Genomic DNA, 252159 nt, shown 5'->3' on the forward strand with positions numbered 1-252159 from the left:
AACACATGCTAAGTGTAATAAACCAGACACAAACGGATAAATATTATGTCATTCACTTACATAAGGTACCTAGAGTAGTCAAATTCAGATAGACAAAAAAATAGAATGGTGGTGGCCAGGGGCTGGAAGGGAGGGAGTTTATGTTGAAGATGATCAAAAGGCTCTGGAGATGGATGATGGCGGTAGCTCCACAAAAGTGGGCATGTACTTAACACCACAGAACTGTATGCTTAAAAATGGTTAACATGGCACATTTCTCATCTATGAGATCTAACAATTAAGTTCACAAACTCATCCTGGAAAAAAATGCTACATACCTCATCACTGAATATCACTATGGTCACCTTCAAAATTGGGAAGCTATGCACCAATGCCAGTGCCTAGTCCACCTTTCAAAACAGTTTTGGAACTCTTTTTCTGCAGTGGCCATTAAGGCTATTGTTGTATTACCTTTGATGTTGTGTCATCAACTGTCTTCCTTTCAATGTTTCCTTTATCTTTGGATAAAGAAAAAGGTCATTGGGAACCAGATCAGATAGATGATTAAGGAGGGTGTTCCAATATAGTTATTTGTTTAATGGCCCAAAACTCCCTCACAGACAGTGCTATGTAAGCTGGTGCATTGTTGTGATGCAAGAGCCATGAGTTGTTGGTCAACATTTCCAGTTAAGATCTTTCTGTTTCTCTTGGGCTGCGCCTGTGGCTCAGTAGCTAGGGCACCAGCCCCATATACCGAGGGTAGCAGGTTCAAACCTGGCCCCAGCCAAACTGCAACAAAAAAATAGCCAGGCATTGTGGCAGGTGCCTGTAGTCCCAGCTACTCGGGAGGCTGAGGCAAGAGAATTGGCTAAGCCCAAGAACTGGAGGTTGCTGTGAACTGTGATGCCACAGCACTCTACTGAGGGCAACAAAGTGAGACTCTGTCTCTAAAAAAATTTTTTTTTCCTGTTTCTCTATCAATGTTTACATGGTCCGCTATGCTTCTCACAGGACAATTTGATGAATTTTTGCAATGTTTTTGTCAGTTCTGCTCATTACTGGCTACTCTGACCTCTCTTCATCAGTGATGCTTTCTCTCTCCTCAGAAAAATATTTAATCCATTTGTATATTGCTGTTTTCTTAATGCCATTATTCCCATAAACTTGGACTAACGTGTCCCTGATTTCATTTCCATTCTTGCCAAGTTTAAGAAGAAATGTAATGTTTTGTTCCTTGCTCTAATTCAAGCTCCAACATTCTTGTGTTAGCACACAAAAACATGCAACAATAATGAACCTCACTCTGCAAGGCACCGCCAGACATCAACACAAACACAACGGTGAACCCTTAACATACCAAGGCCATAAAATCTTACCAAGTTGTGTGTGCAGTGCTGTCAATGCAAGCACATGGGGGCAACTTCATGTATGTCATTGTCAGACCTCATATTTTACCATGGTAAAGAAAAGTAAGTTGGGCGTATTATGGAGATTTTAGAAAATACTGCTAAGCAGTAGAGGTAAAGAATTAAAATCATTCACAATCACCAGGTCTAGACAGACACTGTTAAAATTTCAGTGTCTATCTTTTCATTCTTTTTTCTCTCTTTTGTAACTTAAAGCATTGCTATTCATTTTTATAACTCTTATAAGCACCAAATTTTATTTTACTTTATTATTATTTTTTCTTTTCTTTTCTTTTCTTTTTTTTTTTTGAGACAGAGCCTCAAGCCGTCGCCCTGGGTAGAGTGCTATGGCATCACGGCTCACAGCAACCTCCAACTTCTGGGCTCAAGCGATTCTCCTGCCTCAACCTTTCAAGTAGCTGGGACTACAGGCACCCACCACAATACCCGGCTTTTTTTTTTTTTTTTGCAGCTGTTATTGTTGTTTGGTGGGCTCGGGCTGGATTCGAACCCACCAGCTCAGGTGTATGTGGCTGGCACCTTAGCCGCTTGAGCCACAGGTGCTAAGCCTATTATTATTTTTTTGAGACAGAGTCTCACTCAGTCACCCTGGGGTTGAATGCTGTGGCATCATAGGTCACAGCAATCTTAAACTCTTCGGCTCAAGCGATCCTTTTGCCTCAGTGTCCTGAGTAGCTGGGACTGACTACACATGCCGGCTACAGCACCCAGCTAGTTTTTTTCTATTTTTAGATACTTTTCTCAGGCTGGTCTTGAATTCCAGCTCAGGTGATTCTCCTACCTCAACCTCCCAGAGTGCTAGGATTACAGTTGTGAGCCACCATGTGCAGCCCAAGCACCAAATTTTAATATCTAAATCAGTTTAGGGGGAAAGAAACACCAATAAGAACTTTGCTTCAGAACAAAACAATAATATTCATTCCTCCAAACATGTAAATTAAAAGTCTACCGAAACTGGCTTGGCACCTGTAGCTTAGCAGCTAGGGTGCCAACCACATACACCAGAGCTGGTGGGTTTGAATCTAGCCTGGGCCTGCCAAACAACAATGCCAACTAAAAAATAGCCGAGCACTGTGGCAGGTGCCTGCAGTCCCAGCTACTTGAGAAGCTGAAGCAAGAGAATTGCTTACGCCCAAGAACTTGAGGTTGCTATGAGCTGTGTCGCCACAGCACTCTACGAAGGGTGACAAAGTGAGACTCTGCCTCAAAAAAAACAAAAAGAAAAGAAATCATTAAGGGATTCACAATCAATTGCTTAACTCATTTCAATATCATGTACAGCATATGGAGGTAGGGAAGGCTGTTTGCAGCACACAGGATTAGGTATGTTCAAAGTTTAGCTTTCTTCCAAACAGTGTAAAATACTCACAATTTCAAGTATGAGCAATCTCTTTCAAAAATTCCACAGGACAACACAGGCACCCGAGCTGTTCTTCTAGAACAGTGTTTTTCGACCATTTTTAATCTCATGGCACACTTGAACCTATGGTTAGTTAAACTTCTAACTTCTAACCACACTCAAATTATGTTGATCAAAAAAAAAGAGTAGAGAAAGGAATATACTTACTGTGCTTTGAACTTCTTTTTTTTTTTTTTTTTGAGACTGTCTCACTATGTCACCCTGGGTAGAGTGCTATGGCATCACTGCTCACAGCAACCTCAAATCTTAGGCTCAAGTGATCCTCTTGCTTCAGCCTCCCAAGCAGCTGGGAGTACAGACTCCGGATACAATGCCTGGCTATTTTTTTGTTGCAGTTGTCATTGTCGTTTAGCTGGCCTGGGCCAGGTTTGAACCCACCAGCCTGGTGTATGTGGCCAGAGCCATACCACTGTGCTACAGGCACCAAGCCTTGAACTTCTTTTGAAACTAAAAATTAATGATCTTTAAAAATTTTCACTGCACACCTAAGATCCTCTCACAGTGACAAGGCTTCCATCAGACTCACACAGTTCCCCTGTGTAAAGTATTTCCTGTTCTGTTTCAATACTTTCATGGAGAGGTCAAGAATCAGTCTGAGGGGTGGCCCCTGTGGCTCAAGGAGTAGGGTGCCGGTCCCATATGCCGGAGGTGGTGGGTTCAAACCTAGCCCTGGCCAAAAAAAAAAAAAAAAAAAAAGAATCAGTCTGAGAAACTCCCACATGGAATCATCTGGAGACATGGAGCTTGGAACAGCTGTCAAATCATTAATCATGTAATCAAATGCTCTCCCTTCTTTGGCGTACTTCAGGCTTCTGTTAGAGCCTGATAGGAGTCTCCTTTAAGATTGTCTAAGACATCAGCACATGTTTTTTGCATATATTTCTTACATCATCATAACCATTTGGTCAATCTCTACTATGGCGACCCTCTTTGGTTTCAGTTTGACTACTGCACATAAAATTCCCCCAGAATCAATACATCTTTGCCAGTGTAATCTTCTTTGTCACTGCCCATGATGGCCCGATATATGAAAATAAGAATATTTACAAATTGCTTCAAGTGTAGAATTTTAATGTTCTGATAAGGTGAATCTTCATCATACACCACTTCATCTATATCATATTCAACTAGGCGCCCATCAGCAATGGGCCTTGGTGGGCCAGTATCTGCCGAAGGCACCTCTTCAAATTATGGGTGGTCATCACTTCACTCACTGATTTCTGTCCTGACTCGATTCTTTTATTCTTTCTTTGACTTTGTTCAAAAGACTGTTGATTTCTTTTTTTTGTGTGTGTGTGTGGTTTTTTTTTTTTTTTGGCCGGGGCTGGGTTTGAACCCGCCACCTCTGGCATATGGGACCAGTGCCCTACTCCTTGAGCCACAGGCATCGCCCCAAGACTGTTGATTTCTTCTTTGCTCTGTGCATCACTGTCGAAACACTGAAGGTCCAGCAACACCAGTCCACCTGGGTAAATTCTCTAATTGGCAAAGCTGATGTTTTTGTTTGTCTCGGTTGCTAAATAACCATGATTCTGCACTGAATCCACTATCCTCTGCTCCTGGAAGATGGACAGGAGGCCGTTTAGAATGGTCTCAACTGTCAGCTTTGGTGCCAAGCATGAAGTGGAGCGTGTTGTGCCAGGCTACTACCATAGTGAGGGGAGGCCTGTGTGGTGCCTAGAGGAGATGGGGGACCATGCGGCATGTTGGGCTGCAGCCTCTTTTCAGTCTTTTCTCTTTCAAAACAGTGTGCGTGTGTGTGTGTGTGTGTGAGTGTGTGCACATGTGGATGTGTGCACGTGTGTGCCTTTGTGCACATGTATGTGTGTACATGTGTGTACGTGTGCATGTATGTATACTTCCTGAGAGGCCACACTGGGCTTACAGGAAGAGCCTCCTCACATCTCTGTCTCATCTGTTCCCATTAGTGCCACTTTTGTCCTTGGAGCCATCCAGAGTAAGCCTATCTCTGTTCTGTTCGTCAGTCCTTTGAACAATTTTTCATGGCCGATTTCACTCTCCTGTACCTCCAGGGTTGCACTTCTCTGAAAATGCTCATTCATTTTGTGTGTCTAAAAATGTGGTACCGGCTCGGCACCATAGCACAGTGGTTATGGCACCAGCCACATACACCAAGAGTGGTAGGTTCAAACCCGGCCTGGGCCAGCTAAACAACAATGACAACTGCAACAAAAAATATCCGGGCACTGTGGCAGGTGCCTGTAATCCCAGCTACTTGGGAGGCTGAGGCAAGAGAATCGCTTAAGCCCAAGAGTTTGAGGTTGCTATGAGCTGTGACGCCATAGCACTCTACCAAGGGCAACATAGTGAGACTCTGTCTCAAAAAATAATAATGATAAATAAATAAATAAAAACGTGGTCCCAATAATTTTCCCATAGGGGTGGGCAAGAAAAGAGAGTGCCTCTCACACCTGCCCCGACACTGTGCATCTTCGTCGTGGCCATGTGAGCATAGCAGCTCTCTAGACTCCCTCAGTCTGTTTGTCTGGTCTATACTAGACTCGAGGTCTCCCTGCCTGTCCCCACTTTGGTCTTCTGGTTTCCTAACCCCGGTGCTAGGCCTCACATTGTCCCTATTGATTCTATGTCTTAGATCCTGCTTCTTTGGGCAGTCAGGAGGCTGTGACCTTATACCCCAGGAGGAGATCTTCCCTGTCCATTTGGAGGAAAGGAGTGAGGACTGTGTGGCCTCTGACTCCTGCTGGGTCCCGGGGAGGAGCAGTGGCTTCCTCCCAGGAGAAGAGGCACTGTCTGCCCTGTAAGCAACAAGTCAGCAGGAATGAGCCACACCACCAGAAGTAGGGGCTCCCGCCACCACAGGGGCTCTGTGAGCCCAAGGGGCTGTGCCTTGCTGTAGGGCAGGCTCCAGAGCTACGCTACAGCTGTCACCACCTGTGGAGGTGCCCCCAAACCCCCATATTTGGACCCAGCTTCATCCTTCTTCTCCAGCTTTGCCACTGGTCCAGGGGCCAGGTCTCCAGTTCGTTGGAGGGAGAGGGGAAGCAAGAGGCTGCAGCCCCTCAGGTAGCCAAGTTCATGTTCATGCCCACTGATTAGAGATGGACAGTATTCTCATTTGCCTTCAACTCCAGCTATGGACACATAGCCCCTCTCTTGGCTCTGAGGCCTCCACAGAAGGGTATGTAAGGTTGTAGCCAGGACCTTTATAGCCCAGTCCAGAGAAGATTATCCTTTTATTGCAACTTTGATTAATGATTGATCAAAAACTGATCCTAGAAACACTGAAGAACAAACTTGCCCTAGAGATTAGGAAAGGTCTACATCTGCCAGGCTTGGAGGCCTGCCCACCTGCTCCCTCTAAGATCAAACCAGGACAAAGGTACACTGGCAGGCCCAGCCCTCCACAGACTCACATGTGCACTCACACACCGGGCGGGGGTGGGGGGGGAGAGAAAGATTTCAATGTCCTTAAAATCCTTTTGGAATTAGGCTAAAATTTGCAAATAAATGGAGCAACAGACAGAACAAAAGGGCCTAAAGCCTTTTAATAGAATTTTTTGTTCTTGTTTTGTTTCTATTAATGCCTATTACAAATTATCAGCTTAAAGAGAAATTTGAAGTGTGGAGAAGAGAAAAGTTTATATAAAGACCACTGCCTGGGCTTCCTATAGACCTCAAGTCCCAAAGGACATCTGAAATGTATCCCAACACTAGGCAGGGGAAGGGCAGGGAATGCTGAACAAAGAGTCAGCCTTCCTGTTGTGGGAAGTGCGTTGGAGAGGGAGTAGGCCGTGCCTCAGGTGTGTTCTGACAGTTTTGATAATGTCTAAGGCCACGACTGCCACAGTAGGGCACATAGACCCCATCAGAATCACCAAAGGGCCCAAACCTACTGCCTGGGAGACTGAAGAAAGAGCCAGAAATCTGCATTTGAACACCCTCCCCCACCCCTGGCACCCAGGAAGCAGGGTGCTGGCTGGAACACTTTTCCTGTTCCTCAACTCCTGTGTGGTGGCGTGGGACATAGGGAATGGAAAGTTGGCTGAGCTGCTTCTGAATTGAAACTGGAAAATGAAACTGGAAATCACAGCCTCTGACCCCAAGTGCTGGAGTTTCTTTCCACAGGGAGATTCCCCTGGGGAGAAAGGAGTGAGGGGGACCACATTCGGTGAAGACATGAGGTATCTTAGTCTGCAGCCCAGCAGGGAGCGGCCCCAGTGCTGCATGGGCACCCCATAAGGCTGGCCAGCTGCTGTCAGCCCTGGGAGGGCTTTCTCTCTAGGAAAGGTGAATTATATTTACCTTGAAAAATGCTTTTCAGTGATACTTTGAGGGGGTGGGATTGGCTTCTCATTAGTCTGGGCCACTCCATAGCAGCTGCCTTCACCCCTGCCAGGGTGCATGCTCAGGACACCTCTCTCCTCTTGTTCCCCTCTCCCTGCCACAAAGAGTTTGTGCTCACCCAGGCACAAACACTGTAAGCAGCTGCCAGCAAAGGCCCTGCTCTGGGCCAACTTTGGCAATACCAGCAGAGCAGCATTCATGAAAGCAGCAGACTTCCTGAAGGGACTGGAATGCAGAAGAGGGGGGCAGCTGGGGAGAGCCAAGAACCAGCCCGTTGCTAGCTCCACCCTGCTGCTGCCTCCCCTGAAATGCCTCTTCCTTGGGAACAGCTGCCAGAGCCCCCCAGTCCTACACACTCCTTCTTGGGTTGAGACTCCAGGAGTTGCACCCTCTCATAGCACCTGTAGTTTTCAGAGATCTGTGTGATTATTTGCCTGATGTCTGCCTCCATCATGAAACTCCGTGAGGCCCGGAACCTGGTCTCTGTTGTTCACTGTGTGTCTCTAGTGCCTGGCACATGGCATGTACATGTTCACGCGTGAGGACAGGCCTGAAAAGCCTAAGAGAAGGAAAGTGCTCCAGCAAACGGTCTGCTCTGGGCTGCACAGTGTCCAGAGCCCACCCCAGCTCCTCCAAGCACCTTTCTTTGAGGACGCTGTGGGCTCGTGCCCCAACTCTGTGGCCTTCAGCACCTAGCCCCCAGACCCAAGGTGCTTTGACTGTCCCTAGAGAGCTCAGACAGTTTCTGAAGCTGCAGGCTCAGCAGAGGGAGCTGCCAGGGGTAGGGGTGTCTCCCATGGTATACTCTCCATGGCCCTGGCCTTGTGCCCCTTGCCTGCATAGGTGGGCTTCACGTAATGTTTTTCAGATTGTCAGCAGCACTGGGTTCATGGAAATAAAGAAAAGCCACTTTCGGCCTATGGGTCAGGGGGAAACAAGCTGGGATTGGGGCTATAACCGTGATTTTTAATTCATTTAATTATTTATTTATTTTGAAACAGATTCTCAACCTGTTGCCCTGGGTAGAATGCCAGGGCATCATAGCTCACAGCAACCTCAAACTCTAGGGCTTAAGCAATTCTCTTGCCTCAGCCTCCCAAGTGTCTGGGACTACAGGCGCCCACCACAACGCCCAGCTATTTTTGTTGTTGTCGTTGTTGCAGTTGTCATTGTTGTTTTTTAGCTGGCCCGGGCTGGATACGAACCCACCAGCCTTGGTGTATGCTACGGGCACCACCTATAATGGTGATTTTTAAAGCAGAGAGTGGGCAAATGAAGGACACTGGTGGATAGTCCTCAGGGAGATAGGAGCCAAGGAAGCAACTCTGACATCAAGCCCCACATCACCCCTTTGGACTTCTCATCTGGATATGAGACCTGTTCTTGTGGTCACACCATTAGAGGCAATGTAATAGTCAGTAATAGGGTGGACTTTGGAACTGAGCTCTCTGGGGTAAAATCCCAGCTCTGTGATTCACAGACTGGGTGACATTGAGCCAATTACTGAATCTCTCTTTGCCTTGTTTTCTCTTCTATAAAATGGGAACAATGACAGTGAATTCTGTGTCCGTGACACAGGCTACAGGCTCATTCATCAGAAGCTATTATTACCTTCCCCAGAATTGTGAGGGCCCAACAAGAAGGCAAATGTGAGCGCAGCTCCCAGACTCAAATGTTGTATAAAAAGTGAGGAATGGTGAGTGTTATTTTGGAAATATTGAAGACACAGCTTCTCTCCCACATTTTCTGGGGTGGGGCAACAGTCTTACTCACTTGATGTTAAGCTAGAAGAAGCACCACAGGGAGGTGAAAAATGAAACCACCAACCGTTTGAGCTCTAGACTGCACCAAAGCAGTGTGGCCGGTGCAGATGGCAAGAGCCGGGCAAGCCCACTTCCTCTCTGCGTGGCACGTATCTCCCTCACACTAGCCAGCTTCCCAAGGCTGCAGGAAGTGGGGCTAGGCGCAGGCTCTCTGGGTGTGTGGGGAGGCCTGGCCAGAGGACAGCAGCTGCCAGGGGGAGGATGGAAGCCTTTGAGGTCCTGGCTGGGTCCAGGGGCCACTTGTGCATTAGCCCCTGCCCTCTCCCTGTGCAGGCTGCCCAGGCCCCAGACAGCAAGTTGGATAGAAGGAGAGCTGAATCTTTTCTCAAAGGAAATGCAGTTGTGGTTTTGAGATGTTCATATTTCACATCTGTGGTTGGCGTTTCCCAGGGTTCTCAGAGGTGAATATGAGGTCAGCCCCATGTCGCCAAATAAGGTTCACAGTGACCTTAGCAACAGGCTTTGCTGCCCATTGGCTGCCACTGTTGCCGCCTGCCACTGCGGCCTCCCAGAGGCCAGCACTGAAGCTTCCACATGTGCAGAGGTCCCGCTGCCTCCATCAGAAATTATTGCCCTGAAAAGCAGCCACAGATAGGTAGAAAGCTCTGGACAAAGGTAGGCAGGGTGGGGGGTGGGGGCAGGACTGCCTGGGTGCCTGAGTTTCAGAGTCCAGCTGGGCATTGCCTCATGGACTGAGTCTTCATACTGCACCAGACCAGCCCCTGCAGCTTAATGCCTGGGCCCAGCTTGCAGGATGAGCCCCCAGCCCCTATTCCCCAGCTGTCAACCTGGGGCTGTACAATGATTACCATTTCCTGATTCTGCTTGTTTTAGTTCTCCTTGTTCTTCTTTTGTGCTAGGCACTCAGCTAAACTCCTACACAGTCTATCATTCACTCCCTCAACAACATGTGAGCTAGCTAGACCCATTTTACAGGTGCAGAAACTGACACTAAGGGAAGTCAGGGAACAGGCCCAAGGTCGCACCAGTCATAAGTGGGGAAGCCACGATTTAAACCCAGTTGAAACAGGCCCAGATTTCATGCTATTAACCACTGCGCTGACACTCAATGTCTCTACAGCTTGGGGTCTTCATTTTGTGACATGACATGGGATAATATACCACAGAGTGTTAGGGCAAGGATTGCATGGAGTGACTTTTATGCAAAGTGATGGCTTGTCCAGTAGCATACCTCGGCACTGGGGGGCTTGGCACTCCCAAGGCACACTCCACAAGCGGTTTGCACATTCCTCTCCCATGGAGTGTGCTGCTGAAACATTGAGGTTTGTGGACCGGACTTCTCCTTGCGCTTCATATTTGGTTTCTACTTCCTCTTTCTCATCCTCCTCCTACCCCCACCCAGCTGTAAGGTAGGGAGGCCAGAGAGGAGCCTCCTACCAAGGGGCCCCAGCCTATCGACAGCAGAGGAACAGGCTGGCTGGGCTGGAGGTTCTGAAGACAGAACGTGGGGGGGACACACTGTAAGGGTACACAGACCTCATTTCCTCTACCTAGACAACTGGTGTTGCAGCACTGCTTCTCGGAGAAACATTTTCAGGATTAAAAAAATCTATGAAGATGAGAATGCATATACCCTACAACTCAGGAGTCCCACTCCTCAGAGTCTTCTTTAACCACACTTATACCCATGAACACTGGAATATCCTCATAGCACCAGAAAGAGTCCATGTGTCCATCAACAGTAGAGATTACAAATAAATTGTGAGCATTTCTGCAGTGAATATGAATGAAATACAGCAACTTGTAAATAACTGTAATATTGTAATATTGGATAATAGTACTGAATGGCTCATCAACATAGTAAGCAAAATATAAAAGAATACATGCAGTATAATACCTTTTATAAAAAGTTTAACAGGGCGGCACCTGTGGCTCAGTCGGTAAGGCGCCGGCCCCATATACCGAGGGTGGCGGGTTCAAACCCGGCCCCGGCCAAACTGCATCCAAAAAATAGCCGGGCATTGTGGCGGGTGCCTGTAGTCCCAGCTACTTGGGAGGCTGAGGCAAGAGAATCGCTTAAGCCCAGGAGTTGGAGGTTGCTGTGAGCTGTGTTAGGCCACGGCACTCTACAGAGGGCCATAAAGTGAGACTCTGTCTCTACAAAAAAAAAAAAAAAAGTTTAACAACTGCCAAAATTAGGCTATATTGTTAAAAACACATGCAAGGGAAGTAAAACTATGAAAAGCACAGAAATCATCACAAATGTCCATGTAGTCATGACCACAGAGGAAGGTAGGGTTGTGATCAGTAGGGGAACATGGGGGTCTTTGGAGGTGCTAACATTGTTGTATCTTTTAACCTGGGTGATAGTTATATAGAGATTTGCTTTATGGTTATTTGTTAAACTGAACATAGGTTTTGTGTATTTTTCAGCATAGTTATTATTTCACAATAAAAATAAAAAGTGTATGTTTATGAATCTGTTATAGCCTTGAACGGTGCAGTGAACAGACGGGGCCACTGAACAAGCTCTACCCCCACACCTTGCCTCTTTTGGAATGCCACACTGCTTGCTGAACCATACCTGTTACTGCAGATTGAGAAGCCTTGGAGAGAACAGAAGATAAAGACTGTTGTGGAATTTAGGATTGTGGGACATCCTTTGACATGACACTACAGCCAGGGAGGATCATGGTTAATGGGTGTGCGAACAGGAGCTGGAAGAAACCATGGGCAAAGCCCATCTGGGCTTCTGGGGGCTTGGATGGATAGAGGGATACATGCAAATGACCCTCCCTGGACCCCCACTTGCTCTGTATAGCACTGATATGGCTGCATCTCCTATCCCAGGGTCCTCTCTTCAGGGATACCTGTATTTGTTGATTATCTGCCATTTGCCTACCTGGTCCCTGCAGAATACAAGGAAGAAAATAGCCTTCAGCAGTGGCTAAGACAGGAGCCTACTGGATACACAGTAAGGAGTCCTAGGACACAGGATGATGTGACTCCCTCCCCTAGGGGACTGGTATTCCCTAAGCATAATGACATGTTTTATTTCCCTAGCCTGGAATAGGCCCTGGATGACAGTTAATAAACCTTTGTTAAGTGAGCAAGTGTATAGAGTATGGCCCCTGGTGGAGAGGCAGCCCACAGGGCTCCCTGCTTCTCTGTAGAGGGCAGCCCTGCCAGCTGCAGTCCTGTCGGCTTCCTTGGGGGTGCCGGGGGCTGTTACCTGTCAGCTGTTAAAGATGTCCCTCCTTTCCCTTCTGCAAGCTAAACATGACCAGTTTTCATAGCTCTTCATCTAGCACTCAGCATTCTGGTTATTCAGTCTGGAGAGACACAGAAGTATCCAGATGTTATCTAAGCAGGCAGAACGATGGATGCAGATGGAAGTTTGGGTTTGTGTGCTTTGGCAGTGTATTCCAGTTGTAATGGTGACAAGTACTGGCCTGGCCTCGATGCTGTAGGAAGGAACAGACTTACTGCCAACCATCTTTCTTTCTTTGGTGTTCTTACAGCCTTTACATAGACACTGTTTTGGTATAAAACCCCATGTTGTACCCCTTGTAAAGATTATTGCATTTCTCCTGAACTATATTGCAAACTCTCTGAGGCAACTGGCTTGTGGTAGGCACTCTATAAATGTTAGCTAGTATTATTTGCTTTATTGTTTTGTTATTTGAATGCACATTCCCTGGTGACGTTTCTTTTTTTTTTGGCCGGAGCCAGGTTTGAACCCGCCACTTCCGATATATGGGGCCAGCACCCTACTCCTTGAACCACAGGCACTGCTGCACTGGTGACATTTCATGAACATGACTGTGTGCCAGAATATAGCAGTGACCAGAATAGACCTATCCCTGCCTCCCAGAGCCCCCCAGACACTCTGAGATGACTTGCCGATTGAATGATAAACTTAGATTAAACCCATTGTGAAAAAAAATTAAAATAAAATAAACCCATTGTGATTGCATCTCTACCACCCTGACATCATTTTGTGCCCTCTTTGTATTCAACTCAGAACACACCCTTCCTGCCCTCAGGTGCTGGAATGTGAGAGTCTGAGGGAAATACCATTTTGTGACTAAAAAACACTGAAGTGGAGTTTTACAAATTAACCAGATGTGGTGATATGCACCTCTACTCCCAGCTACTCAGGAGGCTGAGGCAGAGCAGGAATCACTTGAGCCCAGAAGTTTGAGGTTGCAGTGAGTTATGATGATGCCACAGCAACAGAGTGAAACCCTGCCTCAAAAAAATCAACTGTAGGCTTGGCGCCATAGCTCAGTGGCTAGGGCACAGGCCCCATACACCGGAGCTGGTGGGTTCAAACCCAGACAGGGCCTGCCAAACAACAATGACAACTACAACAACAACAAAATAGTCACCTGTTGAGGTGGGCACCTGTAGTCCCAGCTATTTGGGAGGCTGAAGAGAATTGCTTAAGCAATTTGAGTTTGAGTTTGCCATGAGCTGTGATGACATGGCTCTCCACCGAGGGTGACAAAGTAAGACTCTGTCTCGAAAATATATATATTATTTATATATTCATTGGGTTAGAAATATATTGTACATAGTTTCACGTTCTACCTTTTCTCTATAAAATGTGTTTTATATAGCCGGGCGTTGTGGCAGGCGCCTGTAGTCCCAGCTACTTGGGAGGCTGAGGCAAGAGAATCCCTTAAGCCCAGGAGTTGGAGGTTGCTGTGAGCTGTGTGAGGCCACGGCACTCTACCGAGGGCCATAAAGTGAGACCCTGTCTCTACAAAAAAAAAAAAAAAAATGTGTTTTATGAGGTGGGACTGTTTTTAATGCAGAAGAAACTTAGAAAACATTTTCCTTTAAAAAAAAAAAAGTGCAAAGCCCCTGTCTGCAGTGGTTGGGAGGACATCCTGTGGGGCTATAGGGTGGCTCTGTTGTGCATCCGGTGTGAGCTTTAAGGCAGTGTCTGTGGCCAGGTCCTGTTGTCTCCTGGCCAGGCTATAACCTCCTGCCTGTGAGTGAGACAAGAGTTTTGATAAGTCTGCACTCACCCTTCCTTCCCCAACACTATAATCATCCACCTCATCAAAAGGCATGTAGGGTTATGATCTTTATTGTTTATCAATAACAAGAGCATCTCAATCTGTGCAGAACAATGTTTTCTCATATCTTATCTCACCTGAGACTCACATGTCCTCTGAGGCAAAAAAGACAAATGCTGTCATACCCATTTTACAGATGAAGAACCTGAGGCTGCAAGAGGTCTGGTGGCTTATATGAAGCCACATAGCTAGTAATTGGCAGAGTAGGGACTTTACACAGATCTGGCTGGCATCCAATTCAGTGATTCCTTTTAAACATTTTTTTCCCTCTAGTTCTAGTTCTTCCTGAGCCAAACTGGATCTCCTTAGTGAGGCCAGGAACTGAAAGCGTTTTGAGTATTATGGGTGTGTGGTGGGGGTATAGAACTCCACCCTGGGAATCTTTTTTTTTTTTTTTTTGAGACAGAGCCTCAAGCTGTCACCCTGGGTAGAGTGCTATGGCATCACAGCTCATAGCAACCTCCAACTCCTGGGCTCAAGCGATTGTCCTGCCTCCGCCTCCCAAGTAACTGGGATTACAGGCGCCTGCGACAACACCTGACTATTTTTTTGGTTGCAGCCGTTATTGTTTGGCAGGCCTGGGCTGGATTCGAACCCGCCAGCTCAGGTGTATGTGGCTGGCGCTTTAGCCGCTTGAGCCTTTTTTTTGTTTGTTTGTTTTTGAGAGAGAAAGTCTCATTTTGTTGCCCTCGATAGAGTGCCTTAGTGTCATAGCTCACAGCAACCTCAAACTCAATTCTTGGGCTTAAGTGATACTTCTTACCTCAGCCTCCCAAGTAGCAGGGACTACAGGCACCCATCACAAGGCAGACTATTATTATTATTGGTTTTTTTTAGAGATGAAATCTGGCTCTTGCTCAGGCTGCTCTCTGACTCCTGAGTTCAGGCAATCCACCTGCCTCAGACTCCCAGAGTGCTAGGATTACAAGCATGAGCCACCAAGCGTGGCCACCCTGGAAATCTTTTTTTTTTTTTTTATTGTTGGGGATTCATTGAGGGTACAATAAGCCAGGTTACACTGGTTGCAATTGTTAGGTAAAGTCCCTCTTGCAGGGCGGTGCCTGTGGCTCAAGGAGTAGGGCGCCGGTCCCATATGCCGGAGGTGGCGGGTTCAAACCCAGCCCCGGCCAAAAAAAATCACACACACACACACACACACAAAAATAAATAAATAAAGTCCCTCTTGCAATCATGTCTTGCCCCCATAAAGTGTGACACACACCAAGGCCTCACCCACCTCCCTCTGTCCCTCTTTCTGCTTTTCCTCCCCCCCCCACCCTGGAAATCTTAACCCAAACCCTCTGGGGCTCTGACTGGTTGTCTTGGGTAGCCTGACCTCAGGGCAGCTCCTCAACTCACTGGATTTTTGAGGAGTGGGTTTCAAAGAGGCAGCTGTTTCCTGTACTGATATCTAGTAAAGGTGTCCGTGATGTCACCCTTCTTGAACTAGCCAGACCATGGAGGCCCATTACCTGCCCTGGGCTCCAGAGCCTAAACTTCTCCCAGAGGGAATAGGATCTCTTTCACAGAGGGGTTGTGGGGCCCTATGAGGCTGACTCAGGGATTGTTGGCAGTCGTGTTCTTCAGATGGTTTCCCAGTGTGTTTAGTTTCCTATTACTGCCATAAAAAATTATCATAAACTTAGGGACTTAAAACAACCTTAAAATTACTATGGTATAGTCCTACAGGTCAGATGTCCAAAGGAAGTCTTACTGGGCTAAACTCAAAGGAGTCAACAGGACTGCATCCCTTTGCAGGGCTCTCTAGTCAGGCCTCTGTCTGTTGGCTGCTTGGTGAGGCCTGGGGACACTGCAGGGCAGGAAGGGCTAGACAAAGCCTTTGCCATCAAGTAGGCTGGCCAACTGGTCCTGGTTTGCCTGGCATTTTCCTAGATTTAGCACTGAAAGTTCTAAATCCTAGGAGACTCTTCAGTCTTGAGCAAATTGGGACAGTTTGTCACCTTACCTCCATGGCCTTTCGTACCTGCTAATCTACTCTCAATCAACTCTGTAGCCTGCACAGCCAGCCCTTTGGACTTCTGGATACCAGAGAGACCTGGGTACTGAGGAAAGGCTCCAAGCCAGTACTAGGAAAGTATAGATGCCAGTTTGCAGCATCCTCGGCAGAAGCATCACCTGTGAACTCAGAGCCTATGTATACACAGGACAGAGCTCATAGATATATGCCCTGGGAATGTGCACCTGAGTCTCTGGAATTTGACAGCTTGGTTAGTTCTGGGTGGTGTACTGTCGGTGGCTTTAATACATGTTTTTATTTGCTTATCTGTATTTTTTACTCTTTGTATAATTAAACCAAGTTCCTTTTCTTGTGTACATTTTTAATGAAAAAAAGTCATTAATACCTCAGCCTTCCATCTTCAGTCCTACAGAGGGGCAGGTTGTACTGCGTGTCATGCACACACTGGCCCCTGCTTTGAAGCCTTTGACCTTGGCTTGGCTTCAAAGGCTTGGCTGGTTGGTCCTCAATGCCATGCCTGCCCCTCAGCCTGTTCCCCTGCACTCCTGAGCCCAGACTGGCTTGTCCCCCAGGGAAGGGTTCAGGAGCCAGGTGGGCTCCCAGTAGGTGAGCAGGTGCTGACTACAGGGTTTTGACCAGCAGGAGATGCTTTGAAGTGCCAGTCCCACCTGAGCAGTGTGTGAATATGGAAGAGATGAGCTGTTTGCCCCTAGGGAGTTTCCAGTCTGGTTAGAAAGATTGGGTACCCTGCAGACCGCATGGGGAGTGGCAGACAGGAAGGGACAGGCACTGGATGGCGAGGCTTTGCCTGGGAGGGCTGTCAAAGTAAGATAAGGGAGGATCTCAGGGTTACTTTGCACATCTTAGTATAGCAGAGGACCAAAATGGGACCAAAGCTGAGACAAGCCTCTGTCCAAACTCAGGGGTAGATGGACTCCTAGGCCAGAACTCAGCCTGGACTGAGTGCCCACCTGGTGAGAGCAAAGACTAGCCAGCTGCCAGAGTGCTGAGTTTTCTTAAGGATCAAGAAGCCAGGAATTAAACCCACCAAAGCCACAGGGTTGGGCCCCAGCCTTGTGACTGGAAGGTAGGATGTACCCCCTGAGTGATCCTGGTTCTTACATTGAGTCACCCAGAATTCTGACCTCTGAGGAACCCCAAAACTCAACAAAGGCTCTGCTTTAGAACAGGAGAACAGGTTGCCTCCCTCAAACAGAAATGCAGCTGAAAAGTCCTCTTTGATCCTGGTTGGGGCTGAGATAAGGTTGAGCAGGCCAGAGTCCCTTAGAGCCAGAGTGGGTTTGCAAATAAGCTTTTGTGGCTGAGCTGCTTCCTTCACTGAAGCCAAGTTGCGAACCTGTCTATATCCCAGTCCCTGGGGCCTCACCCCTTGAAACTGCAGGTGGCCTCAAGGCATAGGTGGGGCATCCCTTCCCTTGAGGACTAAACCAAACTCCACACCGCTGGGGACCTGGGGCCCCTAGCAGCAGAGCCATGTTGCCTGGGGTGTCAGGAGTGTGTGTGTGCTGGGGAAGAGGCTTTTGCTGCCTCCCCCTTAAATCCCCAAGTGTTTCCTTGGCACAGGGTGCTAGTGCCCTACCCCTTGCCAATTTTCCCAAACTCCCTTGCCATGCCACAATTTTGTCCTGGGTTCTGGACACAGACAGATGTGGGTTGGAATCCAGGCTCCATACTGATGAGCTAAGTCAATATGGGCAAGCCCCATTCACCTGGTGAGCACTGGTTTCCTGATCTGTGAACAAGAGGCCGTGGTGGGGTGCCAGTGCAATAATGCATATAAGGTTCCTGGCACAGCGCCCAGCACAAAGTGAGCACACAAGGCCTGTATTGTCATTATCCAGCCGGACTTCAAGGTCTTTTCCAGTTCTGCTCATTTCTGAGTGGAAACGTTAGTGCTGAGTTCCAACGAATTTCACACATCCTCAATGTGGAGGGTTAGCATGTCCAGGTCAAGAAATAGCCTTGCGGGTGGCGCCTGTGGCTCAGTGAGTAGCGCGCCGGTCCCATATGCCAGAGGTGGTGGGTTCAAACCCAGCCCCGGCCAAAAAAAATAAACCACAAAAAAAAAAAAAATATATATATATATGTTAAAAAAAAAAAAAAAAGAAATAGCCTTGCACCTGACAGACATGAAAGCTTGCTATGTGACCATCGTGTTGGCCCTGGGTGCTCCAACAGAACCTCCTGAGGAAACCCATACCCCAATACAAGAGCAGAATCTGTGCACAGTGTGAAAAAAGACCAAATGGTTCCAGAGGATGACAGCCTAGAAATGACCCAGCTCTGCCAACCAGGAGGCATCAGACCCAGAGAAAAGGACATCACCTCTAACCAGAGTCTGGGCTTTCCCCCCGATTTCAGTCCTGTCCCTGGCAGGCCCCACTGGAGTCTTCAAAAGAAATCCCAGAAAGCTCTTATCTTTGTAGTCATGGTAGTCATGACACCCTGCTTGCATACTGAGAGATGCTGAAAACTGATATACCAAGAAGGGATGGTTTGCATGTTAGCTTCTAGCATTCTTCCTGCTGCCAAGGGAGCTGAAAGAATAAACCAGCCCAATTAAAGTGACACCTTTGGTGTAACATAAGGAGGCCCTGTGACTAACCAGCTCTTGAACATCTGTACACTTGGCCCAAGATGGGAGGTCTAGGTGGTGTGACTGAGCCTCACTTAGCCAGTTCAACCCATTGGAAAGTGATCCTTGATGATCCCATCACAACTCCAACAACAGAGATTTTTCCATGACCTCCCAGCTAAAGCCAAATTGCAAACCTGTTTATATCCCAGTTCCTGGGGCCTTACCCCTTGAAACTGCAGGTGGCCTCAGGGCATAGGTGGGGCATCCCTTCCCTTGAGAACTAAACCAAACTCCACCTCGCTGGGGCCCTGGGGTGGAGTTTGGTTCCAGTTCCCTCAACCAAGAGCTTACTCCATTAGTGCTCTTTGGAATGAACCACAGATGCTTTGGTGGGTCATTAGAATGGTCTTAAATTATTGGGTTTAAATTTGGTTCATATTGTTCAGATATTGCTCCATTTCAGGCATTGTTTGGCTAAGGAATTAGTTGTGTCAGCTGCCATAGGTGAGTAGGGCGGCGCCTGTGGCTCAAAGGAGTAGGGCGCCGGTCCCCTATACCGGAGGTGGTGGGTTCATACCCAGCCCCAGCCAAAAAAAAAATAGCACATAGGTGAGTAGTCAGACCTTATTTTGTTTCTTTGCCTAGAAAGGGCTGAGGTCCATGGTAGGATGCGGTAGAACAGCCCTCCATCCTGGAAGGTCTGGCTCTATCCCACAATATTCCTCCAGGCGTGGTCCCTACCACCCAGGTCCCTTGTGATTGGGGATAGGGGTACTGCAGTTCTGAGGTCTCTCCCTGGACATTCCAAAAAGTTGTTCCAAATAATTTAGGACTCCTGTGACCAGAAGTGGTGGAAGTCAGGACTTTGTCTTGGTTCTGGAGATTGAGAGCTGATGGACATAATTTCTCTCATGTTTTGGTGACTTACAAGTGATGAACTTCGCTTATTAGAACTTGAGAGATTTCCACAGCTGCCTGGGACTTCACTGCCTACTCTCCATCAGGGATTAGGACAGGAGAATGGAGAAGTTAGAGCAAGCCTAATGCTTATTCTGGGTTGTGTCCCTTCCCTCCCATCATTCCTCAGCCCACTCTACCTTGTTTCATGCCACTGCCTGCCATCATTAACTGGACAAGCCACCCACTAGAAAAAATCCCAGATGGGAGCTCACAAGAGGCTAGCCACCTCACCCTGAATCTTCTTAGTAGGGGCTGAACCCTGGAGGAGCTGGAAAGACCAACTTGTCCATCCCTCCACCCACAGGCTGCTCTTGAAAACTACAAGTGGACCTTCTGATGGCCAAGGCATCAGATGGGAGCCTGTCCAGGCATCCACATACAGAGTACGAACCCAGCAGGAGTTCACCTGCCACTCACCTCACAGCTCCCCGATTAGGTAACAATACTTCCTAAGCTTGGAACAAAAGGAATGTTTCAGACTGACCTCCACCCATTTTCCAGTTTTCCATCATTTTTTCACTCAGGGTTCCCTCCTCAAAGGCCCACAGTCCTTCCAGATGGCTGAGTCCAGTGAATGGGGTCACAGTTCATGTGATTTCTGGGACCGAGAATATGGAAGCTTTCCACAGAGTTCTTGACTGCCATGACCCCATCACCTAGACAAGGGTGATTGCTAGCCAGCTTCTCTTGGCCAGCCTACCTACTGCTGATACTATTTATGCCCCACGGCCAAAGACTAGAGAGGAAGATGGGAAAAGTCCATGTCCAGACTTTTCCACCCTGGTATTTCAAACTATGGCTTTCAGAAACACTGTTGTGTTCAAACATACCCCCTCATAAATTATGTATACATCAGCCAGAATTCTGAAAAGAAACCTGTATCGTATAGGTCAACCAAAGCTTTCCTAACACATGTGTGCATGGACCTATTTCACAGTACACTGCGGGACTGGTATTCAGCAATAATAGTTATTGTTGGCTGCCAAAACATAAGACACTCAAACTGGCAGGTGAATAGCCTCAAGTCCCCATCCCCAATGTGCTCCAGTCAATCCAAGCCCCTCTCTCTCAGATCTGCTCCCAATCCAGTATCTACCTGCACTGTCCAATATAATCACTAGCCACATGTGGCTACATCAATTTCAATTAAATAAAATTAAAAATTCAGTTTCTCCATTGCACTGGCCACTTTCCAAGTACCCAACTGGCACATGTGGCTAGTGCCAGTGCCTGCTATATTGAACAGGGCAGAGAAAATACTTCCATTACTGTAGAAATTGGATGGTAAGTAATGCCCAGCACAGCAGCTATCAAGGCCTTTTTGGGCTGGTGTCTGTTCCAATTGTCTGTGACTGCGTCACACACATTAACTTTTTGGAGTAGCACCTGCATGTTCCCTGGCACATTCCTCAGAAGAGCTGAAAACCTAACACTCCCAGACCCTAGCAGCTCAGAATCAACTCAGCCATAGTTATGAAGTCAAGGGCAGTGACCATGTCTCCATGAGCACATCCCTGTGACGTAACTGTGCCCTCCACAAACCATCTTTTCCATGAACATAAATGAAAGGATTTTATAACAGATATGTCCTTGCTCACCCCAAAGTCAAGCTTAGGCAGGCAATCATGCCAATAATGATTCCATCAGAACATTTCCATAAAAAGTAAAACATCTACAGTTTCTAAATAAAAGGCCACACCACTTATAAACAATCAACATTTTATAAAAAGACAAATGTACATATTTACACACGACTTAGATGGCATTTCCAATTTTTGAAGTCACACCAAGGCACTCACATTTCCCTCCCTGGGCCTGCTGAGGGCTGCTGGGGCTTAAGGGGGTGGTGGGCGCCGACCAAGGCACTATATAAATAAATGCAAGGGCCAAGAGCTTGGGGGAAACATTAGTGTACACCTCTAATCAGAAATGTGGCTAAGTCCACAAGAAAAAGTGCCATGTTTTTTCCCACGCCTCTCAGCCAGAAAAGGAAACAGGGCAGAGCTCCTCTGAGGCTGAGGAAGCAGTACCCCACAGGACCCCATTTCTTGTTCACATTTCACTGGCTTTGGAACAGTCCCCAGGGCTCAGGTGGGAAGGGAGGTTGTTCTTTGGGAACAGGATTCACTTAGTGCAATTGTCGCTTAGTGCAGAGCCAGCCCTGGGATTGGTGCTATGCTTTTCAGAGGTCACGGGTCTATTCCTCTCTGAGCCAGCCAGTGACAGTGAGACCCACTCCAGACAGCTAGGCTCACAGGGAAAAGCCAGAGGGTGACTCCTATCTGAGTCCCCCACCTGACACACCAGTCTCAGAACCCCATCTTCCCAGGAAGTAGGGCTGGCTTTACTCCAGGAAATGAGCCCAGACCCTGGTCTGCCCAGAGGCCTTGAGAGGCCACTGACCCAAAAGAGAGGCCTCATCTCCACTTGGCAGTGAGGTCACACTTGGCTATGTCCAGCTCCTCTGAATCAAGATGCCAGGCCTTGCTCCCCTAGGGAAATAAGGGGGGCCCAGGCCCAGCTATGGTGCACAAGGAATGGCCTGGATGGAGGAGGGCAGCCTGACTGGGGTCAGCAGGCTGTCCAGCCAGCTGGTGTCCATGTTCTTCAGATCTGTGAAGACGCGTTGTAGGTTCAGCCCAGTATCCCCTAGAAGATGTGAAGAAGGTTGTATGTATATGAGGATGGGGGAATTGGAGGCACGAGGTGTACTCCCTCCACCCCATACTGCCCCTAAAGGCCACAGTCTCTGCTCTCCACACCACAGCAGCAAGCATCCATTCATCCTCAGGAGAACTTTAGGGCATGGGAGCAGTAGCTAATTCACAAGCTGTCTGTGCCATGAGTTTAAGAGGCATGCTTTACCTCACAGCTCCCTGGCCATGCCCCCAACCCTTCCCCACCTCTACATGGTTCTTCCTTCTCTAAGAAGCCATAGGGCTTCTTACCCCCAGGACTGTCAACTTCTGGCTCCTCTTTGCAGCTGAAGTCTCCATACACGGAAGTGGGCTGGGCCCCAGGTTCATTGAGCAGATAGCCTTTCCCATCCACGTTGGTCGGCTGCCACTCCGACTGCTCCAAGAGCTGGGGACAGATGAGCAAAAAGCTGTCGAGTCTCTTCTAGGGCAGACCCATCTGTGGCCCTGTACTCAAAAGAGCCAGCTCTTCTAGCCAGGGTCCCCCTTGGCCATTTACACAGTCTCAGGACCAGGGCCCAAAAGGCAGGAGGCAGAAATGCACATTGCCACTGGTCCTCAATACTGTACCGTCTGGCACAGTATTTCTAAGACTTCCCTCTCAATCAGGACATACCAACTGAGAGTGTGGCTTAAAGCAAAGGTTAGCATAACAAGTCAAGAAAAGATGACTAGAAAGCAAGATAAGGAACTAAGCCCATTTCTCAATTTTCTGGGCAACAGAGTGGAGCCAGGGTACAAATACAGCAAAAATGTTTTTATATTCACTTTTAAAACATGAAAAACCTAGAGGCTAATTTGCTCACTTTCATTTTTATTTATAAGCCATCATATTGCAGATCCCAAAGGCTGATTATTGAAACCTGATGTGCATTTCCCAAACTAGCAGGGCTGGGGCATGTTGGGACGGAGGACATGGGCCAGCGACCTGGCAATGATGGTGGCTGACTCACAGAGCTGTCTGAGGCCCCCAGGCTCGCTTGAGGATGGCCTATCTGAGACCATGCCTCCCACCTGCCCTCACTACCCATGGTGCCTTTCCCAACAGCCAAGCCATGTGATAAAGTGGCACGTGTGGGACAAAACAAGCAGCCAGGTGACAACAGCAGTTGCCTACCCCCTGATTTGGAAGCTCACACTGGTTCTCTCTTTCCTCACTAAGAAACGCTGCCTCAAGAGAATGCCCAGGTGGGGAGAGTCTTTACCTTCATGATGTCATCAGGTAACTTCCCTTCCTCATCCTCATCTGTGGCAGCTGTGAATGGGGACAAGCAGAGAAGTTGGTGAAGTTGGCTGGCAGTCAGCTACATTTACCCTGCAGTTCCAGCCCACTAGCTCCCTGCGCCTTCACACATACACACTGGCCTCCCTGCCTGCTATAGAGATTCCTTAACAGGACACTGGCCTGGTGACTCAGCCTCTTAAACTCTGAAGCCACGCCTCTTCCCACCCCCTCACTTCCTTCCTCACCCTCAGACATTGGGCTGCAGAGAAGCCAGGAGAACCAACAACCTGAGACCCAAATGCAGGCCTTGGACCCCCTCCCTTGTTCTCACCAGCCCACTACAGCCCTGCAGCCCAGCCTGAATAGCCCTCCCTCCTAGTGTCCTGTGTTTGTCTCATCCCCAAGGGGCTGGGGACGGGCAATACCCAGCTCGATTAGCGGGATGCCAGGAGGAACATCTTCCCTCCTTCAGGAACTCCCTCCCAGGACCAAACAGTCAGGCAGGCCAGACCCAGTAGCACCAACCTTCAGAGGCAGAGGGCATGGGTGACACCTGGAAGCTGTACAGGTGGTCACTGGTGCTATCTGGCAGAACTTCCAGTGGGATTCGCCAGTCGGGGAGAGTGCTGCTGACGGCACACGGGGAAAGTGCTGGGGGAGGGCAGAAAGTACAGGTCAAAGCTGTGTGCTTCCTTAGTTTGCAAGACACCCAGCACCCTCCCCCTGCAGCCTGCTCTAAAGGCCACAGTCCACCAGCACCATGCTTCCTAGATCCAAGAGAAAGAGCCAACCTGTGGGGTTCCCTGCCAGACCTAAGCCACCTCACCTGGAGTCAGGGCCCGATCCACCTCCAAGTCCTGTCCCAGATAGCCCTGAGCTGTGTAGCTGCTGTGGTCATCAGGCAGGGTGGAGCTGCTGAGGCCATCGGAGAAGGTATCAGGGCTGGAATCGCCATATGACTGTGGAAGGAGAAAGACTTAGGTCCAGGCCTGTTGCAGCACCTCTACCACTGCTCACCCTGACCCACAGGTGACAAAAGGCTAAGCTGCTTAGGACCACACTCACCATCCTCTTGGCCTTGCTCTTAGCATCTCGGCTGGACTTGGACTTTCTCTCTGTGGGTCAGACAGACTATCAGCCTTGGTACAGGCATACCAGCCTCCGCTGACTTTCTGTCACCCTCCCTCTGCAGGCTTTCCAAGGACCCAGAGCCCTTGGGTACCTTTTCTCTGGTTCTTGGTGAGTGGTGGGAGCATCCGATACACTCGCACGGCAGAGCTACCCTTGTTCCTGCTCTGGTCCTTCACCTCCTCAATATCTGGCAGGGAGTTCATGGCACAGCGAAAGTTGGCCTTCCACGTCTTGGGATCTGGCTCCTTTTCCCCTGCTTTGTATCGGCCTAGAGGGCAGGAGAGCAAAGAGGACAGATTGTCAGGTCAGAGGCAGGGAATCCTCAGCAGCCCCTAGCCTCAGAGGAGGAAGACAAGAGTAGCGCTGAGCCCTCATGTTACCAGAGATCCACATTGATCAGACCAGCAGGTATTCCTGGGTGATACTCTGCAGGCCCCAGGAGCTGGGCTTCTCAAATGCCCAGGCTTGGCTCTAATACATCCAGCAGGCCCCAGTGAAGCACTAGAAGACCCATATCTCCAAAACTATGCTTTCTGTTCCTATACCATGGCTATAATCTCTGCTAGAAATATCAGTGGTCAGTAAAAAATAATTAGTAATCCGTGGACTATGAGATGGCCCAAAGGCCCCACCCTTCAAAGATTAAAGGAGGCCACCGACCAGATGGGCCTTAGGACAAAGACCGTGGTCAACACCAAGAAAAAAGAAGGTGTGGGTCTCTTTCACTGCCCTGGCTGACAGCTGCTTTTGCCAGGGAGAACTTTAATCTAGACATGAACTCTCTGAAGCCACAGTTTCTAAGATTTTAGCTTTACAAATCCCTTTGAGAATTTGCTGAAATGATGGACCCTCTCCTTCAGAAACACAGGTCTGCCCCCACCCCCTTCCCAATAATTCTGCACTGTCTCCAGGAGCTTAGGGACCCCAGTGAAGAGGCTGTGTTAACATTAGTGCCTCCCCCTGTCTCTTTCCCAGCCTTCCTGGGCCAGAGTCCCAGGCATATACCTGTATGAATGGCCCAGCTCCGGAACAGACAGGCATCCTTGTTGATGTCCCAGCCATGCTTGGCAGCATGCTTCCAAGGGATCTGGAAGATCATCTCCTCCTGAACGACATACACAAGGCTATGTCAGCTTAGAGACCACAGGCTTTGGGGCCCAGTCTGCCCAGCCCCTTGGGTCTGGGAAAATTCCCCTTTTCATCTTGACATCTGATTTGAATCAACCCAACCTAAGACTGGCTTAAACATGCCATCTGGATCTCTCAGGAGGGGCTCCAAGTTCTGATGAGCTGTGGCACCATCAGCTCACAAAAAACCTCCTTAGACCTGTTACAGATGTGCTGAGACCCATACTGAGCACCCTCAGCCACAGCTCGAGTTTTGAAGCTCTGGGATGCTTCTTTCTGGCTTGCAAGCACCAATATGGAAGAAAGAACTTTTTCCATTAGAAGGGAATCCCCTGGGACCACTGGCTCCTACAAAGGGGGTCCTGTTCACACCACTGAGGGAGCCCTGGGCCATACTTGGATGCCGACCACCTGCGTGACCCTGGCACTATTACTATAGTTCTTTGCCCCTCACAGTTTTCTCTTCTCTGAAATGAGAAAACATACCTAAAAAAATGTTTTTTGAGGATAAAAATCAAAGCATGTGTGGTGACACAGTGATAAATATAAAGGCTAAGATCTTCCTGTTATTACTGGTAGTTAACGGTGTGGATTTCTGAGACTATTCAAGTTCGAATCCAGGCTTTATTGCTTTTTGTGTGATCTGATTATCTACCTCTCACTGCCTAAGTTTCCCTATCTGAAAATGATATTAATAGGATGTATCTTATAAGACTATTTTGAGGATTAAATGACACAATACTTAAAAGTAACACACTTAGGGGCGGTGCCTGTGGCTCAAGGGGTAGGGTGCCGGCCCCATATACCGGGGCGGTGGGTTCAAGCCTGGCCCTGGCCCTTGCTAAAACTGCAAAAAAAAAAAAAAGAAAGTAACACACTTAGCATGGTGCCAGGTACACAGTGAGTATTCAGTGTGTAATAAGCATTAGCTGTTTTTATGAATACTGTTATTGGTCTATGTTACTCTAAGTGCACTGGCTGCAGACTTCCTGGGCCAGAGTAACAGGTGCAAGATTAAGTCTTTCATCCTCTGCAAGGCCAGCCACCTTCCTGCCTAGCAGTGCCAACTCCGTTGTTTCCTATGTATCTGTCCCTGCAGGATGCTGTGAATGTTTGTAGGGATCTCCCTCAGGGGAGACCAGAATTCAAGCTCTGCAGATTCTAGAAGAGACTTGCTGCTGGAAACAAAGTGTCTTCAGGTGGGTCCCCTGTCTATACCTCAAGTCAGACAAGAATGGCCCAGGGCTGGGCCTTGTATACTCTCTGCTTCTAAGACTCACTGAGAAAGACATCTGCCTACCCTCTTATCAATTCCCTTTTGGGGCTGCATCTGAAGCTTTGGTCCTCCAGAAGTACATGGGTTAAAACAGTGATGGAAAAACTCATAAGAGTTACACTCACTTTATTAATCCAGGTCAGCCCTGGGATTTGGTTGGAATTAATCTGCATCTCTAGCCAGGGTCTCATGCGCATCCGAGTGATGGGCATGTTGGCTGTGAAGAGAAGACAGAAGACTCCAGTTTGGAATCTGTTGAACAGTCCTTGGGTGCTGCCCTGCCCCACCCGAGGCCACTTAATTACCCTCCCGTGCCCTGAGCCAGGTACTTGGTACTATAGTCATGGGGGAGGGAGGTCTGCAGTTGAATAAAACTGCTCTCCAAATCTTTTTGGAATTTGGGCAAAAACACTTCTGCCCCTTCCCTCATCCCCTCCTAAGCCAGTCTTTGGAGGAGACAGGCATGCAAGTGATGGCTACAGGATTTATGTGCAGGAAAAGAGAAAATATATACAGGTAATTTAATACCAGAACTTTTCTCTCAAAATTCAAATCATCTGGGAAGGAAAGAGCTTCTTCTGCTTGATGTCAAGAAGAAATTTCTGACTTCAGTTGCCGCCAGTAGCTGTGCACCTTCCCCAATGGACACCCCACACACACCAGAATCCACTCTATGCCTCCCTGACAGCCATAGTGCCCGCCCCCGGCCTAGTTTCCCCTCCCCTGGAGAAAGAGCCCAAGGGACACCTGTGGCACCTCCTTCTGCAACAACCCCCACAGTCACGACCCCCTGCAGCCACCCGACGCAGTAAGCCAGCCCTTGCCACCAACACAGGGAACCCAGAACCTGAGGCCTGGGCGCTGAGCTGGGACCGCCGAAAGCAGGAGGCAATGGGCGCCCACGCGTGGGCGGACACTCGAGTCCCCTGCACGGCGTGCGGATGCGTGCGACAAACGTACCAGGCCACCTACGGGCCCCCGGCAGTTTCGCGCACACAGATCTCACCCAGCCGCAGCTCGCAGCTCCCGAGCCCGCGCGGGGGCCCAGGCAACGCCGCGCGCGCGTGACTCTCCCGGCTAGGGTTTTCGGCCCCCACTTCCTGGGGCCCAGCGTGCCTTTGTTCTACGCCGACGGTTCCCCCAGTTGGGAAGGCGGGCTCACCTTTGCTGCAAGAGAGATCTGGCAGCGGCGCCCAAGGGTCCCGGAGAGGCGGGGGTTGCTGTGCCGGCGCGCAAAGCGCGATTCCGGGTGGAAGTGGGGAAAACGCAGAGGATGCCCGGGTCTCGGGGCTGCTGAGCACGGCTGGCGTTGACTTGGCACCGCTTGGGCTGGCCTGTGCTTTGCCCAGCTCGGGCGAACGTCCTACCTCGACGAAGGAGTGGCGCGCTCTGCCGGGGCAGCGGCGCCGGGGAGAAATCTAAACACTTAGCGGGATTCCCCCAGCCCAGGCCTGGCCCCGCCCCTAAGAGCCGCGCGGGCACCCATTGGCTAGCGCTGCCTCATCATTTCGGGGAAATCAGGCTGTTGTAGAGCTAGCCCTGAAGGGGAAGTACAGGACGGCTGCTCCTCCCCACCCCCTCCGGCCCGGCGCCGCCGCCCCGGGGCGACCACGGGCCTGACCCGCGCGCTCCCACTCCACCCCCACTCCAGCTTGCGAGGAAGAAAGGCTGTCCTGGAAAGGGCCAACGCGCCTGGCGCTGTCATTCCTCTTATTCCTCAGCCTGCTAGCTCTTGTGACCATCTCTTCCCTCTTCTTTTTTTTTTTTTTTTTGTTTTTGCAGTTTTTGGCTGGGACCGGGATTGAATCTACCACCTCCGGTATATAGGGCCGGCGCCCTACTCCTTGAGCTACAGGCGCCGCCTTCCTCCCTCTTCTTGAGGGGGTGGGGGCACAGTAGGGAAGCGGAGAGGGTGAAGTAGGCCCATCTTTCTCCCAAACGCTGGTGAGCAGGTTACCCGGGCATCTGCCGCCCTCTTCAGGGGACACTGGGACCGAAACCCCGAAAACCAGCCGGGCTCCTCAAGCCGGCTACTGGGATGGCAAGACGGGGAGGTTTCAGCCCTCACCCTGGGCTTTTGAGGGGTAGACGCCCTCCCTCCAGATCACCCACCTGCCCTGGGGAAGTTAAGAACACAGAAAGCCTGTCCTGCCTAGCGCATTGCATGGGGCTGCTGTATGAGGGGAAATCCCAACCTGGCTGCTGCTGGTACAGCCAGCAAGGGACTCAGGCACCTCAGTTTCCTCAACTACCAAGTAACTATACCCCTATGTTGCTGGTTGGCAGTGATGGTGTTTGTAAAGCACCATCCCCCACTCAGTATCCTGCATGGTTTCAAGGTCCCTGCGCCAGGATCTAACCGTGACCAGGGTGATACCCCACCCCTATTTGGTCTGTATCCCTGAGACTGCTCCTGGCTGGTCTCAGGGAAAGAGGAGAGGAGAAGAGGTTGAGAGAAGCTGGGACTGCAGAGTGAGAATAGGGGTGAGTAGCTCTGGTCCCTCCTTAGCATTCCTGCATCAGGCCTCCTCCATAGCCTCACTGTGGCCCTTGCATGGGAGCTCCTCCATGGTAGAATTGGTGGGCCAAGTCTCAGGGCTTGGCCCAGAGATTCTGGGCAACATGGAGGAATTACTCAGGGCTGGCCCAGGCAATAGGTCTATCCAAAGGGTTGGGGAACCCAGGTTCCAAGCCCCTCCGTAAGGGCAACATCTTAACTCTTGTGCTCACAACTAGTCCTTGCACCACTGTAGTTCAAGGGGCTGGGCTGTGTTCATTTTCCATCCAGAACTGTGGCCCAGCAGGCTCCATTCTTATCTTCCCAAAGCTGCTGACTCAGAAGTAAATCACTCTTCCCAGGCATGTCACTCCCTTCAACCCAACTCTCCTTCCAGAGCAGCACCCATTGATATAGGCTATCAATGGACACACCAGTGAAGCATTCCATATGTCAGTCACTCTGCTGCCTCTCTCCCAAAGAGGAAACACATGTGTTAATTCACATGTTCTGGTGCACCAGAATCTGAGTGTTGTGACTAAAGCCACAGCTGGGAAAGTGGCTTAGGAGACCCAGCAGGACTGGTCAGAACTGTCTCTCAGATAGTGGTGGATGGGGAGCTAGGAGAAGAAAGGAGGCTGAGGAAGGAGCCTAGCTGGGCATTCAGCAAAATGGAAGACATCCTCAGAGTGGAAAGATGAGAGTTGAAGTGCCTTTTTTTTTGCAGTTTTTGGCAAGGGCTGGGTTTGAACCCACCACCTCTGGCATATGAGGCCGGTGCCCTACTCCTTTGAGCCACAGGCACCACCCAAGAGAGTTGAAGTGCTTTAACTGACAAATGGGAGTGAGAACCTGCTACAGGGACCAAGACCTTCTAAGCAAGAAGCAGAAAACAAGTGACTCCTGAGTCATGAGATCTGTTCTTACTGCTGTAAATGATTGCTTGCCCTGTCCCTGAGAACCTGACTCAGCCACTGGAAAATTCAGAATGAGATTAGGGAAAGGATTGCATCTCATGTAGCCCAAGAAATTGACCACAGTGACCCTGTGAAGGCAACAGGAGACTGTAAAAAGTACTTTAAAACAAACAAACAAAAACTTTATTTTAATTTACAAATAATCACCTGTATGTGTGTATATATATATATACACATATACATAATGAGCATTTTTCCATGTCATGAAATGTACTTCTGCAATGTCATTTGCAATGGGTATATATCATTCTACCATAGGATAAATAAAAATGTACCCAACTAATCCCCTATTGTAGTACATTTAGGTTATTTCCATAATACAAACAACGCTATTAGCAAAATCCTTGTGCACGTCGATAATTTTTGTTTAAGAAAAATTCCCCGATAGCCGGGCGTTGTGGCGGGCGCCTGTAGTCCCAGCTACTCAGGATGCTGAGGCAAGAGAATCGCTTAAGCCCAGGAGTTGGAGGTTGCTGTGAGCTGTGTGAGGCCACGGCACTCTACCGAGGGCCATAAAGTGAGAAAAAAAAAAAGGAAAAGAAAAATTCCCCAGTGTTAGGATTTACCAATGAAGCTGTTATTTAAATCCTTAAAGTGTTCTTTGACTTTTTACAACTTTAGGAATTCTTATTTTATTTTGAAACCTATAAGAATGTACTTATCGGGTGGCACCTGTGGCTCAAAGGAGTAGGGTGCCGGCCCCATATGCCGGAGGTGGTGGGTTCAAATCCAGCCCCAGCCAAAAAAAAAGAATGTACTTATCATGATTGGGGGTGCTATAACCCAAATTGGTGAAATAAAGCTACTCCATGTTTTTATTATACCCAAAGTATACAAAATTTTTATTGTAACTACTTTTTTTTTTTTTTTTTGCAGTTTTTGGCCTGGGCTGTGTTTGAACCTGCCACCTCCAGCATATGGGGCCGGTGCCCTACTCCTTTGACTCACAGCCTATCACTACTTTTGATGAATCTCATTCTAATATGTATCTCACATTTCCCTGTGATACTAAGCAGAATACAGTGTTAGTATTTCAGGCCAGCCCTTTTCCTTCTCTGATTCAAAATACTATTCATCTCCAATTTCAGCTATCTCCTCTGGGCAGGTGTCCTCCAAACCGAAGCTCTGGCTGCCCCTGTAATTCTCTCCCTTTGTCTCTCTCTCAGATATACACACACAGAACTCCACATCTCTTTCCCATCCCCCGTCTTTCCCTTCTTAATTCCCATTTTCTCCCTCTTTCTCACCTCTTCCTCTGGGTCTTCCTTCCTTGCATCAGGTCATGACTTCACATTCCAGGACCAGAGTGTTGTCCTATCCTCTCCGTGGGCCCCCCTCCCTATCAGGCCTGCCCAGGAAAACGAGGAAGACAGTGCCTTGCACTGGAATAGACCTCCCTAACATTCATGTCTACCCTCACATTCACATCTCTGCACAATGTGGCCCTGTAGTCCCATTTCCAACCTTCTCTCCCATAGACAGCTCCCCTATCCTTGGCAATGATTAGAGTGGGGTATGGCTGGGCACGGTGTCTCACACCTGTAAACCTAGCACTCCAGGAGGCCAAGGTAGGTGGACTGCTTAGCCTGAACAAGAGTAAGACCCCGTCTCTAAAAACAGCTGGGCATTGTGGCACCTGTAGTCCCAGCTACTCAGGAGGCTGGGGCAAGAGTCACTTGAGCCCCATAGTTTGAGGTTGCTGTGAACTATGATGTCATGGTACTCTACCAAGGCAACGAAGTGAGATTCTGTCTCAAAAATTAAAGAAAAAAAAAAATTAGAGGGGGGTAGAAAGAGAACACAAGATTTGAGTTTGAAAGCCCAGGTTCTTGTGCTTTTGCCACTTGCTGTGTTATTTTGGACAAATTACTCTCCCTCTCTGGGCCCGTGTTTGCTCATCTGTAAAACAGACGTAATTAATTTCTGCCCATCTCTCCTAATTGTTGTGAAAATGAAATTAGACTATCAAAGTCCTTTCCAAATTTTAAAGCATTAGTCAAATGAAATGTGGTAACAGGGATACATGAACCTTCCTTTGCATTTCCACTCCCTGGACATGTATTTTTTCCTTTCCTCCCTTTCCTCTTTCCACTTGCTCCTCATCCCTGTCTTCCTGGTATACTTAGCGATACTCACTTCTCTCTCTCAATCTCCCTCTTGCTTGCTGCTACCACCCCCATCCCATTTCAATTTGTCCTTCTTTAAGAGATTAACACAGAGCAAATGCCTGTCTCTTTGAAGTGCTCCCAAAGCAACCAACAAGAAATCCTGTCCCTCCTTAGAACCCCTTTATCCTTAACTTTTAGATGTTGTCTTTCCACCACTGTTCACTTTCTGGGTGGTAAATTTCTGGGGAACAAAGTCATTTTTCTGTAAAAATCCTAAGCAGGTTCTTCACGCCTTGCAGCTGGAGTTAGCTGAGGAGGATGCCCCACCTTGTTCTGGGTCAAGGTCTAACTCACAGGATGCTTCCCATGTGTACCCTCACTCAGTGTGTGGTGAATTTATAGTGCAGCTTCTTTGGATGAGGCCCTGGGGTTTTCTTGGCTGGCAGGGCCTCCTTTGAGGTGACTTCTACAATCAGGATGCTCGGGGCAAGATCATCATCATCACACACACACACATACACACCCTGTGATAGCCTCTCCCCACCCCTCTCCTTCAGGCTCTCAGAACACATTTGTCACCCTTTAGGCGGGCTCCAGTTAGTCCTGAAGCTCAGGAGCTTGGGTCCCTAACCCATCACCATGCACTCATGCACAATCACAGGCATACAGACCATGCTAAAGTGATTCTGTTGTCCTTGCTCTCAACAGCAGTGTCTGGCACTCAGTAACTCCTTGTTAAATTGATGTGTTGCCCCTCTCCCTCACGTGCTTCTTCTTTCTCAGATTATTAATTCTCTCTGATATAAACATTGATTGGGAACTTGTGGTCAAATTCTCTGCTGAAAGAGATGGGTGTGGGATGGGAAATATTCTCAGAAATCTGAGTTTAGTAGAGCTGGGTGCAGGGCCCAGCAAGGACTCCCTAGGTTTTTAATTGGGAGGCCTGCTACCAGTGGAACAGGCAACGGGGTGGGGGGTGGCCATAGTCCCCAAAGCAGACAAACGCCCAGCATGCCTTCCAGATCCAGAGGCAGGACTCCTTGAGATGCTCAAAGCCCCTCCCAACCGTTCTCTCTCTATTTCTTTTTTTGTTGTTGTTGTTAATGCCTTCTTTTTTGTTGTTGTTGTTGTTGTTGGGGATTCATTGAGGGTACAATAAGCCAGGTTACACTGATTGCAATTGATGTTCTCTCTCTATTTTTACAGCAAATCTGGAGGCAGACAATCCTAAACTGTGAGGTGCATAACAAAAGTCAGGCATAAAATCAGCCAAAAGCTTGAAGATAGAATCCAGGGGTCATCGGCCTGTCTCCAAGGAGCCTAGTTGGAAAGAAAGTCTCTTCTAAATTCATTCCACAGATATGAACCGCCACTCCTGCTCTGAGTCAAGCCCAGGTTTGGCCCTGGAGAGACGCTAGGGCACGAGACCAGCTCCTCCCCCCTCAAAACTCTGGCAAAAATGTTCTATGACACAGCAGAATAAACGTTGCACTGTTATAAAAATCCTAAACGCAGAGTGGAAGGCTGCAGCTGGCAGGGAAAGCACAGGGGTCCTGTGATATAACAACCCGCCAAGGAATTGCTTAAGCGCTCAGGGCTGTTCCGGAACTCCCAGCGGGGGATGGGGTGACTGCGTGCTGCCGCCCTCGCCCTATGACCCGATCGGACTTTCATTTCTTATAAACACTGCGTTGAGAGGAAAAAGAACTCAGCTTGCCATCCGTCCTGTGGGACCTCGAGACTGGAGGAAGCTCCCAGGCCAAGCCCAGAGGCCTGTCGTGACCCAGAAGGGGATTTGATGACATCAGAGTCCTCCTTCCCCTCGCAAATGGGCGCTGCAGAGCTGCCTGCAGAATGGTCGTTCACCCAGGGTGCCCCCGGCTTTGGGGAGCCCGCATCACTTCCATTTGCCCTGCCCCTCACTCCCAGGTGACCCACGCTTGCGCTGCACCGGCCCGAGCTAGGTGTGTGTATTGGAAGGAAAGGGTCACAGGCCTCTCGGGCCAGCTTCCACATTCCTGCTCGGCCCTGGCTGGGGGTGAGTCGGGATGAACGGCCAGCTGGCCGGCTTCCTGGAAAGGGAGGGCCCGGAGGAGAACCGCGAAGCCTCTCAACCGGGTGCCGGGTGGCTGTCCCGGCCGCCGCCCCCCTCATCCCTGCCCATCCTTCTCACGAGCTGGCTGCCCCGCCCAAGCAGGGAGGCTCATTTTCCCGCCCCCGGGGCACTTCCTCCCCCTTCCTTGCACCAGGCTCCTTCTGCGGACCATAAGTTTGCAGCCAGCTCAGCAGCTACAGGCTGTGTGACTTTGGGCAAGTTGCTAAACTTCTCGGTGCCCATTATCAACTCCTGCTAGGTGAGCTAGCAACCTCGGGGGGCACAGTTCTTTGTACACACCCCTGCCCTTCCCTCTTTCTCCCTGCTCCCCCACTTCCCCCGCCTGCCTGTTTCGGCATGCACACAGTAGGCGCACAGAAATGGCGCCCACCTGTAAAGCGCTGCAGGGGAAAGCCGCACAGCGTCCCTCTGCTAGGACACTCCGCCCTCCGCGGCAGCCCGACAGACTGGGCTAGGCTAGCAGCTTTCCCGTGGGAGCGCAGGTTGTGCGGAGCCGCCCGGCAGATGCTGCCCACCTGGGTCCTGGGACCCGCCACGCCAGCGCTCAGAAGGCTCCAGACCTCCGCCCGCCGCCGGTGGGGAGGCGGGGGCCAGGGAGTGAGGTTGGGTCCGGCCACCCAGTTCGGTCCGGCCCGGGCGCGGGACTCTGCGGGTCCGCCCCAGAGGGGCGGGGCCGGGGTTTCTGTTTCTTGCAAACGCGGCGGTGACAGAGAAATCGAGGAGTTTCCGGGAACCGCGCCGGGAGCTCTGCGCTCTGCGCGGCGGCGGCGGGGGGCAGGAGACAGGCGGCGTCCAGTGTTGCCGGCCACCGGCCAGCTGGAAGTTCCAGCGGGAGTCGGGGAAAACCGGCCCCGGAAAAGTCCCACCTGAATGCACCTGCCCCCAGCGCTCCGGAAGGTGTTCACATAGAAGTTGGGGGGCTGAAGGGTGGCCCAGCAGAGGCTGGTGGAGGTGTAGGGAATGCGGGAGGAATTCCACAAGTAGAGGGGCTTGTGCGGGGTACTTACAGGAAAGAAAGATGTCGTGAGTAGGCTGGTGGGGTCTGCGGTAGGGGATGCCCCCTTTGATCAGCTGATGTCCCCCGCTGTAGTACTCACTGTCACATGCCATCTTTCTGTCCTCATATAAGGAGCTTTTCTCCTTACTGAAATTATCTCCTCAGTGTACTTTTTTGTTTGTTTATGGAGGACTTGCCCACACACACACATGACTTGCAGCCCCTTGAGAGTGCAGCCTCTGCTGGTCTAGAATAGGCTAACCACAAACAGGGTTCAGTGATTGTTTACTGAAGGAGTGAAAGAATGGAGTGAGTGAGAGGCATCTGTGGGGACCATGTGGCCTGTGACCTGTTCCCAGGGGACCTCTGGGTCTAGTTCCCTGGCTCCCTAGCCCAGGTCCTGCCCAAGCTTTCAGGATGTAAGAGAGGCCTCAGCCCTTTGGGTAGGGGTGGGGGTAGTCCTCTGTGGTTTCCTGAGCACTGCCCTCCAGATGGGGTGGTTGGGCAGCAGGCCCACTGTAGTCACCACAGAGGAATGTTGGCTATGGGGGTCAGCCACTCACTTCCCTCCCCAGGGATTGGAGCTCAGGCCAGGGATGATTGTGGGTTGGGTCTGCATCTGAGCCAAGAAGCCTAGAAGTTTGGGATTCAAAGAGAGAGTCCAGTACCTTCCCTGAATTTTTTAGTCCAAAGCAGTACCTGAGAGTGAGCACTAGTTTCCTAAATTCTTGCCTTTGAGTTCTCAAGTCCTTATGGCTTGGGAGACCATGATTCTTGGAAAGACATAAACCAAACTACAACTGCCTCAGTCCAGAAGAGCTAAAAGCTATAGAGTGCAGCAGGTAGCAGTGATGGCCATGCTGGAGGCAGCCAGTTAGCCAGTGGAGAGACCAGCAGACTGGCCCCCTGGCATCCCTTGTATAGGACAGCATTGATTTTCTTTCTTTTTTTTTTTTTTTAAGTGCCAGGATTTTTATTTATTTTTTTTATTTTTTGCAGTTTTTGGCTGGGCTTGGGTTTGAACCCACCACCTCTGGTATACGGGGCCGGCACCCTACTCCTTGAGCCACAGGTGCCGCCCGACAGCATTGATTTTCTCTAGCCCAGGTTCAGGATCAGGGTGGCTGGCCTGGGAGGGGGCCAGGGAAACTCCAAATGCTGCAAGAGTACAGCTTTTGCTCTGAGCACAGCCCCTGGTGACTCAGCCTGGGAATCCCGGCTCCAGGGACAGCCCTGGGAGTAAGGCTCAGGACAGTGAGGGGGTACCCTTGAGGGGCCCAGCTACCATGCCAGCAGTTTAATGAGGTCCCAAGCCAAATAGGTATTATCTCTTCCTTGTCCTATGTTGCACTGGCTATAGTAAATGTAGCTCAAGCTAGAAAATACGAACAGGAATGTTTCTTTGTGGTTTGGACTCAGCAAGTGCTGAATTATTGGTATATTTATGAAAGGAAAGAAAAGCAAGGTGGCCCCGTGGAAGCTCAGTCTTATTTGCTACTATAGCTACATGAGGCAGCCTTGGCTGAGCAGAGAGCAGGCACCCCATGAGCCCCTGTGGCATGGATGGATGGATGATGGATTCAGATGGTCTCAACAGCGTACACATTTCCCCCCAAAATGGTATTAGCTAAAGACAATTTCCACAGAATTTGGGGATACCCAAAAGGGAGTGAAGGAAGGATGTAGCTTCCCTGAGCAACACTGCAGTTGTTTCTGCCTGCTTCTGTCTCTCCAAAGGGGCCTCTTCTCCTTACCCATAGCCCTGTTCACATATGTGACCTCTCAAAGTCCTGCAGAAAGACTCAGTGTCCAGTGGCAAGGGCTTTCCAGGTATAGACCCAGACCAAGGAAACAAGCTGTTAACATCAGATGGCTGTTCTCTTCCTCTCCTACAAGGTAGATCCACAAAGGGCCTCAGTGTGGAATTGAGCCAGGTGTGAAAGGTTCTAGTCCTTTCTTTGACTCAGTAAGTCTTCAGGAAAGTATCTGTTGACTGAATGACTGGCAGGAAGGGTGAAGGCCAGCAGAAACCCACCTGTCTCCCATAGTGTGGGAGAAAACATGACTGCCCCCCGAGCTTGACAAGTGACAGCACAATGAATGTGTCACCATGTCAGTTAGCCAGCATGGTGTGCTGCACCAGGAGTGTTTTAGAGGACCTGGTCCATAATTGGGGCAAAATAGGCTAGGGTATGCTGGGAGAAGGAGCTCTGAGCTAGCAGGGTAAATAAAAGCTGTGCTTCCTTCCTTGAGCATCCTTGTGAATATTGGAGAGGGCTTCCCACAGCTTTATGGGCTGGGAAGGAGTGTATTACTTTGCTTTTGACGAAGCAGGTGACTTCAGAAGGCCAAAGACTAGTGACATCTGACAGTCATGGAAAGTTGCTCAGCCCAGAGCCTGTGCTGGCCCTATGAGGGCACTTAAAAGTAAATGCCGTAGTCCCCCCTGCTTATCTGAATGTGAGCTCCCCAAGAGCAGAGGATGCCTGCCCCTATCCCCACCCTGGCACCCAGCACACTGATCTCAGGAGGCTCTTAGTGAGTGTTCTCTGATTGTGGAATGACAGTTGTATGGTATACCTGGAGTATAAGGCCAAGAGGCAGAGATGCTGAGGTTGTGAGGAGAGGAGCAAATTACTGCAGCCAGTGTTCCCAGATGGCTACTCGGAAGAGGTGAAGTTGGGCAAGGTCTAGAAGGTTGAGTCAAAATGCAATAGGACAAGAGTAGATCAGGCACTCAGGATGCGGGAAAAGCCGGGGAAAGGCATAGAGGCTCAGAAACAGATGTTGTTTTCATTAGGGCCTGGGATGATTGTACTAGGAGCTGAGGCTGGAACTTCCAGTGGGAGCGGACTCTAAAGAACAAGAGTGCTGTACTTAGGAGTCTGGACCTTATCCTGTTAGACTGTGGCTGCTCAGTGTAAGGATGGTCAGTCTTTATAGCAAAATAATAGAGAAATTATTAACCCATATTTTTTTTCAGTAAGAGCAAAAATTAATCCTGCTCTCTACCTGCTTTCTTTCTCTGCCTAGCAGATTTACTGGCAGTGGGCCCCCTGTGGATTTCCCTTTCATAAACCACTGAAAAGAGCAGACAGAAAGGAAATGTAAATTATTTCTCTTTACATTTCACCAGCTCTCTGTCTTTTACAATTTATTCCTATAGCCTCAAGGATTCCTGAGTCAGTCCCTGAACAATAGGCTGTGAGCTGAGTCTGGCCTCAAACACGCCCAAAAAAGATATCTCAAGGTAGAATCAACAACAGGATCCGAAACACTTCTTGTGAAAAGTTTGTCTGGGGCCAGGCCTGGTGGCTCATGCCTTTATTCCTAGCACTCTGGGAGGCTGAGGCGGGTGGATTGCCTGAGGTCATGGGTTCAAGACCAGCGCGAGCAAGAGCAAGAGCCGGTCTCTAAAAAATAGCCGGGGGTTGTGGCCAGCGCCTATACTCCCAGCTACTTGGGAGGCTAAGGCAAGAGAATTGCTTGAGCCCGAAGAGTTTGAGTTTGCTGTGGGCTATGACACCCCACCAAGGACAACAAAGTGAGACTCTGTCTCAAAAAAAAAAAAAAAGGCAAATGGACCTGTTTTCACAATGTCCTGTGAGTTTGGCTCTAATTACCTTTTTCTCTAGGTCCCTCTTCCACTCAGCTAGCCACTAGACCTTAGCGCAGGCATTCTTCTTTCCTTCTTTGGGGTGTTACACCATCTCCCTGCTATTTTCTCTCTCTTTTCCCCCACACTTTTTCCTTCTCTCACTCCCTCTCCGTTTTTTTTTTTTTTGAGACAGAGTTTCACTATGTTACCCTCACAGTAACTTCAAACTCTTAGACTTAAGGGATTCTCTTGGCTCAGCCTCCCAAGTAGCTGGGACTACAGGCGCCCACCACAACGCCTGGCTATTTTTTGTTGCAGTTGTTATTGTTGTTTAGCTGGCCCAGGCCAGGTTTGAACCCGCCAGCCTCAGTGTACGTGGCTGATACTGTAACTACTGTGCTATGGGTGCCAAGCCACTCCCTCTCCTTTTAAGAAGATAAAATGAAGTTTGTACCCTAATCTTCGTCTAGAGAAATTTTTCTCTCATCCCTCATGGACCACTTACTGAGCTTTCCACCCTAACACTCAGGGTAAAAGGTACTAATGGTTCGTCCCCTTCTGGATCCAAGGACTAAACCAGGGTTGGTCATCACATGTCTGGGCTGATGACCAAAATGGGCTGGGGTATGAGTATGAATTACTTTTATTGGATCAGGTAACTTCAGAAGGCTGAAGTCTTAGGGACATCTGATAGTCATGAAATATTGCTCAGCCCTGAATTCTAGGGCAAGACTGTGAGGGTCACTGGGACCTGATCTATGAAGTCTGACAATTAAATTCTCAAGCTCATCCTAGGAAAAGTGCTACACACCTCAATGCTGAATATGGTCACCTTCAAAGTACTCCTCTTGGGATGATATGCACTCACACCAGTGCCTAGTCCACCATTCAAAGCAATTCTGGAACTCTTTTTCTGGAATATCAGAGCTGTCATTGTACGGCACACAAAAGCAGGCAACAACAATAATGAATGCCACTCAGCAAGAGACTGTCACATGTCGAAGCAAACACAGCTGTGAGACCCTAACATACCAAGGTTATGAAACCTTACCAAATTGTTTGTACAGTGCTACTAACATAGGCACACAGTGACAAGTTCATGAACTTAATTGTCAGACCTTGTACAATGACAGCTCTGATGGTCATTCCAGAAAAAGAGTTCCAAAATTGCCTTAAAGGGTGGACTAGGCACCAGCCTTGGTGCGTACCTTCCCAAGGGGAGTATTTCAAAGGTGATCATGGTAATATTCAGCAATAACGTCTGTAGCACTTTTTCTAGGATGAGTTCACAAAATTAATTGTCACACTGCTATATGTTTTAGACAACTGTCTGGTTGTTACAGAGGGATGAGCTCTCCTTTTTCTTTTCTGAGACAGAGTCTCACTATGTTACCCTCGGTAGAGTGCTGTCTCCATAGGGCACAGCATTTAAGGTGGCACTCACTCTCAGGGCCCAGCTCTATACTTGAATGACCCCAACCTGAGTACCTCCTGAAAAGTTTTACCCTAAGCACCTTGCTCGCTGCACCCTACATGGTACCCTGCTGCACACTGGAGGCAGGGAGGTGGACAGAGCTGTGACCATCCCTAGGGCATGGAGAGAGGTGGGCCTACTTGAGAGCAGAATCGAATGATGGAATTTGGTGATGGCCAGGATATGGGACTGGCAGGAGTAGGACCCTTTCCAGGCCCTCCCTAAACTCCCCATTCTGGGAGAAGCAGGAGATATGCACTCCTGCTCTGCCTAGGGCGCATATATGCCCACAGCCAAGGCCAAGACAAGACATTGGGCTTTGACTTCTGTCCCAGGTTATGAGTCCAAGGAGCCAAGGGAATTGAGCCAGAGAGAGTAGGGCAGGAAGTAAAAGGGTCAGAGCCTGTTTCAGGACTGCCCCAGTCACTGGTGACCACGGCATGAACCTGAAACGCTGCTCCAAGCCTGCTTGGCCCTGCCCTTTGAACATTGGGTGTGTGGGCACAACAGGCACGGAAAGGTGGATAAGGGTGCCTCCACTGCTAGATGGGGCATGTCTATCAGTCCATCACCTTTTTTTTTTTTTTTTTTTTTAGAGACAGAGTCTTACTTTATAGCCCTCTGTAGAGTGCCATGGCCTCACACAGCTCACAGCAACCTCTAACTCCTGGGCTTAAGCGATTCTGTTGCCTCAGCCTTCGAGTAGCTGGGACTACAGGTGCCCGCCACAACGCCCGGCTATTTAGTCCATCACCTTTTGCTGTAAGACCACAGTCCACCGCCAGATCCACCTGTGTTCTCAAGGGATTAGCAGCTGGGTAACCCAGCCCCAGACTCCCAGGAGCTCTGACCCTGTGGCAGCAGCACCCCCTGCTGGCTGATTTGGAAATCACCCCCATCGCCTCCTTGAGGGAGGGGTCAGAGGTCTGGGAGAGAGACAAGGGTGCAGGCACAGTGCTGTGGGAAAGGGTGGGGCCGGGACTTGAGGATGAACTTTGGCTAAGGCAGGCAGGCAGGTGCCACCTGGTAAACAGCACCTGTTTCCTGGTCAGTAGCAGAGGCCACGACCCAAGCAAAGGTACAGATGGGATTTCCTGAGGTGACTGCTCAGTGAGGCCAGCTCTCACGAAAGTCCTTCCCTCTCCCACAGCACCAAGGCCCAGGAAGGCCTGCATCCTAGGCTGAGTGCTCTCTCTTCAGATTCCCCCTGAGCAAGCCCCCTGGGCCCTCAGGGGATTTGGCCTGGAACTGAAAGCCAAGAATTAAGCCTGTGAAAGGGCATCACCTAAGGCACTCCAAGAAAGAAGAAGAATTGTCCCCAGAATTCCTCTCCAAACCATCCGAGACGAGGAATGGAGGCAGGAACACATCAGCAGAACAAAATCTGAGAGTCCCCGAATGGCTGCCTGGCTCTTTATACTTAAATATGGTTAGGCAGACTCTCCTCCTGACCTCCAGGCCGGTGCCTCAGGTCACAAGGACCACCCTGGATGAGTGTATAGTGGACAGAAGGGTGAGAAACCCAGGGTATGCTGCCTCGACCCCCTCACCTGTGACCCAGAAAGTCCATGAGGACACAGCCACAAGCAGGGCCATGCCCTGGGCAGCGAGTTCCTAGAAAAAGGTCTTCCATAGAATGGAGAGGACGGCCTTCCCTAATGAGCCCTGCCCACCACAGCCCTGGCATCTAGAGTCCTCACCTCAGAGAAGCTGGTGCTTCAGGAGTTTGTTTACATTCTGACTCTTGATTACAGTGAAGATGGAGGCATCACCTGGCTCCCAGGAGCAAGGGTCTTGACCCCAGGGAAACTTCTCTCCCAGACCAAGACAGTGTGGACAGACCCTGTTCTCTTTAGGACTTGGAGAGGGCCTAGTGCCGGGCAGAGCAGCTCCCTACCACAACCCGGGTGGGGACTTAGCAGCCATCTTGCTTCATCCGGGCAATGCAAGCGCCTCACAGAGTCCTCAGACACTCTCCAGGAGAGATGAGGCCTCTAGAAGAGTCTATGAAGAGAAAAAAAGTGGTGCTGTGTTGCCAAAACTATCCACATGCTCCAGGTGCCATGTTCAGCCAGCCTGGTGCCACACAGCCTGAGAGCAGGCATGAGCTATGGGAGCAAGAGCTGTCACCAGGGCGTTAGGAGGCCCAACCCACCGTACGAATCCTTGTGGAATGGAAAAATCAACTTGCAGACACCAGGAAGTATAGGAGCAGAGTAAACAGCAGCTGAGGCCCTCCGACAAGCAGGTTGTGAGGAGGCCTCTGGATTATGCGGCTGACTGTACCACTGCCCTGTGTGTTTTCCGTGTGGGCCCGATCCTCCTTTGGGTGACAGCTCACACCGGAGAGAGATGTAACAGGACTGACACAAAGTTCTAGGATCTTTCAGAAGGAATTCATCTCTTCTAGTCTTCTCTGAAAATTTTCTCTTGTCATTTCCCTGTGTGTATCTTTTCTCTCTACTAGCCCAGGGATGCGTATTGACCATGGGTGCTGCCAAATTTGACACCAAACATTTATTCAGTGTCCAGGTACCAGGCACAGAAGTAGGTGCTGTAGGCACAAACATTCCACAAGAATACACCGGCTTGTACTATGTGCCGGGCAGGGCTCCAAACACTAGGAATATCGAGATAAATAAGACAAAGTCCCTGCTCTCATGAAACTCATTCTAGTAGAGGCAGAAAATTGCAAATAAATAAGGAAAGTGTCACACAGTGGTAAATATTCTATAGAGAACTAAAATAGCATGATGTGATAGAGAGTACAGAGGTGATCCCATTCAATTTGGTGTTTAGGAATGTCTGTCTGAGGAGGTGTGTAAGTGAGAGAAGGGGAAAGAGCATTCTGGGCAGGGAAATCGCTAGTGTCAAGGCTTTCAGCTCAGTCTGTTTGAGGGAAAAGGTTGGTGTGGCCCCAGCATGGACAAGGTGGGGAATGTTAAAAGCTGGGGCTTGTAATGTAGGCAGGGGTCAGATAAGGTGTGGCATTTGAAGACTCTGGTTGGGGCTTGGGCTTTAAGCTGAGGGAATGGAGAGCCTTTGAAGGATGTCACACATAGGGGTGAAATGGTACAGACCCTGTTTACTGGACTGCAGGGGGGCAAGTGTGGAAACAGACCAACCCCTGGGGAGGTTGGAGTAAGAAGATGATCCAGGAGACAGCAACCAGGTGGTAGTGGTAGCCATGGAGAGAAAGGGGAATAGATCCAGGTAGAATATGGAGGGGAAGCCACACAGAAATGAATAAAATACGATGGCTCAGAATGGCAGAAAATATTTGCAAAACATATATCCCATAAAGAACATGTATCTAGAATATATAAAGAATGCCTACAACTCAGTAAGACAACCCAAATGGGCCGATTTGAATGGATTTTTAACAAAAAAAAAAAAAAAAAGATGTGCAGGTTAAAAAAATAAGCACATGAAAAGATACTCAATGTCATTAGTCATTATGCAAGTTAAAACCACAATAAAATACCCCTACATATTCACTAGAATAGCTAAAGTGAAAAAGATTAACTGTGCCAAGTGTTGACAATGACATGGATCAATTGGAATGAATGCTAAAGCCACTGGTGGGAGTGTAAAATTGTACAAGTACAGTCATGCACTGCTTAATGAGGCTTCAGTCAACAACAGACTCCATATATGATAGTGGCTCCATGAGATTTTTAATACATTTTTTACTGTAACTTTTTCTTTTTATTTTATTTATTTATTTATTTTTAGAGACAGAGTTTCACTTTATGGCCCTTGGTAGAGTGCCATGGCATCATACAGCTCACAGCAACCTCCAACTCCTGGGCCCAAGCGATTTTCCTGCCTCAGCCTCCCGAGTAGCTGGGACTACAGGTGCCTGCCACAACACCTGGCTATTTTTTGGTTGCAGTTCAGCCAGGGCCGTGTTTGAACCCGCCACCCTCAGTATGTGGGGCCGGCGCCTTACCAACTGAGCCACAGGCGCCGCCCGTAACTTTTTTATTTTTTAATTTTTTTGAGACAGAGTCTCATTATGTCGAGTGCAATGGCATCACAGCTCACAGCAACCTCAAACACTTGGGCTTAAGCCATTCTCTTGTCTCAGCCTCCCAAGTAGCTGGGACTACAGGCACCCACCACAACGCCCAGCTATTTTTTTGTTGTTGTTGTTGCAGTTGTCATCGTTGTTTAGCTGGCCCAGGCGGGTTCAAACCCGCCAGCCTCAGTGTATGTGGCCGGTGCCCTACCCACTGAGCTACGGTGCCACCTACTGTAACTTATATGTTAGGATACACATTTATTGCCATTGTGTTACAATTGCTTGCAGGATTCAGAACAGTAACATGCCATGCAGTTTTTTTTTTTTGTTTTTTTGAGATAGTCTCAAGCTGTCCCCTGGGTAGAGTGCCATGGCATCATAGCTTACGGCAACCTCCAACTTGGGCTCAAGCCATCCTCTTGCCTCAATTTTTCTTTTTTTCTTTTAGTAGAGACAGGGGTCTCACTTTTGCTCAGGTTGTTCTCGAACTCGTGAACTCAAGCAATCCATCTGTCTCAGCCTCCCAGAGTGCTCGGGCATGAGCTACCTCGCTTGGCCTGCCATGCAGGTTTATGGCCTGAGAACAATAGGCTATACCACAGGGCCTAGGTGTGCAGTAGGCTATGCCATGTAGGTTTGTGTTAGTGCATTCTGTGATGTTCCCATGAGGATGAAATGGCCTAACAATGGGTTTCCAGTATGTATCCCTGCTGTGAAGTGATGAAGGACTGTACTTTGGAAAAGAATTTGGCAGTTTCTTAAAAAGTTAAACATACACCTGGGCGGCGCCTGTGGTTCAGTCAGTAGGGTGCCGGCCCCATATACCGAGGGTGGCAAGTTCAAACCCGGCCCCCACCAAACTGCAACCAAAAAAATAGCCGGGCGTTGTGGCACACGCCTGTAGTCCCAGCTACTCGGGAGGCTGAGGCAAGAGAATCGCTTAAGCCCAGGAGTTGGAGGTTGCTGTGAGCTGTGTGAGGCCACGGCACTCTACCGAGGGCCATAAAGTGAGACTCTGTCTCTACAAAAAAAAAAAAAAAAAAAAAGTTAAACATACACCTACCATACGTCTAGCCATTCAATTTTTAGGAATTAATCCAAAATAAACGAACAGGTATGTCCACACAAAGATTTGTATATGAATGTTCATAGCAGCCTAAGTAGTAGCCAAAAACTGGAAGCAACAAAGATGATCATCAACATGAAAATGGATAAACAGTTTATGGTATGTCTATACAGTGGACTACTATTAGGTTCTAGGTTGTTTTTTTTGGAGACAGAGTCTCACTCCATTGCCCTGGGTAGTGTGCCATGGCGTCATCATGATAGCTCACAACAACCTCAAACTCTTGGGCTCAAGAGATCCTCTTCCCTCAGCCTCCTAAGTAGCGGGGACTATCAGATACACCACCACACACAGCTAGTATTTCTGTTTTTAGTAGAGATGGGGATCTCGCTTTTGCTCAGGCTGGTCTCCTGAGCTCAAACAATCCACTGGCCTCAGCCTCCCAGAGTGCCAGGATTATAGGCATGAGCCACCCTGCTCTCAGGCTGACTGCTGGAGGGCGCACACACAGCACTCAAAGACAAAAATGGAGCTCACATTGAAACCACAATCCTGGGAAGGCTGTTCATATCTTGCAGCCTGAGACCAACGGGGTTGATTAACTGCTAAAATATAAACTTCAACATTCTCCATATTATTAAAACAATACCAAGAGTCTCATAATATTAAAAATTTCCAGGATACAAAACAAAATTATGATCTTGGCCTGTGAAGATCCAGGAAAATCTCAATTTGCCTGGGACAATAGAACAAAAGAGAACAAGGTTGAGATGTAATAAAGACTTTAAAGTGCTATTCTGAAAATGCTCCAAGTAAGCACTCTTGGAATGAATGGAAAGAGAAAATCTCAAAGAAGTAAGTGATATAAAGAATAAAGAGATGGAAATTTTAGAACTTAAAAATGTAAAAACCAAAATATCAGTACTCAGTGGATAACTCAAGAGCAGAATGGAAATGATAGAGGAAAGAGTCAGTAAGTGACTTGAAGATAGACAAATAAGAATTATCCAACGTGGGGCGGGGCCTGTGGCTCAGTGGGTAGGGTGCCAGCCCCATATACCGAGGATGGCGGGTTCGAACCCGGCCCCAGCTAAACTGCAACAACAACAACAAAATAGCCAAGCGTTGTGGCGGGCACCTATAGTCCCAGCTACTCGGGAGGCTGAGACAAGAGAATAGGCTAAGCCCAAGAGCTGGAGGTTGCTGTGAGCTGTGATGCCACAGCACTCTACTGAGGGCGACAAAATTGAGACTCTGTCTCTAAAAAAAAAAGAGGAATTATCCAAGTTGAATAACAATGAGAAAAAGATTTTTGAAAAGTGAATAGAGTCTCTGAGACCAAAAAGGTCTAACATTCATGTAACTGGAACTCCAGAAGGAGAAGAGAAAGAGTGCAGTGAAGATAAAAATATTCAAAGTAATAGCCGGGCACGGTGGCTCACACCTGTAATCCTAGCACTCTGGGAGGCCCAGGCAGGTGGATCACCTAAGCTCAGAAGTTCAAGACCAGCCTGAGCAAGAGCAAGACCCCTCATTCTTCTTAGTAAAGCATCACAGGAATGGAGAAGCAAGAATCCAACGTACTCAATTGGATTGAAGTATGAAGGCAGTAAATGACCTAATACATGGTGGGGGACAGGGGAATGAGGCGAGGGGAGAAGGGAGGGGATTGGGGGTCATGGGATATGGCACTCCTCTTGGGGGCAGGACACAATTATAAGAGGGACTTTACCTGACAAATGCAATCAGTATAACCTAATTCTTTGTACCCTCAATGAATCCCAAACAATAAAAAAAAATTTTTGATATACAAAAAAAAAAAAGTTTCTCTGATGGTGATTCACTTGCAAAAAAAACAAAAAAAAAGCGCGAAACCCCATCTCTACTAAAAATAGAAAAACTAGCAGGTGTTGTGGCAGGTGCCTGTAGTCTCAGCTACTCAGAGGCTGAGGCAAGGAGATTATTTAAACCCAAGAGTTTGAGGTTGCTGTGAGCTATGATGCCAGTGCACCCTACCCAGGGCACAGAGCGAGACTCTGTCTCAAAAAAAAAAAGAAAATGGAAGAAATACTGACTGAAAGTTAACTGAATTTGGGTAAGGAAATAAAACTAAACAATATACAAATATATTCTTGTATACTGCATTGGTATATATACACATATATACATACAGACACTTTATATACACAGATAAACATACATACCATTGCTTTTATATATAGGAGAAAATTCAGACTTTAGATTTGTCATGAGGAAAGAAGGAAGTCTCATGGTGGAGATGAGTAGGAAGTGGAATCACATTTTTATTTTTATTTTATTTTATTTATTTATATTTTTGAGACAGAGCCTCAAGCTGACACCCTGGGTAGAGTGCCATGGCATCACAGCTCACAGCAAGCGATTCTCTTGCCTCCACCTCCCAAGTAGCTGGGACTACAGGCGCCTGCCACAACGCCTGGCTATTTTTTTTTTTTTTTTTTTTTGGTTGCAGCCATCATTGTTGTTTGGCGGGCCCAGGCTGGATTCAAACTGGCTAAGGTGCCAGCTCAGGTGTATGTGGCTGGCCCCTTAGCCACTTGAGCCACAGGCACCGAGCCTGGAATTGCATTTTTAAAGTGAAGGAAAAGAACCATTACTTCACAATTCTTTCACAATGTCAGGAGAATCTCATGAAAATATGCTTTGGGAATGAAAGTGAAATAAAGACATACTCAGAAAAAAGGAAAACTAAGAGAATAATTCCTTGACAGCAGACCTGTTCTAAAATAATTGCTAAAAGAATTTCTTCAGACAGAAGGGAAATAATACCAGAAGTTAACCTGGAATAGCAAAAAGAAAAAAATTATAACAGAAATGGTGAAGAAATGGATTAATATAACACGCTGTTCGGTTCTTGAGTTCTTTATGTTTTATGGTTGAAACAAAAATTATAACATTTTTGATGTTGTTTTCAATGTATATACTCATAGGTAATACATAAGAAAATGAACCTTAAGTTTTACATTACACTTTTTTTTGTTGTTTGTTTGTTTTTGAGACAGAGTCCCATTCTGTCACCATGGAGTAGAGTGCTGTGGCATCATAATTCACAACAACCTCAAACTCTTGGACTTGAGCAATCCTCTTGCTTCAGCCTCCCTGGTAGCTGGGACTACAGGCATCTGCCACAATGCCTGGCTATTTTTAGAGATGGGGTCTTGCTCTTGCTCAGGCTGGTCTTGAACTCCTGAACTCAAATAATCCACATGCCTCAGCCTCTCAGAGTGCTAGGATTACAGGCATGAGCCACCATCCCCGGCCCCTTTAATCATTACACTTAAAATGATTAATATTGATTCTAAGTAGACCTTGATGAGGTAGAACATATATTACAATCCCTAACGTAACCACTAAAGAAAAAAAGCCAAAACCTGCAGAGCTATACAAATAGAGTTAAAAAACATAATGGAAACTTTTTTTATGTTTTTGAGACAGAGTCTTACTTTGTCACCCTGGGTAGAGTGCCGTGATGTCATAGCTCACCGCAACCTTAAACTCTTGGGCTCAAGCAATTCTCTTCCCTCAGCCTCCCAAGTAGCTGGGACTATAGGCACCCACCACAATGCCCAGCTGTTTTTGGAGACAGGGTACAGCTCTTGCTCAGGCTGGTCTCAAACCCGTGAGTTCAGGCAATCCACTCGCCTCGTCCTCTCCAAGTGCTAGGATTACAGATGTGAGCTACCATGCCTGGCCTCATATTGACATATAGACACATTTAAATGGAATATTAAACTCTGTTCAAATAACCCAAACATAGGAAGGACAGAGAAAACAGAGGAAGAACCAATACATTGCTGATAGGAATGTAAAATGATACAGATGCTGTGGAAAAGAATATGTTAGTTCATTAAAAACTTTAAGTTATAATTTAGTAATCCCATTTCTAGTTATATAGCCAAGAGAAATCAAAGTATGCACACACAAAAATTTCACACATGATGTTCATTCCACCATTATCTATGATAACCAAAAAGGGAGAACAACCCAAATGTTCATCAATTGCTAATGAACTGATGTCCATCAACAAAATATGATATATACACACAATGGAATATAATTCAGCCATAGAAAGGATGAACCTTGAATATGTGCTAAGTGAAAGAAGCTAGGCACAAAAGGTCACATATTGTATGATTTCATTTATGTAAAACATCCACAACTGGGAAATCCACAGAGATGAAAGATTAGTGTTCCTAGGGCCTGGATGAAGCGAAATGGGGAGTGATTACTTAATAGTTACAGGGTTTCCTTTTCAGATGTTAGAATATTCTGACATTAGATCCTGGTGATGGTTGTACAATACTGTGAGTGTACTGAAAGCCACTGAATTGTATGCTTTAAAAAGGCAAAATAAAGTAAATGTTCTTACTTATCAGCGGCAGCTAAGCAATGGGTGTGCATAGTCATTGACATTGCATAGTCAATGCATTTCCATTGATATTGGAAACTAGAAAGGGGGAGAACGGAAGAGAGGTAAAAGACAATGGAAAAATGTCTTGTGGGTGCAATGTACGCTATTCAGGTGACAAGTATTTTAAAAGCAAGACTTCTCCACTATCCAATTCAGCCATGTAACAAAAAAACCACTGTACCCTTTAAAGCTATTTAAAATTTTAAAATACCAAAAAATGAAAAGAAAAGAAAAAATATTAATAAAATGGTAAATTGGTAATTTATGTTATATAACTTTAATATCCCTATTAAAAACTATTTTAGGGCGGCGCCTGTGGCTCAGTTGGGAAGGCACTGGCCCCATATACCGAGGGTGCTGGGTTCAAACCCGGCCCCGGCCAAACTGCAACCAAAAAATAGCTGGGCGTTGTGGCGGGTGCCTGTAGTCCCAGCTACTCGGGAGGCTGAGGCAAGAGAATCGCTTAAGCCCAGGAGTTGGAGGTTGCTGTGAGCTGTGTGAGGCCACAGCACTCTACCGAGGGCCATAAAGTGAGACTCTGTCTCTACAAAAAAAAAAAAAAAAAAAAAACTATTTTAAAAATATCAATTGTTTAAACACACACTTAAAAGACAGAGATTGTCAGAATAGATTTTTTATTTTATTTATTTATTTTTTATTTTATTTATTTATTTTTGTTGTTATTGTTGTTGCAATTTGGCTGGGGCTGGGTTTGAACCCGCCATCCTTGGTTTATGGGGCCAGTGCCCTACCCACTGAACATAGGCACTGCCCAATGTTTTTTTTAATTGTTAAATCATAGCTGTGTACATTAGTGCAATCAAGGGGTACAATGTGCTGGTTTCATATACAATCTGAAATATTCTCATCAAACTGTTCAATGTAGCCTTCATGGCATTTTCTTAGTTATTGTATGTAGACATTTGTATTCTGCCTTTAGTAAGTTTCGCCTATACCCATTCTTTTTTTTTTTTTTTTTTTGTAGAGACAGAGTCTCACTTTATGGCCCTTGGTAGAGTGCCATGGCATCACACAGCTCACAGCAACCTCCAACTCCTGGGCTTAAGTGAGTCTCTTGCCTCAGCCTCCCGAGTAGCTGGGACTACAGGCGCCCGCCACAACGCCCAGCTATTTTTTGGTTGCAGTTCAGCCAGGGCCGGGTTTGAACCCACCACCCTCGGTATATGGGGCCCGCGCCTTCCCAACTGAGCCACAGGCGCCGCCCTCACCTGTACCCATTCTAAGATGCACCGTAGGTGTGTCCCCACCCATTGCCCTCCCTCCACCCTAACCTCCCCCCTCCCTTCCCCTTCCTTGGCCCTTTCCTCATAGTCTTGTGCTATAGTTGGGTTATAGCCTTCATGTGAAAGCTATAATTTAGCTTCATAGAAGGGCTGAGTACATTGGATACTTTTTCTTCCATTCCTGAGATACTTTGCTAAGAAGAATATGTTCCGGGCAGCACCTGTGGCTCAGTCAGTAAGGCGCCGGCCCCATATACAGAGGGTGGCCAGTTCAAACCCGGCCCCGGCCAAACTGCAAAACCAAAAAATAGCCGGGTGTTGTGGCAGGCGCCTGTAGTCCCAGCTGCTCGGGAGGCTGAGGCAAGAGAATCGCTTAAGCCCATGATTTGGAGGTTGCTGTGAGCTGTGTGAGGCCATGGCACTCTACCGAGGGCTATAAAGTGAGACTCTGTCTCTACAAAAAAAAAAAAAAAGAAGAAGAAGAATATGTTCCAGCTCCATCCATGTAAACATGAAAGAGGTAAAGTCTCCATCTTTCTTTAAGGCTGCATAATATTCCATGGTATACATGTACCACAATTGGCTAGTCCATTCATGGGTCAATGGGCACTTGGGCTTCTTCCATGACTTAGCAATTATGAATTGGGCTGCAATAAACATTCTGGTACAGATGTCTTTGTTATATTGTGACTTTTGGTCTTCTGGGGATAAACCTAGTAAAGGAATTATAGGACTGAATGGCAGGTCTATTTTTAGGTCTCTAAGTATTCTCCAAACATCCTTCCAGAAGGAATGTATTAGTGTGCATTCCCACCAGCAGTATAGAAGTGTGCCCTTTTCTCCACATTCACACCAACATCTCTGGTTTTGGGATTTTGTTATGTGGGCTACTCTTACTGGGGTTAGGTGATATCTCAAAGTAGTTTTGATTTGCATTTCTCTGATGATTAAAGATGATGAGCTTTTTTTCATGTGTCTATAGATCATGCATCTGTCTTCTTTAGAGAATTTTCTCTGCAAGTCCCTTGCCCACCCTGAGATGGGGTCACATGTTCTTTTCTTGCTAATACGTTTGAGTTCTCTGTGGATTCTGGTTATTAGACCTTTATCAGAGGTATAACCTGCAAATATTTTCTCCCATTCTGAGGGCTGTCTGCTTGCTTTACTTACTGTGTTCTTGGCTGTGCAGAAGCTTTTTAGTTTGATCAGGTCCCAGTAGTGTATTTTTGAAGCTGCTTCAATTGCCTGGGGAGTCCTCCTCATAAAATATTCACCCAGGCCGATTCCTTCAAGAGTTTTCCCTGCACTTTCTTCAAGTATTTTTATAGTTTCATGTCTTAAGTTTAAATCTTTTATCCAGTGAGAGTCTATCTTAGTTAATGGTGAAAGGTGTGGGTCCAGTTTCAACCTTCTACAGTTTGCCAGCCAGTTCACCCAGCACCATTTGTTAAATAGGGAATCTTTTCCCCACTGAATGTTTTTAATTAACTTGTCAAAGATCAAATAACAGTAAGTAGCTGGATTCATCTCTTGGTTCTCTGTTCTGTTCCAGACATCTACTTCTCTGTTTTTGTGCCAATACCATGCTGTTTTGATCACTATCGATTTATAGTACAGTCTCAGGTCTGGTAGTGTGATTCCTCCTGCTGTGTTTTTATTCCTGAGTAATGCTTTGGCTATTCGAGGTTTTTTTCTGATTCCATATAAAACAAAGTATTATTTTTTCAAGATCTTTAAAATATGACAATGGAGCTTTAATAGGAATTGCATTAAAATTATATATTGCTTTGGGTAGTATAGACATTTTAACAATGTTGATTCTTCCCAGCCATGAGCATGGTATGTTTTTCTATTTGTTAACATCTCCAGCTATTTCTTTTCTTAAAGTTTCATAGTTCTCTTTGTAGAGATCTTTCACGTCCTTTGTTAGGTATACTCCCAAATATTTCATCTTCTTTGGTACTACTGTGAAAGGAATAGAGTCCTTGACTCTTTTTTCGGCTTGGTTATTGTTGGTATATACAAAGGCTACAGATTTATGGGTGTTGATTTTTTAGCCTGAGACATTGCTGTATTCCTTGATTACTTCTGAAAGTTTTGTAGTAGAATCCCTAGTGTTTTCCAGATATAGGATCATATTACCTGCGAAAAGTGAAAGTTTGATCTCTTTTGATCCTATGTGGATACCCTTGATCGCCTTTTCTTCCCTAATTACAATAGCTAAAACTTCCATTACAATGTTAAGGAGCAATGAAGACAATGGGCAACCTTGCCTGGTTCCTGATCTAAGTGGAAATGATTTCAATTTAACTCCATTCAATACGATATTGGCTGTGGGTTTGCTGTAGCTGGCCTCTATTAGTTTAAGAAATGTCCCTGGGGCAGCACCTGTGGCTCAGTGAGTAGGGCGCCGGCCCCATATGCCGAGGGTGGCGGGTTCAAACCCAGCCCTGGCCAATCTACAACAACAAAAAAAATAGCTGGGCGTTGTGGTGGGTGCCTGTCGTCCCAGCTGCTCGGGAGGCTGAGGCAAGAGAATCGCGTAAGCCCAAGAGTTAGAGGTTGCTGTGAGCTGTGTGATGCCACGGCACTCTACCTGAGGGCGATACAGTGAGACTCTGCCTCTACAAAAAAAAAAAAAAAAAAAGTCCCTTTTTTTTGTAGAGACAGAGTTTCACTTTATGGTCCTTGGTAGAGTGCCGTGACATCACACAGCTCACAGCAACCTCCAACTCCTGGGCTTAAGCGATTCTTTTGCCTCAGCCTCCCCAGTAGCTGGGACTACAGGCGCCCGCCACAACGCCTGGCTATTTTTTGGTTGCAGTTCAGCCGGGGCCGGGTTTGAACCCACCACCCTCGGTATATGGGGCCGGTGCCTTACCGACTGAGCCACAGGCACCGCCCCAGAAATGTCCCTTCTATACCAGTTTTCTTAAGTGTTCTGATCATGAAGGGATGCTGGATATTATCAAAAGCTTTTTCTGCATCAATTGAAAGAATCATATAGTCCTTATTTTTTAGTTTGTTTATGTGCTGAATTACATTTATAGATTTACGTATATTGAACCAGCCTTGAGACCCTAGGATAAATCCCACTTGGTTGTGGTGTATAATTTTTTTGATGTGTTGTTGGATTCTGTTTGTTAGGATCTTATTGAGTATTTTAGCATCAAAATTCATTAGTGATATTGGTCTATAATTTTCTTTTCTTGTTGGGTCTTTCCCTGGTTTGGGGATCAAGGTGATGTTTGCTTCGTAGAATGTATTGGGCAATATTCCTTCTTTTTCTATATTTTGGAAGAGGTTTAGTAATATAGGTACTAGTTCTTTTTTTGTAGAGACAGAGTCTCACTGTACCGCCCTCGGGTAGAGTGCCGTGGCGTCACACGGCTCACAGCAACCTCTAACTCTTGGGCTTATGTAATTCTCTTGCCTCAGCCTCCCGAGCAGCGGGGACTACAGGCGCCCGCCACAACGCCCGGCTATTTTTTGTTGTTGTTGTTGCAGTTTGGCAGGGGCTGGGTTTGAACCCGCCACCCTCGGCATATGGGGCCGGTGCCCTACTCACTGAGCCACAGACACTGCCGGGTACTAGTTCTTCTTTAAAGGTTTGGTAGAATTCTGACGTAAAGCCATCTGGTCCTGGGCTTTTCTTTTTAGGGAGATTTTGTATAGTTGATGGTATTTCAGAACTTGATATAGGCCTGTTCAACACTTCCACTTCATTCTGGCTAAGTCTTGGTAGGTGGCATACTTCTAGGTATTGTTCGATTTCTTTCAGATTTTCATATTTCTGAGAGTAGAGTGTCTTGTAGTATTCGTTAAGGATTTTTTGAATTTCTGAGGGGTCTGTTGTTATTTCATCATTACTATTTCTGATTGATGAAATTAGAGATTTTACTCTTCCTGGTTAGGTTGGCCAAAGGTTTATCTATTTTATTGATCTTTTCAAAAAACCAACTTTTGGATTTATTGATCTGTTGTATAATTCTTTTGTTTTCAATTTCATTTAATTCTGCTCTGATGTTGGTTATTTCTTTTCTTCTGGGTTGGAGTGTTCTTCCTTCTCCAGTTGTTTGAGATGTCCCATTAAGTTATTAACTTCCTCTCCTTCCATTTTCTTGAGGAAGGCTTGCAGTGCTATAAATTTCCCTCTTGGGACTGCCTTTGCAGTATCCCAGAGGTTCTGGTAATTCGTGTCTTGATTGTTGTTATGTTCCAAAAATTTGGTGATTTCCTTCTTAATCTCGTCTATAACCCATCTATCCTTCAGCATAAGGTTGTTTAGCTTCCATGTTTTTGTATGGGTATGCAGGTTCCTGTTGTTATTGAGTTCAAGTTTTATTCCATGATGGTCTGAGAAGATGCAAGGAATAATTTCTATTTTTTTAAATTTGCTGAGGTTAGATTTGTGGCCTAGGATGTGGTCGATTTTGGAGTATGTTCCATGGGCTGATGAGAAGAAAGTGTATTCAGTTTTGTTGGGATGAAATGTTCTGTACATGTCTGTTAAATCCATATGTTTTTTTTTTTTTTTTTTTTTCATGTGGGAAGGTACTTTTTATTTGACAAGGAGGCTTTTGATGGCTAATTGCTTGCCAACAAATAGATTTGAGTGACAATAAATAATTTGTTACCAATCATCTTTTAAATCCATATGTTGAATGGTTAAGTTTAAATCTAAAATTTCTTAGCTTAGCTTCTTTTTGGAGGATCTATCCAGCACTGCTAAAGGGGTGTTAAAATCTCCAACTACTATGGAACTGGAGGAAATCAAGTTGCTCATGTCTGTTAGAGTTTCTCTTATAAATTGAGGTGCGTTCTGGTTGGGTGCATAAATATTAATTGAAATATCATCATATTGAGTATTACTTTTAACAAATATGAAGTGTCCATCCTTATCCTTCCTTATTTCCAATTTTTATTTTATTTTATTTATTTTGAGACAGAGTCTCACTTTGTCGCCCCTGGTAGAGTGCCATGGCATCATAGCTCACAGCAACCTCAGACTCTTGGGCTCAAGTTATTCTCTTGCTTCAACTCCCAAGTAGCTGGGAATATAGGCATCTGCTACAAAGCCCGGCTATTTTTGAGGTCTTGCTGTAGCTCTGGCTGGTCTTAAACTTGTGAGCTCAGGCAATCTGCCCACTTTGGCCTCCAGAGTACTGGTATTGCAGGTGTGAGCCACTGCACCCAGCCCAGAATAGATTTTTTAAATAACCCAACTATCTAGCTATCTAGAGGAAACTAATTTAAAATAAAGTGATCAAATAGGCTGTACATAAAAAAATAGAAAAGATATCTCATGTAAATGCTAATGAAAAGAAGCAAGAATAGCTCTATTGTTATCAGACAAACAGACTTTCATTTTTTTTTTTTTTTTTTTTTTGGCCGGGGCTGGGCTTGAACCCGCCACCTCCGGCATATGGGACCGGCGCCCTACACGTTGAGCCACAGGCGCCGCCCAGACTTTCATTTTTTTTTTGGAGACAGAGTCTCCAGCTGTCGCCCTGGGTAGAGTGCAATGGCTTCACAGCTCACAGCAACTTCAAACTCTCGGGCTTAAGTGATTCTCTTGCCTCAGCCTCCCAAGTAGCTGGGACTACAGGAGACTGCTACAATGCCTGGCTATTTATTTATTTATTTTTTGGTTGTAGTTGTCGTTGTTTGGCAGGCCTGGACTAGATTCAAACCTGCCAGCTCCAGTGTATGTGGCTTGTGCCCTAGCCACTGAGCTACAGGTGCTGAGCAAAACAGACTTTCAAACAAGGAAAGTTACCAGGAATGTTAAATAATTATAAAAGGGTCAATTCACCAAGAAGACATAACAATTCTAAATGTGTAGTAATTTAACACTAGAAGTTCAGAGCTGGCTTGGTGCCAGTAGCACAGTGGTTATGGCACCAGCCATATACACCGAAGGTGGCGGGTTCGAACCCAACCCGGGCCAGCTGAGCAACAATGACAACTGCAACAACAAAAAAAGTAGCCAGCTATTGTGACAGGCATCTGTAGTCCCAGCTACTTGGGAGGCTGAGGCAAGAGAATCACTTAAGCTTGAGAGTTTGAAGTTGCTGTGAGCTATGACGCCACAGAACTCTACCCAGGGCAGCATAATGAGACGCTGTCTCAAAAAAAAAAAAAAATAGAAGTTCAAAGTTCATGCAACAAAAATTGACAGAAATGAAAGAAGAAATAAACAGATCTACATTATATACTTGTACAATTACAAGTATATAGTTCTAGAATTCACTCTTTTCTTGGTATTCAATGGAACAGGTAGACAGAAAATTGCTCATGTGGTGGCTCATGCCTGTGATCCTAGCACTCTGGGAGGCCTGGGTGAATGGATTGCTTGAGTTCAGGAGTTCAGACCAGCCTCAGCAAGAGTGAGACCCTGTCTCTAAAAATAGCCAGATATTGTGGCAGGTGCCTGTAGTCCCAGCTACTTGGGAGGCTGAGGCAAGAGGCTCACTTGAGCCCAAGAGTTTGAGGTTGCTGTGAGTTATGATGCCACAACACTCAACTCTAGGGCAACTGAGTGAGACTCTGTCTCAACAAAAAAAAATATAGAAGAACTGAACAACACCATGAATTGACTGTATCTCATGGATATTTATAAAATATTCCACCCAATATATTTTTTTCAATTGCATGTGCAACATTTACCAAGACAGGCCATATCCAGAGTCATGAAACTAAACAAGTTTAAAATAGTCGGAATAGTATAAAATATGTTCTCTGACTATGGAATTAATGAGAAATCAGTAACAAAAAGGCAAAAGGAAAAATCTATAAACACTGGGCAATTATACAATATTTAAATAATCTGTGGGTTAAAAGGGAAGTCTCAATGACAATAAGAAAATATTTCAAATATAAATAAAATGAAAATTCAGGGGTGCCGCCTGTGGCTCAAGGAGTAGGGTGCTGGTCCCATACGCCGAATGTGGCGGGTTCAAACCCAGCCCTGGCCAAAAACCACAAAAAAAAAAAAAAAAAAGAAAATTTAACATGTCAAAATTTGTGGGATGAATTCTAAGTTATAAAACAAAAGAACAAAAAAATTCAAAAATTTAACTTTGTCAAAATTTTAAAGTTTTGCTCTGGCTCAGTGCCCATAGCACAGTGGTTACAGCGCCACATACACTGAGGGTAGCAGGTTCAAACCTGGCCCAGGCCAGCTAAACAATAATGCCAACTGCAACAAAAAATGGCCAGGCATTGTGGCAGGTACCTGTGGTCCCAGCTACTTGGGAGGCTGAGGCAAGAGAATTGCTTAAGCCCAGGAGTTTGAGATTGCTGTGAGCTGTGACACCATAGCACTCTACCCAGGCAGACCCCCAAAAAACAAAATTGTCTATAAGCCAGGAGCCATGGACTTGTAATGGCTCCCACTTGTAATCGCAGCTACTCAGAAGGCTGAGCTGTGTTGTGCTATCACGTATTGTTCCTTCTATTTAATGATCTAACTATAATCTTTTGTCCCCGCAATGTACACAGCCTACCATTTACTAGCCTGTGATCTGCAGGAGTTACTTGGCCTCTCTAATCCTCTCTAATTCTTAGTTTCCTCACTTGGAAATTTGGTAATCAAAGTACTTACCTGGCAGGGTTGTTGTAAAGAGTAAGTAATCAAATCTACAAAGTAACAACAGATCCTGGCAGAGGATACTTCTGGGAGGGCTTAGTTTTATACCTTTATAAATGTATATGTATATATTTTTCATATCATGCATGTAACACTTTTTATATTGGGGGGAAAGATTAAACTGCAACTCTGGGTCTGGATACCACAGTCTTAAGTGAAATTGGGCATCCTTCCATCCCACTCCTGTCCTGGGGCCAGGAGGGAGCCCGTTTCAGTTTTACAGATGGGTTCAGGGAAGACTCAGAGAGCTAACTGGTGACAAAGCTGGTACCCTCCCTGACTCCTAGCACAACAGGACAGATTAGGGGAACAAAAGCTAAAGAGAAAGAAAACTGAAGGCTAGAAACGGAGCAGGGGAAACTTTTTTTTTTGTAGAGACCGAGTCTCATTGTACCGCCCTCGGTAGAGTGCCGTGGCATCACACAGCTCACAGCAACCTCTAACTCTAGGCCTTACGCGATTCTCTTGCCTCAGCCTCCCGAGCAGCTGGGACTACGGGCGCCCGCCACAACGCCCAGCTATTTTTTGTTGTTGTTGTTGCAGTTTGGCCGAGGCTGGGTTTGAACCCGCCACCCTCGGCATATGGGGCCGGCGCCCTACTCACTGAGCCACAGGCGCCGCCCAGGGGGAAACTGCCACAAGCTGGCAGCCATAGTGTTCTGCCCTCTAGGGGTGGAATGAGAGAGCAGGTGGCTGTGAGTAAGCTCTAGTCAATAGTATTAATTACACTCCTTCCTCCCTCCATTCATTCATCTGGCAGTTGACATTTATGGATGCCTTGGTTTGCCGCACTATGCTGGGATCTGAGGGGTAAGACAGGTGTAGTTCTTTTTCTTGTCTTTTCTTTTTTCTTTTTCTTTCTTTCTTTTTTGCAGGTTTTTTGGCCGGGGCCAGGCTTGAACCCGCCACCTCTGGCATATGGGGCCGGTGCCCTACTCCTTTGAGCCACGGGCGTCACCCTGACAGGTGCCTTTCTTCATAGACCTCACGCTGATAGTGGCTTGAGGGATGGGAACATAAAAAGTGATCTTTTGACACAATTCCAAGTCTGTGTTCAAGTCTGACACAATTCCAAGTTGGCCCCAGCTTAGCCAGTCCCTGGGTCAAATGCTGAGGGTGAGGAGCAAGAAGCTGTGAGGCATGGAGTGGTCTAGAGGACTTCAGGCTAAGGGTAGGAACTCTTCAGCTCCTCTGTCTTCCAAGCTCAGGGTCCCTCTCTCCCTTGACTGGACTTGGGGTGCTACTGAGGGTCGGCTGAGATAGAGTCTCAAAGGTCTAATGGCTCCTGTGCAAGAGGCAGAACTCGGTCCAAGGGCTTGGCTCCCTGTACCCTGTGTGCCCGGGGAACGCGGCGCTCGGGCGCTTCACCTCTGAGGACAGGACAGTGTGGTCTTAGAATTAACACGTTATGGCCACCAGAGGGCGGTGTTGGGGCATGTCCAGGACCTAGAAAATTGCCACTGCCCGCGGGGAAGTACGTAGAGCTCGTCTTCTCTCAGCCCCGGCTTTCTTGTCCTACAGGAAAGTACCTTAAGCACCTTAAACCTTTAGAATCACTGTGTGCAGGGGCAGCAATGGGCAGCCTTGCAGCTCGCCCCAGAATCCTTCTCTAACGGGAATTTTTTGGTAAATACCTAGACTTGCCACTAGAGGGAGGTAGATGGGGAGCCGATATCTCAGGTCCATGGATGAGCACTGAATCGTCACAAATGGGCTCCCCAATTGCTGTCTATTAGAAATGAACAGGAACTGGATGAGGAAAACGGGAGAGCTGGCAAGATGGCACAAGACTGGCGACAAGAAGAATGGAAAGGGGGTAGAGAAGAGGAAACCCCACCGTGGTGGAGTGGCCACAGGACTTCAGAAAACAAGCACTAACGCGCAGCTTGAGGTTGCTTCTGCTGTGGGGAGGTCTGGATGGGTGGTCCACCAGCTCAAGGACTGCCTTCTGTCCGGGTGCCTAAAACAGGGGCAGCACCCAGAACGTCCTGAGCAGCCACAGAGGGCTCACCACACAGTATGAGGAGGGACCCCGCGGGAGTCATGGGAACACCAGCCCCTCGGAACTCGCAGACACCCTGGCCAACGCTTTGGCTTGTACGTGGGCAAACAGGAGTTTGAGCCTGACGCCCAGGTCTCCGGAGCCTGAGAGAGCCCAGCTGACATCTGAGTCACATGAGCTCCAGGGCCATTAGGCAGCAGGTTGGGGGAAGGTGGCAGAGACCCTAGACCTAGACCCTCTCCAAAACTTGCAGAGAAAACAGAATACACATGGGGGAGGGAAGACTTTTCCTGTAGAAAGTGGAATTTGGGTTGGGATTCCAAGCAGGAGAAGCAGCAGCGTGGAAATGGGAGAAGACAGAGATCAGGTGCCACTACAAAGCCCTTCTCCTCCAGCCTGTCCTACACCGTTCACCCACTAACCACAGAGCAACGGCATCCTGACTGATTTCCATGATTAAATATGAACACTCTCATTTGCATCTACACCAAAGCTAGAGATCTGTTAAGAATATAGGTCAGATAATGTTCCTCCTCTGCTTTAAACCTTCAGGGACTTCCTATTAGTAGAATAAAGTGCTAAGTCCTTTCTCAGGCCTGCATGACTCTGCAGGAGGCTTCCCTTCCCTCCCTGCCTCATCTCCTACCCTCCACCCACCACACACACACACACACACACACACACACACACGAATGTGCTCCAGCCATCTCTGCCTTCCTGCCTTCCTCAACCACACTCACTTCATTCCACTGCTGCATTTGCACCCTAGGCTGTCACGTAGCTGGATTCTTTCCATTTTTTAGCTCTCAAATGTCACCTCGTTGGAAAATAAGGAGTCTCTGCCCCCCAGCCCCTCCCCAGTCTCCCTCCATCAATCCCTAGCCTTTATCACTGTCAGAAATGGTCTTTGCTTCTCCAGTGATTCTTCCTCTACTCGGATATAAGCACCTGGAGAGCAGGGACTCACCTGTCATCTTCACTACTAATTCTTAGAGCCCAGCACATAGAGGTGCTCAATAAATTCTCTTTGAAAGAATAAGTCTTCAGTCAACTCTGTTCAGTAGGTTTGATTATCACTCCCAATTTATAGAAAGGGAGACTGAGCCCTAAAAAGGCTGATCGACTTGCCCGATGTGTAGGCAGAGGAGGCAGAAATTAAACCCAGCCAGCCTGGTTTCAGTAACTGATACTATACCTCTGCTCTTCTTATCTTGATAGCATGTACACAATTTATAGTTGTTTTGTTTGTTTGTTGTCTGACACCCCTACTGGGTATGATGCTGCTAGAGGAGGGCTGTGTCCTGCTCCCTGCCATGTTGCCACGGCTTATAGCAATGCCTGGCAGCAGTAACTACTCAGTGAGAATTTGCTGAGTGAATGAATAAACAACCGCATGAACAGACAAGTGACAGATGAGCGTGAAGAACTAGGAGGGCTCCAGTGGCAGTAACTTCCTCCTCTGGAGCCCAGTGGCAGCAGTGACTGCCGAAAGGGATCCACTGAGAGGTTACCTCTGCTGTAAAAGAAGGCATGACTTGGGGCCGATGTCAGTGGCTTTCTCACTGTTACAGAGAGAGTTCCTGGGCTCCATGATCTTCAAACTTGGGGTGATTTCCTGCCCGAAGGCAGGGGGTTGGCCTTTGTTTCCAACCACAGCTAAGTATCCAGACTGCCCATCCGTGACACTCAGGGCTCTGGGTAGATCTGTGTCTACTGCCTCATTTCCACTCTTTACAATATGTCAGCTCTTTTTTCAGCTTCTGAGAAACAGGAAGTACCATGATGTGTGGTGGGGTTTGAAGAGGATGATAAGAGACGTATCATATTTTTCGGGTTAGGGCATGGAAAGCTGGGGTTCCTGTTTGCTCTGACTCTAAAATATCACCTTTTCCCCTAAGCCAGATGCTGGATGATGAGGGCTATGTAGAAATTATGCTTTCTGGGCCCAGCACGGTGGCTTATGCCTGTAATCCCCAAACTCTGGGAAGCCAAGGTAGGAGGATCACTTGAGGCCACAAGTTTAAGAACAGCTGGGCAACATAGTGAAACCTAGTCTCTATGAAAAATGGGAAAAATTATCTGGGCATGGTAGAGCATACTTATACTCCCAGCTGCTCTGGAGGCTGAAGTAGGAGGATCACGTGAGCCCAGCAGTTCAAGGCTTCAGTGAACTATGATCATGCCACTGTTCTCTAGCCTGGGTGACAGAATAAGACCCTGTCAGAAAGAAAAGAAAGAAAAGAAAAAAAGCTTTGGAGGAGAAAAAGCAGGGGATCAGAGGCCTTAACATTTATTATTATAAAACAGATCATATATACAAAAGAAAATGTCATCTACATATATAGTTTTAAACATTAACAAAACTCCATAGACCCACTGCCCAACTTAAAAGAACATCCCCTCTCCCCATGAAGGTATCTTTCTCATAGCATCCATGTCCCTCCCTGCCAGAAGGAACCATTATCTGGATTTTTTAAAATTTCAAATTAATATGAAGGTACAAATTTTTAGGTACTATCTGAATTTTTTTGGTTAATCATTTCCTTGCTATTCTCCGTCACTATAACATATGTAAATGTCCTCAAATTATACATGCTTTCATTTTACCTATCTTTGACCCTTTTATAAAAAGAATAATGTCAGATGCATTTATTTAAGACTTATTTTAACTACTCAACAGAATGTTATCAGACTCATCAGGTTGATACATTTCACTATAGTTCATTCACTTATTCTGTTTTATTTACTTTACTTCTGAATGAGCAAAAGACAATACATTTTTCTATTTTATTGCTGATGGACGTCTTGCTTTTTCCCAGTTTTCATATTAAAAACAATTCTGCAAAAAGGCTTTAGGTAAACTAAAGAGATATGAATTTGGTATGGACTTTGGTTGACAATAATGTATCAGTATTGGTTCATTAATATGACAAAAGTACCATCCTAGTGTAGGTGTTAAACATAGGGGAAATTTGGTGTGGAGTACGTGGGAAGTTTCTGTATTATCTTCACAATTTCTCAAATGTAAAATTTTTGTAAAATGAAAAGTTTGTTTTAGTAAAATCAGCCCTACTATCAGTATATTTGTTTATATTTCCTGATGCTCATGGGCAAGAATTTCCCTAGAATGTGCACTAGATTGAAATTCTGGGTCAGAGGGCATGTGCACCTTCAATTTTACTAGGAACTACATCTCAAAAGTACCATTTGACTCCTTTGCAGATAATGTGTAAGAATTCCTTTTAGTTTATAGCCTGGGCAAGAATTGTAAAGTCTGACTTTTAAATTCCTGCCAGTTTAGTGGGTGTGAAATGTTATCTCATCGTGGTTTAATTTTGTATTTTCCTGACTACTAACAAGGTTCAACATCTCTTTATATGTTTATTGGCCATTTGTATTTCCTGTTCTGAGAAATGCTTCTTCATGTCATTTACCTTCTTTTTTTTTTTCCTAGTGGGTTATTTCTTTTTCTTACTGATGAAGAGGACTTTTTATGCATTTTGGAAACTAATCCTTTGTCATCTATACTTAGTCATTTATACGTCGTGCAAATGTTGGTCCTAACTTGTGGCTTGTCTCTTTATTCTCCTTGTGGTAAACTTGATGAACATTGAATGTCTGGATCTTTTCCTTAATGATTTGCTCTTTGGGGGATTTATTCATTTATTTATTTATTTTATTTTTTGGAGACAAGGTCTTGCTCTGTTGCCCAAGCTGGAGTGCAGCAATGTCATTATAGCTCCCTGCAACCTCAAACTCTTGGGCTTAAGGGATCCTCCCACTTTGGCCTTCAAAAGTGTTAGGATAACAGAGTGAGCCACCACACCTGGCATGGGGGTTTTATTTAATAAATCCATTCATTCCAGACTGGAAAGCTCCTATTTGCCCCTCCAGACCCACTCTCATCCCTCCGATCTTTCTCTGTGTCCTGGGAGGCTGACTGGTATGGACTATATTTATAACTTCTTTGCCCACCCATTCCCCATTGGGTTTGGCCATGGGAGCATTGGCAGGCAATCAAGGGGTCGGAGGTGAATGAAATCAAGGTATTTATGTCCCAGCTCCCTCCTTGCAAGGTTGCTACAGGCTGGCTGTGTCCTTTGACTAAGGGTCCCAGCTCCTACCAAGTTGGCCTCTGCACACAGCCCTCTGTATCTCTGAGTTTCAGAAACTAGTTTTTCTCTTTTGTCTCCCATGTCACTAGCCCCAGAGAGCTTTGTTTTCCCTACACCCTGTTCTCACTTTTATAACCACTTCATTGTTAAACTCTCCTTAAATTACCCAGCGTGAGTGTTCCACCTGTTTCCTGCTGGATATGCCCACCCACATATTTTCTTTTCTTTTTAAAATTATTTATTTACTTTTTAAGAGACAGTCTCACTTTGTCACCTAGGTTGGAGTACAGTGGTGTGATCATAGCTCACTGGAAACTTGGATGCCTGGGTTTAAGTGGTGCTCCCTCCACAGCCTCTTGGTTGGGTAGCTGGTTCTGTAGGCCCCAGCCACCATGCTCAGCTAATTTTTTGTTTGTTTGTTTTCTGAGATGGGGTCTTGAACTTCTGACCACATGCAATTCTCCTGTCTCAGTTTCCCAAAGTGCTGGGATTAAAGATATGAGCCACTGTGCCTGGCCTTTTTTATTTTTATTTATTATCATTATTATTATTATTAACAAGAGTGCTATGGCATCACAGCTCACAGCAACCTCAAACTCCTGACTCAAGCAATCCTCTTGCTTCAGCCTCCTGAAAAGCTGGAACTACAGGCACCTTCCACATCACCCAGCTAGTTTTTCTATTTTTAGTAGAGACAAGGGTCTTGCTCTTGCTCAGGCTGGTCTTGAACTCCTAAGCTCAAGGGATCCACCTGCCTTAGTCTCCCAGAGTGCTAGGATTACAGTCATGAGCCACTGCCCCGGTTCTTGCCTGGCCTTTAAAAAAAAAAAATTAATGGGCGGCGCCTGTGGCTCAGTTGGTAAGGCGCTGGCCCCATATACCGAGGGTGGTGGGTTCAAGCCCGGCCCGGGCTGAACCGAAAAATAGCTAGGCGTTGTGGTGGGCGCCTGTCCCAGCTACTCGGGAGGCTGAGGCAAGAGAATCACTTAAGCCCAGGAGTTGGAGGTTGCTGTGAGCTGTGTGATGCCATGGCACTCTACCGAGGGCCATAAAGTGAGACTCTGTCTCTACCAAAAAAAAAAAAAAAAAATTAATATTTTGTTGGTCTGTCTCTGTCCCCCCCGGATTTCTCACCCTTGGCACTACTGACATTTTGGATGGGCTAGTTCTTTGTTGTGGGCTCTGTTGTGTGTATTGTAGGATGTTTAGAAGCATCCCTGGCCTCTGCCCACTAGATGTTCTCCTCCCTTCTCTCTAGTTATAATAATCAAAAATTGCCAATGGCCCCTGGGGAAAAATCTGTTGAGAACTACTGTTATATCCCCATTGTCAATACCACATTGACTTAATTATTAAAGCTTGGTATCAAGAAGGAAAAATTTGCCTGGGCGATGACTCACACCTGTAATTCCAGCACTCTGTAAGGTCAAGATGGCAGGCTTGCTTCAGCTCAGGAGTTATTGACCAGCCAATCAAGAGTGAGACCCCATGTTTACTAAAAGTAGGACAAATTAGCAGGGCGTTGTGGCAGGCACCTGTAGTCTCAGCTACTTGGGAGTCTGAGGCAAGAGGATCGCTCAAACCCAGGAGTTTGAAGTTGCTGTGAGATATGGCACCATGGCACTCTACCCAGGGCAACAGAGTGAGACTCTGTCTCAAAAAAATAATAAAATAAAATAAAAGGGGGGGGCAAGTTCTCTCACTTTGATAATCTCCTTCTTTCAGATTGTATTGGCGCTTCTTGGACCTTCATTCTTCCATGTACATTTGAGAATCTGCTTAGTATTTACCATGAAAAAATTGTTGGGATTTTGATAATAGTTGCTAAATTTATAGATCAGTTCCAGGCAGGCATGATGGCTCACACCTGTAACCCCAGCACTTTGGGAGGCCAAGGTGAGTGGATTGCTTGAGCTCAGGAGTTCCAGACCAGCCTGAGCAAAAGTGAGACCAAGACCCCATCTCTAAAAAATAGCCAGGTGTTATGGTGGGCTCTTGTAGTCCCACCTGCACTGGAGGCTGAGGCAAGAGGATGGCTTTAGCCCAAAAGCTTAAGGTTGTTGTGAGCACTAATGCCACAGCACTCTACCCAGGGCAACAAAAGGAGGCTCTGTCTCAAAAAAAATTTTTTTTATAGATCAGTTCCAAATTACAGTATTGAGTCTTTTATTTGTGGACATAGTAGACCTCTACATTTTTCCTTCCTAACATCTTTCATTAAAATTTTAATTTTTTTTCATATTTTGTTAGACTTATTCTTTGACACCATGTATTCTTATAAGTGTAATACTTACACTTGTAATGATGACTTCTTTAAAATTATGTGTTTTATTTGTTGGCGACATATAACAATGTAATTGCTTTTATGTATTGATCCAGTAACTTGCCAAACTCTCTTATTCTTTATAATCATTTGACTGGCTCTACATGTTTTTTGAGTTTTGTTTTTGTCCTATTATGTCATCTGCAAATATATACATATATCAATTTTGTTTCTTCCTTTATAATCCTCCTATTTATTAGTTCTATTTATAATCTTATTGCTGAAGCTGGGATCTTTGGTCAGTTTTTGATCAACATGAAGCTAGCAGTATCCAGGGCTACCACTAGTTCATGTAAAGTTTCTGTGTAAAAAAAGCAGCTCCTCCCTCGAGACATTCTATTTCTATCTTGTGTGAAATTGTCACGCATATTCAAATCTCTAACACCTGTGATGTAAATGGTATCTTCTGAGGTTATGTAGTACACGCAGAGCAGCCCTGTAGGAATTCCTGCATTATTCCTGCTTTGAATAGGATGTTTTGAATGTATTACCATTGAATACTGTACTTGCTACAAGTTTATCAGGTTAAAGAAGTTCCCTTCTATTTTGGCTTTGTTAAAAGTGGTTATCAGAAATGGATATTAAATTTTGGAAATTTTTTTTTTTTTTTTGAGATAGTCTCACTCTGTGCCATAGATTTGAGTGCCATGGTGTCATAGCTCACAGCAACCTTAGACTGTTGGGTTCAAGCAAGCCTCTTGCCTTAGCCTCCCAAGTAGCTGGGACTACAGGTGCCCACCACAATGCCCAACTATTTTTAAAGACAGGGTCTTTAAAGGTTATAGGTGTGGGCTCAGGCTGGTCTCGAACTCTTGAGCTCTTAAGATATACCTGCCTTGGCCTCCCAAAGTGTTATTAAAGGCATGAGCCACTGCACCTGGCCTGGATGGCAATGTCTTTTGTGTGTTGATATGTGATTTTTCTCCCTAAAGAAAAAAGACTAATGTGGTAAACTCCATTAATAGATTTTCTGATGCTAAAGCTTCAATTCTGGGAATAAACCTGATTTAGTTGTTACACAACATATATATATAATTTTTTTTTCTTTTTGTAGGTTTTGGTCAGGGGTGGGTTTGAACCTGTTACCTCTGACATATGAGGCCGGCGCCCTACCCCTTTGAGCCACAGGTACCACCCAATATATTTTTATACAAACTGAATTTGGATTAATAACATTTGGCTTACAATGTTGACATCAAAATTTTCTTTTCTTAATATTGTCCTTCTCTGATGTTAGTATGATATATGTTAGCGTCACACATTGAGCTGGGAAATATTCCATATAATTTATTTTCTGTAAGACTTAACATATGTTTGGAATTATAAGCAGCTTGAAAGTTTAGAAGGACTCACCTGTAAAACTTTGGACTTTGTGTATTCTTTGAGGAAGAGTGAAAATGACAGGTCCAAAGTCTATCTTTCTTTCTTTTTTTTTTTTGAGACAGTCTTACTATGTCACCTGGGATACAGTGCTGTGGCATCACAGCTCACAGCAACCTCCAACTCCTGGGCTTAAGCGATTCTCTTGCCTCAGCCTCCCGAGTAGCTGGGACTACAGGCACCCGCCACAACGCCTGGCTATTTTTTAGTTGCCATTGTCATTGTTTAGCAGGCTCGGGCCGGGCTTGAACACACCAGCCTCAGTGTATGTGGCCGGTGCCCTACTCACTGACTGATGGGCGCCGAGCCAGGGCCAGTGTCTTTATTGGTTATATGTTCACTCACATTTCTTGTGTCTCAGGATATCAGCTGTGCACACTTACACTTGGGTTGGACGAATATTTGTGTGTCTTCTCAGGTTGCCTCTGCTGCCTCCTTTCTGTCTCTTGGTCAGCACCCCACTTAGACCAAGTCACCCCTCTACTTCCAGGTATAGATGAAATGCCATGTTGTGTAAAATGGGCTCTGGCTTCTTTTGTGGCTGCCAGGGACTGACTTGTGCACTTGAAGAGCAGAGAAGTAAGCTCCTGTGATGTGAACCATGGGGTATGGGAGAGAAAAGCAGTCTGGCCTCTAGATGTCCCCCTCCTTTATCCCGGCACTGTTTCCAAGTCCGCTTTGTCCTTTCAGCACTTCTGGAGGCATTCCTTCAGCCCAGCAAACATACTCTCAGTGTCCCTTTGTGCATCAGTGTAAAGTGGTGGCCACAGATGTTGGTAGTAGACTCTCTGTGTCCCTTTGTGCATCAGTGTAAAGTGGTGGCCAGGGCAGTAGTGTATCAGCCACACTGTTTCAGTCTTTCCTTTTTACCCTCAATCTCACAACATCGGTTTATAATTCTAAAATGAAGTGTCGACATTTGAATCACTGCCTCGGGCCTGGCTTTCTGAGGAGTCCTGGGCTATGACAATGGTACCAGATGTAGTTTCAGATAACAAACCCTTGGGCTGGAAAGAGGAAGTCTTTAAAATTATAGGAACCAGGCCTGCCTGGTGCCTCATGCCTGTAATCCCAGTAGTCTGGGAGGCTGAGGTAGGTGAATTGCCTGAGCTCAGGAGTTCAAGAACAGCCTGAGCAAGAGTGAGACCCTGTCTCTAAAAAAAAATAGCTGGGTATTGTGGCAGGCAACTACAGTCCCAGCTACCTGGGAGGCTCAGGCAAGAGGATCACTTGAGCCCCAAGGGTTTGAGGTTGCTGTGAACTATGATGTCACGACGCTCTACCAAGCATGACAAAGTGAACTCTGTCTCAAAAAAAAAAAAAATAGAATAAATAAAATAATAGGAACCTATTGTTGAGAATAAGTAGGTTGTCAATAATCTCTGGCATGCAGTGGCTTTGCAATTTATTCCCCTTCACAGAACTTTTCTTAAGTTTTCACTCTGGCTAGGGAAGAACAGGTGGAGATAAGGCAATGGAAGATAAAGTAGCAGGGATATATGGGAACCGTGTTGACCGTAAGGATGGCAGAGAACAGTGACTCTTCTCACAGTACTGGAGACCTTACCAAAAGAAAAGGACAGGCTCAGAGCAATTTAATCCCAACTGAAGGTATGCTCTGAAGACTAGAAGGCCTCTATGGCAGCTTTAAAGGTGACTCTTATCTCTGGCAGCCACAGAACACACTGAACTGAAAATCAGGCTTGGGGTCTCCTTACGGGCAGCTTTTTGTAGAGCTCTGATGGAGAATAGTGCACCTTTGCTGTTCTTCAATGTCAAAACCAGGGCCCTTACGGGGAAATGGTGGGATGGAACCATGAGACTTGAGATAAGAGCATTTGAGTGGACAAACCCTAAGACTGTTGAACCCCCAAATTCCCTGGAACCCTCCTTAACTGGCAGAAGCAGCCCTTTACTCCTTGCCAGAGTAAACTATCTTCCCCTTGCTTGGATACAGAGTAACTATGTCATTTGAAGCACTTCACAAGGTGATGTATTTTCTTCCCTGCACCCTACCTCAACACCCTCCTTGCCTCCAGTCAATAATCAGAGTTAGACCTAGGAACATCCTATCTTAATTAGGGACAAATTAGGAGACGGAAACTATACCAGTCACTTTAATAGAGGGAATTGAATATAAAGATTGTTAATCAGGTACTGGAACACTAGACAAGCAAAAAGGGAGTGATGATGTACTCAGGGAGTAGCACCTATGGGAAGCAGCTCCCACCCCGATGGCTGGGAAGCAAAGGAAAGAGGTTGGAATTATTTAAGCAAACTTTGGAAGAGGGGCTTTGTGGACTTGACCCTCAGACATCTGTGGAAGGAAAATTGCTCTGTAGGCAGTGAGCTTCCTGAGCTCAGAAAGGAGGCCCTGTGGAAATGGGATCCAGAACTCCAGGGGGTGCTGGTGACTGGTGCTGGGGTCTCAGAGGGGAATGAGGTATGCTAAGGTTGGGTCTGTGAATGATGGAAAAACTGCCAACTGCAATTAACTGTAGCTACTACAATGAACTGCTGCTTCCAGGGATAGTGTTAGGATTAGACATAGGAGTAAGACAGAAATAGAAAACAAAAGCAAGGCATAGGAAGCAAACAGGAAATTCTTTTTCGGCCTCCAGCCTCTCAGTCTAGCAATCCCTATTGACAGGTCCTAACAGAGATTCAGCTGGCAAAGGAGAAATTGGTTTTCAGAATCCCACCTCAGCAGGATATAAGATAGCAGTGAATTTGAAGCTGAAAGACAACAGCTTCACAGAGACGTATAGTCTTGGTGGGGAGGAATAAGGTGTGCAGGAGGTCACTCATATGTACTGTCCAAATCCAGAACAGAGTGGGTCCCAAGGCTGTTCATCCAGAAGAGTACAGAGCTAAATAGGACGGAATTCATTGCTATCGGCCTACTGTCTAGGACTCAGGATTGAACGTTCTTGCAACAACACCCAAAGCTAGTCCTCACGGTTTGCTGCAAGGGCTCCTTGAGGCCTGATCCTGACGATGGTGCACAGAATGTGAAGTGGAGATGCAGAACTTCAATAGAGTAGAAGAAAGCAGATAGCTCAGGGAAATAGGAATACTGAATTGGATCCCTCGTGTCTGGTCTGAGAACCCACTACCTGACCATGTTCCTGGACAGTACAGAGTACATGCCTTTTGTGATATTAACGCAGCAGTGGATGCTGTAGTGAGGAGAAGCAGGCAGCATTGCAAAGATTGGTGGGGAATGTCCTCTGTAAACTGGGCTGAAGGTGAGCGATGCTGCCAGTGACACTGACTCATCAACCTTAGTGGGCACGATAGGATTCCCTAGAATGGCACAGGCTAGGTTAAGGGCACTTAACCGTTAGAGGCAAGGTGGGTATAGTTACCACAATGAGCAGCAAGGCCGTGGTGGTCATCAGAGTGCCTGGACCTTTGACCCTCAGGGGTGTATAATGGCTGTTAATAGATGAACATGTTCTTAGAGGCAGAGAGGACGATGATCAATCACTATGTACATGTAATGAGATAAAATCAAGAAAAGTAGAGGAATCTGCCACCACAATGGATAATTGGGCTCTTCACCCAGTTCCCAAATCTGAAGCATTTAAACCCAATGCCTGTTGATTAGATGGACGGATTCCAACATTCCACTGCACATCCATACATGCCATAAACTTTCTTTAATCCTTTACCAGAGAGACCTAGAGCCATTTGTCAAAATAACTATACACTAGTATAGGAATTACCCAGACTTTTCAAAGATTGGTAGATACAAGGTCTGAGCTAACACTGATACCTGGAAAACCCAAACTTGCCATGATTCTCTGGTTAGAATGGGGCTTACATAGAACCAGTGATAAATGGAGACTCTGAAGCATGAGTCTTTTTTATACTCTCTATTTTTCTAGTTCTTTACTGTATAAATGGAGTAAACATTCTTAGCACATGGAGGACCCTTCATATTGGTTCTCTGACCTATGAAGTAAGGGTGAGTGGAAGGCCGTGAAACTATCCCCACCCTGAGCAAAATAATAAATGAAAGAGAATCTTGCATTGCTGTATGAATTAAAAGGTTGTTGCCACTATTGAAAAACTTGACATTGAGTGAACCTATTAGAGATCCATTCAATTTTCCTTTCTAGCCCCTGCCAAAACCAGGACAGTAACAATTCAGGCTACTGCAGACTAGCCCTCTTGCTAAGAACAACTAGGAAAGCTCATCGAATAGTTTTAAAAATATGTTTGAAAGAGTCAGAGCACTAACAGCAATGAAAATGTAAGAGACCAAGATCCTAAAGAAAAGGAAATCTTCAAAGTGAGTCTGACATTTGCCATAGCCTTTTATCTCGAGGCATTCACTGAATAATAAGCAGTGGCCTAGAGATCTAGAAACTGAACAACAGAGAAGCTGAGAGAAAGATGGTGGCTATGGGACAGAGGGCATAGATTTATAGGCAGTCGGATGAGGCTGTAGGTACAAAAATTGGAGTGCAGGGCCCACCAAGTAAGAAGGGTTCCTGTAAATACTTCCAGGCTTTTACTTGGGACATGCAAAGAATTATAAGAACCCGAGCTAACTTAAAGTAGATCAACCTTTTAAAACCAAAACCCAGCCCTCAATCAGCTGTATCTCGGACTAAATTAACACTATCTGTCCCTGCTCTAACTGCTTACTAATAGTAAAACATTTGGGGAGATGATAACATCATCCTGTATAAAACATTGATTATATAATTTCTGCTTGCATTTCAGACCTTCCTTCTGAGTTAAATTTTCTCCTTCCAAAAGTAAAATCTATCAAAGCCTTCCAGTGAGAGTTCGGAGAGAGAGAGAGAGGGGCAATAAGCTCTCTTGGTTTTTATTTGTTTTAAATGCTCCTTTTTTGAGACAGAGTCTCACTTTGTCGCTCTTGATAGGGTGCCGTGGTGTCATAGCTCACGACAACCTCAAACTCTTGGGCTTAAGGGATTCTCTTGCCTCAGCCTCCCAAGTAGGTGGGAGGACAGGCACCCCCTACAATGCCCAGCTATTTTTTTTGGTTGTTGTTTTTGTAGTTGTCATTGTTGTTTCGTAGGCCCGGGCTGGGTTGGAACCTGCCAGCCCTGCTGTATATAGCTGATGCCCTAACCACTTAGCTATGGATGTCAAGCCTTACAATGCTTTTAGATGATTAAAAAATGGGCAGAAGACTTGAACAGACACTTCAGCAAAGAAAATATGACAAGCAAGCATATGCAAAGCTGCTCACCATCATATGTCATTAAGGACTTGCAAATTAAATCAGATGACATAACACTACACACCTATTGGAATGGCCAGAATCCAAAACACTGATGATACCAAATGCTAAAGGGACTATAGAACATCTCATTCATTGCTGGTGTGGATGCAAAATGATAACAGATAGTCATGTTGGAAAATAGTTTGTCTGTTTCTTTCTTTTTTTCTTTTAATTTATTGCTGGGGATTCATTGAGGGTACAAGAAACCAGATTACACTGATTGCATTTGTTAGGTAAGGACCCTCTTGCAATCGTGTCTTGCCCCTAAAAGGTGTGGCACACACCAAGACCCCACCTGCTCTCTCCTTCCCTCTCTCTGCTCTTCCTTTCCCCACCCATCCTGTCATTAATTGTCCTCATATCAAAATTGAGTACATAGGATTCATGCTTCTCCATTCTTGTGATGCTTTACTAAGAATAATGTGTTCCACTTCCATCCAGGTTAATACAAAGGCTGTAAAGTCTCCATTTTTTTTTTTATTGTTAAATCATAGCTGTGTACATTAGTGCAATCACCTGTACCCATTCTAAGATGCACCATAGATGTGGCCCCACCCATTACCCTCCCTCCACCAAAACCTCCCCCCTCAAGTCTCCATTTTTTTAAATGGCTGAATAGTATTCCATGGTATATATACCACAGCCTGTTAATCCATTCTTGGGTTAGTGGGCATTTAGGCTGTTTCCACATTTTGGTGATTGTAAATTGAGCTGCAATAAACAGTCTAGTGCAAGTGTCCTTATGATAAGAGGATTGTTTTCCTTCTGGGTAGATGTCCAGTAATGGGATTGCAGGATCAAATAGGAGGTCTAGCCTGAGTTCTTTGAAGATTCTCCATACTTCCTTCCAAAAAGGTTGTACTAGTTTGCAGTCCCACCAGCAGTGTAAAAGTGTTCCCTTCTCTCCACATCCACGCCAGCATCTGCAGTTTTGAGATTTTGTGATGTGGGCCATTCTTGCTGGGGTTAGATGGTATCTCAGGGTGGTTTTGATTCGCATTTCTCTAATAATTAGGGATGATGAGCATTTTTTCATATGTTTGTTAGCCATTCACCTTCTTTAGAGAAAGTTCTATTCATGTCTCTTGCCCATTGATATATGGGATTGTTGGCTTTTTTCATGTGGATTAATTTGAGTTCTCTATAGATCCTAATTATCAAGCTATCGTCTGATTCAAAATATGCAAATATCCTTTCCCATTGTGTAGGTTGTCTATTTGCCTTGGTTGTTGTCTCCTTAGCTGTACAGAAGCTTTTCAGTTTCATTAAGTCCCATTTGTTTATTTTTGTTGTTGCAATTGCCATGGCAGTCTTCTTCATGAAGTCTTTCCCCAGGCCAATATCTTCCAGTGTTTTTCCTATGCTTTCTTTGAGGATTTTTATTGTTTCATGACTTAAATTTAAGTCCTTTATCTATCTTGAATCAATTTTTGTGAGTGGGGAAAGGTGTGGGTCCAGTTTCAGTCTTTTACATGTGGATATCCAGTTCTCCCAGCACCATTTGTTGAATAGGGAGTCTTTTCCCCTAGGTATGTTCTTGTTTGGTGTATTGAAGATTAGGTGGTTGTAAGATGTCAGTTTCATTTCCTGTTTTCTATTCGATTCCAAATGTCTATGTCTCTATTTTTGTGCCAGTACCATGCTGTCTTGACCACTATGGCTTGCTGGTACAGCCTAAAATCTGTTATGGTGATGCTTTGTTTTTTATTACTAAGAACAGTTTGTCTATTTCCTACAAAACTAAAACAACTCTTACCATATTGACCCAAGAATGGTGTTCCTTGGTGTTTATGAAAATGAGTTGAAAACTTATGTCTCTACAAAACCTCTACATAGGTGTTTATAGCAGCTCTATTTATAATTGCCAAAACTTGGAAGCAGCCAAGTTGCCTTCAATCAGTAAATGAATAAATTGTTATATACCCAACCAATGGAATATTATTCAGTACTAAAAAGAAATTAGCTAGTAAGCCATGAAAAGTCTTGGAGGAACCTTAAATGTGTATTACTAATGGAATAAGCCAATATGAAAAGGATACATACTTTATGATTCTAGCCATATAACATTCTGGAAAAGACAAAACTATAGAGATAGTAAAAAAGATCATTGGTTGCGGATCTTGTGTCGGTCTTCTTTAGAGAAGTTTCTCTTCAAGTCCCTTGCCCACCCTGAGATGGGGTCACGTGTTCTTTTCTTGTTAATACGTTTGAGTTCTCTGTGGATTCTGGTTATTAGACCTTTATCGGAGGTGTAACCTGCAAATATTTTCTCCCATTCTGAGGGCTGTCTGCTTGCTTTACTCACTATGTTCTTGGCTGTGCTCATCATTCTTAATCATCAGAGAAATGCAAATCAAAACTACTCTGAGATACCACCTAACCCCAGTAAGACTAGCCCACATAACAAAATCCCAAAACCAGAAATGTTGGCGTGGATGTAGAGGAAAGGGCACACTTCTACACTGCTGGTGGGAATGCCCACTAATACGTTCCTTCTGGAAGGATGTTTGGAGAATACTTAGAGACCTAAAAATAGACCTGCTATTCGATCCTGTAATTCCTTTACTAGGTTTATCCCCAGAAGACCAAAAGTCACAATATAACCAAGACATCTGTACCAGAATGTTTATTGCAGCCCAATTCATAATTGCTAAGTCATGGAAGAAGCCCAAGTGCCCATCGACCCACGAATGGACTAGCAAATTGTGGTACATGTATACCATGGAATACTATGCAGCCTTAAAGAAAGATGGAGACTTTACCTCTTTCATGTTTACATGGATGGAGCTGGAACATATTCTTCTTAGCAAAGTATCTCAGGAATGGAAGAAAAAGTATCCAATGTACTCAGCCCTACTATGAAGCTAAATTATAGCTTTCACACGAAGACTATTACCCAACTATAGCACAAGACTATGGGGAAAGGGCCAAGGAAGGGGAAGGGAGGGGGAAGGTTTTGGTGGAGGGAGGGTAATCGGTGGGGCCACATCTGTGGTGCATCAGGCGATTGCACTAATGTACGCAGCTATGATTTAACAATAAAAAAAAAAGAAAAAAAAAGATCATTGGTTGCTAAGGATTGAGGGTTGGAATGGAGGGATGAGTGAAGTCAAGAGGACTTTTAGGGCAGTGAAACTATTCTGTATGGTACTATAATGGAGGATACATATTATACATTTTTCAAAACCTATAGATTGCAAAAACAACAGTGAATCCTGATGTAAAGTAAGGACTTCAGGTGATAAGGAAGTGTCAATATACATTTATCAATTGTATCACATGTACCACTCTGCTGGGGATGTTTATTATGGAGAGTCTCGGAGGGTGGGGGAGTCAGGAGGAATATGGGAATTCTACTTTCTGCTCACTTGTGCTGCTAACCTAAAACTGGTCTAAAAAATAGAACTTACTATAGAATAGAATAGAAAAATTCTATTCTAGAATAGAAAAAAAAATAGAATTTTTGTTTTTTTTTGAGACAGAGTTTTTTGTTGCCTGGGCTAGAATGCAGTGGCATCATCACAGCTCACAGCAACCTCAAACTCCCAGACTCAAGTGATCCTCCAGCCTCGGCCTCCTGAGGAGCTGGGACTACAGGTTTATGCCACCATACCTGACTTTTCTATCTTTTATAGAGACATGGTCACACTATGTTGCCCCCACTGATCTCTAATTGTTGGACTCAAGCAATCCTCCTGCCTCAGCCTCCCAACATGCTAGGATTATAAATGTGACCCACTGAACCCAGCCTAAACTTTATTTTAAAAAATGTTTTTAGTTCATCCTTATTTGTAAAGGCAATCTTTACTTGGTCACAGAATGAATGCTGAGTTAGCATTTTTTCTCTGCATTTTAAAAATAGCATTTTGCTGTCTCTTAGTGATTTTTTGTTTTGTTTTTGCTATTGAGAAATCAGCTCTCAGTCTAATTATCTTTCCTTTCTAGACAATCTGTTTTTTCTCTTTGGCTACTCTTAAGATTTTTTTTTTTTTTTTGCTTTGGCATTTTAGGTTCTTATTATGACATATCTAGGTGTGGGTTTCTTTTTATTTATACTACTATTTATCCTTTTCTCTGTTTCCTTTACTCTCTCTTTCTAGAAATCCAACTAGATACACATTAGATGTCTTTTATCCGCCATATCTCCTGTGGCTTCTTCCTGTATGTACTGGGATCCAAAAAACATTTTTGAAGAGAATAATGGCACACTCAGCTCTAAGAAGTTTGTCAGCAGAGCAAGACTGGATTAAACTTGGGGAAATTTGCTCTTGGAAGGCTCTTCAGGAAGTTTTGTGGTGATGCAATGGTGGTGAGGGACAAAATCTTCCCCATGAGAAACTGGCCAGAAGGGACTGAGCCATCTCCTCCCACCCCGGTGGCTGTACCTCTGGTCCATGGTTGCAAGGGGCCAGTCTCTTTGGCTTGTTCTGTCTAGAAGCAAAACTTGCACTGTACTAAGAGGAAGGAAGGGAGTGGGGCCATTTCCAGGCTCTGTACTGATTTCTCTGGTCAGAGGTAGCTAGTCACGTGGAAATTTTTGGCTTCTGCACTTGACTTTGTGTGGTGCTTAAAGGAAGGTAACAAGCACCTTCCCAGCTTGCCTCAGTGTCTATGGTATATCACTTAGTTGCTGGCATGGGATGGCTGAGATTTGGGGGATGACATAAGAGTGGTCTAATTTACTGGGGACCTGTTATCAGTATGCTGGCTACAGTATGCATTTTCACATTGATTATGTTGGCTCTCATTGGCTTGTTTCAGAAAGAGGCAGGGTTTGTTCTCAAGGAAATCAAGTTTTCTTGCTTCTTTGTAATAACCACAACACTGGCTACATAGTAAACAGAGGAGTAGTGACTGTGGGTGAATTCGATGAATACCTTATCTTTGCAGAACTATTTTTATGAATTTGAATTAACCTCTTCTTCTTACTCACTGAGTTGTGAGCAGAGTGAAAACCAAGGAAATACATTTATACCTCCTCTAACCCACAGCACCATGCAAGAAAAATAAGCAGCAAAGGTAGAATTCTAAAAACGCCATCCCCATCTTCCTCTTGCAGGCACTTAAGGATACCACTAACTGTACTGAGGTCCACAAAGAGCTGGCTTGGATGTGCTGGTCAATCATCTATTTCACTGAATTCCACCACAGGAATAAGACTTTCTCAGAAATTATAGGAGGTTTAGAATGGCACATACCATTTCCTCTTTTCTGGCTGGAACCACGGAGGGTGTTGAAGAGAAGAAAAAGAAGGTTCCTGCTGTGCCAAAATCCTTAAGAAAAAGCAAAAGAATTTCACAGAGCTGAAGATCAAACGTCTAAGAAAGAAGTGTGCCCAAAAGATGCTTCAAAAGGCAAGGAGCAAGCTTATCTATGAAAAAGCTAAGCATTATCATAAAGAATACAGGCAGATGTACGGGACTGAGATTCGGATGGCTAGGATGGCAAGAAAGGCTGGCAACTTCTATGTACCTTCAGGATGCACATTGGCATTTGTCATCAGGATCAGAGGTATCAATGGTGTGAGTCCAAAGGTCCAAAAGGTGTTACAGCTTCTTTGCCTTCACCAGATCTTCAATAGAACTTTTGTTAATCTCATCAAGGCTTCCATTAACGTGCTGAGGATTGTAGAACTGTATATTGCACGGGGGTACCCAAATCTGAAGTCAGCAAATGAGCTAATCTACAAGTTTGGTTATGGCAAAATCAATAAGAAACGAATTGCATTGACTGATAACAGTCTGTGTGATCTCTTGGTAAATACGGCATCATCTGCCTGGACGATCTGATTCATGAGATCTGTACTGTTGGAAACGCTTCAAAGAAGCAAATAACTTCTTGTGGCCCTTCAAGTTATCGTCTCCACAGGTGGAATGAAAAATACAACCCACTTTGTAAAAGGTGGAGATGCTGGTAACAGGGAAGACCAAATCAATAGGCTTATTAGAAGAATGAACTAAGGTATCTGCCCTGATTGTTTTTGTAATCTGGTCAGTTAATAAACAGTGACTGCTTTCAAATTGGAAAAAAAAAAAAAAAAAAGGCACATACCAAGATTTGAATCCCAGCTGTATTGTGTATTATCTCTGTGACAGTGGACAATAATTTAAACTCTCTGAGCCTTTGATTCCATATCATAAAAAAAGGAATAATACTGCTTTCATTGGCTTATAATGAGATGGAGATACTGGTATTACATGTCTAAGAAGTATCTACCCCATGGTAGATGGTAAGTAAATAGTAGTTTGTTCCTTTCTTTGGCAAAGTGCTAAAACATTGTATTTGTTGAGAGTTTTTTGTGTTAGGTATCAGTGCTACTCTGCAATATTTCTAATTCTTCTTTCTTTCTGGACATATAGGAGAACTGTGGCAATATGACTTGCTCTATCCAATATGGTATGAGTGGAAGTACGTAAGAACTGACATGGGATTCTCCATGACTCTTATTCTCTGCCAAGGAAATATAGAAGTAATTGTTTAGATGGAGGCATCACAACATGGAAGCATTCCAGAACACTGAGCCAATTACATGCGGGACAGCTGCTCTGAATGGTTACCCAGACCCACAGTACACTCTGTGTAACCAAAAACAAACTTAAGTTGTATTCCATCACTGGGACTCTGGGATGATTTGTTACTGCAGCATAACCTGAACTATTCTGACTGATAACATCTGCAGAGATGTAGAAGATGGATCTGTAAATGCTTCAATACAAAAACAAGAGCTCTGTTAGAGGAGCGCAGGACACTGAGAAGAGAGCAGGTAATTCAGCTTGGCCAGGCAGGGAGAGATTCAAAGAGGAAGTAGTATTTGAGCTGGACTGTGAGAACCAAGAGAGAGGGCAGCCAGATGAGGAAGCACATACCTGTAGGTCTAGCTGCTCAGGAGGCTGAGGCAAGAGGATCCCTTGTCCAGGAATTAGGGTCTAGCCTATCAAATATCTCTAAATATCAATCAATCAATCAATCAATCAATAAGAGAGGGATGAATGAAAATATCTAAAGAGCAATTACAAGGTCACTGGGTGGCAAAGGGCAGATGTACTGAGACAGAGGGTACATTATGGGCGAAGACACAGAGGTATGAAAATTCACAGGGTACTTTAGGAAGAACAAGAGCTAGCATTCCCCGTGGAACATCTTCTCAATTGATATTTTTCATATAGAATATTTTTTTGTAGAATGTGTCTCTCAATGTAATGCTTTCTCACCAATATTTATTTATTTATTTATTTTTGTGCTAGCAATTATTTTTTATTTATTTTATTTATTTTACTTTTTATTCCCACCAATATTTATATTAGAAATATTTTATATTAATGTCCTCCAAACATAACAGTTTTTTTAGCCAAGTGATGAGGGGAGTCAATGGAAAAAATCTTTAGACTTATTCCAAATATAACTGATAGCAAATCAGAGTTGACAATCAGAAAGGCTGTGAATGTCAGCTAAGGGTCCATGCAGCAGATTGCAAGAACAAAGCAACAACCATATTAACTGTTGAGTGATCAGGAAGTGCTATTTTAAACTTTTCACATCCTTATTTTACCACAATTAAATAAGTAAATACAATGAAAAAATTTGTTTTCATCTTAATGTGTTTGTTGCTTATATCTAGGCATTTTACAGTGTTTTATGTTTTAAGAAATTTGAGTTGAGATGTAATGCACAACTCAACATTATTTGAGTTGAGATGTAATGCATTTCCCATTTAAAATAACAGAAATGTGGCTCCTGGTTAATGCTTTCTTGCCAATAATGCCAAGTGGGCGATGCCCACCAATATTATTCCCACCAATATTTATATTAGAAAATATAAAATTTCAAAATTAAAAATATATACTTTAAAATATATATATTAAAAATTTAAAAAATATAAAAATTTAGAAAATATGAAATACAGACATTTCTCTATTTCCGTGTGTTGGAGGGGCAGAGGTAGACCTCATATGACCTGTGAAGGAGCCTGGCAGATGGTAGTGAGTCAGAGGTTTTGATGCACAACAGTGACATGTGGATGTGGATGTGTTTTATCACCAGCCCTGACCTGACAGGCGTGGGGAGAACCTGAAGTAGGGAGCTGGGGGTGGCTGAGCCTAGGTGAGAGGTGATGGCTGAGCTACAGCAATGGAGATGGAGAGAGGTAATCAGAGAGACATCTCAGCATCTGTTTTTTTTTTTTTTTTTTTTTTTTTTTGTAGAGACCGAGTCTCACTTTATGGCCCTCGGTAGAGTGCCGTGGCCTCACACAGCTCACAGCAACCTCCAACTCCTGGGCTTAAGCGATTCTCTTGCCTCAGCCTCCCGAGTAGCTGGGACTACAGGCGCCCACCACAACGCCCGGCTATTTTTTGGTTGCAGTTTGGCCGGGGCCGGGTTTGAACCCGTCACCCTCAGTATATGGGGCCGGCGCCTTACCGACTGAGCCACAGGCGCCGCCCGACATCTCAGCATCTGAGTGGTGGGTGCAAGGAAGGACGCAGAGGGTAAAAGTCAGGGGGTGTCCAGAAAGGTGATGGGGAGGTAGTCACAGCCTATTAGCTAAAGTAAGGAACCCCAAAATGGGGAAAGGACAAGGAAGGGGGCAATAGCAGGCCTTGTGGCATGAGGAGGGCTGACAGAGAATGACTCTGGTTTCTCTGGGAAGGTTCCTCTGTGTTTCTCCAAAAATAAGCCTAATAGTCCACACTGGCTCTTCCTACTTGGTCACAACAGTAACATCACCCAGACAAAGTGAAAATAGACTTTCTATTGGTGGCATAAGCTTTTAAGAGCAAAGCGAGACTCATGAAAATATTTTTTTATTACCTGGAGCCTGCCAGGTCCCCCTCTCCTGATCCCTTAGGTTCTAGTCAGGCCTGTGGGAGAGTCCATCAATGTGACTTGGCAGGAACCCACTCCCTCTGGTCAGAGTCATCAAGGAAGTAGAGACAGTTGGAGAATCATGGTTTCTGCCTTAAATGGTCTTGGTACATCTAAGAAGCTCCTTTTCGGTTATTGACAAACAGCTCTGATTGCTTTTAGCTTCTGTGGGACCTGGCAGATGAGTGAGGGTTCATTAGAGGGGCTGTAGATGCCATGTCATGGTCTTAAATCCACATTAACTATATTGGATCCTGATAAAGAAGTGGGAGAATGAGCTTTTTGAAGAAAGAATGTAAATCTACCAGGGTAGAGACTTGTATCTGTTTTATTCACTGATGAATCCTAGTCCCTAAAATAGTCCTGGGACATACTAGAGCTCAGTAAATAATTGAATTGAATTAAGTTGAAAGTCAGTTTGTCTGCAACTTGAGTTTCCTGTTTCCTGTTCAGTTTCTAGAGCAGTCAGGAAGGCGCTGACTGCTCCTCCATCTTCCTCCCTCCCTGGCTTGGAGCTGCTCCTGGGGCTTAGTATGTGCACCAGTTGGGCACTCCACCTGTGCCATGGTGGAGTCCTGACCATGCCTGGGAATGTGCTGAAAGGAAAATACACCTGTTTCCACAGAAGGACTTGCACCTTCCCACTCCCGGACACTTCCCAGTCCATGTCTGCTCTGGGCCCTCTCCCATGCTCAGAAACAGTAGGAGCAATTGCTTCACACAACAGTGGAGTCTAACAATTGCAGTAATCTGTATGATGCCCAGGCAATGGCATTGGTCTCTAAGGACCTCAGCCCACAGCTGTATCCCACACTCAGCACAGAACCTGTGACCAATAAGTATTTGTAGAATGAAAGAATTAATGGCATAGTTGAATACTGTTACTCGGTCTTTCCTTCAGATCTATCTCAGTTTTAAAAATATTTTCTGGATCCTTGAAAGTTTTCTCAAACAAAAGAATCTCCAGTTATGCTACTGATAGTCATAACCAGGCAGATTTAGAGTGTTGTTCTGCCTGGCATGTCAATCCCTTGTAATATAGGACAGCAGTCCCCTCTAGGACCTAGCCTTCCCAGTAGGATTGCCCTACCAGTGCTTATCTGCTCCTTTGTTGTTATATTGTAATGTCAGATGGGGTGAAAAAGAACTCCTCCTGGCCATAGAGCCCTGGCCTAGCCCCAGTCCAGTGCTAACCTTGACAGAGAAGCTTTCTGGATTCCTCCCTGAACTGGCAGTGGGATTGCTTTTTCAAATTCCAACTCATTTCAATTCTATGGCTAGTCCTGGAGAGCCCTTTCATTCATTCATTCATTTCCTACCATCTACCTGTAACATCCTAGGCTCTGGGTATATACTGTGAAGGGGAAACCAGGTTCAGCTACTCCATGTCCTTGCTCCCCACATACCCTTGAAGTCCTACCAGACCACTTGCCCCGTTGGTGTTCCTTGCAACCCTGAGAATTCTCTAGGGATAAGGGAAGGCTCAGCCGCATGAGCTCAGACCCCCCCTTCATACCTAGCATCTGCTCACCCAGACTGTGCTAACTACAAGTGGTAAGACAGAGGCCAGCACCAAATTGAACAAATCTATTGTTTGTTTTATTGAAACATAACACAACATGAATAAATATTAATTTACCACATTCTTAATCATTTCATAAATAATATTAAATTAACAGACACTTTACAGACTGTTAAGTTAAATAACAGTATATATCAATTTTGTCTGGAGCAGACTAGAGGAAAATACTTCAATGATTCTGTTATCTAAAATATATGTCAAATACTTTATGCTTTCTGCTTGTGTGAGGTGATAAAGCCTCAGTGTGCCTGAAATATTTGTTTTGCCTCTGAAGTTTAAGTATACTGAAAATCAAGGCCCCAGCCTTCGTTGGCCCACATTCTTGCTGCAATGAAACAGCCTTCTCCTCTTCCAAAATCCTTGGCTGTAATAAACTAGTTTAGTCCCAACTTTCCATTGTCCACTCAGTATTTATTATGCTAAGAAACTCCTGCAGGTAGTCTAGGAATTGCTTTACTTTCCGTCTTTCTTCTCCACACCTTTTCTGTGAAAAGAAATGACAATATTGTAGAAAACAGTCAGTTCCCGAAGAAGTAGGCAGAGCCAGACAAATACAGTTTCCACCGAATGTTCGTAACTTACTTTCTGGAGGTCAATGTACTTTTTAATTAAAGACAAGTTTCGGAATAGTTGTTCCACACCATCCTCATGTGCAGTTTGATTCCTCAGTGTGTCCAGTCCATGAAAGATTTCTTCAGTACAAAGTTGGTGCTGAATGAAGAAGATTTTTAGAATGCAGATAATCAAATCAAGGTAGAAAATTTGGTCTATTAGCTATTCCACAATGTATATATATTTCAAAATATCATGTGTGAGAAATATATACATTTTAGAATTTGTCAATTAAAAATAAACAAGTTAGAAAGAAATTTTATCTAAAAAGTTAGACTTTGTTTTGTGGTATTTACGTGAGTTCCTTTCTTCAAAAAGTTTTTTTTAATTTTTCCTTTTTTTGGAGACAGTTTTACTGTTGCCCCAGGCTAGAGTGCTGTGGCTCAGCCTCGTGCACAGCAACTCCAAAGTCATCCTTCTTCCTCAGCCTTCCAAGTAGCTGGGACTACAGGCGACCACCACTCCCAGCTAAGTTTTCTATTTTTAGCAGAGACAGGGTCTTATTCTTGTAGCAGGCTGATCTCAAACTCCTGAGCTCAAGGGATCCTCCCACCTCGGCCTCTCACAGTGTTAGGATTACAGGCATGAGCTACTTTGCTCAGCCTTCAAAAAGTTTCTTATCTGCTCCTTTTCCAGGTGGCAAACCACCTCATACTGAGATACAATTTTCAAATAGTAGATGAAATTTACAAAATTACTGGGAGTTTTATAAATGATATAAATTAACTAGTTACCCAGAAATAAAGGGTTTAGGAAGTACGATATAATTAGGTTATTCGTAAAACTCACATCAGTGTTTCCTTTCACAGTTCTGTATGGTAAATTTGTTCTATTTAGACTAATAAAATATTTCACATTTTAATATAACTGGGACATGTTCCAAATATATGCAATACCATTAGTCATATCATTGAAATACGTAGAAATTATTTATATAGGGCATTTGTTGTATATTTTATTTTGTTTCATTTTATTTATTATTTTTGACTCAGAGTCTCACTCTGACATCCTGGGTAGAGTGCCATCTAGTTCACAGCAACTTCAAACTATTGGACTTGAGTAATCCTCTTGCCTCAACCTCCTGAGTAGCTTGGACTACAGGCACCCGCGACAATGCCTAGCTAGTTTTTCTATTTTTAGTAGAGACATGGTCTTGCTCTTGTCCAGGTTGGTCTCAAACTCCTGAGCTCAGATGATCCCCCCACCTCGGTCTCCCAGAGTGCTAGGATTACAGGCATGAGCCATCATACTGGCCTGTTATATATTTAAATGTATACTAATCATGATTCTAAAAATATAACTGTAAGTTGCTAATACTTTCAGAAAGACATTAAAGAGAAGAAGGCCATAGATAGTCAAAAATCAACAGAGACTAGCAGGTACCTTTCACCCAGTGTGGAATTCTTCTGGAAAGATTCCTTGACACGAGGCTCTTTGGGACAGAGAACTGATTACATCACCAAAGGGCCTGATCCATTGGTTAATGGATTCTACTTGTTAAAAAGTCTTCTCTAACGGGCGGCGCCTGTGGCTCAGTCGGTAAGGCGCTGGCCCCATATACCGAGGGTGGCGGGTTCAAACCCGGCCCTGGCCAAACTGCAACCAAAAAATAGCCGGGCGTTGTGGCAGGCGCCTGTAGTCCCAGCTGCTCGGGAGGCTGAGGCAAGAGAATCGCTTAAGCCCAGGAGCTGGAGGTTGCTGTGAGCTGTGTGAGGCCACGGCACTCTACCGAGGGCCCTAAAGTGAGACTCTGTCTCTACAAAAAAAAAAAAAGTCTTCCCTAACATTTATAACCACAAACATTTACATCTACCCAAATGAGAAGAAAATACAGAAAATTAAAGAGTTTCCATAATAACTAAGGATTTATAGATTAAAATATGAAATTTACTTATACGCATAACCATTTTATTGAATCATAACGAAACTTACATTTTTATGGACAGGAACAGGAATCCTCAGGGTCTGAAAAGGAAAGGAAAACATTTTAAAAGTACTCTAGCATTCATAACTTTTAATATAATGTTTGCTAGTGGTATGGTTAACCACCTAGGTATTGCTAATACATTCAGAATTTTCTTATGCAAACAGTTCTTTAAACATAGTAAATGAACCACCACAATGATTTCCTATGCATTTTAAAGACTGTAGGAATCAAAAAGAAAATTACCTCATTGTGTATCAGCAGAGTTTGATGAGTGGAAAGCAGCGCCAAGGTCTCTTTCACCAGGGTACTCATCGAAATTTCTACAGGAACAGCACAAACGCAGGCAGCTCCAAGAGCCAGCAAACTCAAACGCAGAAGCATTCTCATGGCTCTGAAATGCTCAGTGTTTGCCTTTGGCAAAGAAAGTGCATAGTACAAGATTGCGTCCCCAACCAATTTATTCTCTCTGTTTGAGGAAATGAATAATTTCTAACAATCAGATAGAGAACACCTAATAATGGCATATTGTGAAACTAAATGTTTCCAATGCTTTGTATGGTAAAAAATGAATTTACCTTTATCTTTTAATAATGAAAATCCCTATTTTCCCCCCTTCAAAAACATTTCCTATGACAAAAGAAAATCTTTGGGCTGATACATCATTACCCCACATCTGCATTTCTTAAAATCAGAAGATTGCATTTCCTTTTAAAAGATGTGTGTAAAAAGAAGAAGTATAATGTAAACCACTACACAGAATTTTGTGCTAAAATACGTAAATATTGGGAATGTTTATTCTGATTGACTAAGTTCTGCCATGGTTGTAGCTAGATTGATCTGCTTTAAAGAAATCCGGAAGACTGGTAGGAAGACAGTGATTAAAACAGAGACTAACTTAGTAGGGTCAAGTTATGTTCAATGGAGTCTTGATTAGGATCTTTTCTGTCGCCAATGACAGAAAATCTAACCAAAGTGGTTGCAGATAAACAGGGAATTTATTAGCCCGTGTAACCAAACAGTCCAGAAATGGAGGCTGTTTTATACTTTGCTTGCTTCGGTAACTTTTTCTTGACTTCATTCTTGGGCAGCTTTCCTAGCGAGTTCCAAGATAATGTTAAAAATCTTGGATCTTTATGTATCCTGTTCATGAGCAGCAGGAAAAAACAAAGCCGTGTTTTTCTGATTTTTCAATCAAAAGCCATAAAATTAGTCTCTTTCTGGCAAGGGTCACATGTTCGGTCTTGAACTGTCAGCAGGATACGGAATATACTGATTGGCTGTCCGTGGAGCTAGAGGTGGATCTCATCCCACCTAAACTGCATAGCTGAGGAACATGGGGCCCTAGGCAGTAAATAGTATATGTGTCACAGACATATAACACACGGAATGCCAACTCCTTTGTGTCTTACAAGGATGAGGGTGACCTTTCACACCTTAGGTGGGCCATGTAGGAGTATATGTAATTAGGGGAATCAGCCTTTGTCCCTTAGGCTCAGACCTGCAATCCCAGAAAGGAGCGAATGAGGCCACCTTCCAGACTGCACTCTTCCTTCTCTCCGGGCCTAAGCACACAGGATGGAGGTGCAGGCCACTGTTTCTAGGGGAAGGTTTCACTGAGCATCCCAAAGTCGTTCTGTGTTGGCAGTCTAGAAGCCTGACTTCCGGACTGTCTTGGGCATCTAGGACAGATGGTCTCAAACACCAATTGTTACTCAGACCCCTTTTACAAAGCTGGATGCAGTTCTATATGAGAAGCAGAGGCAGCTGTGAGGTAGACACAACTTTAATATGGGTCAAGGGAAAATTACCAAAGCAAGCAAAGTATAAAGGAGCCTCCATTTCTGGACTGTTTGGTGCTCTGCACACAGTGCTCTCAAAATGGAAGGTGAGTTCTGGCAGGAGCCTTCTCCCCCCGGATGATATGTGAAAGATCTCTCTGGTTCAGCTTGATGCCTTGGGTCTACACTGAGGAAGTGTGGGCTTAGAGGAAGGTTTCCGAGGAAGTGCCAAATAATTTGGTACACGTATTTTAGTACCTTACATACACAAAGTTATGAGTGTTTCAATCCTATCACAGTGATGCACAGGCAATCTTGGTGGCAACAGATTGAGATACCACTGTACCAGCCTTCCCTAAGACAGAGAGTGCTTGCCAACCATTCACTATTTTTAGTGGAGTAATAAATGAGCAAAGTGAGCAAGGTGTAACACAATGAAGGTGGAGGGAGCCCCAGTGAACTACAGCATAGTGATCTGTCTAAAGCTGGCAGCTGTTCCTCAGCCCCAGTTGATTGTTGCCATGTGACATCCTTGAGCTTATATTGCCAGATCATCCAGTTCTCCAAAGTCTAAAATCCTGATTATTATGTGTAATCTCCTGTTTTCCCAGTGTTGGAATGATAGTCATGTTAATTGCATGTTCCTTTGATATGATATTGTGTATAGTGTGCTATTTTTTTTTTTTTTTTGAGACAGAGTCTCTTTGTCGCCCTCGGTAGAGTGCCATAGCGTCACGGCTCACAACAATCTCCAACACTTGGGCTTAGGCAATTCTCTTGCCTTAGCCTCCCAGGTAGCTGGGACTACAGATGCCTGCCACAATGCTCGGTTATTTTTTGTTGCAGCTGTCATTGCTGTTTTAGCTGGCTGGGCCTGGGTTTGAACCCGCCATCCTCGGTATATGGGGCCAGCGCCCTACTCACTGAGCCACAGGTGCCGCCCCTAGTGTGCCATTTTGAGGCCTCAGTTTTACAGCATGACTGCAGATTCCTTTTGGACAGCTAGTTAGGAAAAATACTTCTTAATCAGCCGGGCATGGCGGCTCATGCCTGTAATCCTAGCACTCTGGGAGGCTGAGGTGTGTGGATTGCTTGAGCTCAGGAGTTGGACAGCAGCCTGAGCTAGAGTGAGACCCCATCTCCAGAAATAGCCAGGCATTGTGGAGGAAGCCCCTAGTCCCAGCTACTTGGCAGGCTGAGGCAAGAGAATGGTTGAGCCGAAGAGTTTAAGGTTACTGTGAACTGTGATGCCACTGCACTCTACTGAGGATGACAAAGTGAGACTCTGTTTCAAAATAAAAAACAAAAAGAAAAGCCAAAAAAACTTCTTAATCAGACAATTGCTACATCAAAATATTAAGCAATAATAATAATAATGATAATTATGCAAAGAAATTAACATTCACATTGTCAAATAAGAGTATGTCTATTATAGAATGCTTTGACTCTGAGAGTCAGTATGGAGTCATCATCAGTTAACTTCTTCTTATTATTATTTTTTTAATCTCAAAAAATAGACAATGAATATTTCTAAATAAAGGTAAAAGATAATTTCAAAAAACAGATCATGCCAAATCATGTAGACAATAGAAAAAGAAGAAATACTTCAAAATCATTCTACTTGATCTGGGTAGAATCAATGTATTAAGACTCTTGTTTTAAGGAGTACTGGTCAGGCGTTTTGTCTTTCCATTTGGGTATGTGTAGTGTTTTATTTCTAGTCCTTATTTTAAACATTGTTATTGTTATTAAAATTTAAGCCTTTTTAATTTTGTGAAGAAATAAATGGAAACCTAATAAACACATATATGTGTAAAAAAAACAAAACAAAACACTTCTTAATCAAAATTGTATTTTTAGGGGTGGTGCCTGTGGCTCATATACCGAGGGTGGTAGTTCAGGCCCGGCCCCGGCCAAACTGCAACAACAACAACAAAAAAAAAATAGCCAGGCATTGTGAAAAATAGCCGGGCGTTGTGGTGGATGCATGTAGTCCCAGCTACTCGGGAGGCTGAGGCAAGAGAATCACCTAAGCCCAGGAGTTGGAGGTTGCTATGAGCTGTGATGCCACAGCACTCTACCAAGGGTGACAAAGTGAGACTCTGTTTCTAAAAAAAAAAAAAAAATTGTATTTTTAAAAACTTTTTAATTGTGGTAAATACATATAACACAAAATTTATTACCCTAACCATTTTTATTTTATTTTATTTTTTTGGAGACAGAGTCTCACTTTGTTGTCCTGGTAGAGTGCCATAGCCTCATAGCTCATAGCAACCTCAAACTCCTGGGCTTAATCCATCCTCTTGCCTCAGCCTCTTCCAGAATAGCTGAGACTACAGGTGCCCACCACAACACCTGGCTATTTTTAGAGACAAGGTTTTGCTGTGTCTCAGGCTGGTCTTGAACCTGTGAGCTCAGGCAATCTACCCACCTTGGCCTCCCAGAGTGCTAGATTACAGGCATGAGCTACTGCACCCAGACCTGAGCACTTTTAAATGTACAGTTCAGTGTTAAGTACATTCATAATGTTATACAACAAATTACCACAGCTCTTTTCATCTTGAAAAACTAAAATTCTACCCATTAAACAACAGCTCCCAATCCCCCCTCCTCCCAGCACCTTGCAACTATCTTTGTATTTATGTGGGGTTTTTTGTTTGGTTTTTTTTTTTTTTTTTATTAAATCATAGCTGTGTACATTAATGCGATCATGGGGCACCATACACTGGTTTTATAGACCATTTGACACATTTTCATCACACTGGTTAACATAGCCGGGTGTTTGGGTTTTTTTGAGACAAGATCTCACTCTCATTGTCCAGGCTAGAGTGCAGTGGATTCGTCCTGTAACTCACTGCAGCCTGCAACTTTTGGCCTCAAGCAATCCTCCTGCCTCAGCCTTCCAAGTAGCTGTGACTGAGAAAAACACTACACATACCCAAATGGAAGGACAAAATGCCTGACCATATTCCTTAAAACAAGAATCTTGAGAAATCGTTACAGTCCAAAGGCCTCTAAGAGACACGATGCCTAAATGCAATGTGGCATCCTGGATGAGATCCAGGAACAGAAAAAAGACAATAGGTACAACTAAGGAAATTTTTTAAAAGCCTGGAGTTTAGTGTTCTTTAGTTGTGATGAATGTGCCATAGTAATAGTTAACAACAGGGGAAAATGGGTATAAGGTACATCAGAACTGTTTGTAATATTCTTGAAACTTTTCTGTAAATCTGAAATTACTTTAAAAAGTTTATTAGAAATGACACTGCAAGTTGAAAAAACATTAATGATTGTTTTTACCATTATTACTAAAAGGATTTTGCTCAGGAGGCTGAGGTGGGAAGATCATCTGAGCTCCAGAGTTCAGGACCAGCCTGGGCAAGATAGCAAGACCCTGCCCTTCCCCCTAAAAAGATTTTGTATTCTATGAATGTCATGCACTTGAGACATTTTTACTGCACCACTAGACTGTGAGCTCCTTGCGAATGAAGTTTTTATTTAATTGATCTCTTATCTTTGAGGACTATCCTATTGTAGGCATTTAGTTAGTGTTTGTTGAATACATAACTGAATGAATAAGTAGGCACTTAGTTGTATTCATTGAACAAATTAATGTGAATTCAGCAGGTCCTTGAATGACATTGTATTTAGTTCAATGTTGTTTTGTTCTATCTTTGATGAGAAACAATGGATTCCTGGCTGGACCACTGTCTGTGTGGAGTTTGCATGTTCTTTCCATATCTGGTACACATCCCAAAGATGTGTTGCATGTTACATGAACTGGCTCTAGTGTGAACATGGTCCTGCTGTATGTTGGGGTGTGTCCTGTGATGGAATGGTGTCCTGCCCAGGTTAGGTGCCCAGCTTATACCCTGAGCTGCCTGGAGAGGACCTAGCCAATCATGGCCCTGAACTGGAATAACTGGGTAAATCATTATCTCACTTGTTTTTTGTTTGTGGGGTTTTTGTTTTGTTTTGTTTTGAGACAGGATCTCACTCTGTCATTTAGGCTGGAGTACAGTGGCACAATCATAGCTCACTGCAGCCTCAAATTCCTAGGCTCCAGCAATCCTCCTACCTCAGCCTCTCGAATAGCTGGGACTACAGGCACATGTCACCACACATGGCTATCTTACTTGTTTTTATGAATCTTTCTTAAATGTATGTGTGGCTCCTATTTGTGTATAATATTAGAAGTGTTTTGGTCTTTATTTAGAAGTTTGATAGTGTTTTTGTGAGAAGAAATATGCCCCAGGAACTTAACTTGTTTATACCAATTAGCCTATGGCAAACTTGGTTTAGTTGTATGCCATTTCACTTATGGTGATAGATTCCAAATACCAACAGACAAAGTTAAGAGAACACTTACTGCACTGTGGAAATTCAAGGAGTCCATTCCTTGCAGCTGGGAGCCTGAAGTAGCTGAAACATCTTTGGTGGGACTTTCGGGAAAAAGATGGGGCAAAGACTTAGCTAGCATGCCAACATGAACTACATTTTTAAAAAATTCCACATTATTTTAGGAGAATAGAAAGAAATTATTAACATTTTTTAAGATTTATTGGTAATTATATAACTTAGGAAAGACTTTGAATAGTATTAAAAAGTTAGATTAGTGGATAACATTCATCCTTTTGCCTTAAAACCTTTATTTCTATTAATAGGTTCCAAACTGGCAACATGTTTTTAAAAACTGATAACTGTGGTTTTTACTGACTGTGTAGTCCTTTAAGGTCAAATGACTTTTCCATGAACTGATTCTAATCAATCAGCTGGGCATGATGCCCCAATTTTTTTGTGGTGACTAAATGTGAATTGATAGCATCTCTTTCTCTTCTTGACTCTATTCTAACCTCCATCCTTTCGATCCCCAAGCATATCTTTAATGTTATTTTTAATTGAATAAATAACATTATAGGAAAATAAACACAGAACTTGTTTTGCTTGGCATAGCAATATCAGTTTTTTGATGATGTTTTCCAATCTTTACTAATTCATAGACATCTTTATAGAGTTGTAATCAACGAATATATGCAATTTATATTTATCTTTTTAGCTTATTAATATTTCTCTCTCATACAATTATATAGTTTTCCTACTTAATATTTGAATGGTTACCTGTTATTAGTAAAACTGATGTACACAGTTTTCTTCACCATTTTCAAACTTATAGGCATTAAGGTTGTTTCCAGCCTTCTGCAACTTTTAAAAAAGCTACTAGAAACCTCTTTGTAAAATTAAAAATATATATTTCCTTCTAGTAAGGAACTTGTAATTATTTATATAGTTTTTGTTACATTTTACCAGAACATAAAAAAGAAATTCCTTGTATTTTTACAGTGCTTTACAATTTATAAAGCACTTTCACAAAAATAACTTTGTTTAATCCTAACATCAGCATGAGAGAGAGATTTCTTTCCCTGAAGGTCCACTGGCACTAGGCTTTAATGGTTTTACTAATGCAATGAGAGAATGAACCCAGAAGGAAGGAGTGGTACACAGAGCAGTGGGAATCAAAGATTTAATAAATACGTTGGCATAAATAAATTATGCCATTAAAAAATCAAATTTAACTTACTTTGCTCCTTATTTCAAGACAATGAGGAACAAAAAATGGTGAACAGTGATAACGTGGGAAGGGGAAAGGATGATCAGAGTTGGTACATTGAATAGTTCTTGTACTGTTCAGAAAGCTCTAAAGATAGACTTCAAAATAGGAATGTGAAAAATTTAAAAGTACTCACTAGAAGAATAGAAATAGAATGTATAAATTCCAAACCTGTAGAATAAAACAGGGAAGGGTGGCGCCTGTGGCTCAGTCGGTAAGGCGCCGGCCCCATATACCAAGGGTGGCGGGTTCAAACCCGGCCCCTGCTGAATTGCAACCAAAAAATAGCCGGGTGTTGTGGCGGGCACCTGTAGTCCCAGCTGCTCGGGAGGCTGAGGCAAGAGAATCGCTTAAGCTCAGGAGTTGGAGGTTGCTGTGAGCTGTGTGAGGCCACAGCACTCTTCCGAGGGCCATAAAGTGAGACTCTGTCTCTACAAAAAAAAAAAAAAAAAAAAAAAAACAAGTAAAAAAATTTTAAATAAATAAATAAAAAAAAGAATAAAACAGGGAATACAAAAAAGCTTAATCAATCTAGAAAGCAGAAAAGGAAAACAAGCAGCAAAGAAAAAATATAAAGATATGAGAAATAAGTCCAAATTTACTAGGAATCACAGTAATTGAAAACAGATCAATCTCATCTATTAAAGGCAAATACATTAAAAATGCAGCTATTTTCAAGAGATACACTTAATGCAAAATGACACAGAAAGGTTGAAAATCAGGGGAGGAAAAAAATAAAAGTCTTTTAAAAAATCGACATCATTTTAGGGGAATAGAAGTTAGCAACCTGTTTTTTAAAAAATTATTGGTAATTATATAATTTAAGAAAAAGGACTCTGAATAATATTGAAAAGTTACATTAGTAGGTAACATTCATCCTTTTGTCTTAAAACCTTTATTTCTGTTAATAGGTTACAAATTGGCAACATGTTTTTAAAAACTGATAACAGTAGGTCTGCAAATAACTTTGTTTTGTTACATTGTTGAGGAGGAAAAAAATTAATTCCCACCTGGGCTACTATGTGAAGTTTGCAGGTTCTCTCCATGGGTATATGGATTTTTTTCTGGGTACTCCAGTGTCCTCCCACATTCCAAAGATACGCTTATTGGGTGAATTGGGGTGTCTAAATGGTCACAGTGCGTGTGTTGATGTGCCCAGAGATGGAATGTTGTCCTGTGCAGGGCTGGTGCTCACCCTGCACTCTGGGCTGCCGGTACGGGACTGGTCCCCTTCACCCCTAAACTGGAATAAGAGGGTAAATAATTACCTTACTTATTTTCAGGAATTGTTCTTAAATGTATACACAGCTCATATTTATTTCAAGGTTTAATATTAGAAGTGTTTGGCCTTTATTTAGAAATTCGATGTTTTTGTGACAAGAAAGATGCCCTAGGAACTTAACTCATATTTTATATTAATTGGCGTATGGTAAAATTGGTTTTCTTATCCATTGTTTCAATTAAAGTTAGAATTTTCAAGGACTTTCCCATGAGTTAAGTGAAGTTTTACTATTATACCGGATAATTTTAGTCAAAAGAAAGCTCAGGTACCAATATCAATACCAGAAAAAGGCAGAATTTATGTCAGAAAGTATATAAGAATAAAGATGATGATACTACTGCACTCCAGCCTGGGCAACAAAGTGAGACCCTATCTCAGAAAGAAAAAAAAAGAAAGAAGAGGTTCATTATTAAGTATAAGATAGTATCTCAAGGTAGATTTTTTTATTTCGTTAATTTTGGTACTAGTAAAACCAAAAATTTTTCAGAACTAGTAGTTTACTGAGAAGGGGGACCTGACTAATTTTCCTTTGTAGCTCTTTTTATTTTACAGATTAATCATTTTGATTACAAATCTTTTCCGCTCCAATCCTAGAGCTTATGTCTTAGTTATATATTTTCGCACTGTTACAAAGTTGAAATTTTTTGTAGTAGAATCTCACTACCTAATCATGTCCATTTTTTCCCTTCAACTGGCTATTTCTTTTTTTTCTTTTCTTTCTTCCTTTTTTTTTCTTTTAGAGACAGAGTCTCACTTTGCAGCCCTTGGTAGAACGCCGTGGCATCACAGCTCACAGCAACCTCCAACTCCTGAACTTAAGCGATTCTCTTGCCTCTGCCTCTCAAGTAGCTGGGACTACAGGCACCTGCCACAACGCCCGGCTATTTTTTTTTGTTGCAGTTTGGCCGGGGCCAGGTTTAAACCTGCCACCCTCAGTATATGGCACCCTACTCACTGAGCCACAGGCGCCATCCACAACTGGCTATTTCTTCTGAAGTATTTTAAAGCACAGACAGCATGACACTTAAAGCACAGATAACGTGATACTCTATCACTAGTGCTTTCACATACGTACATCTCAAAAATGATCATTTTCTTGCATAGCAAAATATTATCACATCTACTATAATAAAATAATAATTCTTTATCATCTAATTTCCAGTCTACATTCAAATGTTTCCATGTCTCCTCCAAATTTCCTTTGCCTTCTGTCCAAAGAGGATCCCAACTAGGACTATGTATTACATCTGGATGATGTATATACTTCATTATATACTTCAAATCTCTTTAAATTTGTAACACTTTTGTTTTTTAAGTCTTTTAAAATCTTCAACAGTTCTTGCTTTAATGACACTAACCTCCTGAGAGCCCAGGCCATGTCTATAGTCTTATAGTATGTCACACAGTCTGGATTTGCCTTTTCTATCCTTGCAGTGTCATTAGCTTCATCCTCATAATTCCTGTGAATTGGAAGTTAAATCTAAAGGTGTGATTAGATTCAAGTTAAACTTTTTTTTCCTTTTTTTTTTTTTAATCACTTATGATGTTAGGTACTTCATACTGAGATCGGAGACATACAAAGCTTTGTCTTAGTAATTGTTAATTTCTTATGTTTGAGTCACAAAATTCTCCTTTAAAAATGGGGGTGTTTTCTGGCCTTTCAATGCTTTCAGAAATATCTTGATTTTCATCCATCCAGAACTTACAGTGGTAAGTAAATTACAGTGTAGATTTGATTTTTTTTCCTATCAATATCCAGGTATCCACAGCATTTATTTACATGCTTTTGGTGGTTTCCAAACTGTTTATACAAATATTTGTTAAAACTCATGGAACTGTACCCCGGTAAAGGGTTAATTTTGCTGTATGTAAATTATAGTCCAGTAAACTTGACTTTAAAAGGTTTATAGTCCAATAAACCTGATCTTTTCTTGGAAAGTGATGCTGTCACCAACACAAAAAACAACAAAAAATAGACATTTTTTCAAAGAAGATACACCATTGACCAATAAGCACATGAAAAGATGCTCCTCGGGCCGGATGTGGTGGCTCACGCCTTAGTCCCAGCGCTGTGGGAGGCCGAGGCAGGTGGATTGCCTGAGCTCAGACGTTTAAGACCAGTATGAGCAGGAGTGAGCCAGAGTGAAACCCCATCTCTACCAAAAAAAGCCGGGTGTTGTGGCGGGCACCTGTAAGCCCAGCTACTTGGGAGGCAAAAGGCAAGAGAATCGCTAAAGGAAGAACGGAAAAAAAAGAAAATAAAAATAAAAAAGAAAATTAAAAAAAAAACCCTCAAGCTAAGAAGAGTGAAAACCAGCTGAAATTGAAAGCAAAAATTAAAATAAAAGATGCTCCTCAGCATCATTATTGAAATGCAAATTAAAACTACACCAAGATACCACCTCACTCTCATTAGGATAGTTACTATCAAGAAAACAAACAAAAAAACAACAAGCAAGCATTGAGAAGCATTTGGAGAAATTGGAACACTTGTGCTTGCTGGTGGGAATGTAAAATGGTACAGTCACTGTGGAAAACAGTACGGTGGTTTCTCAAAAAATTAAAAGTAGAATTACCATATGATCCAACAATTCCATTTCTGGGTAAATGCCCAAAATAATTGAGAATAGGGTCTCCAAGGGATATTTGTACTGAATTTCACAACATTATTCACAATAGCTAAAACTTTGAGGCAACTCAAGTGTCCATTGCCAGATGAATGGATAAACAAAATGTGGTAAATAAAATGGAATCTTATTCTGCCTTTAAAAGGACCAAAATTCTGACATACAACAAAAATGAACCTTAAGGACATTATACTAAGTGAAATAATCCAGTCACAAAAAGACAATCACTGTGATTCCACTAATATATTAAGTCAAAAATCATAGAGACCAGAAGTAGACTATTGGTTGTCAGGGGCTGAAGGGTGGGTGGGTGGGTAAACAGGGAGTTATTGCTTATTAGGTACTGAATTTCAGTTTTGCAAAATGAGATTTGTAGAGATGGAAGATGGTAATGGTTGCACAATAATGTAAATATACTTAATGCCACTGAACTGTACACTTAAAAATGGTTAAGATGGCAAATTTTATGTTATGTATATTTTATAACAATTTTAAAAACTGAAACAGGCCTTTAATCTTTTACCATTGTTTAATTACATTTGTTTTGTCAAATATGACATTAGTATATCATTTCAATGTGTTGTCCTTTGGTAATTAATTATTATTATTATTATTTTGAGGCATATTCTTTCTGTGTCATAGGTTACAGCAACCTCAAACTCTTGGGTTCAAGTGATCCTCTTGCCTTAGCCTCCCAAGTAGCTGGGACTACAGGCACCTAACACAATGCCTGGCTAATTTTCTTTTTCTTTTCTTTTCTCTTTTTTTTTTTTTGCAGATTTTGGCCGGGGCTGGGTTTGAACCCAGCACCTCCGGTATGTGGGGCTGGTGCCCTACTCCTTGAGCCACAGGCACCGCCCACCTGGCTAAATTTTTTAAGAGAGGGGTTAGTCTCACTCTTGCTCAGGTTGGTCTTGAACTCCTGAGCTCAGGCAATCCACCAGCCTCCCAAAGTGCTAGGATTACAGGTATGAGCCACTGTGCCATACCTAAAGCAATTATTAATGTTTTTTAGAGACAGGGTCTCACTCTGTCCCAGGCTGGAGGAGTACACTGGTAGGATCACAGAGCACTTTAGCTCAGAACTCCTGGACTCAAAGAATCCTCCTGCCTCAGCCTCCAGAGTAGCTGGAGGTGCCACCATGCCTCTGGGCTAATTTTTTATTTTTGTAGAGAAAGAGTCTCACTATGTTGCCTAGGCTGTTCTCAAATTCCTCCACTCGAGGTATCCCCCTGCCTCAGCCTCTGGAAGTGCTATGTTTATAGGCATGAGCCCCTCCATCCACTCTCCATTGGTAATTTTAAGTATCTGTTGTAATAACTGATGTTTTCTTATTTTCTTATCTGATATAACAAGAGACTGTTTCTCTCTGGTCTTCCCCACTTGCATCTTTTGACGTGTTAATTTTTTTAGTTTATGTATTAGGTTTTGTAAATTATTTTCTTGTGCTTGTATGATTAAAGAACATTTCATGCACTATTCCATCTGACAGAGGCAAATTATACTATTACAGTAATCCAATATGTATTGTTTTTGTAATTTTTATAAAATATCCCATAGATCCTTGTATTTGATATACCTCCATTAAATTTGTTTCTTTTCTTTCTTTTTTTGAGACAGAGCCTGAAGCTATAGCCCTGGGTAGAGTGCCCTAGCGTCACAGCTCACAGCAACCTCCAACTCCTGGGCTTAAGTGATTCTCTTGCTTCAGCCTCCCAAGTAGCTGGGACTACAGGCACCTGGCACAACGTCCAGCTATTTTTTGGTTGTAGTTGCCATTGTTTGGCAGGCCTGGGCCAGATTTGAACCCACCAAGCTCTGATGTATGTGGCTGGCACCTTAGCCCCTTGAGCTACAGGCGCCACCATTAAGTTTGTTTCTAAGGAAGCAATATTGTTGCCACCCAGCCAAGTTAATCTGCTCATTGTCCAAGAGAAAGCCAATGTCCAGAGATGGCAGAGTTTATAGCAGAAAAAGTTCATTCTGCAATGAGTGAAACGCCTCAAATCCACCTCCCTGAGAATGGGGGGGGTGTGTGTCAGGATTTTTAAAGACAGTTTGGTGGACAAAAGATTAGGCAATCAGGGTCTGCTGATTGGCTGGTTTAAGGGTGGAACCTTTAGTCCTTTGGTATGGGTTGCAATCTAGGTGGGTCTTTTAGTGGAATGCAGAACCCTGGATGGAGGTCCAAGACCACTTGAGTCAGTTCCTTGGCCTGGGTGGGTCAGTCAATCCACTGGAATGTAGGACCCGGAAGATATCTCTCGGAACAGGTGATGTCATTCAAGAAGAGTTAAAATCTTTACAACTTCCAGGTGTGCCCTCTAGAGTAGCAATTATACAGAAGCAAACAAGGGGACAATGACTATTATAAAACAAACTAGGGGACAGTGGCTGATTATTATCATTATTTTAGCGAGCCTTTTTCCTTCACAGAATTTTGAGGGCCCTTACTCTAGCTCTTGCCTTGCATCCCTTCATCAATTTGTAAGGATGGTTTCAATATTCTCACTTTTGAGAAAGGTAAATTTTTCTTTTCCTTTTTCCTAAAGTGACAGGTTACTTTACAGGTATCTACCTAGTGGATTTCCTTTAGAGTCCTATTTGCGCAACGCTTTTGGTTTTGTAACAGCATGTGGTTTGGGTCTACAACAACAGTTTCCAAACTTTCAAACACCCCTTTACCCTCTTAAAAATTACCGAGAACCTCAAAGACCGTTTATGTGAGTTACATTTATCAATATTTACCCAATTAGAAATTGAGAATATACAAGCTCACATTCCATTAGTCACCATTGTGATGGCGTCACTATACGTTATGTGATCGCTGGGAAAAACTATATGTATACTACAGTGAAAGAATGAAAGGAAGGTATTTTTGACTTTAAGGACCCCCCCTTACTGGGTCTTTGCACTCCATGCCCCTCCCCCATTCCGGGAGTCTCAGAATCACCCTCTGAGAAGCGCCATCCGTCATAATGTCTTGGTTTTCGCTTTTTAGAGATAGTGCCTCTTAAGGCTGCCCAGCCCCAGCAAAGAGCCGCAGGGCTAAGGCCACCAGTAACAGAAGCTGATACCGAATCCCCGTGGCTCTGCAGCCGGAAGCCAGAGCTGCGCGCGCACCCCAGGCCTCCGACTTCCCGGCGTGCCTCCGGAGTGCAGCGCGCACGCGCGCCGCTGTGGAGGCCCACGTGACCGTCCCGCAGCAGAGGCGGGAATCTCTGAGTGCGCGCGGTTGCGGGGTCGTTCGGCGTGCGTTTTGTGCCCCTGCCCCCGCCCGCCAGCTGGGAAGGAAGCGGGTGTGCGATTCCAGCCAGAGCCCCGGCACCCTCTCTTTCGCTGCTCTTCTGCCGGACCTTTTGGCCCTCCTGTGGCCTCGTTCTCCGCCCGCATCCTCCTGACTGCTAGATTCGCGGATCCTTACGTCCCGCGCTCTCCCGGCGTCGGCCTGTTAAACTTGCTGGGCCCCAGGCTCCAGGTCCACTGGTGTTGAGATAACGAAACGTTTGCAATCATGTCCCGGATCGAAAAGATGAGCATTTTGGGCGTGCGGAGTTTTGGAATAGAGGACAAAGATAAGCAAATTATCACTTTCTTCAGCCCCCTCACAATTTTGGTTGGACCCAATGGGGCGGGGAAGACGGTAAGTCCTGAGTAGCCGCCTTCAGTTTACGGGTCGCCGCATTTTACGAGTCTAGACAATGTGCAGGGAGTTCAATACTCTAGAAAAGAAGCTTCCCTACAGCTGAGTCCTGGGAGGCCCAGGAAGTGCTGCGGGGCGTGGCCTGACCCAGCCAAGTGAGGATGTCCGGGCTGTCCGGTGGACGAAGTTTACTTGCATATCTCGGGAGACTGGGAGCTGCCTCCGCTGAGTCCTCACGGTCTTATAAGAAATCCTTTGATCTGCATTAATGTTTTTAACGCTGTCTCCTTGCTCCCAGAGCACAGCATTCACTTCCCAGTGGTTGTCCCATACAGAAACTCCTTAAAGGCTGTGCGGGTGGTTATGCCCGTAATCCTAGCACTCTGCGAGGCGGAGGCCGGAAGATCGCTTGATTGCAGGAGGTCCAAACCATTCTGAGCAAGAGCGAGACCGCGTCTCAAATAAAAAAAAGAAAGAAAGAAAAATTAAATTAACAGGTCGTGCTGGTGGGGCTCCTGTAGCCCCACTACTTGGGTGGCTGAGGCAGGAGACTCACTTGAGCCCAAGAATTCGAGATTATGTTGAGCTATCATTGTGCTACTGCCTTCCACCCTGCATGTGACAGAGGAGACTATTTCTAAAACAAAACCCCAAAGTTTCTACAGCGCAGAGTTAATGTGAAAATTTATGTAAAAGTGCATAAGAATCTCTATGTAACTGTTAGCTATTTTGTTACTACTAAATTAGTTAAAAGGGTTATAATTGAAATAGAGAATTTTTTTACAAACAAATTTTTTTTTCTTTTATTTTAGGACACCTTATTTATACAGATTTTCTGTGAACTTGTAGTAATGATTTTTTTTTTTTTTTTGAGACAGAGTTTCACTCTGTTACCTGGTAGAGTACTGTAGTGTCATAGCTCACAACAACCTCAATCTCTTGGGCTCAAGAGATCTTCTTGTCTAAAGCCTCCTGGGTAGCTGGGACTACAGGTGCCTGGCTAGTTTTTCTATTTTTATTAGAGTTGGGGTCTTGCTGTTGCTCAGGCTGGTCTAGAGCTCCTGAGTTTAGGTAATCCACCTGCCTCAGCCTTCCACAGTGCAAGGATTACAGATGTGAGCCATTTGGCCCAGCCCCTAATGATGCTCTTTAAACACTTAAATCTTTATTACCATTTTTGTTTTTGGTTTGAGACACTCTTGCTTTGTTGCCCAGGCTACAGCCATGGTGTCAACCTGTCTCACAGCAACCTCAACCCAACTTCTGGGTTCAGTCCATCCTCCTGCTGCAGCCTCTGGAGTTAGCTGGGACTCTTGGCTCTCACCACAATGCCTGGCTAATTGTTCTATTTTTAGTAGAGACAAGGTTTCTGTTTTACTCAGCTTGGTCTGAAACTCCTGAACTCAAGACATTTTTCTATCTTTTTTTTTTTTTGAGATAGAGTCTCACTATATTGCCTTCAGTATGTTGTCCTGGGTAGAGTGCTGTGACGTCACAGCTCACAGCAACCTCAAACTCTTGGGCTTAAGTGATTCTCTTGCCTCAGCCTCCCAAGTAGCTGGGACTATAGGTGCCCACCACAACGCCCAGCTAGATCCTTCCCTCTTGATCCTTTCACCTCAGAGTCCCACAGTGCTAGGATTATGGGCATGAGCTGCTGCACCCAGCCTTTGTTATAGGTTTTATAATGCCAAATATTATCTGGTTGTATTTTTATAGTTTCCATGATAATATTTCTAAATGAATTAATAATTTTTTATACACTTATGTGGTTCTCTTATAACTAAATACTTTTCTTTTTCTTTAGACCATCATTGAATGTCTAAAATATATTTGTACTGGAGATTTCCCTCCTGGAACCAAAGGAAATACGTTTGTTCATGATCCCAAGGTAATGGTTCTGGTAAAATTTTATATTTTTAAGATACAATTTTGATAATTATAAAAGTTTATTGTAGAAAACCTAGCAATGGAAAAGTATAAAGAAAGATGAAAGTCACCTATGCACAGTGTTAGCACCTGGTGATAATCATTATTGAAATTTTTATATTTTTTTCTCCTTTAAATATTATTTTACATAGCTGAGGTCATATGCTAATATTTTTTGCTTTTTTTCCTGCACTTAACAATATTATAAAGCCCTATGCCATTAAAAAGTTACAGTAAATTCTTTTTTTTTTTTTTTTTTTCTTATAAAAGTAAAATACAGTAAATTCTTATTCTGAGTGTTTAGTATGTAAGTGCTTTTAATCTGTATGCTATTTTGTATGTCTGAAACATTTTCTGCATAAAATGTAATGTTTTGTGAACATTTTAATAGTTGGATAATATTCTTAAATTCAGATTGTTTTCAGTTTTTTATTAAAATGTGCCACGATAAGCTGGACAAGGTGGCATGTGTGTAAGTAAAGTCCAAGCTACTCAGGAGGCTGAGGTTGGAGGATTGCATAAGCCTAGGAGTTCAAGGCCAGCATGGGCAACATAGCAAGACCCAGTCTGTTGATGAAAAAAATATCATGATAAAAATCCTTGTGTGTGAACCTTTGTTTGAATTATGGTGTTTATAATTATTAGTGTTTGTAAAGAATGCAGTATTTGGCCTATAGATTTTTGCTTTTGCACACATATATGATGCAAGAATATACCATACATCATTTGCCTTGTCACTGCCCCCTTCCGTCATTCCCACTATATTTGGTTTTGTTTTTTGAGATGAGAGTTTCACTTTGTCATCCTCAGTAGAATGCCATGCTCACAGTAACCTGAAATTCTTGGGCTCAAGAGATCCTCTTGGCTCAGACTTCTGGGTAGCTGGGACTATAGGTGCCCACCACAGCACCTAGCTATTTTTAGAGATGGCGTTCTCACTTTTCTTTCTTTCTTTTTTTTTTTTTAGACAGTCTCAAGCTGTCGCCCTGGTTAGAGTGTCGTGGCATCATAGCTCACAGCAACCTCCAACTCCCGGGCTTAAGCGATTCTCTTACCTCAGCCTCCCAAGTAGCTGGGACTACAGGCACCTGCCACAACGCCCAGCTATTTTTTTTTTTTTTTTTTTGTTGTTGTAGTTGTCATTGTTGTTTGGGAGGCCCAAGCTGGATTCGAACCCACCAGCTCTGGTGTATGTGGCTGGCACCTTAGCCGCTTGAGCTGTAGGCGCCGAGCCATCACTCTTGCTCAGGCTGGTCTTGAACTCCTGAGTTCAAGCAATCCATCTGCCTCAGTCACCCAGAATGCTAGGATTACAGTCATTCCCACTATGTTAAGAGTTTGTTGTATATTTTTCTAGGCTTTTTTCTGTGTTTATAAAGCCATTCCTGTGTAAATATATAAATGCAATAACACATACATAGTTTAGCAGGTCAATACAATTTTATTTTACTGTTATTCCAATTAAATAATTATTGAGTGACCTACTGTGAATCTGTCAATATATGTACACTTCTATTTTATTGTTTTTAGTTACTATTAATAAATAATATTCCATTGAGTTTCTATCTTATACTTTATTTAACTAATCCTCTGTTGATTATTATTTGAGTTGTTCCCACTTTTTTTTTTTTTTTTGTAGAGACAGAGTCTCACTTTATGGCCCTTGGAGAGTGCCGTGGCGTCACACGGCTCACAGCAACCTCCAACTCCTGGGCTTAAGCAATTCTCTTGCCGCAGGCTCCCGAGTAGCTGGGACTACAGGCGCCCGCCACAACGCCCGGCTATTTTTTTGGTTGCAGTTTGGCCAGAGCCGGGTTTGAACCCACCACCCTCGGTATATGGGGCCGGCGCCTTACCGACTGAGCCACAGGCGCCGCCCGAGTTGTTCCCACTTTTATGTGACTTTAGATAACTCTGTAATTATGGAAGTATTTGTGAATTTCCCCCTTAGAAATAGTAGTAGCATTTAGAACACTTACTGACCCTCTCTACAATACTGTTTCCTTTTACTCTCTTCCCTTGGTGATCTTACCTTGTACTTTATTGAGAAATAGGAGGAATCAGGTGTTAAGTTCCCTCATTTTCCAATCAAAAAATCCACCAAACTACCCTATGCATGTACCCATACTGTTTTCTCTCATCTACTATGAGTGAATTATTCTATCTTAATATCAACCAATTCCTTAGAGACTAGATCTCACTGGTCCCTGTTATCAGATAATTTAAGAATTTTTCTCCTCTGTTGTTCCTTCTCTTTCCTGCCTCAGCAGTTTCTCCTTTGTAGGGTCATTCATATCATCATATAAACGTGCTCTGACAGCTCTGGTCTTCAAACAAAAACTCTCCCTTTATTCCAAATCACTCTCCATGTATTACCTTTTGTCTATTCTAGTGTATAATGAAATTCACAAGATTTGTATGTACTCATTATCTTCACTTCATTACCTCTCATTTTCTCCTGGGCCTACTCCATTTAGATTTTCTTTTTATTTTCCTCCAGTAAATGTGCTCTTATAATGTCCCCAGTAATCTTCACATTGCCAAATAGAGGTGTAAGTTTCTAATTCTAATTAAAATCTCCTCAGATCTATTGGTTATTCCTTTTTGAAAAAACATTTCCCTCTTGGATTTCATGACACCATAATCCCATGTTTTCCACCTTATCCACTAGTTACACCTTAGTCTTTGCTGGGTCTACTTTTGCCTTGGTTTCTAAAGGCCAATGTGCCCCAAGAGTCGGTCTTCTGTGTACTAATCCTCTTCCCTGTCTCCTCTCTTGGGTATTTTCATTCATTCTCATGGGTTACTAAGAGAACTAGTATGTTCTGATGACACCCACATTTATGTATTTAGCCCAGACTTCTTTCCTAAACTCTAGATACATGTGTCCAGCTGTTTGGATATTTAAGGGTATCTCAAATTTAACAAGTTTAAAGTAGAACTCTTGATAACCTGTTCATCCATCCCTCCTACATTCTCAAGCCTGCTGCTATCTGAGAATTCTCCAGTTTAGTGAATGATATCATCCATGTGTTTACTCATACCAAAACTTGTGGTATCCTTGACTGATTCTTTCATTACACCCTGTTTCCAATTTATAAGCAGTTTTTAGCTACCCTTCTAAAATATGTCCAGAATTTGTTCACTTCACCCCATCACCACAGCTTTCCTGTTTTAAGCTGCTGTCATCTTCCTTTAGAACTATTACAGTAGTCTCCTAACTTGTCTTCCTGCCCTCATTTTTGAAGTTCTCTCTTTTTCACAGTAATCAGAATTCTTTTAAATATTCATTGATTCTCCTCTCCCCAGGAACCCAGAACTGGGTTTTGGGAAGACAGACTGAATAGCTTGCTAAGAAATCCCTGAAGTAGCGACCTTACCTTCTTAATCCATCTTGACGGACATTTTTGGTTCCAAGCCCACATTTCTGTGGAATGGTCAGTGTCTATTCTTCAAATGCACCCGTGGTCTCCGCCCACTTCTTTGACTCTCCCTTAAAGCACTCCCATCTGGCCGTAGCTCCTGCTGGGTCTTGCTGCCTCTGCTGAACTGCTTCAGGTTCTTCCTGTTTGCAAACCTAGGAGATATGCCTGAAGTGCCCATGAGGGATGATGTCACTCCTCTGGTTGAATGTTCTAGGAGCCCGTAAGGAACCCCTTATCCCCAATATGGCAGAGGCAATAGCACTTGAGACCCTTGGCAATTGGATCCTCCCCTACCTCCCGTCCATATGCTGAAGATCAGCTGTATTTCCTCCACTTTTATTTTTATTTAATTTTTTTTTTATTGGAGTGAAAATGGCGTAATATAACCATTAACCATTTAACAGTGTTAAGGTGGCATATAGTGTTAAAGTAGCATAAAATTCAGTGACATATAGTTCATTCACAATATTTTATAATTGTCCCTGCCATCTAGTTCCAAGACATTTTCACCATCCCAAAAAGAAATCTCATCAGTCCCCATTCTTCTTTCTTCCCAGCCCCTGGCAACCATTAGCATACTTTCTATCTGTATGGATTTACTATTCTGGAATTTTATATAAATGGAATCATACAATAAAAATATTCAGGAGGGAGTGAGCTTAAAATCCGGGAGAATATTCTGTTTATCGTGTATAGTCAGTGCAAAGTCCCTGCAGTAGAAGCATGCTTGTTATGTTCAAGGAATCACGAGGAGCAGCAAAGTGGTGGAGGGAAGAATGGTAGAAAATTAAGTTAGAAATGTGGATGGGTCTTTGGATTCTGTCATTTAACTAGAAATCTATGGGATGATTTTGAGCAGAGAAAGGATATGATCTGATTTGTGTTTAAAAGTGATCAGTTTGCTGAGAAAACGTATCTGCAGGTGGCAAAGGTAGGAGGTCAGAGACAAATTAAGGGGATTTTGTGATAATGCAGTTGAGAAATATTGGTGGCTTGGTGAAGATAGTGATAGAAGTGAGAAATGCTTGGATTTGGGGATGTATTATGAAGATATGAGTACAAATAATGGATTAGCTAAATAGTTTGGATAATGGTGTATGAGAGAAATAGAAACATCAAGCATAAGTCCAAGGGTATTTTTTTCCCTCTCTTTTTTTTCTTTTTTCTTTGTTGCCCTCCATTGGAATAGGGGCACTCTGGAAAAATATTTGGGTGTATTTGGCTTAAATAAGTAAATTAAATATCCAAAGTCTGTTTGGGGTAGAGAAAGAAAATGAGGAATCACTGATACATACAGTTCTCTATAGTTAATTTTTTTATTTTTTGTATAGTTAATTTTTAAAGCCTAATGAGATCAAGCCTGGTGTGAACATTGAAAAGATATCCAAGACCTAAACCTGGAGCACTAGGGCTAATGAATTTAGAAACTGGGAAGAGGAAGAAAAGCCAGCCAAAGATACTAAAAGAGCCTCTAATAAAGTAAGAGGAAAACTAGGAGTCATCGACTATGTCAAGTTTGTTGATAGCTCAAGTAAGAGGAGTGTTTGGGTACCTGGAATACATTATTGCTCTTGACAAAACTCAGTTTCAGTAATCAGAGAAAAGAGGAGATAAGGAAGTGAAACACAGTTGTTTTATGAGTTTTGTTGGAAGTTCAAGTAGAGATAGGGCCGTGGCTGACGGGTTTTATAGGACAAAGGAGACTTTTGTTATTGTTGTCCTTTTAAGGGTGGGATGTAGAGCATTTATAGGTTGATAGGAATAACTCTGGAGGGAAGAATTGCTGCAGGAGAGAGGATAATTGAAGAGTAAAAAAAAAAAATTGTTTTTTGAGACCCAAGTCTCAAGCTATCGCCCTGGGTAGAGTGCCACGGCATCACAGCTCACAGCAACCTCAAACTCTTGGGCTTAAGCGTTTCTCTTGCCTCAGATTCCCAAGTAGCTGGGACTACAGGCACCTGCCACAATGCCCGGCTAAGAAGAGCAAATTTTTTGAGTAGTCAAGAAGGCAGAATTCATTGCCCAACTGGAGGGGCTAACAGGAACATGTACAGTTTATTTGGTGTAATAGGGTGGCAGGCAGAGTGGATGATTGGTAGACTTAGTGGTGAAAGTGAAAAAAAGAAATGAGGTTATTGGATGGGAGTGGCAAAAGGGGTTAAAGCCTGGGAAAGATGCGAGTAGTTTTTACCTTAGAGAACAAATTGATTAAAGGATGTATTTTAGGATTGCATGACAGTGTCAGGGATTCATTTGTGGTTTGTGTGTGAAAATTTAAAGCAAGCCCCATTATCATGGGGTGTGTGTTTTTTTAGTCTTGTTTAGCTGCTCAATGGCAAGCACTAAATAAGTCGGAAAGTTGGATTTAACTAAAGTTGGGAATTTGCCTGGTAAATACAATGAAGGGAGTTTTTTGTTTTTTTTTTTTTTTTTTACAGTGAAAAGTTATATATTTAGAATTGGCCAGCTGGACTTGGTTTAAATGATCCCAATTTTGTTGGCAACATCCAAAGCCCATCATAATCAGGAGCCAGTCGAACATATGCATTTCTCTCACCATCAGGCCTGATCAGGGTGTTGACCTTGGCCACATCAATGTCATAAAGCTTCTTCACAGCCTGTTTGATCTGGTGCTTGTTGGCTTTGACATCCACAATGAACACAAGTGTGTTGTTGTCTTCTATTTTCTTCATGGCAGACTCAGTGGTCAGGGGGAACTTGATGATGGCATATTGGTCAAGCTTGTTTCTCCTGGGAGCGCTCTTCATAGGATATTTGGGCTGCCTCCAGAGTCTCAGAGTCTTTGGCCGCTAGAAGGTGGGTGATGTACAGATCTTTTTTGTGGCTGTGGATGCCTTTTAGCACTGCCTTCTTGGCCTTCAATGCCTTTGCTTTGGCTTTGGCTTTGGGAGGGGCAGGAGCTTCCTTCTTTACTTTCGGCGCCATCTTGTGAAAAGACAATGAAGGGAGTTGATTACTATATTAACTATACTCTTAATGTATTTACTTTTTTTTTTTTTTTTTTGAGACAGAGTCTCACTATGTTGCCCTTGGTAGAGTGCATGGCATCATAGCTCACAGCAGCCTCCAACTTTTGGGCTTAAGTGATTCTCTTGCCTCAGCCTTCCAAGCAGCTGGGACTATAGGCGCCTGCCACAAAGCCCAGCTACTTTTTTGTTGCAGTTGTCACTGTTGTTTTGCAAGCCCGGGCCAAGTTTGAACCTGCCTGCCTCAGTGTATGTGGCCAGCACCCTAACCACCGAGCATGGGCCATATTTACTTATTTGACGAATTCCCTTATAGGTAATGAATCTTCCATCAATGAAGCCATATTTACTTATTTGATGAATCCCTTTATAGGTAAAGGAGCTTCCATCATTACACCAGGGCTCCAACACCTCACACAGAGCTGACTACCCGTGGGCAATCCTTACTTGCCCTACTTAGGCTCTGGTCTTCATTCTGACTCCCTCACATGACGCTTTCCCATTCTGCTTAGGCTCTGACTTCCGTGCCAGAACGCCTACTCACCCTTCTTGGTCTGGTGCTCCCTACCAGGTGACCTCTTGCAGGGATGCCCTCTCTATCCTGTGATTTGAATCCCCCCAATAGACTAACTCCTCACATGGACCCCTTCCACCTTGTTATCAGGCTCTGAATATGCACACTATTCCTCCCCACAGTGTGGACACTCTCCTCCCGAGCTGAGTCATCCCTGCTCGTGGATTCCCCTTCCATCCTGCTTGAACTCCAGTACCCTTGGACTCTTGAACCTCTGTGCCATGGTGTTTCCATATGAGGATACATTTCTCGGCCTACTCAAGCTTATTTATCCCACTCTAGGCTGAGTTAGTATGTCCCCACACCTTTAGCCAGCATGAGCACAAATCTTATGCCCCACTTAATGGTTTTAGGACTAGATTGTTTGAAAAGGGGTAGGGCTTACTTTATTTTCAATATTCTTTTGGATAGAAATCATTCAGAAGTATAATACTCATTTCTTTGCCTTAATAAATTAACTAAATCTAAGTTACTCTTTTTGAAATGATTCTGCCTCAATAAGAACATCAAAAACAGTATTGTGATAGAGATGCTACAAGACAGTCCTTGCTTGAATTCCATTTACTAATTTGATATTTGCTAGATAGCGAGGTCCTAGAAAGCATGGAGAGTAAATATATCTGATTTACTAGTCAGGAATTTTGTAAACAAGTTAATTTTTTGATGCATGTATGCATAGCTCCTTAGTTATTATGAATTAACCTTCAGTAGCTACTCTCCTTGGGATGAAACGACAGAATCAAGTCTCTGGACTTTAGAAGTTTTATAATGACCTCTGGCCATCTTCTCTTTGTTGTATCTATCCTAAGAGGCTATTTCTGAAGAGCCAGTCCAGTGACTTCTCCCTCTTTACCTCCATCCTCAATGCTAAAATCCTTGTTCAGGCTGTTTTCCAATCTCTTGTGGATGTATCCCTCCTTCCTGTCTTGCCCCAATCTGCTCATCCTTAAGACAAAATAATTCTTTTAAAATGCTTACCTATTGCATAGGATTCTTTAGTGGCTTTCCATCACTTTAAGTCTAAAACCCTTAACATATTTCAGAAGGCCCTTAATTTCTCAGTTTTTTTTTTTTTTTTTTTTTTAAATATAGAGTCTCACTCTGTTGCCCTGGATAGAATACCATGGCATCATAGCTCACAGCAACTTCAAATACCTGGGCTCAGGCAATTCCTTTTGCTTCAGCTTCCTGAGTAGCTGGGACTACAGGCGCCTGCTACCATGACCGACTGGCTAGTTTTTCTGTTTTTAGTAGAGACAGGGTCTCACTCTTGCTCAGGCTGCTGTCAAACTCCTGAGCTCAAGCAATTCACTCACCTTGGCCTCCCAGAGTGTTGCTCAGGCTGCTGTCAAACTCCTGAGCTCAAGCAATTCACTCACCTTGGCCTCCCAGAGTAGTAGGATTACAGGCATGAGCTACCGTGCCTGGGCAATTTCTTATATTTTTTATGGCTGTATTCTTCTTTTTCCTACTATCTGCACCAAATGCTGTTGTTAGTCATTTACTTACAGTTTTTCATCTGGATAACTCCTGCTCATCTGTCAGGTCTTGTTTAAATGTTTACTTCCTTTAGAATACCTTCCCTGACTTCTCCTGGGAAGATAGATTAGATGCCCCAGCTTTGTGCTCCCAAATCACCCGATACCTCACTTCTGAGGTTAACACATCTTCTCTTTTGTTGAGCCTATCTCTCTTCCATACTTGAAAGGATAAAAGCCTGTCACTTGAAACCAAAACAACATACAAAAACTACAGGCTGGGCACAGTGGCTCATGTCTGTAATCCTAGCATTTTGGGAGGCCGAGGTGCGAGGATTGGTTGAGGCCAGGGGTCAGAGTCCAGCCTGGGGAACATAGTATCTCTACAAAAAGTTTAAAAAATTAGCCAAGTGTGGTCACACATGCCTATAGTCCCAGTTCCTTGGAAGTAGGGCAAGAAGTTCACTTGAGCCCAGGAGTTCAAAGCCACAGTGAGCATCCTTGACAATGCCATTGCACTCTATCCTGGGAGACAGAGCAAGACCCTATCTTAAAAAACAAACAAAAACCTGTGGAACTGAAAGGAGAAATAGACAAACTTACAATTTTAGTTGGAGAGCTCAACACCTCTCAGTAGAGAAACTGGACAAAATATCAGTGAGGATATTTAACACTATTAACCAAATTACCCTAGTTGGCATTTATAGGGCATTCAATCAAAAAACAGCAGAATACACATTATTTTCATATGCATATGGAACATTCATTAAGACAGACCAGAGGCCGAGTGTGGTGGCTCCTGCCTATAATCCTAGCCCTTTGGGAGCCTGAGGCGGGTGGATTGCCTGAGCAAGAGCAAGACCCCATCTCTAAAAATAGCTGGGTATTGTGGCAGGTGCCTGTAGTCCCAGCTATTTGGAAGGCTGAGGCAAGAGGATCACTTGAGCCCAAAAGTCTGAGGTTGCTGTGAGCTATGATGCCAACAGCACTTTACCAGGGGTAGCAGACTGAGACTATCTTCCTTTTTTGATAAATCTCACTATGTTGCTTAGGGTGGAGTGCAATGGGACAATCGTAGCTTGCTGCAATTTCCAACTCCTGTGCTCAAATAGTCTTCCTGCCATAGCCTCCCAATTATTTAGGACTACAGATGTGCACTACCACACTCAACTAACTTTTTAATTTTTGTTTTTGTAGATACAGGGAAACCATCCCTGCCATGTTGAGACCACCCTTGCTATGTTGCCAAGGATGGTCTCAAACTCGTGGTGTCAGTCCCAAAGTACTGGGTTTGCAGGTGTGCGCCACCGCATAGGCCCACTACTAGCTTTGGATTTAAAGTGAGAAATGTTCTACTTTTCCTTTCACTTGAAAACTTAAAGCCATTATAGGATAATTGGCCTAATTTCAGTATTATTGCATCTTAGGCCTGAGGAGATGGAGATGGGCAAATAGCTAGTTGGTATAGAGCAGTCAGAACACCCATAACATTTATCAATTAAGTTCACAAGGTGTGTTTTGGGGTTCCCCAAAATATTACAATGGTAACGTCAAAGATCACTGATCACAGATCACCATAACCAATAAAATAATAATGAAAAAGTTGGAAATATTATGAAAATTACTAAAATGTGACACCAAAACACAAAGTGAGCACATGCTGTTGGAAAAATGGCACTGATAGACTTGTTGAATGCAGGGTTGCCACAAACCTTCAATTTAGAAAACAAAACAAAATGCAGTATTTGCGTAGTACAATAAAACAAGGTATGCTTGTTGGCTGGACCCAGTGGCTCACGCTTGTAATCCTAGCACTCTGGGAGGCAGAAGCAAGTAGATTTCCCTGACCTCACAGGTTCAATACTAGCCTGAGCAAGAGCAAGACCCCGGCTCTAAAAATAGCCAGGTATTGTGGTGGGCACCTGTAGTCCCAGCTACTTGGGAGGCTGAGGCAAGAGGATCACTTGAGCCCAAGAGTTTGAGGTTGCCATGAGCTACAATGCCACAGCACTCTATTGAGGGCGACAAAGTGAAACTCTGTCTCAAAACAGCAACAACAACAACAAAAACAAGGTATGCTTGTATTTGATAGATAGAATAATTCATTCCGGTAAGAAACACTAGATGTGGCAGCACCTGTGGCTCAAGCGGCTAAGGCGCCAGCTACATACACCTGAGCTGGTGGGTTCAAATCCAGCCTGGGCCCACCAAACAACAAGGACAGCTGCAACCAAAAAATAGCGGGGCGTTGTGGTGGGTGCCTGTAGTCCCAGCTACTTGGGAGGCGGAGGCAGGAGACTCGCTTGAACCCAGGAGTCTGAGGTTGCTGTAAGTGCTGTGATGCCACGGCACTCTACCCAGGGTGACAGCTTGAGGCTCTATCTCAAAAAAAAAAAAAAAAAAAAAAAAGAAAGAAAGAAAGAAACAATAGATGTGAAAACTAGTAGAGGAATTTTTTTTTTTTATTAAATCATAGCTGTATACATTAATGCAATCATGGGGTACATGCTGGTTTTATATACCATTTGAAATATTTTCATCAAACTGGTTAACATAGCCTTCACTGCATTTTCTTAGTTATTGTGTTAAGACATTTATATTCTACACTTAATAAATTTCACATGTACCCTTGTAAAATGCACTGTAGGTGTGGTCCCACCAATTACCTACCCTTCCTCCCCCCTCCCCTCTCCTCCCTCTCCTCTTTCCATTTCTTCTTGGGCTATAGTTGGGTTATGGCTTTCGTATGAAAGCTATAAATTGGTTTCATAGTAGGGCTGAGTACACTGGATACTTTTTCTTCCGTTCTTGAGATACTTTGCTAAGAAGATTATGTTCCAGGTCCATCCATGTATAATAGAGGAAATTTGATGAAGCAGAGATGGTTACATGATCTCATTACATCTTTCCCTCAAATATTCAACCAACTGCAAAGTGAGAAAATTTTTTTGCTGAGGAAGCTGGCAGATACACTTTTGTCAAGAGATTGAAGTCAATACCTCCAGTAATGAGACAAATTGAAATCATGTCCTTATGAGATACAATGAAAAAAGAATTCATCATCACTTCTATAATAGTCCAGCCAAAGGTGCATAACCTGATTGTAGCCATTGGGAAATAATACAAACCCCAATTTTAGGAGACATTCTACAAAATAATTTTCAAAATTATCAATCAAGAAAGTCAAGGAAAATCTAAGTAACTATTTTAGACTGAAAGAAACTTAAAGAGACATAATCATAAAATACAATGTGTAATTCTGAACTAGAAGAGTTAGCAAAACCTGAATGGGATCTGTGGACTATGTGGTGATATATTAGTGTCAATTCCCTGATTTTTTTTTTTTTTTTTTTTTGGAGACAGAGTCTCACTATGTCTCCCCAGTAGAGTGCTGTGCACTAGCAACCTCAAACTCTTGGGCTTAAGCAATTCTCTTGCCTCAGCTTCCCAAGTAACTGGGACTGCAGGCGCCTGCCACAACACCTGGCCATTTTTGTTGTTGTTGTTGTTGTTGTTGGCAGTTGTCATTGTTGCTTAGCTGGCCCAGGCTGGGTTTGAACCCGCCAGCCTCCGTGTAGGTGGCTGGTGTCATAACCACTGTGCTATAGGCGATTTTTATGGTTGAAAATGTTTTGTAGGAAATACTGGTGATGGGACATCAGGTCAGCAACTTAATGCTCATATGGTTTAGAGGGTGAGGAAGTTATATATACTGTATTTCTACCTTTCTGTAAACTTCTGATTTTTTTAATTTAAAAAAACTTTTCTTAATGTTACTTATGGTACTTATATAAAATTCATTTTAAATGTTACTTATGGTACTTATGTAAAATTCATTTATTTGAAAAATCTACATACTTGATCTCCTAATAATGCTGAATAAAGGAGGTAAATGATATCATTTTAGTAAATCAATTAAGCAGTATTCTTTTCCTCCCATATTTTGAATAGCATGTAAAATCATCAAAATAGCATCCAAAATCATCCATTTTGGATGTTTACCTTTTTTTGTTTCCTCATTTTGGGTAAGATTGCTTATTCTTTTTCTTTTACAACTAACATTCTTGTGCTTATTAAAGAAACATAATTTTTCTCTATTTAATCTTCAAAGGTTGCTCAGGAAACAGATGTGAGAGCCCAGATTCGACTGCAGTTTCGTGATGTCAATGGAGAACTTGTCGCTGTGCAGAGATCTATGGTGTGCACTCAGAAAAGCAAAAAGACAGAATTTAAAACACTGGAAGGAGTCATTACTAGAACAAAGTGTGTATATTATGTTTGAATATCTACTTAATTTTGTTCTTTTAGGTCTGTAGGGCTGTTTTTTCCCTTTTATGTGTACTTTATTATACGGGGACATATTAATTCTTTTTTTTCAACATACTTTAATATTTAGAGCAGTTTGAGATTTAGCATAGAATTAAGCAGAAAGTATGCTTCCTGTTCCCCTCATACTTTGCCCTACTATCGACATTTAATTTTTTGTTGATACTGTTTATCAGTTAAATAAAATGATCCTGTTAAAGATTTAGTGGTAATGTTTCATTCCCTTGAGTAAGTTAGGAACAGTTGCTGAATTGAAAGTGCATAATCACTCAAATGTAAGTTGAATGAATCAAAAATGCTAGTATCATGTATAAGCATGGGTGACATGAGAAGCAGACAAGTAGGAAAGAGTAGTAATTTCTCCTTTTCTACCATCATTATGAGGCATGTATCATCTTATAGTAGATGTGGACTTCAGAATTAGGCTGTCTTGGATTCAAGTCTGTATCCTTACTGAGCAAATTCCTTAGCTTTTCACCTTCTCTCTCTTTTATTTACTTATCTATTTAACTAATTAAATAGTTCCTTTATTTAACCAATAATGTTTAATACCTACTATGGGCTAAAGATACTAGCCTGTAGAAGTTACTGACTTCTCAAGCACATTCCTTTCACTGGCATTTAAACATACTCAGGTATCTATCATACACTCAAATTTTATTCTATTTCAGTTACTGCCTGTTTACCTCTTCTCCTTTATAGCTAGTCTTCTCAGAGGAGTTGTCGATTTCTTCACCTACTCCTTACTCCTGGTCCAGCCTCATCCCTTCACTGAAACAGCTCCAACTAAAATCACTAATAACATCTGTATTTTTTTCTTTTTTATCTTTTTTTCCAGGAATAAGCTCTCATTCTGTTACCCAGGCTGAAATGCTCACTGCAAACTCAAACTCCTGGGCTTAAAAACCCCCCCTGGCTCAGCCTGCTGTAGCTGGGATAACAGGCATAAGCAACTATGCCTGACTAATTTTCAATTTTTTTTTTTTTTGTATAGATAAGATTTTGTTGTGTTGCCCACGCTGGTCTCAAATTTTTGGACTGAAACAGTCCTTCTCCCTTGTCCTCCATCCTGGGATTTCAGGCCGCCAGGCCCTGCCATAACCTCGGTGTTTAATTAGGATGATGCTACTGCTGTACAAGGTAGCCTAGTGAGCCTCTGTTGTTTTCCTTGTAAAATAGGCACTCATTATCACTGTATATATCTTAGAAAGATGTTGTAAGGATTGAGCTCATGCGTTAAAAATGCTCAATATGTAGTGGGAGTTCATGTATTAGTTTTCTGTTGCTACTATAACAAACCACAAACTTAATGGCATAATACAAAATTTATTGTCTTATAGTTCTATAGTTTAGAAATCTGAATTGGGTCTCAGACTTGAGCTAAAATCAAGGTGTGTTAGCAAGCCTGTGTTTCTTTCTGGAGGCTGTAAGGGAGAATCTGTTTTCTTGTCCTTTACATTTTTTAGGGGCCACCTACATTTCTAGGCTCATGACCCTCTCTCTCCCTCCATCTTCAAAGCCAGAAACAGTGGGCATAGTTCTTGTACCAATCATTCTGACCTTTTCTTTGCCTCCCTCTCTCACATTTAGGGACCCATGTGATTACACTGGCCGCATCCAGTTCTATTTTAAGATCAGATGATTAAGCTCAGCACTGTAGTTCAGTGGTTAGGGCACCAGCTACATACACCTGGGCTGGCAGGTTCAAACCTGGCCCGAGTCTGCCAAACAACAGTAACAACTACAACAAAAAAATAGCCGGATATTGTGGTGGGCGACTCTAGTCCGAGCTACTTGGGAGGCTGAGGCAGGAAAAATGCTTTAGACCAAGAGTTTGAGATTGCTGTGAGCTGTGATGCCACAGTACTCTACCAAGGGCAACATGGTGAGACTCTTGTCTCAAAAAAAAAAATATATCAGATGATTAGCAATCTAATTCTATCTGTAATCTTAATTCTCCTTTGCCATGTTATACAACATTCACAAATTTAAGGGACTAGAATGTGAACATCTTTGGAGGACTGTTGGTCTGAGTACCACAGCACAGTGAGTGGTAGTTGTTAATCACTTTTTATTCGAAAATTTCTTTTTCTGTACTTCCATGTACTGTTCCCTCTTTCTATCACGGCCATACCCTAATTCATTTACTCAGCCAATAAAGGTTGGTATCCCATAGGTTCAGTCCTCTATTGTCTCTTGTTTTTGCTGTTTATTTTCTAACTAGATAATCTCATTTATATCCATTCCTCAAATTACTCTGTGTTCTGAGGTGACTCACAAATCTATGTCTCCAAACCAGACCTATGTTTTCAGACTCAAATATCCAACTGCCTTTCTGATTTTCCACTAGTTGTTCAAAGACAGCTCAGATTTAATGTGTTTAAAACCAAACTCATGAATCTTTCTCCTTGACTTTCCTTAAATAACTTTCAACAAATTGGTCCTCTTCCAGTATGCTTCATCTCAGCGAATAACACTACCAGCCATACAGTGACACAAACTAAGGACTTAAATTTTGAAACCTTCCTTGCCTTCCATAGCCAATCTATTACCAACTCATATGGATTTAATCAAAATGTCTCTTGAATCTGTTTCTGTATCTATGACAACCATTGTAGTGCAGGCTACCAAAATCTTTCCTTATTCTAATGTGATAACCTTTTGGTCTAACTGCATCCATTGTAGACCTCTACAAAGCTTTCTAAATACATTCAGTGTAATATTACCAAAATAAAAATAGGAACATATAAAAAATAATAAAGAGAGATACTGCCTCTGCCCACCAAATCAGTCTGTTACTGAAGAACCCCTTTTCTAAATTATTGTTCTTAGATGCTTTTAAGTTACCTTTCTCTGTCTTCTACTGATCATAATTTTAGTTTTATTAGTTTAAAGTTTTGATTTTTAAGTTCTGGAGATGAGAAGACAGGTTATTGTATAATATTTAAAAGTCCAAATATGGAAAAAAGTTTTGGCATTCTTTCCTATATATGTTTTATATGTTTTTTATCATTTAAAAGTTACACTGTTTAGCATAAGGAAACTATTCTAGCAGTGGATAGGTAAAGAAACTTTTTTTTTTTTTTTTTCAAAGAGAAGTACAGTGTGAAGAATTAAGTAAAAGAATAGGTTAGGCACAACTGAAGGTTATTTTACATATATGCTTGATTTTCATTTTCTATAGGCATGGCGAAAAGGTCAGTCTAAGCTCTAAGTGTGCAGAAATTGACCGTGAAATGATAAGTTCTCTTGGGGTTTCCAAATCTGTGCTAAATAATGTCATTTTCTGTCATCAAGAAGATTCCAATTGGCCTTTAAGTGAAGGAAAGGCTCTGAAGCAAAAGTTTGATGAGATTTTTTCAGCAACAAGGTTTGTAACCCTTAAGTAGACTTTGAGCCATGTTTGCAATTTGGATGCTTCTTTAGTGGAAAAAAATTAAAAAGCAAAAAAGTCGTCATTTTGCACACAGTGGCAACCATTGGGCATATTTTCTTTTAGTTTTCTTTCTGTGCATAGGTGTATTTACCTAATTGATACTATAAATGTAATTTTTTCACTTATGATTATGTCATAAGCATTTTCCAAGTTAGTTACAAAAAAAAAAACTCTTTGTAAATCTAATCTTAAAGACTGCTTAATAATCTTGTATGAATATATACCATGATTATCTTAGCCAGAAATTTGATTTTTATTTCATATCTTCAAAGATACATTAAGGCCCTGGAAACACTTCGGCAGGTACGTCAGACACAAGGTCAGAAAGTAAAAGAATGTCAAACAGAGCTAAAATATCTGAAGCAGAATAAGGAAAAAGCTTGTGAGATTCGTGATCAGATTACCAGTAAGGAAGCTCAGTTAACATCTTCAAAGGAAATTGTCAAATCCTATGAGAATGAACTCGAGCCATTAAAGGTATTTTGGTTTCTTTTTCTTTAATTGACAAAAATTATATATTTTTTATGATATACAACATGTTGTTTTGACGTGGGTATTCATTGTGCAATGACTAAAATGTGTGTTTCCTCATACTATTTTTTTTGTGTGAGCATTTAAAATATACTCTTACTAATTTTCAAATATATATTGTTATTAGCTGTAGTCACTGTGATGTCCAATAGTTGATTTTTTTGTATACTAAGAAGAAAGTAAATTTTACCCATGTAGCATTTACCCCAATAGCACTTTATTTGTATATGAAATTGGAAAAATTATCAGAGACTATATAATGTTATTGCTAATATCTTAAGTCTATATTAGATGGTTCGTCTTTAAATTGCCTCAAAAGCTTAGACTTGAGAGTCAACAGATTTGTAGCATCACACTAAATTAGGAGCAGTGTAATTACTCAACCTTATGCCTGTGGCTCAGTCGGTAAGGTGCTGGCCCCATATACCGAGGGTGGCGGGTTCAAACCCGGCCCCGGCCAAACTGCAACCAAAATATAGCCGGGCGTTGTGGCGGGTGCCTATAGTCCCAGCTACTCGGGAGGCTGAGGCAAGAGAATCGCTTAAGCCCAGGAGTTGGAGGTTGCTGTGAGCTGTGCGACGCCACGGCTCTCTACCGAGGGCCATAAAGTGAGACTCTGTCTCTACAAAAAAAAAAAAAAAATTTTTTTTAATTGTTTGAGATTCATTGAGGGTACAAAGAATTAGGTTATACTGATTGCATTTGTTAGACAAAGTCCCTCTTATAACTGTGTCACACACCGTGACCCCTCAGCACCTTCCCTCCTCCCCATTCCCTGCTACCTCATTCCCCTACCCACCCCTTGTATTAGCTCATCTACAATTCTGTAGTTTTTTTTTTTAATTGACAGATCTTTCAGGGAATTTTTAAAATTTGCAAGATATTCTTGACAGTATATAAGATTAGGAATTGATCCAAAGTTTGGAATTGGTATATTTGCAAATGAGTATAGCTTTCTGAACCCTATGATTTATAAGAAAGGTCAAGAGGAGATCCTATTCATTCATTTAATAAGCATTTATTGAATATTTTCTTTGTGCCAGAGTATCCTGTGCTTGGGGATACAGATACTAGAAGGACTACAGCGGTATCCTTGCCCTTAATTTATTACTACTTCAAGTAAGAATATTCTTTAAAATGGTCATTTTCAGATAGATTTTTTTTAACCACTTAAAAATGTATTGATTTGGTTTTTGAAAACTTAGCTATAAATACTGGAATAAATCTTTGAATTGTAAGGCAGAAGAGTGAAAATGACAGGTCCAATGTCTTTCTTTTCTTTTTTTTGAGGCAGAGTCTCACTATGTCGCCCTCAGTAGAGTGCTGTGACATCATAGCTGACAGCAACCTCAAACTCTTCAGCTTAAGTGATTCTCTTGCCTCAGCCTCCCAAGTAGCTGGAACTGCAGGTGCCCACCACAAACCCAGCTATTTTTTTTTTTTCTTTTTGGTGTAGTTGTCATTGTTTGGCAGGCTCGGGCTGGGTTTGAACCTTCCAGCCGTGGTGTATGTGGCTGGCGCCCTAGCTGCCGAGCTACAGGGGTGGAGGTGAAAGTATTTTTTTTTTTAAATGAGGCCTGTGCAGAGAAATGTGTTGCAATGGCTTCAGAGAAAAAGCAGGGCTGAGGTGGGCCTAGAAGAATGGGGAGAAATCAAATTGGCAAACGAAAAGACATTTTATGTATGTTTACATTTTTTTTCCTTTTAAAAAATACGTGCTCACAGTGAAAAAGGATTATAGGTAAGAAGTAAAATATACTCTTTTATTCTTTACCTCTGACATCCTAAAATATACAGGATAGAAATAAAGTTCATGTGCAATTTAAATAGTAAACTATTTACTATATTTTACCAGCACCTTTTTTTTTTTTTTGGTTGCATGTATACAATACATATGTGTATACAAACATTCATGTGTATATACTCACACACATACAAACTTAGCAGAACAAGACTGGGAGAGGAAGAGCCTGGGTTAAATAAATCAGTATAAAAGGAGTAAGAAATACAAATTGGAGTCAGATTATTTAGGAGTTAATGGATTTAGGGCTTAGTCTAATAATTGTCCTGATAATGGTGTAGGTAGGTGCTGTGTAATCACTAAGATGTTGGAACACATTTTCTTTTCTCGAGGAGCAGCCTGGCTGGAGAAATGGCAAACATGCATAATGGTAAGGCACAAATAAAGACAAGAGTTATGGGGGATCTGAGGAAAAAGGAAGAGAATTTTTGTCTGAAGTGGTCAGAGAAGATTTCATAGAACTGATTTTGGGGTATAACTTTGTTGATCATGAATGAGTAGGTCATTAGAGACGTAGGGCCAGTAAAGTAAAAGCTGTTTTTGAACACTGTCAGGGAAATCCATATGGTTGAAATGGAGCATTTGTGTAGTAAGTGATCCTAAGGTAAGGCTAAGTGATAATACCTAGCATTGAGTCGTGCCCAGGATTCTAACCAACGCTGCAGCCAAAGTTGAAGTATTGATATACTTGTTTATATATGTTCAGTTGTGACTAATTCTCTAAGAGTTTAATCTTAATCCTCTCTGTATCCTCACCACCCAGTCCAGGGCCTGGCACAGAGCAACTGATTCATTCAGTAAACATTTAAGTGGATGACTTTTCATAGTCCTTTCTTAGCTCTGACGTAGGAGGATTCTTCCTTTTTTTTTTTATTCTTCCCTTTATAGAACTCAACCTAAAGTTTGAGTCATATCCCCTTCCCAGCAGTTATCCAGAAAAGACTTTCATTTCAATATTGCACTAGTCATCTCTAAAGTTTCCATATATAGGGAAAATGGGAATAGCTAAATGAACCTTTATTTATAAAGTATTTATTACAAAATTTTCAAAGAGGTGGCCAACGTGCAGAGAATATTTATAAATATAACATTTTGTAATGAATATTATGTAAATAAAGGTTTATTTAGCTTCAATTCCTCATTTTTCTATGTATGATGGCTTTAGGAGTATCTTTTGGAATACCCTATATAATGCATCCTTTCCTTTCATTTTTAAGATTCTTTCCATCTTCAGGAGCTTCTCTCATAAACTACTTTATTCATATCCCACCATATCCTGTCCTCTTTTCTTGGCCCACTTAGATTTGTTTTCCTTTCTTCTCTTAAATGGGAATTGCTTGAGAAATTTGTTTCGAATTACTTTTTTATATACAAGTTCATGGTCTTTCTACACCTGATAGCCCAGCTGCTTCATTTTTTGTATCACTTCATGCTGGTCCTTAAGCTTTAAATACTCTGCTATATTTTTTGTTGTTTGCATACTTGTTTTAGCTTTTACTATGTTGTATGCCATGGGGATAGAACCTGTGTTTTGTGATCTGGTATTAGAACCAAAACACAGATATCAGAGCAGGAATCCAGAGAATCTGGTGACTGGCTGGATTTAAGGAATGAAGCAGCTAGAGATGTCACATTAGAGCTAAGCCCAGATGATTACTTTGGTGCTGCCAAGAAGCAGTAAAACACTGATGGAGAGAAGCTGAGAAGTTTATAGCTGATGTGTTAATATTTAGCACTCTTAAGTATCTCTTTCTTAGACTCTCCTCAAAAGGTATTTTCTGAATACAGAATTTTTTTCATTAGTAGTATGAAATGATGGTCCCATTCTTTGAATACTTACTGCATTCAAGGGTTTTTAAATGTTTTATATAAGACCTGTAGCAGAACTCTATGAAGTTTTTACAGGCAAGAAAACAGGCACAGCAGTTTACCTTGGAAGAAAGGAGTATAGCTAGGATTAGAGTCCAGGCCTGTGATTTCTAAGATTATACTTATTGTTTTTCAAGTAAAATTTATTGAGGTATAATTTACATATGGTAAACTCTACCTCTTTTAAAGTATATAATTCTGTGAATTTGGACAAATACATATAATACCATAAACGCCACTACAATGAATATGTGGAATATTTCTATCACTTAGAAAAGTTCTCTCAAGGTCCTTACAATCAGTTCTATCCCCCTACTCCCAGCCTCTGACAACTTACTGACTAGTTTTCTGTCATTATAGTTTTGCCTTTTCCAGAATAGGTTGTAAATAGAATGATACACTGGGTAGACTTTTGTGTCTGGCTTCTTTCCCTAGCATAATGCTTTTTTATTTTATTTATTTATTTATTTTTGACAGAGTCTTACTACATTGCCCTCGGTAGAGTGCTGTGGCATCATAGTTCAAACTGTTGGGCTTAAGCGATTCTTTTGCTTCAGCCTTCCAAGTAGCTGGGACTATAGGCACTCACCACAATATCCGGCTATTTTTTTGTTGTTGTAGTTGTCGTTGTTTGGCAGGCCTGGGCCAGATTTGAATTCACCAGCCCCGGTGTATGTGGCCATCGCCTAGCCGCTGATATCTGTGTTACTGCATGTATGAATAGTTTGTTCCTTTTTATTACTGAGGAGTATTCTAACATATAGATATATAATTGTTCTTGTTCATCCATTCCCTGGTTGATAAACATTAAGTTGTTTCCAGCTTTTGGCTATTACAGACAAAACCAGTATAAAGTTTTGTGTACAGATTTTGTTTGGGTATGTGTTTTTATCTCTTTTGGGTAACTGTCTTGGATTAGGGTTGCTAGATTTTACAGCAAGTGTATGTTTAACTTTATAAGCTGCCAAACTGTTCTCCAAAGTGGCAGGACCATTTGGTGTATTCCTACCAACATCGTATGAGAGTGCAGTTGCTCTGCACCCTCTTCCATATTTAGGATTGTCAGTCTTTTTCATTTTAATCATAGTAGCTGTGTGGTAGTATCCCATTAAGAGGTTGTATTTCTTTGTAGTTTAATTTTACATTTCCCTAATTGATTGATTAGTCATCTTTTCATATGTTTATTTGCCATCAGGCTATCTTTTTTGGTAAAGTATAAAAATCATTTGCCTATTTTCAGTGTTGGGGTCTTTTGTCCCATTCTGCATACAAGCCCTTTATCAGCTATTTGTCTTGCATGTATGTTATTATTTTTCAAAGGGCAGGAGTTTTACATTTTGATAAGCTACAACTTAATTTTCTTTTCTTTTTTTTTTTTGAGACTAAGTCTCAAGCTGTCACCCTGGGTAGAGGGCTGTGACATTACAGCTCATAGCTACCTCCAATTCTTGAGCTTAAGCGATTCTCTTGCCTCAGCCTCCCAAGTAGCTGGGACTACAGGCACCCGCCACAATGCGCAGCTATTTTTCTGTTGCAGTTGTCATTGTTGCTTTAGCTGGCCTGGGCTGCATTCAAACCCACCAGCCACATATACCAAGGCCTACCCAATGAGCTTGGGGCCGCCGTAATTTGTTTTTTTCTTATATAATTTTTTTTTTATTAGCCTTCTTGGCATTTTCTTAGTTACTGTGTTAAGACATTTATATTCTACATTTACTAAGTTTTACAATTACCCTTCTAAGATGCACCGTAGGTGTAATCCCACCTATCACCCTTCCTCCACCCATCCTCCCCCCTCCCTTCACTCCCTCTCCCCCTTCCCCATATTCTTAGGTTATAACTGGGTTATAGCTTTCTTTTTTTTTGTAGAGACAGAGTCTCACTTTATGGCCCTCAGTAGAGTGCAGTGGCCTTACACAGCTCACAGCAACCTCCAACTCCTGGGCTTAAGCGATTCTCTTGCCTCAGCCTTCCGAGTAGCTGGGACTATAGGTGCCTGCCACAACGCCCGGCTATTTTTTGGTTGCAGTTTGGCCAGGGCCAGGTTAGAACCCGCCATCAGCGGTATATGGGGCCGGCGCCTTACTGACTGAGCCACAGGTGCCGCCCGTGGGTTATAGCTTTCATATGAAAGCCATACATTAGTTTCATAGTAGGGCTGAATACATTGGACACTTTTTTTTCCATTCTTGAGATACTTTACTAAGAAGAATATGTTCCACCTCCATCCATGTAAACATGAAAGAGGTAAAGCCTCCAACTTCCTTTAAGGCTGCATAATATTCCATGGTGTACATACACCACAATTTATTAATCCATTTGTGAATCGATGGGCACTTGGGCTTTTTCCATGACTTAGCAATTATGAATTGGGCTGCAATAAACATTCTGGTACAGATATCTTTGTTATAATGTGATTTTTGGTCTTCTGGGTATATACCTAGTAGAGGAATTATAGGATTGAATGGCAGGTCTATTTTTAGATGTCTTAAGTGTTCTCCAAACATCTTTCCAAAAGGAATGTATTAATTTGCATTCCCACCATCAGTGTAGAAGTGTTCCCTTTTTTTCACATCCACGCCAACATCTCTGGTCTAGGGATTTTGTAATATGGGCTGATCTTCCTAGAGTTAGATGATATCTCAAAGTAGTTTTGATTTGCATTTCTCCGATGATTAAGGATGATGAGCATTTTTTCATATGTCTGTAGGCCATGGGCCTGTCTTCTTCAGAGAAATTTCTCTTCAAGTCCCTTGCGCAGCCTGCGATGGGATCACTTGTTCTTTTCTTGCTTATACGTTTGAGTTCTCTGTGGATTCTGGTTATTAAACCTTTGTCGGAGACATAACCTGCAAATATCTTCTCTCATTCTGAGGGCTTTCTGCTTGCTTTACTTACTGCATTCTTGGCTGTACAGTAGCTTTTTAGTTTCATCAGGTCCCAGTAGTGTATTATTGATGCTGCTTCAATTGCCCGGGGGGTCCTCCTCATAAAATACTCACCCAGACCGATTTCTTCAAGGGTTTTCCCTGCACTCTCTTCTAGTATTTTTTATAGTTTCATGTCTTAAGTTTAAATCTTTAATCCAATGAGAGTCTATCTTAGTTAATGGTGAAAGGTATGGGTCCAGTTTCGGTCTTCTACAGGTTGCCAGCCAATTCACCCAGCACCATTTGTTAAATAGGGAATCTTTTCCCCACTGAATTTTTTTTTTTTGTAGAGACAGAGTCTCACTTTATAGCCCTCGGTAGAGTGCCGTGGCCTCACACAGCTCACAGCAACCTCCAACTCCTGGGCTTAAGCGATTCTCTTGCCGCAGCCTCCCGAGTAGCTGGGACTACAGGCACCTGCCACAACGCCCAGCTATTTTTTGGTTGCAGTTTGGCCGGGGCCAGGTTTGAACCCGCCACCCTCGGTATATGGGGCCGGCGCCTTACCAACTGAGCCACAGGCGCCGCCCTCCACTGAATATTTTTAATTAGCTTGTCAAAGATCAAATAACGGTAAGTAGCTGGGTTCATCTCTTGCTTCTCTATTCTGTTCCATACATCTGCCTCTCTGTTTTTGTGCCAGTACCATGCTGTTTTGATCACTATCAATTTATAGTATAGTCTGAGGTCTGGTAGTGTGATTCCTCCTGCTGTGTTTTTATTTCTGAGTAATGTCTTGGGTATTCGAGGTTTTTTCTGATTCCATATAAAACGAAGTATTATTTTTTCAAGATCTTTAAAGTATGACAGTGGAGCTTTCATAGGGATTGCATTAAAATTGTATATTGCTTTGGGTAGTATGGACATTTTAACAATGTTGATTCTTCCCAGCCATGAGCATGGTATGTTTTTCCATTTGTTAACGTTTTCAGCCATTTCTTTTCTTAGAGTTTCATAGTTCTCTTTATAGAGATCTTTTACATCCTTTGTTAGATAAACTCCCAAATATTTCATCTTCTTTGGCACTACTGTGAATGGAATAGAGTCCTTAACTGTTTTTTCAGCTTGACTATTTTGGTATATATAAAGGCTACCAATTTATGAGTGTTGATTTTGTAACCCAAGACTCTGCTGTATTTCTTGATCACTTCTAAGAGTTTTGTAGTAGAATCCCTGGTGTTTTCCAGATACACAGTCTTATTATCTGCGAAGAGCGAAAGTTTGATCACCTTTTCTTCCCTAATTGCGATGGCTAAAACTTCCATTACAATGATAAAGAGCAGTGGAGACAATGGGCAATCTTGTCTGGTTCCTGATCTGAGTGGAAATGAGTTCAGTTTAACTCCATTCAATATGATACTGGCAGTATCTCATTACTGTAGATGGCCTCTATCAGTTTAAGAAATGTCCCTTCTATACCAATTTTCTTTTTTTTTTTTAATTTTTTTGTGGAGATAGAGTCTCACTTTACCGCCCTCAGTAGAGTGCCATCACGTCACAGGACTCACAGCAACCTCTAGCTCTTGGGCTTACGTGATTCTCTTACCTTAGCCTCCTGAGCAGCTGGGACTACAGGCGCCCGCCACAACGCCCGGCTATTTTTTGGTTGCAGTTTGGCCGGGGCTGGGTTCGAACCCTCAACCCTCAGTATATGGGGCCGGTGCCCTACTCGCTGAGCCACAGGCACTGCCCCTATACCAATTTTCTTAAATGTTCTGAACATGAAGGGATGCTGGATATTATCAAAAGCTTTTTCTGCATCAATTGAGAGAATTATATGGTCTTTGTTTTTTAATTTCTTTATGTGCTGAATTATATTTATAGATTTACGTATATTGAACCAGCCTTGAGACCCTGGGATAAAACCGACTTGGTCATGATGTATAATTTGTTTGATGTGTTGCTGGATTCTGTTTGTTAGGATCTTGTTGAATATTTTTGCATCTATATTCATTAGTGATATTGGTCTATAATTTTCTGTTCTTGTTGGGTCTTTTCCTGGTTTGGGGATCAGGGTGATGTTTGCTTCATAGAACGTGTTGGGTAGTCTTCCTTCTTTTTCTATATTTTGGAACAGGTTGAGTAATATAGGTAGTAGTTCCTCTTTAAAGGTTTGGTAGAATTCTGACGTGAAGCCATCTGGTCCCGGGCTTTTCTTTTCAGGGAGATCTTGTATGGTTGATGCTATTTCAGAACTTGCTATAGGCCTGTTCAACATTTCCACTTGATTCTGGCTAAGTCTTAGAAGGTGACAAACTTCCAAGTATTGGTCAATTTCCTTCAGATTTTCATATTTCTGAGAATAAAGTTTCTTGTAATATTCATTAAGGATTTTTTGAATGTCTAAGGAGTCTGTTGTTAATTCGTCTTTGTCGTTTCTGATTGATGAAATTAGAGATTTTACTTTTTTTTTCCTGGTTAGGTTATCCAGAGGTTTGTCTATTTTATTGACAACCAATAAAATTTTATTGGTTTCTTTTCAGAAAACCAACCAACTTTTTGATCTATTGATCTGTGTATAATTCTTTTGTTTTCAATTTCATTTAATTCTGCTCTAATTTGGTTATTTCTTTACTTTTCTTTTTTTTTTTTTGTAGAGACAGAGTCTCACTGTACTGTCCTCGGGTAGAGTGCCATGACTTCACACGGCTCACAGCAACCTCTAACTCTTGGGCTTATTCGATTCTCTTGCCTCAGCCTCCCAAGCAGCTGGAACTACAGGCGCCCGCCACAACACCCGGCTATTTTTTTTGTTGTTGCAGTTTGGCCAGGGCTGGGTTTGAACCTGCCACCCTCAGCGTATGGGACTGGCACCCTACTCACTGAGCCACAGGCACTGCCCTTGGTTATTTCTCTTCTTCTACTGGGTTTGGGGTGGGAATGTTCTTCCTTTTCCAGTTGCTTGAGATGTCCCATTAAGTTGTTAACTTCCTCTCTTTCCGTTCTCTTGAGGAAGGCTTGTAGTGCTATAAATTTCCCTCTTAGGACTGCCTTTGCGGTATCCCAGAGGTTCTGATAATTCGTGTCTTCATTGTCGTTTTGTTCCAAAAATTAGGCAATTTCCTTCTGAATCTCATCTCTGACCCAGCTATCATTCAGCATAAGGTTATTTAACTTCCATGTTTTTGTATGAGTATGCAGATTCCTGTTGTTACTGAGTTCAACTTTTATTCCATGGTGGTCCGAGAAGATGCAAGCAATAATTTCTGTTCCTTTAAATTTACTGAGGTTAGACTTGTGACCTAAGATGTGATCGATTTTGGAGTATGTTCCGTGGGCTGATGAGAAGTATGTGTATTCAGTTTTGTTGGGATGAAATGTTCTGTAGATGTCTGTTAACTCCAAATGTTGTATGGTTAGGTTTAAATCTAAAATTTCTTTGCTTAGCTTCTTATTGGAGGATCTATCTAACACTGCAAAAGGAGTGTTAAAATCTCCGACTGTTATGGAGCTGGAGGAAATCAAGTTGCTCATGTCTGTTAAGAGTTTCTCTTATAAATTGAGGCACATTCTGGTTGGGTGCATAAATATTAATAATTAAAATCTCATCATATTGAGTATTACCCTTAACAAATATGAAGTGATCATTCTTATCCTTCCTTAACTTTTGTTGGTTTAAAGCCTATTGTATCTGCAAATACAATTTCAACACCTGCTTTTTTCTGATTACCATTTGCCTGAAATATGGACGACCATTCTTTCATCCTGAGTCTATATTCATATTTTAAGGTAAGATGAGATTCTTGTATGCAGAAAATACCTGGCCTGAGTTTTTGTATCCAGTCAGCCAACCTATGCCTCTTTAGAGGACAATTTAAGCCATTCACATTGATGGAGAATATTGATAAGTTTGGTAAAATTTTGGGTATCAAGTTTTTCGAAAGTCCAGTGGAGATTATTAATTCTTTCGCCATTGTGGAAGTTGGAGTTTGATCAAAAGTTCCTGAGTAAGTTTACTTTTGTGGTAGAGGATTGGGCTGGTCATTTTGGAGGATAGGTCTGAGAATATCCTGAAGAGCTGGTTTGGTATGGCAAATTTCTTCAACATGTGAATGTCATTAAAGTATTTAATTTCTCCATCATAAATGAAACTCAGTTTAGCTGGATACAGGATCCGTGGTTGAATGCTATTTTGTTTTAAGAGATTAAAAGTCAATGACCACCCTCTTCTGGCTTGAAAGGTTTCAGCAGAGAGATCTGCAGTCATTCTAATATTCTTCCCTTTGTAGGTTATGGTTTTCTTACATCTGGCTGCTTTCAGAATTTTCTCCTTCATGTTAACTTTAGTGAAGTTAATTGTGATGTGCCTGGGGATGTCTTATTCGGTTTGAGTTGTGCTGGGGTTCTGAAACTGTCTGCTATCTGAATTTCAGTATCTCTTGGCATGTCTGGAAAATTCTCTTTCATAATTTCATGGAGAAGAGCATCTGTGCCTTGGGAAGCCACTTCATCGCTTTCAGGGATTCCAATGAGGCAGAAGATGTTAGCCTTCTTCGAATTATCCCAGAGCTCTCTGAGAGAATGATCCGTTTTTGCTCTCCATTTTTCTTCCTCTTTGAGTGTTTGGGAGCGTTCAGAAGCTTTGTCTTCAATGTCAGAAATTCTTTCTTCTGCTTGCTCCACTCTGTTACTAAGGGATTCTACTGTATTTTTCAGATCTTTGAGGGCTGCAAATTCTTGCTTCAATGTGTCAAAATCTTTGGTGGTTTTGTCTTTAAATGTGTTGAATTCTTGAGACAACCTTTGAATTGCTCCTCGAATTTTTAATTCTAACATTTGAATTGCTCCTCATATTTCTAATTGCAACTTTTCCTCCATTTTATTAATCTTTTTTGCAATCCAAATTCTGAAATCGGTTTCTGACATCTCTGCCATCTGTTTATGAATGCGATCTTCAGTTACATCTGCCATATCTTTTCTTGAGGGGGTTTATCTACTCTGGTTATTCATGTTACCAGAGTTTTTCTGCTGATTCTGCCCCATGATTATTTACACCGTTTGACTAGATGAGAGGATAAAGAAAAGTTGGGTTCAGGGCTCCAGGAGTAGTGATTAACCAGCCCTTTGCCCACAGGGTGGGACTGGTGTCTATACTTTTCCTCCTGGTACTTTGCTGAGAACCCGTACAGTGCTACGGCCTGAGAAACTGGGGACCTGCTTGGTGTAGTGGGGCTAAGTGGTTCTGTCTTGTTTTCAGCTGGTCTCTGTCCGACCCTAGTGAAACAGTTACTCTGGGTTGAAGTCTGTGGAGAAATACCAGCAATTAAGTCACTCCGCCCCCCACAGGCAACAATGGGAAAAGGAAAATCAAACCTTCCTACAACCTCACACCCAGGGTACCACTTGGATAGTCCTGGGGCAATTGGCTCAGTTCAAAAGGTCCAAATCAGTTGTCTCAGTCAGCACCTGTCTCACGTGGGAGAGTTTAAAAAGTCTCTGGCAACTAGATCGCAGGGGTCTGCTCACAACTCACATATAACTTGCTCCAGTGCTCTATGAGGTTAGGAGGACCCACCCAGAAAATAGATTAGTCTGGGATGGTTGATGCCTCCTTCCCCACCTTGCAACTCTGTCACACCCAGTCACTGATAACCCCTCTGGGCTGTGACCCAGTTGCCTCCAATGAGCAGATACTCCAGGGGTTTGCACCTGCCTGAATCACAAGCAGATCTATGACTCCTCAGCCAGGCCGCTGCTCTCTGCCACTATCCAGCAGGGGGTGGTGAGGCCTGACAACCTTGGGTGTTTAATGGAGGGTGGGGCTGTTCATTCAGTTCCAGCCCTGCCCCGATTGATGTTAGTGACAGAACAGAACAACTTTGTGGAATTTGTTTCTGTGCCTGCTAAATTCCCCTGCAGAAGAGAAGCTGTTTTGAGTTCATAGAACCTGTGCCTCAGGCCCTGTCTGTGCCTCTGTCCAGTCTCAGGTGTAGTTTGTATTCGCAGCACGGTTACCTGTCAGTTCAGCCTCTGCCTCCCCTCCTTTGTTTAGGCTGATGATCCCCTGGGGGCTGGGTGCGTCTTAGGTTCAGTAAAGTGGTCCTCTGGGGCCGCCCCGCCCTGGGAATCAGCAGGCTCTGTGTGTGAGTTTTCTAATCCCCGTGCTCTACCCAGGCTCATACCACATCAGGCAAACCCTTTACTCACGGGGCCTGCGTTTCTGTCCCAGATCTATTCCACCGTGGTTGCCACCTGAGAAGATGCCTGGCCTCCTCTCGTTGCCCAGAGACACAGTGGGTGTGCCTCCGGAATATCCGGAGGTGAGCCCTATTGTTGTCAAAAACGGCTGCTGCTGTGTGCCTCCGGACACTGCCGCTCCTGTGTGGTTCCCTCTCAGCCGACCATCCTCCTCACTCCTGTGCTGCAGAATCAGCACTGACCAGTAGCAGTCCATGCCCTGTCCACAGCAGTCCATGCCCTGTCCACACCTCTCAAGAAAACACCCAAGAATCTGGACTCGTGGGGGGCAGGCCTCCAGACCTCAGAGTGAGTGTGGAGGGCAGTGCTGGAAGCTCAGAGTTGCAGGTAGAGAATATATACAGTTTTACACAGTTTTATGCCTGGCAGGAGAGTGCCATGCCACCCTAGTAGGGGAAGTAGGTCCAGTTTTTAGAGGGTCTCTCCTGTGGAATATAATGGGAGGACCTTTGAACTCTGCTCATTTGTTTATGGGGTACTCCAAGCCGTTCTCATGGGGGAGGGAACTCCCGTCCGCTTGGTGATGGATTTTGTACCTTTTGTTTGTATCCTTGGGGTCACAGCTCACCTCAGCAGGGTTGATGTGTGTTCTTCAACCTCCTCTCTTGGCACAGTTCTAATCTGCCAGGTTACTTGCTAAATTTCTGTCCTTTAACTCTCCTTCTGGATGGGAGCCTCTGTGGAAAGCTGGCTTCAGTCAGCCATCTTGTCTCCGCCCTTTTTTCTCTTATAATTCATGCTTTTTGTTTCATATCTAGGAAAATTTTGCCTCACCTAGTGTCACAAATTTTCTTCAGTGTTCTCTTCAATATTTTCATAGTTTTCTTCGATATTTTCTCCAATGTTTTCATAATTTTTGATTTCTTACATTTAAGCATGTATTGCATTTCAGGTTAATTTTTAAATATAGTATGAGATAAGGGTTGAGGTTTCTTTTCAGATAGATGTCCAGTTGTTCCAGCAGCCAGAGTTTCTAGTCTTAACCATTATACCTCCTAATCTTATCTCCCAATCTTAACTTTGTGGTTTTGTACAAGTCAATTAAGTCCTCTGAGTCTCCTGCTTAGTATGTAGTTTTCAGAGGATTAGAGAGATTTTGTTTTTTAGTTTTTTTTGTAGAGACAGGGTTTCTTTATGTTGCCTAGGCTGGACTCAAACTCCTGGCCTTCAGTGGTCCTCCTGCCATGGCCTCCCAAAAGATTAGAGAGAATTTATAGCAGCACATAGTACAACATCTGGAATATAATAGGCTTTCAATCAATGATACCTGTGACTGTTATTATTGGTAAAATTACTTTTTTCAGATCTCTTGTTCTTTTATTTAGCTAACATATTGAATACCTATTGTATGTTCTGAGAATATATTAAGGAACAGAGTAAACAAAGTTTCTATTTTTATGGTGATTATAAGCTATGCATTCATATATAAATCAAGGTATAAACTATATTTTTTAATAAATGATATTAAAGTTGAGCATGCATTTTGGTGGAGCTAAAAAAGTTGACAATTAATACATCTAAGTAGTTTAGTAACTTATATATAAGATGTTTAAAAATTAGCTTCTGCTGAGCATGGTAGTCCCAGCTACACAGGAGGCTGAGGTAAGAGGATCACTTAAGCCTAGGAATTCCAGTCTGTAGTGCTCTATGATCTCGCCTGTGAATAGCTGCTGCACTTCAGCCTGGCAATACAGGAAGATTCCCCCCATCTCTAAATAAAATAATAATAAAAAAATAAAATTAGGTTCTAAAAATGTCTTAGAAGAAGAATTGGTCAGCTTTGGAGTCATAGAGTCAAACACTGGAAGAGTATCTCCAGCATCATCCAAGGAGAAGGCCCTGAACTGGGTTATACATATTCCTAAGAGATGAGGCAAAGAATGACTTGTAAGTCACCATGAGTTTCTAGTCTACCCATTAGTTCTGATTTTTAAAAAGTACATTGAATAGTTAGCCTTTTAAGGATTAAGTTTTTAAAATGTGCTACTCTGCATATAATAGCTGTAAGTGCTCAATGAATGAAAGACTTCTGTAGGAGTGTTGAAGGGAGGGTACAGGCTTTGGATTTAGAAGTAGAATTTAATTTCTGCTTTTCTCTGCTATCTGTGAAGCCTTGGGAAAGTTACTTAATGTCTCTGCTCTCTTTACAGTTCATTGTTAACATTAAATGAGACCACTTTTACTAAATGCCTGGCCCTGGCACATCTTATTTCTGAACATCCAATAGCAATGTAAGCTCTAGTGAATTTCACTTACATAGAGTGTTTCTTTGTTTTAGAATCGTTTAAAAGAAATTGAACACAATCTCTCTAAAGTAATGAGACTTGACAATGAAATTAAAGCCTTGGATAGCCGAAAGAAGCAAATGGAGAAAGATAATAGTGAGCTGGAACAGAAGATGGAAAAGGTTTGTAGTAGTAGAAGTTTGTTCTACTTCAAAATTTGAGGATTATTGTAGTGAACTTTATTTGAATCAGTTTTGCCACCCACAGTTTAGAAAATAGCAGATACAAATCTTAATGTTTGGTACTAGTTTGGTGTATATGTTGAAATGAAGGAAGTTGATTAACATTTGGTACCTCACAGTGATCACATTTTCTTACATTTATACATTAAAGTTTTTTATTTTGGTATTACCTAGGTTTTTCAAGGGACTGATGAGCAACTAAATGACTTATATCACAATCACCAGAGAACAGTAAGAGAGAAAGAAAGGAAATTGATAGACTGTCAGCGTGAACTGGATAAATTAAATAAAGAATCTAGGCTTCTCAATCAAGAAAAATCAGAACTACTAGTTGAACAGGGTAAGATAAAGTGTTGGTCTTTTTTCCTTGTATAATACTATGTGTTTTCTGCCTGCATGAAATATATCCTGGGAAATATGCTGAGTGAAAAAAAGACAATCTGAAAAGGTTACTTAAGGCTGTACAAGGTGGCTCATGCTTGTAATCCTAGCATGGATTCACCATGGATTCCTCCATGGATTCACCTGGAGACAGGTGAATCACTTGAGCTTAGAAGTTTGATACCAGCCTGAGCAAGAGCAAGCCCATCTCTACTAAAAATAGAAAAACTAGCCGGGCGTTGTGATGGACACCTATAGTCCCAGCTACTCAGGAGGCTAAGGCAAGAGGACTGCTTGAGCCCAGTAGTTTGAGGTTGCTATGAGCTGTGATGCCATGGCATGATACCCCAGGTGACAGAATGATGAGACTCTGTCTCCAAAAAAAAAAAAAAAAAGTATGTTTTCCCTTATGTAACATTTTTGAAATGTCAAAATTTTAGAAATGTGGGCAAATTAGTGATCGCCAGGGATACTGGGTAGGAGGAAGGGCAGGAGAGAGAAGGATGTGGTTATGGTTATAAAAGAACAGGAGGGTTCTTGTGATATTGGAACTATTCAGTATCTTGACTGTTGACGTAGATTCATGAACCCACATAGGTAGTAAAATATATAAAATATATAGAACTTAATACATACACATACACAAATGAGTACAAGTAAAATTGGGGAAATTTGAATAAGATTGATGGATTATATCAATGTCAGTGTACTGGTTGTGAAATTATTATTATTTCATTTTTATTTATTTATTTATTTATTTATTTTGAGACAGTCTCACAATGTTGCCCTTGGTAGAGTGCTGTGGTGTCACAGCTCACAGCAACTTCAAACTCTTGGGCTAAAGCGATTCTCTTCCCTCAGTCTCCCAAGTAGCTGGGACTACAGGTGCCTGCCACAATGCCCGACCTTTTTTTTGTTGTTGTTATAGTTGTCACTGTTGTTTAGCAGGCTCGGGTTGGGTTCGAACCCGCCATCCCTGGAGTATGTGACCTGCGCCCTAACCACTGAGCTTCAGGTGCCGAGCCTGGTTCTGATATTATTATGCTATAGTTTTGTAAAAGTTAGCATTGGGGGGAACTGGGCAAAGTATGGGAGAGATTATGCTGTATTATTTTTTATAACTTCATATGAATTTAAATTTATGCTGTATTTTTTTTTTTTTACAACTGCATGTGAATTTACAGTTGCTCAACTTTTATAAAAAACAGCTGTTAAGAAAAATTATTAGATTGGCTTTTTTAAAGGTCGTCTACAGCTACAGGCAGATCGCCATCAAGAACATATCCGAGCTAGAGATTCATTAATTCAGTCTTTGGCAATACAGCTAGAATTGGATGGCTTTGAGCGTGGACCATTCAGTGAAAGACAAATTAAAAATTTTCACAAACTTGTGAGAGAAAGACAAGAAAAGGAAACAGAAACTGCCAAGCAACTCATGGTAAATATTTTGAAATACAGTATTTGTTATTTTCTTTTATCTGTGTCAGATTCTCTAGTTGAATTGTTTTAATTTTTGGATAGACTCTATTTTAGCATATGGTTTGTATTAGTGTTAGGATAGATGCTGCTACAGGGTAGGAAAAAAACCTTTATAGGAACAAATTTAAAACATTTTTTAAGTTAAAAATATGAAGAAAAGTAGGTCTACATTTTTTATTTGGTTTTAAGTTAGAAATTTTTTTGTTTTTCTTCTTACTATCATTCTAAATAAAAAAAAAGTCTTCAGGCTAATTGCAAAGAAAATATTTGCTCATGGTTAATGATTATCCTGGATGATGGTTTTTACATTTTGTAAAATATAGTTATGCATCCCATAATGACATTTTGGTCTATGGGAGGCCACGAATACAATAGTGGTTCTGTAAGATGATAATACCATATTTTCACTGTACTTTTTCTGTATTTACATATATAAATATTTATTGTGTTACAGTTACCTACAGTATTCAGTACAGTAACATGCTGTACAGGTATAGTCATAGTGGGCTATAATATAACTAGTTGTATAGTACGCTATACTATCTAGGTTTGTGTGAGTACACTGTATGATGTTTCCACAGTGACAAAATTGCCTAAAGATGTATTTCTCAGAATATATCTCCATGGGTTAGTGATGAATGACTGTGCTTTTCTGTATTTTCTTTATTGTCCATGTTACTTTTGCAATGAAGAAACTGTTTCTTAATTATTAATGCTCATTCTTTACTTACATATTTAGAATGATTTTGCTGAAAAAGAGGCTCTGAAACAAAAACAGATAGATGAGATAAGGGATAAGAAAACTGGACTGGGAAGAATAATTGAGCTAAAATTGGAAATCCAAAGTAAGAAACAGCATGAGCTGAAAAATGTGAAGTATGAATTACAGCAGTTGGAAGGATCTTCAGACAGGATTCTTGAATTGGACCAGGAGCTCACAAAAGCTGTAAGATATTCTTTGAATAATTACTTTAAAGTATAAGACATAGATGAAGTATTTAATCTATTTCTAATCCTAGAATTATGGCATTTTAATATAAATGTCAATCTTGTCAGTTCTAAAGTAAAATGAATATCTTGAATACTCCCCTGAATATCTTGATCCTCCCAACTCTTTGGTTCTGAAACCTGGTGGGTTAAAAATTAGAATCACCCAATAAGCTTTTTAAAATTATCTGTGCTTAGACCTTAAAGCCTCAGACCTTCAAAATCAAAATTTCTGAGAGTGGGGCATGGAAATATATGTTCAAAACAGCCAGGCATTGGTGGCATGCACCTATAGTCCCAGCTACTTGAGAGGCAAGGGCAGGAAGATTGCTTGAGCCCAGGAATTCCAGGTTGTTGTAAACTGTTATCATGGCCACTGTACTCCAGCTTAGGCATCAGAATGAGACTCTGTCTCTTAAAAAAACACAACAAAATTAGGTAATTCTTATGAATACCCTTGCTAAGAACCACTTACCTAAGTAAAAAAGAAAGTATTTTCCCTCAAGGTTTCACACACTGGAATTTTATATGATTTTTGCTGTATTATCACATCTTTGGTAAAAACTTTTAAGCCAATCTCTTCAAGAACTTCCAAATTTTCTTCCTCGCATATAATCTGTCCCTTTCCTTTACATTCCATCATCAAAATAAGCATCCTAGAGCTTGGTAAGTCTTCTGTTAAATCCCATCTTGATAATTTATGTAAACATTGATTTTTACCTCCTAACTCACCATTGTAGCATACATTTTTGTCTTTAACACTTTATTACAATATTGTCTTGTTAGGGTGGGGAGCCACCAGTGGAGGACCACATCACACAATTTTTATATAGTTTCTACATATTAGGCAATAAAGTGAGTTACGTGGAGACTTAATAAATACTTAATACTTAATCATTGAAGAGTCACTAATCTGTATACTTAGACATATTTCTCCTAATTTTGCCCTGATTCTTATTTTTCCTTCCTGTTTTACCTTTCCAAATTTATTTATTTATTCTTTACTATTATTTAATATAACATAGTAAGGCAGTATTAATAAGTTGGTTTTTTTTTTTTTTGAGGCAGAGTCTCACTTGGTCACCGTTGGTGGAGTGCTATGGCATCTTAGCTCACAGTAACCTCAAATTCTTGGGTTGAAGCGATCCTCTTGCCTCAGCCTCCCAAGTACCTGGCACTACAGGCACCCACCACACAACCAGCTATTTTTTAGAGACGGGATCTTGCTCTTGATCAGGCTGGAAGGCAATCTACCCACCTCAGCCTCCCAAGTGCTGAGATTATAGGAGTGAGCCACTATGCTTTTTCTTAAAGCATATGTGATGTGTTATGTTTTTTTCTCTTGTTGTTTAAATAAGCAAACAATATTTTGACCATTCTGAGGATTAATTTCTAACACACTATCATTATTTTAATTATTTTAAAGCAATAACCAGTTTTAATGAAAAAAGTTAACATTTTCATTAAGAAGATGGGGCTTTGCAATTTATGAGTAATGCTTAAATAAAGGAATTAAGAATGGCATGAATTTAAGGCTGCAGAAAAAGACATTTTGGAGTTTTGGGTTTTTTTTTTTTTTTTGGCTAGGGCTGGGTTTGAATCCGCCACCTCCAGCATATAGGGCCAGCGCCCTACTCCTTTGAGCCACAGGTGCTGCCTGCAAAAGACATTTTGGAGTAAGTCAGTATATGATTAGAATAGTGGAGGACTTCTCATAAGTAAACATGGCACCCAGAAAAAATAGGCATATTTTTCAAGTGAAATACTGAAAAAGACATTTTGGAGTAAGTCAGTATTTCACTTGAAAAATATGCCTATTTCTTCTGGCTGCCATGTTTATTATGAGAAGTCTTCCACTATTCTAATCATTTTTTCTGTAATGCCTCCTCTCTGGAAGTCTGTTTCTTCATCTTTAGTTTTTGATTGATGACTCTTGTGTGGATTTCAGAAGTTTATTCTGTTTGGAATTCACTCAGCTAGAATCTGTTGGTTTATGTCTTTTCCCATATTTGGAAAGTTTCAACTATCATTTCTCCAAATCTTTTTTTCAGCCCACATTTTCTCATCCCCTTCTAGAGCTCCAATAATATATATATTAAAAGTCTTTTGTTATTATCCCACAGATCTCCAAGGCTCTTGTCATTTCTTTCAGTCTGTTTTCTTCCTATACTTCAGATCTGGTAATTTCTATTGTTCTATCTTCAAGTTTACTGATGTTTTCTTCTTTTCTATTCACTCTGCTACTGAATGTGCCCATTGAGTTTTTTATTTTGCTTATTGTATTTTTCAGTTCTAAAATTTATTTGATTTTCCTTATGCCTTTAGTTTTCTTGCTGAGAATTTCTTTTTCATATGTTTCAAACGTATTTGTAATTGCTCACTGCATCATTCTAATGGTGGCAGCTTTACAATATAATTTCTGTATCATCTCTATGTGGGCGTCTGTTGGTTGTCTTTCCTTATTCAAATTGAGGTTTTCATGGTTCTTAGAAGAACCAGGTTCTTGAGAAGTGTTTTTTTATTTTATTTTTTTCCAGATTAATATAAGGATACATATGATTAGGTTATTTTGTTTGCATTTGTTGGGTAAAGCCCAAGTTATAGTTGAGCTCTTCACCCAACAGGTGTGCCCTACATTTACCCCTATATTGTGCCAGTTAGGTGAGAGTTTACCAAGCCCCCTTCCTCCTCACCGTTCTCCCCGTCCCCCGCTTTCTCAAATTTAATTGTGTTTTTCTCTTCTGTCGGGGTGGTTGTTCATCTACTAGTTTCATATTAATATTGAGTACATTGGATGCTTGCTTTTCCAGTCTTGTGATAGGAGGATGTTTTCCAAATCCTTCCAGGCAAATACAAAAGATATAAAGTCTCCACCTGTCTTTATAGCTGAATTGTATTTATTTCATGGTATACATACGCCATAGTTTATTCATTTGTGAGTTGATGGGCACGTGAATTGTTTCTACATCTTGGTGACTGAATTGAGCTCTGATTAACATTCTAGTGCAGATGTCCTTATGGTAAAATGAATTTTTTCTTCTGAGTAGATACCTAATAATGGGATTGTATGATCAAATGAAAGGTCTATTTTTAGCTCTGTGAGGATTCTCCATACTGCTTTGCAAAAAGGCTGTACTAGTTTGCAGTCTCACTGACGGTGTATTTAAGTGTTCCCTTCTTTGCACCCACACTAGCACCTGCAGGTTTGGGACTTTATGATGTGGGTTACATTATTTTAATTCTTACACAAATTATGTAACCTATACATTTGTTTGAATTATTGATTAGGAACGTGAGCTAAGCAAAGCTGAGAAAAGCAGCAATGTAGAAGCTCTAAAAATAGAAGTTATAAGCCTTCAGAATGAGAAAGTGGACCTAGACAGGACCCTGCGTAAATTGGACCAGGAGATGGAGCAGATAAACCATCATACAACAACGCGTACCCAGATGGAGATGCTGACCAAAGACAAAGTATGATTTTTCTTTTTGTTCTAATTATACTGTTTGGTATTTAAAATAGTTTATCTTGCATTCAGACTTGACACACTATGAAGTACTGAGTTGGTATTGACTTTATATTTTAGAGGTTAAGGGAGCTTAATACCTACTCTATAAAAACAAACCGTCAAGTATAAGAATTACTGTTTAATTACAGAAAGTTTATTTAGAAGTATATGCACACAAACCCATGCTCATTGCTGTGAACTTTTAACATACAGAAGTTCAAAATTTTTATAGCATTAAATTTGTTGCTCTCTTATGGCTTAGAAGTACCATCTCCAAGATTTTAAGAAATTTCATGTTTTCTTTTTTATAAATTGTTTTTTAAGCCTAAAACTTGAATAAGTCTACCATTTATTTTTGTTCTTGATTTAATATAGGGACATTAACACTTTATTTTTAAAAGATGTTTTTTACTTTTAGACTGACAAAGATGAACAAATCAGAAAAATAAAATCTAGGCACAGTGATGAATTAACTTCACTATTGGGGTACTTTCCCAACAAAAAACAGCTTGAAGACTGGCTTCATAGTAAATCAAAAGAAATTAATCAGACCAGGGACAGACTTGCCAAGTTGAAGTAAGTAGTTGCAACATTTGGAGATGTAACAGAAATTTCTTATTTCATGCTTTCATGTTTAATTGTGTTAAAATCATTTATTGTCATGAAGTGGTATGTTGTATTTAGTTCGCCTATGCGAAGGGACTTCAGAAATTTTATGTATAAATAGAATTAAAAGATAAAAATAAAAAATACAAACTTTATTTCTGAACACAAACTTTATCAAGTTCAAGACACTTTTTTTTTTTTTTTTTGTAGAGACAGAGTCTCACTTGATGGCCCTCTCGGTAGAGTGCCATGGCCTCACACAGCTCACAGCAACCTCCAACTCCTGGGCTTAAGCGATTCTCTTGCCTCAGCCTCCCGAGTAGCTGGGACTACAGGCGCCCGCCACAACGCCCGGCTATTTTTTGGTTGCAGTTTGGCCGGGGGCTGGGTTTGAACCCGCCACCCTCGTTATATGGGGCCAGCACCGCCCAAGTTCAAGACACTTTTATAAGTGATGATACCAGTCACGGACCATCCCTAAAGAACTGCAGGTCCTGAGACTTTAACTATGTCAAAGAAATCTTTTTTACATTATTAACTAAAGAAAAATAGGTGCCTTTTAAAGATTTTTTAAGATTAGGAAAGAAAAAGAAGTGAAAAGTAAGAAAGAGCCTAATCAAGACTATGCAGTGGATACTTAATGGTTTCCCATTGAAACTGTCACAGAATTGCCCTGCCACACAAGGGTAGGGAACCCGCAACCTTGGAGCCACATGTGGCCTTCTGAATCCTTGAGTGTGGCCTTTTGACTGAATCTAATTTTTACAGATCAAATCCTCTATTTTATTATTATTATTTTTTTAATGGAGACGGAGTCTTATTCTGTTGCCCTGGGGTTGGGTGCTGTGACATTGCCATAGCTTACAGCAACCTCAAACTCTTGGCTCAAGCGATTCTCCTGCCTCAGCCTCCCAGGTAGCTGGTATTACAGGCACCCACCATAACGCCAGGCTAAGTTTTTATACTTTTAGAAGAAATGGGATCTTGTTCTTGTCCAGGCTGGTCTAGAATTCCTGAGCTCAAGCCAATCCACCTACCTCAGCCTGCCAGGGTGCTAGGATTACAGGTGTGAGTCACCTTGCCAGGTCCCAAATCCTTTTAATAAAGTGATTTGTTCCATGAAGTTTGGATTTGGTTGAGGGGCCACGCTTGGGGATCCAGAGGAGCACAGGTTCTCCACCCCTACCAGCTGGAGAAGGATTCTAGTGAAGCTTCCCTGGGCATTTTTCTGCTAAAGCTTTGGTTAATGTTCTGAAATGCCTCTCATAATAATTAGATGTTCTTGTTCTTTGGTCCTCCAGAAAGTCAATAAGTAAAATTTCTTGAACATCCAAAAAAACTGTTGCCATGACCTTTGCTCTTGACCAGTTCACTTTTGCTTTTACTGGACCACTTCTACCTGTTGGTCTTCATGGCTTTGATTGTACTTTGTCTTCAGGATTGTGTTGGTGAAACCATGTTTCATCTCCTGTTACAATTCCTTGAGGAAATGCTTCAGGATCTGATCCTGCTTATTTAAAATTTCCATTGAAAGGTCTGCTCTTACTTGCAGCTGATCTGAGACATACACTTTTGGTACCTATCAAGTAGAAAGTTTGCTTAATTTTAATTTTTCACTCTGAATTATGTAAGCTGAACCAACCAATTGAGATTCCTGAGGTGTTGGCTGTTGTTTGTATTGTTAATTGTTCAGTCCTCTTCACATAAGGATGAATTTTTTTCCTCACAAATTGATGTGAATAGTCTGCTGCTCCAGGCTTCAACTTCAGCATTGCCTCTCCCCTTCTTTAAACAAGTTATCCATTTGTGAACTGCTGATTTTGGAGGGGGCATTATCACCATAAACTTTTCATAACGTGTTAGTGATTTCACCACTCTTCATCTAAACTTCTCCATAAATTTGTTCTGCTTCACTTTGGGCAGTATCCATGTTGCTGGGATTGAGGCTGTTTTCAGACTGATGCCTTGTCCTTCTCAGTGCCTCAGACTAGATCCTATTTGGACATATTATAATAATTTAGTATGAGTTTATTTTGGTGTAAAAAAGTCCTTGAAATCCATGTATAGTTTTTTCATAATACATATTTTCCGTGAACTTTATGAAAATCCAGTTTTACAAGTTAAGTAAAATGGAAATGGGTAACAATTTGGGCCTCTTGTCTCTTGAAAATTTTTAGACCTATATAAAAAGATTAAACTTTTTAAATTCCCTTTCCATTTCTGGGAGTGATCCATTCTAAAAAATGGTACTATTTCTCAGACGTTACCTGGATGGTAGTTGGATAAGAGGATCAAAAATCCCACACAGATTTTTGATAAAAATAGTGCATTTGGCTTTGGCCATGTGAAATCTGTGTTTCTTATGGAAGTGTCTGTTAGGGAGTATAAAATTGGAGTTTGAAGTACAGGAGATTGGGATTGTTGCTATATAAGGGATGTTCAAAGTTAGCATAGACCATACCACTCTGAGAGAATTATGCGAAGAGAAGGGGTTACAGTTAGACTCCGGGGAGCACCAGCATTTAAAATTGTTGGCAGGCAAAGGAAGAAGAGCAAGTCAAGGGAACTGGGATGTGCCTAGGGAAGCAGGGTGAGAGCCAGATAGAAGTGTTGTTGGGGGTGCCTTGAGGGGATAGGCTTTGAAGGAGAGTTGTGCTACCTAGAGGTAGAGTAAGATGAAGATTACACCTGGCACGTGAGCTGTTGATGATCTTGATGAGAAGTGTTCAGTGGAAGCTAGGATGCAGAAAGTCATCTACATAAATTTTTTTTCTTCAAACTTTTACCATAACTCACGATAGTATGAAGTGTGTGTGTGATCATACACATTTATCTGAAAGAAATTTCTGAAAGTACTTTTACATACAGCGTAATATATTACGTTATCTTGTTTCATTTTAAAAATATGCTGAGTACAATGTATTAAATTTGATTATATGACTTATATAATAACTTGCAAATTGAACAACTCTGATATGTGTAAGTATTGAGGTTAGCTAAGACAATGTTGGAGTGGAGATAAATTGTGCTAGTAAGCAAAATCTTTGATAAATGAGAGGCAGTGAGTGAAGTAGAAGACAGCAACAAGGAGAGGAAAAAGAAAAGGTTTTTATAGGAGGGTAAGGAAGTAATACTGTGAAAGGGATTGAAGGGAATTAGGAGACTATTTTTCTCCTCTCTTTTCCTGCAGTAGACCCAGCAAGCATCTTCTTGCTGAGGCTCTTAATGTGGGATGAAAGATAGCGAACCCCCAGAAACAAGGCAGATTTCTGCCTATGTACATTTTTCTGGGAGTTGGCCCAAGACTGGGGTTTAGCAAGTGAGTCAGTGTCCTAGGTGGAAGTGTAAGCTGTGGACTATTGCCTTAAAACTTCTTAAAAACAAAACAAACAAACTTTTTGTATACCAAACCCTTGTAATGATCTGTTGGCAGAATTTGTCTTGTATCTTCCTACTCGTATTTTTCAAATGGATTTCTCATGTTTTAAAATTATAATCCATTTTTTCTTATCTTAGCAAAGAACTAGCTTCAGCTGAGCAAAATAAAAATCATATAAATAATGAGCTGAAAAGAAAAGAAGAGCAATTGTCCAGTTATGAAGACAAGCTGTTTGATGTTTGTGGTAGCCAGGACTTTGAAAGTGATTTAGGCAGGCTTAAAGAAGAAATCGAAAAATCCTCAAAACAGCGAGGTGAGTTACCTACTTCATATTCTCAAGGCACTTTGATGCTTTTGAGTTTTCATCCAGAGGTGACTATTAAGGATAGGAGATTTTAAACCTGGTTGTGGAACCAAATGGCTTGAATTTCAGTCTTAGCTCTGTAATTTAACTCACAACACGACTTTCAGCAAATTATTAAAATCTTCCTATGTTTCGCATTAGTCATATGTAAAATGAGAACACAACTTCTTACCAGCTTGCTCTTAGAAGGTATTGAGGAATAAATGAGATTATATTTGTAAAGCCCTTTGAACAGTATCTGGCACATAGAAAGCTCTCAGTGGGGTGGCGCCTGTGGCTCAGTCGGTAAGGTGCCGGCCCTATATACCGAGAGTGGCGGGTTCAAACCCGGCCCCGGCCAAACTGCAACCAAAAAATAGCCGGGCGTTGTGGCGGGCGCCTGTAGTCCCAGCTGCTCGGGAGGCTGAGGCAAGAGAATCGCTTAAGCCCAGGAGTTGGAGGTTGCTGTGAGCTATGTGACGCCATGGCACTCTACCGAGGGCCATAAAGTGAGACTCTGTCTCTACAAAAAAAAGGAAAAAAAAAAAAAGAAAGCTCTCAGTAAAAGTTGTTGTACTTATTGTCAGTTGCTAAAAAATAATTTATATAATCTGAATGTCTCATGCCCTTTGGAAGAAGATTTAATAATCTGAATTTTTATTTCTTTTATGTTTATAAAGCAAGAGGAATAGACAGCAAATGATGCAGCCATTTTAACAAAACTGTGTATTTCTCATTGGAGATATATATGTTTTTTTAAATAGCCATGCTGGCTGGAGCCACGGCAGTTTACTCCCAATTCATTACTCAGCTAGCAGATGAAAACCAGTCATGTTGCCCTGTCTGTCAGAGAGTTTTTCAGACAGAGGCTGAATTACAAGAAGTTATCAGTGATTTGCAGTCTAAACTGCGGCTTGCTCCAGATAAGCTGAAGTCAACAGAATCAGAGCTAAAGAAAAAGGAAAAACGACGTGATGAAATGCTGGGACTCGTGCCCATGAGGTAAGAATGGGGATATTCTGTTACTATACATGTGGCCATAGCACTGTAAAAGGTACCCATCTAATGTTTGGCATATGGTAAGTACTTAGTAAGGATGGGTGTTGAATGAAAAAACTATTTTCAATCTTAAAGTCAAGATTTTGAGCCATTATGCCCTGAGGCCTGACAATTAAATTTATGAACTTAATCCTAGAAGAAGTGCTATATACTTCATTGCTGAATGTCACTAAGGTCACCTTCAAAGTATTCCCCTTGGGAAGCTTGCACCAATGCCAGCACCTAGGCCATCCTTCAAAGCACTTTTTTTTTTTTTTTTGTAGAGACAGAGTCTCACTTTATGGCCCTCGGTAGAGTGCCGTGGCCTCACACAGCTCACAACAACCTCCAACTCCTGGGCTTAAGCGATTCTCTTGCCTCAGCCTCCCGAGTAGCTGGGACTACAGGCGCCTGCCACAACGCCTGGCTATTTTTTTTTTTTGGTTGCAGTTTGGCCGGGGCCGGGTTTGAACCCGCCACCCTTGGTATATGGGGACGGCGCCCTACGGACTGAGCCACAGGCACCGCCATCAAAGCACTTTTTGTAGAATGAGTTCGTGAACTTAACTGTCAGATCTCATACAATGACAGTTCTGATGGCCATTCCAGAAAAAGAGCTTTGAAGTGTAGATAGGTGCTGGCATCAGTGCACAGCTTCCCAAGGGGAGTACTTTGAAGGTGACGGTAGTGATATTCAGCAGTGAAGTATGTAGCATTTTTTCTAGGACAAGTTCTTGAACTTAATTGTCTGACTTGTATGATACGAAGAATCAATTATTTTGTTTAAAGGTAAGCTTGTTTCTTATATTAGTCATGGGGTAGATAATAGTCTTTACATTTATGTGTGTGCATGTTTCATTCCTGAGACTTCGCTTGAGGGCATAAATTTTGACAAATTTAGAACGGTTCATTGATGTGTTACTTTGTAAACCCAGCAAAAGAATTAAAGTACTGAAAAGCTCTTTTAAAAAAAGTAAATTTTAGGGGCGGCGCCTGTGGCTCAGTCGGTAGGGAGCCGGCCCCATATACCGAGGGTGGCGGGTTCAAGCCCGGCCCCGGCTGAACTGCAAACCAAAAAATAGCTGGGTGCTGTGGCAGGTGCCTGTAGTCCCAGCTACTCGGGAGGCTGAGGCAAGAGAATCGCTTAAGCCCAGGAGTTGGAGGTTGCTGTGAGCTGTGTGATGCCATGGCACTCTATCGAGGGTGATAAAGTGAGACTCTGTCTCTACAAAAAAAAAAAAAAAAAAGTAAATTTTAAGCTATATTTTTATGTCTTTTCCACTTTCAAAAAATGAATCATAGATGATTTCTGTTTAGATTTTCCCTTGTTCGTACGAGAAATTCATGTGATGGTCTGTTTATAAATAAAATTAAGCCAGGAAATATGTGATGATTACCGTCGTGGTTCCCAAAGTATAGAGAACAAAGCTGGTCACAGAGACCTTATCCATAAGATATTACCCTCAAGGAGCTATTGGTCTAATTAAAGAGACAAGCTCTCAAAACCAGACATTTAAAAAGTTGATCTTAATGCTTAAAGAATGATTCAGACAAGTGTATTAGTTAAGAGAGAAGATAATATAAACAAAATGAGAAAGGTACTTTGAGAATGAGGCAAGAATAAAGCTTAGAGAAGTTGGTTCGTCTCATTTGAAGGGAGAGGGAAATCACAACAGTGTATGCAGAGGGAAGAGAAATATGACCTATGCTGCAATAGAAATGTTACCTGCAATTTGGAGAATTATTTTTAGATACTAAGTCCCATAAGTTGCAAAGTTAGGGCTATATTATTTATTTTCAGGTCTAGTTATAACTCTCTCTGATAGGTGATGAGGAGGAGCCATCCTAAGGGATTTAATGGGACTTGTTTTAGGAAAATTAATCTAATGTAAGTATTTTGAAGGGATCAGACTGGGAAAAACTCTGGAAGCAGAAAAACCAAGAGAGTATTGCCCAGGAAAACCAAGAATTTGTTTCAGGAAAAGGAAAGGTCTAAGAAGATGTGTCTTGTGGCAGCTAGTTTCTAAGATGGTTCCCAAGGTCCCGAGCCTCCTGGTGTTTACACTCTCACATAGTCTTCTGTCATGTTGTTGCAGGATTGGTCTGTGCAACCAGTAAAAGGACAGAGGTGATAGCATGCCCTTCCAAGAGCAGATTATCTAAGCTCCTATGGTTTCTTTTGTGCTTGCAGGTGTGTGCACATGCATACTTTCTCTCTCTGATCTGAGGGAAGCTAGCTGCCATGTTGTGAGCAGCCCCTGGGGAGAGGCCTGTATGGTAAGGACCTACGGCCTTAAAACAGTGTATTTGGAAACAGACTTTTCAGCAGTCAAACTTTGAGATAATTGCAGCCCTGGCTGACAGCTTGATTGCAACTTTTTGCAAGACCCTTAGTCAGAATCATACGTCCTGATCTTCATATCTATGAGAAATAATACTTTTTTTTTTTTTGAGACAGAGCCTCGAGCTGTCACCCCGGGTAGAGTGCTGTGGCATCACAGCTCTCAGCAACCTTCAACTCCTGGGCTTAAGCGATTCTCTTGCCTCAGCCTCCCAAGTAGCTGGGACTACAGGCACCCGCCACACCACCAGGCTACTTTTTGGTTGTAGTTGTCATTGTTGTTTGGCAGACCTGGGCTGGATTGGAACCCACCAGCTCCTGTGTATGTGGCTGGTACCTTAGCCGCTTGAGCTCAGGTGCCCAGCCATGTTGTTGTTTTAAGCTGCTAAATTTGGGGGTATTTTGTTATGCAACAATAGATGACTAATATAAACGTCAAGGTTGAAAACCAGATTATTTGGGCCACTAAGAGAATGTGATAAGGAGACAGAAGCAGTAATTTGAGAATAAAAAGGAAGGAAAGGAATTAAGTAATATCTTAAAGTGAAAAAGGTCAAATAGATAAAATTTGAAGTTGGTAGAAAGTACATGTAGGGGAAACATGGGCTTAGCCTTTGTCATGCTGATATGTAACAAATGGCAGAATTTAACTTTGCGTTATACTTTAGGGCCCTTCCCATCACAGTTTCCTTTTTAAGAGTAAGTTGCATGTCTTATTTGTTGTACCTTCACAGTTCCTTACATATTATAACTTTGATAAATATCTGCTGAATGAGTGAGAACTGTTCCAGTTATTTATTGCTATGTAACAAACCTCCTTAAAACATAGTTTCTCAAACAACTATTTATTAACTTTTCATGATTCTGTGGGGTAACTGGGCTCAGCTGGGTTCTCACTTGGGTCTTTCATGTTGCAGTTAGATGTTAGCTACAGTCATCTCAAGCTTGACTCACCTGACCTGGACATTCAGCATGGTTCACATGATTGTCAGTGATGCTAACTGTTGGCTGGGAGCTCAGCTGAGGCTGTCAAACAGGATATCTTGAAATGGCCTTCACGTGTGTCTTAGGCTTTTGATAGCATAGTGACTGGGTTACCAAATGAAGTATTTGAAGAGACAATTAGTAAAAGGTGTAAGCCTCTTTAGGCCTAGACCCAGAAACTGGCACGGTGACACTTTGTTGTTGTTGTTTTTTTTTTTTTTTTTTGCAGTTTCAGGCTGGGGCTGGGTTTGAACCTGCCACCTCTGGCATACGGGGCCGGCGCCCTACTCCTTTGAGCCACAGGTGCTGCCCGACACTTTGTTTTTTTTTATTGGTCAGAGTAGTCACAGAGCCTTCAAAGATTCAATGAGAAAGGACACTCTACCTCTTGATGGGAAGATAGTACGTATGCACGGTAACCCTTTATTTGTAGTAGCATCTGTTTCCCGTTCTAGTTACCAGCATTAAGTAAGGAAACCTAAAGCTAGAAAAAGTCTAGAGGAAGCACTAAAAATGGACCAAGAGACTGGTAGGGCTGCTAAGTGAAGACATACGTGTGATGAAACTATTCCTATAAAGGCACCAAAACATGAAAACTAGAAGAACAGGCAATGATGAAGCCCAGTTTGTTTACCAAGCTCTAACAGAATGCTAGTGAGACATCCTGGAGTACTGGAGAAAGATGAGTTTAGGACACATGAAAGAGGACGTCTTCTGGGCATGATGGCTCATGCCTGTAATCCTAGCACTTCAGGAGGCCAAGGCGGGTGGATTGCCTGAGCTCACAAGTTCAAGACCAGCCTGAGCTAGAGTGAGACCCTGTCTCTAAAAATAGCTGCATGTTGTGGCAAATGCCTGTAGTTCCAAGCTACTCCAGAGGCTGTGGCAAGAGAATCGCTTGAGTCCAAGAGTTAGAGGTTGCTGTGAAGCTAAGATGCCAGGGTACTCTACCCGGGGTGACAAAGTGAGACTCTGTCTCAAAAAATAAATAAATAAATAAGAGGAAGAAAGAGGAAGTCTTTTGCTATAGTAGGATATAACATTAAAACACATCATAGTTTAAATAAATCCATGAATGAATTAAGAAGACTTTTTTAATGTGGAAAAGCAATGGCTTAGGACTGTAGTCAGACTGATTTCTAATTCTAGCACTGCCAGTGACCTTAGGGATGTTACTTAACACATCTGGGTCTTAGTTTCCCCCATCTAAAGTGTGGGGGCTGACTATATGATCACTAAACTACTCTCCAGCTCTGGTTGTTGTATAGGACGTTACATTCCCTGAGGTCACTCTGAGACAGTGTGATAGTCTATTTATGACAGTCACTTAGGTAAAGTGTAATTATTAGTGAAGAGGGATAAAGTAACAAGAACTCTTTAGAATGTCCCCTTGGTGCCAGTACTTCCATGAGCACTGTCTGTTCATTGAACCATTATTTCCTTTATAGGCCCTCTGTTGGGGCACTAGCAATAAACAAAATAGGCAAAGTCTCTGATACAGAGTTTATATCCTAGTGAGAGATGAATAACAAATATTAATATATAGTATACTAAGTAAGTGGCAGATAAAAAAACAGCAGGCTAAGGCAAAAGGGAGTAGCTAAAGGGTGGTAGGAAGGGAGTTTGTCATGAAGGTGGCATTTGAGTGGAGACCTGAGAGAAGCGAGGAAGCCAGCCATACAGTTGTCCAGAGGAAGAGCATTCCAAGCAGTCCAGAATCTCCAAGACATGTTTAACCTGGGGGAAAAGTGGCAGAAGATGATCTCAGACAGATAGCAAGGAAACAGATCTTGCTTATCAACTTGGGAAAATGATACTTTCATTTAAGTATTATTTAAGTAATAATACTTTCATTTAAAGTTCCAAACTTACCAACACCTAATTTAAGACCAATAAATGAAATGAATGAAATCTCAGCTGAAAATATAACTGATTTTGTCTTAGCACTGACTCAGATTCATTTATTAAAGTACCCCATTTAAATAAAAATCCAGATAGCATTTCCCCCCATTTTCCCAAAGGGTTTTTTCAGTACCATATAGGTGTGGATCCTTTTATACACAGTCCTGTTAGAAAAGGAATACTGTCCAAAAACAGGTGAATTAGGTTTCTGAAAAACCAAACAAAAATACCAAAGGATAAATTTCAAATGTCTCATCATAAAAAAAATAGGTAAGGTAATAAATATGTTAATTAGCTTGCTTTCTTCCACCCCTACTTCCTCTCCCCTCCCCCTAGAGTGCAGTGACATCATCATAGCTCAGTGCAGCCTTAAACTCTCCCTGGCTTTAAGCAGTCCTCATCTGCTGACCTCCCAGAGTATTAGGATTATAGGCGTGAGTCTTGGCACTTGGCCTAATGAGCTTGATTCAATCATTCTGCATTGTGTGCACATATCAAAACATCACATTGTACCCCATAAATACATACTTCTGATTTGTCCATTGAAAATAATATTAATTTACAAAAAACTTTGCAAAGTCTGATGAGAAAAATATACTCATCAAAATCAACAAAATGTCAAAAATGAAGAAAAGAGAACAAAATGAACCTAGAGAACCCTAGTAGATCTCAGTAGCACATTCTCTAAGGAAGTTTCTTTACTTTTTCTTTCTTTTTTTGAGACAGAGCCTTAAGCTGTCACCCTGGGTAGAGTGCTGTGGCATCACAGCTCACAGCAACCTCCAACTCCTGGGCTCAAGTGATTCTCCTGCCTCTGCCTCCCAAGATCATTACAGGTGCCTGCCACAACGCCGGGCTATTCTTTGGTTGCAGCCATCATTGTTGTTTGGTGGGCCTGGGCTGGATTCGAACCCACCAGCTCAGGTGTATGTGGCTGGCGCCCTAGCTGCTTGAGCCACAGGCTCCAAGCCTTTACTTTTTCTTAGAATAGTTATTTTAGCATCTTAGATAATCATCAAAAAAGAAGACTCTAAAACCTGGACCTTATTGATAAAGGTTTTTTTGTGTGTATGAGCATCTCAAAATAGGGTTAAAATTATATATATACTTGTATTTCTCCACAAATACGCTTTCATCACTAGGCCACTTTTTAAGGAGCAGGCACTAATTTAAGACCAGCCTAGTGGTTTGTGACTACGGTATTAAGGAAGAAACAGAGGATGGGATGACTCACAATCTGCATACCTTCATATTTATTATTTATTCATATATAAAATAAGAATACTCCATATTTCTGTGGCATGAAAAATTAAAATGTCTGTTGTCACAGATCAGTTCAGGTTGTCATTTGTGGGTTAGGGTGCACTTTTTTAAATCATTAGATGATACCAGAATGTGAGGGCTAACTCTTGAGTTTCTGGTTTTGCTTTGGTTTATTGTAAGGCTCCCATTAGAGACTAATTTATTACGCCACTTTAACTTGCTGTAGTAATTTAATTTAAATGTTATAATCTTTTTTTTTTTTTTTTTGCAGTTTTTGACTGGGGCTGGGTTTGAACCTGCTACCTCTGGCATATGGGGCCGGCGCCCTACTCCTTTGAGCCACAGGCGCCGCCCTTTAATTTAATTTTAAATAAGAGTTGGGAGTTTCTCTGCAATAAGTTTGATATTTTTAAAAAGATTAAATGTAAGTTTTATTACATCAGAGATATCAGCAAAAATAGATGTGGAGCCATTGTCTGCTGTAGAGGCAGTGTTTATTAGCTAGAGTGGCATCTATAAAATGGGTTTATGGTTTTTTTTATCTTAAACCCATGTGGCATTTGGCTGAGTGGTAGGCTTTCTTCCTTTACCCTTGTAATTTAAAAATAGTTTATTTTGAAATAATTTTAGGCCTAACTAAAAATTACAAAAATAGTAATTAGACTTCACATATGTACTTTACCTGGCTTCTCTTGGTGTTGACAACTTATGTAATCACAATATAATTATCAAAATCAGAAAATTAATGCTAGTATAATGCTACTAACTAACTTATAAACTGTATTTGAATTGCAGCAGTTTTTCCATTAATGTCCTTTTTCTATTTCAGGATCCAATCCAGGATCCCACATTACATCTACTTGTTTTTTGTTTTTTTTTTGTAGAGACAGAGTCTCACTGTACTGCCCTCGGGTAGAGTGCCATGGCGTCACACGGCTCACAGCAACCTCTAACTCTTGGGCTTATGCGATTCTCTTGCCTCAGCCTCCTGAGCAGCTGGGACTACAGGCGCCCGCCACAACGCCCGGCTATTTTTTTGTTGCAGTTTGGCCGGGGCCGCGTTTGAACCCACCACCCGTTATTTCTCGTTAGGCTCCTGGAGTCTGTAACATTTTGTCAGACCTTGACACTTTTAGTGAATATGACTAATTTGTAGGTTACTTTAGCAAACACCACAATAATTATTACTACAAGTAAGATCTACTAATAGATACTAAAATCGGTGGGCAGAAGTTTGAGGAGAAGTAGGGTATTTTACATAGTCTGAATGTATTTGCTCCTAAAGATATTTTGTTAATTACAAAGAACAAATTAATAACTTTACAGTGGAAAGACTTGACTGACATCACCTTAACTAAGTGATTAAGGGTTAAATTAACATTACCAGTAATATGACATATTGACATGATGTACCCTGTAAAGTACACAATGTCACTTTTATGGTATTCTTCCTCAAAATATGTAACCTCGGTTTAATTATGAGAAACCTCAGGTAGATTAATTTTAATTGTTTTCTGTTAAGGCAAAGCATAATTGATTTGAAAGAGAAGGAAATACCAGAATTAAGAAACAAATTACAGAATGTCAATAGAGACATACAGGGCCTAAAAAATGACATAGAAGAACAAGAAACACTCCTGGGTACAGTAATGCCTGAAGAAGAAAGTGCTAAAGTGTGTCTGACAGATGTTACAATTATGGAGAGGTTCCAGGTAAGTTTATTGTAGTTGAAGGAATAATAAAACTTGTTCCATGGTTTGAGTGTGAAGTGTTAGAATGTTAAAAACAGTATTCAGGTAGAGATTGTATTTAGATTTCTCTGTGGTGAATTTCAGGTAGCCTCAGGGAGCAACTGTTTAGTTTCCATTACTGTGCTTAAAATGTTTTGTTTATAAATTATGAAAATTAAGACAGAATTCTGGTTTTTCATTTGTAGTCATTTTCCTCAAATTGCTAAAATTTAGTTTGACTTTTATCCTGTTAAACTTTGCTAAAATCATATCTGGAAATGGTTTATAAATTTAGTTTTGTTTTGTTTTAGACAAGATCTTGCTCTGTTGCTGGGGTCTGAGAGCAGTGGCTTCATCATGACTCACTGCAACCTCGAACTCCTGGGCTTAAGTGGTCCTCCTGCCTCAGCCTCCTGAGTAGCTGGGACTACAGACATGTGCCACCATGCCTGCCTGGCTAATTTTTCTATATTTTATAGAGCCAGGGTCTTGCTGTGTTGCCCAGGCTGGAATCAAACTCCTGACCTCAAGTCATCCTCTTACCTTGGCCTCCCAAGGTGTAAGGATTATAGATGTGAGCCACTGTGACCAGTCTATAAGTTTAGATTTTTAAAAATAATTGATAATAGTAATTCTTAAATATTTCAAATATTGATAATGTAGCAAAAAGAAATAACTGTGTTCTGTTCTTAAGATGGAACTTAAAGATGTTGAAAGAAAAATTGCACAACAAGCAGCTAAGCTACAAGGAATAGACTTAGACCGAACTGTTCAACAAGTAAACCAGGAAAAACAAGAAAAACAACACAAATTAGATACAGGTAATATAATCTGTTTCCTCATGTACCCATAAAGACTTTGATATTACCAGTTCATGCTTTTTTTTTTTTTTTGAGACAGAGTTTCACTTATTAACCCTCGGTAGAGTGCTGTGCTGTCACAGCTCACAGCAACCTCCAAATCCTTGGGCTTTGGTGATTCTCTTGCCTCAGCCTCCCTAGTAGCTGGGATTACAGGCACCTGCCACGACGCCTGGCTATTTTTTTGTTGCAATTTGGCTGGGGCTGGGTTTGAACTCACCACCCTTGGTACATGGGGCCGGCGCCTTACCCACTGAGCCATAGGCGCCACCCCAGTTCATGCTTTTTGTGGTAAATTTTATACCTGTTACATGGACAATGAACTGTCTGTCTTCTTTCCAGCTTATGGTATAGTCACCATTTTCTCAAAAGCATCACTTCTCCTCTTTGTGTCCTTGTTTTGCGCAACAGATTTCGAATGGTAGGAGAGTATAAGGTGAGCTGTACTCCTCAGTCAAACCTGCCCTGTGAGCTTTACCTTGTGAGTGGCCAAGAAGGGACATCGAGCAGCTTAGAGAATGACAGGGTCTTTGTTATACTTTCGTTGGAGCGGTTGGGGCCCTGAGAAACTCAGCCTTGGTGGATTCTAATACTAGAAAGATGATACTAATATTATTTTCTGTACCTTTACATTAATCGCTATGTTAATATATTTTCTTGCAGTTTCCAGTAAGATTGAATTAAATCGTAAGCTTATACAGGACCAGCAAGAACAGATTCAACTCCTAAAAAGTACCACAAATGAACTAAAATCAGAAAAACTTCAGATATCCAGTAATTTGCAACGTCGTCAGCAGCTAGAAGAGCAGACTGTGGAATTATCCACTGAAGTTCAGTCTTTATACAGAGAAATAAAGGTAAGAACATTTATACATGTTTGCTTTTAAAAAAAATTAGTTTATATATGTGAAAGACTCTTCATTGGTTTAGTGGCCAGAGCTATGTCTATGGTGAGGATCACATGAAAATGGTATAATAATTCTTCATGTGGTTCTTGAATGTCATAACTTGTACTAATAAGAAAAAATTTTTGGAAAAAAAATTCTGGAAGAGTTTGGCTATGATAAGGAAGAACTGGCTGAGTGGTTAAGTAGTGAACTTTATGTTATTGGAGGTGATCAGGTGGTGGTTGTACAACTCCAGATAAGGATTCCTGCCTGTATGGGAAGTTTATCTTATCTAAAAATCCTATATTCATGGCAGACAGTCATAGCACTCTTTTCATTTTATTATAGATGTGGTCTTGGAATCCTTACCAATACAGTGAGCAGGCCCTGAGCGCATTTGCCATTTATCTAGATGAATCAAATCTAAGATGCTACCAGTTAAGTTACGAACAGTTTTAGAAACAACAGTCTCATCTAGGTTTTCATAATTACACACACTTATTCATTAAGCACTAAATATGTTACTGAATCTACTAATCATTAATTGCTATAAATGTTTCTTGATTTCTTAAATAATTTTGGATTATAAAATATCATAGGTTTAGAATATGATACATAGTACTACCATGCATTTGTATAATTTTTTACTGTTTATAAAGCACTTTGACATTAAACCATGTCTCAGCAACCCTATTGAGATGGGGTTTTTATCTCCTTTTTATAGAAAAAGAAATTTTAAAAAATTGAGATTTACAAACATTCCATGAGTTGCCTAAGTTCATGCAACTGAAAGGAGGCAGGGTTGATTTTCAGATAGATCTTCTGACGCTAAAAACATTTGACTTCCTGCCACACCATACCACTTCCCAATGGGATAAAATATACCTCCACACCACTTCCCAGTATGATAAAATGTGCCTCCATTGAAGTGTAACACTAAATAATTGTATCTACCTTTATAGAGTCAATCAATCTTTCAGGATCTTAAAGTGCTTGAAGATCCTCCTTTTTAACAGTGGTTATCATATAATTATGTTACAGAGGTGCTATAAAGGATAGATAATGCAGACTTCTGATTAGTAAACTAGTTTATTGCTTAAAAGCTCCCTTCCTTCCAGAATAGGTGTAGATACACCAACGTCAATGTAACGGTACACTTTTATTACTTTTATTATGTTTTTTACAAAATATCTTCTTAGTCTTAGCAGACTAAGTTTAAGGACAGAAGTCTTTTTACCATCATGTACCTGTCTGTAAAAGAGAAGCCTATACTAGATGAGCTTTCCTATTCTTTGATCACACAGAGCTGACATGGGACTCTATAAAATCATGGTAACTCATGCCTGAAACCATAGGCTAATCTAATTGGGAGCACATGGCCTAGATTAAGAATCAAGTTAGTGTCTGAGGCAGTATAGCATGCATCATGGTTAAGAAAGTAAACTCTGGAGTTAGACTGGGTTAGAATCCTATCTGCTTCATTTATTGACCCTAAACAATTCATTCCCTTTGCTTGTTTGCTCATTTTAAATATAGAGATGAAAATAAATGTGTCTTCCTCACAAGGTCATTGAAAAGAGCAAATGAGTTGACTTTGAAAACCTGGCACATAAAAATGCTTTTATTAAAACTATGAAGTCTGACACCTAAAATACAATAATGGAATATTACATGAGATTTTATGTTTTTTATATTTTCAGGATGCTAAAGAGCAGGTGAGCCCTTTGGAAACAACACTGGAAAAGTTCCAGCAGGAAAAGGAAGAATTAATCAACAAAAAAAATACAAGCAACAAAATAGCACAGGATAAAGTAAGATTTCATTTATAGACTTATTTAGCAATACCTATATTAAACTTAAACTTAGAGCACCAGGTTGGAAATTAAAATAGCATATAAGATAAATAGTATTTTCAGATTTAGAATATAAATATGACATGAGAAATTATAAGAATAAGGATTTAACTTTATAATTATTTTATTTCTTGATCTAAAAATAGTTAAAAATTGATAATGTCAAGGATGTCAAACCTTTTTTCTTCTCTGCTACATATTGGGAAAAGAAGAGTTGTCTTGGGCCACACATTAAATATAAAAAACACTTAATGAAAACCAATGAGCAAAAAGTCCATGAATAATTTTTATAATATCAGATACCATAAGCAGAACAGTCTTTACATAATCTGCATATGGCCTGCAGGCCACTGGTAGACACCCCTGGATTTGTTTAATACAATATGGTAGTAATGGAAAATGGAACCCAAGGTTTATAACTTCCAAGTTAGTATTTTACTATGCTCTCCTGTTAAGTGCCCTGGTCCCAACTGATGTAAATTTAATAAATATTTTTCTACAGCTGAATGATATCAAAGAGAAGATTAAAAATATTCATGGTTATGTAAAAGACATTGAGAGTTATATTCAAGATGGGAAAGAGGACTATAAAAAGGTAATTTAAAACTTAAAAGTACATATTTGGTTATATTTTTATTTCATATGCCTAAAGAATTTCCTTTTTTGCAGCAAAAAGAAACTGAACTTAATAAAGTAATAGCTCAACTAAGTGATTGTGAGAAACACAAAGAAAAGATAAATAAAGAAATGGGAATCATGAGACAAGATATTGATACACAGAAGGTAAGTCTTTTTTGCTTATGGTATCACTTATACCTATAACATTCTTTTCTATAGTTTTCAAGAGAAGATTCATTGACTAGAAATGCAAACAGTAGGAAAAAAGCTATTTCAATAAAAGACTCATTAAATTTTAAATATAAAGTGACAAAATTAAAAGCATCCTTCTCCCTTTCTCCTAATTGTCTTTACTGTTACAATTTCTTGTTTGTTCTCAAAAGTTTTTTATCATACGCCATCAGATAGATTGATGAGTGATTTAGGAGTGTGTGTGTGTGTATTTAAATTTACTTTTATGGATGAGATCATACCAAATATATTCTGTACCTTTTTTTATTTAACATAATTTGATCGTATATGTCAACTTACAGATATGTCACATGCTTTTTGATGATTATAAAATAATCCATTTTGTGTATATGCCATAACTTAAGTTGATTATTATTTCCTTATTGCCAACTGTATGGCAGTGAATATCCTACATGTATCTGTTATCTTTTCTTACTTATATTTTCATATAGGATAGATTCACAATTTATAAAAGAGAGATCTAGGTCTAATGACTCTTAAAAGTTATCTATAAAGAAAAGTATTTATATATTAAATAATTTTCCAGTTGATTTTTATATCATTTATTTTCTCTATTAGGGAACTTAGTTTCCACAGTAAGATTAAAATTACATTGAGACGTTATCTTCAGCATGCCTTATACAAGCGTAGTAGTTAATACCTTTATAAAGCTACACCATTATTCTGTTCTGTTTCTGCTGTTTTAAACAAAATTTGCTACCTGAATGATTTAATCACTTGGTCCTAAGTAGCAATTTGAAGATTAGCTAGATCACTTTCTTCTGGGTCTCTGGCTATTAGCACCAACAATTTCAAATATGTAAAATGTCAATCAACAGTAAATCAGATCTTTGGCTGACTTAATAAATGCCAAATAAGTATATAAATTATGATGCCTATATAACAAAATGCTTAATGTGGGTTGCTTATATAAAATCACAATCTGTAAATCAGTAACAGTTCTCTATATACAAAGATTGTTAAGATTTACAAATTTATGGCCCTTTTCAAGATGATGGTCTAAATTTAGTGGAGCTGATGGTATTAGTTTTATTTTGTCAATCCGCTTTATTCCAGAAATAATTTATTAAGTTATATACAGTAGAGCAACAATAAATACATTTTAAATAATGGGAAAACAAGGCAATGTAGAAGTAAAGACAAGAAGGTAATGAAACCAGGAGAGAAGTAAGAGTATAAAAAGAATGCCATAAATGGTGTGCTTGCTAAAGATTCTAGTAGTCAGATGAAGAAAGGAAGTTAGTTGAGATTCACATTGTGTCAAAGACAAAAGGAAATCATTTCCCTGTTCTGAGACCAGAGTAAAACATCTCTATTTACAGAAAGGAGAACACTGTGTAGTCTCAACAAACTGATAGGCCTTTTTTTCCTTTATGGTATATTTCAGTATCATTATCCCCTAATGAGCTTCTGTGGAGGGTGATGTGATTGAAGCTTGAGAAATAAATGTTAGAGTGTTTAGAGAGCAAAGGTTCTTAGATAGGGGCACCCATCAAAATCTTCTGGGTTTTTTTCAATCTTAGGTATAGAACTAAGGACATTGAAAACAGATGCTCAGAAAACAACTTGTATAAGAGTGTTCATAGCCACATTATTCATAATAGTCAAAACATGGAAACTCTTAAATGGCTTTCAACTGATGAGCAGATAAGCAAAATATAGTATATCCTTATGATGGGATATTATTCAGCCATAAAAAGAAATGACACGTTCTGCAACATGGATGATCCTTGAAAACATGCTAAGCAAAAGAAGCCATGTCACAGAAGACCACATATTTTGTATGATTCTGACTACTTCTGTATATGAAATGTACAGAATAGGCAAATTCCAGAAACAGCAGATTAATGTTTTCAGGGGCTGGAGGGAATAGAAAGTGACAGCTAATCTGCAAATGAATATGGGATTTCCTTTCACAGTGATTAAATGCTCTGGAATTGAGTAGTGGTAATAGTTGTACAACCTTCTAAATTAACTAAAACCACTGAATTGTACACATTAAAATGGTGATGTTTGTGGTTTATGAATTATATCTCAAATTCTAAAAAAAAATCACTTAAGTTATTAAAAATACACATCTATGTCTCCAATCTACACCAATAAATCAGAATTTCTGGGGTGTGGTCAGAGACATGTATGCTTCGTTAAAGTTCCCTAGGGGTTTTGATGTATGTGGGTCACACATTAAATATACAAACACTACTGAAAGCTGATGAGCAAAACAGTGGCTCCATGCATAATTTTCGTGATATCCACCACCACAGATAAGCGGAAAAGGCTCATATACTTTGCATGTGACCCTTGGGCAATAGGTGAACACTCCTTAACTATCAATCATAGAGGCAGAGTACTAGATGGACTGCATAGTTTCCAGGCAATCTTCTACAAATGACATTGTTCCCCACCAAACTTTTCATGAATATTGGATGGTAGTTTGTTCAGTATGCCACTCTATAACAGGCATCTAGAATGCAGCTAATATTTATGGTACCACCACTTGCATGCATCTGAGCTGGATGATTGGGGTTAATGTTTAAGAGCAAGGAAGCTTAGCTTCCACAGGTATCTAGCTCTTAAATACCTGGGGAGCTCGTTTACATGCTTACACCCTAGTTCACTCAGTCCACAGAATAAAATAATTTGGGAATTTAATAATCTGCCTCCCTCATTTTTGAGATGAAGGAAGGGAACTGGAGGTAACCTAACCTGCCCAAGGTCACAAAAGTAGTAACTTGTCCCTACACTGTTAAATTTCTAGTAGAGTGGAAAACCAGTTCTGGTGTACTATAACTGCATCTGGTATTCTTTACCTTCTTTCTCTGACAACTTTAGATTTTGTGGACTATAATTGGAACTCTAACTACCATATACTTAAAGTACAAAGGACAAATTTCATCCAAAAGACATTTTACAGGCAGTGTCCATAGCTCAGTAGGTAGGGCCCCGGCCACATACACCAGGGCTGGCAGGTTTGAACCTGGCCTGGGCCTGCTAAAAACAACGACAACTGCAACAACAACAAAAATAGACAGGCGTTGTGGCAGGTGCCTGTAGTCCCATCTACTTGGGAGGCTGAGGCAAGAGAATCACTTAAGCCCAAGAGTTTGAGGTTGCTGTGAGCTGTGACGCCATGGCACTCTACCCAGGGCAACATAGTGAGACTGTCCCCCCTCCTCCCCAAAAAAGGCATTTTACTAGTAATTACTGAGCCATGCACTGTGCTGATTACTGTATATACACTAACTCCTTTAATCTTCACAATAGCTCTTTATGATAGGTGATATCATCATCACCATGTTACTAGCAATCTGAAGCTCAGAGAATGTACTAATTTACCTGTTTTCCAATTTAAAAGTTATAGCACTGATATTTGAGCATAGATGTATTTAACTTCAAAGTCTATGCTCTTTAACGACTGTGCTATGTGCTGTCTTTTAAAACTAAAGTAAGAATAATAGAAGCTGACTTGAAAGAAATTCCTGGCTTTCTGGTAATCATGTAGGAAAACAGATAAGAAACAATATTTTATGCCAAAAACCAGTCTCACCTAAAAATATAATAGCACTTTAAAAAGTCCTTTCATGCATTCTTGAAAGCAAATTCAAGTGTTACATGGTATCAGATGAGAGCTAGCAATGACACATTCCCATGTTCCTAATAAGAAAAAAGTATAAGCACAGTCTCCCATGGAGAAAGCTTGGAGAGTCATAGCACCAACTCTGGTATGTTAAATTGTCTTAGTAAAAAGGACATTTGCAACCATATCCTTTAAGTCTGCCTGTAGCAGATACATATAGTCCTCCCTGGATATCTGCAGGGATTAGGTCTGGGACCCCCACAGATACCAGAGTTTAAGATGGTCAAGTCCCTTATATGAAATAGCATATGAAAGATTTGCATATAACATACCCACATCCTCTCATATGCTTCAAATCATCTCTAAATTATTTATAATACCTAATACAATGTAAATGCTGTGTAGATTTTATACTGAATTTTAAAAATTTATATTTTTTATTATATTATTTTTTACAGTTCTTTTCCAAATATTTTCAGTTCACAGTTGAATCCATGGATGTAAAGGAAGGTTGACTGTATATTTATATTATTATTATTTTTTTATTAATATTAAATCATAGCTGTGTACATCAGTGCGATCATGGGGCACCATAAACTGGTTTTATAAACAGTTTGACACATACTAAGTTTCACGTGTACCCTTGTAAGGTGCACCACAGGTGTAATCCCACCAATCACCTTCTCTCCCTCCCCTCCCTCTCCCCCTTCCCCATATTCTTAGGTTATAACTGGGTTATAGCTTTCATATGAAAGCCATAAATTAGTTTCATAGTAGGGCTGAGTACATTGGATACTTTTTCTTCCATTCTTGAGATACTTTACTAAGAATAATATGTTCCAGCTCCATCCATGTAAACATGAAAGAGGTAAAGTCTCCATCTTTCTTTAAGGCTGCATAATATTCCATGGTGTACATATACCACAATTTATTAATCCATTCGTGGATCGATGGGCACTTGGGCTTTTTCCATGACTTAGCATTTATGAATTGGGCTGCAATAAACATTCTGGTACAAATATCTTTGGTATAGTGTGATTTTTGGTCTTCTGGGTATATACCTAGTAGAGGAATTGTAGGATTGAATGGCAGGTCTATTTTTAGATGTCTTAAGTGTTCTCCAAACATCTTTCCAAAAGGAATCTATTAATTTGCATTCCCAACAGCAGTGCAGAAGTATTCCCTTTTCTCCACATCTGCGCCAACATCTCTGGTCTTGGGATTTTGTGATATGGGCTAATCTTAATGGAGTTAGATGGTATCTCAAGGTAGTTTTGATTTGCATTTCTCTGATGATTAAAGACGATGAGCATTTTTTCATATGTCTGAAGGCCGTGCGCCTGTCTTCTTCAGAGAAGTTTCTCTTCAAGTCCCTTGCCCAGCCTGCGATGGGGTCACTTGTTCTTTTCTTGCTTATACGTTTGAGTTTTCTGTGGATTCTGGTTATTAAACCTTTGTTAGAGACATAACCTGTAAATATCTTCTCCCATTCTGAGGGCTGTCTGCTTGCTTTACTGACTGTGTTCTTGGCTGTGCAGAAGCTTTTTAGAGTGATCAGGTCCCAGTAGTGTATTTTTGAAGCTGCTTCAATTGCCTGGGGGTTCCTCCTCATAAAATACTCGCCCAGACCGATTTCTTCAAGGGTTTTCCCTGCACTCTCTTCTAGTATTTTTATAGTTTCATGTCTTAAGTTTAAATCTTTAATCCAGTGAGAGTCTATCTTAGTTAATGGTGAAAGGTGTGGGTCCAGTTTCAGTCTTCTACAGGTTGCCAGCCAGTTCATCTAGCACCATTTGTTAAATAGGGAATCTTTTCCCCACGGAATATTTTTAATTGGCTTGTCAAAGATCAAATAAGAGTAGGTAGCTGGATTCATCTCTTGGTTCTCTATTCTGTTCCAGACATCTGCTTCTCTGTTTTTGTGCCAGTACCATGCTGTTTTGATCACTATCGATTTATATTATAGTCTGAGGTCTGGAAGCGTGATTCCTCCTGCTTTGTTTTTATTTCTGAGTAATGTCTTGGGTATTCGATGGTTTTTCTGATTCCATATAAAACGAAGTATTATTTTTTCAAGATCTTTAAAGTATGACAGTGGAGCTTTAATAGAGATTGCATTAAAATCATATATTGCTTTGGGTATGTGGACATTTTAACAATGATGATTCTTCCCAGCCATGAGCATGGTATGTTTTTCCATTTGTTAACGTTTTCAGCTATTTCTTTTCTTAGAGTTTCATAGTTCTCTTTATAGAGATCTTTCACATCCTTTATTAGATAAACTCCCAAATATTTCATCTTCTTTGGCACTACTATGAATGGAATAGAGCCCTTAACTGTTTTTTTCAGCTTGACTATTGTTGGTATATATAAAGGCTACCAATTTATGAGTGTTGATTTTGTAACCTGACATTGCTGTATTCCTTGATCACTTCTAAGAGTTTTGTAGTAGAATCCCTAGTGTTTTCCAGGTATACAATCATATCATCTACGAAGAGCAAAAGTTTGATCTCTTCTGACCCTATATTAAACCAGCCTTGAGACCCTGGGATAAAACCGACTGGGTCATGATGTATAATTTGTTTGATGTGTTGCTGGATTCTGTTTGTTAGGATCTTGTTGAATATTTTTGCATCTATATTCATTAGTGATATTGGTCTATAATTTTCTTTTCTTGTTGGGTCTTTTCCTGGTTTGGGGATCAGGGTGATGTTTGCTTCATAGAACGTGTTGGGTAGTCTTCCTTCTTTTTCTACATTTCGGAACAGGTTGAGTAATATAGGTACTAGTTCCTCTTTAAAGGTTTGGTAGAATCTGAAGAACATGAAGCCATTTGGTCCTGGGCTTTTCTTTTTCGCGAGATTTCGTATCGTTGATGCTATATCAGAACTTGATATTGGCCTGTTCAACATTACCACTTGATTCAGGCTAAGTCTTGGAAGGTAACGTGTTTCCAAGTATTGGTCAATTTCCTTCAAATTTTCATATTTCTGAGAATAAAGTTTCTTGTAATATTCATTAAGGATTTTTTTAATTTCTGAGGAGTCTGTTGTTATTTTGTCTTTGTCATTTCTGATTGATGAAATTAGAGATTTTACTCTTTTTTCCTGGTTAGGTTATCTATTTTATAGACATTTCAAAGGTTTATATATTTTATAGACCTTTTCAAAAGACCAACTTTTTGATTTATTGATCCATTGTATAATTCTTTTGTTTTCAATTTCATTTAATTCTGCTCTAATTTTGGTTATTTCTTTTCTTCTACTGGGTTTGGGGTTGGAATATTCTTCCTTTTCCAGTTGCTTGAGATGTCCCATTAAGTTGTTAACTTCTTCTCTTTCCGTTCTCTTGAGGAAGGCTTGCAGTGCTATAAATTTCCCTCTTAGGACTGCCTTTGCGGTATCCCAGAGGTTCTGATAATTCGTGTCTTCATTGTCGTTTTGTTCCAAAAATTTGGCAATTTCTTCCTGATCTCATCTCTGACCCAGCTATCATTCAGCATAAAGTTATTTAACTTTCCTGTTTTTGTATGAGTATGCAGATTCCTGTTGTTATTGAGTTCAACTTTTATTCCATGGTGGTCCGAGACGATACAAGGAATAATTTCTATTCCTTTAAATTTACTGAGGTTAGACTTGTGACCTAAGATGTGATCGATTTTGGAGTATGTTCCGTGGGCTGATGAAAAGTATGTGTGTTCAGTTTTGTTGGGATCAAATGTTCTGTAGATGTCCGTTAACTCCAAATGTTGTATGGTTAGGTTTAAATCTAAAATTTCTTTGCTTAGCTTCTTATTGGAGGATCTATCCAACACTACCAAAGGAGTGTTGAAATCTCCGAATATTATGAAGCTGGAGGGAATCAAGTTGTTCATGTCTGTTAAGAGTTTCTCTTATAAATTGAGGCGCATCCTGGTTAAATTGAGGCGCATCCTGGTTGAGTGCATAAATATTGATAATTGAAATATCATCATATTGATTATTACCCTTAACAAATATGAAGTGACCATTGTTATCCTTCCTTACTTTTGTTGGTTTAAAGCCTATTGTGTCTGCAAATAGAATTGCAGCGCCTGCATTTTTCTGATTACCATTTGCCTGAAATATGGATGACCATCCTTTCATCCTGAGTCTATATTTATCTTTTAACGTAAGATGTGACTCTTTTATGCAGCAAATATCTGGCCTAAGTTTTTGTATCCAGTCAGCTAACATGTGACTCTTTAGAGGACAGTTTAAGCCATTCACATTAATGGAGAATATAGATATGTCTGTTAAAATTTTGAGTATCGAGTTTTTCGAAAGACCAGTGGACATTTTTAATCCTTTTGCTACTGTGGAAGTTGGAGTCTGATCAAAAGTTTCTGGGTGCATTTATTTTTGTGGTGGAGGATAGGTCTGAGAATATCCTGAAGAGCTGGTTTGGTTATGGCAAATTTCTTCAACATGTCAGTGTCATTAAAGTATTTAATTTCTCCATCATAAATGAAACTCAGTTTAGCTGGATATAGGATCTGGGGTTCAAAGTCATTTTGTTTTAAGAGATTAAAAGTCGATGACCACCCTCTTCTGGCTTGAAAAGTTTCAGCAGAGAGATCTGCAGTCATTCTAATATTCTTCCCTTTGTAGGCAATGGATTTCTTACGTCTGGCTGCTTTCAGAATTTTTTCTTACATATTAACACTAGTGAAGTTAATTATGATATGCCTGGGGGATGTCTTATTCGGATTGAGTCGTGCTGGGGTTCTGAAACTGTCTGCTATCTGAATTTCAGAGTCTCTTGGCATGTCTGGAAAATTCTCTTTCACAATTTCATGGAGAAGGGCCTCTGTGCCTTGCGAGGCCACTTCATCCCTTTCAGGGATTCCAGTGAGGCAGATACTAGCCTTCTTTGAATTATCCTAGAGCTCTCTGAGAGAATGATCCGTTTTTGCTCTCCATTTTTCTTTGTCTTTGAGAGTGGGAGCGTTCAAAAGCTTTGTCTTCAATGTCAGAAATTCTTTCTTCTGCTTGCTGTTACTGCGGGATTCTACTGTATTTTTCAGATCTTTGAGGGTTGCATATTCTTGTTTCAGTGCATCAAACTCTTTGGTGGTTTTGTCTTTAAATTCGTTAAATTCTTGAGACAACTTTTGAATTTCTCCTCAAATTTTTAATTCTGACTTTTGAATTACTCTTTGAATTTCTAATTCCAACTTTTCTTCCATTCTATTAATCTTGTTTGCAATCCAAATTCTGAATTCAATTTCTGACATCTCAGCCAACTGTTTATGTATGAGATCTTCAGTTACATCTGCCATATCTTTCCTTGGGGAGGGGGGTTGATCTATTCTGTTTATTCATGTTACCAGAGTTTTTCTGCTGATTCCACCCCATGATTATTTTACACCGTTTGACTTTTCCCCTGGAGCTTTGTTGAGGACCAATACAGTGCTATAGCCTGGGAAACCGGGGACCTATTTGGTGTGGTGGGGCTAAGTGGTTCTGTCTGGTTTTCAGCTGGTCTCTGTTCAACCCTAGTGAAACAGTTACTCCGGGTTGAAGTCTCAGCTGTGGAGAAATACCAGCAATTAAGTCACCCCGCCCTCCACAGGCAACAGTTGGAAAAGGAAAGTCAAACCTTCCTACAACCACACACCCAGGGCACCACTTGAATAGTCCTCAAGCAATTGGCTCAGTTCAAAAGGTCTAAATCAATTGTCTCAGTCAGCACCTGTCTCAGGTGGGAGAGTTTCAAAGGTCTCTGGGAACTGGAACACAGGGGTCTGGTGACAACTCAAATATGACTTGTTGCCATCGTCAGTGAAGTCAGGAGGACCCACCCAGCAAATAGTTTAGTCTGGGAAGGTTGATACCTCCTTCCCCGCCTTGCACCTCTGTCACACCCAGTCACTGATAGCCCCCCAGGGCTGTGACCCAGTTGCCTCCAGTGAGCAGATACTCCAGGGGTTTGCACCTGCCTGAATCACAAGGCAATCTGTATCTGCTCAGCCAGGCCACTGCTCTTTGCCTCTATCCAATAGGGTGGGCGCTTGATGGAGGCTGGGGGGTGTTCACTTAGTTCCAGCCCCGCTTCTGATTGATGTTACTGACAGAACAGAACAACTTTGTGGTATTTGTTTCTGTCACTGCTAAATTCCTCTGTAGAAGAGAAGTTGTTTTGAGTTCCCAGAACTTGTGCTTCAGGCCCTATCTTTACTCCTGCAGGTTTGTATTCGCAGCATGGTTAGCTGTCAGCTCTAGCCTCCTGCCTTCCTTTGTCTATGGGCTGATGATCCCCTGAGAGCCGGGTGTGTCTTAGGCTCAGTAAAACGGTCCTCTGGATCAGCCCCACCCTGGGAATTTCCCGGCTCTACGTGTGCGATTTTCTGGTCCCTGTGCTCCAGCCAGGCCCATAGCGCTCCAGGCAAACCCTTTACTCACGGGGCCTGTGTTTCAGTCCCAGATCTGTTCCGCGGTGGTTGCCATCTGAGAAGATGCCCAGCCTGCTCTGGTTGTCCAGGGAGACAGGGGTTGTGGCTTCAGAATATCTGGGAGTGAGCCCTATTGTTGCCAAAACGGCTGCTGCTCTGTGCCTCAGGGCACTGCCGCTCCGGCGTGATTCCCTCTCAGCCGACTGTTGTCTCCTCACTCTCGTGTCGCATAATCAGCACTGGCCAGCTGTAGTCCAGACCTTGTCCACACCCCCTTGAGAAATCACCCAAGAATCTGCACTCCTGGGGGACAGGCCTCCAGACCTCAGAGTGAGTGTGGAGGGGCGTGCTGGGAGCTCAGAATTGCAGTTCGAAACACCAAATTCATTGAGACCAAATGAGCAAATAAACAGATAGAAAGGCTACCAGACACTCAAGCCCACAAATGCACAAACAATCAGAAACACATAGAACATACAGACAACAACAACAAAAATCTACAATAAAAATAATGATAATTGTAAAATAATTGAAAAAGTAAAAAACATACAAATGAAATGAACAAACAAAAAAACCTCTGAAAATCTGATGTAAGCACTCTCAGAAACCATAAGAAGGGAAAAAAGGGAAGAGAGAAGGGGAAAAAAGTGGTGTTCATAAAGAAGTTAAATAAGAAAGAAAAAAACAGAAAAAGTAAACATAAAATATATATATAAAAAAATAATGAAAATTAATAATAGCTCCTCCAAGAAAATGATGAGTGAAAAAAGAGAAAAAAAAAAGACACCAACCACAAAAACATTATTCTCGTATATATGTAGAAATATACATCTATATGTACGGTGTAGAGATCAACTTTCGTAGGAATACATTTATAATGCAATATACTTTCTGGACACCAGGTGGTGCCGGGAGTGGTTCCCAGGCTTATACCTGATTCACAGTTTATACTGTTACAACGGTAACCACCCTATGTGGCCAATCGCCATTTTGGAGTTTCTGTAAAAGTTTATTACCTAATTGTTGTGCAACCTCACTGCTCTGTTCCAGACAGCACTCCTATCCGACCTCCCAACTCGGTGCAGGAGTCCATGCTTCACAAATCTTTCCACTCTGCTTCCACGTTTTCCTGTAAACTGGCAACTGCAGTTGGCTGTGGCGTAGGGGCTGGCTGCCTCCAGGTCTCCCTGCTTGTGGCTCCGACGGCTGTTGCGCACGGAGACCTTATACTCAGTTTTTGTCACCCAGAGTCTCACTTTTGAATCTGGAGTTTTGAGTCCAGCCACCCGCCAATTTGCCTCACAGCCTGAACTGCCAGCCCACACCAATATTCCCCACCAGAAATGATCCGGTCTATTTAATCACTCCTGTTGTTCTGGGGGAAGGTGTCTGCCATTTCGGACAATTCAAAATGTCTGTTTCCTGGGTGGGATCCCTTCCCTTCAATTTTCCATCAGGTTGCTTAGCTCCTTGTGGTTCTGAGTGGTTTGCCCTTTCGGGTGCCAAACTCAGCTCAGGAATAAATTTTCGTCAGTTAGGTTTTGCCAGGACTTGCAAGCTGCTGTGAGGGACGGGCCTGCCAGCCAGCACTACCAAACAGGAAAATTCTCTGCAACAGAGTCCGTGGTTTTAAATTACACCTCATATACAGCAATCCGCCAATTCACTGCGCGTCTCCAGCTGTCTGTCCACACCAATAATCCCCGCGGGGAAAAGGTCCAGACCCCCCTTCCTCTCACCTGGTGACTTGGGAGAGGTGGGCTACATGTCCGTCCCTCTGCCATCATGCTCTGCCTCCTTTTATTATTATTTCTAAGAAAAATGAAAAGTGGCTTTACATTCTGTTTAACAAAAACCTCTAAAAATAGTGATTCATATATCTGCAGGATTGGATATGAACATTAAGAGGGAGAAATTCCTGGCTTCCTTCTCATTCCCACCTAACCATTGGCTCTTAATGTTGGCAAAAAGATATTGCCAAAGATCTGCCACTACCTCCTTTCTCATGTCACTGAGTTTATCGCAGCTGCACCGTCTATTGCAGGAGACTCCCAGTTCCATCTTTGAGAAGTCCTGACTCTGAACTTAGAAAGTTTTCTACATATAGACTTTTATGGGCCAGACCACCATTGTTTCTGCAGAAAAAAAAATTTTGTCTCTAAATTTCAACAAGTCAACTTATAAGTTGTCTGTCTCCTACAACATAGTTTATCATAATCACCAGGAAAACTACCGAAGTAATTGTGGTGTTGCAGCTGCTAAGTGATTGTATCTCTTTTTAAGGACAAAGATACTCAACCAGAACAGCTAGTTTTTACAATTTCAATTCAATAACCAGGAGTGTATGAAAAAGTTTATAGGTATATACTACTTTTGTGGCACTTTTTACTGATCATTGTCAACCCAAAGGTAGAGATTGTATCTGACAGTATCTAACAGTCATGATATATTTTAGGAGACAAATGGAAGAAAAAGTGGGGAGAGACTTTGATACTATTTATCTTTTGTGATCTTTTAGATCAGTGAGGCTCTATTGTGGCATAATGCCACATGGTGTAGGTATTAAAGATTAAAAATGTCTAGTTGTATTTTTTTATGTCATTTAAAATTTCTATTTTATAGGTTTTATAATGAACATAATTTAATAATACTTTAGTAGACATTTTAATACCTTATAAGTAAATAGGTATACAAGGATACATGTTCAAATCACTTCTTTTGAGACTCCCCATCAAATGTGAGATCTGTTTTTTTGATCGTGGTCAGAAAAGTACAGTAAAAACTGTACTGTGAGAGCTGTTGCACTTGTGACTCTGAATGGGGAAGGACTGTTCAGATTATTCAGATTCTTTTTCATTGGGTTGTTGTCCCTTTGTTGAAATTAATATGATTTTGGGCGGTGCCTGTGGCTGAAAGGAGTAGGGCGCCAGCCCCATATGCCAGAGGTGGCGGGTTCAAACCCAGCCCCAGCCAAAAACTGCCAAAAAAAAAGAAAGAAAGAAATTAGTATGATTCTGAATAAGCACTGTCAGCACTTGTCAGTTATGGTCTCATGTTAGTAACTTGGTTATTTTTGTTAACTGATTTAATATTCACATTTAGATACAAGAAAGGTGGCTGCAGGATAACCTTACTTTAAGAAAAAGAAATGAGGAACTGAGAGAAGTTGAAGAAGAAAGAAAACAACATTTGAAGGAAATGGGACAAATGCAGGTTTTACAAATGAAAAAGTATGTTTTAAAAAATAGTCTGTAGTCTAAATAAAGGTTTTTATTATTGAAATGTGAAGAATATTAAATATCTGTTTTTAAAAGAATTTAGGCCTCAGTCTAGTATCCTTTGAGACTTATAGGAAGATGAACAGGTTTTGATACAAATATTTTTCATGGCCTTAAGAATTGAATTACTGGGCAGTGCCTGTGGCTCAGTGAGTAGGGCGCCGGCCCCATATGCCGAGGGTGGCGGGTTCAAACCCAGCCCCGGCCAAACTGCAACAACAACAAAAAAAATAGCTGGGCGTTGTGGCGAGCGCCTGTAGTCCCAGCTGCTTGGGAGGCTGAGGCAAGAGAATCGCGTAAGCCCAAGAGTTAGAGGTTTCTGTGAGCTGTGTGACGCCACGGCACTCTACCCGAGGGTGGTACAGTGAGATTCTGTCTCTACAAAAAAAAAAAAAAAAAAGAATTGAATTACTGGAGCAGTAATGTAGAATTGGTAATCACCATGGTGATGAGCAATAGTTATTCACTATTAAACATGCCGAGTCCCCAGACATCTACTAACCTGATGCACAGAATGGTGGTCCTGAACATAAAGAATGTGTGGCCATGGAGCCTGCTTGGGTCAGTCTGTATGATTACCAGGGGAGTTATTGCCAGAGTGATGTGTCAGTGAGCCCAGTTGTAATTTTGTTCCCACCAGAGCATTTTATTTCCTGATGAACTTGATTCTTCCTTTATCTGTTCTTACTGGTACCTATTGTAGTTGCTACCTTTGTAGTAAAACAGAAAAGATTTTGTTCCTACTGTGTCTGCTTTATTGTTGCCTTAGGAATTCTTTAAGAACCTGGTTAATGAAAGGGGGTTAGTCTGGTCTAAAAGGTTATACTAGCCATAGTCCTTAGATACTTAGATTTTTGAACCACTTCAACTGGTAAAATCTAAGCTTCTCATTCCTGTAGATTTTTCATTTGGCTTCTTGAATTTATACAGAAATCTGAATCAAAGAATGCTTAGAAAAACTAAAGAATATAATAAGGTGAAGTTTTAAGTTAATTTATAAAACCTAACAAATAGTTAATCCTGTGTTATTGTAGGTACTCTTGGTGTAGCTATTTAAAATCTCTTTCATACATCAAGGAAATCAGACTTTGTAACTGGAAGAGCTTGTTGTCTTCAGCCTCTTCATTTTTTATGTATTAGGCCACTGAGAACCAGAAAAATCATAAAAGAAATGATGAAACTCAGGACTTTGACCCTTCTATCCTAGCTCCCAGACCTCAACTCTTTAATGTCATATATAGTGTTAATGCTTTCTTTGACAAGCTGAGAAAGTAAAGCTTTTAGAAAAAACTTTTAAATGAAATAATTTATTCTTTGCTCTATGACCAAAGTCAGGTATTTTTAAAGTTCTTTCTGTGATAGGTACATAACTATGATTTTTACATTCATTCACACTATTAGGAACAACTTATCATTTTCAAACCTTCAATCAGGACATGACAGAAATGTCAGCAAAACATAATCAGGACAACTCTGTGAGGATGTTCATAAACTTGAGAGCAATGGTTGGCACATAAAGAGGGTGGTTAATAAGTGATTGGTAAATAAATTAAAATTTTTAAGGCATGCTTTGAAATTTGTATACTCTGCCAAATTATCAGAAAAGTTTGGGTATTTTTTCTTTGTTTTATGAAGTTTTTATAGTTGCAAAAGAGAAATTTTGTTTTCATAGAGGAGTCAAAATTTTTATAAGTTTTAGTGCAGAAAATTAATAATTTAATTTAGATAAAATTGTATTGTGTCTTTGACATTGTAAGCAAAATGATGCCTAGGCCTATTATTCAAAACTTCTCAGTGTTGGTAGTTGTCCATTCTTAGTTCATAATCAGAAATTTGTGAATTTGTAATTGTACTGACTAAGAATGCGTTACTTTGTTTAGTCAGTGTTTAATACCCAGGTACTTTCTCAGTGCTCGCATGTGAGGTTTTTCTGTTTAGCACATGAAAATTAGCTATTCAAGGCCAGGCATGGCAGCTCACACCTATAATTCTAGCACTTTGGGAGGCCAAGTCAGGAGGATTACTTTAGCTTAGGAATTCAAGACCAGCCTGAGCAAGAATAAGACCTTATCTCTACTAAAATTTGAAAAATTAGCCAGATGTTGTGTGGCGAGCACCTGTAGCATCAGCTGCTTGGGAAACTGAGGCAGGAGGATCACTTGAATCCAGGAGTTTGGAGTTGCTGTGTGCTAGGCTGATGCCATGGCACTTTAGCCGGGGACAACAGAATGAGACTGTCTTTAAAAAAAAAAATTAGCTATTTATAAATCTATGTGCTACAGAGATTTGGAAGGAAGAGAATTTTCTTTAGTACTGAAAGCTTAAATACAAATCAAGGAGTGCTTGCTTTGGCAGCACATATACTAAAATTGGAGCGATACAGAGAAGATTAGCATGGCCCCTGTGCAGATGACACGCAAATTCGTGAAGCCTTCCATATTTTTGTCCACTTAGATAGTCTGTTGAGCCAGAGAGACCTTTCTTGGGACTAAACTCTCAATCTGAAGCACTGTTGCTAAAGTACCTCCCTTCTCAGTCTGGCAAGAAGAAAAATAATCATTATTTATTGCATTCTCCTGGCTTAGGTACATTGCTTTGACTAAAAGGACAGTTTAGTACTTAATTATTAATTTTGAAAGAAAACCACCGCAGATTTATTGTTGAAGAGAATTGCTGTTATTCCCCATTTTTCCTGAACTACACAAAACAAAGTTGTTTTGGACGAGTTTATTTGGTCCCTACCCATCCTGTCCCTAATCTGAGCATCAACGCTGCTTTGGGAAAACATTGAATGTGTATGTTGTGGAGCTGGGCTTGGGAAGCTGGATGAGATTGTGCTTATTACTGGAAATGGGGAACACCAATTTAATTGGCGAAATCAGGTAGTAGGTTTTCTATCATTTTTTTCTAGTACTCAAGATGGCTAACTCTGACAGAACTCATGTCTGTATATTTGTAATCTTATAATGGGGAAAATGTGTATAAAGGTGTTTCAATATGTATGTAGCTTTCCAATAAATCTTGATGCCTTGACAGCAAAAAAAAAAAAAAAATACAAATCAAGGAGAGACTCTTATCATATACTGATTGCTGTAGAGAATGACACCTATCTATTTAAAGAGATCTCTGATTTTTCCTCCTAATAAGTTGTCCTTATTTGTCTTTTTCCCTTTTTATAGTGAGCATCAAAAGTTGGAAGAGAACATAGAAAATATAAAAAGAAATCACAGTTTGGCATTGGGACGACAGAAGGGTTATGAGGAAGAAATTATTCATTTTAAGAGAGAACTTCGAGAACCTCAGTTTCGTGATGCTGAGGAAAAGTATAGAGAAATGATGATTGTCATGAGAACAACAGAGCTTGTGAACAAGGATCTGGACATTTATTATAAGACCCTTGACCAGTAAGTATTATATAGGAGATTTTGTTCCTATTGTAATATCAACTAGCATATATAAGTCATCTTTCCCCCTGTTTTTTCTTTTCAACTGTGATATTTCATATATAGCATAGACTGGAAAAATCAATGCATGTATACACACATGTGCTAACTTAAATTATGAAATTAAATATCAACCAAATGATACCCACTGTTTTTTTAGAGAAAACATGAAACATTTAAAAAAAATAGGCTATCATATGTATATTGTTGTGAAAAAAGAGCTTTTCGATGATGCTGAGAATATTGATTGGGTACAGACAGAGAAGCATGAGTTTGAGCAGGCATCCGATCACTCTTTTCTTGTTGGGCTGCATTCCTGCTTTCAGACAGAGTATATATAAATGGAATATCTTTTTTTTTTTTTTTTTTCTTTTAAGAGACAGAATCTCACTTTGTTGTGAAGTCTCTGTCTCACTTTGGCTTCACAGCTCACAGCAACCTCCAGCTCTTGGGCTTAGGCATTTCTCTTGCCTCAACCTCCCGAGTAGCTGGGACTACAGGCGCCCACCACAACGCCCAGCTATATTTTTGTTGTTGCAATTTGGTCGGGGCTGGGTTCGAACCTGCCACCCTCGGTATATGAGGCCGGCGCTCTACCCACTGAGCCACAGGCATCACCCTGGAATATCTAATGTTTCATATGCAATGACAAAACTTCCTGAAAAAGTACCAGATTATATTCAGTCTAGCATTAAGTTATTTTCATTGAGTGAGGGATAATATCTAAAGATTTGGAACTGGATAATATATTACTGGACTCTGAAGGGCACATTATACTCAGTGACTATGACGTGTATAGAAGGATTACAGCCAGGAGATACAACCAATACTCCCTGTGATACTCCTAATTACATTGTTCCTGAAATTTTAAGAGAAGATTATAGGGCTGGGCAGGGTAGCTTACTCCTGTAATCCCAGCACTCTGGGAGGCTGAGGCGAGCAGATTGCCTTAACTGAATGAGTTTGAGACCAGCCTGAGCTACAGCAAGAGGTTGTCTCTAAAAATCCCTAGATGTTGTGGTAGACGCCTGTAGTCCCAGCTACTCAGAAGGCTGAGACAAGAGAATTGCTCGAGTCCAAGAGTCTGAGGTTGCTTTGAGCTATGATGCCATGATGCTCTACAGATTTGACCAAAGTGAGACTCTGTCTCAAGAAAAAAAAAAAGGGAGAAGATGATTATGGTTTCAGTGATGACTGGTGAGTTTTTGGTGTTTGAGATAATGACAGGGATCTTTCCATTTGATATTGTGGGGAGCACTGATAACCCTGATCAGAACACAGAGGATTCTCTTCCAAGTTATTTTAGAAAAACAAATTCACATACCATGTTCTCTATAAAAGCTGCATGTATCTTGAGTATTCTCAGTGAGAATCCAGAGGAACAATTAGGTTGTAATCCTCAAACAGGATTTGCTGAATTTCAGGGACACCCATTCTTCTAAAATGTTGATTGAGATATGACGTAGCAAGAAGCAGGTGGTACCTCCCTTTAAACCGAGTATCTACAGTGAATTTGGTTTGGACTCCTTTGATTCTCAAAGTAGAATATCTTTGGGGAATTTGGTTTGGACTACTTTGATTCTAAATTGGTGAACAGTTCAATTTTATATATTTTGGGCAGACAGGAATTACAGATAAAGTCGTAAATCAACATATGGAAAGCATACTATATGGTACAAAAGACCCAGCATACACTTGAATGGAAAATTGCTCAAAAAAGGAAAAAATAGAACTGTGCAGAAAAGTACAATAATAATAATTTTATTTCTTACTGGCGAGTGAATCTCACAGTTGCTTTTTGTGATCTGATTTAAATAATGAGGCACTCATTATGAAACTTGTAAGCATTCATTCCATGTATTCTATGGATGAAGAATATATATTTTTCCTTACAATTTAGTATCTAGGAAAATAATTTATTTTCTAAGTAGAGTTAATTAACTATGCTCATTTTTTCCCCATAATCATATTATCTTATGGACCTTGTTTATGGAGGTTTTTTTGTTTGTTTGTTTGTTTTGAGACATCATCACTCTTTGTTACCCTTGGTAGAGTGCCATGGCGTCATAGCTCATAGCAACCTCAAACTCTTGGGCTCAAGTGATCCTCTTGCCTCAGCCTCCCAGGTAGCTGGGACTGTAGGTGCCCACCACAATGCCTGGCTATTTTTTTAGAGACAAGGTCTCATTCTTGCTTAAGCTGGTCTCAAATTCCCAAGCTCAGGCGATCTACTGGCCGTGGCCTCCCAGAGTGCTAAGGTTATAGACATGAGCCACCTTGCCTGGCTATGGAGTCTTTAATAAAGTAAACATGAACTTAAAAAAAAAAAGAAATCCTTCCCTACTCCTGTATTTTCTTCTAAAAGTTTTAAGTTTTGCTTTTCACATTTAAGTATTTAATTCTAAGTTGATTTGTTTTTCCCTTACGAATAACCAGCTGTTCTGACTCTGTTTATGGAGCAGTCAGTCCTTTACTCAGTGATCTACAGTGTCATTTCTGTCACATACCAGAATTCCATAGGGCATGGGTTGGTTGTAGTTCTGTTCTACTTCACTGGTCACTTTTTCTCTGTGCCATTAACCCCACTGTCTTAATTACTACAGCTTTATAGTCTGCATATAGGAGAATTATCTTTACCCAATATGTCTGTCTTTTAACTGGTGAATTTAGTCCTTTCATATTCATTAAGAAAATAATAACCCCAAGTTCAGTTTCTGCAGCAGATTACACACTGAGCATTCTGATTTTCAGTTCCATCTTTGTTTCTGTCATATAAAAATTTTTCATTCTTTCTTGGGAGCTCAGCTATGACTTTAAAAGAATTTTTGTTATAAATCCATCTGGCATTTCCCATTGTTTGTGGCAGAATAATCAGTTACCTTAGATTTTGTTTATTATTGTTTTTCTGGAATGGAAAATATTCTCCTCAACACTAACAGAACTACACAGAGAAGGTATCTTTTAAGGATTCAGATAGAGCAGTGTTTTTTCAACCTTCTTTATCTCATGGCACACTTGAACCTACAGTTAAACTTCCACAGCACACTTAAATTACGTTAATTAAAAAAAAAAAACCAGTTAAGAAAAAGGATATATTTATTGTGCTTTTAACTTCTTTTGAATATAATTTTAATGATCTTGAAAATTTTTCACAACACACTGGTTGAAATAGAGCATAGTCAGATAGAATGTAGTCCGTAGACTAACCTCAGCAGTGGCATTCAGACCACCAGGTTCAGGAGGACAGGAGAACTCAAGTTTCAGTATGAGGACTCTTTTAGTTAATGATAACAAAGGTGGCCCCAGAATTGCCTAGACATAACTTTGGCATGTGTAGGTTTTGGGTAGTACATAATCATTTAAGACAAGTCAGATCCATTTACTGTGAAATACTGGGAATAAGCCAATTATTTTAATATGTTATTTGAAAAAATAAATCTTACTAAGATTTTTGGTGGAATAAGTTTGACTTCTAAAACAATTCTTTGAGGGTTACTCCATGTACATATTTCATTGTGAGCAGATAGGTTAATAACATTACAGTGTTCCAGGGCCCAGAGAGGCTCGTGGAATTGTATGTCTGCATCATATGGAACTTTTGTTTTTTAACCTCCTTGAATGTTGACATCTTTTCTAGATATTAGATCCAACAGTTTAAAATGATTTGTTAGGCTGGGAATTTAAGGTTTTGAAACAAGAACGTAAGCAAAACTTATTAAAGAAACCTTGACCAGTAGACTACACACACACATATTTGTCCTTCTTTTTCCCTTTAATTATCCTTTTCATCTTCTCAGGTCCCTCACTTAACCTCTAGGAGGTTTTTGAGTTTTTTTTTAGTTCTTTAGTAACAAACACTATGTATCCAATAGACTTTTAAACATTTGTTAAGGCATGGGAAATCTAGTACCTGCTGGGATCTGGACATTCATTGTAGGTTTATTTGAAGAGACACAAATCAAAACAGATTTGTATCAACAAAAGCCTGCAGTATGGAATAAGATCAATTGGTTGTGATAAAAAAATAAAAATAGGTATTAGAAAGTAGGACAGTGTGTCTCTGGAAACTGCCTCAATTTAAATCCTGACTGATGATATTTAACAAATTATTTAAACACCCTGAGATTTAGTTTCCTCATCTATAAAATGAAATTTTAAAAAATCCATAGTAGCATTCAATACAGAGTCAGTTATAAGGAAAACTCACAGGTGATTTAGTTCAACTTTGTCATTTCCATTCTTTTAAGTCCTTAAACTTGCTGTTCTTTAATAGCACTAAGAAACTAACTTTGTTAAGAAAATGTAAGTTTCTGTCATTCCTAAAAAATTAAACTTAGAGATTAAATTTCCTGAGGGCTGGAGCTGAGCAGGGGAGACACTGAGTTAAATACTTACTATGAGATAGCCATAATCTAATTTAATTCTTTCGTCTAACTCTATAAAGGGCAAGTATTTACACTAGAGATTAAGCAGCCTGCCCAAGATTACCCAGCTAAATGGTAAAGATAAAATTAGATATCAGAACCAAAGCCTTCCTTTCCCAGTGTGACATGCTGCTGCCATAGTGACCTTTTTTTAATCTTTAAAAAACTAATATTATAACTCCTTAGGTGTATATGTAGATAATATATATTGTTACAGAAGGATTTTGTTCAGTGACTATTTGAGCGCTTATATGCTTAATACTGTTCTAGATAGTAAGTATATACAAATGAAGAAACAGAATTAAGAAATAAAATTGATAAGAAAATAGCAAGTAATGGCGGATACTACAATAAAAATGAACAATGTGAGAGTAACTGAGGGCCTAATCTAGGCCTTTTCTAAGGCTAGACCTTTTCTGAGCACGTGACATGTAAGCCGACATCTGATTGTTGAAAGGGGGCAAGATACGCAAAAAGCAGAGGTGTAGGCATTTGGTTAGAGTTCACACAGGGGCCACAAGGCCAGCAAGAACAGGAGATATTCAGGGAACAGGAAGAAGGCAAGCATGGCTGGAACACAGAGATAAATGGTTCCCAGAATATGTCATGTCTTACAGCTTTGGCAAACATTCTGATTATTATAACTGCTTTGGGCAGTCAATGGAGGATTTGAAGCAGGGAAGTAACATAACCTAAGTTAAAGTTTAAGAAATTGCACTGGCTGCTATGTGGAGATTGGATTGTAAAGGGCAGGAGTGGAGGCAAGGAGACCAGTGAGGAGACTGTTGTAACCCAGGAAATGGTAGTGGATTGGACTAGGATGGGAGCAGTAGAAATAGAGAGAAGCAGACGGATTTAGGATTTGTTCTGGAATTAAAATTGGCAGGCCTTGCTTCTGCATTGAGAGTGGGGGAGGAAAAGGAAAGAAAAGAATCAAAGATTACTCCTACATATTTTTACTTGAGCAACAGGATATTGGGGGAACAAGTTGCCATTCTTTGAAATGGGTAGGATTGGGGAGGGAAACTCGTTAGTTCTATGTTGGAGTCCCAGTAGATTTCCAAATAGAGGTTTCAAGTGGACTGTTGGCTGAATAATCTAGTCTAGGGTTCAGGGGAGAAGTACAAATTGGGGAATCATCAGCATATAGGTGGTATTTAAAACCATGGGATGATTACATATGGAACCATAGTAGATAGAGAAAGAAAAGGTCACAACAATTATTTTGTTTGCAAGTCCAATAAACAGCTTATGAGGTGAGAAATCTAATAAAAGATGTGGTATCTTGAAAGCCGAGTGAAGAAAATATTTCAAGAATCTAATGCTATTGGGAGCTCAAATGAAATGAAGACTGAGAAATGACCCTTGGATTTGGCAAATTGGAGGTTTTTAATGACTTTAGGGAGCAGTCATTGGCACAGTTGGAATTGACACCTGGTTGAAGTTGGGTGAGGAGAGAATGGGTGAGAGAAATGGAGACAATGAGTATAGATAATTCTTCTAAAAATTTCTGCTGTGAAAAACAAAAAGTGGGATCATAACTAGAGGGGACTGAGGGGCCAAGTTAGGTAGGTTGGTTTTTGCTTTAAATTTTACTGGCAAGTATTTTGCTGCAAAGTCAGCCCTTCTTTCTTTTAGTACCTGACCTACAGACTTGGGGTTTCATATGTCTTAATATTAACTGAAAACTACACCTAGGAGCCTTCCAGCTTTCCCTGCATATCTGAGAGCCAGTCATAACAGGAACAGGAGGAATTCCCACAATAAGGTACATGTTACTTCGATAATCCCTGCTCTGTTCCTCTCTTGTCAGGCTCTGGGGAAATAGGATTATCACTCCTGGTCCCTCTTCCAAACTGCTGGCAGTCTGAAGTCTGTATTTGGCCTGGGCCTTGAATAAGGAAGGAAGAGCTTTTCACCAGAAAAAAGTGCCCCAATCACAGAGGCATCACACTGAGCAGGGTAGGGACCTGTGTGGGGGCTTAACGGAGCCAGCCAGTGGTGGGCAGAGGTGGGGAGATACAGGGGTTCTTTCCAACAATTTAAACTTGCTTAAGGAACAAAACCAGGCTGTTTACTGAGTTCCTTACCTGGTAATCAGATGATTCTTCTAAATGAGAAGAAAAGAAGTAGTACAAATTTCCCAAAATTGAGTCTTTGTGGGCTTATGCTTGCAAACAGTAGCCTTTTCAAGGTGTATACTGTGAGCCCTAAATTTGCCTTCTCACTCAGAAGAAAGTAAGGTCCAAAATTTCCCTCATTGTTTCACCTCTTAGAATAAAGCATGCAGTCAGTGTAATTGTTACATTCAGCTATCTATTTAAGGTAACACAGGAAATTAGCAGTGCATTTTCAAGAAAAGCTGATTACCATCTATAATTAGTAATCATCTAAAAACATCAGTTAGTATGAGCATTGGCAGTGGTCAGAGACACAGTAAATGAAAAAGGGGGAAAACATCCATCGTTGAAAATATATTACTCCATACTGGTAGAATACATTACTGGTAGAATACGTCAATTTAAATTATTTTGGAATTTATCACTCAAGATATAGTGTTCTATCCTGTACCCAAAATGTTCCACTCTCATTTTTTCCCAGATGTGGAATGTTGCATATTAAGTCATACTTCTTCTGAGACTCAGTGGAAACAGATAGCTTACAGTTTCACATTCAAGGCAAACAGCTTTCTGTGAGGCTGCTGTTGGCCTTGTGAGGCTACTCAGAGCCTGGGTCCTTGCATTTAAGGGGAACTTCAGATGAAGGCTTTATTCAGGGCTCTCCCAAAAGCCACTATCTTCATCCTGACCATGGATTCAGTAAGGTTTCCCATCGGTATTTTCTGTATCAAGAGGGTAGGTTAAAAACCGAAATATAGCCAGTGGTACTTCACACCTGCTGCAGGTTTTGTTTTTAAGCAAGGGGTTTATCTTGCTGTAGTGGTTGAACCATTGCCTGAATTTTAAAAGCTGATGTTTGGGAGTCTAACTAAAGAAAGTTAGATGAATAAGTCTAAGGATTTTAGGAAATTTGTTTAATAGTTTTAAAGGGTCTTATCTAGAAAAAAAGGTCACTTTTAAAAGTATAATTCAAATTTGGCCAATTAGGGATTTTGAGTTTTGCTGCATGATAAAAGTTGTTGTTAGTTTGGAAAGTGATACTCAGTGGAATATACCATTTCCCTTATGCAGGAGGGCTTCTGCTAGCCCAAATGTAGGGACATAAGAAGCTCCATAGTGATAAGTAGGGTGGAGTATCCAATGTAATAATGGATAATAATGGTCATAGCCAACTTTTCAGCACGTTTGGTACAGTTTTGGGTTTTTATTATATTATATTTTATTTTATATTTTTGAGACAGAGTCTCACTATGTCGCCTTCCATAGAGTGCATGGCATCACAGCTCACAGCAACCTCAAACTCTTGGGCTTAAGCGATTCTCTTGCCTCAGCCTCCCAGTAGCTGGGACTACAGGCGCCCACCAAAACACCTGGCTATTTTTTTGTTGTAGTTGTAGTTGTTTGGCAGGGCTGGGCCGGGTTTGAACCCACCAGCCCTGGTGTATGTGGCCGGCGCCCTGGCCGCTGTGGTACAGATGCTGAGCTGGTACAGTTTTAAATATAAGGGTGAGGATGATACGTGTATAGTGTTAGAAAATGTCTTTTGGGGCTTGGTGCCTGTGGCACAGTTGTTACAGCACCAGCCACATACACTGAGGCTGGCAGGTTTGAACCTGGCCTAGGCCAGCTAAACAATGACAACTGCAACAAAAAATAGCTAGGCATTGTGGCGGGTGCCTATGGTCCCAGCTACTTGGGAGGCTGAGGCAAGAGAATCGCTTAAGCCCAAGAGTTGTAGTTGCTGTGAGCTGCGATTCCACAGTACTCTACCAAGGGTGACACAGTGATACTCTGTCTCAAAAAAAAAAAAAAAAGGAAAAGAAAATGTTTTTTGGGCCGAACATGGTGGCCCACTCCTGTAATCCTCGCAGTCTGGGAGGCTGAAGATTGCTTGAGGTCAGGAGTTCTATACCAGCCTGAGCAAGAGCAAGATCTTGTCTCTAAAAATAGCTGGGTATTGTGGTGGGCACCTATAGTCCCAGCTACTCAGGATGCTGAGGCAAGAAAATCACTTAAGCCCAAGAGTTTGATGTTGCTGTGAGCTATGATGTTACTGCACTCTACCAAGGGTGTCAAATTGAGACTGTCTCAAAAAACAAAAGTCTTTTGTAGTTATAATCTTTACTGCTTTTTTTTTTTTTTTTTTTTTTTTTGTAGAGACAGAGTCTCACATACCGCCCTCAGGTAGAGTGCCGTGGCATCACACAGCTCACAGCAACCTCTAACTCTTGGGCTTACATGATTCTCTTGCCTCAGCCTCCCGAGCAGCTGGGACTACAGGCGCCTGCCACAACGCCCGGCTATTTTTTTTGTTGTTGTTGTTGCAATTTGGCCGGGGCTGGGTTTGAACCCGCCACCCTCGGCATATGGGGCCGGCGCCCTACTCACTGAGCCACAGGCGCCACCCATCTTTACTGCTTTTTTCCCCAACTTAATTTTCATTAACTTAACAGTTTTTACCATACTTCTGAACTAGGATGTATGATTTTTAGAAAGCATATTTGTATTTGGCCCTTGCAATTAATGTTTTATTCAGTGAAATAGCATGAGACTATGGGGGAAACCAGTTCAAGATTTGACATTTTATGTGCACTTCTAAATTTAAGAATCACTTCAGTTTTCCACATGGTAACTAATCTTCCTCAGTAGGTTGAATGGGGAAAAGGCAAGAGCTGGGAAGATCTTCTCCCAGAAGGTGAGGTGTTCTGTGCTAGTGACTAAGTCTTGAAAAGATTAGAAAAATGGCCCCGAAAGCATCAAGAACCCTGAACTTCTGTTCTGATGCTGTTACATTTGTGACATCAAGCTGGAACCTGTATTTGCTCAGGAAGAAAGTAATTCAGAGGTTTACAGAAGCTTTTCATTAAAGGCCCAAATGTGGGAGGCAGTTGGATAGCTCAGAACCAAAAGGAAAATCATCTAATTGATGAGCAGAAGCCATGGTGCAAAGAGGTGCTGAAGGACAGTTCAGTCAGTCTGACCTGTGAAGGAGGTGTCCAGGCAAAGGAGCAAGAGGAAGTAACATGGATGCAAGCAGCTCCACACACTGCACTGAACCACGGCTGGTTGGTTGTTTTTTTTTTTTTTTTTTTTTTTAGTTTTTTGAACCAGGTTAAGTTGAATGCATTTGTTAGGTCCCTCTAATAAATGTGTCCTGCCCCCAAAAGGTGTGTCACACACTGTGACTCCCCCATTCCTTCTCTTACTCTCCCCCTCCCCCACCCCCCACCATGTACTAGGTCATCAGTTGTCCTCATATCAGAATTGAGCACATAGGATTCTTGCCTCTCCATTCTTGTGATGCTTTACTAAGAAGGTGTCCAGGCGAAGGAGGAAGAGGAGCATGGTGGAAGCAGCTCCACGTGCCACACTGAACCATGGCTTTTTTTTAAAAAATAGGTTTTTTTGTTGTTGTTAAGCAGGTTTAAGTTCATAGTAAAATTGAGCAGAAAATGCCTATGGTTTTCATATACCCCTTCCCCCAACACATATACAGCCTCCCCAGCTGTCAGTATCCTGCAGCAGATTAGTGCGTTTGTTAAAAATAAATATACTCCTTCATGGACACATCCTCTCCCCCAAAGTCCATAGTTTACATACAGTTCACTCTTGGTGTTGGTTTTGACAAATGTTTAATGACGTGTATCCACCGTTATGGTATCATATAAAATAGCTTCACGGGCATGTCTTTTTGTTCATTCTAGCCTTGTGATACCTCCTTTCAAACAGGAAATAATGTTTCACTGGCACAAATCACCTGTGAGGATCACATCATAAGACTTTCATAGATAACTAGAAATATAAGTACCACCAAAGACATCATTTTCCTCATAAAATACAATAGATTGTTAGTGAAATTTTTAGGAAATCTTTCAGACTCTTCATGAGTATTTTTTTCTTTCTTTTTTAATGCCGTAGGAGATATTTTGACCTGCATGAGTATTTAAATGTAAGAGTAATTTATAGACTATTATTTTCTTAGATCTCAGAAGCTTCTGAAAGCTCACTCTTTTGGGAACCAATTTTTCACAAAAAGGTGAAAACCACTTCACATGAGTTAGTACGTGCTTTTAACTGAGAGACACGCACTGCTCCAGGCAGGTGGTGGGGCTGAAGCTGAAGCACTAGCAGTGTTGGAAACTTGCTTGTAACGGTTTCCAGTCCATGAAATATAAAGTCTTTGCCTCAGCAGAAGGTCTTAGACTTTCAAGGTCATTCTTTACAGCATTTAATGTTAACTACTTGTAAAATCGGGGTGCTAAAGGTATGTTAAGTTAATTGGGTCACTATATGTCAGTCAGCAGTCAGGTCCTACAGGGTTCCTGCCCAGTGCCATTTCAGAGCTGCTTTCCCCACCCCCATACTTCTGCCAGGTTAATCTTCCTTAAGGTAGTGGTCCCTCTTCCCTTCTAATTTTAGGAAAGATTTCCATATGTGGCCTTTCCCATTTTATTGCCCTTTTTTTTTTTTTTTTTGAGACAGGGTCTCACTCATTTGCCTGGGTAGAGTGCCGGGTGTCATCATAGTCTCTGCAACCTCAACCCCATGGGCTCAAGTGATCCTCCTGCCACAGCCTCTTTTTTCTTTTTTTTTTTTTTTTTTTTTTTGTGGTTTTTGGCCGAGGCTGGGTTTGAACCCACCACCTCCAGCATATGGGACTGGCGCCCTATCCCTTTGAGCCACAGGCACCGCCCCACAGCCTCTTTTAAATAGCTGGGACTACAGGCATGCACCACCCCACCTGGCTAATTTTTCGTTTTTGTTTTATTTTTATTTTTTTGAGACAGTCTCACTTTGTCACCCTGGGCAGAGTGCCATGGCATCACAGCTCATAGCAACCTCAAACTCTTGGGCTGAAGTCATCCTCTTGCCTCAGCTTCCCGAATAGTTAGGACTACAGGTGTTCACCACAACACCTGGATACTTTTTTTTGTTGTTGTTGTTATTATTTTTTTTTTTGTGGTTTTTGGCCGGGGCTGGGTTTGAACCCGCCACCTCCGGCATATGGGATTTTTTTTTTTTTTTTTTTTTAGAGACAGCATCTTGCTCTTGCTCAGGCTGGTCTGACAACTCGTAAGCTCAAGCTTCCCAAAGTGCTAGTTTTTCATTTTTCGTGGAGATAGGGTCTCACTCGCTATGTTGCTTAGGCTGGTCTCAAACTCCTGGCCTTAAGCAGCCCCCCAAGCTTCGTTTTCCAAAGTGCTGGGATTATAGGCATGAGCCACTACGCCCAGCCCCCATTTCATCTTTTACTATGTTCTAACCAAACGGAACAATTTTATTCTCTTAAGACACCTCACATTTTCCTATGCTTTTTGTCCTCAGAATGTTACCTTGATGAAGTCCTTCCCAAACAGATGTAATTTTTCCTTCCTTGGTGCACCATAATATTGTGTACCACTTATACTATGAGCAACTAATCCCATTCAGTCTTATGTTACAGATATTTGGGCCTCCCCATTCTCCGTGACTATGTAAAGCACAGAACAAACTTCAAGGTAGACTTAGGTTCATTTTCATGAAAATGCCTAACTGTTATTCAACACTTAAGAATTATTACATTGATGACGTATTTTCATTTCCCTCACCATACCATCACATACAATATACATAAATACTATATTTTTTTTAAATGAGTGGTATCACAAGGTAGGTATCTTTTTTTTTTTTCCATTTAACATATGAATGCTAGCGGAGCCTATAGCTCAGTGGGTAGGACGCCAGCCACATACACCGAGGCTGGTGGGTTCGAACCCGGCCCAGGCCAGCTAAAACAACAATTGTAACCACACCACCAACAACAAAAAATAGTTGAGTGTTGTGGTGGGCACCTGAAGTCCCAGCTACTTGGGAGGCTAAGGCAAGAGAATCGCTTAAGCCCAAGAGTTTGAGGTTGCTGTGAGCTATGACGCTAACCGTACTCTACCCAAAGCAACAGCTTGAAACTGTCTCAAAAAAAAAAAAATGTGAATGCAAATCTTGCATGTTAATTTGTGTAAGCACCTCATTTCAAATGGCTATATAACATTCTAGAATGGATGTTACCTACCTTGACCATTCGTGAACGTATCAGGAAGCTTTTAAATGCTTCTGCAATGGTTCTACATTCATGAACGTATCAGGAAGCTTTTAAATGCTTCTACAGCTAATGCTGCAATATATATCTTTACATATAGTGCAAATCAGATAGCTTCTTTCTGATAGAAATGGAGTTACTGGGTGAGAGGTTACATTTTTAACTTGTTAGTACCCATTGCCTTCCAAAAACATTTATAAAGTATATGTTTCCACCAGTAGTTTATGAAACTGCCTATTTCTGTGTCCATATTCTGTTCTTGGCCATTTTAATTTTTTGTCCATCTGTTGCACAAAAAATGTTCTCACTTTATCATTTCCCTGTTTACTGTGTAAAAGTCCTTTCATATGTTGGTTATTTGTATCTCTAAGAATTGCCTATTCATATCTTTTTGCCAAATTTTCTCCTAGGTGTCACTTTTCTTGATTTGTACCACTTTTTCATAGATTCTAGATATTAATCCTTTTCACATACACGTACTTATTCCTAGTTTATCATTTGTCCTTTAACTTACTTCATAGTATCATTTGTGACTTTTAATCATAAGTAGTCAAATCTTTAGTCTTTTTATTTATGGCTCCTTAATTCTGTGCCTTGATTAGAAAAGCCTTCCCAATTTTAAAATTATAAAAATGCATTCTGATAGTTTTATTTTACTTTAACTTTTAATCTTTTCATTAGATTTTATTTGGGGGATTGACAAAGGGCAATGATATCATTTTTAACTTTTTCTTCTTCCAACTCTATTGAAACCTTTCCAACTGATTTGAAATGTCACAATTATAAATGAACTATATGTATTTAGGTTTATTTCTAGATTTTCCTCTGTTCTGCCAGCTCTTTATTCCTGTTTCAGTACCATGATTTTATTCTTTTGCATGATCTCTTCTGTATCAACTTTAGAGTCAGTTTGTGGGTTCCCTTAACTTTTTTTTTTTTTTTCATCTAGCTGGGATTTTTGTTTGGATTACATTTAATTTAAGGATTATTTTGGAAGAGTGAACATCTTTGTAATATTTAATCTACCATTTTGGACCTTTTTAGAATGTGTCTATTAAATCATTTGTTTTTCTCCTTTTGCAAGGTTTTATAGCTGTTTCCTCTAGATTCTGTACCTTTCTGTTAGATTCTTCTTAGACATTTACAGTTTTTATTGCCACTGTGAATATGATCCTTTTTCTATTGCCTTTCTCATTGATATTGCCTATTAGGTAATAAAAATTTTTGTTTTCTTTGCATTTTTTGGCCGGGGCTGGGTTTGAACTCACCACCTCCGGCATATGGGGCCTGGCGCCCTACTCCTTTGAGTCACAGGCACCATGCGATTATAAAACTTTTTACATATTTATTTCTGACCACCTTATTAGTCTTAATTCTCCAGTTGATTTTCTAGGATTTGCTAAGTGTACAGTTATATTACCTGCATAATCAATGACAAGTTTTTCTTTTCTTCATTTATTCTTCATTACTTTTATTGCCTTACTGAATTATTAGCAATTTCCAGGATATTATTTTAGAGTAACCACAATAGGCAGCATCTTTCTTTTGTTTTTAGCTTTAGGAATAACATTTTATATATTTTAAGTTAAATTTTATGCTTGCTGTGGATGTCTGACAGAGACATTTTGTCAGATTAAGAAAATTTCTAGGCCAGGTATAGTGGCTCACACCTGTTAATCGTAGGACTTTAGGAGGCCAAGGCAGGAAGGAGCATTGCTTGAGGCCAGGAGTTCCAGACCAGCCTGGGCAACATAGTAAGACCTCATCTCTACAAAAAAAATGTTTTAATTACCCAGGCCTGGTGGCATGTGTTACTGGCTGAGGCTTAGTAGTTCAAGGTCACAGTAGGCAATGATCATGCCATTGTACTGTAGCCCAGGCAACAGAGTAAGGCCCTGTCTCAAAAAATGAATAAATTAATAAAAATTTCTTTTTCCCTTATAAAGTGAAAAAGATTCTATTTTTACTTATTGAAGATTTTTTATCAAAATTGTTACCTTGTATATAATGCTTTTGCGATGTCTATTGGGATAATCTTTTTTTCTTTTAACCTACTAATGTAATAAATTATATTGCTTTTTTTTTTCTGTTTCATTATTCTTGTTTTCTTGGGATAAACACTATTTGGTCATAATATATTCTTTATAACACCTTTACTAAATTTGGTTTTATTTAGAATGTTTCTATTCTTTTTTTTTTTTTTTTTTTTTAGAGATAGAGTTTTACTTTGTCACCCTTGGGAGAGTGCTGTGGCATCACAGCTCACAGCAACCTCTAGCTCTTGGGCTTAGGCAATTCTCTTGCCTCAGCCTCCAGAGTAGTGGGGACTACACGTGCCCACCACAACACCCAGCTATTTTTTGTTGCAGTTTGGCCGGGGCCAAGTTCGAACCTGCCACCCATGGCATATGGGGCCTGCTCCCTACTCATTGAGCCACAGGTGCTGCCTGAATGTTTCTTAAGCAAAATAGCCTGTATTTTTTTTTTTTTTGCTATTTTTATTTATAATATTTTATATACTTGAGAGCTAGATGTATCTTGAAGATTTGATAACATTCACTTGTAAAACTGTCTTGAGTCTGGTGCCTTTAAAAGGTGGGATTTTTGACTGCCTTTCAGTTTTAACAGTCATATTCAAGTTAATATCCTAGCCACTTTGATCTTAGTCATTGCTAATTTCATCAAATCTGTTTTGTTAATGGTAAATGGTAATAACAAAATCTAACTCCCAGCGTTGCAAGGATTAAATGAGTTTGATTAGCATAGTTGTGTCTCACAGAAGGTAAGTGGTCATCAGTAATAACCACTATTATCATTGTTAGTCCCTTGAGGTAGATTACAGTAGTTACCTTTGTCATCCTCAACTCTTGTATAGTATGGTTGTAAACACCACACTAGACAGAAGATACAAGATAAGCAAATGGTCCAACCACCAAAGGTAGACATCAGCTCCATCCGACATACCCTGTGGGGGTTCTAGATCTCTCTCTCTGAACTACAGTGCTGTGTCTCAGCAGATCTCCCACAGGCCAAGATGAGCCACCTCTTGTACAAGGGAACCAAGGCAGAGACTGTGCATGCCTTGGACGTGCCTGCCCTCCCTGGGGCTCATTCTCCATGTTGGGAATGCTTGTTTATGTTAGTTATTGAAGGTTTGTAGCTTACACAAGAAGATACCTTTTCTAAAATGTCACTTGAAAAATCAGGATCATAATAGATAAAGCTATGGAAAAGGAGTCTTTACATGATTGGTCCCAGGAATATTTCTAGGAAGTTTTGGGTTTTTTGTTTAGGCAGTTTTTGTTTTTGGTTTTTTAGTTGTTGTTTTTTTTTAATACTTAGATGTTTTTATCTCTTTTTGAAAGGAGCACAAAATGTTAGGCTAAGATATATGTATAAAGTAGAAAATGGAGACTTGTATTCTAATCAACTAGTAGAATATGGTTTTTTCCAGTCTCTACTACTTCAGAACCCTTCATCTGATATTTAAAATGTATTTATGTTGAGTCATTTCTTTCTATTTGCTGGTGAACCAGAAAATCATGAAATGATTCTACAGAGGCAGTAGCATTACATTCAGTTTCTTTTTTTGTATATATCAGATAAGAGGCTTGCAAATGGAAGTAAGTCGCCTCACATCCTTTCTGTGGTGATGGCAGTGATGTTTGCCTTTTTATCACTGGTGCCACATTTATTAGTTCATAAACTTGCTTCCAAAGGACTTAAGGACTTAAGACTGTAGTAAAATCATGTTAGATTTTGATAGGCTACTTTTGTTTTTACAAACAATTTTTCTTTTTAGTGTTTAGAAAATACTACCTTAGAGACAGGGGCAGGGCATGCCAGGACCAAATGGAAGTACATATTTGGAATCTGTAATTATGAAGGCGGAATAAGATTTCAGCTCCAACTTAAGCCTTTAAATCACCCTTTCTGAACCAAAACTTCTGTTTTTGTTTTTGTTTTTTGTTTGTTTGTGAGACAGAGTCCCTGGTAGAGTGCTCTGGCGTGATAGCTCACAGCAACCTCTTCTTGGGCTCAACTGATTCTCTTGCCTGGGACTATAGGCGCCCACCACAATGCCTGACTATTTTTAGAGGTGGGGTCTTGCTCTAACTCCGGCTGGTCTCAAACTTGTGAGCTCAGGAGTTGAGCCACTGTGCCTGGCCTGAACAAAAACTTCTGGTTGGTAAAAATCTCACAAATCTGGGGGATAAAAGCACCATGAGGGATTAGCTTTTGGTAACCCTTAAAGTTCCAGAGATCCACTTACTTCCCTCAGACTGAGGGCCCCTTGGCTAATTAACTCCCTTCGTCCATTCAGCAAGTGTTCCCGCTTCCAGTGACCACGAGTGGAAGCAGTCATTTGAGTAAGTTATCAGGGCCGAAGAAGAAAGTCTACTAAAAATTCTATTTTCTGAAACTTTCACAGCATTTAAGTATTTACTTAAAAGGGTATTTTTGGTATCACAGAGGATGAAAATGGAGAAAGATAAATTAGCCTGGGGTGCTGAAAATATGCCTGTCAATTTTTGCTACTAGCCAAGCAGTGAGGTTTTGGTCTTATTTATTTTTTTCAACTTTTACTATATTCTACTTTTATTATTGAAAATTTGGGGAAAGTTATTTTATGATATTTATATTTTATATGTTACATATTTTAATATCACATACATATGTATAAATAATACAATGGTTTTCTTTTCCAGGGCAATAATGAAATTTCACAGTATGAAAATGGAGGAAATCAATAAAATTATTCGTGACCTTTGGCGAAGTACCTATCGTGGACAAGGTAATTAACCTGGTGTGTCACAAATGCTCTTTCCAAAGCCCTGTCCATAGCTCTTCCCCATATGACCTCTCATAATGCCATTATTACCTCCGTGGACCTTTTTCTGAACATCTCTTTGAGATTTTCTAAGAATTCTTATCTTGACAATATCTTGTAGTGAGAAGAGAATGTAAAGTTTTCTATTCCAAAACCTGACAGGACTTACATATTTGACTGCAGTAGACATTATATTTATCTGATGACTTAATAGGTTCTGTGAAGTGAAGATAGGGATAAGCAAACTGTGATAAGAAAACTATCTGATAGAGGAAACTCTTAATAGAGGAACTAAGAAAGACAGAGTTAAGGCTGAGGGCTGGAGCATCTGGGTTGCTTCTGGCAAGACCATTCGGTGCTTGAATCTTCCCAGCGAGAGAAACATGTTCCAAACCAGCCATTGTTTTCCCCTCTTAATGTCAACCTCACCTGCTCTCCCTAGGCTTACTTGATAATAGCTGTAAATGACAAAAGGCTATAGAGTGTAATATTCCTCTGAAATATTCCTTTTTCTCTGTCAGATATTGAATACATAGAAATTCGGTCTGATGCTGATGAAAATGTATCAGCTTCTGATAAAAGGCGGAATTATAACTACCGAGTGGTGATGCTAAAGGGAGACACAGCATTGGATATGCGAGGACGGTGCAGTGCTGGACAAAAGGCAGGTATCTCAATGGTCTAAGGAGCCAGCTTCTACAAATAATTCAAAGCGAGAAGAAACAGGTGGTGCAGTGGAAGCACCTCAGGCTGTCCCTGAATGGTGGGAAGCACCTGTTGCCGTGGGAAGCACCTGTTGCCGGGTAAAGTGAATTAAGCTCAGCTACTATCATTACACTCTCCTAAAGGTGACCACCCTCTCCCGCAGCACTATGTAAACTTGACTTTTAAGAGAAGGGAACAAGGAGGTATAGACTGTTGTTTCATGGCACTCCTTACCAGAATCAAGTCACTATATCATCAGCTATAAAACACACCATTTTATGTGCCACCAGAAATGAAAGGCAGTTACAACCATGAGGTGTATTCTAATTTCAGAGATCTCAAAATAGGGATGGTAGGATATGTTTCAGAATCAATGACATCATAGAAGTAGCAAGCCAAATCCTAGGCTAAGCTAGATGAAGCAGTCCAATAAATAAGAGAATCTCATTGAGAAAGTAGCTCCCCCTTAGGACTAAAGCCCCAGCACAGCATAGTCTTTGGCCTACAGTCCATCTGAAAGAAGGGTCTGCCAGAATCAGCGGCCTTGATACCCACCAGTGCTTCTGCCCCTCCCACCACATACACAAAGACTCAGCTGCAAGGCTGGGTCAGTTGGCTCAGGTGAGGCTGTGGGTTGATAGCCTACATTGGGTATGAAGCATAGAGCAAATCAGAAAAAGAAATGAAGTTTTAAAAAGTCAGAAAAGCAGGGCTTGCATTTCTGAGGAGCAAATACACAGGTTGTATCAGAGACATCATAGATTCTTAAGTTTTCTCTTTTCAGATTAAAGCAGAAGATTACATTGGATAACACCTCTAGACCCCTGGTTTTCTTAGTAATATTTTAAAATCTGAAATGGGTGTCCACATCATCTGAGTTATTTTCATAGTTTTCAATTTTTGCTTAAACACACACTATGCATATATGTACATGTTGTCAGCTCAGACAGATGATATCCATTTTCAGGCTCTGCAGATGACTATCTAAATCAGTCTACAAAAAATGTCATACTTGTATCAGTACCCCTGCTTGCTTTGGTGATTTTTAGTGGTAGTTATAAATGAGAAAATAGAAGGTCTAAAACATGGTCTCTTTAGATTAAAAAAACTTTCCTAGCAAAAGTAGATTCCCTATAGCTTTTTTAATTAATGAGCAATAATTATTTCTTTGATATAGAGACAAAGGACAAATAAATGGTTTAGTGGAGGTGGGCCTCTTCACCCTGCCAATTGCGGAGGCCCTAAAAGCCAGCAGAGAGTGGTGGTAGAGTTGACAGCAGTGGGATTCAAAGACAGGAAGGAAGTGCATGTTCCTCAAAGGGCTGAGCTGTGGCTCTGACTTTGCATTCTGCTGGCCTGCCCTGGGCATCAAAGAGAAGGTGTAAACTATTCTATTTTTTTTTTTTTTTTTGTAGAGACAGAGTCTCACTTTATGGCCCTCAGTAGAGTGCCGTGGCCTCACACAGCTCACAGCAACCTCCAACTCCTGGGCTTAAGCGACTCTCTTGCCTCAGCCTCCCAAGTAGCTGGGACTATAGGCACCCGCCACAATGCCCGGCTATTTTTTGGTTGCAGTTTGGCCGGGGCTGGGTTTGAACCCACCACCCTCGGTATATGGGGCCGGTGCCCTACCTACTGAGCCACAGGCGCCACCCGGTGTAAACTATTCTAAAATCAACAACTCACTAATGTCCTCCCACTCACAAATTCAGGGGGAGAGGGGATTTACAGCTCATACAAACCCAGTTTATACTTCCCAGAATAGTCCTACACTTTTAATTCTGTGTCCCTTGTGCCCTCAGATGGTTTCAGTTGGATCTGAGAGTTTTAGTATTAGTTTTGTAGTAACCATGAAAGTGCCTAAGAGTTTCAGTTACTTGGATTTCTTACAAGTAAGTGTAAATAAATAAAACCACACTTATATACTCCTGATACTTTGACCTCTGATTTTTTTTTTCCTTCTCTTAAAATTATACATACAAACATAGAAATTTCAAAATGACTCTAAGAAAGAAAAAGTCTATGTAAAACTCTGGAAAATGTGTCCAGATTTTCTAGCAAATCTCACTGTCAGGAAGATAAAATAGCCAGGTCAAGAATTAAGGTTAATCTTATACCTTCATTAAAATTATTACACTAGAACCTCCATCATTGACCCCCTGCCTACATTGACCTTTTATAGACTGGACATGCACCACGTGTACTTATCAGTACAGTAGGCCTAGTTCTTTATGTTGACCACCTCTGTATATTGACCAGTTTTCTACAGTCCCTTGATGGTCAGCTGACACAGGTTCTAGTTAACAGATAAATGGTAATAAGTTTCAAGCTTGTGATTTCAAGTTTGTAATAGCTGATGTGATTTTTTGTGGTCAGGGAATCAGCACAGCTTTGAGCTTTTTATTTTATTGGCAATGGTGAGCTGAGAAAACACGGCAGATGGTTCATCTTCTGGACAGGTGTAAGTATCTGTCACAGTGCTGGGCTCTTCTGAAGAGCAGTGGTTTACCTAACATCAGTGACCCTATGACATTTCACCTTTCCCTTCTAAGGAGATCATGCCAGGTCTGCTTGCCTGACTGCAGGGGGATGAGAATGTTTGTGCTGTTCATCTCATTGAGGGGCTTTTTTCCAGGTATTAGCCTCACTCATCATTCGTCTGGCCCTGGCTGAAACATTCTGCCTCAACTGTGGCATCCTTGCCTTGGATGAACCAACAACAAATCTTGACCGAGAAAACATCGAATCTCTTGCGCATGCTTTAGTTGAGTACGTATCTCACATTTGGGGGCAGGTGATGCTAGTTTTTTGAGAATTCAGTGGTGAAATGCTTGCTGTGTCCTTGGAGAGGACAGTTGGTGCCAGGCCCTAGGCTGTACCTTTTGATAGTAATCCTTCAGAGCCCATGAAAAGGAACTAGACTGCATGGTAAACAGCAGCCCCCGATACAGTCTGCACGTCCTCAGGTGTGTTCCTAGGGAAAGTCACTGTGAGGGGTTCCTGACTTGCCTTGGTTTTCCTGTAAGCCCACAGAGGAACCCAAATGCCATGCACAAGCATCTGCATGCCTGGTTAAGACATCTGTAGATGGTGGCAGTGGATTTAGTATTATCTCCCAAGCTTTTCATGTGTCAACAACTTCCAGGAATGACAGAGCTCTTTTTCAAAAAGGCCTATTAATGATGAAGTAGAATCCAGAGAGATCATATTGCAGACCCCTTTTCACCACATTCACCTGTGATGGGTACAGACTCCAAGGCGAGCCAGGCCTTGCCTAAGGACCATGCTGACAGAGGAAAGGCACTTTCCCTGAGATGGAGGAGGCACTCCTGGCTCCAGACAGATTCTTTCTAGCAGAGATAAACATTCCTGGGAACCATCCAGATAGCACAGTCTGGGCCAGGAGGAGGATTGAGCAGCACAGGCCTTCTTTCTCCAGTGCTGTCTCAGGGTCCTTTGTGGACAGCAGGGCTAGGGCTTCTGAAATCTCAAGTACATCCAGTTCTAGCTGAGAGGTAAATAAGTGATTAGTTAAAAGAAAAAGGTTTTCAGGTTTTAGTCTCATAGCTGGTTACCTCAGCACACAGACAATAAGCAAAAATGTTCCAGTACTAAAAATGTTCTAATACTCAGGTCCCCTGTGTGTCACAGTAGCGATGCATCTAGTGGGTGGCAGAATTCTAAGTAGACCCAACTCTTCAGGCAGTGTTACTCACCTCACCTGTAGTCTGTCTTTGTTATTTTAAATGTTTTCTTTTAAAACTGGGAAAAGTCACTGTGAGGTGTGACTTTTCCTGACTAACAATTCATGCAAAAGATTAAGTTAGGTTCCTATATTTGAACAGCATAAGTATTAAGGAAAACTCAGTATAACATTTCTACCTGCTTTAGTAAGAACTTCTGATCTAGAAAAAATTAGTTATTTTATTCATAGCAGTCCCTAAGCCAGACATCGGTGAAAAATCAGGCCATGTAACTCCCTCTATCTGGAGAGGAGATGGGGATCCTGTGCAGCTGACCTGAAGCCTGTGGCCACCCTATCCCTACCCCACTTCTGCAAGGCAGCCAGAGGCCCTGACACAGCACAGCAAAAGCTTGGTTGTCACACAGCGTAAGATCATGTGCCTAACAAGGCTCACAGTGGCTTTTTCAAATAAAAGGAAGGGTTATGCTCTTTAGTAATAAAATGTTCTAAATACATTGTTGCAGGATAATAAAAAGTCGCTCACAGCAGCATAACTTCCAGCTTCTGGTAATCACTCATGATGAAGATTTTGTGGAGCTTTTAGGACGTTCTGAATATGTGGAGAAATTCTACAGGATTAAGAAGAACATTGATCAGTGCTCAGAGATTGTGAAATGCAGTGTTAGCTCTCTAGGATCTTATGTTCATTAAATGTATGCCATAGAAACACAGGTCCTCAGACAACTGCTTATTTCTGCTATCAACTGAGTCTATAAGAAAATGTTCTTTAAAAGGAATGTATGTCTAAGATTTTGAATGTTTGAGAGGCTCTAAAATCATGAAAAGTTGTTTCACATGAAATTTGGACTAATTTGCTTGTTCTGATTCCCTGGACTTCATCCTCCTCTGGGCAGCCTCTAACAGGCCTTTGAGGTTCAACAGCAGCTCAATTGGACTCAGCTTCTCTGCTTCCTTCCGCAATACAGATGAGGTGTTGAAAAGGAGGCTGTCACTGCCTTGACGATTTGTGATTTGGGTATTAAACAATATATACGTCAGTGTTAAATTGTGATTCAAAAAACCGAGTTAGCAATGTTAATACTGAACATGACCAGAAATTATAAGATTTTAATATTTGATTCTGCTCTTAACTTAATAAATCTGCACAAGTGACCTCTCTCTCTTTTCCTCAACTATTACAAAGTTTAAGTAGTTGAATGGGGTCTCAAAGTTTGACAGAAACCTTATAAATAGGCATGTAATTTAGTATGTATCATTTTCCCTCCCCACACATTGCTGCTAGTCTTTCAGACTTGGGGCTCTCTCAACAGAGAAGAAATTTCCCACTGTGCACATCCACTTTTAGAAAGCCTTGACCAAGAAGGCGGCTTCCCTTCACTTGAGGCCTGATCTTCCCATCATAAAGAAGTCCATACCTCTCTATGTTCATCCTGGCTATCATCTTGGCTTTACCATTAATCCTGATTGCTCTTCAAGTGTACTTTCTAGTGTGAAAGGCAGTCCAGGCTCACTCACAGAGTCAAGACCTGTTCCCCCTGTGGTCCAACCATATCTGGAAGATCAGGCCTCTCAGTTTCACTTCAGATGCCGTTTCCAATAAAAGCCCAACCGTACTTTTCTGGAATTGCCACCTGGTATCTTGAATCCTTTTGCAAGCATTTCACACAGGTGTAATCGAGTCATGTACTTTTGAATTACAATGTGGAGTTTTCTCATTCAGAGTCAGGACCATATTGATACAATCGTGAGGCACACTTTTGTGCCATCTGTGGATCTAGAGAGCACACTGCCTAGACACCCTTTCTCACCCAAGGTTCAGAAGAGAATTAAGCCCTAAGATGCTAAGGTATTTGGACTAGGCTATCTAATGCCCCCCAAAAACATCTAGGTCCTAATTCCTAGGGCCTATAAATGAATGTTACCTTACACACCAAAGGGGACTTTGTAGATGTGATTAAAGCTAGGGATCAGGAGATTATCCTGGTGAGTCATAAATGTAATCACAAGTATCCTAATAAGGGAGGCAGACAGAGGTTGGACTACAGAGAGAAGGCAGGATGCAGAATAGTGTGATGTGCTGAAGATACAGTCAAAAGTGGCAAGGCAAAGAAACAGATCGTCGCCTAGAAGCCTCCAGAAGGAACCAGCCCTACTGACACCTTGACTTTAGTTCATTGAAAATGATTTTGGGGGTGGCGCCTGTGGCTCAGTGAGTAGGGTGACGGCCCCATATGCCGAGGGTGGCGGGTTCAAACCCAGCCCCGGCTGAACTGCGACCAAAAAATAGCCGGGCATTGTGGCGGGCGCCTGTAGTCCCAGCTACTCGGGAGGCTGAGGCAGGAGAATCGCTGAAGCCCAAGAGCTAGAGGTTGCTGTGAGTCCTGTGACATCATGGCACTCTACTGAAGGCGGTAAAGTGAGCCTCTGTCTCTATAAAAAAAAAGAAAATGATTTTGGATTTTTGACCAAAAATAGTGTGTTGTTGAAAGCTGCTAAGTTACTGTAGCAGCAATAAGAAATGAATACAGTATCCTTTGTATCTAATCAGTTTCTATGCATCTAAAATGGTGCTAGTTGTATACTATTTTTGACAGAATTGAGAAAATTACTCAAATCATTTTCTGCAATCTGTGGCTCACATGAAGAAATCTGGTTGAGAAAGACGCTCACCAAGCCCTGGATGAAAAAGCCAAGCGGTGGAGCCACCACTCCAGCCATCTGGTTCCTGTCTACTGCAAGGCCCCTTCTCATGGCAAGGTTCAGGGGTCCAAACCTTGAATCAAGTTATCCTTTTAGCTTTGATAAAGTAAAATTGCCTATTTTCTAAATTATCATAATCATGACAAAAGTATCAGGAGAAAAAATGGATCAGCCTCAGAGCACAGATCCAGGAGTTCCTAAATCAAAACCAATTCTAGTCATATATTGAACATACACAATCATCAAAGTATTTTTATCTCAAAAGTGCAAGAATTTCAGAAAATAAGTCTGTTCATAAATTACTATAATAAAGCCAAAGGGGAAAAAACTCTGACAGACACCTAGCACCTACATTTGACAAATTAAATAACTTTCTTAGTTATCTGTCATCAAATCAAAAATAAACAGTCATCTTAATAGCAAAAGATAAAGCATTTCTCACCAAACGTTAAAAGTAAGTACTGTAGGGCGGCGCCTGTGGCTCAGCAGCTAAGGCGCCGGCCCCATATACCGAGGGTGGCAGGTTCAAACCCGGCCCGGCCAAACTGCAACCAAAAAATAGCCGGGCGTTGTGTCGGGCGCCTGTAGTCCCAGCTACTCGGGAGGCTGAGGCAAGAGAATCGCTTAAGCCCAGGAGTTGGAAGTTGCTGTGAGCTGTGTGAGGCCACGGCACTCTACCGAGGGCCATAAAGTGAGACTCTGTCTCTACAAAACAAAAAAAAAGTAAGTACTGTATATCAACATGGTTCTGAAAGCACTTAGTCATTGCAACAAATAACAAGCCAATACAAAAAAAAATAAAGGCTGTGAAGCAAAATTATGCACAAATTAAAACAGACTCCCCACTTTTAAATCTGGTTTCCCCAAGTATGCAGCTTCCGTTGCAGCCCTTTTGACAGTGGCTGCTTTCACTCCTGTTCCAAGAGGTCAGGGGACTTGAAGGTGAGATAAGTGCCCTTGGTTCTCAGTGCTGCTTCTAGATCACTCCATTAAATATCCTGCTCTCCACCCTACTTGGAATGAATAGGCATCACAGTGTGGAGGTTACAAATGAGCCAAGATACCTACGCCTAAAACCTACCACCACCACTCACTGAGCAAGTTCCTTATCCTCTGTTGCTTCTGTTTCCTTACCTGTAAACGTGGGTAAAATGGTACCAGTCTTGTAGGGTTATTATGAGGATTAACTAACTTGATACTTATAAATTGCTTAGAACGACTTGGTACAAAGTAAGGAATATGTGTTTGTCTAAGCAAAACTTATCTTCAATTCACTCTCATTGCAGATTCCTTAGACCCCCCCCCAACCTGGTCACTCACTCTCCACTAATTTGTTGAAAATGTTAGCTTCCCATTCATTGTCACTCCAATACTAATTTCATAATCATTGGTGATTTCAATATCCAAATGATGGTCTACCACAACTCCCTGGCCTCTGCTTCCTGTTCTTTCCTCCAGTGAGAAGACACTCCATAGTCTTATTCTGGAACCTAGTCCTTTATAATAATAATCATTGCAACCCTCAGTTTGCAATGCACAGTCTCAGTTTTAAGCATCTCATTCTCCAGCAACCCCTTGGTGTCTTTACAATTCCTCCCGGGCTCTTTAACCCCAGCAATACTTTGACCCCCACCGAGGTTTCAATCCGTCAGTGCTACTACTTTTTCACAGTTCTTTATTTTCCTGATTCTTGAACTTCTCTCCTTACTCAGCTTAAATTTCATGGCCCAGCCTCCACTGCACTGGCCCTCTTCTGTCCTCAGACTTTCCTGACAACCTGCAGCCCCAGTTAAATCCAGCGCTGCCTTCTCCCTGCACATGTTTTCTCTGCTAGCTCCTCCTCATTTTCTGCCCTCTCCATATTCCAGTGCTCAGACTGAGTCTGTACCACTTGACCGCACTCACTTATTTGATGATCTCATCCAGTCTGACAGCTTTAGAATTGTCATCTTAGTTTGAGTTCTCTCAGAAGCAGAACCTGAAACAATGCGTCAAGTGAAAGTAATCAGTAGGAAATGAGGGGAACTGTGTAGAAAAGAGAAGGCAGCCAATGAAGGGTCTACCGTTGGCCAGCTGTTGGAGTGTAATCCTGCAGGGACGGGGGAATTGGCAAACTTAGAGGCCTCCCAAAGTTAACAGAGGGCTATTCCAGCACATGTTAGTGACAGGTTTGCCACACGCACTATCACAGCACTTTCCACAGTTATTTAAAAAACAAAAACAAAAAACCAGCAACCTTCCCTCAGAGGCAGGTAACAGCAGTAGCTGGAAGTTGTCAGGTCCTGGAATACAGGCAGGTTACTGACAGCTCATAGAACAACCTTCGGTATGCTGATGGCTCTGGTCCCAATCTCTTCTAAACTCCCAACTCAGATTCAACTGCCTGTGGACAACTGAATATCTATCTGCACTTAAACATCTAATAGAAACTTAAAATGACCAAAACCAATCTTGCTCCCAGAACCTGCATTTCCTGTTGGCTTTCAATTAATCGTAGCTGCATTCTTTAAAATGCTTAGGCAAAAAAACTATGGTATTATCCTTGATTCTTTATATCATAGCCCACATCCAGTCCTTCAGTATAAGACTGTGGGTTCAACTTTCAAAATACATCCAGAACCTGACTATGCCTCATCATTGAAACCACCACTGCTGTGCTCCAAGCCACTTCATCTACAACCTGAGTAATGACGACCTCACTGCTCTCACTGAGTTGGGCTACAGCCAGTGATCTTTTTAAAAGGCAAATGTTTCTCACAGGGGTGTGGGTTAGCCATTCTGAAACTTTTATGTATATTCTAAAATCAAACACATATATTGTAGATAATACAAAATGAGTGTCTTACCATTGGAAAAAGATGTTTACATATCAGAAAGTGGAAAGATAATAAGAACCTTGTTGGTTGAATCTAAAGTTGGATCAGTATAAAATTATGATCTTAATGTACAAAGAACTGCTTCCATAAGGGTGAATTAAAGACCACAAAGCAACAAGAAGACTCAGCAAAAACATCAAAATTGACTTTTTAGGACCTTTTAGGGGGGTTTTGTTTGTTTGTTTGCAGTTGTTTTTTTTTTTTTTTTGGCCAGGGCCAGGTTCCTCCAGTATATGGGGCCAGCACCCTACTCCTTTGAGCCACAGGCGCTGCCTTGACCTTTTAGTTTTTTTACAGAACTAAACGCTAGTGACAAGCCAAGGAATGTTTATTCCTTGAATAGGGAATCTCACTGAAACAGCTGAATCTCACTAGGAATAGCCCGTGACATTTTGCTCTAATTCCACTCGTTTCTCCCTGATTATGTGGCAGCCTTAAAAACCAACAGCCCTCTATGTACAGTATTTGTGAAAAGTCCTCTAATAAGCACTGTAGGGTCAGAAGGGATTTGGAGCCCCCCCAAATTTCCATCTGACCTATGTGGCAACTCACTGAAGGACTCTATTCTTGGCACCTGTCTTTATTTGATCTGATTCAGAGCTCGCTCTGCAAACAGCCCTCCCTGCAGGGCAGGCAGTTGCCAATGGTTAACACCATGGTGCCTGAGGGAGCAATACCAGTTGGAGCTAACAAGAATCTAACCAAAAAATTTAAAAGGAAAAACTGGGAAAGATGTTCAAGGGAGCGTTGAAAAAAGCATGTCCCTGAGAATCTAGAAGTCCGTAAACAAGGCTGTGTACACGCCTCAGAAAGACTTGAGAAGTTCCTAAGCTCTCACCCCTGTCCAACAACCTTGAGATTACTCATTCAGGAAGTGAAGGTTAGGGGACAGTTGTAAACCACCTGCTGAGGTACTGAAGACAATTCAACAAACACACATGCACACACTCAGCAATAGCTGTAAAACTTACTGGTTCAAAGCATTAAAGGAAATCTCTGTCCAATTATTAGATTACCAAACATTATGAAAACATTACTCTTAAGGACTTGTGGGGTAACCTGCTTTTGGAAACCAGCACTATGGCATCGGGCTGCAAGGTTGGCCCGTCCATCCTAAACAGCGACCTGGCCAATTTAGGGGCCGAGTGCCTCCGATGTTAGACTCTGGGGCGGATTATCTGCACCTGGATGCACCTGCTCTTCAGGGAGGTCAGTTTTTTTGCATTTTGTTCCCAACATCACCTTTGGTCACCCTGTGGTAGAAAGCCTCTGAAAGCAGCTAGGCCAGGACCCTTTCTTTGACATGCACATGATGGTGTCCAGGCCTGAACAGTGGGTAAAGCCAATGGCTATAGCAGGAGCCAATCAGTACACCATTCATCTCGAGGCTACTGAGAACCCAGGGGCTTTAATAAAAGACATTCGGGAGAATGGGATGAAGGTTGGCCTTGCCATCAAACCAGGAACTACAGTTGAGTATTTGGCACCATGGGCTAATCAGATAGATATGGCCTTGGTTATGACAGTGGAACCTGGGTTTGGAGGGCAGAAATTCATGGAAGATATGATGCCAAAGTTTCACTGGTTGAGGACCCAGTTCCCATCTTTGGATATAGAGGTCAATGGTGGAGTAGGTCCTGACACTGTCCATAAGTGTGCGGAGGCAGGAGCTAACATGATTGTGTCTGGCAGTGCCATTATGAGGAGTGAAGACCCCAGATCTGTGATCAACCTGTTAAGAAGTGTTTGCTCAGGGCTGCGCCTGTGGCTCAAGGAGTAGGGCGCCGGTGCCATATGCTGGAGGTGGCGGGTTCAAACCTAGCCCTGGCCAAAAACCACAAAAAAAAAAAAGAAAGAAAGAAATGTTTGCTCAGAAGCTGCTCAGAAACGTTCTCTTGATCAATGAAACCACAAGCTCAGTGTTTCTGCTCATGAAATCTCCTTTTTACTGGAAAACAGGAATATTGACTACCAAATCATATTTCAGGCAGTACAGCTTTTTGAAACAATTATTCATTCCAGTGATTAAAATCTATTGTGCAAAATGTTTTAAGAGGTTAGCATTTGGTGTGTATAACTCATTTTTAGTGATGCAATTTAAAGATTAGTGTGGTGAAATACTCAGTTTTTACTGGGAGACTTGATTTTTATAGAGAGTAAAAATAGGTTGTATTAAGGTTACAAAAATAAATGTCTTACTGCCTCACATGGGCATATTAGCTACTATGAAAAATTCTTTTGTATTTCTATGAAAAATTTTGTTTCTCAGCTATTTTCCAAATGCAAAGGAAATCCTGTGTTTTCCCTATTTCATGTCATTTGTGATTTGTTTATATGCCTGATAAAAGTAGAATGGAATTTAAAAATATAAGCTTGAGTGCAGTGGCGTACCATACATGTTCTTTCATGAGAAACATTTATTTTTCACCTTATACTTGATTTGTAAAAGGTATAAAATATATGTGAAGCCTAGGGGTTTTAAAATACAAGTATAGATTTTTATCAGGAGGTTTTCTTTGTCAAAGCAAGTTATTCGATGATTCCTTACTCCTGGTTGTCTTAATATCACCCATCATTCTTAAGAACATTAAATAATGCTGTTCGGTTAGCTCTAAGTAGATAGGAGAAAAGTCAAGCTTGTATTTGGAAGTATTATTTGATTGAATTCTGACTCTTCCCCTCACTAGCTGTTTGACCTTAACAAATCACCCAAACTTGGTTGTGTTTTTCTTTAACACATTTACACACAGATATTGAATATAATTATAACAACTGTGAGGTTGTGTTGAGGATTGAAAGAGGTAACATTATATATGTAAAACTTCTAGTACTACTATTTCTAGAATTTAGAATATGCTCAATACAAAGTGGCTAGCATTATTTATATGAGTTTATGTTTTGTGGGTTATAAAATACTTTTGATACTTGCTCATTAAATCTATAAATCACTCCTATAAGTGGTACTAGGTCAGGTGTTTAGTCCCATTTTAAAAATGAAGAAACTAAAACTCAGAAATAGGATGGTAGCATGGAAAAGATGCTACTGGCATAGGATTTCTGGTCTATACTCTGTATAATTAGAACCCATGGAAAATGGGTTAATAAAAGAAGCTTATTTTTATTTAAAAAAAAAAAAGAAAGAAAGAAAAAGAAAACATTACTCTTCATACTTGAGAAGTGGAATAAACTCCAAGTAAACTTCAGCAACTAAATATGACCAAGAGTTCAGAATTTACATAATTACTTCAGGGAAGTCATAGAACAAATCAACAACAACCAGCAACAAATTCTGGGGAAGAGGTAATCTGATTGTCAAGAGTTGATGCATTGTTTAAAATGTACAGTTTTCAACAAGAAATTAGAAGGCATGCAAAAGAAACAGGAACATATGACCCATAAATAGCAATTTTTTTTTTTTTTTGAAACAGTCTCACTTTGTCACCCATGGTAGAGTGCCATCATGCCACAGCTCACAGCAACCTCAAACTCTTGGGCTCAAGCAATTCTCTTGAGTAGCTGGGACTACAGGTGCCTGCCACAATGCCCAGCTATTTTTTTTTTTTTTTTTAAGAGATGGGGTCTCGCTCTTGCTCAGCTGGTATTAAACTCCTGAGCTCAGGGCAATCCACCTGCCTTGGCCTCCCAGAGAACTTTATAGGCATGAGCCATTGTACCTGGCCATAAACAGCAATTTTTAAAAAGTCAGTAGAAACTATCCCTGAGGAAGCCTCATCTTTATTAGACAAAGACTTTAAATATCAGCTATTATAAATATGTTCAAAGAACTAATGGAAGCCATGTCTAAAGAATTGAGGGAAATTATGAGAATATTTCATTAAACACAGACTATCATTAAGGAGTTAGATGTTATAAAAAAAGAACCAGATAGAAATTCTAGAATTGAAAAACAACATAAATAAAAATTCACTAGGAGGCCTAACAGCACATTTTAATCAACAGAAGAATTAGTGAATTTGAAAACAGAATTATTGAGATGACCTAGTTAGAAACAGAGAAAAATGAATGAAGAAAAATGAAGAGAGCTTCAGAGACCTGTGAGACACTATCAAGCATACCAAAACACCAAGCACACAAACCATAATGGAAATCTCAGAAGGCGCAAAAGGAAAGGAACAGAAACAATATTTGAATAATTAGTGGGCAAAAATTTCCCACATTTTATGAAAACATTAATCTTCATATCTGAGAAGTGGAATGAACTCCAATTAGGATAAACTCAAAAAGATTCAAACTTAGACACATCATAGTCAAATTGTTGAAGAACAGGAATATCTTGAGAGAAACAACATAAAGAAGCAAAGGACCCTCCATAAAACTAAGAGCTAACTTCGCATAAGAAACAATGAAAACCTGAAAGCAGTGAGATGATACATCTAAAGTGTCAAATGAGAAAGCCCACCAACCAAGACATCCATATCCAGCAAAACTATCCTTTGAGAAACTAGGGCAATTTCTCTGTCTTATAAACCAAATAAGCCAAAACTGAGATAATTTGTCTGGCAGACTTGCCCTACTGGAAATATAAAAGAAGGATCCTTTAGAATAAAATGAAAGGAAACAAGACTCAAATATATGAAGAAATACAGAGCACCAGTAAAGGTAAATACATAGGTAATATAAAAGGATAAAGGTATTTTGGTTTGTAACTCTTTTCCTACATAATTGAAAAAACAAGTGCACTAAGAAATAATTTTAACAATGGTGATGACTTAACAATGTATAAGGATATAATACAACAATACTGTGAAGGAAGAGGAAGGAGGGAACAGAACTGTGCAAGAGCTTTTGAAATAGAAATTTCATTGATATTCATCTTAAGATGATAATTTGTAATCTCTAGAGCAACCTCCATGAAATAACTCAGAAAACATACAGTAAAAGAAATAAGGGAATGAAAACGGTATACTAAAAAGTAACACAAAAGAAAACACAATGGAGGACTACCGAGGAAAAAGCTTAAGACAGAAAACAATTGGCAAAGTAGCAGACATAAATCCTGTATTATCAGTAATCTCACTAAATGTAAATGAATTAAACATGCTAACCAAAAAACAGAGACCAGCAGATTGGATTTTAAAACATCATCGGACCAGGTGCAGTGGCTCATGCCTATAATCCAAGCACTTTGGGAGGCTGAGGTGGAAGGATTGTTTGTGGCCAGGAGCTTGAGACCAGCCTGGGTAACACAGTCAGACCCCCATCTCTACAAAATATTTTAAAATTAGCCAGGCATAGTGGTGTGTGTCTGTAGTTCTAGTTATTTGAGAGGCTGAGGCAGGAGAATCACTTGTGCCCAGAAGTTTGATTGCACCACTGCTCTCCAGCCTGGCCACATTTTGAGACCCTGTCTCTAAAAAAACCCCAAACATCATCCAACCGTATTATATAGACATGTATGTGTTTAAGAGATATACTTTAAATTCAAAAATACAAATAGGTTAAAAATAAACGCATGGAAAAAGAAGAACCATGGAAACAGTACCCACAAGAATGTTGAAGTGGCTGTACTATATCTATACTCTATTAGTCAAAATAGATTTTAAGACAAAAGTTGTTACTAGAGACAGAAAAGGACATTTTATAATGATGAAAATGTGAATCTCTTACAAATACAAAGCAACTAATGTATGAATGCAATTGACAAAACTGAAGGGAGAAATAGGTAATTTGACAATAATCAAGTTGGGGGAGATGCCAATAACACACCTTCAATAATCAATGGAAATAAAGGAATGAAAGAGGGAACATTACTACCAGCCTTACAGATGTTTAAAAAAATACTATAATACTATGAACAATTGTATGCCAACAAATTAGATAAGCTAGCTGAAATTAACAAATTCCTAGGAAAATACAAGCTACTAAAACTGGCTCAAGAAAATCTGAATAGACCTAGAACAAGGGAAGATACTAAATTAGTAATTAAAAACAAATTTCCTACAAGGAAAAGCCCAGGCCCAGTGGTTTCACTGGTCATTTCTGTCAAACACTTAAAGAATAACACCAAATGTTTCAAATTCATCCAAAAATACAAAAGAAGGAAGCACTACAAAGTCAATATTAGACTGATAACAAAATCAGACAGAGATATCACAAGAAAGGAAACCACACAGCAGTATTCCTTATGAAAACAGATACTAAAATTCTCAACAAGATACTGCAGACCAGGCCTGGTGGCTCACACCTGTAATCATAGCACTCTGGGAGACCAAGGCGAAAGGATACCTTGAGCTTAGGAGTTCAAGACCAGCCTGAGCAAGAGGGAGACCACATCTCTACTAAAAATAGAAAAACTAGCTGGGTGTTCTGGTGGGTACCTGTAGTTCCAGCTACTGAGGCAAGAATATTGCTTGAGCCCAAGAGTTTGAGGTTGCTGTGAGCTACGATGTCGCCACAGCACCCTATCCAGGGGGATGGAGTAAGACTGTCTCAAAAACCAAAAAACAAAAATCAAAATACTAGCAAACTGAATTTAGCAATATACGAAAAGTATTATACACTAAAAGCACAGGCAACAAAAGAAAACACAGGTAAACTGGACTATATCAGAATTTAAAACTTCTGAGCATCAAAAGTCACAATCAGCACAGAAAGGCAACCTGCAGAATGCCAGGGTTGGGGGGAGTATTTGCAAATCATATGTCTGATAGGGGGCTAATATCCATATTAAAAAATGTTTACAACAATTTTTTTATAAACTGATTTTAAAATGGGCAAAGGGGGCGGCGCCTGTGGCTCAGTGAGTAGGGCGCCAGCCCCATATGCCAAGGGTGGCGGGTTCAAACCCAGCCCCGGCCAAACTGCAACCAAAAAATAAGCCGGGCGTTGTGGCGGGCGCCTGTAGTCTCAGCTGCTCGGGAGGCTGAGGCAAGAGAATCGCGTAAGCCCAAGAGTTAAGAGGTTGCTGTGAGCCGTGTGATGCCACGGCACTCTACCCGAGGGCGGTACAGTGAAACTCTGTCTCTACAAAAAAATAAATAAATAAATAAATAAATAAAATGGGCAAAGGACTTGGATAGATATTTCATTAAAGAAGATATAAAAATGGACTATAAATACATGAAAAGATGTTCAACATCACTAATTATTAAGGAAAAGCAAATCAAAACCATAATAAAATATACTTCCTGGTACCCATTAGGATAATTACTATCAGAAAAAGAAAAAGGAAGAGGAGGGAAAAGGGGAGGGAGGAGGAAAGAAAAAGAAGAAGAAGGGGGGTGCTCGCTTTGGCAGCACATACACTAAAATTGGAATGATACAGAGATTAGCATGGCCCCTGCGCAAGGATGACATGCAAATTTGTGAAGTGTTCCATATTTTTTGCTAACCAGTTTGATGAAAATACTTCAAATTGTATATAAAACCAGCACACTGTACCCCATGATTGCATTAATGTACACAGCTATGATTTAATTTAAAAAAAGAAGAGGGGAGGAGGAAGAAGGAAGAAGAGGAGGGGACCAGGAGGAGGATGCTGGTGAGGACGTGGAGAATTATAACCCTCGTGCACTGTTAGTGGAAATGTAAAATGATACAGCCACTGTAGTGGTTCCTCAAATTTTTTTTAATTTAAAATTCTTTAGAGTAAAAAAAAAAAAAATTCTTTAGAGTAGAATTACCATATAATCCAGCAAATCCAGTTCTGGCTATATATTCAAAGGAACTGAAAGCAGGGTCTCACACATTTATGCACCCACATTCATAGCATCATTCACAATAGCCAGGAGATGGAAGCAGCTCAAATGTCCATTGATGGATGAATAGATAAACAAAAATGTAGTTACAATGGAATATTAATCAGTCTGAAAAAGGAAAGAAATTCTAACACATGCTACAACATGGATGAATCTTGAGGACATTCCAAGTAAAATAAACCAGTCACTAAATGACAAATACTGTATAATTCCACTTCTATAAGGTATCCAAAATAGTCAAATTCACAGAGAGAGAGAAAGTAGAAGAGTGGTTTCCAGGGAATAGGGAATGGAAGAATGGGAATTTGTTTAATGGATATAGAATGTTTGCTTTGTAAGATAAAAAGCAAATTTGTTGCACAATAATGTGAATGTACTTAATGATCTTGAACTGTACATTTAAAAATGGTTAAGATGATAAATTTTAAGTGTGTTTTACTACAATTACGAACTTCGAAAGATCACACACACACATAGGCACAGACATATAATTATGTATGGGTTATAAACATGCATTGGTTAGTATGCATATGTATACAAAGTCTGACAACTAAGTTCTCAAACTTGCCACCATGCACTTACATTGGCAGCACTGTACAAACAACTAAGGTTTTGTAACCTTGGTCTATCAGTGCTCACAGTTGTGTTTGTGTTGACACGTAGCAGTGTCTTGCTGAGTGGTGTTCATTATTGTTGTTGCATGTTTTTGTGTACTGTCATAAGAATGTCAGAGTTTGAATTATAGTAATGAACAAACATCCATGAATTTCTTGTTAAACTTGGCAAGAGTGTAAGTGAAATCACGTTAGTCCAAGTTTATGAGGATACCTCCATGAAGAAAACAGCAGTGTACACATGGATTAAACATTTTTCTGAGGGGAAAGAAAGTATCACTGATGAATAGAGGTCAGGATAGCCAGTAATGAGCAGAAGTAAAAAATAACTCATAAAAATTTATTGAATTGTACATCAGAATTGTTGGTTGACTATGAGAAGCACAGCAGACCAAGGAAACATTGATAGAGAAATATGAAAATCTTAAGTGAAAATCTTGGCCAATAACTCACGGCTCTTGCATCATGACAACGCACCAGCTCATACAGCACTGTCTGTGAGGGAGTTGTTAGCCAGTATTGGAACTAGCCAGTTGTTAGTTCCAGGTATTGGAACGCCAGTTGTTAGTTCCAGGTATTAGAACACCTTCCCTACTCACCTGATCTGGCCCCCAATGACTTCTTTCTTTGCCCAGAGATAAAGGAAATATTGAATATGATGACATTAAGGACATCATGGGTAATACCATGACAGCTGATGGCCATTCCAGAAAAAGAATTTTGAAATTGCTTTGAAGGGTGGACTAGGCCCTGGCATTAATGCATAGCTTCCCAAGGGCAGTACCTTGAAGGTGACTGTAGTGATATTTAGCAATGAGGTATGTCGCACTTTTTGCAGGATGAGTTTGCAGCCTTAATTGTCAATAGCTCTGTCCACTGAAAGGGCTGAAGTGCAGTGACACCCGAGTGATAATGACCATACCTCAGATCTTAATTTTAAAATACCCTCTTGGAACAATGGTTGATTTCAGGTCTGAGGCAGGGAAAATATAAGCCCAGAAATTTTGTGTTGCCAGAAATAAAGAAAATATTCAAACAAGATGGGATTTGTTCAAAGAACAAAGAACCTAACCTGAATTAATTCCTAATGACCAAAGATGGAACAATTTGAGAAATAAAATTAAAATAGTATTCAATTATAACCCATAGTAAAGTTAATATTCATGAGCTCGTATGGATATAAACAAGTACTTAATAAATAAATGAATAACAAGGATTGTCTATAATAGAATTATAAGTAATGAATGTACAAGTAAGGAAGGAAATAGAAAAATCATTAGGCAAAAAACATGGTAAAAATTATTTCAGGCAAGAGTCCCTGATGGGTGCTAAAGTTAGTAGGCACAAATCTGAGGAGAAACAATGTATATAGGCTCAAACTATCTCCTCCAATGTATGTATTTATTTTTTTATTTAGAGACAGAGTCCCACTATATCGCCCTCGGTAGAATGCCGTGGCGTCACAGCTCACAGCAACCTCAAACTCTTGGGTTTAAGCGATTCTCTTGCCTCAGCTTCCCAAGTAGCTGGGACTACAGGTGCCCGCCACAACGCCCAGCTATTTTTTGTTGCAGTTGTCATTGTTGTTTTAGCTGGCTCAGGCTGGGTTTGAACCCGCCAACTTCGGCGCATGTGGCTGGTGCTGTAACCACTGTGCTACGGATGCAAAGCCCCCCAGTGTATTTATTAACTGAAAAAGAAAAGATAGTAACTTTGGAGAAACCTGACAGAAGCCATCTTTAACCAAGTGGTAGGGTCAACACCACCAATAAGGTATGTTGACGCTACAAACCCTGCACCATGGTGCACTGAGGACAGAACTTCATTTTCATCAGATTCCTGCCAAACTGAGAAACATCTGACAGCACACCTGATCAATATTCCTAGAAAGTGTAAGGGGTCGTGGAAGGAAAGAAGAGACCAAGGAACCGTTACTGACTGGAGGACACTAGGAGAATTAGCACCCAAATGCCTGCTGAGATCCTGGGTTGGGTCTTGAAACAGCAGAAAAGATGTCAGCAGAAGCACTGAAGAGCTTAGAATAAAGTCCATAGTTCACTTAATAATACTAAGTCAATGTTCATTTTTGTTTTTGGTCACTGCACTATGATTACGTAAAGTGTTACCCTTGGGAGAAGCTGACTAAGGGAAGATAAGTACTATTTTTGCAATTTTTCGCTAAATATAAAATTAATTAAATCTAAATTAATTAAATCTTTTATCAAAAAGGTAAATCAAGTCATATCACTCCTCTTCTCGAAACCTCCAATGGCCCCCGGTTTCACCCAGTCGTCATGGTAGCTTACAAGGCTCTCTTGGTCTAGACGTACTGACCCCGCTGGTGATTTTCCTCCCATGCTCCCCTCACTCCTCCTAGCTAAGCCAGCTTCATTGCTAATCCTCAACATATGGACATTTTTTTTTGTTTCAGGGCCGCTATGGTTTGAATGTATGTTTCCTCAGAAATTCAGTGTTGGAATTTAATCTCCAAGGTAATGGGGGATTCAAATGTCAGAATTTAATCTCCAAGAGGTAGGGCCCTTAGAAGGCCATAAGGGATGGGATTAGCACCCCCGTACAAGGGCTGGAGGGAGAGAGTTCATCCCTTTTGCCTTCCCCCATGTGAGGACACAGCAAGAAGGCACGGTCTTAGAAGCAGAGAGCAAGCCCTCACCAGACACCTATTGTGTGGCAGCCTCTACAACTGTGAAAAATAAATTTCCACTATATTCTATAGTCTCAGGTATTCTGCGATAGCAGCACAAATCAAGACAAGGCCTTTGCACTTGATTGTGCCTTCAGCTTGGAAGCTCTTGCCCCCAAATATCTGCACAGTCACTTCCTCTCGTCCTTCAGACCTCTGATCAAACAGTACCTTCTCAGTGAGGCCTGGCCCCACCATCATGCTCCACTCTGCCTTCCTCCTGCTGTCTCTTCCTCTCCATTGTACTTCTCACCACCTAACACGCTAGACGTGACTTGTTTGTTCATTCTCTGTCTCTGCCCAGAACACAGTGAGGATTCAATAAACATTTACATAATGAATGAACAAATTCATAACTGTGGCAATTATTAGTAATCATTCATTTAAAACGTCTCCTGTAGTAAAATGAATCTTTATAAAAGCAAAGTTTTGACTTTTATTTTAGGAATAAAGTATTTATCCTACACACATCCACTTACAAGAAGAACATACCAAGATATTATGACAATTACCATCTCTAGATTCTGGGATTATGGCAGGTTTTTATTTCTTCCTTTTTGTTTTTAGAGACAGAGTCTCAATTTGTCACCCTCAGTAGAGTGCTGTGGCATCACAGCTCACAGCAACCTCCAGCTCTTGGGCTTAGGCGATTCTCTTGCCTCAGCCTCCAGAGTAGCTGGAACTATAGGTGCCCATGACAACATCCGGCTATTTTTTTGTCTTTTTTTGTTGTTGTTGCAGTTTGGCCAGGGCCGGGTTTGAACCCGCCACCCTTGGCGTATGGGGCCAGTGCCCTGCTCACTGAGCCACAGGCGCTGCCCAGGTTTTTATATCTTTGCATATCTGCACTTCACACAATAACGTATTTTTGTGTCATCTTTTTTAAAAATGCAGAATGTTGACATTGGAGGATGCTTTTCATATATTTTAAATGAAAAAAGACAGTAAAAATCGTATAGTATGTTATCTCATTTTGTAACAAAATACAGATGTGCACAGCAAAAGGACTAGTAATAGCTATGATGTGTTACTAGCACCAGGTCAGAGATGTAAGATTCGTGTCTGCTTCTTATTGCTTCTCTCTTTTATAAATTCTCTACATTAAGAATAAAAATTCCAAGTAAAAACAGTGGCATGAACATAAATCCCCACCTCATAACCCACTAAAATGACAGTCACCGAAGTTTTTAACATTTTTAACCCACCAAAATGGGGTAGATGAAGGTGCAATAGCAACAGTGTTTGAAAGGTGGAAAGTGGACAGACAGCTGGCAGAATCCTAAACCAGCCACAGGGAGCCGAGACCCACTCTGATCTACAGAATTCTTAAAATGCTCAGGAAGTGGCAGAAACCCAAGGACTTCTAGAAGGACAGGGGTAAAAATAAGGAAAATTAGTTGAAACTTGGTTTAAAAAAGCAGCTAGATCGGGCGGCGCCTGTGGCTCAGTGAGTGGGGCGCCGGCCCCATATGCTGAGGGTGGCGGGTTCAAGCCCAGCCCCAGCCAAACTGCAACAGAAAAATAGCCGGGCGTTGTGGCGGGCGCCTGTAGTCCCAGCTGCTCGGGAGGCTGAGGCAAGAGAATCGCGTAAGCCCAAGAGTTAGAGGTTGCTGTGAGCCGTGTGACAACACGGCACTCTACCTGAGGGCGGTACAGTGAGACTCTGTCTCTACAAAAAAAAAAAAAAAAGCAGCTAGATCCCCATTTCCAGTCCTCAAAGTCAAGTGACCCCTTACCCCCCAGCAGATGAGATTTTTTAATCTGAACCAAGAAGCATTAGGCAGAGGCCAAGCACGGTGGCCCGTGCCTATAATCCTACCATTCTGAGAGGCAGGAAGATTACTGACCTCAGGGGTTCGAGACCAGTCTGAGCAAGAGTGAGACTCATCTCTACGAAAGACAGAAAAATTAGCTGGTCATTGTGGTGGGTACCTGTAGTCCCATCTACTTGGGAAGCTGAGGGAAGACGATAGCTTGAGCCCAAGAGTTTGAGGTTGCTGTGAGCTATGACACCACGGCATTCTACCCAGGGCAACAGAGTGAGACTCTCTGTCTTGGAAAAAAAGAAAGAAAGGAAAAAAGAAAAAGAAAAGAAAAGAAACACTAGGCAGAGTTGAAGGCAGCTGAACTATGCTGAAGTCAGGGGCTCTAAGTAAACAACAGATGTGGAGACGGAGAGCCCCACGTCACCCCTCTCTTTACCCTTAGATGCCAGAGTGCTGGCACCAGACAGGAAATGGGGAGAATCATTTCTGGGCAAGCTGACCTGCCTGCCAAAATGTGACTTACAGAAACTGGCATGGGAGGTCCCCCAATGAAACAGTTACTGGCCCTCCAGTGAACACCCCCCACCCACACACTTGCACTCAGAGCTCCTTATCTGCTTTAACATGATCAGGCAATCTAGCATCACCCAACATCCAGGGAAAGCCTGTAACATGAAAGAAAAAAATAAAAACTTTTTAAAACTTGGAGAAAACAGAGACTGCATGGAGAAGGAAACTTTAAAAATATATACCAACTTTCAGTAAAATTCTTAGATTGGTAAGATTAGATCAATGAAACAAGAACACAGCCGTATTAGAACCCATACACACATTCAGAGGAGACTAAAATATCCTTGGGAAGAAAGATAAAGCTATAGAAAATTCCTGGAGGAGAAAAAAAATTTAATGAAAAAATAAAGAGAAGAGGGCTAGGCACGGTGGCTCATGCCTATAATCCTAGCACTCTGGGAGGTCGAGTCAGGAAGATTGCTTGAGGTCAAGAGTTTGAGACCAGCCTGAGCAAGAGCGAGATCCCTTCTCTAAAAATAGCCGGGTGTTGTGGTGGGTGCCTGTCATCCCAGCTATTTGGGAGGCTGAGGCAAGAGAATCACTTGAGCCAAGAGTTTGAGGTTGCTGCGAGCTGTCACACCATGGCACTCTACTGAGAGTGACAAGACAAGTGAGACTCTGTCTCAAAAAAAAAAAGAAAGAAAGAAAAATAAGAGAGGGAAGATAAGAAAATTCAAGGATCAGTCCAAGAAGTGTATAGTCAGAAAATAGTCCCAGTAGAGAGAAGAGAATGGAAAAGGAAAAGTTATAAATTGTCCTAAGCACTCTAAGCAGTTAAAAAAATATCTTTTTATAAAGTGAGAAAAAGCAAGATGCAAAAGGTGTGTATGATGCTACCTCATATAGGACAAGGAAAAAAATAAGACCACATACCCATAGTTGCTTGTATTTATATAAACTCTGATAAGATAGTTATTTGTGAGGGAAGTGGAAACAATCCACTGAATTTTTTACATATATAGTTCACCCTTGAACAACATATGTCTGAACTTCAAGGGCCCGCTTACTCACAGATTTTCCTCCAGCTCTTCCACCCCACAGATGGGAAGACCAATCCTTTCCCTTCTTCCTTCTCTTCAGCTTATTCAACATCAAGACCTTGGGCGGCGCCTGTGGCTCAGTGAGTAGGGTGCCGGCCCCATATGCCGAGGGTAGCGAGTTCAAACCCAGCCCCGACCAAACTGCAACCAAAAAATAGCCGGGCGTTGTGGCGGGCGCCTGTAGTCCCAGCTGCTCGGGAGGCTGAGGCAAGAGAATCGCTGAAGCCCAGGAGTTGGAGGTTGCTGTGAGCTGTGTGACGCCACGACACTCTACCGAGGGCGGTACAGTGAGACTCTATCTCTACAAAAAAAAAAAAAAACATCAAGACCTTTATGATGATCCATTTAATGAATAGTAAATATATTTTCTCTTCTTTATGATTTTTTTAATAGCATTTTCTTTTCTCTAGCTTACTTTATTGTAAGTATACAGAATATAATACATAGAACTTACATGTTAATAAACCATTTATGTTATTAAGGCTTCTGGTCAACAGCAGGCTCTTTGTAATTACATTTTGGGAGAGTCAAGTTATATGCACATTTTTGACTATGCAGGGGGTCAGTTCCCTTAATCCCTGTGTTGTTCAAGGGTCAGCTGTATACAGTTTTGATTTTGGAGCCATGTGAATGCAATATCTATTTAAAAATAAGTAATGAAAATAAGAGTGTGGGTTTTTTTTTAAAGAAAGACAATTTAGCAGAACTAACATGTTTTCAGTTTGCAAGGGTCCACTGTGTATCTGGCACAGTAGATGCAAACAAAACTACAAGGCACATCACTGTAAAATTCAAAGCATGGGGACCAAGAAAATTTCCTACAAATTCCCAGAAAAGGGATGAGAAAAGAGCTGATACAAAATGGCTTTGGACTTCTAAACTTCTGAAAGATAGGAAACAATAGCACAGGACTTTCAAATTCTAAAAGAAAATTATTTCCTAACTAAAATTCTATTCTTGGCCAAATTGTCAAATTAAGTTAGAGGATAAAAACATATTTGGACATCAAGTTCTCAAAAACCTTACTTCCTATCTCAAGAATGGAGGAAAAAGTATCCAATGTACTCAGCCCTACTAAGAAACTAATTTATGGCTTTCATACGAAAGCTATAACCCAGTTATAACCTAAAGAATATGGGGAAGGGGGAGAGGGAGTGGAGGGAGCAGGGAGGATGGGCAGAGGGAGGGTGATTGGTGGGACCACACCTATGGTGCATCTTACAAGGGTACATGAGAAACTTAGTAAATGTAGAATATAAATGTCTTAACACAATAACTAAGAAAATGCCAGGAAGGCTATGTTAACCAGTGTGATGAAAATATGTCAAATGGTCTATAAAACCAGTGTATGGTGCCCCGTGATCAAATTAATGTACACAGTTATGATTTAATAATTAAAAAAAACCTTACTTCCTGCACACCCTTTATTAGAAGCTATCCGAGATGTGTTACCATGAGAGGAAAGATCAAAAACTAGGAGAGGCACCAGGACAAAGGTGACAGGAGACCTCAGGATGACAACTGTGCAGCAAGGTCAGAGGACAGCTGCATATCAGAGCAGGTCAGAAGGCTCCAGGGGACAGTTTTTTTTTTTTAGAGACAGACTCTCACTTTGTCGCCCTCAGTAGAGTGCTGTGGCTTCACAGCTCACAGGAACCTCCAGTTCTTGGGCTTAGGCAATTCTCTTGCCTCAGTCTCCCGAGTAGCTAGGACTACAGGCACCTGCCACAATGCTCCACCATTTTTTTGTTGTTGTTGCAGTTTGGCCAGGGCTGGGTTTGAACCCGACATTCTCAGTATATGGGGCTAGTGCCCTACTCACTGAGCCACAGGTGCCGTCCCAGGGGACATTTTCTTAGGAAGATGAAATTGTGAGCGTAACAGATCTAACCAGATCTCTTGAGAGATTTATATAAGCAGCTGAGAGTTTAGGGTTAAATCACTGAAAGGAAAATAGAAAACTAAGCAAATGGTAAAACAATTATTAACTCCAAAGGAAGAATGTTTTGAAGGAAAATAAAAGTAATCATAGTTAACCACATGTTTCAGTTGTGAATATATTAGTATAATTATATAAACAGTAAACAAGGATTTTCATTGACCCAAATTATGATCTATCTACATTAGTAGGATGAGAAAAAAGGAAGGGTGAAAGTGGAGGAAGGATGGCAAGGAAGAAAGAATTAAATATTCATCTACCAGGGGTCCTCAAACATTTTAAACAGGGGGCCAGTTCACTGTCCCTCAGACCATTGGAGGACTGGACTATAGTTTAAAAAAAAAAACAAAAACCTATGAACCAATTCCTATGCACACTGTACATATCTTATTTTGAAGTAAAAAAACAAAATGGGAACAAATACAATCACACCGCCTCCTGTGGCCCACAGGCGGTAGTTTAAGGACCCCTGCCAAAAATCAAGAAATAGCAACATAGTTTTAACGTAGAAACGTGGAAGGGGCGGGGCAAGGTGGCTGGTGCCTGTAATCCTAGCACTCTGGGAGGCCTAGGCAGGGGGATCATTGAGCTCATGAGTTTGAGACCAGCCTGAGCAAGAGTGAGACCCCCATCTCCACTAAAAATGAAAAACAGGCTAGAGGATCACTTCAGCCCAAGAGTTGGAGATTGCTATAAGCTGTGATACCAGAGCACTCTACCAAGGGCAACAAAGTGAGACTCTGTCTCAAAAAAAAAAAAAATAGAAACATGGAGGAAGGTGAATACCAAAAGAAACAGTTAAACCAGAGGTTCCTCTGGGAAGCAGGGAGGAGGACAGGGAGGGCTGAGTGTCAAAACGGAAGGATCTGAGCTCTTACCCTACTTACAAGCTAACCATCAGCATTCCAGTTTCATGGATGCTGGTAGAAGACACAGGATACACGAGGCAAAGATGTTTATCAGGCACAGGAGTAGTGGAGTATGGTTTCCCGCCCCATCCCAATTCTTTTTTTTTGAGATGGAGTCTCACTTTGTCAACCTTAGTTGAGCGCCGCAGCATCATAGCTCATAGAAACCTCAAACTCTTGGGCTCAAGGGATTCTTTTGCCTCAGCCTCCTAGATGGATGGGAATTCGGGCGGCTAGTTTTAGAGACGAGGCCTCGCTCTGGCTCAGGCTGGTCTCAAACCCCTGAGCTCAGGCGATCCACCCGCAGAGGCTCCCAGAGCGCTGGGATTACAAATCCCAATTCTTACAGGGTGGTGCTAAGAGGCCCTGTTGGCCCAGCCCAATACACTCACTGGGGCTCTGGCTCAAGCTTGTCTCGAACCCCTGAGCTCACGCGATCCACCGGCCTCGGCTCCCGGAGCGCTGGGATTACAAATCCCAACCCATTGGCCCAGTACACTCACTGGGTCGCATGGTCGGAGAGGAAGCCTGAGACTTGGGAACCGGAGTTTTTACCGCGGACAGTAAATGCGCCTGCCTTGCCCTTTCTTCCATGGCTCTGAGCCAACCGGTGCCTCCCACACAGAAGATGCAGAATTGAGACTGATCCCCAACACTGCCATTTTTCATAACCAACCTCCATTAACTTTTGAGATCTTCTGCACATGTTAACTTTCCTAAAAATAAAAATCTAGTAAGTTAAATAATTTTACTCACTAAAACACTCTCCCAGCCCTAACACCTTCTGACCAGGCATCTTTTCTTTGCCAGTGGAGACCCAGAATCCAGAAAATGGGAAATAGTCACCCCAGCCTTCCTGAAACACCGCCCGAGGAAGGGCAGCGCCAGACCCGGTAGGGCAGGCTCCCACGGCCCGGCCGCAGCCGCCGAGCTGCAGCATCTGCGGCTTGCAGCAGAGGCAGAACAGGCCGCGGGTGTCAAGTGCTCGGCTGCCCCGTCGCGGTGTGTGCTGATTACACTTGGCCGGGTGGGAGCGGAGCCCAGCAGACAAGAAATGAGCGACACGGACCCCTGGACCCGGCCGGCACTGGTGCGTCCGACGCGGCCCCGCCTGCCCCGCCTGTCCTCCCACCTGGCCGCCCCTCCGCGGCCTTGGCAGCTGGGGCGGGGCTGCGCCCTCCGCTCTCCCTCGCGCACCGCCCGGCTCCGGCCGCGCGGGTCGCTTATCCAGCCCATCTCCGGTTACATAAGGCCCCTATCTCCGCGGGCCATCGCCCGCCCGCCCCTCCAGCGCCCTGCTCCCACGCGCGGGGACGCTTCTGCCCACCGCTCCCGGCACGGCTTTTGCTGGTCATGGGTTTGGGGGGTGTTGACTCATACGGGCGGGGCTCTGGGGCTTGCACAGCCGGAGGTGGTTTCCCCGCTTCTTCCCCCATCACGGAGACCCTATGGGAGATGCCATTGGCTCTGTTGTACAGACGAGGAGACAGAGCCACGCAAAGGGGTCACCAGTCAAGCAAAGGCACTAGGGGGAAACGAGGGACGAAGGCTGGCTTCCGGGGGTCGGGGCCTGCAGTTGGGCTGGGAAGCAGCAATGTGGACAAAGCCGGAGGCTTCCAAGCAGGAGGGAGGGCTCCCTCATCCCTTGGAAGTCCCTTGCGAGAGGTTTGAGCCCCATTAAGGGGAGTACCGCAGGGAGCCTGAGCAGGCAGAGGGGGCCTGGACAGGGAGGAGCTGGCTTAGGGGAGGAAGTGGGTAAGGGAGAGATCTTGACATCAGCAACCAATAGGCAAATGCTGTGGCCTCTGCTGTAGGGGTACTGGAAGATTTCTAGGAAAATGAGGGAAGAGCAGGGAAAAGGTTATGAGCCATCGATCCTGCAGGGTGTGGGCTGCTCGCAGAGGCAGGAGTTACCCTCCACAGCCTTCATTCCAGGGGCAAATGTTGGTCCCACAGATACTGGTGGGCAAAGGTCGCTCCAAGTCCCAGTGACACTGGGAACAGTTCTACTCTCCAACCTGGGTTAAGGCTGTTACCCTGGGCCATTTAAGGGGTTCTCAGCAGGATGACCCATGGCTGCTGAAAGCCTGAGTGGGGTACCCCAGGTTGAGGCTGCCCATACTCACATTATCATCAAAACAATTTTAAAAATTAAGGGGGTCGGCCACGGTGGTGTGTGCTAAGGGGGTCGGCTACTCAGGTGGCTGAAGTGGGAGAATCGCTTGAAGTCAGGAGTTAGAGGACAGCCTAGGCAACATAGTGAGACCCCATGTCTTAAAAAAATAATAATACTGGCTTGATGCCCATAGCACAGTGGTTACGGTGCTGACCACATGCACCGAGGGTGGTGGGTTCAAACACAACCCAGGCCAGCTAAACAATGACAACTGCAAAAAGAAAGGGAAAAAAAGAGAAAAACTAAAGATCTCAGGAGAATCTGCGAATTTGGCTGGATCTTTCAGTGGAGACCTGGGAATCTGAATTTTTATAATCCCTCTAGGCCAAAAGAAGTGAAACTTATGCTTCTCATTTTACCTTGTTTGAATTTTGTGTCCAAAGTAAGTTTAAAAGACCAGTTCATTGAAAAAACAAAACCCTCAAATTCCCATGGCTGGTAGACAGCCACGTGCCACTGAGACTCTGCCCAGCACTTCCAGTGACCCAAAGAGGTCTAAGGACAAGAACTCAGAGTCGGGTCAGTGGTCCAAGTGCTCTGAGTAATCACCAGACAAAACTGCTAGAGCACGACGGACATTGCTGATGCCAGGATGCCCTCAGGGTTCCTCAGCAGCCCCTGGAATTAAGCCCATCCAGATCTTGGAAACTCTGCCCCAGACCCTTCTCAACAACTCCACAAGAAATCAAACTCTTTCCTTTATGCGATGCTGGATTTTCCACAAAGTAAAATCAAGATGAGTAAAGATGTGGTTTCTAGATAGTGCCCAAAAAAGCAGAGACCAGGGTGTCAGGCGTCACCACTCGGGCCTATAAAAGCTGCCACAAGAGGCCAAGGCCACAAGCCGCTCAACTTAGTCCAGCCTATGCGTCTGCTGCTCAGTCTTCTTGCATTGGCTCTCAGCTCCATGGCGCTGTGGTTGACCATGGTCATTGCTCTTACCTGCCTTGGTGGCCTTGCCTCCCCAGGCCCTGTGCCTCGCTTTACGAAACTCAAGGAACTCATTGAGGAACTGGACAATATCACTCAGAACCAGAAGGTGAGTATCAGCTGGCCAGGGTCCCAGCTGCAAGGGTGCTAGGGTGGGCAACTCTCAGAAAGAGGTCATGAGCAGACTGGGCCTGGTCCTAAGATGCCTGTGGGTCAGGAAGAAACCCCACGAAGTAGGGGCCAGGTCAGCTATGAGAGAGAAAGAGGAGCCAGACAAAGGTATTGCAATACAGATGGACCTATGAAGGGATTTGGCAGAGCCTGCAGGGACCACCTGCTCTCCTGGTCTGGCCATGCCTGCCACTGCCAGCTCCTAGTCAGCCATTCCTGAACAGAGGAAAGCAGATAAGGGCCAGCACCCTTCCAGAACCATTTTGCATTGGTCAATTGGATTTTGAACACCATATTGCAGCCATTATTCATAGCATCTTAGTTAAGTGCATTCTTTTTTTGTTTTTGTTTTTTGAGACAGAGTCTCACTTTGTCGCCCTCAGTAGAGTATTGTGGTGTCATACCTCACCGCAACCTCAAACTCCTGGGCTCAAGCTATTCTCTTTCCTTAGCCTCCTGAGTAACTGGGACTATAGGCACCCACCACAACGCTTACCTATTTTTAGAGACGGTCTTTTAGAGACAGTCTTGCTCTTGCTCAAGCTGGTCTTGAACTCCTGAGCTCAGGCAATCCACCTGCCTTGGCCTCCCAGAGTGCTAGGATTACCAGTGTGTGCCACCATGCCTGGCGTTAAGCCCATTCTTATGGCAAGATCATCAGGAGAGTCAGCTCCTCTCCCCACTAGTACCAGCTCACACTTTCCAAGCACTGATTATATCCCAGGCCTGCTGCTGGTGCTTCACCTGACATTTCATCCCTGCCCACCCCTCAAGAGGCAGGTTTGATGACCCCACTCTTCTGACTATGGTGCAGTGAGATTCATTGATAGAGGCCAGATTCAAACCAGACCTGGCTGACCCCAGGGTGTCCATCACCTAACTGCAGTATCCCCCACAGCAGAAGGCAGGGTATTTGATATACCAGACTTCCAGCACCTCCCATCTGATTTGTCTTGGCCCACAGCATCCCAGGCCACCCCTCTCTCACCCAACCCCACCTGGCCTTTCCTGCTGACCCCTGTCTTCCTTCCCTGGCTAAGGCAAGCTTTGAATAGGCTTGTCCCTTACCAGTGGTGTCACTTACTTTTTCTCTCTTAGCTCTAAGACCCTATACAATGGGTCCTGCTGTGCAGAGCAGGAAATGAAGCCCAGGAGTGTTGTGGGGTCTATGCTTGTGTAGACCTGGCTTGAGCTGGCTGGGCAGGCCTGTGACTCTGGCCAGCACTCTGCTCACTCACTGCCTCTTTGCTCCCTCAGGCACCGCTCTGTAATGGCAGCATGGTGTGGAGCGTCAACCTGACAGCTGGCGGGGTAAGGACCTATGGGCACTGGGAAGGAGGGACCAGAGGCTGGAAGCCTTGGACTTGTCTGCTCTGATCTTCCCTCACATGTCTGGGAGATTCCAAGAAAGCTTCAGAAGCTCTCTTCACACCCCTCATAATCTGGGCCCTTCCAAAAACTCAGACAACCCGCACCAGGCCTCTCAGTAGCCACCTTCCTGCACTCATAGCAGTCACCTGAGCAGGGCCTGACATGTCAGTGTTCCAGTCCCCACAGTACTGTGCAGCCCTGGAATCTCTGATCAATGTGTCGAGTTGCAGTGCCATCCAGAGGACCCAGAGGATGCTAGGAGGACTCTGCACACAAAAGGATTCAGCTGGGGTAAGCCTTCCCCCAAAGCCCACCCTGCAAACCCACTCCTGCCAGCCCTGGGCTCACCCTGGGCGCTCCAGGGGAACTGGCTGAGTACCTGAGGTGTGTGTTCACCTGGGGTGGGACCACTGTGGCAGCAAGGACATGGCTTTGGGATTTATAGGACCTTGGGCTAGTAGCTCCCGACTCCTACCTGACCCTCCGTTTCTACATCTGTAAAATATAAGTAGTAACAGTACCCACCTCATGGGGACTTTTGTGAGGATTAAATGAGACAGCCCCTGGAAAGCCCCTGGTGGACCCTGGTCCTCCTTGCCTCTGATGTCCCACTAACTCTCTGACCTCTTTGTCCTGCAGCAGGTTCCCAGCTCCCACATCCGAGACACCAAAATTGAAGTGGCCCAGTTCATAAAGGACCTGCTCAGACAGTTAAAGAAACATTTCCGTGATGCAAATTTCAAAGCCTGAAAAGCAAGCCGCATTGTTTGCAGGGGCAAGCCCTGACTATTTAACGTGTAGATTGATTTTGCTTTAAAATGTCAGGAATTTCTCAGGGAAGGGGGGAGGAGGGTTAGGGAGGGGTAAGGTTTCCTTAGTTTAGATCTCAGGCTATGCAACCTGCCTTCAGCCTGGCCAGCCCACCAACGCCCCCCGAGTGCCAGGGTTTAGCCTGGTGGGCCTCCTCTGTCCAGAGCTCTGAGCTCTAGGACGAGGGTTGGAGATGGCACCTTGCACCCTCCTCAGCCCTAGAACACGCTGCAGCATTACAGCAGGTGCTGCCCTCGCCAGACCGGGCAGGAGAGGGACCCACTGCACACAGTGGTGACTGAGGCAGGGAACAGCTCAGGCACATTCCTTCAGGGTTATTTATTATTGTGTGTTATTTAAATGAGTGTGTTTGTCAGTGTGGGGTTGAAGAGACTGTTGCTGCTGGCACATGGGGCCGAGGGCCCGGAGCCTCCAGGCCCCAGCACTAAAGCAGTGGGCGTTTGGAGTCCCTGGTATTAAGTACTGTGTACAAAACTCTGCTACCTCACTGGGTCCTGGGGTCTCTGGGCCTCAGCCAAAGCAGGGGACAGGAAAGAGGGCCAGAGCAGCCGCTCCTGTCTGCCTGCCAGCAGCCAACCTTCAGCCAAGAAGTAATTTATTATTTTTCCTTGTATTTAAAATTAAGTATTAAATATGTTAGCAAAGAATTAATAATATATAAAAGGGCAGCCTAGAACATTGAGGGTGGTGTGTGTGGACTGGGGGGAGGGATCATTGAACAAATTATGTCATTGACTGTGTCAAACTGAAGCCAAAAATAAAGATGGTTACAAAAAGGGCTGATCATGTTTGCCTTTTATTTGGGCCTTTGGGGACACTGGTCTGTGGTCTCATAACTCTAGGAAGCTCTGTGGGTTGGAGGAGAGGCTGGGACGGAGTGCAGGAGGAGGGGGCAGTGAGGGACAAGAACTGGGCTGAAGGAAAGCAAGCCCTTGGGGTAAGGGGACATGGCCTGGGGGAAACCCTCCATCTTGCAGCAAGGATGAGGAAGCTTGGGCTAGGGTAAGAGTTCAAGGAGGGTGTCTGGAGTAGGTGGAGACCTAAAAAGTCATCTCATGACCACAGCTCCTGAGAAGTGGCCAGCTGTGTCTGGCACTACCCACATACACCTGTGTCTCCCTCACAACCCTGAGAGGCAGATGAGGACTCTGAGGTTCAGAGAGCACAGGTGGCTTGCCAAGGTCACACAGCTGACTGGGAGTAGAAGCCATGATCTGGACCCAAAACTCACTCCAATTCCAAAGCCCACATACTCTTTCTGTCCAAATATCATCTGGTCTGAACACATTATTTCTAAGACTGCCATCAACTTGTCTGGGCATCTACCACTGACAGGAGGCTCACTACCTTCTTTTTAGGGACAGTCCGTTCCATTTCTGGACACATTTCGTCATTAGGGAGCGTGCATTTACCACCCCTGTGAACAAAGATACATCACTGATTTGTGGCCTCTAGACAGAGCATGTGAGAATGTGAGGAGAGAGCAGAGATCGAATGCCCTGGCTGGCCCCTGGCTGGCCCCTGCCTGGACCACTCTTCAGAGCGAGTCTTGCTGCTTCTCCCTTGGCCCTGGCCAGGAGCTGGCCACCAGGCCCAGAGGCCTTCCTATGCTGCCAGCAACTGTTCCACTGTGAGGTGCCCAGAGCAGAGGTGGCCCCAGAAGACAAGATGCCTTTGAGGTGGGTGGTGGGTCAAGAGGGAGCACCCTTTCTTGGGAGCCTGGAGCTCTGTGGGAGCACCCACGGTGACAGAAGTCAATGAAGCCAGATGCCCAAGAGCAGCAAGAGCTCACGGCTGTATGTCATCCAGGCAGTAGCAAAGGCCACGGCGGGGCGTAGCCAGGTGGCTGATGACTGCACTGCTGGCTGCTCAGGCTGCACCCGCCCCCCGCCTCCGCCCCACCACACCTCGCTCCCTACCCCCAGGGAGAGGCCAGGAAGAAGGAGCTTAACAGCACAGAGAGTAGGGATGCTCTGCCCAGAGAAGGGAAGAATGAGGGGTGAGGGGACATCAGCTGAGTCTCCCGCAGGCTGTCCAGGGCAGGAGACAGGAACAGTCCCCTCTGCGGTGCTAAAGGAGTTGCAGAATCTGTTAAATTCCACTACAATTGTTAAGGACCACCTTTGACTAACCACTGCACCAGCCATCTGGGCTAGTGACAACCAAGACACCACATACACCCAAGGGCAAACACCAGAAAGAATTCCCCAAAGTATGGAGGAGGCTGCTGTGCCCTGGGAGGACCTCCCCTTGGGAGGTAAGCCAGTGACCAGCTTCCAGGGAGGGCAGGACAGGCTCCAAAGTCAGGGGAGTGCAGTGGGGGTCAGGATCTCAGCACCATCTCCACCCAGAGTCTAGGATTTTAAGGCCAGAAGGACATTTAGGGATAAGTAATTATTTTTTAAAACAGAATTTAGGGATCCATCCTCCACTAGCATCATCTTTGACCCACGTCCCTTCCACCCAGCAAAAGAATTGGCCTATCAAAACAGAAGAAGGAAACTTTTCCAGTGAAATTCCACACCAATCCCCCAAAACAAAGAGACGGGGGGTGGGCTGGAGTCAGAGAGGGTCTCTCAGGATTGTCCCCCGACACTGTTCAGGACAGCCTGAAGGCAGGTGCAGGTGTGGCCGCTAGGTGTCTGCAGCTCACCACATCCTCAGCCTGCAGCTCTTGTCCCTTGCACCTTCGAGACTACCCCCCAGGAGGAGGACCTGTGGTTGCTGCTGCCACCTCAGCCACTACGTGGTGAGCTTGAGAGGACACGGGCCCTCCTGGGGTGAAAGACTGAGCCACAGAAGCACCTGCTGTGAGTGAGAAAGGGAAGGGGCCCAGTCAGGAAAGAGAAAGAAGCAGCAGCAAGCGGGTGTGTCAGCCACCCTGGCTGCTAGAGCGTCCCTGGGGACAGACCCCCTGGGGTATTCGTGGGTGGGGGGTTCTCTAACCACGTGGCCCACCTGCTTTCCTACACGAGGCGAGCCCTGAGCAGGCTGAGAGAGAAGGGACTTGAGAAGAGATAAGAGTGTGACTGAGTGGGAGGGAGATGCTGGGTGTGGGGCCCCAGTGGGGAGCCCCTGGGCACCGGGAACCCTGGGCCCAGGAGGTTTCACTGGAAGAGGGGCTGGGCTCAAGTGAGAAGCGAGACACCCGAGTTTCCGGTGAACTCGGCACCAAACACCACAGTGTGCTGCTCAGAGGAGGTGTCAGAAAACACTTCGAGTCACTTAGTGGGGTTCTCTGACGCTCCCTGCAAAGGAGCCAGCCCAGAGGACAGGAGGACATGGCCCTCATCTGGCTTCCTTGTGACCCAGACAAAGGCTGGCATTTACCCAGCCGCAAGCTTATCACTTTTCCACATGGTCAATGAGGAAGTATCTTTGGGGTATGACTGTCATCTAGTCAGTCAACTGTTAACAGACTCAAAACCTGCTCCTTCTTTGGCTGCCTGCTATCTAAGGAGGCCTGGCTGGGTCCATGTAGATGACGCTCCACACAGGGTAGCCTGGGCAGGACATGCTGGCCGGTTCCTGGCTGGTCCTTCTAGAGTACAAGCTGGTGTCAGAACTGGTAGCTGTGTCCAGTCACCCTTCCACTCACAGCCCACTCATAAAGCCCCATTATCTTTATTCATTTCTCGGCTCCACCCCAAAGCAACAGAGCAATGGTTTGCAACGAACTTTCCCAGATCAACCGATTTCTCAGCAGCAAGGGAGGGCCCCATGACGAAGCCATTTGAAATCCCAGAAGCAATTTTCTACTTACGACCTCACTTTCTGTTGCTCTCTCCCTCCCCGTCCACAATGCCTTCTCTTGTGGAAAGTGATTCTCTCACAGCCTCATTCAGAAACACCCCCAGCCCCTGTACTGCCTGGGCAGAAGCTGCCGTGTGGTCAGAGGTGACGCAGGCACCAAAATTAAATATAGCAACTCCGTCATCTCTGCTCTCTGCATCGCAATGGACAAGTGTTCGGGGGCCTGGACGCCTCTTCCTGAAACCCCTGGGGGAGGAAGGCCCGAGCCAGCTATGGCTGGGGTCCCCTAAGACACAGCCCAATGGCCTGTTGACCACACTGGCCAGAGGGACCATGACCCCTGTCCAGGTTGGAGCCTATGCCAGAAAACCTGCACTATTCACATCAGAGAAAGCAATTCTCATTAGTTACTCTTCCTTTTCCTGATCTGTTTCCCACATCTTCTACAATGGGCATACATTCATTTTCCAACAGGGGGACAAAGACAAATTTAATTTTAAAGAAGCAAATAATACATGAAATCAATGTCTAGTCCATGGAGGGAGCTGGCAAGGCTGGACAGGTGATGGGCACCTGCTGCTCTCCCCTGGATGGACTTATACCAGCAACACTCAGCTCAGCCTACATCCTCCCTGGGGAGCCTGCTCTCCAGGTGGGGGCCTGGGTGGCAGCACCTCAGCCTGAGCAGGAGGGCTGGTACCCTTCCCCCCAGGCTGGGCCCACTAGGGCCGATCGGATCCTGCATTGCCAAAGAGAAAAGAAGGTGCTCCATTCTTGGGAGTCGTCACCCAGCCCAGCCTGGGGCAGGGATGAGAAGAGTGGGAGTGAGATGAGAAATGTTGGGCCACCAGTCTAGCTCTGAGTTTTAAGTGACATCAATGCCTGGGGACATGTGGAGAGTTCCTGTAGTCTGCCTCTCTGGGGAGAAGGATCTTCCACCTGTTTCTCAAAGGAAAGAGAAGCCAGCCACCTACATAGCTACCTCTCCCCAGGCTCAGAGAAGCCGGAGTCCACAGCCCTGCCTGCCTGCTCCCTCCCTTTGGAGCCTGTGTGCCAGTGCTCTGGGTCCCTTGCCCAGTCCTCTCAGGGCTCAGGGCAAAAGCAGCCCTGACTTCAAGCTCTAGCTGTGCCCTTGACTTCTGCTATAGTTACTCAGGCCAAGTCTCATTGCCTCTCTGGAAACTGGCACTCCATTCATTCATTCATTCAACAATTATCGATGGAGCCCTTTACTAGGTGCCAGACCCTTTTCTAAGAGCTGGGGATCCACTAAGCAAAACAAAGTTATCTCTAGTGGGGAGGCGGAACGAACAAAAGAACGTATGGTGTGTGTGTGGCAGGGGCGGGGAGGGGGAGGTGGTAGTGAGAGCTCCCTTGAAAACAAGACAGGCAGGGACACACATGAGGGGAGGGTGGAGAGAACCTTTCCTCAGCTAAGGTCAGAACAGGGGTCTGGATGACAGGAGGGAGGAGAAATCTATTCACAGGGAGGAAAAGCACTCAGGGAAAGGGAATTGCCATGTTAAGGCCTTGAGCAAGAGTGAGCTGGGGATGCTCTTCCTGGCACTGATGGGTGGACACTGGCTGGAGCAGGGTCCAGGTGAGAGTTGCAGGAGCCTGGCAGGGTCCCCCAGACCAGGCCTTAACTTTACTCTGTGTGGAATAGAGTGACATGATCTGACTCACATTGTAACAGAACCACCCTGCTGCGAGCCAAGAATCTCCTGCAGAAACAACGGTGGGATGTGATGGTGCACGTGGTGGTGGAGGGTGAGACGAGGTCAGACTCTTAAGAGGTGTGAGTGCAGTGTAATGTATTAGATGCACATGGACCGTCTATATGTTATTTACATAAATATGTTATATAGAGATTAAAAATGTAACTACATTATACAAACATATATATTACATATTGATATATAAATATTAATATGCTTAAATTTTCCATCGACTCCTTAAGTTTTAAAAATCTTTAATTACACAAAATTTCAAAAAAAAGTAAATCCCAGGCATCCATTGCCCAACTTCCACAAGCAGCAACTCATGGCCAATTCTATTTCATCTCTACCCCAGCCACACACTCCCACGACATCATATCAAGAAAGTCCAACAGAGGGGGAAGGTAGTGGCTCTGGGGTGGAGGGTCACCGGAAGGACCAGCTGCAGGGCCTGTGCTAAAGTGCAATGACAACCTCACACCCCCAGCTGCACCCACTGCAGCAGGGTCACACTGCCTCATTCGGCCCCTTTCGCCTGGCACCTGCCTCACTGCACTCCAAGGCCATCTCATGAGGTCACTGAGTACCGAGTATGAGTACCGAGTACTGAGTACCCAGTACCGACTCATGGCTCAGTCCAGTGACATGCTTTTGCCTTCACCTGCCTCACCTCCAGGGAGCACTGGGTGCCCCTGCTCAGCCGTTTCTCCTTTTCACATCTGGTTCAGGCTTGGAGGCCACAGGGCTCCCTCTCGGGCTGCTGCACCCCCCTCCCCACCTCTGCCTTTCCACCTCCCAGAGGAGAACCGAGCTCATTTCCCTGCCCGCCCCACCCCCCAGCAGCACAATCTTTTCCCTGACTTGGCCACCCTCCGTGTTCTCCGCCCCCAGACTCAGCCCTTCCTGGGTTCAGAGCCCTTGGCAGCCCCCAGGCTTGTCCCCAGTTATCTGGCTCGAAACTGCTGTCTCTGTGCAGGGCAGTTCCGCAGGCCATCCCGGCCCACCATCCTTGACTCCTCACTCTCCCTCACCCCATGTGCAGCCAGTCCCAGGTGTGCTTAACAATGGTGACCTTGGACATGGCTCTTTTGTGGGGGCCCACCGTGTGCTGAGCACCACGGCAACACGTCCTGTCCATCACCTCATGCACTCTTCACACAAGCTACTATGAGCCTACTTTTGCAGGGAAGCCTGGGCAGGCCCCCCGGTCCATTGTCACCGGAGCTGGGATTCAAAATTATCAGGTCCCATGGGCCCCAGGACACCTGGTCTTAACTTGGACCCTGTGCTGGTGGAATGACTCTCAAGCCCACTGTCCCCTCACCTGCCCCAGGGACTCCACATACCCCATGACCCTGTTCTGCTTGAAGCTCACTTTTCCCAACCTCCCTCAAAGTCTCACATGTTTCATGACTAAGCCTGTGAGGACACGACAGGCTTCTGTGTGCTGTCCTGTGCAAGTGACAGAAGAGGAGGCAAGCAAGCTTCGTGGGGTTCAGAGTGGAGCAGGGACCACGGGGACGGCTGCTTTCCTCACCGCCCCTCATTCTTCCCAGCGCTCTCCCACACAGTGGGCTTGCATGCCTTCATTACTGATGCCTGCTAAGCTGGAGCCCAGCTTCTCCGATTAGCTACATGCCCATGAGCTGTGGGGGGCAAAGAGAGGCTGAGGCCATATTCCTGCCCCTTGAGCTGTGGGTGCAGATGGTGAGGTTGTCTTGTGGGTGCTGAGAGGCTTGGGGGCATCACCCTGGATCCCACATTGCAGCCTCAGGATTGAGCCACTGAGCCCCAGCCCTGTCAGACAGCCTGGGAGGCAGTGTCCTTCTTGTGGGTCAGCTCTTCAGCCTTCTGGACACAGTCTGGAGCCTGCCCCCCAACCCTCCTGATATTTTTATAAACACCTACTTTCTTGCATGAAACCCTTTTCTATCTAAAGCACCCACAGCAGTGTCTATTTCCTGAGATGAATCCAGATACACCGTATGAGGGTTGTGGAACTGCAACCATGTCTGGCCAGAAACAAAGATGGCAGCTCAAAGACCAAAAAGGAGACACGTCCAGGAGGGACATATGGGAAAACCCATCTGGCAAAACCTCCACCACCCCATCCAGACCTGGGGTTACCTATTAAGCTAAGTATCCCAGTCATTCAACCCAAACTATAATTCATAGTAATAACTAATAGTGCTATCACATAGCACCCACTGTGAGCCAAAAACTATGCTAAGTACTTTAAGACCTAAATGAATCTATTCCTCAGAGCAACCTTATGAGACATGTATAACCATCACCCAAGGTCACAAAACAAGGAAGCAGAGAGGCCTGATGGCCCATCTGGGCCCAGGGTCCGTTCTCCTAACCACCCTGTGCTATGGAGCCTCTAGTACAATGGTTCTCAACCTTCCTAATGCCAGGATGTATTTTCATTGTTACAAAGGGGTTGCGACCCACAAGTTGAGAATCGCTGCTCTAGTAAGTAAGAAACACCTTTTGTGGTGTGACATGTGCCAAGAAGTTTCCAGAATCTCTTACATGCTCCTTATAGGAATTTCCCAGGAAGAGCTACCTAATTCCCATTTCACAGGCCGGGAAACTGAGCTCCGGAGAGAGTTAGTGATCTGCCCATAGTCACACAGTTGATAAGTGGCTTCTTTTCTGGACTCTAGAACCCCATGGTCACACTGCTATGTTCCTGGGCCTGAGAGAAAAGCACCACGGTCAGAAGGGCCAGTGCTAGGTCTCAGCTGTCATGCAGGGTAAAGAGGAGGGGTCTGTGATGGACACAGTAAAGGGGCTGGCAGAGTCTGCCACTTCCCTCCTGAATTTTGGCACCTGCGCCAGCCCACCCAGATGCTGCCCATGACTTCTGTAGGCTTGGAGGCTCCTTCAGGTGGTGGCTGCTGCTCTCCTCTCTGTGCCTGTAGTGCAGGCACCTCCTGATCTCTGCCCCTGAAGGCCACACCCACTGCTTCCATGGTGCTGTCACTGCTGGGGAGGACAGCTCATCTTCTCCTCCAGCCCTCTGAGGAGTCATTCTGATCACTCTCTGATGTTCCAAAAAGTTTATCCTTCTTTCCCTGGCCTCCATGCAACCATTGAACCAAACAATTCAAGTTGTATTCTGCTTCTGAGCCAAAGGTTCCCACAAAATATTCCTATTCTGTTGCCAAGTGCTCAGTAAACACATCCTGGATACATGGATGGCTATTTCAATGCTCTTAGGCATGCAGAATCCTGCCTCAACCCTCTAGTTCTCCTCCCAGATGTTTCTCAAGAACTTATTTGGTGGAACTCCCCCAGCACGTCTGCACTCTCAACAAACTCATTCTTGTTTTAACTGGGCCTCTGCTCCACTTTACCCCACATCACCGTCAATCCTTACTTGAGGACTCCACTTGTCCTGGAAGGAACTGCATGCTCTTCTCATAAATTCTCCCCAGTCTGTGTAGTTACGAATCAACCTTACCCAAAGAGAGGTCTGTCTGGCCTTTGTCCTGGCTCTTGGGAGGTCCAACCAGCTACAGACCCTTGGAATAAAGGATTTGTCTAGTCTTTGTCACCAGTTCCTAGGAGGTAGCCCTCAAATCCTTGGGATTTTCCAAGAGGTAGGAGAATCTTTCTTATTCATGGTGAGTCCTGATACAAATGAAGTGATCTATGGTGGGTTGGGCTCCTAGACTGTTTTGCTAACAAGATGACTCAGGATGGGGGCTGGCCATGCCCCCAAGCTAGTGTGATATCAGCCTGGCCTCCAAAAAGGGGGCATGGAAAAGAATTAAACTGAGTGGCCAATGTCTCAATCAACTGTGCCTACATAATGAAAATCCAGTAAAAACTCTGAACACCAAAGCTCAGGGGCAGGGTCTCCCTAGTTGGGAAATACTCTGCATTTTGGCTCAGCAGGTGCTGAGGGTGCCACAGGGACAAGACAATGGAGGGACCTAAAGGGTATTGGGGATCCTCCTACAACTTACTCTCTGTATCTCCTCTTTAGCTGGTTTGGTACAACTGTGACCTTACGTATAGCATGTTCCTGAATTCTGTGAGTTATCTTAGTGAATTATTGAACCTGAGGGGGTAGTGAGAACTTCCTGATCTGCAGCCAGTTGGTCAGAAGTGAGGGTAGACTGGGGACAGCTGAATTTGCAGCTGGTGTCTGAAGTGAGGGCAGTCTTGTTGGGGACTGTGCCTTTAACCCATGAGGTCTGGCTCAGCTCCAGGTAGACTGGTGTCAGAGATCACTACATTGAGTTTGGCAGCCCTACTGCACAGTCCCGATGGAAGGATCATAAATACAGTTTAAGGACTTTCCTTCATAATTTTCCAGATTCTCTCCTTCACAGAGTTTGAGGCACTGTTATAACACCCACAAATATTAGTATATATACACAATAGAATACTACTCAGTCTTAAAAGGGAAGGAAACCCTGTCATTTGCAACAACGTGGATGAACCTGGAAGACATTATGATAAGTGAAAAAGCCAGGCATAAGGAGACACTTGCTGCGTGATCTCAAATGTGAATCCTCAAAGGTCAAACTCACAGATGCAGACAGGGGCTGCAAGGGTGAGGGTGGGGAATGTTGGTCAAAGCATTCAAAGTATAAGTTAGATGATAGGATAAGCTCCAGATATCTATTGTACAACATGGTGACTATAGTTGGGAACAATGTATCGTAAACTGAAAACCACTGAGAGTAAAATTTTTTTTTTTGAGACAGAGTCTCACTTTGTCACCCTCGGTAGAGCACTGTGGCGTCATAGCTCACAGCAGCTTCCAACTCTTGGGCTCAAGCAATTCTCTTGTCTCAGCCTCCCAAGCAGCTGGGACTACAGGCGCCTGCCACATGCTTGGCTATTTTTTAGAGACAAGGTCTCACTCTTTCTCAGGTTGGTCTCGAACTTCTGAGCTCAGGCAATCTACCCACCTCGGCCTCCCAGAGGGCTAGGATAACAGGTGTGAGCCACTGCGCCCGGCTAAGACAGTAGATTTTAAGTGCTCTCATCACAAATAAATGGTAAGTATGTGAGGTACTATATACAGGCTGGCCATAAAGTTCATGTGCAATTTAAAATAGTGTGCACACGATCTTTACAGCCACCCTATATGTTAATTTTTAAACATTATGTCATATACCATAAATATACACAATTTTTATTTGGCAATTTAATAATAATAATAAGGGGGAAAGCTCCACAACAGAGCAACTACCCTGTTTCCCTGAAAATAAGACAGTGTCTGTCATCTCCCAAGATGACAGTGTCATCTCCCAAAGACGCGCTAGGTCTTATTTTCAGGGGACGTCTTATCTTTCCTGTAAATAGGTCTTATTTTCGGAGGATGTCTTATTTTCGGGGAAACAGGGTACCTTATCAACAAACAGTTCTAAATGATCTTCCAGAGAAATTAGTAGGGAGAAGAAGGTCAAAACCAAGGCAGTGGACTGGAGAGGAAAGGCTCCCGGAGAGAAAGGCAGTGGCCACGCCAGGGTCTCCTTTAGGTTGGGGGAGATTTGTGCACAGGACCCTGGGTATCTGAGGGCCTGGCGGGGTCCTGAAGGTGAGGTCTTTACGTTCACTGTTGGGGTGAGGCAAGGAGCATCTCACCAGGTCCACACGAATCAGATGAAAACCTAGGGTGGGCGGTAGAGCATTGACAAGAGAATTGTTTTAGGAATCGGTTAAGATTGGAGCTTTTCCTAATTAGCTGAGAATATGTTTAGGATCCTCTTTATTTTGTTTTTGAGATGGAATCTTGCTCTGTGGCCTGGGCTAGATCCAGTGGTGTCACCAGAGCTCACTGCAACCTCAACTCCTGGACACAACTGATGGACTGCAGGTGCATATGATCACACCCAGCTAATTTTGCTATTTTTTGTACAGACAGGGTCTCCCTCTTGCTCAAGTTGGTCTTGAACTCCTGGCCTCAAGCAATCCTCCCGTTTTAGGTTCCATTTTAGAAAGTGGTCATGGCCAGGCATGGTGGCTAATAACTGTATCCTAGCACTCTGTGAGGCCAAGGTGGGAGAATCCCTCAAGCTCAGGAACTCAAGACCAGCCTGAGCAAGAGTGAGTATTTTTTTCTACTAAAAATAGAAAAAACTGGCCAAGTGTTGTGGCAGGCACCTGTAGTCCCAACTACTTGGGAAGCTGAAGCAAGGGGATTGATAGCTTGAGCCCAGGAATTTGAGGTTGCTGTGAGCTAGGCCGACACCACAGCATTCTACCCAGGTCAACAGAGTGAAATTCTGTCTCAAAAACAAACAAGAATAAAAACAAAAAAGTGATCATTCTCAGAGGAAATAGTCAACAGATAGAAAGTGGTCATTCCAAAAACCCCAGGAGAGACACACCTGGTCTAGGGCCTCCTATGTGCAAAGACCTTATGGACCTGATGAGACCCCAACTAGGCCCCACCTGACATTACTTGTCTTCCTCCAGAGCCCTAAACTGGAAAGAACATTATGTCCCAGTGTTGGGACAGGAGACAATCTGTGCCCGTTGTTCTCCTACATGAAGAAAGAAAGAACAGGAACCTCTCCATGTCAGGAGAGGTTCCAAGATGCCAGGGCCCGTACTTGGAAGAAGCCAGGTTGAAACACTATTCAAGTCAAACTTTCTTGATATTACTCTGTCTTTCCCCAGGAGGCCTGCACTAAGCAGACTCGGACACCTGTGGCCTCTTCCTTCTATGCAAAGCAAAAAGCCAACAGCAACCCCCAAGCTGATAAGATTAATCTAAAGAGCAAATTAGGGTGTAATTTCCTATGCCGAAACTTTGTAGTTAATTTTAAAAAAAGGTTTCATTTTCCTATTGGTCTGATTTCACAGGAACATTTTACCTGTTTGGGACTTTTTTTTCTCCTGGAAGAGAGGTGCTGATTGGCCCCAAGCTACTGACAATCTGGTGTAATGAAAATTTCCAATGTAAACTCATTTTCCCTTGGTTTCAGCAATTTTAAATCTATATATAGAGATATCTTTGTGAGAATTGCCATGTTAGCTTCTCCTGATAAGCGAATTGTCTTAGATTTCATCGTGAATAGAGCTCTATTAATGGGTCTCACCTCCCAGCTGATCCCCCCTCTGCTCTGCCTCCTAGCATGTACTGGCAACTTTGTCAATGGACACAAACGCGGTATCATCTTAAAAGAGTGCATCAAAGCTCTGAACATCCTCACAGAGAACAAGGTGAGTACCTATCTAGCACCATCTCTCCAGATGTCCCGGTGGAGGTGTGGGGTGTTTCTAGACCATGAGAAGAACACAGGAGTTGCTAGAGAAGTTGAAATCGGTATTGGTCGTTGGCAGCAGAGCTGGGAGCCAGCAGACTTCTTCCCAACACTCTTCTTTCTGAGGGAGTATAGGAAGTTTTCTCAGTTGGAGGGAGTGAGAGGTGCTCATCAAGCTTCTGTCTGTCCAGTCAGAGGTTAACTCTATCTCTTACTCTCTCGTTCCTGCCTGGGCCAAGACTCCATGCGACGAGTTGACCGTAGCAGACGTCTTTGCTGCCCCCAAGGTAAGAAGCCATCCTGTGGTCTGTTTGGCAGATGGGTGACGTGGGAGGGGAGAGCCATCCATAAGTATTTGAACGTGAAACTTGTTTGACAACGAGCGGGCACAAATTGACTATAATGTGTTAAATGTTTTCAAAGGATGAGAATTCTGATCTTTACCCTTAAGCATGATTTGATGTTTCTGGTTTCACTTGATGTAGAAGATGTGTAATAGAAAGGTTTGAATTTTGTAATTCAAATTTAGATCCTGGCCAAAGAAAGCTGTCTAGGGTTTTACCTGGCATAGCGCCTGGGATGCAGGAGGCATCCACTAGATCCCCATTGAATGAGAGAATTTTTCTGGCCCATACATTTCTGAAAAAGCAAATACTCTCACAAGAACAGATATTGAGATTACAGGTTGAAGGAGCTTTCATTTTGTCTAAGAGACTTCCTATGGCAACAGAAGAGGTATCACCAGAGCCCCTCCTCTTCCACAGCCTGGTCACCTAGCGACCCTCCGGGGTCTGGGGCTGGCCGTCCAGAAACCCTCCGCTTGCTCTGTCCAGCCAAACACCCCTCCGGCCTTGTTTGACTGCCCTGCACGTCAGAGTCCAACACATCCCTGCTTCTGGCTGATTGGGCATCTGCCTTTGGGGCTTCTGCCATCTCATCCCCACCCCCTATCTGCAGTGGGAGGAGATAGATTTGACAGCTGATAGTGCGTTTTCTCTGACAAACACATGACTGCAGCCATTATCGATAGATTTGTGCACTTCAGTTCCTGTTTTCATGGAAACACACGACTGAGAATGAAAGCCCCAAAGCCTCAATTTACCAGTGGTCTCCTAACTACCTGCTTTGCACGTGAACTAGAAGGGAGACTTGGCCAGGAGTGAAGCCCTGTGGGTGGGGCTGGTGGGCTGGGTCCTACCCTGGCACGCAGGCCGCAGAATAGGGCCTGTCCTACTTCATGAGGACTGCTCCTCAGGCCTTTATCTGCATTATCTCATTTCATCAAAGATTATCCTGGGAGTCTTAAAGAGGAAGAGATTCTGAAGGACAAATATATGTGTGTATAACACACACACATATCATTTATCCACGTATATAAAATCTCCAAGTCCTTCCAACCCAGATGGTTCCTACTAGGGTTGCTCTGGGTCCTCCAGAGCCTGGCTGCTCTGCTGAGAAGGCTCTAACAAAGGGGTAGGAAGGAACCAGCTCACTAGACACCAGCCCTGAGGAAGGGCCAAGGGCCTGGAAGTGGGACTGCTTACAGTTTTACCCCAGTTCTGCCATCAACTGGCTGGGTGGCCTGTGGCAAGTCTTTACACCTCTCTGCACCTCACTATCCACATTCAAAGATACAAAAATGATCCTGAAGGTGATTTGAAGGTTGATTGGAATCCATCTCTCGACTCAGTGGAAAGTGTTATTGTCAGATTTATAGTCGATTAAAAGCCCATGCTGGAAGGACGTCTGTCCCTCACGGGACTGTCAGGAAGGGCACCTGGGAGATTTCTTCTGTGGCAGTGACTCTGTTGACTTCTAACTTGGTTCTTGCCCAGCCTCCATTAAGACTGTGAAAATCCAGTCCTATCGGTATTGTCTTCAATTCTGCCCCAATTCAGTCAGTCAGAGCTGACTGTGCCCCTTTGGAGTCTCTCCCTGAGCAGTTCTGAGCTGTGAGGTCAGCCAGGCTGCCACGCCGTGCTCCGGGGGCCTCTGCTGGGCACACTCAGCAGAAGCCAGAGAGGCAGGGGGAACCAGGGGTGGCACAGAAGGGCATCCTTTTGCTGCCTTACCAATTGAACTAAAAGTTTCAGGCCTTTAATAAAACTGCCTTTACAATTACTTAAAGTTTTCCCATTTGCTGCCAACTCTTTTCAATTCCTATTTTATCCTAATTACCTTTAGAAAGTCCTTTGAATAATATCTTTAGAGGATTCTTTCTTTCCTTCTTTCTTCCTTCCTTTCTTTTCTTTTTCTTTCCTTCTTTCTTCCTTCCTTTCTTTTCTTTTTCTTTCCTTCTTTCTTTCTTTCCTTTTCTTTTGTTCTCTCTCTTTCCTTTTTTCCTTTCTTTCTTTACTTTTCTTTCCTTCTCTTTTTTTCAAGACAGAGTCTCACTCTATGCCCTGGGTAGAGTGCCATGGGGTCACAGCTTACAGCAACCTCAAACTCTTGTGCTCAAGCCATCCTCTTGCCTCAGCCTCCTGAATAGCTGGGACTACAGGTGTGCACTACAATGCCTGGCTAGTTTTTTCTATTTTTAGTAGAGACAGGGTCTCGCTCTTGCTCAGGCTGGTCTTGAACACTTGAGCTACCGACCCACCTTGGCCTTGAACTCCAAAAGTGCTAGGATTACAGGTGTGAGCTACTGCTTCTGGTCTAGAGGGTTATTTCTTACATTATGCGCCCATATATTTCTTATATTATATGATCAAAACTAAGAGGTAGTTTAAGTTTTCTACACTCCAAGCCAAATCTTCAGAAAAGTTTCACTAGGTTTCAGTGGAAAAATAAGCAAAGTGGTTCCTCTTTTGGACTTCTAGATTCTCACGGTTCTCTCTATGGCAACATGGTATCTGCCCACCTATGATACACAGGTAGCTGTGTCCTTCTCATCACCACCTTGTCCTCCCCTCCTGGACTCACCCAAAAGCCCAGGAACTTGAAAATCCAACCCTATCGGTATTGCAGTCATCGTCTCCAATTCTGCCCCAACTCAGTCAGCCAGCGCTGACTGTGCTCCTTTGAGGTCAGCCAGGCTGGGGTGTGGTGATTGGTGGGAAGGTTCTTGACTTCCAGAGCCCACATAGACTGGACCTGCTCTTAAATTTCCAACTAGAGGCTAGGCGTAATCCTAGCACGCCTGTAATCCTAGCACTCTGTGGGGTTGAGGTGGATGGATTGCCTAAGCTCACAGGTTTGAGACGAGCCTGAGCAAGAGTGAGACCCTGTCTCTAAAACTAGCTTGGTCCGTGGTGGAAACCTGTAGCCCTAGCTACTTGGGAGGCTGAGGCAAGAGGATCGTTTGAGTCCAAGAGTTTGAGGTTGCTGTGAGCTATAATGCCATGGCACTCTACCCAGGGCGACTGAGTGAGACTCTCTCTCTCAAAAAAAAATAAATGAATAAAATAAATTTCCTACTAGAATCAGAGATCAGGAGTGACTTGGCAGTTTATTAAGTAAATGTCCTTGCACCGGGCCTGCCCTTGCAAGGGGAAGAGGGAAGCTTCTGCATCTGGGATTGTGGTGCTCAGGCTAGATCTTCTCAGAAGACCCTTGAAACATGAAATGCCCTTCTAGAGTTTAGCCTACATTAATGAGAGATGAACACAAAGATTTACACTAATTACTCACAGCCACATTATCTACAGAAGCAAAAAACTACAATGATAGGGGATTGGTGAATTATGCTACAACTATGCAATGGGTGTCTAATGTGGCTCTCGCCGCCATGTTCTTAAATACTATTGAATGACTTAAGAAACAACTCATTGTAGGTTCGGCACCTGTAGCTCAGTGGCTAGGGCACCGGCTACATACACTGGGGCTAGCAGGTTTGAACCCAGCCCTGGGCTGCCAAACAATGACAACTACAACAACAACAACAACAAAAATAGCTGGGTGTTGTGGTGGGTGCCTCTGCTCCCAGCTACTTGGGAGGCTGAGGCAAGAGAATCATTTAAGCCCAAGAGTTTGAGGTTGCTAAGAGCTGTGATGCCACAGCACTCTACCGAAGGCAACATAGTGAGACTCTATCTCAAAAAAAAAACCAAAAAAACATTTATTGTATATGTTAAGTGTAAAAAAAGTTATAAAACTTTGTTAACAGTTGATGCCAATTTGGAAAAAAAGATGAAGTATAAAGAAAACATGGAAAGATGTTTACTAAAATATTAACTGTAGTTGTCTCTGACTATTAGAGTGAGTGAATTCATTTTTGCTGAGTATATGTTACCTATATAGCAGACATATATTTGCTTGATCATCAGAAAAAGTATATAACCGTAAGTACTTAAAAGCTGCTTAGACAGTGTATCTCAAATAAATCCCCTGGGCATCTTGTCACTGCACTTCTGATTTAGGAGGCAGGTCTAGGATGCAGCCTGATATTCATTCCTAACAAGGTCCTGGGTGACATCCTGGCTGTAGGCCAGGGCCCACCCTTTGAGTAGGGTGGACTAGAACATGTCCTGGCAGAGGCTAGAGATAGCTTTCTTTATCTGAACGGGATGAAGAAATTGGCTCGAGCTGAGACTGCTCTCCGGGTTCTGTGCCTTTGGTCTTCAGTGGAAAATGAGGGACATGCCAGGCCTGGCTCAGACTGAGGCAGCATTCCTCTCCTAAGTTCCTAACAAGAGCTGTTTCCCCACTTGTACATTCTATTCTAAGGCAGTGATTTTCAACCTGTGTGCCACAGCACACTGGTGTGCCGTGAGAGGATCTTTGGTGTGCCATGAAAATGTTTAAAGATCATTAATTGTATTATTTTTAACAGAAGTTCAAAGCACAGTAAGCATATTCTTTTTTTTACTCTTTTTTAAATCAACATAAGTGTGCTGTGTAAATTTAACTACAGGTTCAAGTGATATAAAAAAAGAAAAGCACTATTCTAAGGCCAATATTCCTAGGAACAGCCATGTGGCCAGAATTGCGAGCATTCCAACGAGGCTCTGACTGTGCACTCGAGGCCAAAGTCCCCTTACAGAAGCTCTGTCCAAGGTCCAGATCAATGGCACCCTCACCCAGAAGCTTCCCCTGACCTCCCCAGGCCAGACTCCTAGAACCCCTTGCCCTGACCTGATCATTTACCTCTTGTTGTATGGGGGAATATCTTATTTTCTCACTTGGACCTTGAAGTTCTACACACATTTCTACCTTCCATGGGAGCCGGAGCAGAATGCAGTGTGCTGCCCACAGTAGCAGTGTTCAGCCCAAAGTATGGCCATTCTTTATTCAACAAACATGTAGGATTTCTAGGGGAAAACTGGATTTTAAACCTTGTAGGAATGACAGCAGAATCAAAACAAGCTCTTGTAAGCATTTTCCATATGAAAAATAGATCACGGGGTGTAAAGACAGACACCTGAGCTGTAAAGACAGGGGGTCCTGTATTCTAGTCCTCACCCTGCCATTTACCTGGTGGGGTAACTTTATTCACATGCCCTTTCAACAAAACCCTCCAACGCGAAAGAAACTGGGAAGGCCTGAGAGCAAGGTTGCTGTATTTATAGTAACTGGGAGAGGCTGTGTATGGAGGTCGGGGACATGACAGGCACCCTTCATTCAGTGGAATACTTAAATAGGGATCCACAGGTGAGCAAACTCACCTTCCCCATCTGTCCTCCTGGAAAGAAGGAATCAGGAGGAAAAATATCTTTCTCATGTTAAAAATAGAAGAAGCACATGACTATCTGTGGCATTTCTCTTTCTAGAACACAACTGAGAAGGAACTATTCTGCAGGGCTGCGACTGTGCTTCGGCAATTCTACAGTCACCACCAGAAGGAACCGTGCAGGGGTGCCACTGAGAGACAGCAGCTCTACCATCACCAGCAGGTGATCAGATTCCTGAAAGGACTTGACAGGAACCTGTGCAGCCTGGCAAACTCGGTAAGCGGGCAGCTCGCATCCTAGGAACAGCCATCTCATTCTAAATGTTCTTCTCCGGCCAGGCATGGGGACTCGGCCTCTAATCTCAGCACTTTGTGAGGCCGAGATGGGAGTCTAGCCCGGGGGACAGAGTGAGACCCTGTCTTGTAAAAATAGTCTCTCCTTATAAGCTGTACTACTCTTGATTAATCGACCTGTTCGTTCAGCAAATACTCATTGAAGCTCTGCAAGTACCCAGCGCAGTTCCAGGCACTGGAACTACAGCATTAAATAAAGACAATCAGGCGGAGTAGAATGCTCTCAGGGAATGTTCTAATGGGGCAGTTAGAAAAACAAACATGCAATCTGATGTCCAGCAGTCATAAGTGCTATGAAGGAAAATAAAGGAATAAACATAAGGGTCACAGGGGAGGGGGCTGATTTAGGAGCTGGTGACATTATCTAAGCAGATATTTGAATTAAGAGAGGGAGCGAGCCAATGACTAACTGGGGAAAGAGCATTCCAGGCAGGAGGAGCAGCTGTGCAAAGGCCCTGAGGTGGAAATGAGCTGCATGTGTTCAGTGATCAGCACGAAGGCAGGGTGGTTGGATCAGAGTGAATGAGGGGGACTTTTGTCGAATATTGGATCACACAAGGCTTTTAGATTCAGCCTCAAGTATAGTGGGAACATCTGCAGAGTTCTGAGCAAGGTCAAGACTAAGATCTGATTTTGTGATTTAAAAATGATCCCTCTGGCTACTGTGTGGTAAACAGATTGAACAGAGGTAACCACAGAAGCAAGATGTCCTGCTGGGAGGCCCCCAGTGTGAGCCAGGCTAGAAATGATGGTGGCTTGAACAGGTGGGAGCAGTAGAGGTGGTTAGATTTGGGATATAACTAGAAATGGAGTCAGAAGGGTTTGCTGGCAGTTTGTGCGTATCTCAGCCGGGAAGGACGCGTTGAGGTTGGCATACCCATCAAGGACAGTGACTACCATGGCTTCCAGTGCTTTGGCCAAACCTCAGATGCGTGGCCTCTTGGCCAGGCGCCTGCGGATTCATATTGTTGGAGCATTTGTTGTATCCCTGGGGTTGCAGCTTTCTATAAGTTTGCTGTGGCTGAACCAAGAAAGAAGGCATATGCAGATTTCTACAGAAATTATGATTCTATGAAAGATTTTGTGGAGATGAGGAAGGCTGGTGTCTTTCAGAGCATAAAGTGATTTTGCAATATAAAGAATTTCTTCGGGCTGATTTACATAGATGTTTGTCACTGACCAGTGTTCCTGAGCTATGAATATGAGTGATAAACTAGTAATAAATTAAAGAAAAAAAAAGAAGGGTTTGCTGACAGATTGGGCATGAGGCGTGAGAGACTGAGGAGTAAAAGGTGACCTCTTGGTTCCTGCCTGAACCCCTTTGGGGAGGGTTGGTACTATTTACAGAGATATGGAAGACTGGGGGCAAAGCAGGGCTGGTGGTTGAGCCAAAGTCCGAACAGGTCGATTAATCAAGAGTACGACAGCTCATAAGGAGAGACTATTGGAATCAAAGTACGATTCCAATTTTGCACATAGCAAATGTGAGGTGCCTATGGGATAGCCACGTGGAGATGTCGACGAGATGGTTAGAAAAGTCTGGCTCTTAGCGGAGGGATCAGAACCTGCAGTGCATGGACAGTCCTCAGATGCTATTTAAAGTCTGGATGACAGAGAAAGGGAGAGGTCCAGGGGCTGAGCCTGGAGGCACTCCAACACCTGGAGGTCGGGAAAAGGAGGAGCCAGCAAAGGAGACTGAGGAGTAACAGCCAGGGAAGTAGGCAAAAATTGGACAGAGTGTGGTGCCCCAGAAGGCAAGCAAAGAAGCTCTTTGGGGAAGAAGCGATCAGCTCCATCAAATGTACCTCAAGGTCAAGTGAGATGAAAACTGAGAAGGGTCAGCGTGATGCTGCTGTGCAGGAGGCTGGGGAGAAAGCCTGTGTTCACTGGAGGACGGGGTGGGAGACAGGAAAAAGAAGGGACAGCGAGCACAGAAAAAACTCCCTTGAGGTGTTTTGCTATAAGGCTGCAGAGAAACGGAACAACAGCTGACAGGCAGGTGTGGGGTGAGGGAATTTCTTTTAAGGCGGGGTATGTACCTACCTGTTAATATACCACTGGGAATGATCCAGGGGAGAAGGGAGAACTGATGATGTGGAAAAGAGGGAGAACAATTAGAGGGCAGAAGTCCCCCGCAGCCAGGTGGATGTTATCCAATAGGGATTGGAGGAACTGGCTTTAGCAGAGAGCAAGGACATTCAGCCCCTGCTGGGCCTCGTAAGAATAGGGCCCTGCCACAGCACACCTCTCCTTTAATTCTCTTACACTGTGAAGTAGGCAAGGAGGCAAATGATTGTTCTCACTTAGCAAAGAAGAAACTGGAGCTTTTAATCAATTAAGTAGTTTCTTTCCAGCAAAGCAATGAATAAACAGTATAGCTGAGATTCCAACTGAAGCAGTGGCCTGTGGTGGTAGCTATCCAGTACACATTCCACCCTTAGGGCCACTGGCCCTGGGGCTGCCATTTAATGCAACCGAATCTGTCTCAAGGTGTCTGACCAGACACCTTGTCTCGCAGAAGGCCCAGTCTGGTGATAGGGACACCTGAGCCTGCATGGTTTTCCCTCTGAGTAGCACCTAGCTGCAACACATCTCCAGAGAGATGTGCATCTCCCCTGAAGGCAGATACGTAATGGTGGTGCAGTAACCATTTCTGGAAATGTAAGTAGCAAGTGCCAAAACAGGCAAATCCCGCTGGCCTGGTGGCAGAGTCAGACTCCTCATCAGACTAGACTAGAGGCCCTGGTTTGACAATTATTCAGGTGGCAGGTGCCAGAGCAGGCTTGTCAAGTTGACAAGCCTCACCTAAAAATGGAAGTGTTGATCAAAGCAAGCTGATGACTGTTTCTTTTGCAGAGATACTGTCCTGTGAATGGCACCGTACAGAGCACACTGAGAGACTTCTTGGAAAGGCTAAAGACGACCATGAAAGAGAAATATTCGAAATATTGGAGCTGAATATTTTTAATTTATAAGTTTTTAATAGCTTTATTTTTTTAAATATTTATATATTTATAACTCATCATAAAATAAAGTATATGTCAAATCTAACAGCAATGGCATTTAATAGTACTGGCTTTGTTTACTTGACAAATGAAGTTATGGTTTGTGGCTTTTAGGAAAACCTATTTAATTCACTGAAAGACTACAAATGTGGGAAAAATGGGAAAGACCACTTCTCTCTCAAGGGGTTCCCTCTCTCTGGTTGGGGACACAATGCACAAGACAATCATAAAAATGCAAGGCCATGCAAGATTGTAAAAATATAAGTAAGAGGCTTGGCACCTGTGGCTCAAGCGGCTAAGGCACCAGCCACATACACCTGAGCTGGTGGGTTCTAATCCAGCCCGGGCCAGCCAAACAACAATGATGGCTGCAACCAAAAAAAAATGTAAGTAAGAGAGTTTGGGTTCATGAGTCCTACTGACTACCATATATATCTGAAAATAAAAGGTATCAACTGGATGCTTAGAACATTCTTCTCCCATTGACACAAGGATTGTTATATTGAATCTGCAGAAAAAATAAGTAACCTCCACACATTACATGGCTCTGCACTGAACAATACTTAACATAATAATGTAAATTCCCTTGATTCTCAAGTCTTAGAACCAACCTTTACACAAAGAACAGAAGACTTAATTATGGTTAGAGAATAGACTGCAAAAGCTTTCACCCGATACTATAAAAGGTCTAGCTGAAAATGGCTGGGAGGCAAAACAGAAACAAAGAAAGAGAGGGAGGGCCCTAGTATCTCCAGTTTACACAGAAAAGGGACCAGTTAAACAACACTGGCTAAGGTTCAGGAACAAGAACAAGAGATAGAAGTATTTATTCAAAACTGTACTGGTAATAGAACTAAACTAAAAATAATTTACTATAAAAAATTTGGAAGCAGGACACTGTGGCTTGTACCGGAGTTCTCAGCTACTTAGGAGGCTGAGGTAGGAGGACTGCTTGAGGCCAAGAGTTTGAGGCTGCTGTGAGCTATGATTGTACCATTGCACTTCAGCCTGGGTGACAGCAATACTCCATCTCTAAAAATTAAACCAAATTAAAAAGAAAAATAAATAATTTGGAAGTAGTAGTGTAAATTACATAAACTCATTTTTGAATAAGGAAATCAACATGTAATACATAAAGTTGATAAATCAGAATATAGGTAGTAAAAGTACTTACGAATTGATGATTAGAGATGGTTACATGGGGACTGATTGTACTATTCTGCTTTTATACACATGTGTAAGTTTTTATTAAAAAAGTGAAGAAAAAACTCAATAATCAATAAATCAAGCAATCTTTGGAATTAGGATAGTAATCACTGAGAAAACTAACATCAACAAAAAAAGGACAATGGTTTGCTGGGAATGACTTGGACTAAGGAGGATTGAAGCAGGACGAGGGACTTGGCTTTTGATTATAAGTCCCTGTGCGACCATATCCATAGGTGATAAAATGTTTTTAAAATTAAAGAATAAAATTAGAAAGAGACAATGAGTGTCGGTAAAGATGTAGAAAAACTGAAACCTTCATACACTGCTAGTGCAATTGGAAAATGGTGCAACCACTTTGGAAAATGGTTTGGCAGTTTTTCAAGAGGTTAAACATAGTTTATGACTTAGAAATTCCAATCCTTGGTATATACCCAAAGGAACTGAAAACATACGTCCACATAAAAGCCCTATACAAATATGTCCATATAAAAGCCCTATAAAATATATGCATATCAGCATTATTTGTAATAGTGAAAAAGCAGATGCAACCCAAATGTCCAAACTGGTGAATGGATAAACAGAATGTGGTACACACATATGATGGAGTGTTTTTAATTTTTATTTATTTATTTATTTTTGAGACACAGTCTTACTATGTCACCCTTGGTAGAGTACTGTAGCGTCACAGTTCACAGCAACCTCCAACTTCTGGGCTTAAGCGATTCTCTTGTCTCAGCCTCCCAAGTAGCTGGGACTACAGGTGCTCGCCACAATGCCCGGCTATTTTCTTGTTGTGGTTGTCATTGTTGTTTAGCTGGCCCGGGCTGGATTGGAACCCGCCAGCCTTAGTGTATGCGGCCAGTGCTGTAACCACCATGCTACAGGCACTGCCCGTATGATGGAGTGTTATTCAGCAACAAAGAGGGGAAGTGCTGACACACGCCACAGAATGGATGAACCTTGGAAACATTATGCTAAGTGAAAGAAGCCAGATATGGAAGTCCACAAATGGGATGATTCTCTTCACATGAAATGTCCAGAACAGGAAAATCCAGAGAGGCAAAAATAGAACATTGGTGGCTAGAGGATGGGGGAGATGGAGGAATAGGGAGTGATGGATGATGAATATGGGTTTCCTCTGGAGGTGGTGAAAATGTCCTGGCATTAGTGGTGATAAATGTACAATTCCATGAAAATACAGAAAGCAACTGAACTGTACACTTTAAAAGGATGAATTTTATAGTAATGTGAATGATATATCAACAAAGCTTTTATTTAAAAGAAACTAAAGATGAAAAAATAAAACCAAGTGTCAAGTCATTGAAACTTGCCTTTTGAAAATGTTCTCTGTAAGAATATGGATCTAGTAACAGTGATGGAGCATTCTCTTTTCATCCTTGCTTATACATATGTGACAAAAATTAATACTAGTACTAAAATTACACCAAAATATGTAATATCTTTTTTAACCCTTTTAAAATAAGGGAATAAATCAAAAGCTTAAAGTCTCACCCTGACCACAGCCAGTTTCACCCTGCCCACATAAAATACCAGCATGCCAAGGGCAATATGTAACTAAGAGTCATGGAGGCTTCTCAGGCCAATCGGAGAAGATACACCTGAAAATTTTAATTTCCTTTCTTCTTTGATTGAGACTCATTTGCATTCAATGGCTAATGTGAGCTGTAGTCTGCCACAGGATATGAGTTGTGGGTTAGTTCGTGTATGAGGTTAGGATGGTAAAGGAAAGGCTGTCAGGGGAAGAAAGATTTAAAACGGGCTATGTAAAGGACACGTGCAGGCCCTAA

General features: G+C 42.5%; 5 protein-coding genes, 2 non-coding genes and 1 pseudogene across 10 annotated transcripts; 5 read left to right on the plus strand and 3 right to left on the minus strand.

Moving 5' to 3' along the window:
• Positions 1-3254: 3254 nt before the first annotated feature.
• On the minus strand, positions 3255-4903 carry LOC128568936 (spermine synthase-like; annotated as a pseudogene).
• Positions 4904-21267: 16364 nt separating this feature from the next.
• On the minus strand, positions 21268-28418 carry IRF1 (interferon regulatory factor 1). The gene is made up of 10 exons (XM_053566950.1): positions 28179-28418; positions 27142-27233; positions 25618-25717; positions 24704-24880; positions 24547-24596; positions 24308-24440; positions 24007-24132; positions 23462-23511; positions 22509-22644; positions 21268-22209 (listed from the first exon to the last, which is right to left on the minus strand). The coding sequence occupies exons 2-10, from the start codon at positions 27226-27228 to the stop codon at positions 22082-22084; spliced, it is 987 nt and encodes a 328-aa protein (XP_053422925.1). The 5' UTR covers positions 27229-27233; positions 28179-28418; the 3' UTR covers positions 21268-22081.
• Positions 28419-71986: 43568 nt separating this feature from the next.
• Positions 71987-87671, minus strand: IL5 (interleukin 5). Its single transcript, XM_053566195.1, has 6 exons — positions 87528-87671; positions 87290-87322; positions 85328-85456; positions 85136-85229; positions 72155-72344; positions 71987-72068 (listed from the first exon to the last, which is right to left on the minus strand). The coding sequence occupies exons 1-6, from the start codon at positions 87669-87671 to the stop codon at positions 71987-71989; spliced, it is 672 nt and encodes a 223-aa protein (XP_053422170.1).
• A 14116-nt stretch (positions 87672-101787) lies between these two features.
• On the plus strand, positions 101788-199989 carry RAD50 (RAD50 double strand break repair protein). 3 transcript variants are annotated; one of them, XM_053566928.1, is made up of 25 exons: positions 101788-102223; positions 104031-104114; positions 116728-116879; positions 120127-120312; positions 120651-120855; positions 135986-136114; positions 136349-136514; positions 137800-137993; positions 138774-138980; positions 142310-142492; positions 142946-143103; positions 146650-146825; positions 147620-147857; positions 155906-156095; positions 156808-156934; positions 157637-157830; positions 159561-159671; positions 160216-160308; positions 160383-160496; positions 173675-173802; positions 177030-177254; positions 194623-194708; positions 195266-195408; positions 198085-198218; positions 199659-199989. In XM_053566928.1, the coding sequence occupies exons 1-25, from the start codon at positions 102095-102097 to the stop codon at positions 199843-199845; spliced, it is 3939 nt and encodes a 1312-aa protein (XP_053422903.1). In that variant the 5' UTR covers positions 101788-102094; the 3' UTR covers positions 199846-199989. The 3 variants fall into 3 exon arrangements, with proteins under 3 accessions (XP_053422903.1, XP_053422904.1, XP_053422905.1); XM_053566930.1 differs by lacking the exon at positions 101788-102223 and adding an exon at positions 110276-110394 and having other exon boundaries at positions 104066-104114; XM_053566929.1 differs by lacking the exon at positions 120127-120312.
• Positions 176190-176294, plus strand: LOC128569358 (U6 spliceosomal RNA). The gene has a single exon (XR_008375321.1). It is a non-coding gene; the product is annotated as a U6 spliceosomal RNA (small nuclear RNA).
• An 11983-nt stretch (positions 199990-211972) lies between the features above and the next one.
• On the plus strand, positions 211973-212076 carry LOC128569355 (U6 spliceosomal RNA). Its single transcript, XR_008375318.1, has one exon. It is a non-coding gene; the product is annotated as a U6 spliceosomal RNA (small nuclear RNA).
• Positions 212077-225031: 12955 nt separating this feature from the next.
• Positions 225032-227440, plus strand: IL13 (interleukin 13). Its single transcript, XM_053566997.1, has 4 exons — positions 225032-225205; positions 226525-226578; positions 226825-226929; positions 227278-227440. The coding sequence occupies exons 1-4, from the start codon at positions 225032-225034 to the stop codon at positions 227386-227388; spliced, it is 444 nt and encodes a 147-aa protein (XP_053422972.1). The 3' UTR covers positions 227389-227440.
• A 12559-nt stretch (positions 227441-239999) lies between these two features.
• On the plus strand, positions 240000-249095 carry IL4 (interleukin 4). 2 transcript variants are annotated; one of them, XM_053566967.1, is made up of 4 exons: positions 240000-240134; positions 240415-240462; positions 245884-246060; positions 248994-249095. In XM_053566967.1, the coding sequence occupies exons 1-4, from the start codon at positions 240000-240002 to the stop codon at positions 249093-249095; spliced, it is 462 nt and encodes a 153-aa protein (XP_053422942.1). The 2 variants fall into 2 exon arrangements, with proteins under 2 accessions (XP_053422942.1, XP_053422943.1); XM_053566968.1 differs by lacking the exon at positions 240415-240462.
• Positions 249096-252159: the final 3064 nt, after the last annotated feature.

This window comes from Nycticebus coucang, chromosome 17 (genome assembly GCF_027406575.1).
Source record: "Nycticebus coucang isolate mNycCou1 chromosome 17, mNycCou1.pri, whole genome shotgun sequence".
In the NCBI taxonomy this organism is placed as follows: Eukaryota; Metazoa; Chordata; class Mammalia; order Primates; family Lorisidae; genus Nycticebus; species Nycticebus coucang.

Coding starts and splice junctions, on each gene's coding strand:
- IRF1 (XM_053566950.1), bottom strand. CDS start 27,228: ATGCCCATCACTCGGATGCGCATGAGACCCTGGCTAGAGATGCAGATT. Junction 22,645..23,461: donor TACCTGATGACATCATGAAG/GTAAAGACTCTC, acceptor ATCTGTCCCCAG/CTCTTGGAGCAGTCGGAGTG. Junction 22,210..22,508: donor AGAAGTTGACAGTCCTGGGG/GTAAGAAGCCCT, acceptor CACATCTTCTAG/GGGATACTGGGCTGAACCTA.
- IL5 (XM_053566195.1), bottom strand. CDS start 87,671: ATGAGAATGCTTCTGCGTTTGAGTTTGCTGGCTCTTGGAGCTGCCTGC. Junction 72,345..85,135: donor TACTGAGTGGACAATGGAAA/GTTGGGACTAAA, acceptor GTGCCATTCTAG/GGAATCCTATCGTGCCCACT. Junction 72,069..72,154: donor CTGTCCAGGAACATGGTCAG/GTAGTGGGTTCT, acceptor ACTCTATTGAAG/TTCTGCATCTCCACTTCACA.
- RAD50 (XM_053566928.1), top strand. CDS start 102,095: ATGTCCCGGATCGAAAAGATGAGCATTTTGGGCGTGCGGAGTTTTGGA. Junction 136,115..136,348: donor TGGAACAGAAGATGGAAAAG/GTTTGTAGTAGT, acceptor GGTATTACCTAG/GTTTTTCAAGGGACTGATGA. Junction 159,672..160,215: donor ACAAAATAGCACAGGATAAA/GTAAGATTTCAT, acceptor ATTTTTCTACAG/CTGAATGATATCAAAGAGAA.
- IL13 (XM_053566997.1), top strand. CDS start 225,032: ATGCGTCTGCTGCTCAGTCTTCTTGCATTGGCTCTCAGCTCCATGGCG. Junction 225,206..226,524: donor ATATCACTCAGAACCAGAAG/GTGAGTATCAGC, acceptor TTGCTCCCTCAG/GCACCGCTCTGTAATGGCAG. Junction 226,930..227,277: donor CACAAAAGGATTCAGCTGGG/GTAAGCCTTCCC, acceptor TTTGTCCTGCAG/CAGGTTCCCAGCTCCCACAT.
- IL4 (XM_053566967.1), top strand. CDS start 240,000: ATGGGTCTCACCTCCCAGCTGATCCCCCCTCTGCTCTGCCTCCTAGCA. Junction 240,135..240,414: donor ACATCCTCACAGAGAACAAG/GTGAGTACCTAT, acceptor GCCTGGGCCAAG/ACTCCATGCGACGAGTTGAC. Junction 246,061..248,993: donor TGTGCAGCCTGGCAAACTCG/GTAAGCGGGCAG, acceptor TTTCTTTTGCAG/AGATACTGTCCTGTGAATGG.